The sequence below is a fragment of the Hemicordylus capensis genome, chromosome 3 (genome assembly GCF_027244095.1).
Source record: "Hemicordylus capensis ecotype Gifberg chromosome 3, rHemCap1.1.pri, whole genome shotgun sequence".
Classification (NCBI taxonomy): Eukaryota; Metazoa; Chordata; class Lepidosauria; order Squamata; family Cordylidae; genus Hemicordylus; species Hemicordylus capensis.
This window is the reverse complement of record NC_069659.1, coordinates 209,852,953-210,141,310: the sequence shown is the minus strand read 5'-3', so window position 1 is coordinate 210,141,310 and position 288,358 is coordinate 209,852,953. Positions and strand designations below refer to the sequence as shown.

General features: G+C 44.1%; 1 protein-coding gene and 2 long non-coding RNA genes across 5 annotated transcripts; 1 reads left to right on the top strand and 2 right to left on the bottom strand.

The window, feature by feature from the left end:
- The first annotated feature begins 50,878 nt into the window (after positions 1-50,878).
- ZCCHC24 (zinc finger CCHC-type containing 24) lies at positions 50,879-287,845 on the top strand. Of its 3 annotated transcripts, none has more exons than XM_053309604.1 (4): positions 50,879-51,613; positions 114,038-114,238; positions 257,720-257,884; positions 278,468-287,845. In XM_053309604.1, the coding sequence occupies exons 1-4, from the start codon at positions 51,374-51,376 to the stop codon at positions 278,579-278,581; spliced, it is 720 nt and encodes a 239-aa protein (XP_053165579.1). In that variant the 5' UTR covers positions 50,879-51,373; the 3' UTR covers positions 278,582-287,845. The 3 variants fall into 3 exon arrangements, with proteins under 3 accessions (XP_053165579.1, XP_053165581.1, XP_053165582.1); XM_053309607.1 differs by lacking the exon at positions 50,879-51,613 and adding an exon at positions 70,721-70,909; XM_053309606.1 differs by lacking the exons at positions 257,720-257,884; positions 278,468-287,845 and adding an exon at positions 115,272-115,769.
- On the bottom strand, positions 94,639-109,555 carry LOC128350833 (uncharacterized). The gene is made up of 2 exons (XR_008319465.1): positions 109,037-109,555; positions 94,639-95,625 (listed from the first exon to the last, which is right to left on the bottom strand). It is a non-coding gene; the product is annotated as an uncharacterized LOC128350833 (long non-coding RNA).
- Positions 119,380-121,584, bottom strand: LOC128350834 (uncharacterized). The gene is made up of 2 exons (XR_008319466.1): positions 121,521-121,584; positions 119,380-120,622 (listed from the first exon to the last, which is right to left on the bottom strand). It is a non-coding gene; the product is annotated as an uncharacterized LOC128350834 (long non-coding RNA).
- Positions 287,846-288,358: the final 513 nt, after the last annotated feature.

The window sequence follows — 288,358 nt, the reverse complement described above, 5'->3', positions numbered from 1 at the left end:
CATTTATAAATGCACTTATGTTCAAGTTGTTTTGCAACCCAGGAGGTCTGAGTGAGAACTGTGAAGCATGTGTGGTGCTTTTATTTTATTTTTCTTGTGTGTGAACTGCTCCCCAGTAACTTGCAGGGACTTCAGGGTAAATCTGGCCAACATGTGAATGCAGCACCTCCATTCTAGAGGAGATGTGTCTTAAAGGGCTTTAAAAGCCTCCTGTGAAAAACCTCCTCCTGCAATCAAACTTGACTGAATTTGTTCAGAATTCTGGGAAAACAAACATAGGCTCACCCTGCATGGTTGAAAGTCTCCTTTGCTAATCTGCAGCGAGGGGCCCATTTTAATAATTCATCTTTCTAGTGTGTTCTAGGCATTAAAAGTAATACAAATGTATAGTACTCAATGTATATCACTATATATTGTGACGTGTGTGTGTGTATTCAGTGAAATGTATTTTCAGGCAGCATACTTATTTTGGAATATCAGACTTAAATCCTTGGGGGCCTGGGGTGTGCGGAGGCCCTGGACTTGGGGGGGGGGCATTTTAAAATCTTGTCTCTGGGCCCACTCCAACCTTACTACGCCCCTGCTCTGGAGAGTGTGATGAAAGAATGTATCACGAGAACTGCTGAATGCTCAGTCACCTTTGGCATAGGTAGGCTATAATTATATTAAAATAATTTGAGTAACGGTTCAAATAAGTAATGTTCAAGTAATTATTCATAATTTTCTTAGTGTTACACATAACCAAATCAGTCTTATCAATATACCATGTCACAAATAATACAACCATGTTATTAATAGTATGATTTGCAATACATAATTTACAATACAAACAATGCATAAATAACCCCTTGTACTCTATATTACAAAATGAGAACTAAAAATGCAAAATCTCCATTTGTGTTTTCTGATTATATCTGATGGAAAGATTTCCAGCTTGCTTTCTTAAAAAACAAACTTACTTGTGCCCTTCCCTCTTTAAAAGCAAATTATATGGGTTGGTGTTGTTATGCAAAAAGAGTTGTATAATCTGTTTGAATCCCATATGTTCTCTCTATATATTTTTTTAATTAAACTCTCCATCACTTTGTAACTAACTGTTATTACCATTAGATTTCTTTCCTTTTCTGTGTAAGAATGATTGTGATAAATTCATGTCAGCAGTACTGAATGTGGTAGCTTATACCATTTCTATTTGCCTATCAATAAATGGATGTAAAAATTCACCTGAAAAATCAGCAGCATTCATCACAACACTTCTGGGGCCCCTGAATAACAGAAAGTTGGAAGAAAGTGCTCACCAATTTATGAAAATGAGTTTTAAAAGATGAGTAGCTGTGGCACCTGAAAGGTTTATGATGATTTATTATGCTGTGGTTTTTGTCAACAGAGCCCATTTTATTAGATGCATCACCTCCTATCAGAGACACATCTCTACATGCTTTCAGCTACATCCACATCATCCATTGTCTTCAGCAGGGGCTCCTCTCAGCCTTGGGCCCCCAGTTGTGGTTGGACTACCACTCATCTTTGGCCATTGCGGCTGGGGATGATGGTAGTTGTAGTCCAACAACATCAGGGGACCAAGGCTGGGAAACCCTGGTCTACAGTCAAGCCCTACAACACAATCATATCTGTTTCAGTTCCTCAGAAAGGGATCCACATTTGAAGGACGTACATCAGATATTCTTAGAATTACACAATACCCATCCAATCGAGTTAATAAACAGATTTGACAAGGCCAGACTTTTTCCCAGGAAGCCTATTAAACGATAAGCCAAGAAGAAAAAGTGACAGAAAACAGCTGTATCCTACAGTGCCCAGCTAAAACTGTTCCAAAGTTATCATAAATTATCTCTGTAGCCCCTCCTGGGATTTTCTCTCACAGGCCGTGGAAGGTAGGCCTGTCTTCATTTAGAGACGTCCCCACTAAAGCAGCTTCTCAGCCACAATAATGGGGCATCTAACAGAAACATAATTCAAGGGACTAGGCCCTACAGCACATCTGTGTATCAGTTGCTCTGTCCTCATACCCATACAGACAACACTGACAGGACCAAATAATATCAGCCATGCCATTAGGGGCTCATTCATTTGCATAGCCAGCAGCATGATATATACTATCAGCTGCCAACAATACTCTTCTGTTATCTACATACACAACACATCTAGCAGTGTGTATGCAAACAAAGAAGTGGATACAAATCTGATATCCAAAACTGCAGCATTCAGAAACCAGTGGGAAGACATTTCAGCTTCCCAGGAGATGGTGCTGCTGACCTGAAAGTCAAGGGGGCCAAGTCAGATTCCCCGATTTGGACAGGATGCTCTGCATGTTATTTTACACCAGAAAAAGCAACCATGCACTAACAAGATGCTTTAAGAGTATGAGTCTTCTGTACAAGACTGAGAGTGGAAACATACGATCAGAGACTTGGTTGTGCACTGTCTACCTTGCCAGTCTCATCTGATTGTAGGCATTGAGTTCCCCTGCACCATATGATGCCAGAAGCAGTGTTTTGGGGTCACACAGAAAGGCACCCATCTATATGATCTAGCAAATAGGCTAACAGCTTGCAGTACATTTTTCACTCTGCGCAGCTCAAGCCACTTGGCATGAGCCGATCATTTGTACAGGCAGAGTTTGGCAACATGCCTCTAGGTTAAAAGTTCAAAAGACTGCAAAAGGGTGTTGTAGACTCCTCCTTTATGGAGGCCAGCCTACTAGCAGACCCATCAAAAGGAAAATGTCATGGGTGAGATACTTCCCATCCAGAGTTATCAGTTGCAGTGCTCAGCAAGATGAGCAAATATGGCCGTTTTCCTCCTCATTGGCCTGATCAAGTGACTGCCAAAGATAAGGGAGGAGATGCTCATGGTCAATAAGAAATCTGCATGAGAGCCACCGTGGTGTAGTGGTTAGAGTGCTGGACTAGGACCAGGGAGACCCGAGTTCAGATCCCCATTCAGCCATGATACTAGCTGGGTGACTCTGGGCCAGTCACTTCTCTCTCAGCCTAACCTACTTCACAGGGTTGTTGTGAAAGAGAAACTTAAGTATGTAGTACACCACTCTGGGCTCCTTGGAGGAAGAGCGGAATATAAATGTAATAATAATAATAATAATAATCTTTGTAGCTGGAACATCCTAGTTTCAGGTGGGTAGTGCAGCGTGGAAATGGCTTGACTACCAAGCCAGAGGCTGCTGGTTCGAATCCCCGCTGGTATGTTTCCCAGACTATGGGAAACACCTATATTGGACACAGAAGCAATATAGGAAGACGCTGAAAGGATCTCATACTGTGCAGGAGGGGGCAATGGTAAACCCCTCCTGTATCCTACCAAAGACAACCACAGGGCTCTGTGGTCACCAGGAGTCGAAACCGACTAGATGGCACACTTTACCTTTAAGCAATCACTGAGCTACTTGCATCACACACATAAACACTTGCACAGTTTGAACTTGCCTTTGTCCAAGAGGATACACCTGCACTGATCTATCCCACTTTAACAATACTTTTGTTTTGTAAGACTCTCCCTACCCTACAAGGTGGGAAAGTTGCTTGATTGACTCACAAACAGCTCCAGGGCACATTTCAAAGTATATTTGCCCTACATGAACCACAGGGCTTCAGACTCTGTTTGGAATCTACTCCAAAATGGACTCCCATATAGGTGAGCTGCAGCTTCTGCCCTTCGCCCCTCTTCCCCACTTCACCCTGCTCTCTACTCATGAGGAAACATCAGATCACCCTTCACACAACAAACGCACCTGGGAAGAATAGGTAATACTAACACCTCCAGCCATCCCTTGGAGCTTCCTCACCTCTTTCCCTGACTCCCTCCCCGCTCTCCAGGTACTTTTTATTATTAAAAACCTATAATAAGTATCTCCTTTAGAGACATTCGCCAAATTGTTGAATTTCCTAACCAAACTCTTTTTCTTCTGATAACTCCCCATCTTCACCCTGCCAAAGGCTTTGAAACTATAAGTAAGTCTCCTCATTCTTTCTAATACACCAGCCTTGCTTAAATTGATACTGTATCAGAACTGCACCCTGATTTGAGTTAGTTTCCCCACGTAAGCAAAAGGCATAGCTAAAGCATCTAGTCAGCGCTTCGGGGCAGTTTGGGCAACACACACAGAAAATAAGATTTCTGTACCTGCAAAGCTAACACATCAAGGAGAAGGCTTGGCTAGATTCCGTCTTCCTGGTAGTTTAATTTTCTTAATGTGAAGTTATAGTTTTAATATGCAAGAGTATTCAAATATGCAACACACAAACACACACTCTGGTTGCCTGCAGCTGAAAGTGGTATAGCCCAGCAAGACACATATTATGTGAGGTTGCTGGTGGTATATTTTTTCACCCTGCACTGCCTTTCTAGTGGAGCCCCACTGATCGAAGGGCTCAGGATGAGGGCAGAAATACTTCTGAAGCCGAAAATGCAGCCAGCAATGGTGCGGGGGTGGGGGGTGTATTGCAAAGAACAGGCATGCTAGAAAGTATGTGTGGATCATTGTCAGGTGGACTCCTCACAGACACCATCTTCATATAAGGAGTAAATGCACTCCAAATCCCACCCAACTCCTCTTTATTGCTTTCCAACTGGCTTTGAACCAGAAGTGGGAAGCGATAACCCTACAGTTCACACACGTCGGTTAATTTCATTTGTAAAAAACTCCCTGATTCTAAACCTGACTGTTCTAGACATATAACTTTATTTAAATGCCACCCTTCTTTCAAATGTATCCCTGTTAGCTAATGTTTGGCTCTGAGCTGGAATAATATAACAGTTCTTTTTCCAAGAGTGAGCCATTCTGAGAAGGGGGACAGGGTGAAGAGAGACGGAAATTAAAACAAAATGGAAGATGTAAAGGGTGCTGAATTCATCTGCTCCAAATGAAGTCCCCCCTCCCGCTTTATTAAAAATTTCTTCAACTAAAACAATTTCCACCTCTCTTGCTACTTTACAATACATGGAGAAAGCAACACTTTAAAAAGAGCATCTTTGTGCATTTCTTATACAATGCACTACTTTAAGAAATAAGCCAAACTGCAAAACAATCTTGCTCTAAGGGATACAATCTTTCAGTGCTTTCTTCAACATTTGATGGATCTCAGCCCCTGGTGGCGCAGTGGTAAAACTGCCGCCCTGTAACCAGAAGGTTTCAAGTTCGATCCTGACCAGGGGCTCAAGGTTGACTCAGCCTTCCATCCTTCTGAGGTCAGTAAAATGAGTACCCAGAATGTTGGGGCCAATATGCTAAATCATTGTAAACCACTTAGAGAGCTCCGGCTATAAAGCGATATATAAATGTAAGTGCTATTGCTAGTGCTAGTGCTAATGTGTGAACACAATGATTTGAAAGTATTGTGTTTAAGCTGACCTCAGATAAAATGAAAGTTGTATCTCTTTAAAGGCCTCACTCTCCATTGGTCAATAGATGTCCTTCTAGAAGCCCCTCCATCATCGCAAGGGCCTTTGGAAAGAAGCCCATTGGCTGATGGGAAGGGAGGGAGGAGTCTATGGCAGTGTGGGTCTCTTGGCCAAGATGCTGCTGTTGTCTTCTCCCAGCACCTTTCATATTGCATCTGGGCTTTAGAAGTTAGCCTTGGGCTCTGTAAGCTCTGGGGCTTTAGGAGTCAGCCATGGGTAGGGGCAGATTAATGCATAGGCAATGCAGGCACTTGCCTATGGTGGCAAATTTTGAGGGGCAACAAAACATGTGGGGGGCGGGGAAAAGTGAAATCTGTTTTTAACACCTTTTAAAACTGTTGCTGTGCGGCAGCAGTGCAGAGGGGACGGTGGCAAAAGCTCCTGATGGGCCTGCCTGCCTCCCAAATCATGATGGGTCAGAGGCCCAACATGGGCTGAAAACAGCCCGATCTGTCATTTGGGAGGCAGGTGGGCCTGTAGGAGGAGCTCTCCCTGCCATCTCCACTGCCATCCCACCCCGCGCATGCAAAGACAGCCCAACCTGTCATGATTTGGGAGGCAGGTGGGCCCACTAGGAGCTCTTGCCGCTGTCCCTGATGCACCGCCGCCATGCAGCGGCAGTTTTAAAAGGTATTAACAACAGATTTAACGTTCTCCCCCAGACCACCAAGCCCTTTACTTGTAAAGAGGTACCCTTGCCAGGGCAGCAAAAGTTTGGTTGCCTATGGGTGGCAAAAAGCGTAACCTGCTCCTGGCCATGGGCTCTGTTAGCTCTGGGCCCCGGGCCAGTGCCCAACCCCCAGAGCCAAGCTTAGTTGTGTTTTTGCTGATTTCTTAATAAATCTGTCTCAGCACCCTTTGTACTGTGCTACTGCTTCATATACATGGAATAAGCAATATGAGGCAAAGTGACATGGCCAGGGTCACACAGAAAATTAGCGGAGGAGTTGATATAGAAGACAAACGTTCTTTGGAGTTATTTCTGCTACCCAGACTGCTCAGCCGTGCCATGTGAATGACGGATGTCATCATTCTTTGTCCTGAAAAGGCGCACACAGTTCAGAAGTGTGGTGGCTGTCAATAGATCGTTGTTTGCTGCCTTCCTCCATAATCCATTGTGCTTTGAGATGGTGTGACACAAGATTTATCGGATCTCTCCAGGAAACAAGACAGCCCTTCTTCATCCCAAGAGAAACATGCTTTTCATGGTTTCCTTTCTATCAAGATAGTTCAGTGGCTGAAATATTTCAAATTGCGGGGTGTGCATGTACCAAGTGTTCTCTAGGAGAAAGAAAGACTGGCAGACACAGGAGTGGAGGCCAAAATAGAGAGAGCTGGTCAAGACTGCCTGCCTTGGGAAGCAAATGCAACATGGTACAGGACTTCTGTGTGAGCGCCTGCAAAACAGTTGTATACTTTACAATGCCGTCTCCTCAGTAATGTACTAAGGGTCAAACTAAGAGCCATGTGATGTGGGAGATCTGTGAACAAGATTGTGTTATATAATTTATTCAAATGTTAATAGCAACTGCTGGGGAGGGGGAGGGGTGATTTGGAGTCACAACTGTGGTGCTGCGGGAGGCCCTTTCTGTTCGTTTTAAATTGAAATCGCTTGCTGCTGTTTGCCCTGCAGGGGGGTGGGATTTCAACCAGAAAAATAGTGCAGGGGCGGAAGGGTTAATCCTCCCACACCACTGTGATCACAGTCCAAATAACACCTTATCACTTTTAACATTTTGAGAAATGGCTGGAGATCCTTTTCACAAATGTCCTGCCCTGTGTCACATGTAGTTTGGCCCTTATTACAATCTGGTTCCTAAATGCTTTTAGCATTCTCATGATATCAGGAGGAAAATATATATTTTGTCAGGGGGAATGGACATCATTGCTTTCTTTTGCCCTGACAGATGCACTGTGCTGCAGATCTTCCTATGTCATGAGATAATCTTGAACACAAGTGTAGACCATGGCATTTAACATGTAATTTAGTAAACAAGTTTAAGGGCTGTTCTGGGTATTCTCCAGGGCGAGGACTTCTCCTAACGAAAGGAGGCAACAGAATCTTTTCCTCCATAAGCAACAGCGTGACAATTTATCAGTCTCACTGACCAACTCAAGGATGTCACTAATGGTCTTCTTTGCATTGTTTCTTATTTATTGTGTGTATATCCCACACGTCCTCCAAGGCACTCTGAGTGATATCACATCTTATAAAGACCACGGGGCTGTTACTGAAAACACCGATCAGGTGTTGACCCCGCTCTGCCAAAGCCGTATCCTACATCCTCCCACCAACCTATCCCCCGCCAATGTATCCAACACCCAGGCACAAGTTCTAAGTGTTCTTCCCTGTCCCCTCCCATGTTAGCCTGCCATTGATGTGAAGCAGGGGCAAGAAAACACATATTATAGTAATTCCATTCAGACATTTAGGCTGAATGCATGGAAAAGGGAAATTGGGGTCATGCTGGCTAGCCATGTTCCCTGTGTTGATATGGTCCCTGGCCTCATACCCCAAATGTCCCTATGTTCAGCACTTGCCTCTGCAGACAAGGGTTGAATACAGGGGCATTCAGGGGCATGTCCAGGAAGCATGTCTGTGCAGGAGTGTGGCTAAACTAACTGATGCACATCTACTCCCCCTCCTCCTCCTGAATGTGGAGCCCACTTGTACAGGGCTATAATGCTAGCCAGCGGTGGGGGGGCATGTATAAGTTGAATTACACATGATGGAGAAGGAGGAGAAATTTGACATGTGGTGGCCATTTTCAGCAGCAGCCCAGCCCTATATTCTTGGAAATGTGTTCCACCTTCACAGCAGTTCTGTGAGGTAGGCCAGACTGAGAGAAGTTCGTGCGCCTAGGCAGAGATCAAACAGTAAGCTTTGAGAAACAAATGTTCTCCAAAAGCAGTTAGGGAGGGAATGCGAATTCTTGTACATCTGCAGGCAGAGGAGTGTATGTCCCCCATGGGGAGACTGCAGATTCCCAATGCAAGGCTAGAACACACATCTCCATGGGGCATATACACATCTTTCTTCCTGACATAACCCAGAAATGTGAGGAGGAGCCATTTCAGAAGCAAATGCCATCTGTCTTCAGCAGAACCAGGAGAGGGAAGTGCATGTGCTGGTGATCAAACTGATGAGAGTGGTATGGGCCCTTTGGTGAGCAGTGAATAAGCAAACAAAGCCGTTTGCTTCTCTCTTTTGAAAGATGAGAGCATCATGCAGAGGTAATCACACCTTCTACAGTGTGATAAATGGCATGGGTTTTTGAACATCAAACAAGGTCAAGAATTGAAAGCTAGCAAGCTAAAAGGAAGATCTTGTTGCCCACCGACAAATGCTCATTTCTGGAAGTGCCTTTGGGGTCCCTTTGAGGATATCCATTAGGTCTGCAGCCTAATTCCTATGCATGGGTACCCAGAAGGAAGTTCCACATAGTACAACAGGATCTGTTCCCAGGCAGGGCTTTTTAAAAAGGAAAATTCAGAACGGCACAATGGTATATGAGTTTAATCTGAGCACATACCATGCACCATTACAACACACGTGTGCATTTTCCTTGTCTATGCACACATATTTTGTTGCCTAGAGTCACATTACATGGCATTTAGAAGACTACATAGAGTGGGAGAAAATCCTCAGAACGGTGATTTTGGCAGTACTATTGCAGGAGAGTGTTATATTCATTGGTGAACACTCTGTAGAGTAGCAGTGCAGTCAGCACAAATATATCCAGCAAAATGTATCACCACATTTGCTTGAGGTGCAATCCACAACCACTGCTAATAAATAGGATTTTTGCTTTCAGTTTCACCATGACATAATTTGCAACTCAGATCAAAATGAGGATCAGAATTCCATAGAAATCAAATGTATTAATCACCTGCTTTCCCAGGGCTCCAATCAGTGTTCCCTTTAACAGGGGTTTCCAGATGGGACTACAACTCTCAGAATCCCCAGCAGCAAAGGCTTTTGCTTGGGGATTATGGGAGTTGTAGTCAACAACATGTTCCCTGTAACAGGGGTTAAAGGGAACACTAGCTCCAATAATCTCTAAGACGAATATGGTTTTGCTTTCCTTGCCCCAAATGGTGGCAAATTCATTTCAGCAGATAGAGCTTTAGGCTCTGATAGTTATTGGTGTGAAACTGTGTTATAAATTGAGAAAGTATGATTGGGAAGCAGCAGTCTGCCTACAGGCAGTGTGCTGTTCTCCAAGGCAAACAAGACTCTTTGCTGAAAATGACACCCAGTTGATCTTATGAGATCTTTAATTAGCTTTTGACACCATGGACCAAGTGATGTTAGTTATGTACTTGTGGTATCTGTTAGATATTCAAACAACCACTTTACACTGGGTCAATTTTCCCTGACACTAAGGTCCTAGTGGACAGTGATAGGTGAGTGCTCTTCATGCAGGGTATAATGCAGGGTATAATGCAGATTTATTTGCTCTCGACCAGAGGCGTAACTAGGGAAAACGGCGCCCAGGGCAAGCACTGAAATTGCGCCCCCCCGGCCCCCCTGAACATCTGACACGCATGTTTCAGAAAACTTAAACTTCAAAGGAGTGAAGCTTCTCCAGAAAAAGAATGGATACTTTATTATATTAGGATAGCATCTCACAGTTCAGAACAGACCCTAACCACTCTCCGTACATATTAACATGAATAGTTCCATCTGCAAATTCATTATTCTCCTGCCTTTCCCCCCAGTGGGTTGTTGTTGTTGGTCGGCCTCGGCGGCGGGCCCTGAACACTCCAGCCGCCGCCCTCTCCCCGCCCCGTCCCCCCTGCTGCCCTTCGCTGGTGGGGTGGGTGAGCTGCGGGTGGGGTGGGTCGTGGGTGAGCAGGGGCCAGGGCAGGGTCCTCCTTCCACCGGCAGCGGCGGCTACGACTGGAACGACGCCGAGGCCTGCCGTCCGGCCCAGCGTCGCTTCTCAACTGTGCCATGTGCCTGCGCAGTTCAATCTACTAACTGCGCAGGCGTGCAGCGCAGTTGAGAAGCGACGCCGGGCCGGATGGTAGGCCTTGGCATCGCTCCATTCGTAGCCGCCGCCTGCCGCTACATTGAATCTGTGCCCAGGTTCCTCCAGAAGGCTACATTTTATTTCTGTAAATGGTTTCCAACAAAACAATACCTGGTTGTCAGCTGAATTTTAATACTTGAATTGCTCTGACTAAAAAAAAAAAAAATCAACCAAGAATGTATTAAGAGTGATTTAGTATATAAATTAATCCAGCAACCTCTCACCAATACAAGTACCTCAGTTAAAGGTATTAATGATGAGGATCATCTGTATAATCATTTGATCATATTCTTAGAACAATGCTATCCAAAATTCTAAATATTTACACATATAAAAAGATATACACATATAAAAGATAGTCAGTATGGTGCAATTTTATTCTAGATTTATTCAGAATAATTACTGCCCATTTGCTTCCTATTAAAAACCTACTGTTGGTTAGAATCCTCACTCACCATATGAGAGCATGTATTTAAATATTTAAAATAAATTTTAACTACCCCGCTTATCAGTAGATAAAGAGCATTTGAAGTATGTAAAGGGATAAGTACTGAAAATTTTGTTTGTGTGCCCCTAAGGATTTAGGGCATGACAGTAATTCTGTTTTCCCAGGACACTTACTAATGAATGTACCTTTAAGCCACTCTGGTTATCCTTGATGAAATATGCATTCTAGTCTAGCTGTGAATCTGCACCCACATACAGTAACATGACTCTCTAGGCTGCAGACTTCCTACCCACATAGATGCTTTAATGAAGTGCTATTGCAAATCGTGTGTTTGAACATTTCTGCATCAGATGTTTTTTCAGGGTGGGATGTGTTCATCCAATGCATCCAATCCTCATCAGACACACGTTTCCTGAGCTGAACCCATGCTAGTTTCTCAGCTGCTTGCATGGCAGATGAGGACAAATCCCAGGGCTGATACAGGCTAAGTTGTCAAAATGATCCAGCATGTTGATGTGGTGCTTTCATGCATCACACCAGTTTAGCATTAAAGTGGGTTTGCCCTTAGTTCTGGCTATGCACACTACTGACAGAAGACCTCCAACATTTACTTGTACAAAATGAGAGGATACTTTGCCCAGGTTTACCTTGAAGTCATCCCTCTAATCCCAGTTGCATAGGTACAGGTGGTGGTGATTAGTTGTAGAAAGTATTCTGCATATGCTAAGAAATCCTTTTCAGTTAAGGTGTATAAAATGTTAACTAATATACAAGTCCAGAGGTGCAGCTTCTGACAGCTTCTGGAACAGATTTCAATCGATTTACCAGCTCACATTAAGAACAGCCCTGCTGATCAGGCCCAAGGTCTATCTAGCCCAGCATCCTGTTTCACACAGTGGCCCACCAGTTGCCTCTAAGAAGCCCACAGGCAAGAAGTGAAAGCATACCATCTCTCTTGCTGTTTCTCCCCTTATACAGTTAAGTCAGTTTTCCTGTATTGGGTTTGGGATACTGTATGCTCACTAACCATGATCCTGAGAGAGGGTGAGAGGACTTGGAAGAACTGGTAACAAGTTGGGATACAGAACATTTTTGGAGCAAAACATGTCAATACCAGAACATTAGAGTGTTAACTCTCTGCCCTGTACTAGGCTCTAGAACACTTAAAAGTTACCTAATGGGTTTGAAATTCAACAGGCAAAACTTTTCCCATCACTGTATCATCATACGAGAAAAACTTCACCTGTTTAATTTCCAGTTTGTTCAGTTCTCTCAGGAGGAAGTGTCAACCCTACCTGTTAATATGTCCCTATCGCCACACTTTGAGTACTGACACTAAAAAGCAGTTCTGTGGGTGTTTCCATCCCACTCCCCTGCCCTATACGGCCCGTCCCCAGCATACGAGGTGTGCCCCCTGTCGGGGCTTGTGCGTGCTGAGACGGGAAGGCATGGCCAAGGGGGACCATGCTGCTACCTTACCTGAGAAGTCTGCCAGAGCAGCGATCTCTTTGGTCCAGACCAGGAACAGGCAGAAGAGGAGGCTGAGCAGCAGCCTGAGCTCTACCTGGCGCCAGCTCGGATGCTGCGCAGCCTCCAGTTCACTCATGGCATGGAGGAGGAGGAGGAGGAAGCGGGGGTCTCCGCAGCCCAACCTGGTCACATGATGGCTCCAGCTGGCAGCAGCCCCTACCCACCGAGAGTCCCCGTCCTTCCTGGGACTGGAGTGAGCGAGTGGCTGGGAGGCAAGCGAGAGAAAGGCGGTGGCGGTGGCGGGCGGTGAGGGGAGGGACCTGGACTGGAAAGGGCAACTCCAAGGGCTTGCAGAGGCTCCACCATGCAGTTTCTTCCCCAGAGAGGAAGTTACAGCAATTACCGGCCCCCGGCTGGAAAAGTGAAGTGCGTGTGAGAGAGTGTGGGTGGGCGGCAGGCAATGGGAAGGGCAGCCTTTCCCAAAGCCGGCGGCGCTGCAGCCACTGGCACTGGCGTGCGTCGAGAAGCCGCGGGAGAGCCAACGGGAGGCAGCCCCACGGCACTAGGAGCAGGGTCGCTGGTGGCTGCTACCACCTCGCAGCACCGGTCCCGGCGATTAGGCAACATCACCTACTATTCCGCTCCTCCCGATTCTTGTCTCGCCTCTCAGACACCTTTTGGTTGGAGGACTATCTGTATATCCCAGTCCCACCCTGCCTTGTGGTCGCCGCAAAGACGAAGTCCACATGCAGGTGGCGAGCCAGGCCAGACACGCATGCACGACTGAGGGGGGCGCTGCCGCAGGGCGGGGAGTGAGCGTCCGTCAGCGGAGTGATATGAATGATGAAGAAAGGTCTGTTGACGACACCAATTCGCCGAAGCAGCAAGCAGGCAGGCACTGCAACTTTAGGCGCCCGCGCCGCAGCGACCAGGAGCAATGGGGGGGGGGCGCCGGGACCTGGGGAGGGGGAGGGGTCCCACACTGCTTGCCTTTTTTGGAAAGGCAGGGGCAAAGTGGGGGCACTTTTTGGCGCCCCCCCACGTGATCCAACAAGGTGGCGCCCAGGGCACATGCCCCCCTGCCCCCTATCATTACGCCCCTGCTCTCGACATCTCTTTGATCTATATCTGAGCTGATGTGTGAGACCATGTAGAATGGATTATGGCATTCAGTTCTCTTTCTCTCCACCCCACCTTTTCATTGGATCCTCCTACCAAGGGGATCCCCCTAACAAGGGAACACTGACTTTCCAGTGTTCCCGCTAACAAGGATTCCTATAACAACTCCCATAATCCCCAAACAAAAGCCATTGCAGCTGGAGATTCTGGGAATTGTAGTCAACAACATCTTGTTGTAGTCAACAACATCTGGAGGTACTGATGCTTGGAAATCCCTACCCTAAAACCTGGGAGGAGTGAGGACGCCTCTTGCTACGGGTGCCTTGTCTCCTCTTGCTCATGCAACTTCACAGCCTTGGTTAGTCTTGAATTCTTCACTCCTCTGGATCTTCAGACTGCAGCAGTGGCTAGATTTTCAGCAGCTGCTTCTAGAAGTTCTCTCAGGATGTTTTCAAACTATCGTGACTTTCAGCAAGAGGTGATGCTTTCACTCCTCATGAATAGTTCCCTGTGACTCAGAAGCTTGCATAGTTGTTCCAGACCATATTTGCAGCAAGCCTAAGTCTAGGGACCTGGGTTGGCACTTCCCTGCTGCAAACCGAGCCCTCCTGCTGCTATTTTGCCCTGTTCAGCAGCAACTCAGGGATCCGAAACCCAGCTCTGCTGCTGAGCAACTAGCTCAGCCTCTTCAAACAAAATAACTTGGCCCAATGAAAGAGACTGCTTTCGCTAAGAAATCTCATAACCAAATCTAACATAAACATAGCAGTTCTGAGAAACCAGTGAGAGCCATATCAGTCTCCAGGGACACGGCTGCTAACCTCAACAACCACCATCATTCAAAAACAAAAGCCAACCCACTAACCAATCAAAATACTGAAATTACTGTGCAACTACTGAACTAGAATTTATCAGCAAATCTGATTTTATTCCATTCTGATATAGTCACACCTCAAGAAACAATATAAACATCTATTGATGATCACGAAGAGAGAGGCTACATGATCACGAAGAGAGGGCCACAGGGACAACTTATCCAGGCAGCCAAAGCTAAGGACTCGTCCATTTTCTGGTGCATCACGGCCAACTCTTCCTACAATGGCTTGGCCCGGATAGACTCTCACATCCCTCCAGAAAGCTGGGTACTGCACTTCCAGAACCTATATGAAGACATCACAGCAAACTAAGGGGACTAAAGTCCACCTCTAAAGGATATAAAAGACCTGCCTAGCTGGCCAGCGGTCATTGAATTGGAGATTGAGTCCCTTGATTCACAATCTAAAGTGGGAAAGGCCCCAGACAAAGACCTCATCTCTATTGATCTTATAAAAAGTAACCTGGAGCGGTGGGCCCCAGTCCTGGCTTCGCTATTTATCCACATTGGCTCCCAGGGCCACATTCCCAAGGACTGGAGACCGGCGATCATCATCCCCATATTCAAAAAGGGACAAAAGAATGACCCTGCTAAGTATAGGCCCATTAGCCTGCTTAACACCATCAGCAAGCTGTATGCCAGACACACACATGGGGAATTCAAGGACTGGTTAGAGCAAGGAGAGATGCTGGCAGAAGAACAAGTGGGCTTTGGGGAAGGCAGATCTACAATTGATTGGTGTCTGGTGCTCCAACATCTCATTGAAAAGTATTCCCTTAACAACTCTACCACCCTTTAGGCTGACTACATAGACCTCAAGTCCGCATTTGACTCTATCTCCTGAGTTAAGCTATGGGAAAATCTTGAATCCACCACAATTGATCAACATCTGCTTCATCTGATCCGTGCCCTACTCACAGACACAACACTCAGGATGAGATGTAGCCTCCCAGGACACCTTACGAACCATGTATCAACCCAGAAGGGAGTCAAACAGGGCTGTATCCTGGCCCCGCTTCTGTTCAACTTTTAGATCAATGCCATGGTGAGCTGCCTTAACAACCCTGACTTCCACCCACCCAAGTTGGTGGGAAAAACCATCTCCATCCTACGTTATGCAGATGCTGCTGCGATCCTTTCGAGGACCCCTATAGGCCTCAGAAGGGCGTTGGCGACATTGTCACAATACTGCAAGAGTGAACAACTTGAAATAAACTACCAAAAAACTAAGGTCATGGCCTTCATCAGAAGACCTAAGAACCGTCATTGGAATATTGACAGACACAGAATTGAGCAGGTTGCCTGCTTCACATACCTGGGGGTGGTCCTCCATGCCTCTGGCTCAAGAAAAGCTCACTGTGACCATGTTGCCTTAGTGGCACAGATGAGCTCTGCTGACATCTTGAGGTTCCTTTGGACTAGAGGCGGCCATTACGTACCTGCAGTGCTCAAACTATATGAGGCCAAGCCATTGGCACAATTACTATATGGCGTGTGCCTGGCTGTGTCTCCAATGCCACTCTACATTTGGAAACTGGTATGAAAAAAGTTGAGGCCAACGTTTGGATGACTGTTCTCACCCACTGGCTTAAACTAGTCCTTTGCCCACAGAGCCTGATCCTGCTAACCCTGCAGGACAATTTCCAATCCTCTTGGAAATGGGCAGTCTACAACAAAGTGGTGCTACTGGGCTTCTCCCCATTCCTCCTGCTTGCTATGGGCTGTGATAAGGTGAAAACGGCCATCCAACAGAGGATTGTAGACATGGAACGCCAGGTGAATCTAAGTAGGGCACCTGGCTTCCTGGCCTCGGATAGTCTCAGATTCACTGTCTCCCCCTCTATAGTTGGAAATACCAAGCTACAGAAGAGTGTTCACCCTTACCCATTGTCATGTCCTTCCTTCCGCTGTTCTGGAAGGCAAATACATGAAGGCTCCATCCATGGGAAGGCTTTGCCCTTGTGAATCTGGGGAGGTGGAAACCATTGAACATGTACTTCTCTCTTGCCCCTTTTACAAAGACACCCAAGACAAGCTCATACTCCCTCTACCTCTCAGATACCCTGGTCGCCCTAGTCAAGACTACACCAAGATGCGGCTATCGGATGAAAATTGGACCTTCACGTACAAGGCTGCCAGGTTCTGCGTGGCAGCATGTAAGATCCGCCTGACCCTGATTGCCAGCCCATAACCCGTGTAGCAGATTCTTAACTACTGACTATTTTACTTGATCGCCCTACTTTAGTTAGTTGTTTTATTTCACATTTTAGCTATTTTTCCTTATTATGTTTTAAATATTTTATGCTTGTTAGATGCTTCTACTTTTGTAGATAGCTGTATGTAACTATGAATACCCTTGCTTTGTCTCTATTTTATTAGTCTACCCACAATTTTAAGAGCGGATTTTATAGATAATAATTTTATAATCTAAGTATAGTATATTATTTTTTAGTAATTTAGTTGTAATTATTCTATGATAATGTGGTTTATAATACTTTTAATGTAATATGATTTATTGCCACATGATCTTTTATTATTCTGCATCCGTATCATATCCTGTGCTGGTCTTTGACTATAATAAAGATGATTGATTAAATTCTGATATAATGGGAATTAAGGAGTGTCCCCCTACACAAGGTAATTGTCTCTTTTTATTTATTTTATTTTATTTTATTTTATTTAACATATTTGTATACCACCCAAAACTTTCATTTCTGGGCAGTTTACAAGAAAATGCAAATTACAACAAGATAAAAAGGTTAAAACATTACAATAATTTAAAATTAACAAAATGTTTAAAAATATTAAAACTCTCTAATTAAAAGCCTGGGTGAACAAATAAAAAAGTGTCAGTGATGGGGGGGCGCTCTTATTTCAGCAGGGAGCACATTCCAAAGCCTCGGGGCAGCAACATGAAAGGCCTGTCCAAGAGTAGCCACCTGGTGAGCTGGTGGCAACTGCAAACGAACCTCTCCTGATGATCTCAATGGGCGGTAGGGTTCATGGCGAAGAAGATGTTCTCTGAAACACCCAGGGCTTAAGCTGTTTAGGGCTTTATAGGTTATAACCAGCACCTTGCCCAAAAACTTATTGGCAGCCAGTGTAGCTCTTTCAATACTGGAGTAATATGATCTCTCCGAGATGACCTAGAGAACAATCTGGCTGCCGCATTCTGGACCAACTCTAGTTTCCAGACTATGTACAAAGGCAGCTCCACATAGAGCGCATTGCAGTAATCCAGTCTGGAGGTGACCAGCAGATGTACCACCATTTTGAAGTTGTTTATTCGAGAAACGGAAGCAGCTGCTGTATCACCCGAAACTGATAGAAAGCACCTCTGGGCACCGCCTTCTACCTGGGACACCAGGGAGAGGCTTGGATCCAGAAGTAACCCTAGACTGCGTACCTATTCCTTCTGGGGAAGTGAGACCCCATCCAGAACTGGCAGTTTAAACTCATCTCCCGTTCTGACCCCACACAGTAAGTACCTCCGTCTTATCTGGATTCAGTCTCAGTTTGTTATCTGTCATCGAGCCCATCACCGCTTCCAGGCAGGCATGTAGGGAGGCCATGCCTTCTTCTGATGATGCTGACATGGAGAAATAGATTTGGGTGCCATCAGCATTCTAGTAACACTCTACACCAAATCTCCAGATGATCTCTCCCAGCAATTTCATGTAGATCTGTTAAACAACATCTTTAGGTATGAAATGAGCAGAACAAGAAAAATTATTGCCATGGTTATTGCTATCATTATACCATTTATGTACATTGTGTTTTTACACAGAATGAGAGAACAGGTCTTTGCCCCCAAAGGACTCACAATCTAAAATGGATACAAGGGAGACAGCAGAGGAAGGAAAGGGAAGCAAAGGCAGGGAAAAACTGGAGAAGAAGTTGTGATTATTTAAATCACACTTACTTAGGTTCAGTTACAACAGAGTATAGAGACTAGGGATTTAAGCCACACACAAGCTTCATAGAAAATGTGGGTTTTGAGGAGGAGTTTAAAGAAAATACGAGATAAGCATTATCACCACTGACTGCCATTGTGAATAGGTCACCCTTTTCTTGTATACTTTGGACTCTGCATAGAAATGTGACAGACCACAATCCTTTGCATTTCATAGCCTTTTGGCCCCACAGTTTACAAACGTATTTGTATCCGTGCATCTGACAAAGTGAACTCTAATTCACAAACATTTATGCCACAATAAAATGGTCTTCACAGTGCTACGAGGACTTTTTATTGTTTTTGCTACAACTTGATTGACTTTACCTACCTTGTCTCTCTTATTTTAAGCTCTCAAAAGTGATAGTTGAGCTTTCAAAACATCCGTTTGGGGAAATAGTTTTAAAGTGGCTAGAGGTGTGTGGTTGTTCTGTCACTACCCTCTATGAACTTAGAGCCCTGCTTCTGAAAAGTGTTTGTTCTGGTTTTATTATATAGTAGCTCAGAAATTAGTCTTCAACTTCTTGAGATCTTCCAGTGATTTTGGAGAGTGGCAAGCATTTGAAATAGGCACAGGTTATCAAAACAATATCTCAGCAGGGAAACCATCTTCATTAGCCAATGGGGCTGTTCACACGACTGCACACATGGTCGGTCAGGCAGAGGGGGAGGCAGGGTTCAACCTACCTTCCCCCAGATGACCACTCACAGCCTGAGCAGTGCACAAGCCGCACACCCACATGGCTGGCACTGCTGAGAGCAGTGCGGATGAATCTCCATGCTGCTCCCAGCAGAGCTGGTGAACAGAGGCTGGGACTCATTGTCCTGGCCTCCATGAATCCCACAATGCACCACGCAACATTGTGATGCATTGGGGGATTCGCCCAAGAGACAGACTAGGCACCTGTCTCTGTGTGTGGCCAGGCTATTAGTAGCCCAGCTCACACACAAGCCTGTAGCCTGGGTTAAGGGAGCACTCGTTCCCTTAGTAGCCCAGCTCTCTCTAAGAAGTGTGGCTACACAGCACTGCCCCACCAGGATCAGGCCCGATCATGGCGGTTCTCACATGCAGCCAAATCCAAGCTGGGCGTCCCTAGCCTGGGTTAGGCTGCGCATGAGAACAGCCTCAATATCTACTGCAGGATCTATTCAAGTGCTGTGGTTTTTGCCCGGGCTACGGGCAGCTACCGCTGGAACGTACTTGGCCCAGTCAAGACCAGGAAATCTTGGTAGACAAGCAGGAGCATACTCTGGGGAACAAAACAGGAGTCTGAGCCAAAGCCAGAGGTCAGAGACTGGGTGGACACATCAAGAGTGTCAGGAGTCAGGGACAAGCCAAGGGTCAAGCTAAGCAAACAGATAGGAGCCAAGAGCAAATCATAAGCCAGAGGTCAGAGATGAGACAAGCCAAGCAAACAGTCAGGAGTCATAACCATCAGCACACACCAGGACCAAGTGACCATGATACTGAGGCAAAGCTTCTGACAGGAAGCTCTTATAGTCTTTCTACTGGGAGGAGAGCCAATTATTGATCGTGCTGGGTGGGACTAGCCTAGGGATTCAAGCTCAAAAGGTGCTGCAGTACAGCAACTTTCCACAAGGGGCAGCAGCACATGAAGTGAACCCAGGCAACTCCTTACACTCATGATCTGAGAACAGGCGAGTTCTCCTGCGTGTCCCACTGAGCAGTTGAATTATAATACTTCTCTTTGTCGACTGTATATTGACTTTATAATTTGAGTGATTATGACTTGGCTCTTCTACATTACATTCGATATTCCCCCATGGAGACCAGCTCTGGCCTGTGAGGACTGTTGGGGCAGCCCCCACCACCACCTTCCCAGGAGTACGGAAAGACCAGTGTGCCTTGAGAGGAAGGCAAGAAAGGAGACGCCCTGAAAAGACCCACAGCCTGAGATAACATTTTATTAATCTGTTATTTGCTTCTTTTAATATTGTAAACCGCTTTGGCTGCCTTTGTCAAGGCGGAAAGGCCATATAAAAATGTAGTAAATAAATAATAAATAAATATTCATTTTGTAATATAATGTTTTATATAGCAGATTCTGTAATATACATGCTTACCCAATTGCCCCCCCCCACTTCAATACTGGGAGTGATTTTGTCCTTTGCAGTTTCTCCTTTTGTTGAACTACAACTCCCATCATCCCCAGCCACAATGGTGAAAGATAGTCCAAGTGGTTGGGAACACCTGCTCAGGAATAATCCCACCGAAATCAATTTGCAACTAGACAAAGAGGACCAATTATCAATGTGTGTACATGTGCATCTATGTGAGTGATACTGACATGACATTTGAAAATGAGTAGAATTCTAGAGCAATATATACAGCAAAAAAACTGATGATGAGTTGTTGTCTAGATATTTCATGAAGGCAATAATCCTTACTTGACATCCATCCTCTGTTAACATGGCAGAAAAAATGTTGGCTCGTGTGCAGTGGTTTTCACTGAAAATATGGTTCAGAGCTTAAGCTAGTGGTAAATTAGTGTAGACCTGGAACATCAAGAGTTGGACAGACACTTAAAAATCACTAGCACATAACTGGCCAAGCAAATCCTACATGATTTTAAGGCTCCCTGGCCTTAAAAAGTTTGGTTTTCATTACTTTGAACTTAATGACGTCCATTCCAAATAGGTGATTTTGACTGAAATACCACAATTCACTAGAAGGGGAGAAAATACGTTTTAATTCTTTGAACCTCTAAGCAGTAGCAGTCAGTGCAAGCTCTGCAGGGTGTGTGCGGTGAGAGGTCTTTAAGTGGAAATTAATAGGTGCTTACCTCTGCTACCGCCACACTTGAATGATGCTCCAAGTTGCAGCATGCCACTCAGTACTCACTACAGTGGGAGATCGCCTCCACCACTCCCCTGGCCTCCACAGAGACCATTTTATTCTGGCTGCACCGCTTATCCTTTTCAGTAGATTCAGATTGTCCTTTTCACAGAGTACAGCAGATACTCAGGTTTTGTTGTTTCTGAGGAGTTCTGAGTATAGATTCTTAAGTAGCAAATGAGAGTGGATTCATGGTTTGTCATTGAAAATCTCATTTGCTGCCAGATAATCTATACTCAGAACACCTCAGAAACAACAAAACCCTGTACCCCATGGGTTAGCAACCCATGGGGGTGGTTGGCACCCCCAGTGCACTGCACCACCACTCACCCTGGGCCACCCCAGTGCCCCCCAAAGTGCAGTTATGGGGCTGCTGACAACTCCATCCTTCCCTATGGAGAAAAACCTTAAAGGTGTGTAAACTTCAAAAATCACTTAAAAATCAGCCCTTTGCTCAATTCCTTTGAAATAATTCTGGTAGCTTCCTTGCCCCGCTTGGGCACTACCACCCTCCACATTCCTCTCTAGGCCACTCCTCCTCCCGCCTTGCTGACATGAAGCGATACATTTGCTGAAACCTCCATTCTTCCCTATGGGAATTTAAAAATACTTTTAAAATACACCAATAATCGAGGAGTGTCTGAATGCCTTTGAGTATGGTGTGTGGTAGGCACCTCTTGGTGCCACCCCACCTTTGTGCCCCTAGGTGCTCCACAATAGGGGATAATGAGCTGGTTTGAGTCGCATTGTACCCTATGAGAAAAATAATTAAAAATATTTCAAAAATTCATAAAAAATCATAGGAGCGTCCGATTGCTTCAGGGTTTGGGTGGTACTTGGCACTCATGGGTGCTCCACAATAGGGAATAATGGGCTGGTTTGAGTCTCATTTTATCTTATGAGAATTCCCCCCCCAAAAAGATTTTCTGTTAAAAATCATACAAATGTCCAATTGCTTTGGGGGTTGCGTGGTAGGCACCCACGGGTGCCAACTACCACCCCACCCACTTTGGGAGGTTTTAACCAGTTTGAACTGGTTCAAATTCAAACCGAACCAGGGGGGGTTCGAGCAAAACAAAAACTGAACCTCCTTCTCCTGGTTTGAACACAGTTCAAATTCGAACTGAACCGGGCTAACCGGTTTTCTGCACATCCCTACAAATGACTAGCCTTCATAGCTCAATTACAGCTGGGGTGGGGCCAGATGACAGCAGGAGAGCAGCTGTTGTTACCCAAGCAGCTGGGGCTCATTTTCCACCTCTCCAGTTGTTAAGTATAGGCCCAGTGTTTCTCAACCACCGGTCCACAAACCGGTGCCGGTCTCCAAGGTGTTGGGTACCGATCTGTGAGGCATCACTAATAAAAATCCCCCCCATGCAAAAAACACCCCCCCCCATTTCCGGCTAGCAGGAGCTCTCCAGAGCTTATTTCCAGGCAGCCCTCGCTGCTGGGTAACATTCATTTCACTTCCTCAAAATGAACATTATCCAGCAGTGAGGGCTGCCTGGAAATGAGCTCCAGAGAGCTGCCCAAAATTGTTTTTTTGAGAGGGTGCCTGGGGGTGGGGTGTGTGACCCCCTTACTAACTGCTAGTCCAGGAAACTGCGCACAAATAATGTACCGGTCCATGACTCCAAAAACATTGAGAAACACTATGGACTGCTACTACTGCACTGTTGTTGTTGTTGTTGTTTAAAAAAGGCGGTATGCAGAGCTAGGGAGCCATAATTGGTGCCCTGCTTATGCTGGGGAATGACTGTAATAAAGGTTCTGAGTCTGAGTCTGTCCTGACTCAGTTGTGCTGAGGTCATGGGCTGCCGCTGGCTTCAGGTAAGGCTGTGGAGGTGATAAATTAGTGTTTGGAGTTGGCAATGTATTAGTTGAGGGTCAGTCAACAGAAGTTCAGTTTAGATAAGGCAGAGGTACAGTTGAACTTAATTTTATTTGAAAGGTGAGGTTAATCTTTCCAGGAAGGGGTTTTTGCGCTTCCGCTAAAAGATAAGGGTCATAACTTGGGGGTGCTGTTAATCTGGCCCTATCTTTGGAAGCCAACATGGACTAAAGCACTTTTTATCCATGACAGTTGATGAACAAGTTGCAACCCCTTCCAGATTGAGATAACCTGGTCATAGTTATCCATGCACTGGTAACCTCCTCTTATTCTTGTAGTGTTGTTTCTGGAGCTGCCCTTGAATACTACTCTAAAACTTCCATTAGTACAGATTACAGTGTGGCTAGATTACTAACTGGGACCATCTGAGTGGAGTGTATCTCATTAGTTATGAAAGAATATAGGGTTGCTGGTCCATTTCTGGACACAATTCAAGGTGTTCATTTTTATTTTTGAAGCCCTAAGTATCTCAGGACCCAGACTGATTGATTGATTAAGTGCCGTCAAGTCGGTGTTGACTCTTAGCGACCACATAGATAGATTCTCTCCAGGATGATCTGTCTTCAAATTGGCCTTTAAAGTCTCTCAGTGGTGCATTCATTGCTGTCGTAATCTAGTCCATCCATCTTGCTGCTGGTTGTCCTCTTCTTCTCTTTCCTTCCACTCCCTCCAGCATTATGAACTTCTCAAGGGAGCTGGGTCTTCTTCACATAGTGTGTGTGAAGTATGATAGTCTGAGCCTGGTCATTTGTGTCTCAGGTGAAAATTTATTTATTTATTCATTCATTCTATTTCTATACTGCCCTTCCAAATTTGGAAGGGCAGTATAGAAATCGATTCTGGGTTGATTTGTTCTATGATCCCTTTGTTTGTTTTCCTGGCTGTCCATGGTATCCTCAAAAGTCTTCTCCAGCACCAAAGTTCAAAAGCGTCAATGCTTTTTCTATCTTGCTTCTTCAAAGTCCAGCTTTTGCTTCCATAGAGTGTCACGGCAAAAACCATTGTCCGAATGATTTTGATCTTTATAGATGTAAACACATCATGGCATCTAAATATCCTTTCCAAGGCCTTCATTGCAACCCTACCAAGTGCTAGTCTGCGGTGTATTTCTTGACTGCTGGATCCTTTACTGTTGGCAGTCGATCCTAAAAGGCAGAAGCTATCCACCACTTCAATGTCTTCATTGTTAGTTCTGAGGCTGGTTGCTGTACTTGTTGTCATTAGTTTAGTCTTCTTTACATTTAGTTGTAGTCCCTTTTCCCCCCACTGTGCTCCTTGACTTTCATTACTAGAGCTTGCAGATCGTCCGCATTCTCAGCTATCGGAGTGGTGTCATCAGCATTGAATGTGTGTACATAGCTTTGGGGACCAGGGATAGACTGGGACTTCTGTTGGTGTACTGATCGCCCCGCTGGCAGAGTCCCTAACTAAGCTGATGGACTTGGTCTCAGGCTTGGCGTGGGAGTCTCCCAGGCTTGTGGCGCTGAGGGACTTCAATGTTCACTTGGGACCAATTTATCCGGGGCGGCTCAGGAGTTCATAGTGGCCATGACAACTATTGGCCTACCCCAGGTGGTCTTGGGACCGACACATATTGCTGGTCAAAGCTTGATTTGGTCTTTCACTCTGAACAGGGTGGTGTTCTGCGGATGGGGACTCCTGAGATTTCCCCATTGTCATGGACAGACCACCATGTGGCTAAGGTTGGACTCACGACCACGTCCCAACTCCGCAGCGGTGGAGGGCCCATTAGGATGGCCCGCCCGAGAAGGTAAATGGATCCAATAGGATTCCAAGAAGCCTTGGAGGGATTTAGTGTTGGCTCTGCTGGTGATTCTGTCGACAATCTGGTGGAGAATGGGAATAATCAACTCACCGGGGCAGTGGACATGATTGCTCCTAAGTGTCCTCTCTGACCTGCTTCAGAACTTGCCCCTTGGTATATGGAAGAACTATGGGAGCTGAAGCAGCAAGGTAGATGACTAGAGCACAAGTGGAGGAAGACTCAACTCAAATCTGACAGATTATTACATAGAGAACATTTGAAGATCTATGCAGCAAAGAAGTGATTCTTTTCCTCCTGTATCACGTCTGCAAGTTCACATCCAGCGGAGTTGGATGTATCCTTCTGGTGCTGGAGATGGACTTCCAGTGCATCGACCTTTTGCACCAACTGTCCTAATTACCACTAGGGGCACTGGGAGTAGAGACAGTGAGTAAGGGTCTTCCTATCTGCCCCTACTCTATGACCCATGGACTGACTCTACAGCACTTCCTGTGCTGAGTGACAATCCTCCCTTTTCCTCTTAGAGAGCAGATGGAAACATCTCTCTCTTTCCTTACCTATCCATTATGTAGTCCTTTATATTAGATATAGGTCTTTCCTACCTAAGTGTTTTTAATCAATAAACATTTAGTATTCAGTTATACAAGGATCTCCATGTGTTTTCTCTAAATAGCTGCAATAATTACCAATAAAGCCCTAAACAGCTTAGGCCCTGGGTATTTAAGAGAACTTCTTCGCCATGAGTTCCACTGCCTTCTAAGATCATCTGGAGAGGTTTGCCTGAGGCTGCCGCCAACTCATCTGGCAGCTACTAGGGGACGGGCCTTCTCTGTTGCAGTGCATGGACTTTGAAATGTGCTCTAGGGATGTGCATAAAACCGGTTCTCCCGGTTCGGTTCGGATCCGAACCAGGTCCGAACCGGACCAGGGTGGTTCGGTTTTGGTTTTGCCGAACCACCCCCCCGGTTCGGTTCGGATCCGAACCGGTTCGGATCCGAACCGAACCGGTTCGGATCTCAAGAAATAGCTGGTTTGAAAGGGGACCTTGTGTTCTACCTGCCACCCAAATTTCAAGTCGATTGGACCTTCCTCTGATTTTTGGCGATTTTTTAAAGTTTTAGTGACTTTGGGGCAGTTCGGGGGCATAGCATGGGATCTGGGCAAAAGGAGTGGGGTGGGGTGGTAGTGCCTAATGGGTGCAGGCTACCACCCCAATTTCAGGGGGATTGGGCAAAGGGCTGATTTTTGGTAAATTTCTGAAAATTTCATGTATTTGGGGCATATTGGGGCATATTGGGGCAGAAAGTGGGGGCTGGGGCAGAATAGTGGGGTGTGGTGGTAGTGCCTAATGGGTGGAGGCTACCACCCCAATTTCAGGGGGTTTGGACAAAGGGGTGATTTTTTGAGAATTTTTGAAGTTTTAGTGACTTTGGGGCAGTTTGGGGGCAGAAAGTGGATCTGCCCCAAAATAGTGGGGTGTGATGGTAGTGCCTAATGGGTGGAGGCTACCACCCCAATTTCAGGGGGATTGGGCAGAGGGCTGATTTTTTGAGAATTTTTGAAGTTTGGGTGTCTTTGGGGCAGATTGGGGGCAGAAAGTGGATCTGCCCCAAAGGAGTGGGGTGGGCTGGTAGATAGTGCCTAATGGGTGGAGGCTACCACCCATCCCCAATTTAAGAGTGATTGGGCAGAGGGGTGAATTATGGTGAATAGAAAAGGTGTGAATTCTCATTCTATCATAGCAAATGAGATATTTTTCAATTAACTCTCATGACCCCACTTTCACTTTTTCACACTTTCCTTTACTATGAATAATATGAGGAAGTAATCAATTTAGCACACTTCACCTTATGAAGACAAACCTCATACAAATAAATTCACCATAATTCACCCCTCTGCCCAATCACTCTTAAATTGGGGATGGGTGGTAGCCTCCACCCATTAGGCACTATCTACCAGCCCACCCCACTCCTTTGGGGCAGATCCACTTTCTGCCCCCAATCTGCCCCAAAGACACCCAAACTTCAAAAATTCTCAAAAAATCAGCCCTCTTCCCAATCCCCCTGAAATTGGAGTGGTAGCCTCCACCCATTAGGCACTACCACCCCACCCCACTCTTTTGGGGCAGATCCACTTTCTGCCCCCAAACTGCCCCAAAGTCACTAAAACTTCAAAAATTCTCAAAAAATCACCCCTTTGTCCAAACCCCCTGAAATTGGGGTGGTAGCCTCCACCCATTAGGCACTACCATCACACCCCACTATTCTGCCCCAGGCCCCACTTTCTGCCCCAATATGCCCCAAAGATATGAAATTTTCAGAAATTTACCAAAAATCAGCCCTTTGCCCAATCCCCCTGAAATTGGGGTGGTAGCCTGCACCCATTAGGCACTACCACCCCACCCCACTCCTTTTGCCCAGATCCCATGCTATGCCCCCGAACTGCCCCAAAGTCACTAAAACTTTAAAAATTCACCAAAAATCAGCCCTTTGCCCAATCCCCCTGAAATTGGGGTGGTAGACTCTACCCATTGGGCACTACCACCCCACCCCAAAATTTTGCCCCTGGGCCCCTTTTTACCCCCCGAATCGATTCGGATTCGGATTCGGATTAAATCCGAATCCGAACCAAATCAAGGGTGATTCGGGTGACCCAGATTCGGGCACAAAACAGAACAGGGGTGATTCGGTTCAGGTCCGAGCCAAATCACCCGAAATCCCAAATTGGACACCCCTACTAAGCACACACACAGAGAAGAAGCAGGAGGCGGAGTGTGGATTCTATGATAGCATATTAGAGTGGATTGATGGTGTCTCATTGAAAATCTCATTTGCTATCATAGAATCCACACTCAATACCTCAGAAACAAGAGAACCCTGTACCCATGGGGGTGCCCCTACCAGAGATCCCTGTACCCCATGGGTTAGAAACCCATGGGGGTGGTTGGCACCCTATGTGCACTACACCACCACTTGCTCTGGGCCACCCCAGCACCCCCATGTGCACTTATAGGGCTGCTGAAAGCTCCATTATAACTTATTATGAGGAAAAACCTTAAAGACGCGTAAACTTCAAAAATCACTTAAAAATCACCTCTTTGCCCAATTCCTTTCAAATAATTCTGATAGCTTCCTTGCCCACCCTAGGAACTACCACCCACCACACTGCACTCTACGACACCCCTTTCCCCCCGACGTGAAGCTATACATTTGCTGCAATCCTAATTATTCTCTATGAGGAATTCAAAAACACTTAACAATTCACCAATAATCAGAGGAGTGTCCAATTGCCTTGAGATTTTTTGGGTGGTAGGCACCCATGCCTGTCTACCACCCACCCTGCTTTTGTGCTCCTAGGTCCTCCACAACAGGGGATATGGACTGGTTCGGGTCCCATTATACTCAATGAGAAAAATAATTAAAAATATTTCAAATATTCATAAAAAATCATAGGGGTGTCTGATTGCTTCAGGGTTTGCATGGTTGTTGGCACCCATGAGTGCTCCACAATAAGAAATAATGGCCTGGTTCGGGTTCCATTATATCCTATGAGAGAAAAATAAAAATATTTTTCAAAAATTCATAAAAAATCGTATGAGTGTCCGATTGCTTTGGGGTTTGGGTGACAGGTACCCCTGGGTGCCAGCTACCATCTGACCAATTTTCAGCTTTCCGAACCGATCCGAACCGGTCCAAACCAGTTTGAAACGAACCACCCCCAGTTCGGTTCGGATTCGAACCGAACCAGGGGTGGTTCGGTTCGATCTGAACCTCCGAACCGAAACCGGTTCGGACCCAAACCGGTTCGGATCCGAACCGGTTCGCACATCCCTAATGTGCTCCTTGTTGAGATAAGAGCCTCCCCATCTCTGGCAACTTTTAAAAAGGCACTGAAGACACATTTATTCACCCAGGCTTTTAATTAGATTCAGTTTTAAATAATTTTAATACTGGGTTTTAAATGTTTTTAATCTTTTAAATGATTTTGATTATTGGTTGATTTGAAGTTTTGAATGGTTTTGATTGTGAACTGCCCGGAGATGCAGGTTTTGGGAGGTATAGAAATTTTAAACAAACAAACAAACAAATCACCATAGTGCAGATTATTGATGTTTCTTCCTCCAACTTTAAAACCACATTCATCTTCTTCCAATCCAGCTTCTCTCTGTATATGTTCAGTATAATATAAATTCAGTATAATATACAATATAAATTGAATAACAAAGGAGAAAGTATACAGCCTTGTCTTACTCTCTTGTCGATCTGCAACTATTCTGTTTCACCATGTTCTGTCTGAACTGTGGCTTCCTGTCCTGTGTATAGGTTTGGGATGGGATGTTCTGGGACATGCATTTTCCTAAGGATATTCCACAACTTGACATGGTCAATGCAACTGAAGACTTTTCTGTAGTCAATAAAGAACATATTGACTTCTTTCTGGTCTTCGTTGGCTTTCTCATTTATCCAGCATGCATCAGCAATCATGTCTCTTGTTCCTCGGCCTTTTCTAAAACCAGCTTGAACATCCGGCATTTCCCTTTCCACGTAGGGCTCTAATCTGCGCGGGGTGATCCAGAGTATTATTTTGCTAGCATGTGAAATTAAGGATATTGTACGATGGTTTGCGCAATCTGTTAAGTGTCTTTTCTTTGGTGTGGGTATGTAGACTGACCTCTTCCAATCTGTTGGCCACTGTGTCGTTCTCCAAATTTGCTGGCATAGTTTGATTAGAGCCTTGAATGATTCTTCTTCTGTTGCCTGCCATATTTCTGTAGCTATTCCTGTTGGAAGTGAAGGACTATACACTGTCTTTTGTCTCAATGACATGGGAGGATAGACTAGTGAGTCAGAGGGCTAGAGAGTCAAGACATTGGTCATCCCTTCTCTACTGCTCTGACACTATCCCTTTGATATGTAGATTGCTAATCTCAGGGACTTCCTTCCTTCCTTCCAGCCACTTCCTTCCTCTTCTCTTCCTGTTCCTTCTACCTTGCAACATGCAAGCTCCTCTCCCCTGCACCATGTGTGCAGAGATGCAGAATCTATCTGCATCCAGCTAGATAGATAAGTTAGAGATCCTAACTCCTCACTTTCCTATCCAGAATGGAGTTCTCTAATAAATATCATTTATATTGACTTGAAACTATGAACTGGCTCCAAGTTACTTTACTCTTTGCATACACGCATGCTTAACTAAATTCCGCTGTGTTGTGCCTCTGTGCACTCTGCTATAATGAAAAAGGGTTTCTCCTACCAGAGAGAATTCTCAACAATTCCATCAGTTCTCGTAGCCTTCTGACTTGGTAATGACCGAAGTGCTGATCAAACTTCATTTTCCCGTACTAGAGGTTCTTGCAAGTAGGGAATATCTTCTAGAGTATCTTGGATGTTGACATCTCTGCTGTACAGATTTTCAGTATACTCCTTCTATCTCTGTTTGATCTTCTCTGAATCAGTCACTATCTGTCCTTTGGCATCCCTTAACATACCAATTTGAGGTTGGAACCTCCCTCTGAGTTCAGAGATCTTTTTGGAAACTTGCCTTGTTTTCCCATGTCTATTAAGGTCTTTACAGATGTCATTGTAGTACTGCTCCTTGTCTTTTCTAAGAGCTTTCTGAAATTCCCTATTAAGTTCCTTTCTGAGGTCCTTATCTTTCTTGACTTTGGCTTCTCTCCTCTTCTTGTCAATTTCCATCATCTGTTCTGACATCCATTTTGCTTTCTTCTGTTTCTTGGTCTTTGGCTGTCTCTTTTCACATTTGTCCTTAACAACTTCTTTGATTTCATTCCACAGTTCCTCTGGTTCCCTATCAATGAAGTTCAGAACTTGAAAGCGGTTCCTGATGTTCTCCTTGGAAATGGTGGGTACATTCTCAAGATCATATTGTGGAAGCTGGAAGCTTTGTTTTTCCGCTTTAGCTTGACTTGGAACTTGCACATGAGCAATCGGCCACTGGCCACATCTTTGCTTTTATAACTGAGATCTCCAACCTCCTTGCACCAATAATGTAATCAGTTTGTTTCTATGTACTTCATCTGGTGATGTCCATGTGTATAGGCGCCTCTTTGGTTGTTTGAAGAATGTGAACATGAACGCAATATTTATTCGGTCCTTGACCAGCAGTATTACAAATACAGACATAAAAACATAAGCTAAACATTAGCACGTGTTTTACAAAGAATATAACAGTATTTTGCCAGAGTTCTAATTTTATCTTCATCACATAGAGAAAATAAAAATCTCAATAAAACATCATCTGCTCTCCCATTAAAATTTATCAGAAGAGGAGAAAGTAGCTTTCCTCTGGCTTCATCATAGAAGCGACAATGTAAAAAGGCATGTGCTATTGTTTCAACACAGCCCTTATCACAAGGACATACACGATTCGCCAAGGGAATTCCTGCATATCTACCAAACAGAACTACAGACGGAAGGACATCCAACCTGGCCAGCGTCATGGCTCGTCTATATTCAGGAATCGTAACTACCTGGAGATAGAGGGCCAAATTAAATCCACTCAATTGGTCACCCAGGAACGATCTTTTAGATATCTGGGTTTGAAGAATGTGTTAGCAATGAAGAGATCATTGGCTTGGTAGAAACTAATAAGTTGTACAGATACATTACCCAGATACATGACCTGAAAGAGCACCTTCTCCTAAATTTACCTGCCTGAGTTTTCCAATAATTCTCAGAGGCTGCCTGAGTTTTCCAATAATTCTCCTTCCTCCTTCTGAAGTGAGTCAGGTAGAGCCCAGGGAAAGGGATGTCCTATGTTGTGAAATGCTCCCAGACCCAGGGAGGCACTGCTGGCACCAAGAGACTGCATAGTTTAGTAAATATAGCTATGGGATTACTATTTCCAGACGGCTACAATGAATGCATATGGAAAACAGCACAAAACCCTGCTTAATATAAAAAGAATTACCACTTTGAAAGGTGACTCTTTGCCTGGTTAGCAAGTGGGGGAAACAGAATGTTGGACTAGATGGGCCCTTGGTCTGATTCTGCAACATTTATGCTATACTGATTTTAAAATGTCCTAAGAAACAGGAATAAATGAAGATCACACTTGGGCATGGGGCTGACAGCCAAGCAAGGCAAAATGGTCATGCTGCTCCAGGAAAGTTGCTGTAACTGGCAGGTCAACTAAAGGAAGGTCAAGGGCTATGTTAAGGCCTGCAAAATCCACAAGCCCCAACCAGCGGTGTGTGTGTGTGTGGGGGGGGGCTCTGTAAAGTGCTATTTATATCCCTTGCTGCAGTCTCTCGTTGCAGTTGTAAAGTGATATACAGACATATTTATGGCAAGCATGTAGGGCAGCCCTGGAACTTGATACTCTGTAGTTTCTGTATAGTTTGATGTCAGAGGTCTAAGCAATTTTGTGGGACTGCCTGGAATGCAACTTGTGGCAGGATTTGTGTAAGGTTTCCTGGATGACCGAGCATATCCCTCTTCATAGCTTCATGCTAAGCAATTTCGCAGGAGTTATGCAATCCCAATATAATGGATTAATTAGAATGCATTAATAGCAAAACTTTCTTGTTGTTCTTGGATATGTGGAAACGGCAGCATACACACCAGATTGCTTCCACACAACTATTTATTGCTTGCAACTTGGTGGAAAAGCTCAGTACATACAATTTAGACTTGTGGGGTGGGAGGAAGGCACAACTTATCTACATATTGTGTCCAGCTTTCTTGTTCATCTGGTCCTCTGACTATGTTCAGGCTTCAGAGATCATACAGCCCCAAACCATTCAGACTAACCCTAATCCTGACCCGGACTTTGCCCACTACCCCCCCGCCTAGTTCACCCGATTATACACCTAGTCATGTTTTTTAATTGCTCTGTAATGCAGTTGTGTGTGGGGAGCTGATCTACTGGAGTATCATGGAGTCACACAGGTGGCCAGATGATCTAAGAAGCATCATTTTATTTATTTATTTATTTATTTATCTATCACATTTTTATACCACCCAATGTCGCTGGGCGGTTTACAAAAAAAACAAGAAGTTAAAACATTAGTTAAAACAGATAAATGACAAAAAAACACACATTAAAACACTGCTTAAAATAAATGACAACAAAGTTAAAACATTACAATTTAAAAGCTTAAAACAGTAGTCTAAAAAGAAGTGAAAACCCTTAAAACAATATTTAATTAAAAGCCTGGGTGAACAAATGTGTCTTTAAAGATTTTTTTAAAATTGTCAGAGATGGGGAAGCTCTTGTTTCAGTAGGAAGGTTACTAGCGGATGTACCACTGTCCTGAGGTCATTCATCTAAAGAAACGGAAGCCGCTGGCGTATCAGCCAAAGCTGACAAAAGGCACCTCTGGCCACCGCCTCAACTTGGGACACCAGGGAGAGGCCCAGATCTAGAAGTACCCCCAGATTGTGCACCTATTCTTTCTGGGGAAGTGTGACCCCATCCAGAACAGGCAGATCAATCCAGCTCATCACCGCCTCCAGGCAGGCATTTAGGGAGGTTATGCCTTCTCCTGATGAGGTTGACATGGAGAAATAGATTTGGGTGTCATCAGCATACTGATAGCACCTTGCACCAAATCTCTTGATGATCTCTCTCAGTGGTTTTATGTAGATATTAAACAACATTGAAGACAATACGGAGCCCTGAGGGACACCATATTAAAGTTCAGATTTTGAAGAACAACAGTCCCCGAGGGACACCATCTGGAACCTGCCTGAAAGGTAGGAGTGGAACCACTGCAGAGCAGTGCCCCCCACTCCCAACCCCCTCAGATGCTCCAAAGGTTACTATGGTCGATAGTATCGAAAACCTCTGAGAGGTCCAAAAGGACCAACAGAGTCACACTTCCTCTGTCAATTCCCAATTGGAGATCATCCATCAGGCCGAACAAGGCAGTCTCCACCCCATAGCCCACCCGAAAGCCAGTCTGAAATGGATCTAGATAATCGGTTTCCTCCAAGACTGTTTGGAGCTGAGAAGCCATGACCCTCTCAATTACCTTGCCCAACCACGGAAGGTTGGAGACAGGCCTGTAGTTGCCCAACTCTGAGGGATCCAAGGCAGACTTCTTTAGAAGTGGTCTAATAATTGCCTCCTTAGAGGGCATCCTGCCCTCCCTCAGATAAGCATTTATGATCTCTACCAGGCTTCCTATAACAATCCCCCTGCTATTGTTATAAGCCATTATGGGCAAGGGTCAAGAGAACAGGTAGTAGGCCGCACCACTCCAAGCAGTTTGTCCACATCCTCAGTAGTCACAAACTGGAACTGATCCAACCTAACCACACAAGAGGAGTTGCTGGACACCTCCACATCAGATACTGAAGTAATTGTGGAGACCAAGTCTAAATTGGCCCGAATACGAGAGATTTCTCCCACAAAATATTCATTGAACACATCACAGCGGGTAATCGATGGTTCCAGATTCTGATTCAAAGGAGGAGGGACATGTACTAGCCCTCTCACAACCTTGAACAACTCTGCCGGATGTGAACTTGCAGATGCAATACGGGCAGAAAAGAATTGCTTTTTTGCCGCATATATTGTCTGAGCATAGGTCTTCAAATGAGCTCTATGTTGTAATCTATCGGATTCGAGTCGAGTCTTTCTCCACTTGTGCTCTAGTCACCTACCTTGCCACTTCAGCCCCTGTAGTTCTTCCGTTTACCAAGAGGCCAATTTTGCAGAAGGTCAGAGAGGATGCTTAGGAGCAATCGTGTCTACTGCCCTGGTGAGTTTGCTTTTCCAGTTCTCCACCAGAGCATCAACAGGATCTCTGGCAGAGCCAACACTAAATCCCTCAAAGGTTTCTTGGAATCCTATTGGATCCAATAACCTTCTTGGGTGGACCATCCTAATAGGCCCTTCAGCCCTACGAAAGTGGGAAGAGATTGTGAGTCCAACCATAACCAGATGGTGGCCTGTCCATTACAATGGGGAAATTTCAGGAGTCCCCATCCACGGAACACCACCCTGATCAGAATGAAAGACCAAATCAAAGGTGTGACTAGCAATATGAGTCGGTTCCGAGACTACTTGGGATAGGCCCATAGTCGTCATGGCTGCTATGAACTCCTGAGCCACCCAAAACAAATTAGTCCCAATATGAACATTGAAGTCTGGGAGACTCCAACACCAAGCCTGGGAGACTCCAACACCCAGCCTGAGACCAAGTCCATCAGCTCAGTTAGGGGCTCCATTGAGCAGCGGGGCAATCGGTACACCAACAGAAGTCCCAGTCTATCCCTGGTCCCCAAACCTAGGTACACACATTTGATATGGTCCGACACCTCAAGAGGGATCCTGGTAAGGAAGATGTTTTTTATAGACAACAGCCACTCCACCTCCCTGCCTGTGGCCCCTTACCTGCTCCACAACAGAGTAACCAGAAGGAAGAAGCTGGGACCAAACTGGGCCACCGGCCTCCCCCAACCAGGTCTCCGTAATACAAACCAGGTTGGCTCCTGAATCCAGAATCAAATCATGAATGGTTTCTGATTTGTTTTGGACCAATCTGGCATTACAAAGGAGCAAGGTGAGGTTCTGAGGGTGGTTGGCACTGCTCCCCGAGGTCAAAGAGCTGACAGGGCAGCCGGAAGGGGGTACAGTTATTAGATTTCTGATCCCCCTTCCCCTGTAACGGCCCGCGGACCTGCCAACGTTACTTCTTCTGTTCCCCAACATGTGGGTTGAACTGAACAAAGTATAGAAAAAACGGACACTTTTCTGCAAAAGGTTATTTAGGCTTGGCAGGCATTCCAACTCAGGCTACGGGTCTTAAGCCTTCAGTCAGGAAAAGAAGGATGTGCCTGTGTGGTAACTTGGCTCCCATTCTGAAGCACTTTACTACCCAATTGCAAGCAAGGAAGTGAGACTTTTAGAGAAGGAACTTTTCTAGTGAAGCCTGACATATGCATATCTGTAACCTGAATGTGTTCAACTGCACTGCTGGTTGTGTATTTCTCCTTGGATTTCAAAAAGAAAGATGAAAAACTTCCCATCCCTGGAAATGGGTTGAATAAAAGACCAAAAAGCAAGCAAACAAGAGCAACCCCTCCCCCCACTCTCTCATTTTGATTTGCTTATAATTGCATGACAATGAAAATAGCAGTCATATACAAATGTGGAACAAAATCTGTGATGCTACACTATGCAAGATCAGAGTGGTAATATTCTGCAATATGGAGAACATAAGCAGTGCCAGAGGGGAGGCAAGCATTGCCCAGGCAAAGAGCATCAAAATATACACATACACCACTCTTGAGCCTATTGCTTAATTATTACTGGGAAATTTAAAAAAGGTTACAATCCTAAGCATACCTTAAAGTTAGCTCTATCAAATCTAGTAGGACTTGCTTCAGATAAAATATATTTAGGATGGGGATGTTAACATGAAATATACAATTACTTCTCTTTCAGAAATCTAATGTGTGGGTCAAAGCTCAGCCGCTCAAAAAAAAAATAAAATAAAATAAAAATGAAAGAGTTTCTATGCCCCCTCCTAGTTTTTATTTCTGGTGCTACAGCTAGGGGCCAGGAGCCCTACAAATTGTGTTGCTTACAGAAAGTGAGCAAGAAATGTGTGCAGTTCTAGTTTACCCGGTGTTGTGAACTACACCTGGTTTCGCACTCTGTACATGCGAAAGAGGCAAAGTTACATCATACACAAACTGAATTGGTTCTTGGAGATGGTGACCATGTAGGATCTGGGCGCGCAAACAGAGATAGAGAGAGACACACTCAGAAGGTTCCATGGGCTTTATTATAGAAAGTTGCTCATCAGGATAAAATAATGCACATTAAAAACATGTTTCCGATTCAAAGTGTAGTGTAATGTGCCTAACTAACGTATGTGTGTGCAATCAGTAATTACAGCTATCTAATAATCTAACAAATCCTAACAAAACATTTAGAGGGAAGCGGAGAAAGAAGGAAGAAGGAAGGGAAGGCTTAGGAAGGGATGGCAATTATTAGTAGGTAAGAAGGAAGAGGGATCCAAGGCTTGTGGAGCAGCATATTACCAGGGTCAGAGGCTTGAGAACGGTGGGGCTTTCAGCTGAGAGAGGCTGTAGCTGGAAACAGGAACTTAAGAGTGATGATCAAGTAGGCAGTTTGCTCAGAGCAAGGCTGAGAATGAGGGCACCATGGCTGGGGAAGTCTTGACTTCTCACTGCACAGCAGAAGTCAGACAGTTCCTGTCCATGGACAGAGTTCCTGCTTCTTGCCCCGCAGCTTAGCAGCAAACTCTGGGATGGCTCTTGAGCAAGTATGCTTGTTAGGCAAGATTGCTTGGGAGTATCATGGCTGGGGAGTCTTGACTTCTTACTGCGTAGCAGAAATCACAGACAATCCCTTCTCCCTGGAAAGAGTTCCTGCCTCTAGCCCCGTGGCTTGGGCAGCAAACCCTTGGATTGCTCATGCGCAAGTCTTGCTTGTAGGCAAAAGATTGCTTGTAGGCAAACGACTGCTCATCTGCCATGTCCAGAGACTCCTTCTTATAGTGGTTCCATCCTTTGATGTCCATTTGAGTCTTCTGGATCACAAAAGGCGTCCATTCCTGCTATCCTCTGGATATCGTCTTTTAATTATCAAAATTAGCTCAAGATATTTGGTCAGTCCAGGGTAAACAGGGTCTAAGTTCATCTCCTGTTAGCAGAGTATCATTCTATTGTCATTCCCCAAAACAAATCTACATCTTCTCCTGCCTTGTCTCAAGAATGTTAAAAGTCAGGAGTTAGTGAAAGAATTAGCTCTATTTGTGTGAGACAGCAATTACGTTATTTCTTGTGTACCTCTATCTAGTGTGTAATTATAGCAATAGAATATTTAAAGTAACATCAAAAAGAGGTACATGTGTGAGGAGAGTTAATCAATACATTTGACTAAAGCAGAAGCAGCCTGTCAGTGAGGTAATGGGATTACTGGAGAGCCAGTTAATTTCAGCAGTGTGAGACTGGTAATTAAGCCTGACCCATTGTGTCTCTTGTGAGTTCCACAAACACTGATAAACAATGCTAGATCACCCCTGCCTTTACAAATCATTCACCAGGCAGTCATAAGATCTGGGTGTCATGTACTGGTTAGGTCATCTGAATTCAGGCATTAATTCATTCCTTAATATAAAATGAAATCAGACACAGGCCTGAATTCCATATACTTCTGGGTTGGTACCTCTGGGTCTAATGTTGGGGTGCCCCCAACACTGGCCTCACTTTATGCTTTACAGAGTCTCCTACATTAGCTGAAGCAGTGGCCACAAAAGAAGAAGAGAAAACTTTGAATGAACATGTGGACCTTTTGTAAGACATGGTAAAAATATATATATTCCAACATGGCAAGCAGAAGTCCAAACAACAAATGGGCCACAGACGGTCATAGCATCCATCATAGAGCCTTCTTCATCACCATCAGAAACAGTTGACACTGTTTGGGTAAATATGAAACCCACTAGTGAGCCAGTAGAACTATCGGAAACAGTTTGCCATGGTCGGGAAACACAACAACAACAAGCCCTACGAGATTAGTACAACAGTGCTTTGGAAAGTCCAACATGACGAAGAGGCATTTGTTGTTTTGCAACTATAGAAAATGCGAATCCAGAAACTTACCAAAGCATTGCAAATGTAATCCATGGGTTTGATCCCTCTTCATCTGAGGCAGAGCCTGAGACAGAGTCCAATGATGCAGAGGAGGAAGCAGTCTGTGATGTCCCCCCACTCCAGGTCCCAGGAGATCCTATATCTCTCAAACCCCCTCTTTAGCTTGAGGATGTCCTTCAGGACTCGGAGGACCCTATATCTCCTTCACCCCCGTTTGACCTGAGGATGCCCCACTGCCCTCGTCTTCCTCTTTTAGTTCAGAGAAGGTGGAAGCCACACTAGTTCCAGCACCAGTGCTTTGGCAACCAACGATTACAGAAAAAGGCACAGGCACCTTAAGCCTGCAGCAGTACAGAGGGGTGTGGCCAGGCAGAACCTTGCTGTAGCAAAATTGTTCCCAAGTTCTCAGCCTGCTCCTTGTGCTTTACCTTGATCCTCTGTAGACCTGAACACCTGGCTTTCTCTCTCCAGCTTGTTGTTGGACCTGTGCTATCTTACTCCCAGGTAGACCTGACCTCCCTGCTATCTTACTCTTAAGTAGACCTGACCTCCTGTCTTCTGACCTCAGCTTGGTGACCTTGATTTACACTTCACTCCCTTGATGAGTCCTTGCTGACAGATCAGCACTGCACCACCCTTTCAGGATATGAAAGCAAGTGCAGCATCCGCTGTGCTTTCTGATAGTACTACTCTAGAAAAACCACATTGTTAGTAGGCCATTTTTCTAGTTCATCTGGTCCTCTGTGTGCAGGCCGCTGAGGAGATCATACAGGCTCAGCCATTCCAACAAATGTTTGTTGCAAAACAAACTCTTTCACAAGGCCCTTCTCAACCTGATGCTTTCTGGGCTTGGTTCTTAAAGAAGAAATACACATCAATTATTGTATTACGTTGATTTTTGTAAAAGATAAACATGTGAGTGCAGTGCAATACTCGTAAATATAATCTGATTACAGTACAGTAAGTCAAATGCATAAGTCATACTTGTACATGTTTGAGCTTTACTTTGCCAATCATTAATAAAAGCTGTCTTGTTTGAATCTGTTGTATTTTTGCCTACCTTCTTTCATTCTATAATACAAGTGTACCTCATTATTTGCAGGGGTTCCTGTTCACCTACAACCATGAGAAATGAAACCATGAATAAAAAGCCATTACATCTATGGGAATTGGGGCATTAGGCTCCCGGAAGGTGGTAAATCGTGGGGGAAATGGCAAAAATTTTTTTTAAGGGTGAAATAAAGTGCCCCACTGTGCTATGTTGGCCTCCAGCTATGCAGCAATACTCCCCAGAAGTCTAGATTAATCCATTCTTCCATGATTTTTTTGCATTTGTTTCACTAAATGAGCCACAAATGGCTCCCTTTTACAAAATGGCAGCCAGAAATGGCCTAGGAGGTAATTTCGGTCAGTTTCCAAATCACAGATATGTGAAATTAACCCCTTATTGGCAATTTTTTCCAGTGTATGCTGAGGTCAGGTGTGAATTACCTGACTGCAGATACATGAAATTGCGGATAAAGAATCCACGTATAGCGAGGTCTGCCTGTATCTTGTCAGTTTTGACATGATATTCATATAATCCATATTCATATAACCCATTATCCCATCTCCAATGTTTTGAGTAACTTATTCTGAAGGTTGCTTTTATATACGAGATTAATTCACAATAATTAGCTGGTGTGCCCTTTGTATAAACTAATGTAAAGAGAAATTGATCTAATTCATAATTATAATAATTGTAAGCCATCTTGAGCAGTCACTGAGTGGAAATGTAGTATAAAAATATGAAAATAAAGTACAACTGTACTCCAGATATCCTTTTAGAATTTGTAACAGGACAAGTCAGTTACATGTGGAAACAGCTACCTCCTTTTCTTTGACACTGCCATATGGTATCGCATGTACTTGTTAACTTACGTAAGTGTTTTTGGAGTAAATACTCAAGTCTTGTCCAAGATTCAAAACTGTTCTCTAAGATAGCCAGCTGAAGCCTCCAGATGACCTCCAGCAGTTTCATGTAGATGTTAAACAACATGGGAGATTATGGAGCATTGTAGTACCCCATATTTATTTATTTGTTATTTGATTGATATACCACCCTTCTAAAAATGGCTCAGGGCATATAGCAAAGACCAAAGGGTGGAGCAGCAATCTCCCAGCACCACTTTCTGGAATCTACTCAGCACATCAACAATACCGCAGCACTACTTATTATGGGGATTATAGTACATCCCTGTTGAGATTCTAGTCATTTCTCACCTTTATGGAAATGTATGGTCCATGGGATAGAGACTTCCTCTTTTAGATCCTTACCAGCAAGCAGAATGGTTTTCACTTTATAGCTTACATAATTACGGTGCCTGCAAAGTCTTGCAAACTTTTCATGCTGGCACTCCGCAGCCTTTTTCTCTTCCAAGCCCTGCCGTGTTTTCTTTCAACCCTCTTGAGTTTACAATCTCCAGTTTGAAAATCCTGTAACCAGATAGGCAGGCGGTTAACAACCTGCTCACATATGGGAAACATATCCATCCATCTTCCAAGTTTATAGCTGATGGCTTAATAGTATTTTCTGCCGTGTATTCTCAGGCCTGCATTTTGTTTCCAAATATGCATAGCCTTGCTTCTCAAAACAGTCTTTTCTTTCACTCTTTCTCCATGTATGCTATTAAATGCATTTTACATACAAGGCAAAGGTTTCAAAAATGTTCAGTAAGCCAAGCAAAAGAAAAGCCTTACTTTTTTTCAAAAGTGTCTTTAAATAACACATTATTTTTGAAACAGGAACAAGACTGCAAAATCTTTTCAGACTTGTAATCATACAGGAAGAAAAAATGTGATAAGTTTTATTCTCAAAGATTTGCATACACTGCAACAAGAGATTGAGTTAAATCTTCTGGAAATGATGAATTTCCACATACTACTCATGAAGGAATGTTCTGGCTGCCTCATTTCAAAAAGGCTATCTTACAAACTGTAAAAGGTATAGAAAAAAAGAAACTAAAGTGATCAAGGGCTTATTGGAGCACCTACCCTCCAAGGGAAGGATGAACCATTTGAGGCTGTTTGGGTTTAAGAAGGATGATTAAGAAGGACATGACAGAGGTTTACTCTTATGTGGGGAGAGGAAAATGTTTCTCCCTCTCTCATAATACTGTAATTTTTTTGGGGGGGGGAGGGTTACTTGATGAATCTGGCTAGCAGAAGTTTTAGGAGGACTGGCAAAAGGAAGCTGCACAAAAAATATACTTATTAACTCAGGGGTTCTCAAACCTGGGTCCTCAGATGTTGTAGGACTACAACTCCCATCATTCCACAGCTGGAGATAATGTGAGCTGCAGCCCAACATCTGGGGACCCAAGTTTGAGAGTCCCTGAATTAACTTAATAGAATTCACTGCCACAGGACTTGGTGACGATCACACTAGCTGAGATGGCTTTTAAAAGGGAGAAGACACATTCAAAGAGGAGAGTTCAGGCAGCTCATAGCCCCAGTAGCTACATGGAACTCCATTAATAAAAGAACTAGGCCTTTGAACACCAAATGCTAGGGATAAACATTGGGGCCTGCCACCACACTGCCTGGCTTGAATCCAAAGACATTTGGTGGGCCACTATTGGAAGCAGAGTGCTGAACTAGATGGATATTGATCTGATCCAGCAATGCAACTGCTGGGGGAATTATGCAGAACACTCCATCCTATAGAAGTGTTACAGGATATGATGATACACCTAACCTTTAGGTCTTGTTTGCGTATTACACCACAGTGTGCAAAACCTTGCCTAAGCAAATCAAGTGGTAACTGTATTTGGTGCATATCTCCTTGGGTGGCAAGAAATGTTTTACAGCAGCCTTATTTTGAATTGACCAAGCGCTGAAGGGCCAGAAGCTTTGGCTGTGCCTCCATGACATGAACCAAGATGCAAGCCAAGCCTGCTTAACTCCATCCCAGTGTAAATATCAACAGAGGCTCTACCAGAGATTGCTATGTTATCAGCTCTCAGCTGCTTACTCCCATGGTGCATCAAGGGAGGTCTGTGACAGAGCCCCTGTTGCTGCTCATATTGGGGAAGGTGTTGGGGCCCTTTGCTCATGTCTCTGCTTAAAAAAAGAGACTAAGTATTTAATGGTGACTGGGAGGAACAGGATCAGGGGCTATGCTGTGGACGATATGGAAAGTCTTTCTGAGCCATGTTTGCCCTCCTGGGCCTCCGGCTGCCTAACCCTAGTTTATACCAAGCAGACTCTAATTCCAAAGATATGGGTGCTGGTGGGTTTTTCACCCCCGCCCCCAGCCTCTGGATCTGAAAAAATCCCATTCCAGTCCACCAACCAGAGTCTTTAAAGGGGAAATCAAATCTTTAAAAGTATGCATGCTATTCTTGCCTTTTTGGTGAAGTCTTAATTATGCAAGTCCTTGGCACATACTCTTACAAATCTGTGTTGCTGACAAAGATTTTACAAGCCTTATGGTACAAATCTTTGAGCTCTGGCAAGAAACAGAACCAAAGGGTATATGCATCTGTTTGTGTGTGTGTTCCAAATCCTGGGTGAACACATTAAATTTGCAAGGATGTTAAAACAAAACAAAAACCCCTAAAGCACTTCAAGAGATGTTTTCCCCCTGTATCTCAGCCTTTGGAAAAAATTTTCCTCTGAAATGAAAATGAGAAACTTGCCTGCATAATTAGTAAACTTTTAACATGTAAATGAAGGAGACACATAGATAGCTCTATATAGATAAATAGGATATATACAGGTTCCTCCTCCTCCCTTTGGTTCATAGGTTTCCACTAGGCCATTTCACACATTAAGTTTGTTCACGCAACTTGTGGGTGGGGCAGGTGGGAGGCAGGATTGCATCTACCTTCTCCCCCAGACAATCCTGTTTCTTGCTTTGGCCACATGGCTCAGATGCCCACAAGTGGCACTGTTGGGAGTTATATGGCCATCTGGAGGCTGGGAAATGCAGCCTGGCCTCCAGAAATCTCTCAATGCACCTTGTGAGGAGCACAGTGCACTGAGAGAGTTCCCCACAAGCCGGATACACAACTGGGTACCAGGTAAAAGGGCATGCTTGTGCCCTTTTACCTCAGTAATAGCTTGGGCGGGGGGACTTGGGCTACCCAGCGGGGCAGCACCAGGATGGATTCCAATCCCGATGCTCCACACGAGCAGCCAGATCTGGGTAGGGCTGTGCAAATCCAGGTAGGGCTGCTTGTATGAACCACCTCACTATACATCAAAAAAACCCACCAGGTTTGCCACTGAGAATAGATGATGAAGCCCAAGTGTGCCTATATGATACATGTCTTCAAAGATTTGTTCACTGCACTTTTTTTAGATATACATTGAAAAAAATTAGGTGTATCTGTAAAAAAAAAAATTGAAAATTGCTGATAGCTGTGGTAGTCTGTTACACTAAAATAAAAAGCCAAAGTAAGGTAATATCCTTATTTAGGCCAACTAAAAGATTACAAAGGCCCATTCTTCACATGTTTTGTTTAGCACTTGCACGAGTGCACAGTGTACACTGTTACAGATCTGTACACAGGTACAGTCATTCACGTGTTATGTTGAATGGAGGTACAGAAGTACACTTCCTATCTGTAGCATGAATTTGAAGGGCCTATACTCAGGTCCACTTTTAAAATGAACACATGTATAGTCATTCACATAAACGCAAGTCTGATTATACCGATATCTGTACACTCATACAGCATAATGAATTGGGCTGAAGTCTACTTTGGGCTGAATTACTACTTTGTAATGTGTGAAATGAAGTAAAGTCAATGAAACTAGCTCAGGCACTTGATGAAAGAGTTCTGATTCAGATGATGTCATCTTTTAAAATATAATACAATTATAATATAATATAATAAATATGGCTAAAAAGTAGTTGCTCTGCATGCTATTGCAAACATGGAGAGGACATCTGAGGGTCATATTAAGAATTCAGTGATCAAGAGCATGGCAAACACTATAAAGATTGATTCTTGGGGAAATGGCTTCCTTCCCTTTCCTATATAAACAAGAACAAAGTATTTATAGAAGACCAGAACATTTGAGTTGAGTAAATCTGGTAATTTATTATATAAATAACAAAAATTGTACTTTTCTTTTAATTGATCTGTCTTTGTTAAAGATGTGTGTGCAATTGAAAACTGGACGTCATTGATAAGTTTTATAACACTTAGAAATATTAATTTTGGGGGGTATTTTTTTTTAAAAATTCCTTACATTTTTGTACCCCATACAAAAAAAGTACCTGGGTGGTTCACGATATAAAAATCATTAAAACATTAACACAATTAAAACAATTTAAAAGTACAAATAAAAACTCTAAAACCCGAAGCTTTAAAACGATAAACGAAAAGCCTGTTCTTAAAAATATCCAGAGAAGAGGAAAGTCTTATTTCATTAGGAAGCGCATTCCAGAGTCCTGGGGCAACTCTAGAAAAGGCCTGGTTTTGAGTCACCGCCAATCGAGCGGGTGGCAACTGCAACCGGACCTCCTGAGATGATCTCAATAGGCAGCAGAGTTGATGAAAAAGAAAGTGTTCTCTCAGATACCTCAGACCGAAGCTGTATAGGGCTTTATAGCTAATAACAAGCACTTTGTATTTTGCCTGGAAACTTATTGGCAGCCAGGGTAGGTCTTTTAAAATGGGTGTAATATGATCTCTTCGGGCAACCCCGGAGACCAAACTGGATGCTGCATTCTGTACTAACTGTGGTTTCCAAACTACGTACAAAGGCAGCCCAATGCAGAGTGTATTGCTGTAGTCAAGACTGCATGTTACCAACATATTCATCACTGTTTTAAGGTTGTTTATCTCCAGAAATGGACGTAGCTGGCAAATCAGCCGAAGCTGATAGAAAACACTCCTGGCCACTGCCTCAACCTGAGAAATGAGGGAGAAGTTTGGGTCCAGAAGTACCTCCAGACTACATACCTGCTCGTTCCAGGGAATGCGATCCCATCAAGAACAGGCAGATCTAAACCACTTCCTAAGTTTCGACCTCCCACAATGAGTACTTCCATTTTGTTTGGATTCAGCCTTAGTTTGCTCTCCCTCATCCAGCCCATTGCTGCATTTCCTGATGAAGCTGACATGGAGAAATATATTTGGGTATCAGCATTTATAGATTTGGGTGTTGTTACAACACTAGTCTCTCCACGGCCATTCTCTTGTTTTACTTCTCAACTCCCCAGGCAGGGCCTTAGAGCTTTTGAGGGGAGGGGGATTGGTTCACCCGAGTCCTCCTCCTCCAGGCTCCTCAGAGTCACTGTGGCAGTCTCTCTCTGGAGGCCTCCACCACCTCACCATCTAACTGCCCCTCATCACTGACTGGGCCTGCTTTAAATCCCTCCTGACAACTGATGCATCCCACGCCCCCACTAATTGGACCTCCACCATGCCATATCAGGCTGCTCTCACCCTTATCCCCCTCAGCTGTGCCTCTGTCTGCTGCTTCCTCCTCCCTCCTTCACCCCTAGCCCGGCTCCTTGGTCTTGCAGCATCTTGGCTGGCCGCTCGTCAGGCTGCTCTGCCTGGCCACCTGTCCTGCCTGGGGCCTCTATGGCCTTGGCTGCCAAGGGAATGTTGGAGCTGGTAAGGCCGGCAGGGCCCCCCGCCGGACAGGTATAATCGGCATTTGGATATCAACCACCCAGAGACTTGCATTTGGGGCGGTATACAAATATGATAGATAGATCGATATTAATAACACCCCGCAGCAAGTCCATGATGATCTCTCCCAGTGGTCTCATGTAGATGTTAAAAAGCATTGGAATCTTGTGGGACTCCATACCGGAGCTCTTGTTTTGAAGAGCAACAATCTCCAAGCGACACCATCTGGAACCTACCTGAGAGGCAGGAAAGGAACCACTGCAAAGTCATGCTTCCCATTCCCAACTCCTTCAGGCTCCCAAGAAGGATACGATGGGCAATGGTATTGAAAGTCATCAAGAGATCCAAAACTTTGTATATTATGTGATGCTTATATGAAAAACAAAAACAAATAGTTCTTAAAAAAAGAATTCTCCACATGGTTAAGATAAGATGAGAAGGTTGTGCAGTAACTTAACAGTTGCATCACTAAAGATGATTGTGATCCTTTTGACCTGTCCAAGCCTACCTTAAGAATTCTTTAGTCTAACATGATTCTGAACAACTTGTCTAAGACTTTGAAATGGTGCAACATGAATTTCTAATCAAGGTTGTATTTAAAGAACAGACGTTTTCAACACAAAAATTATTTGATGCAACTGTTCACAGGAAAGTACAATGTACGTTCAGCAAACCACCATCAACTGAGAGATGTTGGAGACAATTCTGCAACAATGACGACCACAATGGTAAACAAAGCCAAGACAGATGTCTCTTATTTGTTTACAATGCCAAAGACAAAATAAACCTGCTACAAGTATCTATTTTTTAAAAATAAATTTATTTAATAAAACAATACATAAACATGAATAGTAAAACTGATACATAATGACATCCATTAACCATCCTTCCAGATATGTAAATAATTAAATGGAGGAGAATGACTAAAATTATCCTGATTTGTGAACAGAATAAAATCTGACCGTATCCTGAAAAAATCATTAGAATTAGCTTGACCAGCTCAAAGACGAATAATATGGGTCAATTTTTCAGATATGGCAATATGTCACATAGACTGATACCAAGACATCAGAGACATGGTTTTATGCTTCCAGTATTGTACAATGGATAATCTAGCCGCAGTTAACATGAAAACTATAAGCTCCTTAGACAATAATGCTAAATTAGCTCCCGAAAATACATTTAATAGAGCCAACTCTGGTCTCAAATCTGTTGTGTAATTTTACCCATTTCTAAAAATACCTCTGTCCAAAAGCAGAAAGTATTGGGACAAGACCACCATAGATGGAAGTATGTTCCCCAATTTCCACAGCCGTTCCAGCATAGCAGGGACAAACTCTTATTAATGTGCGATAATCTTGAAGGGGTCAAATACCACCTGTGAAAGAGCTTAACAAAGTCCTCTCTAATTTGGGAAGAGGTAGAAAACACCGGCGTCCATTTCAGTATTCCATTCCATTGTGAGTCGCTAATAGTTTGTTGTAGGTCATTTTCCCAGGCCAACTTAAGGCCAATTAATGGATCAGACATTTGCATTATTAGAACATTGTATAATCTAGAAATAAATCCCTTAGAAACTTCTGAAGCCTTTAATATTAATTCCTCAAACATAGTCAAATTCCTATTAGCCTGCTTAACTATATCAGGATGTAAAATAAAGGACTGAAACTGAAGAAAATTTAACCAAGAGTAATGCTTATTCATAAACTTGTCCCGAATTGGTTCTAAATCAATTGGCTTATCCAAATAATGAAAATCCTTTAATCTATTTGCAACACCTCCAAGGACACCAAGCAATTGAGAGGGTGAGTCTAAAGCTGGAAATTTAGGATGACTACAAATGGATAACAAGGGGGAATATGGGGGAGGCAAAAATTTTATGTGCTACAAGTATCTATCTATCTATCTAACTATCATTCTCTGAGACGTACCTGTTGCTAATCCAATGTGTGGCAGCTCATGTAAGAGTTCGTAAACAGTGGGGCAGAGAGAGGAAAGTGGCGGTGCACAGGCATGAGAGCGGATGGGGGAAAGAAAACGGGGGCAACAGGGGAGCTGAGAACACAGGGGAGAGTTGAGAGGGAGCGGGGAAGGAGGGGGGAGAACTAGAGGCACAGATGTTCTGTGTCCGGGCCAGCTAGTTAGAATTATTGGCTGGCTTTGCACAAGGCAAAATGGTCAGTTTCAAACTGCCCGCACTGCTCCAGACGTCTAAAGCAATGCCTGCAGTATTGCACTACAGGGCTTGCCCACTACTTTTTACCATTACAACACTGCACTTCTGTGATGGTACATCCATTATTTCCAACAGAAGTCATGCTGCAGAAGTGCAATCTAATACTAGTGGACAAGCCTTGTTCTAGGGATGTGCACGAACTGCGGTTCAAGCAGTTTGGAATCGGGGACCAGGAGCTTTAAGAAAGAGCACAGCTTCCTACTGGAATCTCCGTGTGGCACCAGGACACACATGGCACATGGGATGCACACTGCCCCAGCAGGAAGCTGCATGGGACAGTGGAGAGCAGGTAAGGAGGACCTGCTCTTCTCTTTGTTAAAGCGCCCGGTCTCCACTTATGAACTGTGCTTGAACCATGATTCGCGCATATCCCTATGCTGTTCCACAATACTGTAGATGCCCACAGTGGAACAGTGATTCATAACAGATCACATTGCTTTGTGCAACATGTCAGCCATTTAATTATTAAAGACAATAAAATTATTCCCTCTGAAGTTTATTGTGACTTCTTAAAACATGTCCCTGAGAGTTGCACAGCCCTCAGAGACATATTTTTGGGCGTTACAGTGGGCTTCAGAGGGAAGAGAGCATTGATTAAGGTTAACAGCACAGTGCTTTGCTGGCATGGATGTTAGCCAGTTTTCCTAAATACAGGGAAATAAGACAAAACCAAAAAGTCTTCCAAATGGACAATATGGCATAGTTCACTAGCAGATATGTCTATAAACATCAGTGGCACACACTCAGAACTCATACAGTGAAGCGGGGAAAAATCAAGAAATCTGAGAACGTGCCCACTCAAGTCAATGGTGTCCACCCATTATCAGCATGCTGATGACACTAAAATCTATTTCTCCATGTCAACATCATCAGGAGCATAACGTCTCTAAACACCTGCCTGGAGACAGCAATGGGCTGGATAAGGGATAACAAACTGAGGCTGAATCCAGATAAGACAGAGGTACTTATTGTGCGGGGTCGGAACTTGGGAGATGAGTTTGATCTGCCAGTTCTGGATGGGGTCAAGCTCCCCCGGAAGGAAAAGGTATGCAGTGTGGGGATGCTTCTGGATCCGAACCTCTCCCTAGTGTCCCAGGTTGAGGTGGTGGCCAGAGGTGCTTTTTATCAGCTTTGGCTGATATGCCAGCTGCATCCGTTTCTTGAGATGGATGATCTCAAAACAGTAGTACATCTGCTGGTAAACTCTAGGCTGGATTACTGCAATGTGCGCTATGTGGGGCTGCCTTTGTACATAGTCCAGAAGCTGCAGTTGGTTCAGAACACAGCAGCCAGGTTGTTCTCTGGGTCATCTAGGAGAAACCATACGACTCCCGTGTTGAAGGAATTGCACTGGCTGCCAATACATTTCTGGGCAAAATGCAAAGTGCTGGTCATTACCTATAAAGCCCTAAACAGCTTAGCCTCTGGGTATTTAAGAGAACGTCTTCTTCGCCATGAGCCCCACCACCTGCTAAGATCATCTGGAGAGTTTCGCCTGCGGCTGCTGCCAACTCATCTGGCGGCTACTCTGGAATGGGGCTTCTCCGTTGCAGCCCCTGGACTTTGGAATGCACTCCCTGTTTAGGCTCCCTGGAAAGAGCCTCCCCATCTCTGGCAATTTTAAAAAAGGCACTGAAGACACACTTATTCACCCAGGCTTTTAATTAGATTTGTTATAGTTTTAAATAATATACTGGGTTTTAAATGTTTTTAATCTTTTAAATGATGATTTTAATTGTTAATTGATGATTTGATGTTTTAAATTATTTTAATTGTGAACCGCCCAGTTACGCAAGTTTTGGGCAGTATAGAAATATTTAGATAAATACATAAATTTTATCCTTTGGGCAGGCCCACGGCCATCTGATTTAAACACAGATTTTCTTGACCACATTTTGCATCACATGCTTCTTTGCCATCCAATTATTATGAAATGGTGTAAGCCATTTTTAGAGCATGCTGGTGGTCATCTTGTGCTTGGCCCTCTGGTGGCAAATACGTACACGTTTCAGAGGGTTACCCGAGCACATTCCTTTGGCACACTTTCAGTGCGTAGAAACCACGGCGAAACCTCAGGGAGCTGTACAGTTTTACCCTCCTGTCACGCATCTTCATCCTCGCATTTAGGCCCTAAAAGGAAGGCAAAACAGCCAAGAAATGACAGTCTGCGCCCCCGAAAAGGGAGACAGATTGGCCTTTCAGAAAAAAGTCCCCACAGTTCTGTTCTGGGCTTCTTCCGGGAGGCATCTGGCTTGCCGCTGTCGGGAACAGAACAAGGCTGGATGGATCTTCGGTCTGATCCACCAAAATTCCACGCATACACAAGCAACAAACCTATTCAATCTGTAACTGCCGCGGCGGCGCGCTTGTGCGGGTGTATGCGCGGGAGGGGGGGGACCAGAGGGGAAAAAGAGGCGTGGCTTCCTTTGATTGGCCCACAACTCCACTAACATTCAAATTTTTTCGCTGCACGGCATTTAAGGAACCAATAATCTCCCTTCTCCTCTTCCCCCCCCACCCAGTGATACATATTCAGCGAGCTAGCCCGATGAACTCAGGCCGTGGCTGCTGAATAATCAAACAAGCCCCGCCTTCCAGTGAAGAGAATAAGGGAGTGAGAATAAAGAGAGATAGCGGATCAGCCACCAAAGGAGGAGGGAGGGGGGAGAGAGGAGGGAGGGGGGGAAGCCAAAGAAAGTTTCTGACAAACTTTGCTGCAGTTAGCAGCAACAGCAGATCAGCAGCTATGCTGGGGGTGGACGGTGCGCCGGAGCTGGGAGGGCTCAGATCGCCTTAGGAAAGGGAAGAAGAGAAAAGTTTTAAGGGCTGGCAAGATTTAGGAAGCAAGGAAACCAAGAGGAGCCCCCCTCCCTCCCGCAGGAGCCCACAAAAAAATCTGTGGGGTAGGAAAACATCCCCTAAAGAGACGGGGGTACAGTTAAACAACTGATCAGGAGGCACTTTCCGAGGAGGAGGAGGGAGGGGGGAAACATCTCCGAGCGGGCAACCTTTGGTGGTGGGGGGGTGGGAGCAAGGATGAGCCTGTTGTCAGCCATCGACACAAGCGCTGCCTCCGTCTACCAGCCTGCCCAGCTTCTCAACTGGGTCTATCTGTCCTTGCAAGACACGCACCAGGCCAACGCCTTCGATGCCTTCCGACCGGAGCCTTCCTCGTCCCAACACCCGGAGCTGAACTATCCCAGCAAGAACACGGAGCTAGGCTCATCACTCAATTCCAGTTATCTCAACAGCTTCTTCCAGCTCCAGAGGAACGAGGTAAGTGCCTCGTGTTGCAATCATCATCATCATCATCTTGGTCATCATCCAGCACCACCTCGGGACGGCGTGTCGACTGTGCCCAGTCTGGAAGACGCCCCCGCCCCCGCCCGCAGTCCAGTCTACGACCACTAGTTGAAGTGAAATGCCTGGATTTTTATTTTTTTAAAACCTCCTTGTCCACACTTGGAAATAGATCGGCTGATATGCAAATACCCCAGCTTAAACTGGCTTGAGGTTTTGGCCTGTACATTGCAGTTGGAAGGAATATACTTTGCTCGCTCCCTCGCTCATGCCAGGGGATAGGAACAGCCTAGCGATCATCGCCTGCAGGGGGGAAAGCGGGAGGGGGAGACTTTGCAGAAAGTTCACTGTGAAAACTTTTGTCCCGTCCAACTAACCGCCATGATGCTTTTCAAGCCCCCCCCGCCCGCCCCCCGGTAATAGTTTTACTTCTCAAGGTGCTTTTGATTTATTTCCTATTTAATAGTTTGCTTGCTTATTTTAAAAGAGCAGAGCTTCGTAATTGAATTAGCAGTTTATGCATAAGGGAGAAGTGGGGATCTGGAGAGTATCATGTAAAAGAGATCTGTGTGAAAGTGACTTCATCCTACCGAATATTTAACCCAAGTTTCTTTGCCTCCGTTTAAGAATCCTGTCCCAGAGAACCTTTGAGAGAGAATTCGTAAAAGGGGAAACAAAAAAACAAAACAAAACAAACTAGCATGTTGCTTTTCGATGTCACTGTGGATGAGACTTGCATTCTGAACAATGTGTTCATATTGGAATGTGCCCCAAGTTGTAACAAAGTTGATTTCAGGGTCCTGTGTAGGTGGGGTTTTGGGTGTGTGTGTGTGTGTGCTTGCTTTGGTAGGTATGGGGGATTGGAGTACCATGAGAGGGTTTGCCTGTGGATATTACTCTTCCTCCCTGCCCATGCTTTTGGGAGTGTGCTGGGTGATCAATTTCTGTTGACATTATGGTCAATGATTACATGGACTGATTTGGTTAACTTAACACTGATTGAGTTGCTTAGCTGTATCCCAAAATTCATTGAGATAAATATTGGCACATAATTTATCTTGGGAGTGGCAAAGACAGGATGAGAGAAAACTTTGCAGTTTGAAATCAGCAGTGGAGTTTAGCTCAATCACTTTCAAAAATAAGCAGAATTAAATGAGTGCTCCAAGATCATCACTGGTATTACGACGTGACTACGTCATCTAAAAGGCAACTGGGATTTTTCCTGATGTCTGAAGAGACTTTAATGCCTAACTTTCTCTCTCTCTTCTTCATGTTTCCTTTCCTTGAGTGCACACTCACACACCCACAAATACACAGCCTGTATGTACATTGTACATGCCTTGAGATAGAGGGGCTGTCTTTTTGTATATACTTTTATGTGAATCACCATGTACTCTGATGGCACTGTGTTAATCATAGCAATAAATAACAACATTCTTAACTAGTTTTTTGGACTAAAATTGTATATGCATTTTAAAATACTTTAATGAACACTTGGGAGCTCTCTCCCAATTCAATGAATGTGTACCTCCCTCATTTACAAGCTATGCTTTTCACCACACACGCCTTCAGCTGTTGTGGGAGAAAATGCTCCCTCACTTGCCTATCCTGGATGCTGGGTCTAGACCCAAATACATTTCTATAACATGGTGTGTGTGTGTGTGTAACTTTTGCCTTTCTTCATCACCTGCCCACTTGCCCCTCGGCCTCAGCAAGACAAGCGTTGTTAACTCCAGAGTGTCCTGTCAGTTTCTTCTTAATTAATTTAAAAATATTATTCTGCACTCCAGCTCTGGTGTGCTTACATGGCTTTTTCATCAAATGAACAAACAGAAATCTTAAAAATGCTTGTGTATTGCGGGACATGGATGGAAGCAGGGAAAGGACACAGTAACTGAGTAGACTTCCAGCTGCATGATCACACAAGCATGGATGAAAATGGAGTATCCATTTGCCTTTATTATATGTACATTTCCTGTAAGGCGCCAGTGTATGTGTGTGTGTGTGCGTGGTGGCAGTGGGGGTGTTGTTTTTGGTGGTGGTGGAGATATCCTTAGGAAAGCAAAGCCTGCACCAGGAAAAGCATAGAGGCTGCTGCTACTGTGATCTCTTTCCCTTTGCTGAATTTGCAGTTTTTTCTTCCACTTCCTCAGATCCTCATCTTCCTTTTCACTTTCATCAAATGGCAGAAAATAGGTTTGGTTCAGAATCAGGGATCTGTCCTTCCACTGTGATTTTCCTTCTATCTCCTTTCTTGTAAACGATGACCAAAGTGACACTTCTATATAGAGGTTAAAATTAAAAAGAGAAAGCGGGGGGGGGGGGGGAGACAAACACCCTGCTTCCAAATGTGAACATTTTGGAGAATTTGGAAAAAATGGTGGGCAGAGGACTAAAGTGTTTAAGATGAAGCGCTTATGTTAACATGTTATCCTCAAATTGCAAGAGTTTTGAAATTTGATTGTAGATTCACTGTCCTATATGGCCATCAGACAATTTGAAAACCTGATACAAATACATTTAAAGCTGCATTTCAGGTTTTCTGGACATGCATGCTAACATCGAAAGAGGGGCCCTAAAGTTATTGAAGTGGTATGTATGAAATGGGTCTTATTTAGTAAAGAATTTGAGAATAGGGAGGACTCTTTCTTCAATAAATAGCTGCCAGGATTTATCCCAAGTGAACATCTTTGTGATCAGGTTATATGATCTGTGTTGTAATTTTTAAAGAATCATTAGGAGGAGTTTGAAAATGTCAGAATTTGAGATAGAGACTGTGGAGGGGAAAGATGGTTGTTTTGTATTTTGCAATGTGAATGTGAACTTTTCCCCCTGAAGAAGTGACTGGAGTCTGGAGTTATTCATACACATCCTTATAGCAAGATTCACAAATAGGTTAAGACAAAGTACATAGATTTTGTTTTCTTATGAATATGCACAACTGTGATGGTATGCGAAGTGGCTTGCACCTCTGAAGTAGTTTAAGTGCTTGGCAACTCCATCCAACTATGACTCCTGTCATCATGTAACACTGGTGCTGGGAAGCAGGGACACTCTAAAGGGAGGGTGGAGGAAGACAGGCTTCCCCACCTCTGCCTCTTGTTTCATGCTATGCTGCCTAATTCTAATTCTAGGGAGACTAGAAGTGTGAGCCCTGTAAGATATTCCCCTCAGGGGATGGAGCTACTCTGGGAAGAGCATCTAGGTTCCAAGTTCCCTCCTGGGCATCTCCAAGATAGGACAAGATTTTATAGGACAAGATTTTTTTATTGAACCAACAAACTACCAAAGTATACAGTGCGTTGCCAAAGCACAATTATATACAAAGTGGTTGTTTGTACATGATATATCTACAAAGATTTACACACAAGGATTTGGAAACCCACAAGGTTATGAAGTATATGCAGGTAGTACTATAACTCGGGGGTGGGGGGTTTCAAGGCACATCAGGTAATCGGAGGGGGGTGGGTTGAGAGAGATTCCTGCCTGCAACCTTGGAGAAGCCGCTGCCTGCACAGACTGTGCAGACAATACTGAGCGAGATTGACCTATGGTCTGACTCAGTATATGGCAGCTTCCTATCTTCCTATGTTCCTAATTTTTTGACCAACTCATGGTTTTACCTATTGAGTGATTGTTGCTATAAACAATTAAGTGGGCCTATGCATTAGGGATGCATGGCAGTGTTCTCCCTAATTTTTTTCATCTGTGTGTGTAATGAATTTTGTTCTGGGTGGCAGTATCAATGCAGTGTGTGCGCATGTATATTCAGAATGGAGCCTTCCTGATTAAACCTAAAATTGACTGAGTGGACATAAAAAAATGTATGAGTGCATTCACACGCGCGTTTCTCAGAGGGAACACTGATATGAATCCCTTTGCTTCAAGAAAAAGGAAAAAGAAGGTGTTTATATATATAATATAACATTTTATATCCTGCTCTTCCTCCAAGGAGCCCAGAGCGGTCTCCCCAGCCCTAGTCTAGCACTCTAACCACTATACCACACTATATGAAAAAGAAAATAATCATGACAGATGTTCTTAAAATAATTTTCCTTTTTTTTGCAATGTAATTTTAACTGTATCCAAAAGCTGACCTTCTAACCTTGCTGTGAATCTGCCCTTTGCCCCACCCAAATTTGCTTTACTTCACACACTAAAATGGTGCTCCTGTCAATGTAGCCCGCATACCTTTAGTGAAGCTGTGATGATGAGGCACTCAGTGACACCTCTATTATGCTACCCCTGCCTGTCAAATATGGCCCTGCCCAAGGGTTGTGTGCATATCACTATGTGGCATCGTCTGATGGTGACTTTAACTGACGTATCAGTGTCATCAATAGTACAGACATATAAATTGCCTACTTGCCTGAAGTGAGTAAGAATAACCCCCAGGTGACTAGGCATGGAAGTTTTATAATGGGTGCCTCTTTTTAAATTTTAGATTGCCATTGATTAACATAGGCATCTGTGAACAGGGAGGCTAGTAAGTTTTCTTAGTGGGCTAGCAACTTTTATGAATATACTTACAAAACAGTTCATTGGCATATGTCAATACATTTGAGATTTTTATACTAGGCGGTATATAAATTCAATCAATCAATAAAGTGATCATGATTTATGTTGCACTGTGGATTTGCACACATCCTAAACCCACTTGCCAGGGCAAATCTTTTGATCAATCTGTTTATTTTACAAATCCAGAAACTTGATCTTAAGTGTTTAGATGACTGGAATGCTCATCAAGTGTAATTCTAGTACTTGTTTAACAAATGGCTATTCAAAACAGCAGAACCTGGTACTTTCAGAAAAAGAATATAGAACTGAACACCTGTTGATCTCAGTTTGGACATTTCTTTGTGTTCCTATTTTAAGTCACATATTTTGCAGCTGCTTATTAAGTTGGAGATTCTGCCCATCCAACCTTCCTGTGGTAAAGTTGGCATGAGGGTTCTCTGTGTTATTTTGGAATAAATCCCATACAAAGAACAGTAGTGTTCTTTCCCCCGCTTTGCAGTATGAATTAACTCTAATCAAATATCTGCATTCATCTGTGAAAGTATCTGAGGAACAGGCTGCTCAGGGAAGCATTTTACAATTGCAAAGGTTTCTTTCCGGCTCTCTTTTTTCTCTGCACCACTTTTCGCTTCCTCAGGGAAAATGGTCTGTCTAGTATTCCCCAGGATACTAGGCTGTGGCTCTTTTATATTCAGTAAGGGGGCGGGAACTGTTACTTTTCAACCCAGCATAGCATCACTCCCACTGGCTCTTGCAGGTGTCTCCTATGTGTTTCTGTTTAGATTGTGTGCCTGTAGTGATCGGCCTCCCCTCCCTCTAAAGAGTTAACATGGAGTGAACCCTTGTCTCGTTTGACAGGCTGGTGAACTCCAGGGCAGCCAATCAGTACACCAGGTGGGTGGAACCTAGAGAGCGGGTGCTGGGAATTCTGGGAACAAGAAGGGTAGTCTGTGCTGAAGAAGTGTGAGGAAAGGCTTAGTGAGGAGCATGGAGTTCTTGCTCCCTCATGGTCAAAGCCAGCATGGGAGTTTCTCACATGGAATAACTGCAGATCCATGAGATGCAGGAAGCTTGATTGTTATCAAGTGTTGGGTGAGTTTTCAAGGAAAAGGGAATTCAGCATAGGAAACAGTTTGTTAGATTTTGCATTATATATATATTTCTGTGTGTGTGCTTTGCATATTCTTGATACTGTTCTATTATTGTTTATCTCCAGCATAATTAAAATAAGAAACACTGGCCTACACTCAATCCACCTAGGATGTTGCAAAAGACTCTGTAAACTTTTAAGCTTGCCTAAATGCAACCTGAAACTGCAGCCTAAGACAATCTATTTTTGTAACCTACTAAGTATGTTTTAGTGTATTTAAAACCCAAAAGCCTCAGATGGAAGCAGACTGTAGTAATTGAATAAAATTGTTTTTGTTCTTTTCTTTTTAGAGTTAGTTTTTAACTCAAGAAAAAAGGAGGATGGAAAGGGGTTTTCTCTGGTGCAAAAGCGTCCTCAAGCGCTCAGCAGCTATCAGTTTTCTCATCACGTGTAGGCCTACACATGGAAGGTTGTTGTATTTATCCAATAGCAAAATAGAGAGAGTTTTCCCTGGGTTTCCACCTCAAGACCAGGGAGGTTCAAACTCTGTCGATAAGAGGGGTGGCACTGGCAGCATTTTAATTCTACCGGAAACATAGATTAGTTTTATGAGAAGCCCAGCCAGGCAGCTCACCAGGGATGACTCAGCACCCCCCCCCCCCGCTTACATGAGCTACTCTAAGACAAAGGTTTTAATCTGCTACAGAGCCCTTTTGAGCTAGGGAGCCCTTTTTCCCATTTATCTTGCTATGTTAACCACTTTGAAAAAACATTTCTTGTTGAAACAGAATATATATACAATATTCTAATTAAAAAGATTCTAGATAATAGTTTTGATCTCTGTTTACACCAGGGGTGTACAACTCAAATGCCCCAGTGGGCCACAAACAACCATGACTTGCTGTATTGGGGTGGTGGGGTGGGGTGGGAGGTCAATTTTCAGTGTGTTGATTGTTTCAGTAAAATTAAAGCAATTACTGGTTACTTGTGGGTCTTTCCCTCCGTGCAGGGGCCAACAATTTTAACCAAGAATAGCGGCAGAAAAATAAGCCCTGTCCCTGCTCAGCCAGCAGGGCACCTGACTATTCCAGCCCTATACAAATGCCAAGCTCTGTGGGCCAGCAAAAATGTCTTTGTGGGCCGGATCCGGCCCCCAGGCCTTATGTTGTGCAGGGTTGGTTTTCACTTATTCTCCTTGCTTTGTGCCCCTGATAATACCAACACAACATATTAATTTTATTTGGAAGTACATCTTGTTGATTTCAGTGATGCTTACTTTTAAGGAGTCAAGCTCAGGATTGCATCTTAAATGGGTGGGACCAGGGTATCTGATGGAATGCCTTCTCCCATATGAACCAGCCAATTCAGATAGAGTATTGCTGAAACTCTCGCACCAGGTAGCTACATCTTCAGAGATTGAGTGGCTACCAGCAACAGAGCCTTTGCTGTGGTGACACTTGTTTGGAACAATAGCCCTAGAAAGGTCTGCCAGACACTTAAGTTGCTCTTTCTTAGGCACCAGGTGAACACTGTTTTATTTGCTTGAGCTTTTTACTTGATCAGTGTAGTTGACCTAGCTGATGTTGGCTTCCTGTTAAAAATTTTCTTCTGTTTCTTGATGCTGCTTTGTTTATATTTTGATTTCTTTTACTGATTTTTAATTAGTGCTGTGATGATTTTATAGCTATTGTGAGCCACCTTGGAGATATATGAGAAAATATGTGGGGTAAATATTTCACATACCTAAAACTGCCTCTCTTGGTGTGACTCATAGTGCAAGCTGAAATGCTCAGCTCGTTTGCATGATCTATTTAAGTGATTGGAGAAGGCTTAATAATGGTATTTAGCATTTCTGTAACACTTTCCAGCATTCAGAGCACTTAAACACTGGCTGATAGCCTGAGGAAAATTACTCAGAGTAGTCCCACTGATATTAAAAGAACAAGTTAGGCATTGTCTAACTTGTCCTTTTAATTTCAGTGGGACAATTCTGAGGAATTTGTCTCAGTATATCAACCACTATCTTGCTATAATCCTTATAACAGCCTTGTGAGGTAGATCAGTGATGCTATTCTCATATTGAAGATAGGCTGAGTGAGAGAGAGAGTGGATTGCCAGAATTCATTGGGTAAGTTCATGGCAGAGATGGATCTTGAGGTAGAGTCTGCTTGATTTGTAATCTACTCTCTTAGCCACTATTCTACACTAACTCTGTTGTTGTTATAGTTAAGATTCATGTTATAATCATTTATATTATAAATGCTTATATACGGTTTCCAAAATTGATGAAATTTGAGTTCTTCATGGATGGGGAACAAGAGCACCTGCTGGCAAGTTGGAGGCACCGGTAGACTCAGAGTGACCCATAGACATGTCAGTGTTAGAAAAAAATCTGAAGGAAAAAAGTCTTAAGTGGGCCAAAAGATCCCCCCTACTGCCCCATGTTAGTGAATGAGACAGTCAATGCTCAGAATGCAGTTATTGAGCAAGCAGGTGGGCAGAGCTAATGGAACCCTGTGGCACAAGGCCAAAAGAGAGGGAAATTTCTCAGCTTGAAGAATAGTTCCTCAAGACAAGCCCCAAAGCCCTGTTGTAGCCATGTACGGTTGTCCAGATGGGGCGGGGGCTCTGACCCATCAGTCACCCTTGGGCTCCACCCTTGGGATCACAGAATTGCCCACCATCTGGATAGGGTGCTTTCTTGTTCACACAAACTCCGCTCTAAATGTGAGCAATGACAGAGTGTGAGGGTGACTGAGACGGAGGGGAACTTCTGCCCCATTAGCACTGCTGTATATGGTCACAGGGACATTTTAGGATAATGTCTGAAGAGGGGTTCACTCACAACCCTTTCAGCTTCTGAGGGGGAAAGCTGTCTAATAGTCTCCACAGGACATACTGAAACGTTGTGGCTCCCTCACCAGCCAAGTAACCCTATTCTGCTTCTGAAAGGAAAAGAGTTTGACACAGTTTATCTCTTGGTGTTATGAGCTATTGCCCTCCCAGGTGCCGGGCAAGTTCTGAAGGAATTCCTCACAACTCCCAAGCTTTATGGGAACACTCTGGAAGTTCCAATAAGCACAATAAGACTGAAGAGCCCTTCTTCTCAGCATTAACTCTTGAAGCTTTAAGGCTGGATGAAAAGGAGATGGGAATGAGCACCAGTGCTCTGCATCACAAAAAACCCAGAAAACATACAAACAAAAAAATAAAATTTGCATATGAAATGAGACCCAAGATAGAGCAGGGACTGCTGTCTTTGTTGCTAACGTTTATCTTTTCACCATGCACAGGCTCAGCTAACACACTGATACCAGGGATATACTTCAATGTTTTGTTGTGGGTTCATACGTCTGTTATAAAATATATAGATCGTCTTTCTTAAAAATGTAACCAAGGTGGATGGGTTGTATCTGGTGGACACAATATGCGAAAACCTAGTCATAATTTAATTTTTTAAAATTTATTTGATTTTTATACCGCCCTTCCGAAATGGCTCAGGGCGGTTTACAATTAAAAACAGAAATCATTAAAAACAATTAAAACAGAAATACAAATATAAACACCAATTTAAAAACATCTTAAAAAACAATTAAACTATCAGAACAATTAAAACCCTGAAAACTAGGTTAACATTAAAACAATTAAAATTAATTAAAAACCCTGAAAGACCAGGCCAAACAGATGGGTTTTAAGGGCTCTCTTGAAGTCAGTAAGGAATTAAGATTACGAATTTCTGCTGGGAGTGCATTCCACAGCCTGGGAACAGCTACAGAGAAGGCCCGCCTCTGAGTCGCCATAAAAAAAACTGGTGGTAAGCCCCTGGTGGCGCAGTGGTAAAACTGCTGCCCTGTAACCAGAAGGTTGCAAGTTCGATCCTGACCAGGGGCTCAAGGTTGACTCAGCCTTCCATCCTTCCGAGGTCGGTAAAATGAGTACCCAGAATGTTGGGGGGCAATATGCTAAATCATTGTAAACCGCTTAGAGAGCTCTGGCTATAGAGCGGTATATAAATGTAAGTGCTATTGCTATTGCTAACTGGAGACGGACCTCCAGTTACCACCGGTTCATTTAAATTTAAATAATTTAAATCGGAACTAAGTTCCATGCCACTGTTTATATTAGTCTCAACCAGTGGGGTTTAGTTGCATTGTTGCTGGATTGTGCCCAATATGTTCTAAAATATTCATCAAGGCTATTCACATGCATGTGCAAAACTGGGCTAAGGGAGCCCAGCCCAATTTTGCATGCACGTGTGAACTGCCGGGATCGGGCCAATCCCGGCAGCACCATGGCGGCAAACCCGTCTAAGTAGCCACCCTTTAAAACGGGGTTAAGGGAGCGAGTGCTCCTTTAACCCCATTTAAAAAATTGTCTGGCATGATGTACCTGCACAGGGCGTCATGGTATATCCAGGGGCTGGGATGTCCCGTCCTGTCCCCTGACCCTCCCCACTGCCTGGGTGTGCAGGGCATCGTCTGGACGTGTGGGGAGTGCAACCAGCACAGGAAGAGTGGTTGTCTGTGGGGAAGGTAAGTATAACCCGCCTTCCCCGCAGCCTGTTCTGGAGCTCTTCTCATTGCTCGTGAGAAGAGGCTTACTCTCTACTTGGCTGGTCAGGATGCTTGTTCCACTTCCAACACTGATCCTGATACAGCAGAGCTTCATACCAGAGTGGGTTGATTTAAATCAAGGCAATTTAAATCGTTGATTAAACTCACCAAGAAGAAACCTTGGTCATTGATCCTTCTTTACATCTTGGTGCAAATTGGATCACTAATACATGTTAATTTACTCAATAGAGCATTTACCTCATCTAGGAGGTATACTTTGTGTAGTTTTAGAAAGAGAGAACTTGATTTTTACTAATTTAGGCCATTGGACATAATGAAGCTGTTCTCCCTTGCAGCCTGACCCAGGCTAGGGAAGCCCAGCCAGGGCTGGGTTAGGTTGCACGTGAGAACTGCCGGGATCAGGCCCGATCCTGGTGGGGCAGCGATGCCTAGCCCAGCTTTTTACCCCAGCTTTTAGCTGGGGTTAAGGGTGCGAGCGTACCATTAATCCCAGCTCTGGGACCATCCATCCAGCGGACACAGAATGCCTCTCTCTCGGAAGATCCTGTCAATGTACTGCACTCATGGCATGGTGGGTTGTGGGATATCTGGAGGCTGGGATGCATTGTTCTGGCCTCTGGAGCTGTGTGGCGCAGTGCAGATTGTCTGGGATTGTCCATGCTCCCAGCAACATTTCTTCTATCGTCTGGGGGAAAGTGAGTTGGACCAGTCTTCCCCCCGCCCACCCGCTTGGTCGTGTGAATGGCTCCAATACCTGGTTTTCTATGTAATGGCTACCTTTACTTACTACTCACGTCAAGCTGCAGATGTAGGAGCAGTACATTAGGAATGGTAAGAAGTAAATTACACATATAAACAAAATAGCACTTATATTTTATTAAACTAAATAGCCTTTAATGTTACATACAATGTTTCACATTTACAATTGCAGCAGTCTTCTAAGTTGTCAAGCTGTCCTTAAAACTCTTCATTCTTGCAGCTAGGCCCTGAATCTCTTGGTTGCACTGCTCGCACTTGATACATTTTCCTCTTTCATACAGGGAAGAATTTTTTTCCAAAATATTCCCAGATAGGGTCTTTCTTATGCCCAGAAGCCATTTCAATTTTTCTGTGACAAAGTGTGGGGGAATATGGAAAATCTTGTACTTTGTAGTGGGAGGAGAGCTGGTCTTGTGGTAGCAAGCATGAATTGTCCCCTTTGCTAAGCAGGGTTCAACCTGGTTTGCATTTGAATGGGAGATCACATGTGTGACCACTGTAAGATATTTCCCTTAAGGGATGGCTCCGCTCTGGGAAGAGCATGTGCATGTTAGCATGCAGAAGGTTACAAGTTTCCTCCCTGGCATCTCCAGGATAGAGACACTCCTGCCTGCAGCCTTGGAGAAGGCATTGCCTGTCTGTAGACAGTACTGAGCTAGAGGGACCAATGGTCTGACTCTGTATAAGGCAGCTTCCTATGTTCCTATAATGTCAGCATAATGTCTTCCCTTTTCCCTTCCACTGTTTCTTTTGCTCCACCTCTTTTCCTACATTGAGACTTAGTCTTAACTAGCTCCTCTCTGCTTTGGCCCAGCCCCACTACAAACAACAATCCTACAATCCAGCCTGTGTCTTTGCGTAAGTGACTTAGTTTGTTTAGAAACAGAAACTCAAAGCCTAGAAATTTCAAGAAGCAAGAGCCGGTAGTTACTGGGCAGTGCTGGGCAGACTAGAGTCATTTCCATGAGATAAAATTAAAATAAATATCTATTTGTTTGGTAGGTAATTCAATGTTTGTATGAGAACCATTAATTCACTTTAAGAAACTCTAAGTGTAGGTTCAGCATGTTTGTGATGAGATATAATTTTAACCATGTTTTTAAAATGAGAAATTCAGTATTTGTTTATAAATATTATTATTATTCAGTTTCTATACCACCTTTCCAAAAATGGCTCAGGGTGGTTTACACAGAGAAATAACAAATAAATAAGATGTTTACACTTTTTTTTAAGAAATAAAAAATTAAAAAATCAGATTTAATTTTTTTTAATGATTAAAATTATTTTAAAAAGCTATTTGTTTTTCAAATCGATTGTTATCCACCCTGTTTTCTACATTAGGGTATATTTCAAGAATAGGTGGGTAGCTCAGCAAAAGCAAATGCAGGAAGACTGTGGTGGGAGAGGCAGAGAGAGTTTGGATCAACGAGTCATTGCATGCCTCTCATCATGTCACACATCTTGCTCAAAAGGTATAAATGGGACACGCAGTGACAACATGAAGGCAGGAGTGTTCAGATCCATAGATTTGAGATGTGGATTGGCTTGGTTATCATGCCACATGGATTTGCCAAGCCGTGGGCTGGTTTTATCAGCTGAACCTCCAGGCAATTGGAAGTCTACATCTTATTGTACTCCAAAGAGTCCTCACATCCTAAATCACCCCCCCCCCCCAAATTATAAACAATTTTGTGTCATTTGTAGCACTGCCGAAATAATTATAATGTTGAATAGCATAGTTCTGTCTGCTGCTGAATTAATACTTAAAGATTTGAAGAACAGCTTTTAAAAAGTAGATGTACCAGTCTATCAAACAGATGTTTCTCTTGCTCGGTCAGTCAGTCAATTAGCTTTATTATGGTCAAAGACCAGCATAGGTAAATACATACAACTACCAGTGAATATAAAAATGTCTAAGAAGTATAAAATATTTAAAATAAGCTGTAAGATATGCTAAAGGGTAAAAGCGGGATAGTTAAAAAATAAGGGGACAACTGATAGGACTAATAAATCTGATAAAATAACTAACTGATATAAGCAATTTAGTGCAATCTATATACAGTGGTCCCTCTACTTACGAAATTAATCCGTTCCGAATGCACATTTGTAAGTCGAAAAATTCGTAAGTCGAAAAGCGGTTTCCCATAGGAATGCATTGGGAATGGATTAATGCGTTCCGGAGCCTAGAAAAAAGACCCAGACCCCCAGTAAGGCTTGCAAACTGCACAGGAACATTTCTTTGCAAGAATAAACAGGCAGTAAACAAGCAGGCAAGTCGAGGAAACCCCATCTAAAAATTTGTAAGTCGAGGAAACCCCATCTAAAAATTTGTAAGTCGAGGAAACCGCATCTAAAAATTTGTAAGTCGAAAAAACCGCATCTAAAACCGGATCTAAAACTGCCGTTTGTAACTCGAAAAATACTTATGTCGAGTAGTTTGTAAGTCGAGGGACCACTGTATAAAATTGGTCTATAAGGAGATACCACTCTAACAGGATGACTAGTAAAAAGGAGATAAAACAGTTAAATATATAAGTACATATCTAACTATAAGTTAAAACTAACTAATATAGTAAAAGTATTTTACAAAAAACATGTTAGAATAAATTGGTCATTCGTAAAACCGTGGGTTATGGGCTGGCAGTCAGTCCGACGACTCTTGCATGCTGCCGCACAGAACCTAGCAACATTGTATGTGAAGGTTCGCTTTTCATCTGAGAGCAGCATCTTACTGTAGACTTGCCTGGAATGGCTGGGGTAGTAGTGAAGTAGAGCAAGTATGGGCTCTCCCGGCTATCTTTATAAAATGGGCAAGACGAGGGTACGTGTTCAGTGGTTTCCACCTCCCCAGAAGCACAGGGGCAAAGCCTTTTCGTAAATGGGATCATCCTGTATTTACCTTCCAAAACAGCGGATGGAAGGGCATGGCAGCGGGTGAGGGTGAACGCCTTTCTGTGACTTGGTATTTCCAGCTGGGTCAAATATGTAGGGAGGGATACCGCAAACTTAAAGCTGTCCGAGGCCTGATATCTAGGAACCATACTTAGATCCGCCTGGCATTCCGTATCCAGCTTCCTCTGTTTGATGGCCGTTTTTGCCTTGTTACTGCTCATAGGAAGGAGGTGAGATGGGGAAAAGCCCAACAGTGTCACCTTGTTATCGACTGCCCACTTCCATGAGGATTGGAAATTGTCCTGCAGTATTAAAAAGGCCAGGCTCTGTGGGCAAAGAGCTAATTTGAGTCAGTGATTGAGAGCGGACATCCAAACTTTGGCCTCAACTTCTAGCATGCCAGTTTCCAGACGCAGAGTGGCATTGGAGATACAGCTAGGCACTTGTAAGGCCACTCTTAGAAATTTACATTGGACACCATCCAATATACTAAAGTTAGAGGTGGGTCCTGGGTGAGTATTACAGAGTAATTGTGCCAGTGGCTTGGCTTCAGATAGTCTGAGTGCTGTTCTCTTGGTCAAATAATTGCCTGATAGTTAAAATCAGTAGGTGAAATTTGCTTCTTTCAACCCTTAGGGTTGCCGGGTTACAATAGTGCAGTGACAGCAGGAGTCAGAAAGGGCATAATTTGTCACTCAGGCTCCAAACTTAGACCAGCCAACAGTATGTCCCCTTGGCCCCCTCCCTTGCCTGCCCACTTCCATTTTTCTTCTAGTGAACAATATCTCTAGGCCATATTTGATGTTTTGCCCCATTTTTACTTTCTCCTTGGTGCTTTCTTTCGTCAACCTTGAGCCGGGTCTCACGATCCGTGAGACCTGGTTTCTTCGGGTGAGCGGGGAGGGAGCCCTGGGTGGCCGTATCGGCCGCCCACATGATTGCCAGCTCCAAAACAGAGCCGGTGGGGGCTGGGGAGCTCGGGGGCCGCAGGGCCCCCGCAAGCCCCAGTATGCCCTGCGCAGTATGCCCGGTATGCATGCGCGCAGGGCATACTGGGGAGACCCCCGAGCCGGGAGGCGGCTTTTCGCCTCCTGGCCAGGAGTCTACTCATGAGTAGGCATGGCGTGAAGGTGCGCCACGGCTACTCATGATTGTAAAAAGCAGGTTTGTGGAGCGCTCACTCCGCAAACCTGCTTTTTACCAGGGGTTCCAGAGTGGGTTAACCGCTCTAGAACCACCGGGTTCGCAGCCGAGCCCGGTGGTTCTGACGATTAACAAAAATTGGGCTAGGCTCTCCTAGCCCGACTTTTGTTAATCGTGAGGATAGCCCCCTTGTGTATCCAACAACCTTGGGCTCCATCACTGATCAGGTTCCTGCTTTACAAGCCACTGCCCCTCTTGTCCCACTTCTCAGGTTCCTGCTTTACAAGCCACTGCCCCTTTTGTCCCACTTCCTTTGCCCCCCCCCCACTCCTCTCTTCCTCCTCTCACAGCTTACAGCCGTTCTTCATCTTAAGAGTTTTCAGAACCGCCTTTGGATTAATCCCCTTTGCCTCAATTTCATCTCTCCTCTGTCTCTTTCCTTAGTCCTTGTGCTCCACTTTCCTTTTCTTCAGGTTACTCTTTCTCAATACATTGCTTACTTTGAGCCCAGCCTTTTTGCCTTGACCTTCCTATCACTTTGCTTTCTTATGCCCCAGGAACTCTTACCAGTCTTCAGTCTGACCTTATGTGAGGTTTTAGTTCTGGCTAAACTTACAATTTCCCCTTTCCTCACAAAAACTAGCTGGACTACAAACTGTTGAATTCTGTTCTGTGTCACCATAGCAACTTAGCCATTCAGGGTCAGAGATGTCACCAGCACAGGTGCAATGCAATACAGTATACAGTCATCCCTTGCCAATCATGGTTTTACCAACCACGGTCTTGAGTATATATGAATGAGAAATTGTGACAGGTCTTGCCAACCACAGCCTGAGTATCTGTGGTTGGCAAAGGGGTTTTTTTGTGATGGGGGGTCAGCTATTTTGTGGGGTTCAGAGGTTCGATCTGCTCATTCTTCTTGGTGACTCTTGGTGATATTACATGATTTTTAAAATTGATTTTTAAGTAAGTTTTTGGTATTTTTTCCTCTCTACTTTTATGTCTTTTTGTAGTCATGGTGCTGGGGGACTCCCATCTGGTGCTGGGGGGATACCCACAATGCACCACACACTTGTGCCGTACATTATGGGATTTCTGGGGGCTGGGGCAACACCTCTTGGCCCCCAAACCTCCAAACTTGTCAGAGGAGGGAGCTGCATGTCTGGGCGTGCAATCTCCATGCACAGACCCAGAGCAAGGATCATCTGTGGGGAGGTAAGCTTTTCAAGCCTTCCTCCCTGCATGCCCTCAAGCCCTTCCTCACTGCTTGTGAGAAAGGGCTCAATGGTTTGTGCTAAGTACAGTCTGAGGTGATGTCTGAATTGACAAGTCATCCTTATGGCCACTGCTCCCCCTCCAATGGCACTACATCTATGCCTCGTGTAAGTGTTCAGGGCATTCTGGGGGGACCCTTAAGCCTGGGAGGCTGCTTGCAGCCTCCTGTTTGGGGGTCTACTCATGTGTTGGTGCGCATCATGGCGGCACACGAGCAATAAAATGGGGTTAACGGAGTGCTCGCTCCGTTAACTTCATTTAAGGGGAGAGTGAATTAGGTTCCCTTAGCCTGCTTTCTACTGATCGTGGGAATAGCTTCAGTGTCTGTCAATTCAGACATCACATCAAAGCACAGCTGAGCTTCTTTAATTGTTTGTCATGATGTCTAAATTGATCAATTGACTGCTTTCACATGTAATTCCAATCCATGATTTAATGCTATGTGAATGAACCTAGAGAAGCCTTGGAGGCTCTTATCATGATCTGTGAGAAGAGCCTCTAGGGGGTTTGCGGGGAGAATGGGCTTAGCCCGCTCTCGCTGCACACGAGCAGCAGTCTGCTCTGGGCGGCCACAGTGGTCGCCCACACAACTAGCGGCTCCATCACAGAGCTGGCGGGGGCTGGGGAGTTTGCTGGAGAGACCCCCTAGCCAGGAGGCTGCTTTTCAGCCTCCAGGTCAGGGGTCTCCTCGTGAGTAGCCACAGCGGGGAGCCACTCACGATCAGAAAGCCCGGGTTAGCGGAGCGCTTGCTTGGCTAACCCAGGCTTAGGGGAGGGCTACTTAAGCGGGTGACCCGCTTTGACTGAACTGGGCTCGGCTGCGAGCCCGGTAAGTCTGACAATCGGTGGGGAGCGGGCTAAGCACCCTCAGCCCGCTTTCCACTGATCGTCAGAATAGGTTCTTGGACTTTCAGGGTCCCTTCTCCACCCCCTACTCCCTTTGTGTGCAGCAATTCTCTGCCACCTGATCCTGATATGAGGCAAGTTATAAGCCTGATTAAGACATTATAAAATCATACCTCTGTATCTGCAGCACAAAAGGGGAGGAAGCCCCGCCCCTGTTGCATCATTCACATTCATGCCCCACTTCTTATGCTTACAGCAGGGGTTGTCATGATGGTAGGCGCTTCCATGATTGCAAGGTTAGATTGATCCAGGCTCGCAATCAAGGAAGCATCTGCCATCATGCCATCACAATTATTTTAAAGTCTGGAGCAGTATAGTGCCAAAGTTTGCAATCTTTTGCCTCTTTACTTGAGAATGTGTCCCATTGAACATAATGGGATTTACTTCTGAGTAAATATAAATGGGATTAGATTGTAGGAAATAGGAAGCCCCTGGTTCAAATCATGGTTTTTGCCATGAACTCAGTACAGTTGTCTCTCACCAACCTCAAGGGTTCTGTTCCTGGAACACCTCGCAGTTGGCGAGTTGGTGGTTGGGAAGCAATTGGAAATCATTGAAAATGGGGTTAGGGGAATCGTGGTCTCAAAAAGACCAAAAAACCCCCAGTAAAGTATAGAAAAAAATGCCCTCTGACCCCCGGAATTGACCTTCTGATCCCAAAATCCCCCCCCCCAATTTCCAAAGAAATCTTGCCAAACTGCAGATATTCAGGTTGCGGTTGGCGAGACCTGCCACAATTTCCCAGTTGCAGATGCTCAAATCCACGATTGGGAAATCCACGGTTGGCGAGGGACGACTGTATGTGACTTTAGGCAGGCCACTCTCTCTCAGCCTCAGATGCTCAGCTGCATTGTGTGTATTATAACAGTGGCCTGTATTATAGGGCTCTTGTCAGGATCACTGAGATCATGTATGTGGATGATGTGTATAAATACTACACATTTCACCGGTTAGCTTGTTTTCTGCCTACTTTTTAGCTGGGAGGGTTCAGAGCATGCTTGAACCTCCCAGGGATCACTTTATGGAAAAAGAACTGAACACATTTGCTTGAGGGAGGGGGCAGTAGTTTGTTGGAGGTAATGTTATTTTATTCGCATAACCACTTCATGATGCATTTAACATGACATCAGCTGGGTGGGCCAGGTTTGTAGCAAATGTGAAAGTTGGAAACAGGAGAGTTCTGCAACACTGTCGAAATAACTTTGGCTTGTGAAGCATATTGCAAAGATACTGCTGCTGATTGAGCTAGACAATGGATTTCTTTACCCATCTCATCAAACCTAAAAACAACAACTTTGTCCAAAGCTGACTTTCAAGAAGCATCAGCCGTTCCCTCGGCTGTGATCCCTTCCCCTACTCCAAACAGGTGCCTCTGGCCTAAGGTGTTCTTTAGCCATTGACCCCATCCATTTTTAGCACGATGCCTGCCCACATGTGGAATGCAATGATGACAGCAGACAGAATAAGGAAGACTTGCTGGGAAAGCATCCCATCCATGCTGCACAGTGATGTCACAGTGTTGATTATATGGGTGGGCCACAATGTGCTGAGCTAGCGGCTAAGAAACTCCCTAGGCCAAGGCAGCATTTTTTGGCTAGGGAGAGGCAGCTGGCTGAGCTCTCGCATGGGGACTGTTTTTCCTTGCCAAAGTTGGCATTATATTTCGATAGCACCCTCTCATTCAGTGACTTGAAAAGCCTTTAGGATACCACTGTAGAGCAGTCGTTTTCAAATCATGTTCTGAGGATCCCTGGGGCTCCTTATTGGGGCTCTTTTGGAAGAGATTTATTCAAGGGACCAAGGTTTCCCAGTCAAAACAACTTGCCCACCATTCTAGAACTTCTTTGACAATGCAAAGCCACAGCATGGTGTTGGATGTGTTCTAGAATGCACTCTCAGTGCGCCTGGAGTAATACCAAGGGCTCAAAGGCCTAGTCAGTTTCCCATGTACACTGACCAACTGCATTTCTTTAGGACAGACCCCAGAATGCCGTGCAACACACAGGAACCATGTGGCAGACATGCCAAGGTTTCTCAACAGACCTGTTGTTATGGAAAGGGTTCCTTGAGCATCAGAAGTTTTGGTACGCTTTACTGGAGGGTTTCATAAAAATGGTAAGACTGAATGAAATGTGCATGTAGGGGATTGAAAAGGGAGCTAAAATGTATGGGGCATGACCCAGTTGAATACTTTATCCCATTGACTTTGGAAATGATTTAAACACACGCTTAATGCACTCCCATTGAAAGCAGTGGGATGTGAAAGTGCTTTACTTTGGATGGGTTATGCCCATTGTCATCCTATTATTCTAAATAAAATTTATACACATACCCTGTTCTAAATACAATTTTCTCTCACACACGCATACACACGCATTATTTACCTCCAGAGGAGAAATATTTTGTGATACTTCTCTTCAATTGTTTGTTCCTCTTTCTTGAAATTCTAACCTATGTGGACCATTTTACACTTCTGTGTGTATTATTTGGTCACTCTGCAGTTGACTGCTCTTAGCCAAGTGTATGTACTTGTCTGAAAAGTGCTCTGTATGCATAGACACTGGATGGTATGAAAGTTACGTCTGTTGATTAATCTGTAATGGCCCATTTCCACTTGCAGTCCATCACAGAGTTTCAAGTTTCTGACAGGGTGGGAAGATTTCAGAGGGGTGAAACAAGTTTCTCAGCAAGGTTTAAAGGACTTCACTTGGGTATTTTCAAGGCTAAGCGGCAAACCAATAATATAGAAAGAAAAAGTGTCATAAATATATGAAGCTGCCTTATTCCAAGTCAGGCCGGGAATCCATCTAATTTGGTATTGTCTACTATGACTGGCCGCAGCTCTCTAGGACTTCAGACGAGGGTCTTTCACAGTCCTGCCTGGAGACGTTGAGGATTAGACCTATGCCATTCTTCATGCAGAGCATGTGCACTACCAGTGAACTATGGCACCATGTTTACATGACAGTACTAGTAATGATATATGTGGGTAAAGTAAATTAGTGAACTACTAGAAATTGCAAAATTGTATAGGTTACTTGTTTTAATGCCCCCAAATAAGGTCATATATCAGCTGTGGTGGCGCAGCGAGGAAGCAACTTGCCTAGGGAGCAAGAGACTGTTAGTTCGAATCCCCACTGGTGTGCTTTCCAGACTGTGCCTAGTAAATATATATTTGTAGTCACCTATATTGGGTAGCAGTAATATAGGAAGGTGGCGGAGGTGGATGCTCACTTCAGTGGCAAAGGCATCATTTCATACTGTGTGGGAGAAAGGCAATGGTAAACCACTCCTGTATTCTACCAAGAAAACCACATGGCTCAGTGGTCACCAGGAGTCAGTACTGACTTATTGGCACAATCTTTCTTTTCCTAATAAGGTCATATACATGACCATGAGAGGGGAGGGCGGGGGGAAGGCAGGGATGAACCTATCTTCTCCCCAAACGATCTGTTTCCTTGCTGGCACACAGCCACATGATCTGCACTGCTCCAAGCAGTGCGGATCATTGGAGGCCAGGGAATAGGGGTGTACACAAAACTGGCTGGCCCAGTTCTGCTCGAGTTCAAACCTGACCCAAACAAGAATGGGCCAGTTCGGTTTTGCCCCCCCCATTGAACTCCCCTGGGGTTCAGTGGGGGGGGGGTTCGAGCGTCAATTTATTATTATTATTAGTACTTCCTCCTTCCTGGGGGCTTCTCTGGGGCTGCGGGAAGGGGGTACACAGAGGTTCCCCTCCCCCTGCCGGGCTTCTTCATGAGGCATAATCACATGTGGTCTGTGTGAACTCATGACTCAGCACTATGTGTTCTGCACAGAGCCCAAGCCCACTGGTCTGTCCAGTACTGTGTGCTCTGAGTGGGAGAGGGGAATTTTCCAGCCCTCCTGCCTGAGATCCTTTGACCAGCATAGAGCCTTGCACCTTCTGTACGCAAAGCATGTGCTTTACTGCGGAATGATCTCCCCTTCCCAGTCTGAAACAAGGAATGGTGTGGGCATATGTGATCCTCCTCCCGCTCGTCTGGATATCTTAGGTCAGGGGTTCCCAACCTTGGTTCTCCAGATGTGGTTGAACCACAGTTCTCATGGCCTTGGGCCCTTGTTGCTGGGGATGTTGGGAGCTGTAGTATAAGAACAGCTGGGAGCCCCAAGGTTGGGAATTTGTCTTATTGTGAGGAATCATTGGTAGTGAGGATAGTGTTATGCATGTTCCAAGCTCCATGTGGTTTTCAGTCCAAAACACTGCCTCTAGTTCGCCTGTACCTTTTTTTCTTTTAAAGCATGTTTCTTGCTTTCCTTGCTATTTATTTGAGACTCCCCATTTTGTCCTGTCTTGGCTAAGCTTGAATCTGAGCAGCAGTGATGACTGACACATAGCTAGGTATAATATTTGGAAAGTGATCGAACAAAGAGCAAAAAATAGCAACAGGTTGAGGGAGTGAAAAGAAAAAAGGAAGCATGCTTGCAATATGTTGCTATGTGGCTTGAAGAAATTGCAAAGGAGGGATTGTTCAGGGGGCAAGAAGCAGACAGCCTCCGAAGGCTGGACTTGCAAAACTGCATGGCAGTGCCTGTGGATGTGACTTGCATGCTGACCAAAGAAACTGGACAGGAAAACTAAAAAGCACCAGTATCCACAAAATGCTCCTGTGTTTTTTGTCCCTTGGACGTTTCCTACTACAATAGCTTCTAAATGAACCTTGATGAATACAGCTGTTCGATGCATAGCTGTCTATTGTACATTTTTTAAAAAAGAAATCTGTTTAAATAGAAATGAAGAAATGTTTTGTTCCATCAAGAATTGGGTTTTTAAAAACAAAAGTAGCTCTGTTCAAAGTTAACAATAATAAAGGTCCTAAGCATAAAGATGACAATTGTGTATGGAGTATGGAATGGATCCTAAGACATCAAGAAATATTAAAATCTTGCTTGCATATTTAATATCCCAAGCCATTGGTCTATAGCTAGTTTGACATTTTGCAGATGATTTGATGTTTGTGAATTAAACCAGTTAACTGCAACTTGGGGCTGATGATCAGTGAAGCTAATGATTGGAAGAGAGACTTAAAGGTAAAGTGTGCCGCCGAGTCGATTTCGACTCCTGGCGCCCACGGAGCGCTGTGGTTTTCTTTTGGTAGAATTCCGTGTTCCCTCTAAGGTGTGTGCCCATGTACATGCTCACAAGTTGTTGTTTTTTATGTCTGCTTAGTTAATTTTAGATCCCACTCAGGTTGAATCAAGAAGGCTCGATTCTGAATGCACATGTGCACACACTGCCTTGATACTACCGCCCAGAACAAAACTCATTCCACACACAGATGAAAATAATTAGAGAGAACACTGGAGGGATTTACCATTGCCTCATCCCGTGCAGTATGAGATGATGCCTTTCAGCATCTTCCTATATCACTGCTGCCTGATATAGGTGTTCCCCATAGTCTGGGAAACATACCAGCGGGGATTCGAACTGGCAACCTTCTGCTTATTAGTCAAGCATTTCCATGCTGCGCCAATTAATGTGGCTCTAAGAGAGACTTACTAGGCTCTTATTTATAAGCAATGAACCCTTTCTCCAAGCTCTATCTTCAAACCCTTTCAAGATCCTCTTCAAGATCTTTTCTGTGAGAAAGGGCTTGAAGGGGTAGGGAAGGGAGCCTCAAAAAGCTTACCTGCCCCTCAGATGTTCCTTGCTCTTGGTTGGGGTGTGGAGATCATGTGCCCAGATGTGCAGCTGCCTCCTTGGGCAGCGTGGAGAGTCATGGGCCGGGACGCATCACCCCAAACCCCGGAACTCCCTTAATGTACCATGTGAGGGACGGGGATTCCCTCAACACTGGCTGGGAAGCCCGCAGTCTCCCAGCCCCAGTAGTTGTGTGTACGGAACCGGCACCTGCCAGTTCGGAAATGGGGGGGGGATATCTTTAAGGATGGGGGGAGGGTGCAGCCATGGCTTAGGGATATGCACAAACTGGTTTGGAGGCCCTTTTGTGGGCCTCCGAACTGGTTCAAATGTCCGGCAGGTCAGCCGGTTCGAAGGTGGAGTGGATATCTTTAAGGATGATGGGGATGGGTGCTCTTACCCCTCCCACTGTGTTTCCCCTGCCAGTGCTGTCTTTTAAAACAGGGTGGCAGCATACCTCCTTGCTGCCCTGGTGCCTCTTTGGACTGGAAGTGGCCGGATGTGCCTCTGCACGTGCGCATGTTGCATGCTGCATGCACTCACAGCGGGCACTCTGGGCACTCTGGGCACTCTGGAGGCACCGGGGCAGCAAGGAGGTATGCTGCCACCCCACTGGACTGTTTTAAAAGAAAGCACTGGCGGGGGAAACACGGCGGGAGGGGTAAGAGCACCCTTCCCCATCATCAAAGATATCCACCCCACCTTCGAACCAGCTGACCTGCCGCACATTTGAACTGGTTCAGAGGCCCACAAAAGGGCCTCCAAACCAGTTTGTGTACGTCCCTAAGCCCTGGGCGCTTGGCAGACGATTTTTAAAAAGAAAATTGGGCTAACAGAGTCCTAGCTGGCCTTGCTCAGTTTAAACAATGGTATCGAACCCCCATTAAAACCTAGTTGCTGACCAGGGCTCTGCAGCAAATCAGAAATCAGATTTCTGCATTGCAGAAAGCCAAATTCAGTCCATTCACAGTGAACAGAGTAGATGGTGCAAATGATACCCTCCCCTCTGCCTTAAAAAACCCAACACCAAATAGATAAGATTACTGTCTGTTATTACAGTAGATAAAATTCAGATTCACCAAGAGGCATAACAATAATTTGGTAGATATTAGATACCCGTGGCAGCTTGACTCATTTTAGTGCCTGATGAAGGAAGTACAAGTGGCGCCTTACCATGTTGATAGAAATATAAAACTAAATAATTGACCATTTGCTGCCTCTTGAATGGTGCTCTGAAATCTGCTGCCTGGAGATGTGTCCCTCACTCTAACAATAAGCATACTCTTGGAATTTTTGTTTTAAAATGTGAGTCGGTACTTTAAAGAAGTATACTGCGTACTCTGTGAAGTTATCCCCTGTAAGTCCCATGAATGAGAGCTGCACATGAGCATGGACAGAGTGTATTGTTATATGGTTAGCAATCATAACTGTGATCCAGTGAGTCTCTAGTATGCATTTGAGACTGAGGCTGTTCTCATGAGCAGCCTAGCCTGGGGTGCCAGTTTCCGGGCAGATCTTGGTGTTGGTGCCCAGGCTAACACCACTCCTAAGCTTAGCTCTTAGCAAAGGCTCCCTTAACCTAGCTGCTGGAATCATGCATCTCCTCGAGCTGCATGGAGCCTGAAGAGACACAGAGACAGCACCTGTCTGACGGGGGATCCTATCAATGCACCCCACTAGTGGTGTGGTGCATTGTGGGATATCTGGCGGCTGAGATGTGTCGTTCTGATCTCTGGAGCTCGGTGCTTCGTGGTTCAGAACAGATAGTCTGGGAGTGCGGCCCGCACTCCCAGCAGCACTTCTTTGATTGTCTGGGGGGAAAGGTGCATTCCTTCCTGCCGGCCTGTCCGCTTCTGCCCACCCCCACAGTCGTGTGAATGGCCCCTGTAATTTCTTCCTTCATATTCTTACTCTTTCAGACTTGCCACTGAGAATCCACAGGGAAGTTTAAACATTGTTGGCAGGGTTGAAAGGCTGCTAGGCCAAAGTTGTTTTTAACACTAACCCATCAGGGATTCCCTGGACTGTGGCCGATGAGAGCAGAAAGTAATCCATTTGCGTGTCCTTTCATTTGCCTCATTGTTTCTCAATCTGCCCTTGCTAGTGGCCACTTGCCCATGGTGACTAGCTTACCACGTCTACTGCTCAAATGACAGTATGTAACTTTACAAAGATCCACCACTGGAGCCAATATGTTTTCTGTGTATCTGTAGTACTTCTTTAGCCATTGCATTTTAAAGGTCAGTTTTGCAATGATAAGGACTAAAAACCTGTTTATATAAATGAAAGCTAGGAAAACACGATTGAAACAGTAATCAGACTACATGCTATGCTAAGCCCACCTTTTAAAGTTATTGGCTGTAAATATCTGCAAATACCCACTTGTGGGTATGGGATAAATAATTTTCGGTGGGAAGCAGTGCAGGGAGAGAGTTTTAACCTCCATGTGCACCACGGTACCGAGCTGCTTTCATACTATCAAATACTTGCTCCCCAGAATCATGGTATGTTTCTCCATAGCCCCTCCAATGCTTTTGATGAATGGCAGAAGATGTTTTGTGCTTTGAGTAGTGTGAGATGCCATATGGACAGTGTCATACGTGTCCGTTCCGTTCTTGAATTCTGGGGGCAATATGACATAGGCACTGTTTCCCGTTGGGGGCACGTACATGTTTTGTTTCTTGTACATTTCCAGCCAAACAGGTTTGCAGGTTTTTTGGGACTGCAAAACCTACAAACAGGGATGGTAGTGGAGTAACAAGGCCTCACTGTACCACTTTCATGGGCAGCCATTCATTCTTATGGAAGAAAATTAAGTGCTCACTCAGAAGCATTATCAGAGTCAGGGCAAACCTGCTCACTGCTCTAGACGCTGGTCAGCTGGCCCTGGTTTCTGTTGACAGGAACTCTAAGAGAGCACAACATACCTCTGTGCATAGCACAGAGGGGCATTGTGATCCTTCGTGCAAGATATGGGGCCTCCCTCTCCTCTCCCATCATAATGAAGGGCATTTCACTAGTCCTAAAACAAATTAAGGCCTCAGCACCAAATTGACATTAATATTCCTGTTTCTGACGACGTGCAAAACAAAGTTTGGCAACATTAAGCCGTGTATGACTAGTTCTGGCACAAGCCCACTTGTCTGTTCTTCATCACATCCCTTGTAAGAGATGACATGAAGAGCAACCAAGGGGGTTTGTCTGTCAAGCTGCAGGAGTTTGGGGCTTTGTGTGCAAGGAAGGAATTCTGAATCATTCAGATGCTTTGATAATAAAAATTGGGTTGTATGCCAAGGTAGAATAGCCAAAATTCTCAACTCTGTACACATATTTCTTGGCCTTATTATAATGGTAAAACTGAGCATACACAGTTAATTTTAAAAGTTTTTTTCAGTGACAAAAATAAATTTAATATAGCATCAGCATTGACAGTAAAATCAAAGTCAAGTGACTCATGCCTGCTTTAACGCTATAACAGCACTTAGTTTGCATTAACTGTGTTAGTTTACTTAGGCCTTGTGCAAGTCAGGAGACATTCCCACAGTGGGGTAAAAAAGTTGGATCATCACGTTACAGCAAGAACGAAATACATCTTTTCTGATATAAATATATTTAAATATGTCTATATCTTCTCTACATTAGCTTCTGTGTGTGATTAGGAACTCCTTCTGTGGAGAACAGCAGCAAGGCTTTCTGTTGCAGTTCAATATCCAGAACATTTCTAGTAGCACACAGAAATGAAATATATTTTATTAAATGAGGCCAGCAAGACTGAAAAACCAAACCAGGTGAGAGGATCTATCTGAAACTAGTCAAGCAACAGAACGAGGTAAGGAAGAAGGTGGTAAAATACTGAGATGGTAGATGAATAATAGGTTATTCATAGTGGGTTATTATCACTTCTTGAATGTACGAAAAAACCTCCCTGCAAATGGAAAGCTTGCGCATTAGAGAGAAAAGTTCTAGGACAACTTTTTGCCTGCTGTAATGTAGTGGGGCACTGGAAAATGTGATCCTCCACCTGCAGGCAAGTGGTGCAGTTGTTTTTATTACCTCATTTTGTTGCAGATTTAAACCAGGCCAGTTGACTATGTTCTAGAAGATAGGCAAAATGCCCATTGCATCTTCTCACAGAGTCCCTATTGGTGGACCATTCGGTGTCAGAAGTGGTGGGTAGGATTTGTCCTCACTGCAAGACTGTCCTCCTCCAGTGCAGTGCACTGTTTTTCCACATAGGCATGGACGACCACTACTATGGAATAAGGAAATAGGATACACTCCGGGGACACCACTGGAGCACATGCTAAATCTGCCTCATGGGGAAAGGGATAGGTTGTACATTCCTTCTCAACTGTGTCCCAGATTACATGCCGTTTGCTTTGTCCCATAGTATGCAATGGCATTCAATGAATATGGAGCTGTCCTCCACTCCATCTTTATCTGCATAGACCTGCCCCGAGGGCCATTTCTTGGTATGATGGAGCCCAGGTACTAGATTTTAGAGGGGAAATTTGTTCTTCCCCATTCTCATAGCCTGCAGTTTACACTGACATTCCCAGATTTTCCAACCAGGAAACCAATTCTGGAAATCTGAAAAACTGTCTTTAATCCATGTTCTTTATTTTTATTTCCCAGTTTGTTTACAAGTCCACATTCCCCCTATACAAACAGAGAGAGAGAGAAAGAGAGAGAGAGAGTTTGGTGCTGGGTTTACTCTTATCTTGTCCATCATAGTCTAGAGAAGGCAAGTGAGTATTCAAAGTGAGTGAGGAGCAGAAGCATCAGATTACCATCTGGCACAATTCCCACCATGTTCTCCTAGCCGAATTGAGTGATTAATGCTCTATTTCCTGGTGTTATTGTGGGAAAGTAAGGGCCAAGCTACAGGTTATGCAAGAGATCAGTGGCAGCTCAGAACTTCTGTACATTTCAAGCAGGTTGCCAAGTGCGGATCCTCCACTTTGCAATGCACCCTCCTCCCCCTCTTTCCCTTTTTAAAAAGGAGGGCTGGCGTGCATTTTGCCACCTCAGTTGCACCCCAATCTGTTGCCTGCTTCATCTCACCTCCTGGAAGGGTGTGGCTTAGCGGTAGAGAGCTGGTCTTGCAGTAGCGAGCATGAATTGTCCCCTTTGTTAAGCAGGACTTGCCTTGGTTTGCATTTGGATGGTTTGCTAAGCAGGTCCTGCCTTGGTTTGCATTCTAATTCCTCCCCTCCCCAATCTGTGTGCAGAATGAGTTTTGTTCTGGGCAGCAGTATCAAGGCAGTGTGTACACACATGCATTTAGAATGGGGCCTCCCTGATTCAGTCTGAGCAGTTTCTAAAATTAACTGAGTGGACATTTTTTTTTTAAAAAGTGTGAGCGCATGGGAACACTGATGACTACACTTGAGTACTGTCTGCTGTAAGATATTCACCTTAGGATATGGGGCTGTAGCTCAGTGGTACAGCATCTGGTTGCAGTCAGAAGGTCCCAGATTCAAGCCGTGGCAGCATCTCCAGGTAGAGCTGGGAAAAACTCCTGCCTGAAACCTTGGAGAGTCACTACCAGTCAGTTTAGACCATACTGAGCTAGATGGACCAATGGTCTGACTCAGTAAAAGACAGCTTCCTATGTTCCTATGAAGGACTGTCCCTGCAGGAGATCCACAACTGATCTTCCACCTTTTTTTCTTTAATGAAATGGAGCTACTGGGGATTGCCAATTTATTTGGAGAAGCTGTTGGGATATGTGTGTCTAACCTTTCCCCCCTGTGCCATTTCCCCATATTTTTCAGGTACCTGTAATTTCCCCTCTCCATGCACCCCAGTAGAGCAAACACCAGCTTGGGGTGTGTGTGTGTGTGAGAGAGAGAGAGAGTGAGAGAGAGAGATATATATTTTTAATTGGGAAAATGTGCATGGGAGAAGAGTTAACCATCCTGACTGCCTTCTACTCTGAACAAATTGTGCTGCCTCCTAAGAGCTACGTTTCAGTAAAAGAAAAATAGGAGATCATCCATGGAGCTCTAACATAATTAGTAGTTTGGCCCCAGCTCCCTAGTTAAAGAGGGGACTTACTTCTCTGTAATGCTCCATGTGGCATTTGAATAATCATGAGAGGAATATTGCCCATATTTTCAGGGGCAGGTTTGTTGGTTCGGTTGGGTTCTACTCTGTTCCTTGAAGCAGCAGACCAGAAGTCTTACCTAGGCGGCAGATCTGCTCCTGACAAAGGGCTATAGCAGACCTGCTGGCTGGGGAAGGCTAGACTGGCATCTTCCCACAGGTAAAGGATTTATTAATGAGTAAGAAGCACAGCCTACTCGTGAATAGTTGTACTACTGGGGAGGACTTCTGCTGGCCATTTGAGCCAGCAAGTTGGAGCATTTTCCAGCCAGTGGTTCTGCACCAAGGAAGGGCTCTATCAATAGGCAGGAGCTTTTCTTCAGAACAGATCCACTGGCTGGGAAGGACTCCAGCCTGCTCTTTCGAGTAGCTGGCTGGAGCTTCCCCAGTCTGCAGATTTATTGCATAGAATAATAAAGCACCCCAGCCTGTCGCTTCACTTGGCAGGCTTGGTTGCACACTCACTTTGCTTGCTGATGTGAATTGCACACCTACTAAGATCATCAGAAGAATGTTCTGGGAAGGGGGAAGGACATTTAGCAATAGCTAACTATGATTATTGTTTAATTGATTTATGTCCCACCTTTTGGACAGAACGACCTTCATGATGGCTTACAACTTACAAAGAAGCATAACATATAACATCTAAAATGGGAACAAAACCATACCCTAAACCCAACAATAAAATAAAGGAAACCACAGCATAATAGTCAGTAAAATGAACAACACCATGAAATACTCACCCTACTCAGTTTTTTTTAAAAGGTGCATTTAATTATATTTCAAAAAATCATTCTAAGGGCATGCTGCTAGATGTCATGGATGTGGCTTATTTTTTTGCCATGTGACATATTACCCATCTCATTAGATCAGAGTGTACAGTGGTGTTAAATATAATATTTCTATAGAGTATATAGGCCACATCCAGCCTCAGAGGCAAGATGCCTCTAAATACCGGTAGAAGGGAAGTAACAGCAGGAGAGAGGGCATGTCCTCAATTCTTGCTTATGGGCTTCCTACAGGCACCTGGTGGGCCACTGTGTGAAACAGGATGCTGGACTCGATGGGCCTTGGGCCTGATCCAGCAGGGCTGTTCTTATGTTATGTCCCTCCAGTTAAAATAAATTAACTTTTCAAATATTAAAATTCCCCAATGCATGAAGTGCCCCAAAGCCCTTCTTTACTATATGTAAAAACAAGTGACAGGCATGCTTGCTACTTCCACTACCCTTTAAATGCTGCTGCTGGCATGAATTGCGACGATGGGGAGACTCCGTGGTTAGGAAGGAATCCAGCCTTGTACTCCTGCTGCTAGCCCCATTATTTCTAGTGGGAGTAGCAGCAGGAGTGCAAAGATGAACTTCCTAGGAGGCACAGAGTCTCCCTTCCTTTGCAAGCCATGCTGGCGGAGTTTAAAGTACTGCAGTTAAGCAGCAAGCACACCTGTTGTTTACCACTGTGTGGTCTGTGAGCCAGCAACTTTCTCTTCTTGTACCAATATTGAAAAGTACAGTGACGCTATTGAACTGGAGTTCTTGTGCAGATTGGTTGCTAGTATGGGGCAGAAATCAATCTCGACTGCAGCTTAGAATTCTGGTTCCAGTAAGCAAAGAGCTATGCAAGCGATCTGATTGCTCATTTAATTACCAAGAAGCATCCATCACCATGCATTCAGACAAGTGCTCTCTAACAGAATTAACTCCAGGACTGGCTCACTTAGTCCTCCTTGATGGTGCTGAATGATCAGTTATTGTTGGAGTGTTTTCTCTTTCACTTTTATTATCCCCACTCATGAAATGGACGCTCTTGTGCTTAGACGAGAAACACATCCTGTTCCATCAAACCAAGTTTATTTGTGTCCAGGTAATTGCATCAGAGCTCAAAGAGGTTGCCTATGGAGTATTTCATGGCCTCTTCAAAAAACACCAAAATCATTCACTTTTGGAAAATGGCCAGAAATTAAACAGAATAAAGTTGATTGCAAAAACTAATCCAAATCTCAGAGGATTATCATGGAAGAAATATGTTGCAGTTATAGCATTTTTGATAGCTCAGGAAGAAATGATGCCATTTACGCATATTTTCCTTCTGATTGTTCGGAAATGTTTGCTTTTCAAATTGTACGTACTTTTTTGTTATTCAGCAGCTTCTCTGTGCTTAATAACCTAGGTGCACTTATGTTATGTTACGTTTTATGTTATGTTACATTATATTATCCTGTGCAGAGCATCTGCACGCTAGTACTTGATTGCTCTTCTCACCCCCTGCCACACACCCCTCACCTGAGCCACGTTCCTCACCCCTCTTGTTCACTCCTCCATCGCTTGGCTTCATCCCCCTCACCCCTCTTGGTTGCAGCTGCAGCATTGCTGGCTCCTATTAGCCAAGCTGCAGCCCCTTATCCCCAGAGACCTCCCCACCCTCACCCGAGCCCCACTTCTGTTCCTACCCACAGGAGAAGCAGCAGCAGTGTTTGACCGGGTTCTTCCTTGCTGCTGCTACTGCCATAGCCACTCATTCCCTTCAGGCTGCTGACAGGCCCAGGCCCATCTCTTGCCTGTCTGCCTCCCTCTGCCAAAGACCTGGGTAGCCCCAACAGCAGCAGTGGGTGTCTGGGCCCTTCTTTACTGCCAATAGGTGCCACTATGGCCACTTGTTCTCTTCAGGCCGCTGACGGGCTCGGGCCCATCCTTTGCCCTTCCTTTTCTCTCTCTTCCTCTCCCTTCTTTTTCTCTCTTTCTCCCTCCTCCACTCACTCTTCCCCTCTCCTTCCCTCCCTCCCTTCCTGAGTTAACATATCTTGTTCATCTTGTTTCCTTCTCCTGAAGGGCCTCTTTACTCCCTCACGACCCCTCTCTTTGCAGACCCCTGCCCACTATCACACACACACACACACACACACACACACACACACACCTCTTCTCTACAATCAAGAATATCTTCCAGCCAGTAACATTTGTATTTCAACTGACCTTAACCATCACAGGCTTCTCCTCCCTATCTGCATATGCAATCACCTTGGTGTTTCTGCTCGCGAACTCTCGCGAGATCTGCCACGCATGGGATTAGCCATGGCTATGCCTTAGAGAATTAAATATATAGAAGATTATATTACATTACTAGCTGATCCGGCGCAGAGCATCTGCACCCTTAGTTTGCCGCTGCTGCCTTTTTGCCTGTCTGCCCCCACCTCTCTTCTTCCCTGTCCATCATGTTCTCCCCCACCCGCGTGCAGCTGCATTTTTCTCCTTGTTCCCTGCCCCCATCTCCTTCTTTTGCACTGCCCACCTCGCATTCTTGATGTCCGCCTGCTGCCCAGCCAGCTGCCAGTCACAGCCACCTGCCCACCATTCTTTGTCACCTGCCTCCGGCTGTCCAGTTGTGGCCGCTGGCCCTCTAGTCGCGGCTGCTGGCCCTCTGGTCGCCTCTCGGTTGCAGCCTCTGTTTTCTTCGGCTGGTTGGCAACCACCACTGCTGCCATATTCTTTCTCTGGCCCCATGGCTATCCGGCAGCTCCCTGAACTCTTGCAAGAGCTGCCATGCACGGGAATAGCCACGGGTACGTCTTAGAGAAATAAATATAAAGAAGATTACTTTACATTATATTAATTTATATACTGCCTGATATATATCTCTAGGTGGTGTACATAATTCAAGTTACAATATAAAATAAATAATTATAACACTTTCATAGAATAAAAGCAATTAAAAACAATTCACAGAGTAAAACAATTAAACAGTTTAAAATTATTTTTAATTCAAAGCCTGAGAAAACAGGTGTGTCTTAAGGGTCTTTTAATAAGCAATCGGAGATGGAGAAACTCTTGTTTTGACAGGGAGTGTATTCCAAAGCCCTGGGGCAGTCACCAGAGGAACTGGTGGCAACTATAACCACACCACCCCAGATGATCTTAATAGGCGGCAGTGTTCATGACAAAGAAGGCGGTCTCTTAAGTACCCTGGACCTAAGCCATTCAGGGCTTTATAGGTAATGTATTACAAATATTAATAATAGTGGCTGACACACCATGCAAGGGTACATCAGCCCAGTAATGTGTACATGGAAGTTGTGCAACTGCACAAATGATGTTGCACAAGAGTAAACCCACTATTTCTAGAGTGCTCACTCTTCTGTAACATCATTTGTGCAATTGCTTAGCTTGCATGCACACAGTGTTACTGGGCTAACATACTCTTGTGCAATATGTAAAGGTAAAGTATGCTGTTGAGTCGGTGTCGACTCCTGGCGACCACAGAACCCCGTGGATGTCTTCGGTAGAATACAGGAAAGGTTTACCATTGCCATCTCCCGTGCAGATGATGCCTTTCAGCATCTTCCTATATCGCTGCTAACCACGATATAGGAAGATGCTGAAAGCTCCTAACCGATATAGGTGTTTCCATAGTCTGGGAAACATACCAGTAGGAATTCGAACTGGTGACCTCTGGTGACCTCATGTCATTTCTCCACTGCGCCATTAAGTGGCATTTGTGCAATATGTACTCCAACAATAATAGTATATATTATTGCTATTGTCATCAATTCCCAACCTTCCGTCACATTCTAGTGTGACCAAGAAATACAACCCAGAACCACGTTATGCTGATGAAGGAGTGGGGCTCTGCAGAGGCTGAGGCACCATTGTGCTTCCCAATGGCCGTGATAATGAGTTCAACAGAGGCTGAGGGGAAATTTAATTCCCACCCCAGCTGTGTTCCTGCATGTACCCCTTTACTTTCTCACAAATAAAGGAATGTATGCCTTTCACTTCTGTGGGGGGAAGTAAAGTACATCATTGGACACTGCTGTGGTGAGAACAAAACTTGCCCTCCCTCTTTGACTATGAATTGGCTGGCCCTCACTGAAAATGAACCTGAAGTGGGCAGTACCACAGGATCTCACAAGAGAGAAGTCCTCACCTCTGTATGCATTCTCCCTATAAATATATGGCTACCCAAATAATTGATTTTGTGTTTTTCTGGACTTTTTGCCAATAGTAATAATAACACTTAGCATTCATCTAACTATTTTTAGTGTGCACAATTCTCCACATAGCATAACTTGGAACCTTCTGCATGCAAGCATGCACATGCTCTTCCCAGAGCAGCCCCCCAGCCCCTAAGGGGACTATCTTACAGTGCTCACATATGTAGAGGTGCTTCACACAAGCAGAGTGAAGCACAGAGAGGAGGCTTGTGGGGAGAGTGGCTTTGATCTGCTTTCCCCACAGACTATCACTTACCTGTTGCTGGGTGGGCAATATGCTGCGGGCCTCTCCTGCGGGCCACTCGCACCTCGCCTCGCCCAGCAGCTCTGGGGGTCAGGCATAGGGAAGTGCTGCTGTGCGGCAACCCCCCCTAGAGCCCCAGTAATGCATCGTGCGAGTGCACAGTGCATTCCTGGGACACCCCCCCCCCCAAGTAGGTTTGTTGTGGCTGCAAGCAGCCACGGCTGACACGTGATCCGGAAAATGAGGTTAATGGAGTGCTTGCTCTGTTAACCTCGTTTAAGGAGGTGGCTACATAGGTGGGCTTGCCGCCTTGGAACCACTGAGCTCACCCTCAAGCCCATTGGTTCCCACGAGCAAGCAAAACCAGGTTAGGCTCCCTTAGCCCAGTTTTGCTTGCTTGTGAGACTGGCCTCATAGTCTCCTATTCAAATTCGAATCAGGGCAGACTCTGCTTAGCAAAAGCTACAATTCATGCTTGCAAGTAGGGTTGTGCGTTTTGTTTTTTCCCCTGGTTTTTTGGGGGGGGCCCGAATCTGAAACACCCCCGTTCTTTGTTCGAAATCAGCCAATCCGAAACATCCCAATTTTGTTCTTTGTTCGAAATTGCAAAATCTGAATCCGAAATGTTTTGGATTTTGAAAAATGGCCCCGGGGAAAAACTAGTAGGTGGGGGTGGTAGTGCCCAATGGGTGGAAACTAGCACCCAAATTTCAGAGGAACTGGGCAAAGGGCTGATTTTTGGTGAATTTTTGAAGTATAGGATTTTTCCCATAGGGAAGATTAGAGGTTTCAGCAAAAGTATACCTTCATGTTGGGGGGGGGTGTGTGGCCCAGAGCAGAGTAGGGTGGCTGGTAGTGCCCGGTGGGGGCAAGGAAGCTGCCAGAATTATTTCAAAGGAATTGGGCAGAGGGCTGATTTTTAAAGATGTAATGGAGTTTGCGCATCTGTAAAGTTCTTCCCCATGGACCTCCATAATTCCTGCCCCATAACTGCACTTGGGGGGGCACCAGAGTGGCCCAGAGCAAGTGGTGGTGTAGAGCACATAGGGTGCCAACCACCCCCATGGGTTGCTAACCCATGGGGTACTTGGTTGTTTCTGAGATGTTTGAGTGTAGATTCAGATTCTCTGGTAGCATATGAGAGTGGATTCATGGTTTGTCATTGAAAATCTCATATGCTACCAGAGAATCTATACTCAGAATACCTCAGAAACAACAGAACCCAGCACCCCATGGGAGTGGTTGGCACCCTATGTGCAGTACACCACCACTCGCTCCCGGCTACCCCAGTGCCCCCCAGGTGTAGTTATGGGTTTTCTGAAATCTCCTTTATTCCCTGGGGGGGGGGTGACCTTAAAGAAGCGTAAACTTCAACAATTCCTAAGAAATCAGCCCTTTGCCCTATTCCTTTGGAATAGGGCAAGTGGCAGGCACCCCTTGGGGCACTGCCACCCAACCCATTGTTTTGCCCCCCAGGCCCCCTTTCTGCCCTGAATCTGCCCCAAAGACATGTCAACTTCAGAAATTCTTTAAAAATCAGCCCTTTCCCCAATTCCTTTGGAATCTGAGTGGCAGCAGGCACCCATTGGGGCACTACCACCTGAACCACTCTTCTGCCCCCAAAGCCCCCTTTCTGCCCCCAATCCACCCCAAATAACATCAACATCACACATCAACAACAGCAGAGCTTTGGAAAAAATCAGGCAGATTTCCAAAGGTCAGGCACATCCACATCCCCCCCACCCAAAATCCAGTTGATCTACACACAACAATGAAATTCACACTGCCCCACTGGGCAATGAGGGTAAATTTTACCCTTAAATTTCCTTAAAAGGAATAAGGAGGCAATTGCCAGCAGATCAGCCCATGCTTTTGCTGCCCAGTCTGTGGGATGGAAGGGCTGGAAATTCAAACAGATGTCAAAACTCAAAATGGAGACTGAAGGAGAAAGACTTTTTGCGATTGCAAAATGGAGTTCCAAAACAGCCGAAACAACAAAACATTTTGTATCCAAAACAGGGACGTTTTGTTTTGGCTACAAAATTTTCTGTTTTGAGCATTGGGTGTTTTGTTTTGGCTACAAAACAGCTGAAACGGCCTGTTTTGTGCACAAAACATTTTGTATCCGAAACATAACGCACATCCCTACTTGCAAGACCAGCTCCTACGGGTCATTAAATGCAATTGAAGTAAAGTTTTTCTCTTCTGTACCTCCTTGCATTCCAGAACATTTGAACATGCTGATAATGAAATTGTATCGTGAAGGGATTCTTCCATCTTTGGTATGCAGACTCCTGGGGAGTAAAAATGTAGTTTGTACTTTGTTATTCTTTCAGTACCCATGAAGAAGGCTTACACTGAAATGTGTTCAGCTTGTTGGATTTTCCTCAGTAAACCTTATTTCTGAGCACCCTTTTCAGACATTACAGCTACCACACAAAGGTTGCAGAGACATATTTTAACCTGAGTGTTTTCCAGACTACAGGATTTGCAATGGTTAATGTGTTGCAAACTGTGAAGGAATAGTGTAGGTTTCAAAACGAGAGTAAAAGGTTGTTTAATGCTTCGTTGTAACCTTATGGCCATTCATATTTTCCATCCCCTAAAATGTATTTTCCGGGCAGGATTGTCCATATTCTTGAAATGCATTTATCTGTCCCTGCTCCATTTAGCCAGTGGAGTTGTGGAGTGTGTGTGACGTGATTTAAAATAAAATAAAATAAAATGGGGGAGCGAAAGGAAACCCTGTGGTGAGCGTGGAAGGGGGAAGAGAGTAGCTGGCATGCCTGGGTGGGTGCTCTCTTCTATGGCGGCGGAGGGCAGCAGCCCCTCAGCTCCCCTGCCGGAAGCCGAGGCAGGTGTGCGGGCAACTTCGCCAAGCAGAGCAGGCTGCTTGCTGGTGGCTGCCGCCACCTCTCCCACCCCCAGAGCCGAGGCGGGCAGCCTTGCCAAGTGGAGCAGGCTGCTCACTGGCTGCTGCTCCCACCCCAGAGTGGAAGTGGGTGTGCAGGCGCAGAGCAGGCTGCTTGCTGCTCGCTGGTCATCGCCGCCACTCCCCCCACCAGACAAGGCGGGCGTGCGGGCAGCCTCGCTGAGAAGAGCAGGTAGCTCACTGCTTGCTGGCCGCCGCCACTCACCTCCAGAGTCACAGCGGGCAGCCTTGCTGTGCATAGGAACATAGGAAACTGCCATACACTGAGTGAGACCATTGGTCTATCCAGCTCAGTATTGTCTTCACAGACTGGCAGTGGCTTCTCCAAGGTTGCAGGCAGGAATCTCTCTCAGCCCTATCTTGGAGAAGCCAGGGAGGGAACTTGAAAACTTCTGCTCTTCCCAGAGTGGCTTCATCCCCTGAGGGGAATATCTTGCAGTGCTTACACACCAAATCTCCCATTCATATGCAACCAGGGCAGACCCTGCTTAGCTATGGGGACAAGTCATGCTTGCTACCACAAGACCAGCTCTCCTCTCCAAAGGAGAGGAGGAGGCTCTTCACCTCTCACTGGCCACCAATGCCGGCTGCTGTTCCTCTGGGAGCTGAGGTGGGCAAGTGGAGGAAACTGCTGGTCTGCTCCCCCCCCCCGCCCTGAGCTGAGGCTGGGGAGCGGGCAGCCTCACTGAGCAGAGCAGGCTGTTTGCTGGCCGCCGCTGCCAGAGTCAAGGTGGGCACACAGGCAGCCTTGCCAGTGAGCAGGCTGCCCACCAGCCGCCACTACCATTCATCCCCTCGAGCCGATGTGGGCAGCCTCGCTGCACAGAGCAGGCCCTTTGCCTCTCGCTAGCCACTGTCGCTCCCCCCTTGCACACATGGTGGCGGCCGTGCTCGCGGCCGTGCTGCTGGGAGCTGTGGTGGGTGAGCGCAGCAGACTGCTCACCGCTCACTGCCTGTCACTCCCCCTGAGCTGAGGTGGGGGGTGCAGGCTGCATTGCCGAGTGGAGCAGGCTGTTTACTGGTCACCGCCGCTCCCTCCCCGAGTTGAGGAGTGTGAACAGGCAGCACTGCTCACTGGCCACCGCCGCTGCCGCCACCGCCACCACATCTCCCCGAGCCGAGGCAGGCATGTGGGCAGCCTCATTGTACGAAGTAGGGCCTTTGCCTCTCTCTGACCACTGCCAGTCCTCCTGCTGGCTGCCATGCTGCTAGGAGCCGAGGCAGGCGAGCGGAGCAGGTTCTGCACTGCTCGCTACCTTGGCCACCGCTCACTGTCCCCCCTCCATGGTACAGCTGGCGGGAGGCTGGAGCCAAGCGAGCAGTGAGGCAGGTTGCTCACCGCTTGCGCCGTGGCGGCACCACCACCGTGGGGTCCCTCCAAACACAGGGCCAGGGGCGATCACACCAGTTGCACTGCCCTAAGGAAGGGCCTGCCCCAGGCAGATCCTCACTATGGCTGGGGAGCCTTGCAACTTTCTCCTCTCCGCCATTGCCCTCGCTGCTTCCCTCTTGCCGGGCCTTCTCCTGAGGAAGGAAGATGGTGGTGGCACGCCTCCAGAGAAATAAATAATTAAATAGGAGGGAAGAGCTGGAGGGGAGGCGAGCGCTCTTCCAGTGAGGGCTGTGGGATTGCACAAAGTAAATGAATCATGGTTCAGTTCAGTGGGCTTCCTTTTTAAGTAAGTGACTGTTCTCTCTCCTTGCCCTTTGCCTTGTAGTATTTATTATTATTTTATTTAACATATAGAGCCCCTGGTGGCGCAGTGATAAAACTGCTGCCCTGTAACCAGAAGGTTGCAAGTTCGATCCTGACCAAGGGGCTCAAGGTTGACTCAGCCTTCCATCCTTCCGAGGTCGGTAAAATGAGTACCCAGAATGTTGGGGGCAATATGCTAAATCATTGTAAACCGCTTAGAGAGCTTCGGCTATAGAGTGGTATATAAATGTAAGTGCTATTGCTATTGCTATTGCTATATATGTATAGTGACCAAAATGCAAGTCTCTGGGCAGTTTACATCAAATAAAAAGATTAAAACATTGCAACAGTTTAAAATAATCAAGCAATTAAAACAGTTTCTGATTAAAAGCCTGGGTGAACAAATGTGTCTTGACTGCGTTTTTAAAAGTTGTAAGAGATGGGGAGGCTCTTAAGCAAGTGGGATTGCACAGAAGTAAATAACTTAGTTCAATGGGCTTCCTCTTCAGTAAAAAGTGCACACGAACGGGTTGGATTCAGAAATCTGCTCAGCTGCACTAATATGAGTCTCTGCCCAAAGTAGCAAATTAAAAGGGGAATGCATAAAAGAACCCCGGTGGAAAAATAGTAATAATAAAACCCCTCTGATCTCCTCCCTCCCCTGCCCCTTCTGGAGAAGCTCCAGTTATATTGGAAGCAGGAGGAGGGAGGTGTGGGGTTCGGGATCTGTAGGAGGAAAGGAGGGGAAAGCCAAGATTTCTCCCTGTCTCTTTTTCGCCCCGAGGTGAGGGGATGGAGGAAGCAAGCACAGACAGAGGCAAAAAACTGTCCACACTGCAAACTGCTACAGCGAATAAAATGCGGTGCAAGGCTTCCTACAACTGAAAAATACAGTTACTTTCCTGCAGCGCATTTATAACCTTGTAGGGCAAAAAAGCATCATTAAAATTCAAATTAAGGCATGGGAAATGTGAATGCACCCTGCTGACATGGAGTGACACCAATGTGGAAACACAGGCAATCTGGAGGGGCAATTAGCGGATGTAGTGCAGTATGTTACAGTGTGTAATCTGGAAAACACCCTGGTGGGTTTTCCTTGTAGTAGTGGTATTATATGTAAGTGCTTCTGTCTATAACTTGCCATTATTGCCACTGCCACATGGAGATAGACCATACTAGTTCTGTACATTTTGGCAGTCAATGTCATTTAGAATTGCCAATTTTTAATTCGAAAAATTCTGTTCCCCTTGGTGGGGCCTGAGGGCAGAGCTAGGTCAGGTAGAGGTAGGAGAAAACTCGACAGATCAAAAAAAGGGTCCAGAACAGAATCTGTTGGTCCAGTAGTGGAGCCAAGGATAGAATTGGTGGTTTGGGGTAGAGGTTATCGGAATCAGAAGTTCACTGGCTGTTCAACCTCAATACTGGCTATCTACATATCATGGTTTGACTGTTTAGTTGGCAGTTTTTGTGTCTGAAGACATTCCAGCTGAAAGGGCCAGTCATAAGAACAGCTCTGCTGGATCAGGCCCAATACCCATCTAGTCCAGCATCCTGTTTCACACAGTGGCCCCCCAGACGCTGCTGGAAGCCTACAGGCAGGAGTTGAGGGCATGCCCTCTCTCCTGCTGTTACTCCCCTGCAACTGGTACTCAGAGGCATCTTGCGTTTGAGGCTGGAGGTGGTCTATAGCCCTCTGACTAGTAGCCGTTTAGACCTCTCCTCCATGAAGTTATCCAAAGCACTCCTAAAGCCATCCAGGTTGTTGGCTATCACCACATCTTGTGGCAGAGAATTCCACAACTAGATTGTGCATTGTGTGAAAAAGTACTTCTGTTTGTTGATCCTAGATTTCCTGGCAATCAATTTCATGGGATGACCCCTGGTTCTAGTGTTATGGGAGAGGGAGAAGAATTTCTCTCTATCTACTTTGTCCACACCATGTATTTATAGACCTCTATCATGTCTCCCCACAGTCGTCTTTTTTCTAAACTAAAAAGCCCCAGCTGTTGTAGCCTTGCCTAATAAGAAAGGTGCTCTAGGCCCCTGATCATCTTGATTGCCCTCTTCTGCACCTTTCTCAGTTCTACAATGTCCTTTTTTAGATGTGGTGACCAGAATTGTACGCAGTACTCCAGGTGTGGCCGCACCATCGTTTTGTATAAGGGCATTATCATATTAGCAGCTTTATTTTCAATCCCCTTCCTAATGATCCCTAGCATGGAATTGGCCTTTTTCACAGCTGCCACACATTGAGTCGACACTTTCAATGAGCTGTCCACCACAACCCCAAGATCCCTCTCCTGGTCAGTCATCGACAGCTCAGATCCCATCAGCTTATACTTGAAGTAGGGCTTTTTTGTCCCAATGTGCATCACTTTACACTTGCCAACATTGAACCGCATCTGCCACTTTGTTGCCCACTCCCCCAGTTTGGAGAGATCCTTTTGGAGCTCCTCACAATCTGTTTTGGATTTCACTACCCAAAAGAGTTTGGTATAATCTTCAGATTTGTCCACCTCGCTGCTTACCCCTACTTCTAGATCGTTTATGAATAAATTAAAAAGCACCGGTCCCAGTACAGATCCCTGGGGGACCCCACTTCTTACTTCCCTCCATTGTGAAAACTCTCCATTTATCCCTACCATCTGTTTCCTGTCTTTCAACCAGTTAGCAATCCACACATGTACTTGTACCCTTATCCCATGACTTCAGGAGGCTTTGATGAGGAACTTTGTCGAAAGCTTTTTGGAAGTCCAGGTATACTATGTCAACTGGATCACCTTGATCCACACATTGGTTGACACTCTCAAAGAACTCCAAAAGGTTTGTGAGGCAAGATTTACCTTTGCGGAAGCCATGCTGGTTCACTCCCAGCAGGGCCTGTTCTATGTGCTTTACTATTTTATCCTTGAGGATGTTTTCCTTCAATTCGCCTGGAACGGACGTTAAGCTAACCGGCCTGTAATTTCCCAGATCGCCCCTGGATCCCTTTTTGAAAATCATTGTTACATTTGCTACTTTCCAGTCCTCTGGTACAGAGCCCGATTTCAGGGATAGGTTATATATTTTAGCAAGGAGGTCGGCAATTTCACATTTGAGTTCTTTGAGGACTCTTGGATGGATGCCATCCGGCCCTGGTGATATGTTAGTTTTCAGTTTTTCCAGACAGTTTAAAACATTGTCTCTTGTCACTTCTATCTGACTCAGTTCTTTAGCCTCCATCTCTGAAAAGCCTGGTTCAGGAACAGGTATATGCTCAGCATCCTCTGCTGTGAAGACAGATGCAAAGAACTCATTTAGCTTCTCTGCAACTTCTATATCCTCCTCAATAATACCTTGCACTCCCTCATTGTCTAATGATCCAACCACCTCCCTGGCAGGTTTCCTGCTTCTGATGTATTTAAGGAAGTTTTTGTTATTCCCCTTGATGCTTTTAGCTAAATGTTCCTCAAACTCTCTTTTTGCCTCCCTTATTGTCTCCTTGCATTTCCTTTTCCAGAGTTTGTGTTCCTTTCTGTTCTCTTCATTGGGACAGGCCTTCCAATTTCGGAAAGAAGTCTTCTTCCCTTTTATCGCTTCCTTGTTATCCATGCTGGCATCCTCCTGGACTTAGTGGTACCTTTCCTCCTTTTGTGTATACAATCTAACTGGGCTTCTAGTATTGTGGTTTTGAGTAAACTCCATGCACTCTGGAGCGAAGTGACTCTCATGATTTTTCCTTTCAGCTTTCTTTTCACCATGCTCCTCAGTCCACGCAGTGAGCTGATCAAAGCTCTAGTCACATGTTATGTTCGACTCTTGTACAAACTGTACATCATACACAGGTTCATACCTGTATGCAGGTACAATTATTCACGTGTTATGTTGAACACAGGCACTTCTAGGTATGCATTGGAGAAATCTGTACCCAGGTTCTCTTTTAAAATGCAGGTACAGTCATCTGCACACAAAAATGTATGTGTGTACAGATGCCTGAACACAAGTACAACATAGTGGCTGAATAAGGCTTGGCTATATTGCAGCCACTATATGTTGCCATGAGCTTTCAGAAGCTTCTTTGGTTAGTTCCAGAAGATATAAGGACATGTTTTTCCTAAAGGTCAATGACTTTCCATTTAATTGTGCAACAAGCCTGTTCCTCTGACGGATATTATGGTGGAAAATAAACCCAGCTTCCAAGAATGTGTAAGCCTCACATTAAAATCAGACCTCATTTATTTATTTGTTCATTTTGAAATAAGTTGTGGTGATGATTCAAGTAATTATTGTAACAGGGTCTGGCTAATTCACACAGTACCTAGGGATGTGCACAAACTGAGATTCGTGCATAGGTTTGGAGCCGAACTGGTTCAGACAAGGTCCGAACTGGTTTGGCGTCACTGGTGGGTGGGGAGCAGCAAGTAGGATCTTTAAAAAGGAGGAGAGTAGGTCCTTACCTGCCCTCCACTGCCGCATGTAGCTTCCTGTTGCGATGGTGCTCCCCTGAAGAACCCATGTGCAGCAGGCACCATTTACGTGATCAGAAACACCATGCTGACCTGCTCAGTAAGGACCTGCTCTTCTCCTTTTTAAAGATCCCATTTGCCAGTCCTATCCTACCCCCTGGAGACACCGAACTGGTTCTGACCTCGTTTTGGATCACATCCCTAACAGTGCCATTGCTAAGTACAAGAGTTAACAAGTGCATTCACAGAAAGCACTATTTGAAAAATCTACATTTTGGTTCACAGTCTTGGAAATGAAAATAATTTTCTGCACAAGGCTATATTTTCTTCAGAAACACCTTACCAATGAAGCTACAGTGCATGCTGGGCAGATAGTGAATTCCTTCTACTTCTGATAGTTATCTCGAGACTGCTCTCTTTTAAATTCTGGCAGTTGTATCAGTTGCTCTGCCAAGTATGCTGGACTGGATTGAAACAATATATAAACAAAATGGTTTCAGATCTACAGCTTAAAATGGAATTGCAATGACGGTTTCGTAGCCAAACGTTTAATCACCAAGGAGCTCCGTAGGAGGCAAAACAGCATTCTTAAGTGTGTCACTCTTTAAAAAGTACTTCTCCATGTCTGCTTTTTTCCTTTCATTTATAGCATTTAAAGTCTAGGAGATGAAAGCTAGCTGCTTCTGCTTCTTCATCTTCATCTTTGTCTTCTTTGTTTTCTTCCTGATTGAAATGTTTCCTGTAGGAAGCAGAGACTTTAAGCAGAATCTGATGACAAGCATTAATGTTCGGAAGTTACAATGTACTTGCTCATTTCCCACTTCTCAACACATCTTTCTCTAACTTCATATCAATTCTATGCCAGCAAACACCCAGGATATTCTGTACCTATTTTTATGCTTCAAAACAGAGAAATGATTGGCCAAAACCGTTTTGAACTTGTGCACCTCCCCTTTGAGAAAGGTCAGAGAGGTTAGCAGCCTGTAACTGCAGGGAGATTTCAGCTGCCGGCAGTTCGGTGGCAAGTAATGGGAAGTGTGTGCGTGTGTGTGCGTGTGCACGCACACACAGATAAAGTGTTATTTGCAGAGTGAATGGCCACCCTTGTCCCTAATATAGTGTGTGTGTGTGTGTGTGTGTGTATGACCTTCCTTCAGTATAAGTTACTGGTTGTTTAGCATTCAGCAGATGAAAAGGCTCCCTGCAGAGCTTTGGACAAGAACAAGAAAGCTCCTCTAAGACTGTGTCTCATTAACTGGTCTGGTCTCTGTCACTCCAAACTTCCTTGCGGTTTTGTTCTTTTTTAAAGTGAAGTCTCTATGCACCTTATAAGCAGAGGTGCTCTTACCCTGGGCATCTGTGCCGAAGTCCAGGGCCTCCACATATCCCTTGGGGCCTCCAAATCTTTTTTAGGCTGTCCCAGGTGGTGTGGTGGCATTAAAAATGTGTTAAAAATACTGTGTGAACTCCATACGCATACTAGTTCTGCTACTTGCTGTCATGCCCAAGCACAGTGGAGAGGACAGAAACAGCCAAAATGGAGGCAACTCTGCAGGCCACAAAGTTGCCAAATGTCTTTTCCTCAATAAATAAATAAATAAATAGATAGATAGATAAATAAAAAATCCCCAAATTATTCAAAACCATTGCAATATCATATAACGTAATTAATGTCCCCAGTTTACAGTCCCTCAGCACCACAGCACTCTACAATAAAGGTATTGGACTCAACGGCACACTTTACTTTACTGTGCTTTGGATTATTTACACTACAGACTTAAGTGGATGTAATAGTCACTTCTCTACCCTGGGAACTGTAGTTCTGTGAGGGGCACCCCTCTCCACTAGCACCAGTCTTGCACTAGTCTGGATGTCAGTCACTGTTAATAAAATAACATTGTTTTGATACCCATTTTGTGCTCTTGTCCCTGGTCACTGCACTGTAACTATACTACTGCCCCCAGCTCATAAACTCCTTTATAACACCTCCTCCTTTAAACTCCTCAACAGCTGGTGGAAGATTTTGACTCACTGCCTGAAAAAATCCAGCCTTGTGGGCATTCTGGCAGAGAGAATTTCCTTACTCTCACCCATTTCTGTGGTGATGACATCTTTGCCCAAAAGATGATACATCTGCCATTTTAGCAATAGTAGCACATCACCTGCTGTGATACGTCTTCTAAAACAACTTGCAACACTAGTAAAACATAGTTGTTTAGGGTATAAAGCTAATATTCTATCCAGTTGCTCCACCCTATCTTAAATACTTGTTTGCTGATGCATCATTTGGCTATTAAATGACCTCTTACCTAATTCATTTAGTTCATCTCTGCCTATATTTCCAGTGCTGATTGAAACTGGAATCCCTACCTCCTCCCTTCCCAAAGGATAGTGTTTTGGCCATGGTCGTTAACATACCCTATTTTCATTATTCTGGTTTGCAGTCTGATGTCATAATTTCCATCAAAACCCCTTAGTTTCAGAGGGGCTTACACATTTGGCCATAAAACTCTGCTGAAAATTGGCACAAAAAGATAAAACTATTTGACTGCTTTTATAAACATGCAGGAGTACAATGTAATATGCTTTAGAGAGTTTCACACCCTATATCACCCCTCCACTCTCTAAAACAGCTTTTAAAAGAAAAGAAATGCAGTTTTTCTGGCTTACAAACAGCTGTGATTGGATATGTCTTTGGAATAAAAATAACAATAATAAATTATTTTGCTTGCCAGAATAAGTACTTGGATGGAATCTGTCACAACAGCAAGAAAATCCAAGTGGTTTATTGTGATTTCAGCTCATGTTCATTGTTGTTCCATTAAAAGTTTATGTTAAAGAATGATTCTTGCTAGGTATGGCTGTGGGCATCTTTTAATTTAACAGTTAGCAAATTATTTTAATTATTAATTTGTTAATCTTGAGCTTTTTTTTTTTTTGAGGAAGGGGTAGATAATTTTAATAAATAAATAGAGGTTTGATAGAGGTTTGATCAGAGGAGCATGAGGGGAGACACATAGAGGTATTAGAAGGACTCTCATCTCCTGCTAGGCCATCTCTAGGAGTGAGTGCTGTTGCTATGCCAAGTATGTTTCAACATGTCCTTCCATTCACAAGGATAGAGTCCTGCTGTACATTTTATTTACTCTGTAATAAGCTGTCCTGCACTGGCTTCTGAAGCAGGCTGTCCTTAAGGAAGCAATAAGTTGTACTTATTGTAGAATAGCTGCAACTCACATCCTGTGAGCAACATTTACTGTCTGGATAGGTAGCCATGACACTTTCCAGATTAGACCCTGCAACAGGGTCAGGATGTATCTCTGAAGTATGCTTCCACCCTTCCTATGTTGTGACACCGCAGACCCTACGCTGACAGCAGGGTGCTGTTCATATTTCCAGTGCCTTGTTCCGAATTTAATCGCTGCGATATAGTGCTATGACGTCGTATATCTGGCGTAAAGAAGTTGCTGTTTTTTCGGGTTGTTAGTTTCCACGAGACTGCTCTCTCTGCTCTTTATGTTTTGAATGCTATTTGCCTGAACGGAAGCATTTTGCTGCTGTTGAGTGGCTAACTGGAAAGTGCCCATGTGGGGTGCAAGAGAAGTTGTAAGCATTTTATGTCAAAGTGCATGGGTTTACATGTGTGTGTGTGCACTAGAGCCAAGGTGCATTTCCTGTCCATTAGGATATTTAACTTCTATCTGAGGTAGCTGAAACAGGAATAATATTATGGCTCAATTCATACATAACACCAAACCATGCCTAGGTGATCAGAAGTGCCTCTGCTGGATGGTGGCCTCCCTCCTTTCCATTCCTTCTCTCTTCCCTCCTTTCTTCCTGATTTTTACAAACCATACATTGACTTGATGTCCAGATTTCCACAGTGAGGATATTCACACGTGCGTGAAAAACTGGGCTAAGGAAGCCCAGCCTGGTTTTGCATGCATGTGTGAACCACTGGGATCGGGCCTGATCTCGGCGGCATCATGGCAGCAAACCTACTTGTGGAGCCACCCCTCAAAATGGGGTTAGGAGACTGAGCGTTCTCCTAACCCCATTTTGGCATTTGTGTGTCAGCTGCGACTGCTTGCAGCCGCAGCTGGCAGACTTGGGGGGGGGGGAGGGATCCCAATAATGCACCATGCACTTGCACCATGCATTATTGGAGGTCTGGGGGTGGCGTGGGGTGGTGCGCCCCAGCACCCAGACCCCTGGAGTGACTGGCAGGAGCCGGTGCCTGTCTGGGCAGGCGATCTGACGGGGAATGTAAGTTTAACCCGCCTTCCCCACAGATTGCTCTCTAGCCCTTCTCACAGATCGTGAGAAGAGGCTCAATATGGTTAGCCCCTTGCTTCTGACCATTATTCAAAACCAGTTTGAAGAGCAGTTGCAAATAATGGTTAGTTATGGTTTATGATAACCATAACTTGCCAATTCATACATCAAAGCAACTATGATGAAAACCAGGCAAAGGAGGAGGGACCTTGTGAGTGTATGGGGGCACTCTCAGTTGCCTAAACATCTCAACCAAACTGACTTGTGTGTACACTAAAGGGGCATTTCCAACATCTCCCGAAGGGATGATGGCTGACATTCAGCACAGCCTACCAATACCACAGTAGAAATGTGACAGAGACCTTCTCCGCCAGCATTCCAGCCACAAATGCATTCCAGCATTTGTTGTACTGTTTTATGCCTGTTTTAATATGTTTTTATACTCTTAGTATGTTGTTTTTATTGTGTTTTTATTGTATGTTTTTAACTTTTGTAAACCGCCTTGGGGCTATATTTTAACGAAAGGCGGTATAAAAATGCATACATACATACATACATACATACATACATACATACATTAAAAAATGCAATCTGGGTGCGCAGCAGGGATGCACAGTTACATGACCCTCAGGGATATATTTCCCCTGCTGTGTGCCTGAGGCTGTGCAGCTAGAGAAGCTCTTCATTGTATACATGCAAGGAGAGGAGAGCTGGTCTTGTGGTAGCAAGCATGACTTGTCCTCATAGCTAAGCAGGGTCTGCCCTGGTTGCATCTGAATGGGAGACTTGATGTGTGAGCACTGCAAGATATTCCCCTCAGGGGATGAAGCCGCTCTGGGAAGAGCAGAAGGTTTCAAGTTCCCTCCCTGGCTTCTCCAAGATAGGGCTGAGAGAGATTCCTGCCTGCAACCTTGGAGAAGCCGCTGCCAGTCTGTGAAAACAATACTGAGCTAGATAGACCAATGGTCTGACTCAGTATATGGCAGTTTCCTATGTTCCTATGTTCCTACCACAGTGCTGGATGTCAGAAATGAGCTGACAGCCAGTGTTTCACCATGGGGAAGGTGCCAGAAAATAGAGGCTTCATCTGATACATCAGGACAGTTAGAACACTGGAAACTGGGAATGCCTTCATGTGCACATACTACTTCTTCATTCCCCACGCCTGTCCTTCGTTCCTTGCATATATAAATGTCTCTTCCCTCTTTGGTACATTACATCTGATCTGATGTTAACACTAATCATAGTTTGTTTCCAGCTTAATCATGATTTTAAAAAAAGAGTTTGCAACTCTGGACAGAGCTAGCTATGGGTAGCGTTAACATATGAACAGACCTGGAGGTCATTCTCATGACCAGCTCTGCCCAGGCAGCCCTGTCTGGGTAGAGTTGATTGGATCAGGATCAGCCTAAACCCAGCGGCCCTCAGCCAGGTAGCCCAGATTTTAAACCTGGGTTAAAAGTGATGGAGGAGGGTGCAAATTCCCTCCTCCCTCCCCACCTGCTTGTACAGATGCTGAGTGTCAGCAGCCTGAGCATTCATAGAGCTGGGTGGAAAGAGTGACCAGCAGGAGGAAGTTCCTTAATGCACCGTGCTGCTCATGCGATGCATTATGAGCTTCCTAGAAGTTGGATGTCCTTCCTCTCCCTCACTACACTGCTCGCTGCCACAGTGCATGTGCGGGTGTGCCAGTGGCGGAGCCCTGGTCAGGCTCCAGATTGTGTGGGGGGAAGACAGACAAGCTCCTGTCTTCCCTCCACCCCTCCCTGGCCTTAAACCATCAGTCGTGAGAATATCCTCTTAATGTTGCACTATCGTTAGCTCAAAAAAGGGAAGGGAGGGAGAATTCATGTGTGGAATACTAGGAGAGATGGGAAAGAAGCGTGCAGGCCACTGCCAGTCACCTAAACATCTGGTAATAGGTTTGTAATGTTAAGAAGTCATTACAAAACTAAACTCAGCCCCAGTGAGCTTCATAGTTGTGAAAGGATTTGTACCTTGGTCTCAGTGGACCATATCCAGAACTTATTCGTTGCAATACAATCAGCATTTCCTGGGTTTGTAGTAGGGCTTAATTCTGCTGTGCCTGTGACTGTTGAAATGTAGTACTGAAATTCTCTTTTGTGTACATATAGGAACATGTGTGAGTAAGCGTGCATGAGTGAAAGCAGCTCCTAGAGGTGGAGAAAGATTTCTGGAAGACTCCAATAGTTTGATATTCATAGCACTTCCTCTTGGCAATTTGTTGCTAGGATTATTTCCTCTTTGTAATATAATTCCAAGAATGTTCATTCCATTGGAATCCCCATGAATCACTGAAAGCAACTGCAGATGACCAAGGTACAGTCCTGATAGCACTTCCTTATGAGTAAGCCCCCTCCCCAGTTCCACTGGCACTTCCTCATGAGCAAAAAGGGCTTTGAGCAAAGACTATGTTATGTTTGCAGCTCTGTTGTGGGCTGGTTGAAAGTGTAGTCAGACTGGCTAGTGTGTGTTTGTTCAGGAAGGCTACTACCTAGGTCAGAGGAAGAAGCTCAGTTGATGGTTATTTTCCAGTGCACTGATCAGGATCCAAAATTCAGGACAGAGGCTTGTTGGAAAGGGGGAAGGAAGCAGGCAAAGTCAGGCAAGCAGCAGGAAAGGGCAGGAATTAGGTTCATTTGGAGGACAGCAGGAAAATGTCCAAGGGATGCAGACAGTGATATGGAGGAAGTAGGATTGCAGGGAATAATAATAGTCAGAAGAACAGGCAAGCATGGTAAAGGGGCCATTGGCAAAGGGTCAGTTTAAAAATCAGAGTCAAGTGATAAAAGTTTTGTATGTCTTCAGGCTGCAGGAGGATGTGGAGGGGTCTGAATGTTCCTGCATTAAACTGACTCGCTGCACAAAGCAAAATTGCATGTCAGGGAGACTAGTCCTGAACCATTCTCTCAGATTTGTTCTTAATTTTCTATGGGCATGGATAGGCTAACATGAAGGAGGATTTAAACATGCAGTCTTCTATCTGTGGTCTGAAATGGTAGAGTCCAGGAATATTTTATCACTTGATTCTGTTGCTTGGATAAACTGGTCCAAACAAAGCAGTGGTTCAACTAAAGGAAACATAGTTCTTAGGGAGGTGTCACATGTACAGCAGCACTTGAGGTTGGGACGGACCAATGGTTCCCCAGAAGCACGTGCTCCCAATATGAGTGCTACTTCTGCTCCAACTTCTGATGTCCCAAGATCAAACCCAACAATTTTGGCATATCCTGCCCCACTTCCATCAGGAAACCTGACATCTGTAACTTACTTGAAATCTAAGTTACAGATGTTAGGTTTCGGTATGACAATAGGGCAGGATATGCCAAGACTGGTGGGTTCACATAACACAACCAGCCTTGGCATATCAGAAGCTGGAGGAAGTAGTAGCTCCTGCCAGAAGCGTGCGGGAAACCGGCAGCTCACCCTAACCTCAGGTGCCACTGTATGGATGAATACTGGGCCCTAGAATTTGAAACTAGGTATTTGAAAAGACAAGAGACTAATCTATAGTTCTTTGGGACTCAGCTGGCCATGATATAGAACATTTGGCCATCTGGACATCAGTTAACCAAGAATTTACACAGAACTTGAACAATTTCCCTTGTTCAGTCACAGAAACTCTGGCTCTGAGTTCTGTTTTACGACTCTAACCAACTGTCTCTAGTCAAATCCTTCTCTCAACATTCCATGTGTGATTGCTGTGGCAACACACACACACACACACACACACACACACACACACAGAGCATTCGGCGTGTACATTTCTTCACAAGAACTTTGTTGAAAAGTAGTATGAAAATATTAGTAGCCAGAGTAGTACCTTCTCCTTCCAAACTGCTGTGCCAGCATTGGCAGGAGATACTGTTGGTAAGCTGAGAGGGAAGCTAATAGGAAATGTTTGGGGAACTTGCAGTCTTTCACCTGGGAGAGAATCCTCTAAATGTCCTCTTTCCTTAAGAAGTCTATAGGAGAATATCACTGCTTTTCCCTCCTTTACGGAGCCATCCTTAAACCTGATCCTCCCAACAGGTGCTGGAGTCTAAGGTGAGAAAGCAGTTTTAGATCCCATCTCAGTGTCCACAAGCACACCCTTTTGCCGCTTTCTCCCATGTAAGTTAACAGCTGCCATTTGCTGATATGGGAAAAACAGTTTGCTGCTGCTGCATTTGGTGGCTACCCCCACCTCAACGGTGGATAGCCAGTCTTCATCAGCAAAGACACAGGGTACTGTGTGTGTGTGTGTGTGTGTGTGCGTGCGCGCAATGTGTAGCCATTGCAGCTCCCAAAGTTCCTGTAATATGCAGGCTTTCCCTCCACACACATTTTACCTGCAAAAAGTACAGGCATGTCACTAGTTCTATATATAATAAATGCCGCAAGGAAAGATCAGGCAACATAAAAGAGATTGTGGTAGTGAAGGGAGTCCAGTGAGTCTAGCTGGGAGGTATAGATGAATGAACAGCAGTAACCTATCGGGAGTCATGGTTAAGATCTCATTCACAGGTATGGAATGGAGGGGGCAATCAAAATACCCCACCATGGACCAACTGGACAGCGCCAGATACTTGAGCAAAGGGTGCCTGTCCACATGAGCACACACTTTATTACAATGTTTTACAAAGTATGTCAAGCTACCTAAAGCCAGCACTGGTATGAGGCAGTTTCAGTTCAGATGTCAATATTTAGCCATCCCTTGTGTTATATAGCTATTTCCACATGACTAGTCCCTATTATCTCAGCTGTGCACAAAGGCTCATCAGGTTCTCTAGGATTAATGTGACTCAGATTCATTTCACAAATGCATTTCATCTCTGCTTCTTACTTCTATTTTTAAGTGTGTTTTTCTTTCTGACCTTTACAATAAGTGTCACATTGACAGGCCTGGAAAAAGCAAACTTCTCAATAGAGCCTTAAGGCAGGATTTCTCAAATTTTGTCACTGTGGGCCTTTTATAACTGTTTTTTATATTGTGTTCATCTGTAAAACATTGAAGCACTAAAAATGTGCAAGGACAAAAAACCAAAACAAAACACGTTTCTACACTTTCTAAAGGTAAAACAAAGACAAAACAAAATGAGATACCTGAGCTAATGCTGTCCCAGAAAACCACCAAAAAATCCAAAGAGAATTCTGTACATTAATTATGTGCTGTGTGAAAAAGTATTTCCTTTTGTTAGTCCTACATTTCCTGGCCTTCAGTTTCATGCAATGAGCCCTGGTTCTAATGTTGAGAGAGTGAGGGAGAAAATTTTCTCCTTGTCCACTCTCTCTAAAGGTAAAGTGTGCCGCCGAGTCAGAGTTGATTCCTGGCGACCACAGAGCCTTGTGTTTGTCTTTGGTAGAATACAGGAGGGGTTTAACATTGCCACCTCTCGTGCAGTATGAGCTGATGCCTTTCAGCATCTTCTGATATCACTGCTGCCCGAAAGAGGTGTTTCCCATAGTGTGGGAAACAGACCAGTGGGGATTCGAACCGGCAACCTCTGCCTTGCTAATCAAGTCATTTCCTTCCTGCGCCATTAGGTGGCTCCCACTCTCCCTACTCCATGCATAATTGTATATACCTCTATCATGTCTCTCTGAAGTAACCTCTTTTCCAAATGCTGTAGCCTTGCTTCGTAAGGAAGGTGCTCCAGGCCCCTGATCATTTTGGTTGCCCTCTTCTTCACCTTTTCCAGTACTATAATACCCTTCTTAAGATATGGTGACCAGAATTGTATGCAGTACTCCAGATGTGGCCACACCATAGATTTGTATAAGGGCATTATAATATTAGCTTTTGTATTTTAATCCCCTTCCTAATGATTCCTAGCATGGAATTGGCCTTTTTCACAGCTTCACACTGAGTCGTCACTTCCAATGAGCTGTCTACCATGACCCCTAGATCTCTCTTCTGGTCAGTCATCGACAGCTCAGACCCCATTAGTGTATATGTGAAGTTGATTTTTTTTCCTCTTCAATATGCATCACTTCACACTTGCTTACACTGAACCACATTTGCCATTTTGTCACCCACTCCCCCAGTTTGGAGAGAGCCTTTTGGAGCTCCTTGCAATCTCTTTTGGATTTCATTACCCTAAATAGTTTAGTTGCATCTGCAGATTTGGTCATTTCACTGCTTACTCCAACTTGCAGATCATTTATGAATGAGTTAAAGAGCACTGGTCCCAGTACAGGTCCGTGCGGGACCCCACTTCTAATTTCCCTCCATTATGAAAATTGTCAATTTATTCCTGTCCTTCAATCAGTTATCAATTCACAGTTAAACCTGTCCCCTTATCTCATGTCTGTTAAGTTTACTCAAGAGCCTTTTGTGGGGACTGTAAAAAGCTTTTTGGAAGTCCAAGTATACTATGTTAACCGGGTCAGCTTTATCCCCATGCCTGTTGACACTCTCAAAGAACTCCAAAAGATTGATGAGCCAAGACTTGCCCTTGCGGAAGCCATGATGGTTCGCCTTCAGCAAGGCGTATACAATTTTGTCCTTAAATATGCTTTCCATCAATTTACCTGGCACAGAAGTTAAGCTAACTGGCCTGTAGTTTCCCTGATCCCCCCGGATCCCTTTTTGAAAACCGGGGTTATATTAGTAGTAGGGGAAAGATGTACCTGTTTTCCCAGGCTTTTAACTGAAAATTTAAAAACATTAATATGTTTTTATCTTTTCTGAGATTGTTTTTTTTAACTTGTTTTGTGAATTTTAAGTATTTTATATTGTTTTACATTCTCTGTGTTTTAACTTTGTACTCTGCCTAGAGATGAATATATCAGGCAGTATAGAAATCTGATAGATAGATAGATAGATAAATTAGCTACTTTCCAGTCCTCTGGTCCAGAGCCTGGTTATAGGGACAACTTACATATTTTTGCTAGGAGATCAGCAATTTCACATTTGAGTTCCTTAAGAACCCTTGGGTGGATGGCATCTGGCCCTGGCGATTTTTAAGTTTTAGCTTTTCAAGACAGTTTAGAACATCCTCTCTCATCACTACAAATTGGCCCAGTTCTTCATCCTCCAAGCCTGAGAAACTCAGTTCCAGTGTGGGTATATGGTCAATATCCCCTGCCGTTAAGACAGATGCAAAGAAATCATTCAGCTTCTCTGCAATCTCTTTGTCTTCCTTAAAAATCCCTTCTACACCTTCATCATCTAAGGGTCCAACCACCTCCCTGGCAGGTTTTTGCCTCTGATATATTTAAAGAAGTTTTTATTTCCCTTGACACTTTTAGCTATATGCTCCTCAAACTCTCTTTTTGCATCTCTTATTGTCTTCTTGCATTTCTTTTGCCAGAGTTTGTTTCTTTCTGTTCTCTTCATTTGGGCAGCACTTTCATTTTCTGAAGGGAGTCTTCTCCCCTTTTATAGCTTCCCTGAGCCCACTTGTTTGTTGTCCTTCCGAACTTGGTGGTACCTTTCCTCTTCCTTGTTATAGATTCCAACTGAGCTTCTATTATTGTGGTTTTAAATAACTTCCATGCATTCTGGAGTTATTTGATCCTCTTGACTTTCCCTTTCATCTACTTTTTACTAGTCCCTTCATTTTTGAGAAGTTTCCTCTTCTGAAGTCCAATGTATCTGTGTTGGACTTCCTTGCAGGGGCGTAACTATAATAGGGCAAGGGGAGACAGTAGTCTGGTGGCCCACTGCCTTGCCCCCCTCCGGCAAGTCACATGACTGACTCCCCCAGCCGCCCGCCCGCCCAGGCTTTCTTCAGTAGTAGTCATCGTGCGAAATTGATGTGAATGTTAAGACCTGGAGCTATCAGAACAGCATGTCTTTCTCTAGTACCATTAAATGACTTGCATCGTCCACAATTTACAAAACCTTTAAAAAAAAAAATTAAAAAAAAATTTAGGATGATGTTCTATTGTGGCACATAGGATACACACACACACACACACACACACACACACAGAGAGAGAGAGAGAGAGAGAGAGAGAGAGAAATTTGTTACCACTATTCAGCCTCATTTACTTAACTTCATGAGCTGAGCTACAGTGAGGGGGGGGGCATTTTAAAATCTTGTCTCTGGGCCCACTCCAACCTTGTTTGCTACACCCTTGCTTCCGTGCAGTGCTACACTCGCTTATAAGTGAAATTGGATCACACTATGGTCACTATTCTCCAGTGGTTCTGCAACTCTGACATCTCGCACCAGGTCCTGGGCACCACAGGATTAAATCCAAAGTCACCTTCTCTCTGGTTGGTTACGTGACCAATTGTTCTAAGGCACAGTCATTTAACATGTCTAGAAATTTGGTCCCTCTGTCAATACTCGCATGTGAATTTGCCCAGTCTATGTGGGGGTAATTTAAGTCATCCATTCTCATTCTCTCTCTCTCTCTCTCTCTCTCTCTCTCTCTCTCTCATGCCTCTCATGCCTCTCTTATTTGGTTCTCCAAATCCAGGTCACTCTCAGTGCTTTGATCCAGAGGGTGATAGTACGTCCCTAGAAACACATTTCATTTCAGTCCTCGTATTCTCACCGACAATGATTCTGTCGAGGACTCCAGTCCTCCTAGGTTTTCTAGCTTGTTGGATTCTATCCCTTCTTTAACATACAGTGCTACTCCTACCCCAATCCTCCCCTCCCTGCCCTTCCTGTCACTTGACCTTTTTGACCAGCTGTCATGTGCTTCCATCTTGCTCTAATCCTGGTTCTACTCTGTCCCCTTCTGCTTTATCTAAAATGTTTGCACCCTCATACCTTAGGGGATTTTGCTTGCCAAATCAGATACCACCCAGTTCCTGTCAGCAACACAGCCCCCGCCCCCCCAGGTGTCATTTTCAAAACTGCTCTGCAACCTTCTTGATTTTAAGTGCCAGCAGTCTGGTTCCATCTTGGTTCAAGTGGAGCCCATCCCTTTTGTACAGGCTTTGCTTGCCCCAAAATGTATATTAGTGCTTAACAACTCTAAACCCCTCCTCCTGACACCACCGTTTCATTCACACATTGAGACCCCTCAACTACACCTGTATTACTGGCCCTGCACTTGGAAAGGTATCACTTCAGAGAATGTTAACCTAGGGGTTCTGGATTTCAGTTGCTATCTAGCAGCGTAAATTGGGCTTCCAGTACCTCCCGACTGCATTTCCCAACATTGTTGGTTCCAACATGCACCATGACAGCTGACTCCTCCCCAGCAATGCCTATTGGTCTATCTAGATGCTGTATGATGTCTGCAACCTTCACACCAGGCAGGCAAGTCACTGAGTGGTCTTCACATGGGTCACAGAGTATAGACCCATCTCTCTATGCCCCTAATGATTGAATCACCCACCCACTTCTAGGAGGCCCCCACTCCCTAGCTGAGTATCCTCTGTGCAAGAGGATATGGGCATATCACCCAAGGAAGGGCTCCCTTCTAAGGGAGCATTCCCCTCTTCCTCAGGCTTATATCCTCCTTTCTTGAGACGTTCATTCTCTATCACAGCAGAAGAGCTATCAGCCTGGGAGTGGGATGCCTCTGTCACATTCCTGAGGGTCTCATCCACTTACTTCTCTGTCTCCCTGAGCTCATCCAAGTCCGGCACCTTGGCTTCAAGGGAGCAAGCTTGTTCCCTTGGAGCCAGGACTCTTTGCACTGAGCGCTCATTCATGACTCTCAGGCAGATAGTCATACATGCGACACTCCATGCAGTACACTGGAAAGCACCCTCTCCCCTGCTGGCATTCTACCTTCATAAATAATTTTATTGGCTATTTAGAATATTTATTTATTTATTTAGTGCATTTTTATACCACCCCAACTCAAGGTCTCAGGGCAGTTCACAACAAACAAAAACAAAAAATCAATTAAATACTAAAAACAGTTTAAAACAATCAATCAATAATACAGAGTTTATTTACCTGAAAGCTAGGTCTTAGTTGCAGTTGTCAGCTAATTAAAGGTTTTAAGCTTTGTCTTCCAAGAAAATTACAAACGTGGGGTAATAGACACCTTCTTCTCATGTTGGGTGTCTCCTTTATGATAAAGGGGGACCATTTGTATGCCTCCCCAGACACTTCCCTGCTAAACGCCATGCAAAATGCCTTTGATATCTATTAGAAAACTCCTGTTCTCAAAGCTCCGGGAAGCAAAGCTCCCCTGGTCTGAGCCTTAATTTCTCAAGAGCTTCTTCCAAACTGAGCCACCTCAGGAATGTGACCCCTCTCACAAGCTGTGTGACTCACCTGCAGCTAATCCCCACCCACTGTCTCATTAGGCACAACTGAAACTGAAACTGCCCTGTCAAAAACAAACACATAGCCAGCCAGAAATAAAGTCCTAGAAAAGACTAGCCCTAACAAACTTAGCTTGTCCTTTCCCCCCTTGTTTTCTTGTTGACTTATTTGCTTGTTTGCTTGCTTCTTTCTTTAGGAAAGAAAACAACAATTTGCTGCCTCCCCTTGTCTGAGCTTCGTCTTCTCAAGAGCTGTTTCAAAACTGACATTAACCAAAGCACTGGCGGGCATGATGCCATGTGTTCTGGAGAACAGATTGGCTGACTGTAGCTCTAACTAAGCTGCACATAAAAACTGAACCGGGAAAAGACTATTAAGTTACCCATACTTGGTGACATCGCATTTGGATTACTCAAACACACTCTATGTGGGACTGCCCTTAAAAAGTATTTGGAAACTTCAAAGGGTGGCCACCAGCTTAGTGTGGGTGGATCATATCACCCCAATACTGAAAGAACAGTGCTGGCTACTGATTTGTTTCTGGATTAAATTCAGGGTCCTGGTTTTGACCTAAAAACTTGGATCCTTCATATCTGGAGGAGAGGAGAGCTGGTCTTGTGGTAGCAAACATGACTTGTACCCTTAGCTAAGCAGGGTCTGCCCTGGAGACTAGAAGTGTGAGCGCTGTAAGACATTTTCCTCAGGGGATGGAGCTGCTCTGGGAAGAGCAGAAGGTTTTAAGTTCCCTCCCTGGCTTCTCCAAGATAGAGCTGAGAGAGATTCCTGCCTGCAACCTTGGAGAAGCCGCTGCCAGTATGTGAAGACAATACTGAGCTAGATAGACCAATGGTCTGACTCAGTATATGGCAGCTTCTTATGTTCCTATGACTATCTGTTCCCAAGTGAATCTACTTGCCTTACAAGATTTTCTGGGGAAGATCTGCTTCATGTGCCAACACCAGCTGAGACCTGGTTGTCATATATACAGAATATGGCCTTCTTAGTTATTGCCCCCCGGTTGTTGAATTCCCTCCCTGTGGAGATGCACTCTCTTACTTCCTTTGTGACCTTTTGTAAATAGGTTAAAGTAGTGATCTTCAATGTGAGGGTTGCTGGCAGCCCGCACAGATCCTGCTGGTGACCCCTGACTTGCCTGTCCCCTCCCCATGCCACGTCTCCCTTGCTGATGGAGTGCGCACGCTCTCCCACGCCTTCTGCCCCATCTGAGTGGCGGCAGGAGAGACAAGAAGATACCTGGCGAGCATCTTCAGTGTTCACCCTGGCCACTGGGGTATGTTGCTGCTTGGGGGCTCGCTGGGCCAAGCACTCACCAATGGCAGAAGGTGTGGGGGCATGCCAGTAGCAGGATGGGTGTATGCCGGCAGTGGGTGGGCTGCTGGCAGTGGTGCACCAGCAGCCCCCACCACATAACTAGTGAAGATTGCTGGGGTAAGGCCACACTCTTCATTCAGGCCTTTGGGCCGCATAGTGGATTTCTTAGCTACTATTTATTGTTTTATTTTGCACTTCTTCTGTTTTTACTTTGTGTTTTAGTCTTTTGTTTTCAACTTGTTAATTAAGAATTATTTATTTATTTAATTTCTCCTTTATTCAACTAATTGATATGTTTTGTACTTGCTACGAGCCACCTTGGAATCAATTGACAAAAGGCAGCCAAAAACAAATACAAAAATAAACAAAACTAGCTGGGCCAGGCACAGAGCACTTGCACCTCTAATTTGCCTCAGCTGTTATCTCTTTCCTCCCCCCACCCACTGTCCGCCGGTGTTTATTTTCAGTCGGCTGCCCACCCTCCGCCTACCACCTCCTCCAGCCTGGCACCTTCCGCTGGCGGCTGCCTTTGCTCACTGGCTGGCCGTCAGTCCGTCCTCTTTCTCTGGCCTGCCATTGCAGTTCCTCCTACTGGCTGGCTGGCCTCCTCCTTGCTGTGCTTTCTCTTGGCAGGTGGCCGGCCGCCTCTGGCCTACTGCCGTGTTTCCTCTTGACAGCCCACTGGCCTGCCGCCTCCTCTGGCCTGCCGCCGTGCTTCCTTCTGGCGGCTGGTCAGCCTGCCGCCGCCTCCGGCCCGCCACTATGCTTCCTCCCGGTGGCCACTCCAGCCACCTGCCTGCCAGGCCTGCCTGCCGGTTGCAGCCACTCTGTCCTCCCGCCTGCCAGTCACGGCTGGCTGCCCACCCGCTGCCATACATGAGATTAATCACGGGTACGTCTTAGAGAAATAAATATATGAAAAATTAGTTGCTTAGGCCTCCTCTAGGTCTTGCTTGTGTCTGCTTAGAAAGGTAGGCCTCCAGATGTGAAAACTATATCTTTTAATGTGTGTGTTTGCCTTTTGATTTTCCCCTTGAGTGGAACTAGGAGGCACAGCCAGGGTGAAATGGAGCTTGAGCAGAACCTGGGAACTCAGGAGCTGAGTCAAGGTTGGAATCTGGATGGTAAAGGAAGGACCCTGGGCAGAATCGTGTGCGGCAGAAGTGTAGCCAGCATTGCAGGTTGTGGGTGGAGCCTGGCAGAATATGACATTTCCTCAGTGCAGCCTAGTAGAATCAGGAGTTTGCTGAGAACAAAATTTTCCAGAAATTATCAACTACAGGCAATCTCATCCTGGTCTGCAGAAAATGGCCTTCTCCATGCAAAGCATTCTCCCCCGACAGAAGCAATCCACTCATTTTCCAACATCCAAATAACCACTAAAAGGCATTAGAAAGAATAAAAACTTGCTACCACTATTAGAAAGATTAATTCCATCCAAGTGATTTTGAGTTTCCTGCTGGTTTCAAGTTACAAAATGGCAAAGCTCAGCTTTTGCTGGGTTTGACCTTTGAACTAGTGAGCGGCCATCCCAAGGAGGTGAAAGACGACAAGGCGGCATTCGTCAGGGAACAGTTAAATCACAGCAGGTTTCCCGCAGAAAAATTGAAGACAGATGTAGATCTGAGTTCTCCTTGTTACCACTTGACGATAAAACCCAGAACACTGTGTTTAAGGTCTCTTTAACCAGTCACAAATGAACAATTACTTTTTGATTTTTCTTGTTCTTTCTTTTTCCAGGTTTTAACATTGTCCCTTTGAATAGCTTTGGATGCCAGGAATGTTCTCTTATGTGGGGGGCCAGTGCTTTGACATTTTCCGTCAAAGTTCTAACCACACAATGATTGTGGGAAATACAACCTCGGAAAATAACCCCTTAGTGTCAATGAGTCTATGTTGAATAAACTATGCTGTTTATGTTTGTTTGCTTGCTTGCTTCTTGAGCTATGGGGTTTGACCTGCTCAGTCTGACAATCTTGTATCTTATAAGCAAAGAATCTCTGTCACAAGAGTTCTTAAAACTGTTCATAAAGAGCCTTCAATTTGTCAGGAAACAACCAGTTGGAGGCCTTCTCCTTCTTGTGGCAATGATACAGACTATTAGCACTGTTCTAGCAGGGGCTTTCTGCAGCAATATTCCCATCTCTACTCTGTGGAAGGAAGTAGGCTAGCCTTGCAATTCAACTAGTCTTTAAAAAAATAATCTAGAAGGGATGTGCTGCAGTGGGTGCATTTATGGTATCTGAAGAGGGAAGGGCAAAGTAGATGTAGTCCAGAAACTGTAGTTTGTACAGAATGCTGCAGCCAGGTTGGTCTCTAGGTCATCTCAGAGAGACCATATTACTCCTATACTAAAAGAGCTACACTGGCTACCAATCAGTTTCCAGACAAAATACAAGGTGCTGGTTATAACCTATAAAGCCCTAAACAGCTTGGGTCTTCAGTATTTAAGAGAATGTCCTTTTTGCCATGAGCCCCACTATCCATTGAGATCATATGGAGAGGTTCGTCTGCAGTTGCCACTGGCTCATCTGGTGGCTACTCAGAGACGGGCCTTTTCTGTTGCTGCGCCGAGACTCTGGAATGCGCTCCCTGATGAAAAAAGAGCCTTCACACCTCTGACAACTTTAAAAAAGTCTCTCAAGGCTTACATTTTCACCCAAGCTTTTAAACTGGACTGTGGTTTAAAATTGTTTTGTTTTTCTTTTTAATCTGTTTGTGGCATGGATTGATCCCTTTCTCACGATCCATGAGAAAGGGCTTGAAGGGGCAGGGGAGGAAGCCTCAAAAAGCTTCCCTCTGCTGCAGATGATCCTTGCTGTTGGTCTGGGCGTGGAGATCATGCACCCAGATGTGCAGCTGCCTCCTCAGGCAGTGTAGAGGGCTGTTGGCTAGCACACGTCACCCTGGCCCCTAGAACTCCCATAATGCAATGTGCGAGTGTGCGGTGCATTCTGGGGATTTCCCCCAATACAGGCCGGGAGCCCCGCAATCTCCCAGACGATTAAAAAAAATGGGGCTAAGAGAGTGCTAGCTCCCTTAACCCCGTTTAAGAGGGTGGCTGACTTGGTGGGTTTGCCGCCGAGGCACCGCCACGATCAGGCCCCGCCGTTTCTCACGCATGGGCAAAACTGGGCTTGGCTTAATTAGCTTGGTTTTGGCTGTGTGCGAGAACAGCCTCATTGATTAAGTATTAGCATTGTTCCTTCTGTGTAATGTTTGGTCTCACAGGCAAACATTTCGTATGCATGTATGTTGATTTCAGTTGAGAATCTTGCTTAAATCCCCCCCCCTAAAGTCAAGAGAAAGAATTTAAAAAGAAAGTCACCATATTTCATCTTTTCTCTTTGGCAGGCACTGAGCAGCAGTCTATACAAGAGTGCCTCTCCTTATGGCTCGCTTAACAATATAGTGGATGGCTTGAGCTCCCTCACCGAACATTTCTCTGACATCTCTCTCTCGTCAGAAGCTCGAAAACCCAGCAAGAGACCACCGCCCAACTACCTGTGTCATCTTTGCTTTAATAAGGGACACTACATCAAAGACTGCCCACAGGTAAGGACTATAAGTCACAGTAGGTTCACGGTGCCATTCATTAAGAAAGTGGTTGATTTCCTTCCTTGCAGAAGGAAGCTAGTGCCGGGTTTCAGAATAGTTCTGTTGACAGGTTTCCCAGCTTTAGTTATCCTATGGCTGAATGGTGATGGAAAATACAAGATGTTGGTATTTTATTTATTTACCCTCCCCCTGCGACCCGGCAGAAAAAGAAAGAAAGCTGCTTTGAAAATATTTAATGCAGCTTCTTCATGATGTTTCCATTTTGAAGATCATGTTAGATAAATTTCCAGCTCTTTCTGTGACACTGTTTTTTTGCTTTGATTGATTGATTTCATTTGATTTGATTTCTATACCGCCCTTCCAAAAATGGCTCAGGGTGGTTTATATGCATTTCCATGGTCTTTCCACAGTGGTTACTGAATGGAACACTTCATTTAAAACTATCAAGTAATGTACATTTCAACCAGAAAATACTGTGAGGAAGCAGAAAGGGCAGCATCAATTTGACTCTTGGGAATCAGTGTTGCAACATGACTTGGTCAGCAACTCCAGGCTAGGGATATGTGAAACCTGTTCCTTTATTTTAATGGAATCATCCACCACAGGGTCTTGGATACCCATGGAACAGCAGCAGAATATCTCAAATAGCCTTGCTTTTATGAGCTGCAGGTGTAAATTGGATGCACACTGGGATGGTCATCCAAATAAATATGCTTTCATTTGCTTTTCAGTGGAATGCACATTCAAATATATATTCCTAGTCTTAAACCTCCGCATAGCTTGAGCCACTGCTAAGTGGAAGCTAAATAGGATAGTATAAGAGAAAAGGTGCTTTGGGTTTGGGAACCACACCAGTGGAGCTATGGTGTCTGCATTGGAATTTGAACCTTCTGAATTACTACTGTACAGCTTGTCTAGTGGATTAAAGCTCTACATATGAAAATTATGTATTTGTGGGGTATGGCCTCAATGCTTAGACTATACTGATACTTGCTGCCAGTCTAATTTACTGCTGTTTGAATGCTTCCAGAGAGACTCTTGTGCCTGGCTGGTTGGAAGGGTGGACAGAGTCAGAAAAGCAGGTCTCAGTGTGGTTGGTGGCTGGAGAGACTGCCAAGGATCCTTAGGTATCCAGCTTGCGTTTCACAGAATAAAGGCAGAACATAAAGGAAGTAAAAAAAGATAAACACACCTGTTTTCGATTTCCTGTTAGAATTGTTGATGAGCACTTCATCTCATAACAAACTAATTCTACTTCCTGTATTGTTTTGAGTCACAAGCATGCTCCTGCAAGCCAGTTCCACATTTAAGGGTGAAGGTTTTTCTGCATCTGTTATATTATAATGACTGGGGTTTTTTTCTTCTTGCTTTTAAAATGATTTTTTAATTTTTGTTGCTAATTTTTCTAGTGTGGGTTTTGTGTATGTGTTTATGTTTTGTTTTGACTGGATATCTTTTAATTGAGACTCCTTGGGCTGCTGGATGAGTGGAAAGGCAAGTTATAAATTAAATAAAGACCTAAAGCCTCCGTGTGGGAATTCTTTCTATTTGGGGGGGAAGGTCATGGATGCTGCAGAGCCACTCCCAGGTCCTCACCAGGTCTTCCCTGGAAGGATGCATGCCTGAATGTTTCCAGCATATTTTGGTCTGGCAAAGACATGTGAAAGCAGACCTGTGACTTTGACACAGTGTAGAAAGTTACCCAAAGGAAAAAAGATGGCTATGGTGTTATAAAGAGAGTGGTGGCCATTATGAAGTAAGGCGTGTGTGTCCATATGTGCATGCAGCATAGTGTTATCTGTCAAGGGTCTCCAATACTTATTTAAATTTATACATGTGAATATTTTAATCTGCTCTAATCTGTGAATAATTTAATCAGCTATAATTATCCAATGGATGGATAATTCCATCCATGCATCAAATAATTCAAAGACATATATAAGATTGTTTTATGAATATTATAGCTACTAGCTATGATTACTTATAATGCTTAAAAATAATGATAACAATAGCCACTACTTTAGTACAGTATCTCACATTATAAGCCTATTTCTTCACTTTCTGCCTTTCCAAAATGCAACTTTGGTTTTCCTGGCACTGTATCTCATGAAGTGATGAACATACATGTGTGAACTGGGCCACAGCCATTGATAAAAATATTAACCCTAACTGTTTCAATTTCCATTAATGGAATGGTTAGACTTGGCTTAATCCCTTGCTAGGAAAGAAACAAATGCCTCCAAATTTACTACGAAGTGTACTGTATATTCTAATACTAAGAGAACCTTACAGAGCTCCTGGAGTACAGTGACTAATCAACCGAGATGTGACCTAGGACAGTGTTCTTCTTGTAAGGCTTGGGTGCCAGTGGTCTTACATTCATTGTAAGGCCTGGGTCAGAACAACCTTAAGTGCAGCTTCCTGACTTATTGCTTATTGGGCCTGTGCAAAGCTTTGGCCAAAGCTGAATACTCTGCACAGTCCCCCTGGGAACATGTAGAGACAATCATTCCCACCAGGGACTGTTCCTACTAGCACTTTGCCCAATGCAGTGGGGCTTCTTTAGGGAAACTCCGACCTCTTCAACCCTTGCACTATTTTGGAAGATGTGTATGGAGTGCTGGGAAGAGTAGTCCTTCCCATCACTTTCCCCACAGAGCTCTTGAGAGAGAGCACTCTCCATCTCTCTTAAAGGGTCCTTTCAGCACTGAAAGCACAGTACTGTGTGGAGGTCAGTACAATACAAAATGACTGTCATATTGAAGGGTGTTGTTGTTGTTGCTGCCAGATTGGCTTCTGCTTGAAAAATAGTGTAGTCACTGATCTAGAAAATCCCTGGTTCAGATGTCACTTTTGCCCTGAAGTTAAGCTGCTGTGTCTCAACTTTAGTCTTCCATTTGCAATCTGGAGGTAGTCATATCTGCAAGGATGTTGTCAGGATTGCTAAGATAATGGATGTGCACTCTAAATGCTCCATAGTAATGCTGAGCATTATTGTATAGTCTGTTTCTGAGACTATGGGCAAGGGTGGATTAATAGTGAAGGTACCAGCAGCATTTACCGAGAGGCCAACTCTTAGCAAAAGGGCAGTGTCTTCAAACTCTTTTGCCAAAACATTTGTCTGAGACTTCTGCCAAAGTCTGCTGTCAAACCCTCTGTCTCGTGGCCTCTTAACCCTACCCCAGACACTGTAATATATATATATATTAGAAAGAACGTGTGCAAGGCATTTCATTCAAATACTGAAAGCCTAACATGACCTTATGGTTTTAAGTGCTAAGAAAGAAAGTTTTGCTGTCCTTTCACCCTCAGTCCATGCCGAGCTCTTTGACACAGTCTGCTTTATAACATTAGCACATCTATTCTGATCATAATATTTGCCAGGAACTGCTACTATTTAAATGGACTTCCATCCATATAATGCATTCAAAGTTTGGGGAACCCATTTTACAGGGAGAAAAAAAGTCACTACTTTTAGTTTAAAGTAGGATTATTTAAGGCATATCTACTCCACAGATTCAAGCTGGTTTAATAGACCTTCTTTCCAGAGAAGCCCAAGAATTGCCATTCTGCAAGGAAATATTAAGTGTCTCTAATGGGGAATTTTTAGCAGCTCAACAAGCTACAATTGCCAGGATTCTTTTGGGGATGCCATTGCAGCTAGAATGGAATAAAACCACTGTTCATACTACTAGTATACTATTTATAGGGCAATAAATAAGTAATTCTTACTACTTTGCTGCATGTGCTCTCTCTTAAGGCAGGGATTGCATTATAATGATATTCCATTTGTCATTTGTGAAACTGCAATTATTTTGGGGATATGTAGATCACAGTCTTAAACCAGGGGTCTGTAAGGAGCTACAGAATTCTCAACAAGAATTCTCAGCATTCTCAAAATTCCTGCCAAACTATAATTCCCAACATTATTTGAGGGACTCCATGAATTGTAGTCAAAAGGTTTTGTAGTGTAGATAGGAGATGGAGAAAACAACTGTTCCTCTAGCTTGCATGTCAGTCCCATTGTGAGTGGCATTTGACATGATTAGTGATGAACAACGCCACCAACTCCTGGCTCTATCCACACCATTTTGTAACTTTTAAAGAGGTTTTTGGACACTAAGCTTTTCTCCTTTAAAGAACTTTAAATATTCTAAAATATGAAGCAGGACTATTTTTATTTTGAGTCTAGAGATAGCTGTCCATATGAAGATTAAAGTTCTAGTTTGGGCTCTTAAATGGGCTGAGAGAGAGAGAGAGAGATTGAGATTGAGATTGAGATTCTTCATGGTGCTAAAAGAAAATTTAGAACTCGGTAGTGCTCCAATCTGAGCTCCCATTCCTGATTCAGCATGTAGAAGGCTGCTAATGGAAACCAGATGTCAAACCCCACTTGCATGCCTCCCCAAAACAACAACCACCAAAAAACCAATAAGCACTCCCACCCATCTGGTGCATCACATTTCTTGGAGATTTAAAAAGGAAGAACAGGAGGACCAGGAGAGATACCTAGAACAGCTGAAATTTTAGAATCCAAAAAGTAAATAATGTTATAGAAGTTCTTAAGGGAGGTAAAAGAGGCAAAAGCTGATAGCAAGTCAAGGTTTCTCCAACCACATTCTTCTGCAGAGAAGAGAAGAAATCAGATGTGTGTGTGGTGGTTCCAGTCTAGAAAGATCTTCAAGGAAAGAATACTTGTGATGTGATGTGAGCAATATAAGTTGCAAAAATACTAAAAATGATAACAAAACGAATACCATAGATAGTAATTTGGAGACCTGTAGCAAAAATGGGGCTGAGCTAACACAACTCACTTTTTGGCAGTGGCAAAAATGTTCACAGAAAAAAGTGAGTTGTGTAAGCTCAGCCCCATTTTTGCTAAAGGATAGGAGCTCATTTCTGAGGAAGGAAAAACCTCCTTCCTATCTTTTGGTGCTCTTGGCAAACATGTTTTCTTTGTTTAAATGGCCTTCATATGCCCTCAGTGTCATAATTATGCAGCTAAACGTGGTTGGCTGTATAGCATCATAATACCATTCCATGCATTAGCTGATCCCTTCATTAAGTACAATAACCCATTTGACTAATCCAGGTAGAAGAAAGAAGCAGGAGCCAAATGACACCACAGAAACAGCAGCCAGGGGGGAAAATAATAAAATCCACAGTCTTAAGTATTATCAGGAGACATTCTCATCCCACTGAAAACATTAGTTTTTGACTCAGAAATCAAAAGCGGGAAATATTTGGTATAGCCCCAAACAAAAGCATGAACCAAATTAACTATCTTGCTAGTCTATTTGGAGCCCAGAATGCACTGAAAATGCGCATCTCAATTCTGTTGAATTTCTGGAATTACCCCATTGTTACTCTTTGAATTTTTGTCCTAACAGGTCTAGGAAAGTCACTTCTTTATGTGTGGTCATATTTTCTTCATCTTTGAGGTTTGATACTACTCCTGTGGCTTCTAGGAAAATCTGTGAAGAATAATTGGAAGGCTTTTGAATACTTTTTTGCCCCTGGTGTCTGTGTCTTCTTGCTTTACCTCTTTCTCTGTCAAGGTTTTCTTCTTGCATCCCCTTTCCAAGGCCATTTGACTTTTAGGATGGGTCAAGATCAGCAACCACTTCAAATGTGTTGGAGACAGAACAGAGTAAACTCATAGATATGAGTTGTTGTTTTTTTAAATGGGGGGTACAGGCATTATTGACTCTTTTTCATCTTAGAAGCTGTGGGTACAGCCTGAAAGCATGTCTACCACCTTGTGAGTCTGATCAGCGTGAGTCTGCATAACTTTCCTAGACCCCATCCTAAGACTAACATGCAGGCCTTTTGGGGCCACGTCACCAGACCCAGCTCCCCCCAACCCCGCTTTGGTTTTCTTCCCATCCAGCCTGATGAAAGGTTCTTAAGAACTCAAAAGCTAGCTGCTCAAGATATTGTGTCATTTTGGTTGTTCCTAATAAAGTTATTACTAGAATGTGGTTCTGCAAATAAGAGTCTAAATTGTTTGAGGAGTGAGGTGGGTGTATGGTGTGAGAGATGGTGTTGGTGAGAGAATGCAGCTGCCTGTTGACGTCTCCCATCTGGTGTAAGTGATACAAGAGCTAAAGCTAGCCAGCCAGTGAGGAGCTCTGTGTTTGCATTCTTCAAATGTTACCTCAACATGGGGCACCTCCAATTCCCATTTAAACCAGTAGAAAAAAATGTCATTCATTTTTCATGCAGTGGCCATTAGCCTCTAGATGACTTCTGCATGCCGGCATTATAAGTAACTTCAGTGAGAAAATAGAAGATCAGATTCTTGCAAAAATATGTCATCATTGCAGCTTTTACAGTCTTCTCCATTTGCCCCCCTTCAGTTTCAGTTCTTCTTTATTACATCTGTATAAAATAAAGAGATGAACCATTTTTCTAAAAAGGCAATTTCAAAACCAGTCCCACCCACCCCCGGGTCTGACTGACAGAATTCTCCACTTCAAAGAGACATTCTTTTTCATTTAAAACAAAAACCCAGAGAGTCTTGTAGCACCTTACAGACTAACAAATTTATTTGACATAAACGTTCACAGACTACAATCCACTTCATCAGATGTGGATTGAAGTCTGCAAATGTTTATCCTGAAAAACCTTTGATAATCTTTAAGGTGCAGCAAGACTGTTTTGCAACAGATTAACACTTCTACCTCTTCAAAAATTCTCCTTTACAACTACCTACCTAGCCTCCTGTTCCTCAATGGTCTATTTATTTATTTTTATTAAAATATATCTTTCACCATTCTGCGAATGTTAATAGTTTTAACAGCTATTAGTTTTAGTTGCTGGTACAGAACAAGCTCTCTTCCCAACTAAAGGTCTCTGCTCATCCCAGTTATAAGTGTTTCTTTCTGGAGCATTGGTTACCCTTTTAAAATTCCATTGATGCCCCCAAACCTTCAAATATAGGAAAACCTTGGTATTTGCTGAGGTTCCGTTCTCAACTAGTAGCGCAGATACCGAAACCGTCATTGGGGCAATGGAAATCTGCCCTTAGGTTCCTAAGGGTAGGGAAATGGTTTCCATGCAATGCCCCCCAAGAGTAAAAAATCAGCCGAAAATTGCAGATTTTTTGCTGTTTTTAATTTTTTTAAAAATTTAAATGAGCCATAAAATGGCTCCCGAACTTAAAATTGTGGCCAGAAATTACCTCCAATGTCATTTCCAGCCATCCCGATATGTGGATTTAACCCTTTTTTCACTGTGGTTTTTTTTCTCATGAATACTGAGGTTAGGTGCCAATTACCTGATCTCAGGTACACGAAACTGAGGGTGCTGGACCTGTGGTTAATGAGGTCCTCCTGTAGAAGACCTGAAAGTTTGAAAATGTGTGTGATTTTATAATTGTATTTAAAAATATTTGATTAAGTGAAGTAATAATTTCTGAAATATGGTTATGTTTGTTCCCAAACTTAATTCTATGGAGGTTTTGTTTTGCTTTTTCTTTCCTATTTTTCCTGCAAAAATTAAAAATAAAAAGTATTTTTAAAAAGATGGCTAAAAAACCAATTTAAAACCTGACAAATTCAAACAACTCAATTAAAATAAACATTAATTAAATAACAACAACAAAACCCTGAAAACAAAACCAATCAGGTTGGAGCCACCATTAGGCAAATGGGTTCAAAGAACCTGGGCCGCCACCAATCAGGGGCTGCAAGCGTGGCCCCAGACATGCCCCCTGCGTCTGATGTCAGACCCGGTGGGGGGGGCGTTATTTTGGTCCCAAACAGGGTAGCGCTGCTGGAGTGACTCCTTGCCTTAAAGGCAGGGAGAGCCGCTCCTGGTCTCGCTGCCTACACAGCGTGGGCCAATCACCCTTCCAAATGGGGCTGCATGACCCCATTTGGGAGGGGAGACCATGCCCCCGCATCAGCTGTGGGGGGCAGGGCCAGGGGGCTGTGGCGGCCGCACACAGGCCACCGACACCTCCCTATGCTTCTGAAACCAATAATCATGTACCTAAAGTCTACAGAAAAAGCACCATTTCAGACTGTGTTGTGGTGCTGTATGGTTGCTCCCCCACCAAAAAGTCCCTACAAATAGAAATTAGCATGCCAGAGAGAGGTTCTACCTTGCTTTCTCCTAGTTATGCCAGTTTTCTATATGTTGGGCGTTCTTATATGGGGGAGCATTCAGTCATGAGATCCCTCACTTGCTGTCTGAAGTGTTATAGTCCAGGCACAGTTTTACTGCAGGATCTGCTGATTGTATAACCCTAACCTGAGGGATGTTCTTTTATCAGCAGACTTGGATCTCATAACCCTCTGGTAAAGTGACACATTGTTTTTGTTAACAGTTTTTCTTTTGGAATCTCAATGCCATTTCTAATTTCCAGTCAGACTCTTCTGAAGATGTGGAATAACTGGTAGTTTTTCCGGTGTTTGCATATAGTGGCAGTGTATGAGTAAAAACAAGGATTCACTTGCTGACAGATTTGCAAAATCTGAAGCTCCACAATATATTCAGAATGAGAATATATAAGTTACACATTTCACCTTGCCTAAATAACTTCTTGAACTGAAAAAATATTTCTGACTTTGCCTTTAGCCTGCAGTGATTGGCGATGCCTCTAGAAAAACACTCTGAGGCCGTGCACACAACTTCCAGCTGCCGCTTGGGAGGGCTGTGGGGAAAGCAGGAGCTGGCTTGCCTTCCCAGCAGATGAGCAGCAGCCATTTTTGCCTGCACCACACTGCATGGCCACACAAGTGGCAGTGCAGTGAAGGCAAACACTGGGAGCATGAGGACTTCCCCCTCCCTCACCCCAGAGGGCCCCGTGCCATGAGTGCGGTGGCTGCTCACATTAGGGCAGCCACCGCACTTGGTGCAGACGCTCCTTCCCCCCAGCTCACTGCCTGAAATGGCAGCAGGCGGGGCGGAAGCCTTTTGACCCGGTGGCGAGTGTTCACACAAGATTAAATGAATCACAGGTTTGTTTAACCTCAGTAAACTCCTGAGTAAAAAAGTCGGGCTACCCTCTTCCGGAGCAGCCGAGAGCCTTCCGCTCCTTGCTCTCCAGACACATTTGGATCAGGATCCCAAAGGACTGGCTCAGGAAAGCTAAGAACAAAGAGGCAGGGAGCAAACAGACCAGGAGGGTTTAAGGGAGTATGAAGGCAGAGAAACCCAAAAGAAAGCACTAGTTAAAAGTAAAGCCATAGAACCATTGACCAGTCTGCCAGCGGCCTCTTCTTACTTCATGTTAGAGGGACTGCTAGAAAGATAGTCACAGAAAGAAGGGAAGGCATCTGGTGAACTTGCATGCCAAGGATGGCACTGAGGAGCAATTCCTGACCCGAGACTTGCAGACATTATATGAATACACAGCTGCCCCAGTCCAGCCAGGGGCTTCCGTAAACATATGCCTAACTGGATGAGGAATTGCTGGTAGTTTATGTACAATTCTCGATTCAAGAGCTCAGGCTGCATATGTGTAAAATAAGTTGCAGCAGAGTTAATTACCTGTTCAAGAGGGGAAGCTTATGGCTGCATTTCATGCTCCCTTTTCTCCCCTTGCCACTAAGCAGCTGATATGTACAATAGCCCTTTATTTTATAGGTCCACACTAGGGACGTGCGAAACGTTCCAGGTACAAAACAGTTTGTACTCAAAACGGGTCTTCAGTTGTTTTGTAGACAAAACAAAACACCGATTTTCCAAATCCAAAAGTTTTGTAGACAAAACAAAACGTCCCTGTTTCGGCTACAAAACGTTATGTTGTTTTGGACCTTCATTTTGTGGCGATCTCTGAGTCAGTCTCCATTTTGTGTTTGACATCTCTTTGAATTTCCCGCCCTTCCAGCCTTCCGATTGGTGACCTAAAGCATGGGCTGACCTGCTGACAATTCCCTCCTTGTTCCCCATTGGCTCTTTTGCCTCTTGCCACTGACTCCACATTGGCCAGGGGAAGGGTAGAAGAAGGGGCACGGATGGAGGGGAGTTCAAGGTGGGGTTTTCAATTCATTCAACAGTTAGTTACTCATTTGCCTTTCTGCCTCACTGAAGAGAGAGAGAGAGAACTAGTTTGCATTGCATGGCATGCCTCAAGTTGCCATAATGATGCCATGCCATTGCCTATGCCTGTCTGCCTGAGCCCAGCCAGCCAGCAATACAAATTAAACAAGATTAAAAATGATTAAAAAATGATTTAGTATCCAACATTAAAAACAATTAAAACTAAAAATCTAATTCATGCTGTAGGTCCTAAGCCAGGGAGGCAAATCTTGCCATATACATTTTTTAAAAATACAGAGCAATTCTTGTTAGACTGGTAGGTCTCTTTATCGTCCATTAGATGTAGCAGAGTACATATCTCTGGTCCTCTCATAAAATTAATGCATTCTATGCCACTGTATAGGAGGCTTTGGCTTCCAACCAACCACCCTCCCTCACCCGCTGAAAGCACAAAGATGATTCAGTTTGGAACAAAGGGCTGGATTCGGTGGCAAGCACACAGAAGGACCTTGCAACTGTTTGCTATCCAAAGGCAAAGCTACTTTGAGTTGAGGGGTCTTAAACCTGCGAGATTCCCAAACTCTTATGTAAATTCAATTTAAACACAAGGGCCCTGATCAAACTCTAGTCATGTGTGCAGCAGTTAATCTAATAACTGGCTGTCTTTTTATTGTCCAGTGGTTGATAATGTCGGGAGGGAGAGAGGGGAATGATGGAGATCTATAAAAGGGATAAGTTTATTTATTTATTATGTTATTATTTTATTTATTTATTTAAAATATTTATACCCCATCCCTACAGTGCACTACTGCTCGGTGCAGCTCACAACAATAAGATAGACACAGATACAATAAAAGTAATAAAAGTAATTTTTTTTTAAAAAAAGTCAGATTAAAAACCACAATTATTAGGTTCAAATTAAAACTGAAAAATTTTTAAAACGAAAGAACCTACCAGCTATAACAAAACAATAATGGAGCATTAAAAAGCTTCCTTAAAAAGGTGCATTTTGAGATGTTTTTTAAAAACACTGGGAGGGAGGGAGCATGGCGAAAGGAGGGCATTCCAAAGCCGAGGGGCCACAACTGAAAAGGCCCTGTCTCTAGTCCCCGCCAACCGGATCTCTGTTAGTGGCAGGGTCATGAGCAGGGCCTGAGATGATGAGTGGAGGGCCCTGGCAGATTCATATGGGCGAATGCAGTCTGACAGGTACTCCGGCCCCAAGACATGTAGGGCTTTAAAGGTCACTACGAGCACCTTGAATATAGCCCGGAAGCGGACCAGTAGCCAATGAAGCTGACGCAGGATGGGTGGAATACTCGTGAAGCTACTTGCACCCATGAGCATCCTTGTGGCAGCGTTCTGAACAAGCTGAAGCTTCCGAACAGTTTTCAAGGGCAGCCCCACATAAAGCACATTGCAGTAGTCCTATCTGGATGTTATCAATGCACGAGTGACTGAGGTCGGGTCCAACTTCTCCGAGTAGGGTCGCAGCTGGCGTACCAGCCGTAGTTGGTAAAAGTTATACATGTTTCTCCCTGTCTCATCTCATGAGAGCTTTGGATCACCAAATGAATCTGATTGGCAGTAGGTCAAGGCCGACAAAAATAAGAACTCCCATACACAATGCATAATTTACTTATGGGATTCAGTACTACAAGGGGTGGTTCTAGACATTAGCTGACATACCTAATCCTTTTTAAAAAGTAGCTTGGCTTTTTAAAAAGGATTAGACCAAGGGTGTTAAACTATGGCCCTCCAGCTCTTGTTGGCATACATTTCCCATCATCTCCAGTCATAGTGGCCAGTAGCCAGGGATGATAGGAAATCATCCTATCACGAGGGCCGCAGTTTGACACCCTTGGATTAGACACTTCATGGAGGTTAGATATAGCAATGGCTGCTAGAGACCTGTAGCCAAATATTTGGAGATAACATTTCAGATCAGTGGCTGACGTATTGTGCAAGATTATGTTAGTCTAGTAACATTGCATTTGCGCAAGAGGTAAACCTATTGGAAATAACAGGCTTTCTTTTGTGTCATGCAATTTGCACAAATTATATGTTGTCCATTGCAAATTGCGCCTATACAACATTACTAGGCTGATGTACTTTTGCACAGTATGCCAGTTTAGTATGTATGTATTTTATCTGATGCATTTATATACCACCTTATATAAAATCTAAGGGTGGTTTCCAATTTAAACAAAGAGCAACTAATACCTAAAAATAATATAAAACAGATTATAATTACCATAAATAAAACTTTAAAACATAATAAACTAAAAGCCTGATGAAACAGGTGTGTTTTCAAAAGTCATTTAAAAACAACCAGAGATGGGGAGATTCTGATTTCATTTAGGAGTGTGTTCCAGAGCCTCTGTGCAACCCTAGAGAAGGCCCGGTTTTGGGTCACCACCAAGTGAGCCGGTGACAACCTCAACCAGACCTCCCCGATGATCTTAATAGGCATGTCATCTTCAATACAATAGTGTATCATACAATAGTATGTCATCTTCACCTTCTCCCACCTCTACATTTCCTGTCCACGTTCTACTCTTGTTCAGTTCTTTCTGGTTTTTCCTCCTCCTTTGAGACCTCCTCTCCCTCTTCTCTAGGTTCTCCTTCCCATGCTTGCCTGCTTTTTTCTCAGATTCACACACACATAGTCCTCTGCTTCTCTGTCACCACCTTGCCTAAGCCTTTTCCCCCCTGCTCTGCCCCTCTCTAGGATCTGAGCAACTGAACCAATAGCAGCAAGTTATCCTTCTATTTAATGCATCTCTCTGTGACATTAGGATATGCAAGCCATTCAGTGTCACACTTCACCATCACCACCATAAAATCCCTTAATGCACTGCAGTTTAGATTAGTCACAATAGCTAAATAGAATTTCCAGGTTCAGATGCAGTAAATCGTTGAACACCAGAGCCCTGTTCAGATTAAGGATGTGTCTTGTCAGCTCGGCTCGAATCCAAACCGTATTTGAACCGGTCTGGTCCGGTTTTGTGCCCACTGAAACTGGACCAGGTTCGAATTTGAACCAAGCTGAGCTGATTTGGAACTGTTTGGAGCCCTACTGGTAAAGGGGAATCCAGTGAGGATTCCCCATTACCCAGGGGTAGGGGGGCTTACCTAAAGGTAGAGTGGGTGGGAGGGGGTAAGTAACTACTTCCAAGTGCTGCCACTGGCTGCAGTGGCAGCAGCCATGGGGGAGCAGCAAGGGTGGTGGCAGCTCCACCTCACCGTGGAGGCCATTTTACTGACCTCCATGCATTTGCATGGAGTGCTTGTGGCACTTGTAAGTAGTTGCTTCCCCTCCTCCCACCTGCTCTGCCATTATGGAAGCCCCCCCTGCTCCCCCTTTTCTGATAAAGGGGAATCCTAATTAGATTCCCCTTTACCAGTAGGGCTCCGAGATGGCTCGGTTTGAACTGGGCCCAGTTTGGTTCATATTCAGACCGGCAGAGGCCAATCCGGTTCAACCCTGAACCTATCAAGCCGAACCAGCCTGATATTGAGCCCAGGTTGAACCGAGCCGGCTTGCACACCCCTAGTTCAGGCTGTGGCGGGAAAGGGGTACTGTAACAGTGTCCAGTGTCCCAGAGCATGCCCAGAAGTCCTATTCTCAGTGCTGATGCACCAGGAAGCCTTCTCCTCGGCGTGCTCTTGACAGTTATGGCATTTGTGTGAAGATGAAATCATCATTAACATGATGGTGGATGTTTCCATGATCACAAGACTGAGGCGCCCCAACATTCCTACAAGTATTACCAGAAAAATATAAAGTCACATCTCCATCAAAACAACCATTGCAGTCCAGTTGGGGATCATATTGTATGCCTTCAGTCCAAATGTTCATCACAATATGTTTATGACTACAGGTGTGCATTTGTGGCTGATCTATGGACACACTTCCTAATCCAGCACAGAAATCACACATATCGATATTTGCACGATATCTGCATGATGTGGAATATCTTACAAATAGCAAGAGGATCCCCCGCTCCCTCGGTGGAAGGTAAATCCTCAAACACATTAGGCATTTATGGATTCTTTCCAATAAACCTCATGTTCTGAGCATCTTTTTGGCTTTGCCTTTTCATTTTTGGTCTCCAGTTTTTGGTGTTACCCTCTTTTTCTTCACCTTCAAATCACTTACACCATCTTTAAATGTTGCATCTGTTTCACACTCGGTTTCAGGGGATGTCTTCATACATCATGAGCAATTTCTGAATCATGTTTAATAAACATTCTATTCACTTGTAAAAGCATCATGATCACTGGAGAATGAGGATGTTTGGAAACACCCTTTGCTGACTACCTCTAGGTTTGGATTCACAAGCAAGCTCTTATTATAGTCTGATTTTAAAAGGAAGTATTCCCTATCCACTCTGCCTATTAGCCATTTCTGTCCTACACAAATTAGTGTGGCACGTCCATGGTTAATGGAACAGCAGGGCTTTCATCAATTAGCCAAATTAATAAACAGGACCAGATTCTGCTTTATTTTTGTTACAACCAAATATGAGCTTCCCGCAAAGAAATAAACAAAAGATGATTTCTCCATTCCAGAGGAGAATGTTTTGAACATTAATTGAATTGGTGTTTTAGGATTCTGAGAGCCCGAGATTCAAGTGTTGTTCTGAGCTGTTATATGAGAATGAATCTTGCCAATATTTAACATTCTGGGAAATCATTACTGAAGAGGCTTTCTTGAAAATGTGCCTATTTTTGAAAAATGCAGGGTTTTAAATATTAAAATTGGAGTTCAAAACTATTCCTTTTTTCTTTCTTTTTTTTAAAGACATGGAAGTCTTTTGAAGACTGTGACTATATCCTGCTTGTGAATTTTCCAGGGGCATTTTTGGAATGTAAAGAGAACACTGTCTGGACAAGATGGATTTTGGTCTGATCCAGCAGGGCAGTTTTTAGGGTTGTCTTTGAAAGCTGTTACAGTTTGATTTCCTGTAGCCTTTGCAGAGCACAATCCATGTAAGTAAAGAATACAAGGGTCAGCTTTGACCTTGTTGATATGGTAGTGTACTATATAATACTTACAACCATGTGCTTATTATATATAGCAATTTTAGACCTCCTGTCTTGCAGCTGATCTGAGGGGTAGATCCTTCCTGCTCATTTGCAGATGGGGAGCTGATAAGAATTTCTTCCACAATCACTTAATTCCTATTCTCAAGCCCATACCGCTTGACCCATGCTAAAGGTGAAGGAAATAAAACTAGCTCAGATGTTTGTTAATATTTGCATAGATTAAATGATTGTTTAATTCCTCCAACTCTATTTTTAGATATGCTATAAAATTAAACAGTAGATTAAAGTCTCTTTGGTTCTGTTTCACTTAGCCCTTCTGTCTGAGCAAACAGGCAGCCATTTCATTCATCCATTCATCCATCCATCCATCCATTCATTTTCTATGTAACTGCTTTGAGAACCTTTGTTGAAAAGTGGAATATAAATATCAAAGTAGTGGTAGTAGTAGTAGAATTTAACCTTAATTTAAAAGGTTTTATGTGAGCTGGGAGCATACAGCAATTCCACATGGATAGATTAATTGGGTTTTAAATTTATCAGCTGATGGAGCACAGGCAGTGTTTCTTTCTTTGGCATCAAATTGCCTTGAGATACAGCACTTAGTAAACTCCCAGATAATTACACCATTGCATGCTTAATGCTTAATCTGGCTCTACTATTGCATTGAATAGCATGATTCCTTATTTGGAAACTCTTTGCTACACTGAATATCAAAATTGGTTAACATGTTTGAGTGGGGGAGGGATGACTCCTTAAAAACAATAGTGGTCTGTACAGTATGCATTTTTAAATTACTTTTTCATGTTTATGGCAGTTAGGATTAAGGCCTGTCATATCTAAAGTAAACAAAAGCCACAGTGGCCATATCATATCAGCAGTTCAAGTCTAATTGCACCATTGTGCAGTCTAGGTCTGTTTATATTTCTAGTGGGACTAAGTGGTTATAATCTAAATTAAGAAAGTAGGTGACACCCTAGAAAGGAGTGGGCGAGGGAAGAGAGGTGGTGTTCTGAATGGAAATAGAAGCCCAAAAGGGAGGGGAGCAGGAGAGAGACCCACACCCACGCATTGACTCTACTTCTTAAAAAGGAAATCAAAAGCTAAAGTAAAAGAGAGGGGTTTCCTGCCAGATGTGGCAAGTTATATAAAGGGGATGTAGTTTTCAATATAGTTTGCTGATCCAGCAGTCCCACAACTTCCGTTTGCTCTAGTTAAATAGCTGAGATTGAGCCTCTTATCTGCCTGCAAGGAACTGCAGATAAACTATAAGCAGCCATTGCCAAGTTATGCCCAGAGAATTTGTGTGGAAAATTGGTGAAGTAACTTCTATATGTCCATGTTCTGCTTATGCAAGAATATGCAGGCTTTTGGTTTGCCCAAAATACTTCCCTAGGTTGGATGAAAAGGTATCCAACATAGGTTTTTAAAGGTTATTCTCAATTAAGTTTGCAGAACGTAGAATTCAGGCAGGAGTTGAGCATCTGATCATTTCCAGTGAGCATGGGACTGCAGAAGCCTGCTTTGCTCCTTAGGCTAGTATATGATCCTGCTGAACATCTAATCCTAATTCTCTATCACCTTCCTCTATTTCCTTCTGTAATTATCATGCTTTGCTTAAAAAACAATCCAGTAAAAACATATGCCTGTTGTTTAGATACAGACTAAACGATGCAAAAAAGCAATACACGTAAATATACTTAATTTGCAAACATTTCTGTGGAGATAGAATTTTCTGACCACTGCATTTTTCTGGTGGAAAACACACACATAATCCAAGAGTTGGTGGGTACCCAACTAACAAGCAGATAATACCACCAACTTGTCATGACCTGTAGTCGTGACCCTGGAGGAGTCCACAGATGAGAAAGGAGATGGGGGTGTTGGAACCCAAACCCCTTGCCATGACCTGAAGACTTTGCACTACCCTCTGACTCAGAATCAGAGGAATCCAATGAGGTGGAGCATCCTAGTCCTGGCCGTGCCAGATCCTAGACAGTAGGCAAGGCCCCTTTAAATCCATCAAGTCCTGCTCTCAGGGGTGGAGTTACCTCCATCCAAACTTGGACTATAGTGTATAAAGGCCTGCAGTCTGCTCTAGGCCTCTGTTGGAGTACAGCTCTTGTGGATCTCTTGCTATATCCTGTCTTTGGATTCCTAGTGACAACTGGTGTGATTGTGACCTGCCTGACTTGCTCCTTCCTTGTCCTCAGTACCTGCTGATCTCTGCACAGGGATGTGCATGGACCTGTTCGGAGGCCCTTCTAGAGGCCTCCAAACAGTTTTGAAAGACCGGCGGATCAACTGGTTTGAAGGCGGGGGGGGTACCTTTTAAGGTCTGGGGAGGGTGCTCTCTCCCTCTCCTCTGCCACATTTTCCATGCCGACACTGCAATTTAAAACTGATGGGGCAGCAGAGTACCTCCCTGCTGCCCCAAGTGCTTGGTGCATATGTGCATGTTGGGCGTGTGTATGCGTACTGGGTACTTCCAGTCTGAGGAGGCAATGGGGCATCAGGGAGGTACTCTGCCGCCCCGCCGGGCACTTTTAAACTGCAGCGCCAGTGGGGGAAACATGGTGGGGTGGTGGTGTAAGAGCGCCTTCCCTAGACCTTAAATGTATCTCCCCTCCACCTTTGAGCTGCCCCTCGCCGGTTCCGTATGCATCCCTAATCATTCTCTGGTGTGACTTTGGTGTGCCTTACCTTCTGTACCTGCTACATCCTGTGTAACCTTGGCCTGCCTGATCCTGCTTTATGCTGCTTGTGTATTTGTTGTCCTCTGTGGAGATATAGACTAATTGCCATATACCGACTGTGCCACCTATGGATTGGTGAGTGCTCTGATGGACCAGAGCACAATGGTTTATTTCAGTGGTGGCCAACCTTTTTGGTAAGTTTGACAAACTTGCCAAAAGGTGATGGGGTTTCAGAGTGTGCCAGTGTGGCGGGTGGGACTTGTGGGCATGCTGCAGATCTTTGGTCCTCCAGCTGTTCTTGGATTACAACTCCCATTGTTGCCAGCCAGAGTGGCCAATAGTTTGGTATGATGGGAATTGTAGTCCAACATCTGCAAAAGGGCTGAAGTTGTGCAGCCCTGCACCAGAGGATGTTGTATGTAAGTACAACATCAAGAATGAGAAACAACCAGTATTATAAAATGTATATACAATGTAATGAATAAGACACAGCTGTTAGAAAAACAGCTCCCTGTGAGTCTACAGAGAGAATATACTTTTATTTATTTTATTTTATTTTTTATTTAAATATTTGTTTGTTTGTTTAAACATATTTTTATGCTGCCCAAAACTTGCATCTCTGGGCAGTTTACAATTAAAAATAAAATTGTAATTACAATTATGCTTTTGTACACTTTGTGATGTCTCTTTAAGAAGCAGAACCTTTGCAGGTATTTAAGAGTAAGATGCAGCTGTTAGCTGTTTCTGTAGACTCACAGGGATCTGCACCATCCGCAAGAGTAATAAGAAGTAAGGGAACCATTATTTGATCTCTTTAAAAGTACTGTGAGTTTGTCTTTATATAAAAATAGAAATTACTTAGACTATGAGGCTCTACACACGATCCATGTGTAGTGCCTAACTGGGATCTACAGGGAGAGCGGGCTTAGCCTGCAGAGAGCAGGGAGCATGCCCTGGGCGGCCATATCAGCCACCCACACAACTACCGGCTCTGTCACAGAGTCAGTAGGAACGGTGGGGATCAGGGGCCACCAAGCCCCTAGGAGTCCTAGGATGCCCTGAGCGGGGCATGCTGGGGGGACCTTTGGTGCCAGGAGGCTTGTTGAAGCCTCCTGGTCAGGGGTCTCCTCGTGACTGACCGCAGTGCAGCTGTGCCACAGCGTCTCATGATTCGGGAAAAGAGGGTTGTGGGGGTTACTTAGTGGGGTTTGCTCTTGGGAGCCGCACAGTTCCTGTTGCAGCATATGACCGCAGGAAAGCAGGCTGGGCTCCCTTAGCCCGCTGTCCTGCAGTTGTGAGAATAGCCTCAATATCTCTCATGGCATAAAGAATAGCTGGATGTCTTAGGATTTGTTCTGTTTTCTAGTGAATGTTATATGAGAGCCATTGATTTTGGAATTGCTGCAAAGGTTTGCCTCATAGAAGGACAACACTTGTAAGTTATGTAGAAAGTCCCTAGGCTTTCACTTGTTTGTTCCTGGATGTAAGTTTGTCATGCTGTTTTCTCAGAGTTACGTTTTGTTCTCCAGTTATCGTTCATTGTATGTTTTGCCAGTATCTTTGTTCTTGTCTGAACATACACTTATTTTATGAAGCTATACCTCATATTAGATTGTCTATATATTTTATAATACTGGTACTCATTGTTTCTCATTCTCGTGTTGCCTTTTGGGGGTACTACCCTTCATTTGCATTCATTGCAAGTACATCCCCAGATACAATAAAGACTGAACAGAGCTTTAGTGATATATGTGAGGCTTTCCTTCCCACCAGAGGTTTGGCAGCTTTATACATGTATTGGAGGAGAGAGACATTTTTCTCTGTGTGGCTCTCCTCACCACATGAAGGGGCGTAGCTGCAAAGTGGGGCCATCATATCTTGTTTTGACCATCTCACACTGTCACATAAACGGGAATGTGTATACTCTGTCATGGGGTGGGCATGAGGTAGCTCAAGAGCTACTGGTAGCTCCCAGGCTTATCTGAAGTAGCTCTCCTGGCATTTGGATTTGTTTCTCCCACCCTTCCCACCAATATTTGAAATTTGAATGGCGGGCATGGCCATGCCATTTTAAATCCCTCTTTGGGCACTCAAGGTTGCTCTTCATCTCCCATTTAACTTCTTGCCAGTTTCTTCCCCCACAAAGCAGCCTCTCTTGCTCCCTACAGCAAAATTTTCCTGGATTACAGGGGGTTTGATGAGAAGTGTTTGTACATGTTGCCATTTTGTGACTGCCATCTCCTCCCCAAGCTACTACTTTGTACTGGTTGCTTCCAATGATCTGGCAACAAGCTTTACATTTTCCCAACTGTGCTTTATGCTGTGTGTATCAATTTGCACCAAGAACCCAGATTTCTCTCCAAGAAAAGCTGGCATTAGTTATCCATGTGGGTTGTGCAGATTAACTGACTTGTGTATTTCTTCTGTAAATTCTGCAATACTACTGCTTTACACAATTCATTCTATGGATGCTAAGCATTGGGAAGAGCCAGAAGCTATATGTACTGAAGCTTTGATCCTGACCTCTAGAAACCTTATTCATCAGCTCTCATCATGACATTGTCTGCACAAATTTATTTATTTAATTTATTTATTTAGCACATTTGTATACCACCCTAACCCAAGGTATCAACCCCCCTCCCAAAGCCCAGATCTCAACATTCTGTACCCAGTACCATATTCTGCCTCTTTATTTCACAGAATTGTGGCATACACATAGCCCTGAATGTATCATGCCAGCATAAAACAACTCTGCAGCATATTTCCCACTTGCACTGTAAACCAAAATGTTTATTATTGGCTGAATTGCTCTCTTCTTAAGGGCTGTTGATTGCCATTGGCCTTAGGAAGACCTTAAAGGGGTTTAGAATAGGCAGGAAGATCTAAGTAGTCCAAAAAGTAGGCCTAGCAAAATATAGTTGGAAAAGAGAATGATCTGGAGCAGGGGTTCCCAATCTATGGTACTCCAGATGTTGCTAAACTACAACTCTCATCATTCCCAGCTACAATTCCAGAGGACTGAGAGAACTGGAAGGAAAGGTTTGAGACGGCAAGGAAAATTGGGAAAAGGAAGGGGCAGTGGGATAAAACATGTACCGCGACCCAGGAGCTGGAGAGTTAAGCAATGTCAGTGTTTACATATTGATTTGAAACAACCAGCCCAAATGTTGGCCACAAGCCTCTAGTGTGACTGGGAGGGAATCTCTGTGTGTGTGTGTGTGGTCGGTATTCAGGGCATTACATAGAATAATTCATGAGACAATGGGAGGGAAATTGCTCCTTTCAATGAGCCTCAGACATGATAATATGCTATTATAGTGAATAATGCAGAGGTTCATGAACTGCTCCATATTTTAAGACAGCATAAAGTCCAAACTTTCTCATTTGGACCTTTCCTGACCCCTTGGACCTGCCAAACCGGGCTGGAAAGCAAAGGAGAGCAAGCCCTTTAACGAGATACTGCTGCTTCTGGCCATTTTTGTAGTGAAAAAGGCAGGCTTTCCCATGATATTTTGGATTTTTTTCCTTCTCTCTGGCTCTGTCTACAACCTGGAGGAACAGAATCATTTGGAAAAAGGCAACTTCTACCAACTTCTTTGATCTTCAGTTGTGGGCTGAACAGTTCATATTACTATTTTGCCCATTCCCAGCTCTTATTTACATGATTTGGTTTTAACAAATCATTTGTCCTCGTTTAGGTATGTGGAAACCTCATTGGAACCATAAGGAAAGTTCTAAATCTTAGCTGTGTGGGTGGAAAATGAATATCCCTGGCCAAGCATTCACAACTAAATCCAGACAATACAGGGCCAGAAGAGAGAGTGAAACAGTTCCTTAGTGAGGACTTGTTCATTTTAAGATTTACTCTTAGAAGCAGAACATTCAAAGAATAATCCTCTCAAGTGAGAGGGGGTCACATCTTCCCATCCCATCTATTGCTTTTCTACCAGATCTGCAAAACAACTGATAGTAATAAAATGATTAAGAACATCTGAGCTTTAAAAAACAAAAACAATACAACTCTCCCTCCCCCCATTAGGTTGTGAGCCTGTGGGCAGGGCTTTCTGTCTTTTAATTTTTGTATACTGCCTAGTTTTTCTGCTTTTCTAACATTGATTTATAATGTTTATAATATATTTCTGTACCACGACATGTGCATCTCTAGGCAGTGTCCGTAAGTTAAAATACATAAAAATAAACAGGAAAAAATGATCAAAACAATTATTATATAAACCCAATTAAAATTTGTTAAAAGCCTGAGAAAACACATGCATCTTAAGGGTCTTTTTAAAAACAGCCAGAGATAGAGAAATGTTGATTTTAACAGGGAGTGCATTTCAGAACCCTAGGGCAGCCACAGATACATCCCAGTCCCAAATAGCCACTAAACGAGCCAGTGGTAGCCGTAACCAGACCTCCCCAGGTGATCTTAATAGACCAGAGGTTTCATGACAGATGAGGTGCCCTCTTAAATACCCTGGACCCAAGCCATTGTCGTCATCATCATCATCATCAGTAATGATAAAACATTGTGACTGACATGATAGGCAGCCCACCATCTCCTCAATGCTTTGCCCTGGGACTACTGGGACTTGTAAGCATCCACAATGTTGTTCAGAAAGAGCAGGGGTGCAAGCAGTGCTACTACAGCTCCCCCCATCCACAGCAACGGTGAAAACTGGTAGTACTATTTGCACAACCCCTGCTTCTGAATGGTGTCTGGGCAGCTTTTGATTCCAGAGCAGCCCCATGGTGAGTGACGGAGATGTAACACTGCACGTCATGTCAGCCACTAAAAAGAAAAAGTAGAAGGGAAATGCTTTAACAAACAAAAAGGTTTTCACATGCTAGGACAGGGAGCCATCCTGGCAAATCTTGGAGGGTAGGTAATTTCACAGGCACAAGTTCTGCTCCACACCCCAGTAGATGTCACTTAAATATCCTCCCTAACGAGACTAAGAGGACAGGAAGATACATACAGGAGGAAGCACCATAAGATATACTGTATAAAGCCTAGGCCATTTAATGTTTTAATGGTGATTGCCTGAAATTTGAGTAGGGCCTGGAAATGACATAATTAGATACCAGGGATGGGGCCAGTCAGCCCCTACAGAGTTTCCCCAGTCAGCGGTTCGTTGGATCGCTGACTGGGAGCTCCTTTCCCTACATCTGCGCATCAGATACAGAGGGCATGGCATAATTTATACCCAGTGCTGGACCTCTCTGCCAAATGAACCTATTTGGCAGATGCAGGATTGAGCTTTTAGTTTATCTCACAACCTTTGTAGTGTGTGTGTTAAATTTTGAAATTCTGAAAATGTTAGCATTGTCAGAATAAAATATGATGCAGCATTTCTTAAAGAAAATTGATTTATATATAGCACCTGCTTGTGAACGTGTACTTTTCTAGGTTGTGGAAAATATATGTTCTAAAGTTTGTTTTGAAAATTCTTTGGTGCGACACCAGAGAGGGTGGAGCAAAGCTACTATTACCACACCCACTGGGTGACCGCAGCTCTAAAGTAAGGTAAAGTGTGCCGTCAAGTCAGTTTTGACTCCTGGCGCCCACAGAGCCCTATGGTTTTCTTTTGGTAGAATACAGGAGGGGTTTACCAGTATGAGATAGTGCCTTTCAGGATCTTCCTGTATCGCTGCTGCCCTATAAAGCTGTTTCCTGGGAAACATACCAGTGGGGATTCGAACTAGCAACCTTCTGCTTGTTAGTCAAGCATTTCCCGCTGTGCCACTTAAGCTGACTGACAGCAGCTCTACTGCTATTTTAAAATGTTCAAATTGTCTTGATTAATATATATCTAACTCCCCTTTCCAGGCATGCTTTGATAGGGCAACAGTGGCAAACCTTAGGTAAATACTAGAGGAATATATTGAATCCAATCCAGGGACATAGCTAGGGAATAGGGGGCCCGTGTTCATCCCTCTCTCTGGCGGCCCTCCAAAGTGAGGGAGATAATGAAGAAAATAGGGAGGGATAGACTGGAGGGCCCTAAGGAGCTGGGGGCCCCGTGTTCTTTGAACCCTTTTGCTCAATTATAGCTACGCCCCTGATCCAATCTCCTGGCCTGTATTTAGTAGGAGGCGATCTCAATGCAAGGATGGAGCAGGATGACACATCCTTATATACTTACTACCAAGGTGTTCCACCAGAAGATATGGGGGATTTCCCCCTTCTTCTCCAGCTGGCCAAGGATGGGAAACATAACTTTGTGGGCTTTTGCTTGGCCTAATTGGCCAACCAACTTGATCTGTGTATTTTAAATGGAGCAGTGAGTGGAGACCACCCTGCATAATTCATCTATTGGTCGTGGGATAGGATGTCGTCAGTAGATTACTGGCTTGCCTCCCACAATCTTGCCAGTTGTGCTGTATGGCTCAAGGTTGATCCTCGACTGGATAGTGATCACCTCCCTTTGACCTAAAGGATTAACTTGCCAGTTAGGGCACCTTATTCTAAAGAGAAATTCTGCCCTGTGCTGGAGGTGGTTGCTGGGGAAGTGTGGATGAGATGAGATGTGGGCTCAGTTTATGGCTGATCTGCTAAACAGATGTCATGATGGGAATTCGTGATGAGGTTACAAATGGAGAGATAGGAGCCTTGACACACTATCATTATAGGACTCTTATTCAAGTGATATAGGAACATCTTGATTGGGTAAGAAACAGTCATAATTCTTGGTCTACTGACAGATCCAGAAGTTGGTATGACCAAGAGTGTATATCTGCCAAGAAGGAGTTAGTGACCTATTTTAAATTATATCGTCAAGACCCTCAATGTGTGACTTCTCTGACCCTATTGGGACTGAAGAAGCAAAACAAAGCTTTACTTAAAGCTAAGAAAAGAGAGGCTCAAAGGGTGTCCTTGTAGTGGCTGATTATGTCTGTAAGAGAGGGGAACTCTCCTCTCTTCTGGCGCAATGCAGCTGGCTACACGGAAAACTACCCCTCCCATCTGACCAACCAGGTCCATGTGGAAATATAGGAATCACACCATAGAGCTCTCTATGCAGTCCAGGAGAGAGGACAAGTACCATTGAATTTTAATAATGATTTTACTCCCAGAATGGCCTCCTGTCTCGGTAGCTGAAGTTAAGAAACTTATTGTTTAGAAGTAGGCAAGGCCTCTGGCAGTGACTGTGTCTCTCCTGAAATGGTTAAATTCAATGGGGATTGGTGGGCTCCTGAGCTGGCAGCTCTCTTTACATGCATAGACCACACTGGGCACATACCTAAAGACTGGGGCATAGCTATAATAGTTCCCATATTTAGAAAAGCGGACAGATGTGATCCTGCTAATTATCACCCAATCAGCCTGCTGAGTATCGTGAGTAAGCTTTACTCGAGACACTTAGATTGGAAGCTCCAAGACTGAATGAAGAAAGAAGACATCTTGGGGGATGAACAGGCTGGTTTTAGAATGGGGTGCTCAATGATGGATCATGTCTTAGTACTACACCATCTTATTGAGAAGTATAGCAGTAAGACCAAGTGCTCTTTGTATGTGGCTTTGTAGATTTAAATCAGCGTTTGATTCAATTTTGAGGCCAAAGCTGTGGGGAAGATTCAGGGATACCAGCATTCATAAGCATTGATTGATTGATTGATTGTTAAATTTATATACCGCCTTTAATTAAAGCAATCCCAAGGCGGTTTACAGCAAAAAAAATTTAACACAAGATGGTAAAAAAGACACAATTAAAATATTAAGTGGGGGGGGAATATTAAACAAATCTGATTAAAAAACTTAAAACAAAAAGCATGAAAGCAATAAAGATTATAAAGAGCAGCAGCAGAGAATCAAATAAATGCCTGGGCAAAAAGCCAAGATTTTACATTTTTTCTGAAAGCTGTGATGGAAACTGAGGAGCGAATAGCCACCGGGAAAGCATTCCAGAGTCTGGGGGCAGCAACAGAGAAGGCCCAATTACTTCTCCTCATACCAAAACTTTGAGTACACCAGAATAAGGGAGAGATTTAACCCCTAAGGCTCACTATTACACCCAATAACTTCCAGCAAAGGAGTCAAACAAGGGTGCATTTTGGCACCCTCTCTGTTTAACCTGTATATAAACACCTTAGCCCCAAACCTCTTAGATCCAGGGTTACATCTGCCAAATATTGTGGGTGTAAAAATCCCAATTTTGCTGTATGTGGATGCTGCTGCTGTTATCTCTCAAGCCCATGTAGGTCTTAAGAGGGCTCTTAAGTGGCTGGCCAATTACTGTAAGGATAACCACCTGGTTATTAATTGGTGGACAGATTGAATCTCACCTGACCAGTCAAACTGGTAAACAGTAAGAGGAGACAAGCAGTCTGGGACCAGCTTTGTGTTTCGATTGAGGAACCAAGTCAAAGGCAGAGGATTTATAGCAGCAGGTGGAACCCCACTGGCCTGTTGTGTCTCCTGACCCCTGCTAAGCTGGTAGTACTACTGACCTGGACTGAAGCTGTTCCTGGAGACTTCCTCCCAGTTTTTTTCACAATAGCAAGCTATTAAAGTCTCCAGGATTGTTTTCAGTAGGCACCTGGAGATTGATACCAATTCCTGGAGACTCCAGACCAGTGTTCCCTCTAACAGGGATTCCCAGATGTTGTTGACTACAACTCCCAGAATCCTCAGCTACAGTGGCTTTTGCTTGGGACTTATGGGAGTTGTAGACAACAACATCTGGGAATCCCTGTTAGAGGGAACACTGCTCCAGACCAATCCTGGACAGTTGGCAAGTTTATAAGCAGGTAGCTGTAGTACCACCTTCCAGAGAGGAAATCGGCAGCTGCTTCCCTTTGGCAAGCCATTGTACTGCTGCAAAGAGTAGATTGCCTGGTTTGGCTTCTAGATAATTGTTTGTTCCAGGGTTTCTTAACTTTGGGCCTCCAGATGTGGTTCGACTACAACTCCCATCATCCCCAGAAATGGCCTTTGTGGCTGAGAATGATGGGAATTGTAGTCTAACAACATCTGGGGGCCCAAAGTTAAGAAACCCTGGTTTGTTCAACATCCCAGTGCGTTGTAGTAGCTAGGAGTATGAACTGGAAAGTCTGTAGTTCACATTCCCCCACTTAGCCATGAACTCCCTAGGAGTCAAGCTGTTCTCCCATCCTGGTCGCCATCTGCAATATGGGGGGAATAATACTGGCATATCTTACTGTATTGTTGTAATACTCAGGTCACTTGTAATCCTCTGTCCAATGCTAAGGAGATGAGACCAGAAACAGGCAATAGGTTTTCTTTCTTTTTAAAAGAGAGATGAAGGTGATATAACATAGCCATCATCCATGTGGAACACTGAAGTGGCTTTACATATTATGGCGACAAGTAAGTAGGCAGAAACTTGACTCCCCCTCCTGGGCAGACAGAGTGCGCTCCTGATGGGAGTTGTAAGTTCTGGTCATTTTGTGATGTCTGAAACTGCAAATGCCAGGTTGCCAATGCTGAGTTTGCTCCATCTGCTGACATTCTCCAGCCAGCTTCATATCTCAGTTACAAATAGGTGAACGTTGGTCGGTGGAGGGGACCCAACATTGGTGGCTTCCGATGTCACAAAATGGCCGCAACTTGCAGTTCGTGCTAGGCACACACGCTCCTCAGAACCTTCACTTCCTTCCTGCTTATTTGCCACTGTCGCATGTTAAGCCACCCTCAGTTTTTCCATACTGTCATCCCTGCTGAAGCAGGTGTCGTAGGCTTTTGTAATGCTTGAAAAAACTGCAGAACGTGTTTGACCAGAGATGGGAACAGGACCAAAAAAAGAAGGGGGGGAAAAGACTGTGTTCTTTATGGTTGTCAACCAGTCAATATTTTACTTTACTTTTAATATATATTATTTATTATTTAAATATGTTTACTGTAAAAAGCCTGTGTTCTACCGGAGGCTGAAGAATTAGTAAAATCTAGCATCTGCCAGACTCCGCCCATCATTTTCCAGATTCTTTCTGGCTCCATCTGTTAATTTCTAGGTTCTCTGGGCCTTGCCCTGGGATCCAATATTTTAAAATCAAGAGTTGTCAACCTTAAAATAAATCATGGATAATGATGCCTCTATCATACCACATTTAACTCTCCTAAAAATCACTTTGTTTTTTTAGATGCCAGGTAAAGACCTTTTTTGTTCACCCAGGCCTTTTAAATTCGGGTTTTTAAATTCAGGTTTTCAGATTTTATCTGATTTTTACTAATTTTAAAATGAGTTTTTAATGTTGCTTTGTATTGTATTTTGTATTTTATTTTCACCTTTTTATCTATTATGATTTAATGTATTATGTGTTTTTATTGTATGTATTAATCCTCTGTTTTCCCGCAGAACAATATGTTATGGGGTGGCTAACAAATAAGGTTTGTTTGTTTGTTTATAGGCATCCCATCATGTATTTCAGATGAATATCTTATCTAGTCTGCCAATGACTATTTGTAGTATTGTTGTAAAGATTTATTATGGCAGCGTAGTATTGTTGTAAAGAAGATTTATTATGGCAGCATGCCTGGATTTTTGTCCATTTCTCGCCTTTCCACCTTGTTTTTATCTGCAGTTACTTTCAAGAGTTTTTCAACCTGATTTGAATGAAAATGGTGCTGCTAGAGTGCTGCTTCCCCTCTACTTCAGTATTTTGTTTGTCTGGCAAAAGTATTTGCTCTTTCTTTTGGAATAGTCCAGAGAGCTGACCTCACCTAAGCAGATTCATGTAGGTCTAAGAATATTCCAGCTCTTATAGACCTAACCATATTGACTCAGGCCCATATATGTGATTGAGCCACAGGCTTCTATAATGCCACTTGGGCCGCACCCTGCAGGCAGGTGATAGCCAGACATCTCATGCTGCCGAAATTTTCACTTGGTCTGGAATTTATTTATTTTTCTTCCCTGCATGCAGCTGTTTCTCAGCTGGTAAAAATAGACTGCTGCTAAATCTGCCTTGGCGTCTCTCTCTTTACAAAATAGAGGTAAAATAGAGGCCTTGTGCTTGCAAATTAAAAGTGTGCATGCACAAGAGTTTTGTAAACACACTGACCAGGGAGAAGGAGCCTAAAAGAACTCAAACAACCTCTTGGAGAGCTAAGATTACTGGACATTTCCCAAACTTCTATGGCTGAGGCATATGTTTTTTGGAGTTAAAAGGGAATGTGCACTTCACTCTTAAAGCCAAAAAGGTTTGCATTTAGAGTAAGAATTAGCCATCCTCACAGGAGACCACCACTGAGTTTCTGCATGAGTCATGTCTTCTGAGCATATTTCCTGACTGATGGAGACAAGCCCAGAGTAGTTACTCCTCCAGAGATGCAACAGGCAAAACCTGTTTATCAGAAGTGAGGCTGGGATGAGTGTAAATGCCATGAGCAACAACCCTCCTTTCAAATTGCCTTCAACACACTGGGGGGGAAAGATGGTCTGTCTCCAGCCAAAGTTTATGAACTTCTGTAGTAGATCAGTTGATGGAACTTATGAATAATTATGGAATTTATGAGTTCCAGGAAATGTTGTCCTCCCAAGCAATCAACAGAGAGATTATTTGATATCTATCTAAATCAGGCTTGGAAATAGCCACTTGCCTGGTCACCTGTGGTGAGTAAAAATAATCTCCAGGTAATCAGGCATGAAAGCATACAAATGCTGGTTCTTGTTGAGGGCTTCTATGCAAGGCTAATCAATTTTAAAAAAACAACACCCATGCATCTCATCTTTTCTCTGATTTTTGTCCTCCTTTCAGATAGTTCAGATGTTTAAATACTTGCGTCTATGCTTTTGTAACATCACAGAATACAAAGGCATGTGGCAATGATACAGTTGACGTTTTCATTTCATAATTTAGGAAAGTGGGCAGAAAAGAACTGCTTCTTTGCCATCCATATTGCCAGAGCATAGATTTTCAAATGTGCTCTGAGTTGCAATCTATCGAATTTGCTTCAATTTTTTCTCCACTTGCGCTCTAGTTGTCTTCCTTGCCGCTTCAGCTCTTGTAATTTTTCCGAATACCACGGTGCTAACTTATGTACACCACCTAAGGATGCACATGCCAGGTGGTATGGAAATACAAACAAACAAATAACCAAATGGTATTATTTTATAAGCAATAAATGAGCAAATTTTAAAAGGTGCCTGATGCAGGTCAGCACTTGAATCTAACCAGACTTGCCTATTCAGAAACATTTACATTCACTAAGAGGTAGCCTAAGAGATAGCTCTGGGAGACTGAGATGTCCTTGTAGGCTATCAAATGTCTTTTTACTGAAGTGTGAATGAATGCAGGGATATTTCAAGGCCTTTCAAGATCACCTTTCTTCTTGGAAAGTGACAACAGAAGCAATGAGTATAAGCAGCAACAAGCTATCTTCTATGATATAGTAGGCTGTGACCATTAGTTCTCCAAAGTTTTATTTTCTAGTTCTCATAGATTTACTCCTACTGGCAGGGGTGTAAGGAGCTTACCTGCAGCCAGAGGACAAAGTCCTGCCAGCAGCTTCCCCACTCCTTTTTATTTTTAATCACATGCGTGAAGCGTGCCCCAAGCCACACCCCCTGTCTTGACATCAGATGCAAGGGATGTGGCGGATACTGGGGATGTGGCCAGTCAGCCCCTGCAGGGTTTCCCCTGTCAGTGGTTTGTGAATCGCTGACTGGGGGCTCCTTTCCCTGCCTCCACATGGGTTCAACCTATCTTCCCCTGGACGACTGCTCACAGCTTGGGCGGCACGCAAGCTGCACACCCACCCAACCAGTGAGGATGAATCTCCACGCTGCTCCCGGTCAGAATCTCTCAGCAGCACTGGTAAATGGGTCGGGACTCATCCCAGCCTCCTTGAATCCCACAATGCACTGCACAACACATGCGATGCATTGGGGGATTCCCCCAAGGGACAGGCACTCTAGGTGGGCTAGAAGTATCCCGGCTCACATATGAGCCCGTAGCCCGGGTTTAGAAAGCACTCACTCCCTTAACCTTGGCTAACAGCCAGGCTAAGAAGTGGAGCTAGATGGTGTTGTCCCGCCGAGATCATAACCCTAGCCTGGGTTAGGCTGCGCATGAGAACAGCCTCATTGAAATGCTAACTGGCTGGGCTTTCCCCCGCAAACCCAGCCAGCATTTCAGTGAGACTTTGAGGCTGTTCTCAGCCTAGCCCGATTCTGTATGACCCTGAGAACCACCGGGCATGCAGCCAAGCCCGGTCTCACCAAAGCGGGTAACCCGCTTAAATACCCCTCCCCTTAGTTGAGGTTAGCAGAGTGAGCGCTCCGTTAACCCGGGCTTTTCAATTGTGTGTTGCTGCAGCATGGGTCTGTGCTACGGCAACTCACGAGTAAACCACCGACTGGGGGGCTTAAAAGCAACCTCCCATCTCGGGGGTCTCTCCAGCATGCCCTGCGCACTTGCGCAGGGGATGCTGAAGCTTCCAGGGGGCCCTGATCACCCCCAGCCCCCGCCGGCTTCGTAACGGAGCCGGCAGTCATGTGGGCGGCCGATCCGGCCGCCCAGGGCTACCTCCCTGCTCGTGTGCGGGGAGAGCGGGCTAAGCGAGAAATCAAGTGATTTCTGAAATCAGTGAGACCCACCTCACTGGCTGGGGAGGAGAGGGGCGCGTCTCATGCTCCCAGCCGGCAAGTACTTTGATTTCTGACTGGGTGGGGAGAGGGCAAGGGGGTGCCCTGGCCAATGCTGAGGAGGTGCCTTGGTACCCCCCCCTCAGACCCTGGCATCTGAGGGACAGTTGTCCCCCATTTCTCCATTGTCCCCATGCCCCTGCCTACTGTATCTAGGATGACTGGATGGATACACACATAGGAGTGCTTTTATACCTTTAACAGTTGCATAGAAGAAATGTTGATTGGTGGAGCATGTCATGTTGGGGTGACAAGAGCTTGTCAGATGGGGCAATAGCTAAGTCTGCATGAAGCCTGTGCATTTACTCCTGCAAAGTCGTTTGCTAGCTCTAGGCTCAGATATCTGTGGAAACTCCACAGAATGTCTCACACCTCCTTGCTCTTGGGAATTGTGGATGAGAATCAAAAGAGCATTTGGATATACATCCTAGTGTGGATCCTGGCCTTTCTTTCCAATGGGAGTAGTGCTGTACAACTGGTCAGATGGGTCCCTAAGGCCAGCATTCTGCTGTGCAGAATGTTGGCCATTTTATTCACGGATAGCCAGTCCTGCTTAGTTAATTCTTATAAGTTTTAATCAAATTTTCTCTCTCTCACACACACAACCTATAAACAACACTGAAGCAACAGTTCCATGCCTTCAACCAGAGTACATTTTGAGAAGGCCTGCAGTTCAATCCACTCCATGGATTGGCTTCTTAAAGCCTGCACTGTTTTTGCAAATATAAGCTATAACAAGAGTTCTGGAAAATACATAGCTATGATTACACTGTGGAATGCAGAAGATTATATTTAATGTGGAATCCAACTCAAGCAGAATCCTGACATTCTACACTTCCCAGTCTGAATGATTGCAGGGGTGCGGGGGAAGCAATGTCTTGGCTATTTCTGTTAAGCACACAGAAATAAAACAAATGGTGATTCCATTGGTTAAAGGATGCAGTTTCTTTACTCAGTGTGAAGGCCTACAGACCCTGATCTAGAGGAGCCAACCCATGTGAAGGAATGTAGTTTCTGAGGGCAGCTTCTCACAATCTCCCGTAGGTAGATACAAAACAATTAAAAAGAAACTGGAGGTTCTCACGGTGTGTGTGCTGCTGTCAGGCATGTCCCCGGAAGCTGCCAACGTGCCTGGTTACCGATCTGCACCTGAGATTCCGCCAAGAATCTCCACCCAAATTCAAATCTAAATTCTATTGATTTGAAACTGGGTAGAGGTTCTTTTAGAATCTTGGAAGGTGGTCAGTAGCTGGGTGCATTAGCAGCATCAGCCGACATGCCCGATGGGAGCACGCGTGCTGCAGGAACCTCCTGTTCCTTTCTACTTACTTTGTACCTACTTACAGGTGATCATGAGAAGCTGCCTTATCTAAAATTGAATCATGGAGGCTCTTGCTGTGGAACATCTTTCCCCCATGTATCTCTTGGAAACTATTTTCATTGAAATATTTATGTGAGAGCCAGGGGTAGGGTTGGCTTTGGGGTTCAGCTAGAATATGAGACTCCTTATACAACCATTGTTTGGCTTGAGTCAAACTTTGTAGGAAGATCTAAGGCAGCCTTTTGCATGTTTAGTGTTCTCGTGAAGATACAGTGCAAGGGACATGTGGTATTTTTGGTTATACTTGTTATTTACAAAGATACAAGTGGAGCAGGGTAGGGAGCAGGCAGGCAGGCACCCAAGATAGGTACTGAAGTTAGGTAATATTGGTCTTAAGCCCCCATCAGTCTCCCCAAAAGCTAGAGCATACCCTTGCAGCTCTCTAAGACTGGCTGGCAAGTAGTAGACTTGAATGCCTCTTGCTCCGACTAGAAAGAAAACTGCCAAGTTTCATTTATGGAGAGAAGTATGGATTTAGTTCCTGTCCCCTGGCAGGAGGGCATGACTTCCATTCCAGGTTCTAGGAATGTCAAAAAAGTTTCAGTGTCTGTTAAGCAACACTTTTAGTTACCAAGCTCTAAAAAACTGCTGGAGACATGGTAATCTCACCACTCGGCTGACCATATTAACACCCAAGATAGTTTGGGATGTCAGGAAGCTATCCTTTATTTATTGCTCTATAAGGGTCCTGGCTTATTCCCATGTTGGAACCCCTTCTTTGATTGGCTCCTCTTTTTTAACTAGCATCAGCACAAACATTTTAAACTATCACTTACAAAAGACTTCCTCTAGGCAATGTCTTTGTTTCTTTATACAGTGCTTTGATTGTGTAAAATGTCTTGCGCAAGCATATCAGCCCACACTGGAATTCATTTCTTCTCTCTCGTAGCTTTCATTTGCTGTTTCTGCTGCTAAAGGCAAAAGTTGCCCCTTCACATTCAGTTGCTGGGAATCCCAAATTTCTGTGGCTGGGTCACTGATCCAATTACGATGCATTGTGGCTTTCAGATAGGCAGAAGGAATGATGATTAGCAAGAAGTGGAGGTTTACGTCTCCCCAGAAACGCATACTGGGTCATTTCAACAAGCCTGTGTCAGTAGTGAGTAAGGGCTGGTTTGATCTGTACAAGATCATATGTCATCACTTGATGTTGCAGTCAACCCCTAGTTGAGTCCATAGTTGGTTGGTATTTGCAAGTACTCAGACTGCTAACCCTGGTTTTTTGAAAGCTACAGTTCTTCTTGGCCCCCAGAGTACAACAGTTACATGTCTTTTGCTGTGTAGAAGGTGATCAAGTAGTGGCAGAGGCACCTTTAAAAAAAATTAAAAAAATTCTATATTGCCCCAAACTGGTGTCTCTGGGAAGTTTTCAGTTAAAATCATTTAGAACATTCAATCAATTAACAATGAAAATCATTTAAAAGATTAAAAACATTTTAAACCCAGTATTAAAATTATTTAAAACTATAAATCTAATTAAAAGCCTGGGTGAATAAATGTGTCTTCAGTGCCTTTAAAAAAAGCTGCCAGAGATGGGGAGGCTCTTTTTTCAACAGGGAGCGCATTGCAAAGTCTAGGGGCTGCAACTGAGAAGGCCCGTTCCTGAGTAGCCGCCAGATGAGTTGGGCGAGCCTCTCCAGATGATCTTAGCAGGCGGTGGGGCTCATGGCGAAGAAGATGTTCTCTTAAATACCCAGAGCCTAAGCTGTTTAGGGCTTTATAGGTAATGATCAGCACTTTGTATTTTGCCTGGAAATGTATCAGCAGCCAGTGCAATTTCTTCAACACAGGAGTCATATGGTTTCTCCTAGATGACCCAGAGACCAACCTGGCTGCCACATTCTGAACCAACTGCAGTTTCTGGACTATGTTCAAAGGCAGCCCCACATAGAGCACATTGCAGTAATCCAGCCTAGAGGTTACCAGCAGATGTACCACTGTTTCGAGGTTGTTCATCTCAAGAAACAGACGCAGCTGGCGTATCAGCCGAAGCTGATAAAAAGCACCTCTGGTCACTGCCTGAACCTGGGTCACCTAACCCTAACCTGCTCTATCTTCAGGATAGAGCCCATGACATGACAGTGAGGCTAATCATAAGCCCCTTCCTTGTCTATATGTATCGTTTTGAATGCCTTACCATTTGAAAATGCCTTCCTTCTATTTTCACCCATCCCCAAAGCTGTGCACACACTCTCTGAAGTGCTCAAACAAGCATCTCAAAGAGTTCAAACAGAAGGGGGCTATTCCTCCACCATGAAAAGATGGCTGTAGATATTTTGGTGCATGAGACAGAAAATCCAAATGATACTCCCATAGGGAAAAAATATAATTATCTATGCAAAACTCAGTTGTCAAGATACTGTCACATTTAATATGAGCAAGAGACAGAACCAAGACTGAAATATTATTAGTATTATTAATAATTATTATATACCACTTTTCAACAACAACCACCACCCCTCCTTGCAAAGTCCTCAAATAGGTTAAATAGCAAAATGGGCAGGCTGTAAATTGGCTGTAATCTGTGACACAGTTTTTATGGTGGGGGGATATCCAGTGAATCTTCTGTATACACATTGCATTCTCTCCCCACAATATATTGGAACAGCCTTTCCTCTACCCATGCTTTGTCTGTTAAAGCAATGAACATTTTGCTAGAAAAAAAATGTTGACAGTTTCCTATTCTTTATTGGTACCCAAAATCTGCTGCCTGAGGTAGGCTGCTCCATCTTGCCCAATTGTAAGGCTGGTTCTGCTCTCTCCCCTCCCAGGTTGCAAGACTTTCCCCTGGTAACACAGCTGTGCCCCATGCCCACCCCTTTATTACCTGGGCACAAGGATATCCCTAGATATGGGTAATGCTATAGAGAAACCAGCATCACCACAAGAAAGGGCCATTACCTGCAAAGGTTCTTAGTATGAGTTCTATCTCATCATACTTCTTATGACTCAGCACTTAAGTCAAATGGTGTTACCAGTCACAGGGACATTGTGTTGCTCTTTATATCAAATAGAAAAGTGTAAAATGTAGCATGAGCATTTCCTTTTGTACGAAAGTACCCTGATTTTATTACTAATTCCAATGCCTGTTTTCTTAGAAATTCAATCAAAAGCATACATAATCAAGCACAAATATTTTGATAATAAACAAAGAAACTCCTGTTAGTAATGGTTGGCATTTAACAGGATTGTTGTTGTTATTATTATTATTATTATTATTATTATTATTATTATTATTTATTACATTTATATCTGCTCCTCCTCCAAGGAGCCCCGAGCAGTGTTCTACATACTTGAGTTTCTCTTTCACAACAACCCTATGAAGTAGGTTAGGCTGAGAGAGAAGTGACTGTCCCAGAGTCCCTCAGCTAGTTTCATGGCTAAATGGGGGATTTGAACTTGGGTCTGCCCAGTCCTAGTCCAGTCCACTACACCACGCTGGCTAGATGGCTGGGATTTGTTGGATTTGTTTTCTTGGATTTGTTTTGGATGCATCAAAATAGCAGTGGCGATCTTTTTGAAAACTCTGTACAGCCTGACAGCTCTCTTATTTGGTGATTCAGAATGAGTGGTCCTTCTGCCGAAATAATTAAATTTAACATTTTCAATAAATGTATTCACTGTATTCCCACCCCCACTTCCTGGCATCATTTTAATTCAGTTTGGAAAAAGTTATCAAAACCAAGTGATATTTGGTCCAGAATTGGCTGTAAAATCTAATACAAGGTCAATGCAGTCCAGTCTAGTTTCAAATTGACTGCTGTTTATAAACTACTGAGCTAAGTTCCTGGTAACATAAGGAAACAAGAATTGTCTTGTTAGAGGAGACCAAAGACCCATGTTGTTAGTTGAGTACTCTGTCTCCAGAAGTGGACAGCCAGTTGTTCTTGGGAAGCTTATTAATTAGTAAGTTGGTTAAAGAGCACGAAAACCTAGAATAATACAGAACCTTCAAAGTTACTTTCCTTCTCTCCATTGCCCATTAAGTCCTACCTTCCTCTTCCTATTACAAACATTACCAATTCTGAGAGAATCCCATGACTGTTTTTGGTGGGGAACTTTGTCACTTTTGTGTGGAGAATCTTGCCAAACTTTCTTAAATAAAAATATACAGTGTCTGTTGGATCAGCAACCTTCAAGAATTATAAAAAGAATATTGGAGCAAGACTTTCCTTTTCAGAAGCCATGCTAATTTTTCTTCAGCAAGACTTGTTCTTTTGTATATTTAATAATTCTAACCCAATCTTAAAATAAAATAAAATTGTAAGATAGATCATAATTTCCTGAATATCCTCATGATCCCTTTAAAAAAATGGTGTTACGCTTCTATTATCAAAACATCTGGTAAGAGTTCAATTTTAATGATAAGGTATGTACTTTAGTTAAGCAATTTCACATTTGCATTCTTTAAGACCTCTTGGGCAAATGCAAATGCTATCTGGCCTCAGTAAGTAGGTTACATTTTAATTTTTTTGTTCTGGGCCTTGAATTGTTTTGCAAGACCTGAGACAAAAGAAAGATAACATATTTTATAACTGAACTTTGGAGTGGCAACTCTAAAAATAGGCTTATCCAGTTGAAAGGGGTTTATTTTAAAGAGGTTGAGAACCAAGCTTATAGTTCTAATGTCTAGTTATCACAAATAGGAGATTTGGTGGTAGACCTTTGTGCTGTATCACTTCAAACTGAAGGTGGGGGTCAGCATTTATTTATTGTATTTATTTATTCAATTCATATACCACCCTTCCTAAAGTGGCTCAGGGTGGTTTATATGATGGAATACTCCTCTATTGAAAAGCACATGGAAAACCAGAGAGCAGGGAGGAGAGTTATAGCCCAGCCTTCTGCCAAACATGCTAGCTCTCTGTGTTTGTTTTTGTATGAATTTTTCCATCCATTCTGGAAGCTTCCAACTGCAGTCTCAACTGGTATAATCTTTGTCTTTTTGGATAAATACCTTTGTCCTACCCAGGCCAGGCGCTAGGCTTTTTAAGTACTAGGCAACACAAACTTCAGGTGCCAATCCTCACATACGACTATATCCTCCCTAGGGACAGGTTTTGGATGACAGGTCTTTAATTAGATCTAAATAGCCCTAGGACATGTTAGGTGTACTTGGCAGTCATTCATTTCATTAATGTTGCCAATTGGTCATAATATTTTAAACCAGTTTGTTGAAGTTGAGGTCTTATCTATTTATGCTGCCTACTAAAACTGAAGTTTCATCGGATAACTTATTCCATTTAGTGGAATGGCGGATTTCAGACTGAATTCTTTTATTAGTGGATTTCAGGGTGGCAGCCTCTCTAATAATGGACAAACTTCCTCTGTGTTGATTCAGAACTGGGTTCAGCAAATCAAGCCATTCTCTCTCTCTTTTTTTTTTAAATCCATTTTTCCCAAGCCTAGTTTTGAAATTCATTCTCCATTGTTCTTTCCACAACACAATCAGGAGTGTGATGGGGTCCAAATGACCATGATCTCTCAACTTCTGCTATCACCTGAACCAGGGGTGGCCCAAGGTATTGAGGCATATGAGGTAAGGTGCCAAATGCTGCCTGGGGGCCATTCCCCTTTCAGAACTGACCTTTGAGACCTTTGAAAGTGGTGTGGGTGTGGGAAAAAGGAAAGGTTGGCTCCTCTTCTTTCCTCATGCTTCTTTAAAGCTCTGTGAGAAGAGGCATTCCTTGCAAAGTTTGTGAGGGTCAGATCAGTCCTGAAGAACTGCTGTGATGGCAGCAGCAGGGGACATTTCACCGCCCTGTTGACGCCCTCGTAATTTGGTGCCTGAGGCAACCGCCTCACCTTGCCTCATGGAAAAGCCACTCCTGCTATAAACTCTGCCTCCCCTCCCCTATTATTGAGCTTCTAATACATGCATTTGCAGATAAGCTCCATTTCCAATAAGAGGCAATTAACACATGGCCGTACATCCCCTGAATACTCCTCTTTTGACTACTCATTCCTTCATGACTGGCAGCTGAATCTCTATCCTAAATCTATTAAAAAGCATTTTGTTTTTGGAGATGTCATTCAATATGAATGCTCTATCTGTCTCTTATGGCTCATTCACACATTCAAGCCATCCACCTGATGCTGTAGTCATCACTGAATACACTATACACACACACACACACACACACACACACACACACACACTATATATATATGACCTAGCTGTTAGACACCACTATTCATAATACTGCAAACAGAAGTCAACAAACTCAGTCAGAGGCGTAACTGGGGGAAACGGCGCCCAGGGCAAGCTCTGCCCCTGAAATTGCGCCCCCGCCCCCCCCACATACCTGTGCCCTGGCCGGAGTGAGCGCAGCGGTGACGGGCGGCGGCAGATCGCACGCCGGTGGCGGGCGGCGGCGGATCGTGTGCCCCTGGGATGGCTTGTGGTGGCGTGGGAGTGAGCGCGGCGGTGGCGGGCGGCAGCAGGAGTGAGCGCGGCGGTGGCGGGCGGCGGTGGATCGCACGGCGGCGGCAGGCGGCGGTGGATTGTGTGCCCCTGGGATGGCTTGTGGCGGCGTGGTGGGCGGTGGCAGATCGCGCGGCGGTGGCGGGCGGCAGCGGGAGTGAGCGCGGCGGTAGATCGCCGAGTGCAGAGCGACACCGAGGCCTGCCGTCTGGCCCTGCGTCGCTTCCCAACTGCGAGGCGTGCCTGCGCAGTTCATTCTATGAACTGCGCAGGTGCGCCTGTGCAGTTGGGAAGCGACGCCAGGCCAGACAGCAGGCCTCGGCATTGCTCTGCACTCGGCAATCCGCCACCGCCGCGCTCACTCCCGCCGCCACCGCCGCACTCACTCCCACACCACCACAAGCCATGGGGCACACGATCCGCTGCTGCCCGCCACCGCCGTGCAATCCGGGGGGGGGATCAGAGGGGTCATGGCACTCCTTGGCGCCCCGCCATGTGGCCTACCAAAGTGGCGCCCAGGGCACGAGCCCTGCCTGCCCCCCCTATAGTTACGCGTCTGAACTCAGTTGTAGTACAGTACAGTCTCTGCTAAAATGGTCCACATCTGTTTACTAGTAAAATACCCATCATATGACAAGTGGTGTGTACAAAGGGGAGACTTGATTATTGTGAGTATCTCAGGGGTGTGCAATCCACGATGGGACCCTGTAAGTGATGACTGAGCCATCTACTTTCAAGGGGGGATGGCAAGTTTTGCTCTTACCACAATGATATCCCCAAGGGCAGTGCTTTACTAGCCCCAATATGAATGAATGGCAACCATTTAGTGAAATTAGACTGTGGGTGGTGCACACAGAGGTATCAGTGGGAGCTAAACATGTTGGCCCCCGGCCATTGAGAATCAAGCACACACCTTTCTGTGTAGTTCCATCTTAGATGTTTTGTTGCTCACAGAGTGTGATAGGATGTTGTCAGTGTGGTGGAACTGGTAACATATGATGGTGGAAAGTTCCTATAAACCGTTAATACTGCAGAAACCTATAAAATCCTATAACACTGCAGAAACCATCTGGGAGAGAACAACCAACCAGTCACTCAAGGAGAGGTGAGGCTCTTAGCAGGAAGTCCCTGAAGAGCCATGCCTGAGGTTGTACCTCCTTGAAACTGGTGGCGGGCATTCACCAGCCACTGTGGTTTGGGCAACATCTGGGTGGCCACAAGAGAAGGGGCTAGGTTGGGTTTCGGAAGAGAGTTGTAGAATGAATTGTGAGCTGAGAAATAATGCTGGGAAGTTCCTTCTATCAGGATGTTAAATATTACCCAGAAAAGAAGGGGATCACCAAAATACTCGCTTTGTTAATTTGTGTTTGTTTCCACTGCACTTTGGGCATAGATTATCGCATTTTTCATATTGTTTTGCAAACCCCTTCCCTCTCCTGCCAAGTAAACCGGTGGCTTTCCAAGTCTTCTTAGTACCTCTGGAAAACACAGAGACATGCTAAGCCCACAGAGCACTGTCTTGCTAGTCTCTTTCTCAGTTTAGAAGAAGAGTACAGATTTCATCTCTTGCCCTTTTTTGCTCTGAAGTCTGCATTCCATGCTCAGGGTCTCTCACCTGCTCCTGCAGCTCACATCTCCTGAAACCCGACCCCATCGTGCAGCTGCATAAATCATTTTTTAAAACCCAGCCCCCTGTGCTGGGATGTCAAGCAGCTGGCAGTGCAAATGCATGAGGAGGATACTCCCCATCCTTCCATTGCCCTTTCCCAAAAGAAAACAACGCCTACAAATGACTGTGTAGCTTTATGACATTCAATAATGCTCAGTTATCTGTCCTGGAAGCTTTGTGAAGGCTGCATGAATGAGTGAGTGTAGTCTTCATTTCCAGACTGTGCCAGTAACTACAGATACAAGCACCATGGCTACTCTGTGGGTAGAGCCAGATTAACCCTGGTGTTAAGGGTCTACTGTTGTATTTTGGTTAGCTAAAATGGGAGGTGGAGCTTTTGTTGCAAAATGTATCTCAGCACTTGCTTCCAATAACACAATTTAGGCTGGAGACAGACAGCAACTCTTAAGAGAATTCAAAGGGGCTTTACTTCCCACATACTTATTTTGTCCCACTGTTGTCTCTGGTCAAATAGATTTTTGAAGCATTATGAAAAACTGTAAACAGAGACAATAGTGGGATGAATTGTAAGCCACAAGCAATGATGCCTCTATCATGCAACTTCTAACTTTCAGTAAAAAAAACCAACAACAAACAAACAACAACAAAACCCAAAACTAGTCTGCCTCCAGCCTCAGAGTTTGGTGTGAGTGTTTGTGCATTTTGTGTTTTTGTTTTTTAAAAAAATAAATAAAAAGGCTGACATTTCCCAGATAAAGGAAACAGCACACATTCACACTGTGAAGACTGGATCCCTCCATATAAGGATATTTTGCTTTGATTGCATGCTCAGATTACATGGGGATATGTGGGAGCCAGACAGCCTTATTACTCAGTGACCCTGTTGTTTAGTTTCATCCAAAGTTGCTGGAGAACTTAAGCCCGGAAGAAGGGCCCCTTCTTTTTACATTCTCCCCCATAATTCAAGTGAGTGAGAGTCACAGAAAATGAGTGAATCAAAGCTCTGAGCTGGAGCTGCATGTTTATGAATTGCAGACTCTTCGCAACGCAAGACATGCTTGGAGGAATGTTTCCAAGTCTTACCCACCCACACAAGAGACCCTGGGTCCAAGCCAGCTCCAAGAAGCAGGATTTTATGTCAGTTCCCCACCACCACCCACATAATAGAAGGCTTTTCACCCTTATTAGTTCCAACTCTTTCATTATAATGTATTTAACAGCCAGAGACTTGCATCCCAGAGACACAAAAAAGCCTCTGTGAGGAGGCCATTTTAAATGCATCCTCATGGCAGCTATCTTCATGTAATAAGCTGTCCCGTGTCTCACCACAGGATCAGGATATTTTCTCCATGTTGCTGCAACATTTAAACAAATTGGCTGCTTACCACACTGAGAAAAAATGCCAGAGTGAGCCAGTTCAAGGGTCCCTATGTGACTGTTTTAAGAGGGACACAGCCTGTGAAACTAGAGCTCTTGTAGCTTCCCCAAAGGGGACAGACAGGAAGGTGACTCTTATCTCAGGCCATTGAGGAACTGCAGCTTGCCTGGCAGGCAAGCTGCAGGAGAGCTTTGCCTGGCTCTTTAATCATGTACAGCATACATGCTTACAAATGTGATGCAGCAAGCCTTGCCCTAATGCTGATGTGATATGCCACCCCACCCCTTTCATTACAAGGGCATTTGTCTGAAGAGACAAATGAATTATTCGGGGAAGGATTCTCCCTGACATTCAGAGTACCCCTGCTAACTGAGCAAAGAGACACCTTTTAAAGTGGTGATTCTCTTATAGCACTTACATTTATATACCGCTCTATAGCAGGGGGAGAGCAACTGGCCCTATCAAACCCCAGCATAGCATCCCTCCATTGGCTGTTGCTGGTATCTGCCTTGCGTTTCTTTTTGTGAGCCCTTTGGGGACAGGAGACCATCTTGTTTATGTATTATTTATTTTTCTATGTAAACCGCTTTGAGAACTTTGGTCGAAGAGCAGTATATAAATATCCGTAGTAGTAATATCATCGTTCCTCAACATGGGGAGGATTTCTTCATCTTCCATCAAGGGTAAGGAAAGAGTTAAAATATAGAACTCTCTCACCGTGCACATATAATGTAAAAGGTAAACCAGAACTAGCCCATTAGCTTGGCAGCCTTGTTCACAGACTGTGAAGTTGAACCCGTGTCTTGTGGTTGCCTAAGAGGGGCATGAAACGCATCCATTGCGCTCTCTAAACAATCCTTTCAATTTATTTTCAAACTCATCTCTTCTGTAGCTGTTCACTGCCTTGATGTTCACAGCCATTTTGCTTTCCCAGCACAACTCTACTTAAGCAACATGGGGATGCTTCCCTGTCTTCCAGCTCTATGCTGCAGAGAACAGCACTGCTGGAAGACAGGAAAACATCCCCATATTGTCTGTGCAACTCCAGCCTCTCCTGATCTTCCAACACTGTGCTGCAACACAGCACTGAAATAACAAATGGGTGCTGATAATTACAGCTTCAAACAGCTACAGAGGAAACAGACATAAATGTAAATGTTTGAAGAGGATTTTGTACCCCGGAAAAAGCTCAGCCCTTGATAACATGTGGATGAATCAATGGACCGGGTCTCATGATCAGTGAGATCCAGTTTAGGGCGCTGAGCAGGAAGAGCAGGCTAAGCCCGCTCTCCCTGCTCACGAGCAAGCGGGGAGCCCTTGGTGGCCTGGGCGGCCACACGATGGCTGGCTCTGTGACGGAGCCAGCGGGGGGTGGGGGGAGCGGGGGCTGCGTGGCCCCCGCAAGCCCCAGTATGCCCTATGCGAATGCGCAGGGCATACTGGGGAGAGCCCCGAGCCGGGAGGTGGCTTTTCGCCTCCCAGTTGGGGGTCTACTCATGAGTAGGCATGGCACGAAGCCGCACCGTGGCTACTCACGACCCTAAAAAGCAGGTTTGCTAGAGCACTCGCTCCGCAAACCTGCTTTTTAGCAGGGGTTCTCAAGCGGGTTACCCTCTCAAGAACCACCAGGCTCGGCTGCGAGCCCGGTGGTTCTTACAACCAACAAAAATTGGGCTAGGCTCTCCTAGCCCGAGTTTTGTTGGTCGTGAGAATTGCCCCAATGTGTGAGCCTTACTGAAGAAGATATAGTCATCTCTCGCCAACCACAAAGGTTCCATTCCGGCAAAATCCTCCGGTTGGTGAGGCATTGAAATGAAAGGAAAACACGGGATTAGGGGAACCACGATCGCAAAAACAGTCCCTAAAATGAAGGGGGAAATGCATTAAAATTTGGCAAAAATCCCTTAAGGGCCAAGAGTCACCAAGAGGAATGAGCAGGTTGAACCTCTGGACATTTTCTGAACCTCCCCAAATCACTCAAATGCACTTTAAATCGGCAAGGGTCAGCAAGGTTCACCAAGAGAAATGGAGAGATTGAACCTCTGAACCCCAAAATTCACTAAAAAACAAAACAAAACTCAAAACACTCGAACACCTCGCCACTCACATGGTATTGGGTCATGGTTGGCAAGACTGGTCACAAAATGTAATTCGCAGATACTTAAAACGGTGGCTGGCCAGGGATGACTGTACCCTAAAAATACTTGCATAGTCTCTCAGTGTTTCTCTCTTGAGTTGGAAGCATGGATGATTTTCCTCATGTTACATTTCCACATATCTTTAGATGTGTTCCTGACTGTAGCAGTGTATTTAAAATATACCATAGGGACTGTCTTTGATTTTCTTTTTTCAAAATTGATAGTATCTTTCTTTACACAAACAATATCTTCTTGAATGCTTGCCAATGCACATCTTTTTAGCCTACTGTAATTTATTAGATCACCCAACATTCTGTGTGTCTGTGTGCATGTCCCCCTATCAACTTCGCAATGCCTGTACCTATATGAACCAAATTAGGCACAGCTGTAGAGAAACACGAGGACACTTCAATGGCGTACTTTGTGATGATGTCATCCACCCCGATTCAAGATAGTGTACACGTAAATATTTGTTGAGCATGGGCTAACATGAATCACCTAACTGATTTGAACCAAATTTGTTGCAGTTGTAGTGAATGATACAAACGGACACCTCAGTGGCATAGTTTGTGATGATGCCATCCACCCCTATTCAAGATGGCAGAAGCATGAATGTTTGAGGTGCAAGTGAGCTAACTTGTGAACTGCCTAATTGATTTGGACCAAATTTAGTCCAGTTGCAGGGATAGTTGGAGGAAAGTAGGCAGATTAGTTCTTACCAGAACAAATTTTATTTCAATCTAATTGATTGGTTTTGCTGTCATCCAGGCCACCAAGATTGGTAAGTTTCCCACTGTGAAGTGAAATTTCCTGTTTTATGTACAGAGACCAACACTGAACACAGTTGGCTGGGAACGTCTTCTGTACAGGCTCAATAAAAATGTGCTGAGGTACAAATGTGCTGTCGCACAACTCCCCCTCATTTCAGTGGGGCTTGTACAGAAAAGGGTCCCAGTGGACAAGGTCCATAATGAGGAGAGACAGGAATGATTTATTGGGTATAAAAGGGGTGGAGGTTGTGTGGAGGGATGTGAGGAGAAACATTAAAGTCATCACACAGCAGAGTATGCTCTGGTGGTAAAGATGTTTAGCCCACGCCCAAGAAATTATCTAGAGACATTAGGTTGAGTTAAAAAAGAAATACATTAAGAATTAAGAAACTAAAACATCACATGCTGAGAGAGAGTCACTGAACAACATACCCAAACAGGCACTAGCCGTCAACAACTGAGCAGTTCTGACTGACTCTTAACGGACCAAGAGAGAACTAGTCATATAACGTCTCATGCCTCTAGTGGCGAGAAGAGGTTACTGCAGAATTAAAAGCAATGCTTTAGAATTCTCACTTCTAACTGGCTCCCAGGTGGACCCTAAAAATGCTGGCTTTCAGTTCAAAATATTCAGTCATCTTTCACAGAGCATCTGCATCAGCTATGGCTTGTGGCTGAGGAAATCTCTGCTGAGGGCTCACCAGAAGGTTTACATACAACAAACATCTCTGACACTGGCCACAACAGCCTTTGTAAAACAGATAAATGGCTCAGGCTCTTCAGTCACATTCCTCTGCTGCAAAGTAGAGCTCTTCTCCTTTTTTGTTACATGCATGCTGTTTTGCTATCTGTCTGGATTTAAATTGGCTCAGGCTGAGATTTTGTTGCTGGAATATATACTTTTTAATTCCCAAGCCTCCAACTAATTAAAATGGGCAATTTTAAATCTGCACGCTACTTTATGGCTTTTCCCAGCGTAGGTATTTACTCTGGAATTCCCATTCTTGTTATCTTTATGGCACGGTCAGCAGGCCGTTTTCTCCTGTTTCCCCTCAGTTGCTTCCATTTCTTTTTGGGAGCTCAGAAATTCCAAAGTTGAAAAAAAGAGAATGGAACAGCAGTGCCATCCTGTCTAGCATGCATAGACAAAGTGTTGTTAAGGCTTTTCAGGTCTCCTGTGCCTTTAAAACAGAGTACTTCCTCTTTTCAGGGTCAGCCACTTCCCTATTCTGGGGATTAGTGCTGAATATAGACTCTGATTTGCCCCTTGAATAGTTTCAGAATTGCAGTAATACCTGTTGTTTTCCCCTGTGGGGACAGTTTTAATTATTTACTTCTTCTCAAATATTTCTTTATTTGCTTTCATTAATGGTGGAATAGCACTATTCTGCCATAAAAGAAGAGAAGAAAAATGAGAGCTTCCCCCTTAGAGCAATTCAGAGGCTATTTAGGGGGCAAATCATAGGCTCTTCGGCTTAAATTTCCCACCTGCCTTGAATAGGAAAGGAATACAGACGCTTTCAGTAGAACCTGAAAGAGAAGGCTTTGCTTTCCATTAACATTAGGAATGGCCTTTGCTGAATGGAGCTTATTTTTGACTAACTGGCACCAGCACACATTAAAAAGGAAGGGGCACATTGAGAGTGTGCCTGTCAACATACTGTTGGGGCTGTTCATTCGAATGGCTCCTAAACATGTGCTTAAAATATTTGTAAACAAGTATTTCTAGTGTGTGTGTAGGGGTCCCCACATGTGTTCAAGGGATTCACCGGGAAGGCATCCATGACAGGTGCACTCTGAATGCATCCCTTCTTTTTTTACATGTGCTGTGGCTGGTATCGTTTGAACCAGCCCAAATCTGTATTGAAGAGCTGTGTGGAACTTCCATTTAAATTCCAGATCTAGCTGGAATTAATTAAGTGCAGAAAAGCAATTCCTTAGCACTGCTGAAGGGCGCTGTTGTGGAATGTTTGGCCTGTTTTGTTTAAACAGTAGATTCACATGTAATATCACAGGTTAATGGACTATTGTTAAAATTCCCTTCAGTTTCAAAAGTAGTTTGACATATGGCATGGGGAGGAGGTATGAGTTTCAGAAACCAAAGCCCAAAATTCCCTTGGGTGAGTGGAACTAGTTGCATGGTTTTTTGGAACTTGACCAAGATATTTAAGTGAATTAATACATGCAAATAAGCAATGGCCATTTTCCTCTTTTAGGAGTACTTTTGACATAAGAACATGAGTATAAAATTGGAAATAACCAACAATGCAGTGTAGTAATTAATGTGTTGGGCTTGGAGTGGAGAGATTGGGATTCAACATCTCTGCTCAACCATGACAATCACAGAGGCCTATGGGCTAGTTTCTCTTGGCCTAACTTACTTCATAGGGTAGTTGTGAATTATGGTGAGGGAACCATGATATCCACCCTTAACTGCTTTAAGGAGGAGTGAAATGTAAGCGAAATAAACTATTTTAAGGAAGTTGAAAGTGGAATGATGAGGCACTTATCCATTGTGTATACATTCATTTCTTTTATCTTACTGTTGTTTTGGTGAAATAGTTACCTGGGGCAACACATTTTGCAGCTGGGGTACCCTAGAAAAGAAGTGCCCTCTCAGGAGGAAAACATACCCTAGGAATGAAACGGATAAAAGGGTCAAAACCAGATGTGGCTCTAAATGTATCATTTGTGCTTCCATCCCCCCCCCCCACCAATTAAATAGTAGTTGCAAAAGGTGGGGTATGATCAGGGTCATGGTGACTGGGGAGAGATATTTACTCCTTTCCCTTGTGCCATGATTAAAATCACTCTCCTCCTAGAGAGAAATGTTCTGTTAGCTCTGGAGAGAAATTACAGGAAGCTTCTACAGCAATCAGAAGTTTCCCATCATTTCTTGACTATGGCCAGAACAGACCACAGTGAGATGATCATGGAATACATGACCAGAAGCAGGCAGAGTAGTCAATGACAGGCCAGGAGAGAGTACTGGGTGGGTAAGTCAGGCTGAAGCAGAAGGTCTCATGGCCCCACCACTAACAGAGATCCAGTTGGCAGGGACTAGAGACAGGGCCTTTTCGGTTGTGGCCCCTCGGCTTTGGAATGCTCTCCCCAAAGAGCTTCACCATGCGCCCTCCATGCTTTTTTGTTAACTATTAACACATCTTTTAAAAGAGGCTTTGTAATGTTTCATCTGCTGCTTTTATCTGGTAGGTTCTTTAGTTTTTATAGTTCCCAGTTTTTTTTAGCTTTTCAAATAACTTTTAATTTGAAACTTTAAAAAAATATAATTGTAATTGTACTTTTAACCTGGTCTTTTAACTTGTTCAAATTAATTTGTTCAACTTTATTAATCTTATTTTACATTGGATCTATTTTATTAATGTTGTGAGTTACCCCGAGCAGTAGTATACTGGAGGGACGGGGCATACATATTTTCAATAAATAAATATGGTATAGTTAGGGCCAGATTGAAGTTGGGCATCAAGGGAATAAATCCATCTGCGGGCCTAAGGCAATCAGTTGATTGCATGCAACTTGCATTTCACACTAGAACGTGCCCTTTCTCCAAGATATTTATTTGACCTGGCGCTGATGGGCCAGGGTGTGGGAGGCACAGGAAGTAAGGCACTGGAGACTGAGAGAAGACCTGGTTCAAGACCCCTCCCCAGTCCTACATTTCCCTCCCAGGACTTATAGCACCTTCAAGTTGTGATTTTAATGAGGACTACAATGTGAGGAGAAAGGGTTAAACACACCACCCATGTCCCTATAGCTCCACCTCCTGTGCAGCTGCTACTTTAAGGGCTTTTAGAAAGCAAAGCACAAATAATGCATTTATTGTCACATCTGTTTTGACTCTGAGGTTTGTTCAATCATTAAGTTCTGCCTCCATTAAAAAAAATATGAGCAAGCTCTGCTCATAATAAGTTTTTTTATTTATTTTGGGAAAGCCTCATTATATGAGCAGTTAATAAAATTATGAATGTGTGGCAACCCTATTCATGAATGGAAGTTGTATTAATTTCAGTCTTGTGACAACATTCTTTTATTGCCCCTCAGTTGCTGGCCGATAGAGGGATTTTAGTACTAGTGATCAGGGGGAAACTGCAGTTGAGATTTGCCAGCATCCCTGAAACCAAGACATGTTTTGCAAACTTCCAGGTGAATGCTGGAGTAGCAGTTGATCCGATAGCCCCAGTGTAATTATGTGAGAAAATCCCCTGCAAAATTGTGCTAGTGATATTTATTCTCCTTTGTCTTCCCTTTACCTCACTTGTCTCACCAGAGGAGGAAACCAAGAGCAGAGCCACCACTTCATGGAGCCACCATTGTGCAGGGGGGTTCAAAGAACCCAGGCTGTTGTGTTCAGAGGCTGCGCCTGGCACCCCAGCCAAACTCCCTACATCTGATGTCAGACACAGGGGGCGTGGCCACATTAGCAAAGGAACCCCGTTTGCAAGTAAGCTGCAGCCGGTGCCACATTTGCAGTCGTAAATTGCGGTACTACGCGGCCAGTAACGCCTCTTACTCCTTGCAAAAGCAGAGAGATGCATTTCCAGTCAGGCTGGGAGCACAGCACTGGCTGAAGCTTTTCAAAAATGGAGCTGTGTGGCTCCATTTTTGAAAGACTTCAGCCAACGCTGGGCTCCCAGCCTAGCTGGAAATGAGTCTCTCTGCTTTTGCAAGCAAGGAGACGCGCTACTGGCCATGCTGCAAACGCGGCGCTGGCCAAAGGTTACTTGCAAACAGTGTGGCCACATTCATGTGGCCACACACCCTGCATCTGACATCTGACGCAGGGGGTGTGGCTGGGGCAGCAGGGGACTGGACAGGGGGCGCCGGCATCCTTGCTCACTGGAAGAAACTCCAAATTTATTTTGAGTTTTGCTTAGGTTACATTGGTGGTGACCTAAGAGTTGCAGAACATTCCTTAAAAATTTCCCTAGTCCTGTTGAAACTCTTTTGGCTTTCTCTTGAAATTCCTCAGATTGTTTGTGCAAGTAGAAACCCTTAAATTTATTTCAAATGTTGGTTAATTGTCTACCAAAAATAATTTGTCCCTTCCATTCTAGTTCGACAGTGAAGGAGTTAAGCTATTTTGGGAGGGCAACCTAGTGTCAGATTATATCATATTGTAGCAGGTGGACAGAAACATTCCCTCCCTAATTTTGTTTTTCTCATGGGGCTCACGGTTTCCATGTAAACACATCCACACACAGGGCCCTTGAGAAGGTCTGGAAGGATATACGTTCTGCTAACACGTAACACTGGCATCTCAGCAGCCTTTAATAGCATCTCTTCAGATATCCTGCACTTTAGCTCTGTCAGCCTGAATGTCAGAAAATAACTGTGTGTGAGACAGTGTGTGTCTATGTGTGTGTGCGCACACATATGTATGTGGGGGAGGAAGGGAGGTGAGTCATACTGATATTATTTCTGGATCAGCCTGCTCTGCTAGTTAAGAAACACTATTTACAATCCCTCTGCAATAGTAAATGAGGCTAGAGATGAAGAATTATTGCATCATTTCCTCAGGTTTCACAGTTTTACATAGTGGAATCTATAATAATGAACTTAAGAGTTGAGAGAGATTATGCAGCCCAGTACTTTCTGAAAGGCCAGTACATACTTGTACGTAAACATCTGTTCCTTAATGGGTGAACCTTTGTTTCCTTGGTGCTTTTCTGGCATGCCGCTAAGCCATAATACATAAGATGCCTATTATGGACCTCATGATAGGATGGGAAATTAGGAAGGATGTCCTTCCTTCACACTTATCTTGAGGTGGACAGCTTATAAGGACTGAGCCACCATGGAGAGCCATCATGAGCAGAAAGATTGCTGCAAAATATGGGCATGATGCATATCTTCTGTGATACTGGTATAGCAGAATTGTTACCTCAGAACCTGATGCGAAAATGCCCTGTATTTTTGTGTGCCTGGAATTATGAGATTTGAAAAACATAACACATTTGACTGTTTTCTACACTGTTTTGGTTGTTGTTCTGCCTTTAGTGTGCATTGCCACCAATGGTACAATCCTGTGCACATTTAAGGATATTTTAGCCCCTGACTTCACAGACATTTAACTGAATAGTTGCTATGTTATACTTTGTATTTTAAACATAGTTCCAAAGCAATGGGTGGCAAAAATACGAAATATATGTGAAAGCTTTTAAAAGAGATTTTTAAGGTACCATGGGTCACTCAAGGTCACTCAAACATATTTGAGTGACACTGAGTTTGTTAGCTCCATAAGGTCCATATTACACACCTTGCCTAGACCAATGCATTACAGAACTGCAAAACATTTGGCTATTTTCAAAGCTCCAACAGTTCCTTTAATTACCATAGCAAATCTTTTACTGTATTTTAGTACAATTATTTTACTACTATTATTTATGTGGGATAACCCTACTTCCCCAAACTGTGAGCTAAACTACCCATTACCATGGGACACACTAAGATTATACTGGTACTCTTTACAAACATATAAAATGTGGTGCTAATGTTTGTACATATATTATTAATCATCCATGTACCTGCATCTGGGAAACCCGATTGGCTTAGTTTTCCCAAGCAAGTGTACACAGTTTAATGATGCATGCAAGGGGAAAAAAATCTTTTTTTTTTTTTTTTTTGCATGCAATCTGCATGCCAAAAATAAGCGGTATTTTGACTTCCCTCTTTCCTTGCACATGGTATCATAGACGAAAACTTACTGATTTGAATAACAAAATCTAGTTGAACTGATTGGGAGCGATTAGGTTGAATTGGATTTTAGTGTTTGGTTAGTAAGCTAGGTACTGGTGCTTTTATTAATTTTATGATAATGACCCATAATGTAATTATTCACTTAAATGTTGCCTTATTGTGGTTTCTTCATGCTCTTGTCTATTTCTATGGCTGCCAACAAGCTTTGTTAAGACGTTGCTAGCTGTACTATGCATTTTGATTGTTGAGGACTGAGGTCAGAAACTCCAAAGTCGCCAATGTTGGGCTGCCATTACAATTGCAGGAAGTTGTCTTTGAGGTATGCAATGCAAATTCGGAATCTGGCATACATTTTTCATTGAGCTGTTGAGGTTCTACCCTAGAAGCAGAATTACAAATTCCAAAAAGAGTGCAGAAACTAGGTACATACTCATACACATTTAAATACTGCAGGGAAAAAGAATTGACCATAGCTTAATATGATTAAATTGGACCTGTTTAAACCTTTGTTTCCTATCCTTTCCCCCTTTGCTAGGATGTTTGTTTGCTTGCTTGTTTAAGGCAGAACAATACATAGTGTATATCGGTTTAGGGCTGGGTTATCTGGGAGAGCGCCACCTTCTGCATGATCCCCACCACACATTAAGGTCATCAACAGAGGTTCATCTCCAGATGCCTCCAGCTCGTCTGGCGATGACTTGGGAACAGGCCTTCTCTGTAGTCATTCCTGAGCTATGGAATGCACTCCCTATAAACTTCATGGTTTAACATCTTTACCAGCCTTTAAAAGAACCCTTAAGACACATTTTTAATCAGGCTTGTAAGGTTCTACCTCCTCGTGTGTAGAGGGTTCCAGACAGCCTCAGAACTATGGCCACTGAGGGAACGCTATTCCACTATCTGGCAATCTGTTCTTTTCACAGACTGCTCCAACAAACTAGCTTAAAGTTTTGAGATTAGCCCTTTGGTTGCAGTGTTCCCTCTAAGACGTGCACATAAGTGTTTTGATGTCCGCTCAGTTAATTTTAGATCCCGCTCAGGTTGAATCAGGAAGGGCCCACTCTGAATGCAGGTGCGTGCACACTGCCTTGATGTTGCCTCCCAGAACAAAACTCATTCCGCAAATTAGAACACTGTTTTGTTGATGCATCCATATTTAATATTATTTTTTTCAAATTTAGTAGGTTGTCTTTTGGCTGTTTGGATATTTTGTTGTGAAGAGAAAAAGGAATACAATTGTAGCAAATGCAGCCAAGTGAGATTGAAATCTGAATTTTTTTGCTTTAACTGTACCAAGGATACTAAAGTACCATTCCTTCTTTCCTTCCTGTATATACCGCTCTTCCCCTGAGGAGCTCAGAGCGATGTACATTGTTATTTTTATCCTCACAACAGCCCTGTGATATAGGTTAGGCTGAGAGATACATGACTGGCCCAGAGTCACCCAGTAATGGTTAAATGGGGATTGACCCTATTATCCTTAACCCCATTATACCCTCCAAATATCTCCACACAGAAAGGATGGTCAACAACTAATATAAGTGGTAAAATGGAGGGGGACAGGCAAGAGTGCCATTTTCTCCAAATCACCTAAGTTATTTTAAAAATGGATTAGTAGTAGAATTAATAATCTTGTTAATAAGCTCAGCACAAAATGGTAAACTTTTAATCTCTTTTTAAAATTCACCATGAAGTTCCAAGGAGAATAATAACTTAGGTTCTATATTGGCTACAATCCCCACAATATTCCTCAGCTGTGAAGCTTCATAATACATTTTAAGGTTGGGTATACCCAACCCACCATCATCTGACTTGGTATACAACACATTACAAGAAAGCCTTGGCTTTTTATTTGCATATATAAAGGACAGAAATAGTTTTTGCCATCTTTGGATTGTAGAGGAAGATAAACTAGTTGGAAGAACCTGGAATATATACAACTTGAGTAATAAAAACATCTTAAAAGCAGCTATACGGCCCAACCAAGAGAGCTGATGTTTGTCCCAACTTTTAACTTTTTTAAAAATATACATAATGACCAGCACCTAATTTATTTAACACTGATAATTTATTGGGAATTTTAACTCCAAAATAAATTCTTATTTCTGGAGTCTTGAGCATACCAATCATAGAAATTATTTCCTATTTAGCTTTTAAATCCATATTGAAACATAGTAATTCAGATTTTTGGTAATTAATTGATAGGTCTGATACATTCCTAAAAGCTAACAACACTTCTTGGACTATCAGTATTGCTCACAAAGGTTCTGAAAGAATTAAAGCCACATCATCTGCAAAAAGGTGAATTAAATGCTCCTAACCATTAATCTTCATACCTTTAATATATTGATTGCTTCTAATTGTTTGAGCTAAAGGTTCCATCACTAATACAAATAATAATGATGAAAGTCAGCAACCCCATTTAGTGCCTCTACTTATTGTAAAATGTTCTGAATTCCAAGAATTTATTCAAATGGAAGCTAAAGATTTACTATACAGTTGTCAAATAAGATTAATAATTTTTCCCCATTTGATACTTTTCAACAAACTTAAACAAATAGGACCACTGAAGCTAATCAAAAACTTTAAAAAATCCAAGGTAAGAATAAACAATGGGTTTTTAGAACATTTCCCATGATAGATACAATTTAAAATTCTTTGAATGGGATGTTCTATTTGTCTACCTTTAATAGCAATAGCACTTACATTTATATACCGCTCTATAGCCGAAGCTCTCTAAGCGGTTTACAATGATTTAGCATATTGCCCCCAACATTCTGGGTACTCATTTTACCGACCTCGGAAGGATGGAAGGCTGAGTCAACCTTGAGCCCCTGGTCAGGATGGAACTTGTAACCTTCTGGTTACAGGGCGGCAGTTTTACCACTGCGCCACCAGGGGCTAAATCCAACTTGATATGGATTAATATAATCAACAATAAAATTTATTAGCCTTTAGCCAAACAAGCTGTAAAAAATGTTTGGTCTGGATTCAGAAGTGCAATTGGACACTAAGATTCAACTATCTCCCTGTCTTTATTTGGTTTTGGTATCTTCATCATTATTATTATCTTTATTAAGCACAGCAGCCTGTATTTGCTAGTTGTGCAGGGGCAGCTGGGAGAGAGTGCCACCAGCGCAGAGGAGCAGGTATGGACCTTCTCTTCTCCGTGTTAAAGGGGATGTGGAATTCCCCCCCATTTTAAAGGGATGTGGCGCTGCTATAACAAAAGAAATATGCCTTTTGTTATGCCAAATAATGTACATTATTTTTCATGTTTGCATTCATGTTTGCAGTCTGAGTTGGTGGCCTGGAGATAGGCATGTATTTTAAAATTATTATTATGCTCCATGAGCTCCAGTTGAAAAGTGGCTAATCAGTATTAAATAAATGTCAGTAGAGGTTCCAGCAGAGCTTCAGGCAGATTGTGAGCAGCTCAATCAGAACAGAGGAACCAGTTGCTCAAGCTGAGGGATGGGACAAGAGTCAGAAGTTGTAGAAAACAAGATGGGGGCTCTATTGGTTCCTCTGGTCACCTGATACTTACAAGCTACCATGGGCAGTTTATCACAGTTGCCAGGATATCAGTAAGTTCATGGTGAGCGTGTGCTCCATTGGCATGTTGTCCGAACCCAGCAGTCTCCAGTTGCTGGCCAGACTTACCGACTTCAGTCTGAGTTCTGCCTAAGATCTGTAACCTAGCTCTGAAGTTAGAGAAACTCAGCCTGAAGTTGGTAAGTCCAGTTGGCTGCCAACCAGAAGTTGTAGGTTTAGATGACACGCCTGCCGGAAATGTACACTCTCCAGGAGCCCCCAGTCCTCAGCTTACTGACTTAGTGGCTATCATGTAAACCTGTCCAGTATATATGTCCAATATACAAATCAAATCAATCAATAAAATAATAAATAAATAATAAATATATCCTGTGGCCCACCGCAGTGCTTCACCATCCAGGCCAGAAGTTCCAGTTGCTTGTAACCTGCCCTGATGGAGCAGGGATTAAAGAGCATGGTCCCTACTGCCATGGTCCTCTCTTTTAGACCCACTACCAGCTTTCACCCATCCTTCCTCCAAGAAGCTCAGGGTGGCATATATGGATATTATCCTGTTTTATTCTCCTCTGTGAGCTAGATTAGACCACTAAGCTTCATGACTGAGCAGGGATTTGAATTCAGGTCATCCCAGTCCAAGCCCAACATTTCATCCACCACAGCATACTTAGAGCCCTTTCTCACGATCAGTGTAAAAGGGCTTGAGTGAAAGCACTGAGGAAAGCTGCTAGCACTTAATTCCCAGCAAACGATGCCTCTTCTCTTCCTGGGTGGGCAGATCACCCGCCCACACAGTTGCCGGTAGCTTCCGGCAGTGTGAGGGTTTGGGGAACTGAGAGTGGCACACCACCACCCAAAACTCCCCTAATGCACTGCACAAATGCAGGGGGCATTGTGGGGATTCCCCCAATGCCAACCAGAGACCCGCAGTCCCCCAGCCCCAGCTACAAGCAGCCCCCGGTGCTGGCAGAGGACCAAAAAAAAAAGTTAAGAGAGCACTTGCCCTCTTAACCTCGTTTTGCAGGAGGGCTTCACAGGCGGGTTTGCTGTGGTGGCAGCAGCTGCTTGCCACCTGCTGCTTCTCACAAGTGGCAAAGAGCGGACTTGGCTGCCTAGCCCGCTCTTAGCTGCTCGTGAGAACAGCCTCTTACTTTCAGCTCCATAGTGGAAATTTGTGTTTCCCAAACGTAGTTCATCTTTACTGTGTAGCAACTCATCTGATGCTTAGACTGTTACCTGTCGCAGTTTCATTACATTCAGTAAACCCTGCTAGCTTGTTGGGGTTAACTGGATGAGTCAGCAGTGTGGAAAGAGAGGGGGTCACTCTGTAGAGTGACTTCTGTCTCTGAGCGGTTTACAACAACATAAAACAGATTAAAAATTAAAACCTTAAAACAATTTTAAATTATGTCAACGACATCCTTAATTCAGTATCCGGCTTTTCACCGGTAATACTTTTTTGTGGGGTATTCTTAGCCAGGTTTGCCTATTTCTTTGAAGTTTGCTACTTTTTAAGATAATTTGCTTAGAATTGGGTATTTAAGAGAATGTCTTCTTCACCATGAACTCCATCGCCCATTGAGATCATCTGGAGAGGTTTGTCTCTGGTTGCCACCAGCTCGTCTGGTGGCCACACAGGGATGGGCCTTCTCTGTTGCTGCCCCAAGATGGTGGAATGTGCTCCCTACTGAAATATGAGCCTCCCCATCTCTGACAACTTTTAAAAAGCACTTGAAGACTTATCTCTTCACCCAAGCTTTTTAATCTGACCCTAGTTTTAAATTGTTTTAAGGTTTTTATTTTTATGTGTGTTAACCTGTTTTATGTCACTGTAAACCATCCAGAGATGAAAGTTTGTGGCGGTGTACAAATTTGATAAATAAATAGGAATTCTTAGACTTACAGCCCAATACCATGCAAAATTAGTCATGCCTATGTCCATTGATTTCAGTAGGCTTAGACACATCTAACACTGCAGGGGATTGGCCTATAAGCCTCTTTTAAAATATATATATGTTGAAATATGCCTGGTACATAGCCAACCAATTCCTAAGCCAGCTGTTCTGTAATAATCTGCAGACACGCACATACATAGATAATTGGTTCCATGTCTCTTCATTAAGTAAAGATACCAATAGTAGTTTGCCAAATTTTAAAAGGGAGAGTTATTTGAGAAACAAGAGAATCCTTGGAATACAGTGATGTGGGAAATATGAATAATTGACCGAAAAGCTATTTAAATATCGTGGCCCTTTTGCAACTGGTGAAGAAGGTAGCATCTCATTTTCTAAGGATAGATTTGAGCCCCAGACTACTTCACTTGCACCAATAATTAGGATAGTGTTTGCCCTTCAATATAAGGTCTGCTCCCACCACCATTTTGTCTTGGTGATCACTGAGCACCCCAAAACAAAGTTGTCCAACATGTTTCAGTAAAACCATCAAGAGTGACAATTAAAGGTTCTTCTATGGCAAAAGTGTGCTTTCAAAGTGACACTATGTGTCACTAAGTAGTTTTGCCTTGCCAAGGTTCCCTGAAAACACCCATTTACATTGACTAAGTGAAGTCAACGTAAACTGGCATTTTAAAGGAGTTTTGGCAAGGTGAACTGGCTTTGTCAATTCTCCAGCACATTTTGAGATCATGACTCACCACCTTTTGCCTCAGCAGCCGTTTCAGAAGTTTCAGGATACTGTGAACCATGAGATCACCACGTTAGTAGTTTTCATGTTGAACTAGGGCTCACCCATCTTCCCAGAGGTGAGATTTTGTGTGTGTGTGTGGGGGGGGGGGGGGGGAATAATAGGAATTTTTTTTAACGTTTTCATTTGCATAAAATTTGCATTAATCCCCACAATACCACCAAATTACTATGCAAATTTTCCTGATGCCCTAAAGAGATTGTGATCTGGTTTGGCATGTTGTTTGCCCTATATATACAGGCCACATTCGCATGACCACTTTTTTGGCCCCAGAGGTTAGGAAGGCTTGGTGGGTAGCCCCAGCAGATGATCAGTTTTGCTGCTGGGATGCTGCAGTGCAGCCTCCAGATGATCCTGGTTAGCAGCTCTGGGAGAGTGGACCGCGGCATCCATTATCCTTCAGGGACCAGCATGGAATCCCACCAGCCCCCATGCTGTCCTCACCCTGGAAAGCCCTCAGCACATCACCACCTATGCTTCCATTGGCTCTAGTGCCAGAGTTGGCAGCCAAAGCAGCTCTGAGTGCACTCGGCTGCACTTGGCAATCTCTGGAGCTCTTCACCAACATTTGGCTCTACTGGGGAGGTGGGGCAGCCACCAAAGTGGGCTCTGGCTGCCTTAACTCCTTCCCTGCCACGGGAAGATCACCCAGGTCACAACCTAGCTGGCCCCTGGATCATTCCTTAGGAAGGGAGAAGGCAAGCACATGGAAAAGGACTCTCCAGGACTGTACTGACAAGCAGACTCTGCAGTCAGGCAGTCCTGCCTGAATCCGGGGGTTGGACTTGGCAAATGCATGGACCTTGGGGCATCCTGCACACTACTGTCTATGGTGCCTGCCACTGTATCAGGGGCATGCCCTGCACCCATGATGGGCAGGTATATATCCTGGGGTAGGGAGGGCAAAGTGGGACCATTCTTGACGCCCAGCTACTGTGGGTTCAGCAGTTGGCAGGAGGTGTGGGGACAGGTTTCCACTCAGGGACCCACTGCTCTCCAGCTGGTTTCACAGGGAGAAGTATGCCATAATAATAATAATAATAATAATATCAATTTCACATATCAATTTTCCTCTCCTTATCAACTTGTCATCTCATCCCTGCTCTGCCCTCCACATGAACTGTGCCATCTCTGCCCAAATGAACTGTCCTCCACCTGATTAGTGCCATCTCTGGTGCCCAAATGGGGAGTACAGTTTTTGGAGGGGGCTTTGGACCCTGACTTCTGCTGATCAAAAATAGAATTGCAAAAGGGAAGCTCCTTCAGACAAAGGGCACCCTTGGCAAAGGATCGTCCAGGGGCCACCTGTGCAGCCCTTCCCATCCCCATCTTACACACACACACACACACACACAAACACACACACCCTGTCTCCCCAAGTGGGTGAGCACCATTCCACAGCACTGGTTCCACAGGCAGAGGACCTGGCTACTGTCCCGTGAGCAGCTAGGTCTCCCTGCCAGCACCTGTCAGTGGAGTGTGGGGCTGCTGTCCCTGCATTGCTGGCCATGACATGCTGAGGCTCGTCACATGATTAGTGTAGAGAGCTGTAAGGGGGTTTGCGGGGAGAGCGGGCTTAGCCCACTCTCCCCACAGATGATCCAAAGGCAGCCCTGGGCAGCCAGATCGCACCCCCCCCCCACACACACACACAACTGCCAGCAACACACGAGCAAAAAGATGAGGGTAATGGAACGCTCGCTCCGTTAACCTCTTCTAAGGGGAGCAGTATTTATGGAGGCTAGCTGCAGGGAGCTGTGCGGCTCCCGTTGCAGCACACGATCACCCCAAAGCGGGCTAGGCTCCCTTAGCCTGCTTTTGGGTGATCGTGAGAATCGCCTCACTGTGTTGTAGCTTGAACAGGTGGGAGTGTGGATGTTGGGGCAGGTGTGGGTGAGGCATGCAGGTATGGATGAAGTGATGTGTTGACAGGGGTTCTGGCTGCATGGCCATGGAGTGTTGGAGGGAAGCTAGAGGGTTGGCAAGCATGGTCTACTCTAGGTGCAGACATCTGTGGGTGGCACACAGATGAAGGCATGGCATATGCAGAAGACCAGAATAGGTGAGAGCTGTGAGTTCTCATAATCAATGGATTCTGGTCAGGGCATCCAGCTAAATGACTAGCTGAGATCAGATCCTAAATTAAATATTCTGGTTAATGGCATAGAACTTAGCCAGGATTCCAACAGTGCACAGGTTTTCACAAGTTACACTAATGTCAGTCAACCTTATTTACCCAGGATTAACATGGTCATGTGAATGCAGCCTGTGTCAGTAAGATGCCCATTAAATTATCTTATCTTGCAGAATGTGACTGTTATTCCTAAACCCTGCACTGTTACTCCATTGTGTTTCCAAATAGTAGCTGTGCTGATTGGTGCTCACATCTATATGCTTGTATGCATGCTTGGTTAATTGCTTCTAGGCCTATTAAGCATGGCAGTCTTTATCTCTTTCTTTAGCTGATATTGGGGCCATTCACATGACTGGATGGGGGTGAGCAGGGGGGAAAGCTGCTCAAACTCACCTCCCCCCGCCCCCAGGCAAGCACAAACACTCGCAGATGATCCCCACTGTGCCACCCAGCGCAGAGCTCTGGAGGCCTGGATGATGCATCCCAGCCTCCAGATATCCCACAATGCACCACTCCACAAGTGTAGTGCATTGACAGGATCCCCCATCAGATGGCACTCTAGGCGCCTGTTTCTGTGTCTCCTCGAGCTGTGTGCAGGAGACACAAGCCTGAGGAGACACATGAGCCCAGCAGCTGGGTTAAGGGAGCTCTTGCTCCCTTAACCTTGGCTTAGAGCTGGGCTTGGGAGAGGGGTTAGGCTGGGCAGGAGTGCTGGGATCCCAGGTTGGTCTGCTCATGAGGACAGCCTAATTATGTTGTTGCTAGGATATAAATAGGCCTAGCATGTGAGTGCAGATTGATGTAATAGCTGCTGATGTCAAAAAAGCACTAATGCCTCCCATAAGTTGGGGGCATAAATTATATTTCCATTAGCAATTTTTAAGAGGAAAATCTCCCCTAGGTGAAAGGTTACAGGTTCCCCATGCTTCCTCTAGATTTTCAGATGGTGCCTCCCCTGTCGATGCCAGCAAAGTGGTTGAAAAGAAAGTGGTCAGATGGTCTGTCCAGAGGTGTGGAATGTTTTTAGGTAAGATAAGGTTTTTACCGCAGAAGAACCAGCAGTGGGTTGCTAGTATAGCATTCCAAGCCCCTGAATTCAGATTTGGGACTACTTTCTATTCAGTTTCATGTAAGGCTTATGGGAAGAGAGCTAGTCTTGTGCTAGCAAGCATGGCTTGTCTCCTTCACTAAGTAGGGTCTGCCCTGGTTGCATATGAAAGGGAGACTGGAAGTGTGAGCAGTGTAAGATATTCCCCTTAGGGGATGGAGCCGCTCTGGGAAGAGCATCTAGGTTCCAAGTTCCTTCCTTGGCATTTCCATAGGGCTGAGAGAGATTCCTGCCTACTACCTTGGAGAAGCCACCACCACTCTGTGTAGACAATACTGAGCGAGATGGACCTATGGTTTGATTCAGTGTATGGCAGCTTCCTATGTTCCTATGTTCCAGTTTAAAGAAATTCAGATCCCTCCAGTTCCAGCTGGAATCTGAATGAAGAATTAAGTTGTGTTTTCATTAGGAAACCACCTGGATAAATACACAGTGAAATTCCTGCAACTTCCCAAAACAATTCTGCTCTCTGGCACTTTCATTGGTGTGGCCCATCGTCTGGTACCCAAAGCCATACGGTATTACTTGGCTTGTTACCTCAAAAGGTTGGCCAGCATTCCTTGTTGTTAATGGATGGAATTTCTGAACCATTAAGGTTACTTACAGCCTACTTTATTGTCCCCGCAGGCTTAAAGCACTCACATCTGTTTGTTCAAATATAAATTCCCACACTAGTAAGAAGAGCCTAGTTGAACCGATAGGATTACCTCAAGCTCTTTGTGGGACAAATATTCCATTTTTGATATTGACTCTGATATAAATATTTAGGCAGAGAGACTTTGGAGAGTCCTATTTTGTTTGGGTTCTTTTCCTATTCCTCAATGTCACATTGTTTGGTAATAAATGTGATGCTCTCCTTAACTCAAGTTATTGCACAAGCAATACATTTCCAGGATGGATTTCCAGTAAATAACTCCACACAAGTTCCTGGAGATGGATGAAAATAGAAGCTTGCACGTACAGCAATGGCACTGTTGTTTCAGATAAACTAGTTGATGAAGATTCTCCCCAGTCCCCATTCAAAGCTACATTTTGAGACTCCTACCCAGGCAAAACATCTGGGGAACTCAGAAGAAAGCCAAAAGAAAAAGAAAAGAGTGTGTGTGTGTGTGTGTGTGTGTGTGTGTGTGTGTGTGTGTGAATTATTCTAGCAGAATTTCTCATGTGGGGCAGGTTGTTGCACATCCCCGATCTTTGCTTGTTACATTAATATCCCACCCCTTCCTCCAAAGAGCTCACATTACCCTTGACATCACGGTTTTTCCATTTCCTGATCATAAGAACAGCTTTGCCAGATCATTCCAAAGGCTAACATCCAGCATTTAGAAGCCTCTTGCCAGCAGGCAGCCAGATACCTCAGGAGCCTGACAAGCAGGACATTTTTGTCCCCTGTAGTTTGCCCCCAGCAGCTGGTAAAGTATGTTACCTGTGCAGGCAGCTCCATTTAGGTACCATGATGAAAAGGAATTGATATACTATCTGTGCATTTGTCTAATCATTTTTAAAAGTGGCAGGCAGCTTCTTGTGGCATAAGCTGCATCCTGCCTTTCCTAATTCTTCAAGCGTCAGCCCTGGACTTCAACATGCTGTCTAGGTTCTGCACTAACCTCAGTGAAAAAATGTGCATTGCGCAGCAACCATATTTAGTGGATTGCTCTCCCAAGGGCCTTGGAAAAGAATGTTTAAAATAGTTGGCATTCATTTTTGGGGGGATGGGGGTGGGTGGGACCCAAATTCACACTTATAGTTTTCACTGACAGCTCAGTCCCTGAAAGGCTCCACAGCAGTTCAGGCCTTGTGGCAGGATGTGTGTGCAGGATTGGGGCTTGTAGTCCATGTAAGAATCTCAGTGATGGACAAAGATCAGACTGGTCTAGGGTGGTCTAGGAAAAGAGTGAGTCTGTCACACAGCTGAGGGGGGTGAAGAAAGGCTGGCTTTGGGAAACATTTGCATGGAAGAAATCTCCCCAATAACCCTTCCCTGAAGGTACCTAAATGGGGAAAGTACTAGCAAGGCTGGCTTGATATTCAGAATTGACTGCCATTGTGACATCAGCAGCCAACAGAACAATAATTTTCCTTCACTCACAAATGCTTACCTGATGAGAACCCTCAACCTTTCATTTTGTAGGACTGAAGGAGAGAGTCAGGGAATCAAGGCAAGGGGATAGGGAAAGATATTCTTTATAACTGCATTTCCATACACACACACACACACACCCCTACAATTTGGCAAGCATGTCACTAATCACCACTTGGAGTGGTGGGCCCCAGTATTAGTCTCTCTTTTTACTTATATAGATTGCACTGCTAAAGTACCCAAAGATTGGGGAGTTGCCATCATAGTCCCTATATATAAAAAAGGGAAAAGGGATGAGCCTGGCAATTATCGCCCAATCAGTCTTCTGAATGCCATCAGTAAATGATATGCTAAACACCTAAGCGGGAAACTCCTGGACTGGCTTGAATCTAATAATATCCTGGTGGCCGAGCAGGCTGGTTTCCGAGAGGGGCGCTCTCCTATTGACCAGGCTCACATTGTGCAACATCTAGTAGAGAAGTACACTAGCAGCCCAAAGGCTTCCTTGTGTGCGGCTTTTATAGATCTTAGAGCAGCTTTTGACTTAATCTTGAGAGAAAACTGTGGTCAAAACTCAGGGACTCTGCCATAGATTAGCGATTATTGTTACTTATTTATAAATTACATGAAAATCCCCATCTGAGGGTATGCTGCAACACTAGAGGCCGTTTATCAGCAGAAATTCCAACTCAAAAGGGTGTTAGGCAGGGATGTAGAAGGGGCCACGACATAGAAGGGGCGTGCTGAGCACAATCGTGCATTTTTGGAGCACTCCGCCCACCCTTGGCAGGGAAAGGGCACTGAAAGTCCTTTAAATGCCCTGCAGTGCCAGCACTTCTTCTGCCAGCCCCCACACCACATAGCCCTGCACCACGAAAGCACCACACAAGCATGAATTCCCTGGTGGTTTGGGGGCGGGGGGGGAGGGGATGGAATTTCGCTTTCATTGTGTGAGGGGAGGGAAAAAATCCACATTCACTAGAATGGGATATACAGACGGGAGAGGGCAAAGATGCTGGGGTGGTGGTGTCTGTCCTACCATTAATTGGTTGGTTGGTTGGTTGGTTGATTGATTGATTAAGTGTCATCAAGTCAGTGTCAACTCTTAGTAATGACATAGATAGATTCTCTCCAGGATTATCTGTCTTCAACTTGGCCTTTAAGGTCTCTCAGTAGTGCATTCATTGCTGTCATAATCGAGTCCATCCACCTTGCTGCTGGTCGTCCTCTTCTTCTCTTTCCTTCAACATTTCCCAGCATTATGGACTTCTCAAGGGAGCTGGGTCTTCACATAATGTGTTCGAAGTATGATAGTTTGAACCTGGTCATTTGTGCCTCGAGTGAAAATTCTGGATTGATTTGTTCTAGGATCCATTTGTTTGTTTTCCTGGCTGTCCATGGTATCCTCAAAAGTTTTCTCCAGCACCAAAGTTCAAAAGCATCAATACTCTTTCTATCTTGCTTCTTCAGTGTCCAGCTTTCGCATCCATAGAGTGTCACAGGAAAAACCATTGTCCAAACAATTCTAATCTTCGTAGGTATAGACATGTCACAGCATTTAAATATCCTTTCCAAGGCCTTCATTGCAACCCTACCAAGTGCTGGTCTGCAGCGTATTTCTTGACTGCTGGATCCTTTACTGTTGACAGTTGATCCTAAAAGGCAGAAGCTGTCCACCACTTCAATGTCTTCATTATCTATTCTGAGACTGGTTGCTGTACCCGTTGTCATTAGTTTAGTCTTCTTTATATTTAGTCGTAGTACCATTTTTTTCACTGTGTTCCTTGACTTTCATTACTAGAGCTTGCAGATATCCGCATTCCCAGCTATCAGAGTGGTGTCCTACTGTAAACCAGGAAAATGTTGTGAGGGGTGACCCCAGCAAAGCAACCCATCCAGACCCCAGCAAATTCTTTCTGTCCAGAAGCTTGCTGCCAAGTGGCCTGCCAATCTCATGAGAGGGCCAGTCTACTGGGGATGTAGACTAGTTTCTCCAATAAAAGGACAAATCCCCCCCCCCGTGTACTGTGAGCTCACAAGAATAGCCAGCCCACTTAACTACCAGGGAATCCCAGGGGGCCCTGCTTTAGTGGGGCCTCCAAATCCCTTCGTTAAAAAACAAATATTCTTCACTACCTCCCTCTCCCCGAAGGACTCTGAAGCCTTGAATGCACCCCTAATTAGATCCTGACACCCTATGTGCCATAGCCTGGGCACGTGCACAGTGGTGTAGTATGCCAAAGGGACCTTGCATTTGCACAAATTTAAGAAACCTAGGTCTGCTCCATCTGTGTACTGTATACAGATAAGCGGGCATGGGGAATTGCGGGAAAAGGCACTTTCCTCTTCTATGTCAGCCCTGGAGCAGCGGGGTTGACTTCAGGGGCCTCAGTCAAGGGCACACCTGTGCACGGGTTTTGGTTCCTGTCATAGACACAAAAATGGAGCAATTCTGATCCTGCTGGCCCTGCTCATGAGTAAGCCTGGGTTGTAAACCCCCCACCCCCCTGGGGAAGTGGCTGGGCCCCACTTCCCCATCCTTCCTTCGTAAAACATAAAATAGATCCCCCTAAATCCCGACCCTTCTTCCCTGTGCAGACTTTTGCATGCACCCAGAGTACATCCAGATGTTCCATGTGTAATTGCCCGGACAGGAGGCATGGGCGAGGCAATGGGACAGACGTTTACACCCAATCACGATCCTAGGTCATGCGCCATCTGTGTGCCATATGCAGATCTGCTTGCATGGGGAATTGCAGAAGAGGGGAGCCTCTGTCCTCCCACCACCCCGGATCAGCAGGGTGGCCATTGCAGGGCGCAGGCAAGGGTGCATGTGTACACATGGCCAGGCATTCTGGCAGGGGGCACAGTTTCACAGGAGCTTGTCTGCACCCACAAGACTAGGAGAGCAGTCTCTGACTGGCAGAGAGCCCTCTCTGCAGCTCGCCTGCACACGGCAACCTGATTCGATTGAGTCCTCATGGCTTGACACTGTTGTGAGGGAGGTGTTGGGAAAAGGGGATCTATTGCCCTCTTGAATCAGTGATGATTTGTCTGGGCATTTCTCCCCCCCCCCCGCCCCCACACACAATGGTCCTTCTCATGAGTTGTCTGGGGATGACCCCATAGTCTTTCCCTCTCATGCCTGGCCAGTAAGCCGTGGTTTGCGTGGCTGGATCCTTGAAGAAGGATCTCAGTTGAACCAAGTCTGACCGTGGTGACTGGCCTTGATCATGAGTAAGTTTAGAGGGCATGAACCCCAAAATAGGAGAAGGGGCTGGTTGTTCCTTCCTCAACCTCTCTATGCAATAAGATAAAACTTGGCTGTTAGAGAATCTCTGCTGGGGGGCTGCCTTTCAAAACCTGCAAATAGTATCCCTACCCAAAACATTTGCATGGAAGTAGACAAGGGGCTGCAGCACAGACCCTTAAACCCATTCAAAATTCTGTACTGTATGCAGATCTCCGGGTGTGGGGATTCCCTGGAGAGAGCTGCGGTTTCCAACTGCCCTGAGACGGCAGCATCACCCCTGGGGGTGCAGGTAGGGGTGCACATCTCCACATTGGCAGGTGGGCTGGCAGGGTGCAGGGTTTGACGGGATGGACAGCAGTCGCCGAGAATGTTCAGGCATAACGAAGTTACAACCTCGGTCAGGTTTAACTGCAGTTAGCCATTGCATCTGAATGCAGCCAATGCCAAGATAATGCAACCGCATTATCAGATCAGAAGCTGAGCATTCCTAAGGAAGCGTGGCCATAGCTAAGAGGTAACAGGAGCACCTCTTCACATCTCAGTTATGTGGACCTAGAAATGTGAATGCCTGGGCAGGGGGAACAGAAAAATTGAAGGGGAAAACAGTCCTCCCCCTGGTGGATTTCCCCCCCAAGGACCTTTTTGTTTTTTTCTGAATAATTGGGAAAAAATTACTGTATTGTATTATCGTATTGTCTCTGATGTTGTTTAACATCTACATGAAACCGTTGGGAGAGATCATCAGGAGATTTGGTGCAGGGTGCTGTCAGTATGCTGATGACACCCAAATCTATTTCTCTATGTCAGCATCATTGGGAGAGGGCATAACCTCCCTAAATGCCTGCCTGGAGTTGGTAATGGGCTGGATGAGGGATAACAAACTGAGACTGAATCCAGATAAGACGGAGGTACTCATTGTGCGGGGTCGGAACTCGAGAGACGAGTTTGATCTACCTGTTCTGGATGGGGTCACACTTCCCCAGAAGGAACAGGTACGCAGTCTGGGGGTGCTTCTGGATCCAAGTCATTCCTTGGTGTCCCAGGTTGAGACAGTGGCCAGAGGTGCCTTCTATCAGCTTCGGCTGATATGCCAGCTGCATCTGTTTCTTGAGTTAGACAACCTCAAAACAGTGGTACATCCGCTGGTAACCTCCAGACTGGATTACTGCAATGCACTCTATGTGGGGCTGCCCTTGTACATAGTCCGGAAACTACAGTTGGTCCTGAATGTGGCAGCCAGGCTCATCTCTAGGTCATCTAGGAGAGACCATATTACGTCCATATTGAAGGAGTTACACTGGCTGCCAATATGTTTCCAGACAAAATATAAGGTGTTGGTCATAACCTATAAAGCCCTAAACATCTTGGGCCCTGGGTTTTTAAGAGAACGGCTTCTTCATAATGAACCCCGCCGCCCATTGAGATCATCAGGAGAGGTCTGTCTGCATTTGCCACCGGCTCGTCTGGTGGCTACTCAGGGACGGGCCTTCTCCGTTGCTGCCCCGAGGCTTTGGAATGTACTCCCTAGTGCAATAAGAGTCTCCCCATCTCTGACATCCTTTAAAAAGTCTTTAAAGACACATTTCTTCACCCAGGCTTTTAACTGATATTGTTTTAATTGTTTTGAATGTTGTTTTTAGAATATTGTTTTAAAATTTTTAAATTTTGTTTTACATTTCTTGCTTTTAAATTTTTGTTTTGTTTTGCTTTTGTTTTTAATTAACGTTTTACTTTTTAATCTTGTTTTAAACTTCCCAGAGACGTAAGTTTTGGGCGGTGTAAAAATATGATAGATAGATAAACAGATAGATAGATAGATAGATAGATAGATAGGGTGTGTGTGGGTGGGGAGGATTATGAAATGCTTTCTTTTGGAATAAAACACTTAAGAAAAGTTGTTCAAATATACAGGAGGACCTCAATATCCACAGGATTTCCATTCCTGGCTGCAACTGCAGACATGGAAACCACAAATATTGAGGCATTAAAGTCAATGGGAGGCTTTTGGTATATTACACCAGTAGTGATTTCAAAGATGGACAATAAATACCCTGGGGGTTGTTGGAAATGTACAGAACAGAAAGGTACTTTTGATCGTATGTAGTGGACACATAAGAAAGCTCATAAATTCTGGAAAACAATACATGTGGCAAATTTTGCATATAGATTTTCCTTTTCTCTTTGAAATTTTCATGTTAAATTTTACTAAACCATATATTCTTGCAAGATATATGGAACTTTCTTTATATATGTTAACGGTGGAAAGAATTTTCTATGCTTCCTGTTGGAAAACAAATCTGACTCCGTCTCTAGATGATTGGCATCTCAAACTTTGGGATTATGTATCAATGGCAAAAATTACTGCATATATCAAGAACAAATCTGAAGATTATTTCTCTCAGACATGGGAACCATTTATTCAATATAATATAGCACAGGGTTTGGTTCCTCATATGAGATTCGGTTTCTTTTTGTAGAGAAATTTAACGTTGATTGCTCTGTGTAGACAACAGGTGCATTAATTTTGTTATTGTGCTTACTGTGGTTTTTTTAGATTTTCAGCCATTTATCTTTCAGAGTGGAGAATTGGGAGAGGGAGATGGTAGTAGAAAGAGTTCAGGTGGATGTATACAGATTGTAATGAGAATCATTGTAATTGTGTTGTTTGATTAGTTCTTCCCCCCCCCCCTTTTCTTTTTCCTCTTTTTCTGTTTCCCCCGTTTCTTTTTTCTCTCTTTTTCTTTTCTATTTTGCCTATGTTTATTTGTTTATATTATAGATAAAATAATAACAAATATATATTTTTAAAAGTCAATGGAATCGCAGGGGTTAGGTTCCCGGTCGACCAGAAATGACTCAAAAATGGCTGAAAATTGGCCAAATTTCTGAGGAAAATGCGCAGGGGGAGCTCCTTACTATTCTTTAGGGGTGTGTATAAAACCAGCTGGCCCATTTCGGTTTGAGTCCAAACTAACCTGGACCAGGCCGGTTCAGTCTGGCACTCCCTCGAACCCCCTCCCCTGTTCAGTTCGGGGGAGTCCGTGCACTTTATCTTAAAAAAAAATTAAGGTAACCCTGTCCACGCATGTGCAATGGCCTCCAAAATGGCTGTCACGATGGGGTGTGAGACCTGGAATGGGCTGAAGACTAGCCAAACAGGGTGATTTGAGGCATAATGGAGGGGGAGGGGGAACCTCTGGAGACCCCATGGCCTTGGAGAAGCCCCCCAGAGGAGGTAAGTTAAAAAACATTTTTTAAAGATAAAGCTCACAAACCTCCCCAAACCAGCCAATGTCGAACCCAACCAGCAGGGAGGTAGCCAAGTTTGCTGATGACACCACATTATTTAGCATGATAAAAACAAAAAAGGATAGCAAAGAGCTCTAAAAAGATCCACCCTTCCTAAGTGAATGGGCTTTAAAATGGTAAGTGCAGTTCAATGTAAGTGTAAAGTAATGCACATTGGGATAAAAAAATCCAAACTTCACATATATGCAGATAGGCTCTGGGCTGGTAGTAACCAACCAGGAAAAGGATCTTGGGGTTGTGGTTGATAGCTCACTGAAAACGACCCAGTATGCAGCAGCTGCAAAGAAGGCTAATCAAAAGAAGGGATCATTAGGAAAGAGACTGGAAATAAAACTGGCACGATAGTAATGTCCTTATACACTTCTGTGGTGCAACCATACTTGGAATACTGTGTACAGTTCTGGTCACAGTATTCTAAGCATGGTTAAGAAGGCTATTGTAGAGCTAGAAAACGTGCAGAAAATGACCGTCAAATATTCAGGGGGTTGGAATGACTCCCCAATGAGATAAGACAACAGTGTTTGGGCCTTTTAAGCTTAGAAACAAGGTGGAGAAGGGGGGCATGATAGAGGTTACTCGTAAAATGGGCTTGCAGTTTGCAAGCATTCCTCCTGCACCACAAAATGGTCATGCATTCTCCCTTCACTCATTGCTAGCTGACATACAGAAGAGTTTAGAAATGTTTAGAAAAATGTATTTATATTTCCAGCACTTAAGCTTTCTCGTGGTTTTTGAGTTTTTAAATGATTTTCATGCAGATCTAACATGGATTGAAATGCAGTGAACTGGAAAAAAAATTAGTTTATTAATTGCTTCATAATTCATTGAAAGTCCAGACTTTCTGTCTCCAAAAGTACCCAAAAAACTGCCAAAGTTGTTTGGAAGATATCAGTCCCCACGCTTTTCCAATGGGAGAGATTTTCCAGCATTTTCCAATGGGATAGTTTTTTTGCATTTTCAATTTCCCCAGGATTTTCAGTTTTTCTGGTCGTCTGGGCGAGATCTGGAACCAACCTGTAAAACAGCATGTTTCGATCCTTTGTGTTTTGCTTTGTGTTTTGGTATGGGAGTGAGTGAGGCCCAAGCAGTTTGATATAAATATATAGATGCATGGTGTGGGTCAGGTGGATAGAGAGGAGTTTTTCTCCCTCTCTCATAATATTAGAACCTGGGGTCATATGTTGAAGTTAAATGCTGGCAGATTCATGACAGACAAAAGGAAGTACTTCTTTATGCAATGTGTAGTTAAACTATAGAATTGCTGTCATCGGATGTGGTGAGAGCCACCAATCTAGACGGTTTTAAAAGGGGATTAGACACATTAACAGAGGATAGGGCTATCAATGGCTGCTAGCCTTGGTAGCTGTATATTTCCATGTATTTATTCTATTTTTATACCACCTCTCATAAGACATCCAAAAGCAGTTTACAAAAGTTAAAATACAGTAAAACTACATAAAAATAACATTTAAAACCTTAAAATCAGTTAAACAGTAAAAACCATAAAACATTTAAAAAACCAAAAAACAAACAAACAAAACAACCCCCCACAAACCCATAAAAAAGACAAACAGGAGCAGGAAAGCTGAGAGACCCCAGCAGCCCGCAAGGGGGAAAAACCTGAACAAATAAAAAGGTATTTAGTTGTTTCTTACAAGCAGCCACAGATGTCAAAGAGCAGACATTCACTGGGAGAGCATTCCAGAGCCTGGGGGCAACAACAAAGAAGGCCTTGTCCTGCCTGCACAACAGTTTAGTCTCTCTCAATGTCAGCACACAGAGCAAAGCCCCTCTGACAACCTTGTTGGGTGGGCAGAAATTATTGAGAGCAGGCGGTCCTTCAGGTATCCAAGACCCAAACCATTAAGAGCTTCAGGGTAATAACTAGCACCTTGAATTGGATCTGGAAACAAATTCACAGCCAGTGCAGCTCTTTCAAAATAGATGTAATATTCTCCGAGCAAGCAGTTCCAGAGAGAACTCTGGCAGCTGCATTCTGCACTAACCGAAGTTTCCAAATATTCTTCAAGGGCAGTACAACGTAATGCGCATTTCAGTAATCCAGCCATGTGATGGGTAATCGTGGCCAAATCTGCCTTTTCAAGAAAGGGCCGCAGCTGGTGCACTAGACAAAGCCATGCAAAGGCACCCCAGGCTACTACCTCCACCTGAGCAACCAAAAGTAGAGCTGGGTCCAGGAACATCTCCAAGCTGCGAAGTTGGTCTTTCAAGCGGAGTACAGCCCCATCCAGAGCTGGTTGAATCACACTATCCCCATTGGTTTTTCTACTGACCAGAACAGCACCTCCATCATGTCTGGATTTAACCTAAGTTTGCTAGCCCACATCCAGCCCATCACTGCCTCCAGCCCCCGATTAAGTACATCCACTGCGTCCCTAAGATCTAATGTCAAGGAAAGGTAGACTGGAGTGTCTTCTGCATATTGATGACACTTCTGCCCAAATAAACTGATGACTTCTCCCAGCGGTTTCATGTAGATGTTAAACAGGCTCAGAGGTGGCATGCCCCTGAATATGGGCAGTTGTCCTCATTTCCCCCCTTGGGGACTTCCTAGATGCACCTGTTTGACCACTGCATGAGGCAGAATGCTGAACTAGATGGGTCTTTGGCCTATTCAAATTGGGCTTTTCCTATGTTATCAGTGTAGATAGCTGTGTAGGATATCGCGGGTACCTCAGTCCCTGGCAGGATGTGTGTGCAAGGTTAGGTTACATTTGTAGCCCATGTAAGAATTGTAGTGTTGGGCAAAGATCAGACTCAACAGACAAGTGATAGCAGGTGAACTGGCCAACAGAACAAGGAATGGTCATGCTATGAAGCAAACCAAGAGGATCAGAGCTGAGAATACAGTCAATAGGACAGTGAGGATTAAGGGGGAGGACTCAAGAAAAACACAAACTTGTTTTTGGAACCTCCACCCCTCCAGTGTGCTCACCTGCCCTGATCCAGCTGTCCTTCACAACTATAGGCCCCACTTTTAGATAGTGATGCACATACTCATCCAACACACATCTAGCCTGTTCAGTGCTATCCCATTAGGCATTGTGATACAAATGTGGATCAAGAAGCACATCTGCATGAGCTACCAGTGTGATGTAGTGGTTAGAGTGCTGGACTAGGACCAGGGAGACTTGAGTTCAAATCCCCATTCAGCCATGATACTAGCTGGGTGACTCTGGGCCAGTCACTTCTCTCTCAGCCTAACCTACTTCACAGGGTTGTTGTGAGGAGAAACTCAAGTATGTAGTACACCGCTCTGGGCTCCTTGGAGGACACTGCTCTGGGCTCCTTGGAGGAAGAGAGGGATATAAATGTAATAATAATAATAATAAAGGGCATGCCCTCTCTCCTGCTGTTACTCCTCTGCAACTGGTACTCAGAGGCATCCTGCCTCTGAGGCTGGAGGTGGCCTATAGCCCTCCAACTAGTAGCCGTTGATAGACCTCTCCTCCATGAAGTCATCCAAACCCTTTTTAAAGCCATCCAGGTTGTTGGTTGTCCCCACATCTTGTGGCAGAGAATTCCACAAGTTGATTATGCGTTGTGTGAAAAAGTACTTCCATTTGTTGATCCTAGATTTCCCGGCAATCAATTTCATGGGATGACCCCTGGTTCTAGTGTTATGGGAGAGGGAAAAGAATTTCTCTCTATCCACCTTCTCCACACCACGCATGATTTTATAGACCTCTATCATGACTCCCCGCAGTCATCTTTTTTCTAAACTAAAAAGCCCCAGGTGTTGTAGCCTTGCCTCATAAGAAAGGTACTCTAGGCCCCTGGTCATCTTGGTTGCCCTCTTCTGCACCTTCTCCAGTTCAACAATGTCCTTTTTTAGATGTGGTGACCAGAATTGTACGCAGTATTCCAGGTGTGGTCGCACCATAGTTTTGTATAAGGGCATTATCATATTAGCTGTTTTATTTTCAATCCCCTTCCTAATGATCCCTAGCATGGAATTGGCCTTTTTCACAGCTGCTGCACACTGAGTCAACATTTTCAACGAGCTGTCCACCATGACCCCAAGATCCCTCTCCTGGTCAGTCACCAACAGCTCAGATTCCATCAGCGTATACTTGAAGTTGGGGTTTTTCGTCCCAATGTGCATCACTTTACACTTGCTAACACTGAACCGCATTTGCCATTTTGTCGCCCACTCCCCCAGTTTGGAGAGATCATTTTGGAGCTCCTCACAATCCGTTTTGGATTTCACTACCCAGAAGAGTTTGGTATGATCTGCAAATTTGGCCACATCGCTGCTTACCCCTGCTTCTAGATCATTTATGAATAAATTAAAAAGCACTGGTCCCAGTACAAATCCCTGGGGGACCCCACTTCTTACTTCCCTCCATTGTGAAAACTCTCCATTTATCCCTACCCTCTGTTTCCTGTCTTTCAACCAGTTAGCAATCCACACATGTACTTGTCCCCTTATCCTATGAACTCTAAGTTTCCTCAGGAGTCTTTGATGAGGAACTTTGTCATCACCCGAAGGCAGCTGGAAGTTGGGCTTGCACATGTTCTCAGGACTCTTGACTTCCACAGCAAGCCTGACGTTTAAAGTGATATGTGAAGTTGCCCTAAGAATATATTTTTACAAAAACACACTCAGGCTTTTTTCAGAAATCAACATCAGCAGATCTTGGGATGCTTGGGCTTATGCTTCAAGCTGGCCAGAGGAGGTGACACACTGCTGGTTTTTATTGCTAGCCACACAACCTCAAACAAGTCACTCCCTTTCCTGAGGAGAAGAAAAATTCCTTACTCTTTGGCTAAAGCTTGAGACCTTCAGCTTAAAGTTACCAGAGAACTGAAAGAGGGCCAGAATTTAAGATTAAGTGCAGTATATTTTGCACAACATGGACTTCTCATTGGGAAACATACTAAATTCCTATATGGCATCTCAAGTGTTGTAGGAAGCATACAATTTATCCATGAACCTCCTGTCTCCATTCTAGCTCTCGGGAACTATCAGAGGTAATTCAGTAAAGTTCTGCACGAGGTCAGTGGCTTGCTGGAGCCTGAAGTATAGCAAGCAGAAAGCACTGCTCTATTGACCAGGCAAGAGCACAAGGGATTCCCAATATTTATATGAGAGCTGCACAACTTTGGATCTCCTGCAAATATTGGATTACAGTTCCAAATAATCTCTGACTATGGGCATTGTGGCTGGGGATGCTGGGATTTGTAGTCCAACAACAGCTGGAGGGCCAAAGTTGTACAGCTCTGATTTATACAATGTCTAGCCAATCCAGAGGCTTCATACTGTCTGCCAATCACAGGGCCTGATTTATTCCCTGCCTCCGTCAGCAGCTTTTTGTGAAATAAGAGAAACCTCCAGTACGTATTAAGCCTGTCTTAATGAAGAGCTTACTTTAATGTGTACTTTGGTCCTTATTTTAAACCCAAAGTTGGATGGTACAAAGAAGATTCACCCTCAACTATTCATGGCAACTCTGTTTAGACTTCTTTTTGTAGGCTTATCTGGATCTCTCCCAAAACTAAATCACTGAACCTGTGCAGCTTTCTCACTGCCACTAGCATCCATTTGTCCCCTAAAACCTAACCATGGAATAGGGAAAAAAAGATCATCCGCTGTGAAGTTCCCAGCACTGTTTATCTCAGCCTTTCTGTGGCATTCTTGCAAACTTGGCAGCTGTGTTGTCTTCTTAACTAAATGGGAACATAGATGTGCATTTATCTGGGGAGCTTCCACCTCCCTACATGCCTGCACAGGGAAGAAAGAGACAGGAAGCTTTGAGGGTTACTGGGGCTTTCTGGTGCAGCTGTCTTTTCTTTAATGCTTCCACACATACTTGTACAGCAAGATGAGAAACCATCTTGAGGGAAAGGAACAGTAGCCCCATTCAGCTCAGGCTCCTTTCTCTCTTGTTTGATCAAAAACAGAGCAAGTGTTTGGGAAAAGTTGAAAAGAAAAACTAAAATCATGCCATCACTTCCAGCCCACACAGATAGAATGGGGGGTGGGGAGTTGTCAGATAAGAATGTTTTCCTCTTTCCCGATGTAAAAACAACAAGAAGGCAGCTATAATTTATGCTACCCCAAGTTTCTGGGAATCTGCAGAGCCATAATCTTGCTTTAGGGCCTGGAACAAGAGCTGAAACACACAATCAGCAGCCTCACAATGATGCATCTGTTATTGGACTATACCACTTCAGATTGCAAAAGAGGGGCTTGATGTTCTAATGTTCCTCCATTAAAAACAAAAACAAAACCTCCATGCCTGTACAAATCTGTTATGTCAAGGAATGGGCTAAACTAGAATCCTTTTCCCTGATATGCTAGTGTTCTACATAGAAGGCAATGGCATTTATTTACTATGTCGGAGCATATGATACTCCTTCTGTAATCTGAAGTGGGTATGGCCTAGCAAAAGATATGCCACATGCTCACCTGATGGTGCTTGCTCATTTGCACCGCTTGGCTCCAAGACAGAGTTGCCCTGGCCAGAGGAATCTTACCAAGGACTTAAACTCACTGAATGGTCATTCCCTCTCTCCTCAGGGCATTGCAGTTCTGTGTGGAAAGTTGGGAATATCCTAATCCAGATTACAGCTCTTCTACTTATTTGGGTGAAACCATAAGAGTTAGGGTCCTCTAAAGTGGCTGTTTGCCCCTAATCATGGCATTGTAGCAAATGTCACTGGTGGGGAAGGGGAATGGTTGCTTTAGGGACAATTCTCAATGGGAAAAAGGTGTGTGGGCAAAGGGTCATAGCCCCCTACATTTGCAGAAAGGTCCCAATTCAGACTCCCCCTGTAGTTCTATTTTAAAGAGAGAAACACTTGAAACCCTCCCATGTCTAAGAACATTTTCTGCCCAGTGATGAAAGTGACTAGACTTAAGGCAATGCATGAAAAATCTCCCTGTGGGCTTTAAGCCCCCTCCCTCCCCAGCAGTTGTCCCTCTAGCTAAGCAGGGTCTGCCCTGGTTGCATTTGAATGGGAGACCACATGTAAGCACTGTAAGATATTTCCCGCAGGGGATGGAGCCGCTCTGGGAAGAGCAGAATGTTTCAAGTTCCCTCTCTGGCGTCTCCAAGATAGGGCTGAGAGAGATTCCTGCCTGCAACCTTGGAGAAGCCACTGCCAGTCTGTGTAGACAATACTGAGCTAGATAGACCAATGATCTGACTCGGTATAAGGCAGCTTCCTATGTTCCTATATCTTGAAACTTGATGAGGTGAGAGTGATAATGAGCTTCTCTAGGCTTTGTCTAGATCAAGGATTCTCAGCCTTGAGTCCCCAAATGTTGTTGACCAAAGGCCTTTGCAGTTGGGGATGATAGGAATTGACCCAAAGTTGAGAACCTCTGCTGAAGAAACTAGTCACTAAAATGCTCTCTTTGCAAGCTGAGCCATCTTGCTGTCCTGACCAGAGCACACATCCAGTCTATTTTTCAAGAGGAGAGGAGAAGGCAACATCAGCCACACTTATGTCCCCCAATCAGTGTTCTCTCTGGTTTGAAACTTCTCATCTGTGTGCGGAATGAGTTTTGTTCTGGGTGGCAGCAGTGAGTCTGTTCTCACATGCAGGCAAAACTAGGCTAGGGAAGCCCAGCCCAGTTTTGCCTGCTTGTGAGAACCACCGGGAGGCAGACGGCTTATGCCAGCAGCACAATGGCAAACCCACAAGGGAGCCCCAGCTGTTAGCCCAGGTGAGCACAAACACACCTTTTACCTGGACTAACTGATTGTGTGTCAGTGCCACGCGGCACTCACACACCAGCAGCCTCCTGGCTGGCATCGAAGTATTCCCCATAATGCACCATGCACTCGCAATCTGCCCACCCAGCAATAAGAGGATCGTCTGTGGGGGAGGTAAGCTTTTTGAGGCTGCCTCCCCATGCCCCTTCAAGCCCTTCTCACAGATCATGAGAAGGGGCTCAGTGTGCACACACATATATTCAGAGTGGGACCTTCCTGATTCAATCTGTGTGGGATCTAAAAATAACTGAGTAGACATTAAAAATAACTTCTGTGCATGTGCATGCCTTAGAGGGAACACTGCCCCCCACCCCTGGCAAGACAATCATTCCCTATTATGCATGGACTAGGTATGAGCCATGCAATTGCAGGTCTGCACAACTTGGAATCCACCAAGCCAAGTGCAGTTCCCCTGTGTTTCTGCTGCATGCATGCTGGCTGGGACTGCAGCAATAGAGGGGTTCTGTGAAACTTGACAGGCCACAATACATGGCTGCTGCAGTGTGGATGTTGGGCTACAAGTTGTACAGGCCTGTGGCAGAGGCTGCTTCCAACTGACCTTGAAAGGCCCCCAGACAACCATTAGCACTCCTGCAAAACAGCCAAATCCAGTCCACCTTGCTGTCTTACTTCAGTTCAGCTTGACACTTCTCTCTGAGGTCCACTCCCACTGGCTGTAAATACCAGACAGGAAACAGTTCCCAGACCTACTTGGAGGGAGACAACATCTCATTTTCTAAAGACAGCTGAGAAGATCAGGGTCAGGCCACGCTTAAGATTGTGGCTAACAAAACCCAGGATATAATGTTGCATGTTTTTTCTGTTTGTTTGGATTTAAAAAACAAAACAAAATTAACAGGCAGGATGCAGCAAATAGGAGCATCCTCTGTTCTTCCTTTTCCTTCTGTAGCTGTCTCTTGGGGAATTTCTCCTTGAATCATACTCTGAGCCAGGATTTGTGGTCAGAAGCTTCCCCCAGCTTAGTGTTAGGTGTTGGAACTGAGAAGAGACAGCTGTTTGCAGTCATAAACTTCTCCAGCAGACTGGAGTCACAGGCCAAGGCAAAAGGCAGGCCACCCTATTCCTGCCCATACCGGAGATTATAAACTACCTTCCTTCATAACATCTACAGAAAGCATCCTGTATGGCAGGCCTGCACATCTTGTGACCCACCAAGCTGAAAGCAGCCCACCAGCCATGAATGGCCACCTGGCAGGTTTCAAATGTAATGCAGGCCTGCCCAAACTGTGTGTGTGTGGGGGGGAGCAACCTGTAGGGAAATGGGTCCAGAAGCCTCATGGGGAGGGACAATAGTTAGCCTAGCCATAGATAGGGTAACCCTGGCCAGTTAGTAAATCCTAACCCTGACCAGTTAGGATTTCATAACATCTAAGAGGAGGAAAGAATTGTTTTCTCTTAAACTGGGTGTAAACAATTTTGATAATCAGACATAGAGGCTATTCTGACGATCACCAGAAAGCAGGCTAAGGGAGCCTAGCCTCCTACCGGGCTTGCAGGCGAGTCTGGTGGTTCCAAGGTGGCTAGCCTGCCTAAACCCCCCTCCCCTTAAATGAGGTTAATGGAGTGAGTGCTCTGTTAACTTCGTTTATTTGCTCATGTGCCACTGCAGAGGGGCCCTGTCCGCTGGTGCAGCAGCCCCATCTTGCCTGGGCACCTGGGCACTCTGGCTCTTGCTTCCTGGTGGGGATGGCAGATTTGGGTGGCCCAACTTCAATACGTCTCCCCTGGACTCGCAGATGTGCAGGATGCAGCAGGCTACTATAACGTTTGGGACAATCTCCTCCTCTACATCCAGTAAGGTGTATAGGGCATGCCAGCGGGCCTTCAGCCTTCTAGCAGCCTGCTCCTCCATGCTGCTGTGCCAGAAGTTGAAGTTCCTCTCGAAAGCTCCCCAAGGTGCACAGTAGGGAGTCACTAGCCACTTCTGGAGGCTGTATCCCTGGTCCCCAAATATCACTGGCTTTCCATCTCAGCCGCTAACAAGCACAGGTGGCACATTCACCCAGGTCCCGGCCCAAAACTTTGACGCAAGAGGAGAGGTCCAGAAGATTGTTGTGTCGTGGCTTTTCCCAGACACCTTGGTGTAGATGTCTATGGAACATCCAGTGGAGTCTACAACAGCTTGCAGGGCCATACTTTAGTAGTGCTTGTGGCTGTAGTACTCCTCATGGCAGTGGCGGGGCACTGAGATCTCCACATGTGTCCCACCTATATAGCCAAAGACTCCTGGGAACTCTTTCTGCTGGAATCCTGCCATCACTTCCTGCAGGTCACCCACCCAGATCTCGTCTTCAAGGAACAGTTCCACCAACAGGTTAACCACTTCCCTCTTCATTGTAAATTTTACAGCACTCTACGTACAGTAGCAAATTGATTTTACCTCTTTTAGAGAAACCTCAGGGAAGACCAATGGATTTTATGTAACCTATCTCCTTGCAGATAAGACTATATTTGTTACTTCTTGTGTTGCTAGATTTTGTGCCATTGCATACAAGATTCGTCAAGCAATGGCAAAGATCCTCCCACTGCCATCAGTTAGGTAAGGATGTCCCTGATTTGGGTAAACATCCTCTACCTAAAATGCAACCAACTGTGATATCTGACAGACTGCACCAACTGCATTGAACGTCAAATTTGTATTACAATGCTGAAATCTGGTCAAGTACCGTAATAAAGATATTGATTGGAACCACTTCCCTGAAAATGTTGCATGCTGTCGAGGCGCCAACCACAAACAGGTTGTGGAGTGTGAGGTAATTGGAGTTGGAGGCCAACCTGTAAAGAGTGATGGCGAGGCGCTTGTGGACGGGCACCACACAGCAAATGACTGTGTCCTGGTGACGGAGAATTGGCTCCATCTTGCTGGCAAGGAAATTGAAAGTATCTCTAGACGTCCTGAAGCTGCCGATGAACCGCTTTTCATCCCACTTCCAGGCATCTTCCATAGATTGCCAAGTTTTGTACCTTGGCAGTACCCACCTCATGTCTGCAGTCCAGTCCTCCTGCAGAAGGTGGACCGGGGGGAGAGTGCACTTTTCCCCCCTTCAAATTCAATTTTTATTGATTTTAACAATAATAATATTGTCATTCATTACAATATACACAAAAGTGGACTTCCCTCACACATCTCTTCGTGGATCATCAGCTATAGAGTTTACCCTTGCTATAATAATAATTCAAAACATAAATTTAAACCCTTACAAACACAGTTAATCTACCCAACCTGCAGTTTTAGGGGGGAGAGTGCACTAGCACTTACTTGAACACTTGCCAAGGCAGCTCTGAAGCATGCAACGAACCCATTGGACCTGGCCGATACATCATGGAACCTGGTAACTTCTTGATGAGCAGCTGCTGCCCCCACACTCTCCAAGCTTCTAATAGCCCACTGCAGCTCCCTCCTCTTCTGCAGAGATCTGTGTCTAGCTTCCTCTTCTGTGCTGTGAAGGCACACATTTGTTATGTCTGCCATGCAATTCTCTCAGAGGGCATTACAGGAATGTGTTTTGTGGCATGAGGAACATGGATTTGGGAGGGGGGAACATACTTGAGTACATCATCTAGCATACCCTCACAATAAAGGTGGTGGCATGGGGGATGAAAGAGACTTTAGTGACATGGGGCACGCTCGAAGAATTCTTTAACAAGGGTCTCATGTCATGTCTGTTTTCCATGGGGCAACACACTTTATGGTTCATAGTGGAACTTCTCCTCATATAATCACCCATGTCTGGCCCTCATGCCATGGAGTACCCTGTTCCTAAAGCATGCAGCTTACAGCGGGCATCCTCCAATGTGCTTCTATCCCTTTAGATGCTGTGTCTAGAGGGATGTGGTGTCGCTGTTGCCAGGAAGCAGCGGAAGCAGAAAGAAGAAGGTGGAGGTGGTGGTGGTGCAGACTCTGAGAGGTGGCCTGCAAGAAGCACAGCAGGCATAGAGCTGACCCATTTCTGGGCTGACCTGAGCCTCCCTCTCTGTTGTTTCGGGGGCAGCTGTGGCACAAAACCCAGGCTACAATGATTTCAGAATTCAGATGACACAATGGTGCCTCCAAACCTAAAGTACAAGCAGCAAAACTCACTACAATTCAGTCTACAGAAGCTCTTCTCACGATCGGTGAGAAGAGCTTCTTCCAGGTCTGTGGGGAGAGCAGACTTAGCCTGCTCTCCCCTCAGATGAGCAGCCGCTTGTAGCTGGGCAGCTGGATTGGCTGCTCACATGGCTGTTGGCTCCATAATGGAGCCCGGTGGGAGCTATGGGGATCGGGGGTCACGCGGCCCCCAGAAGTACCAGGATGCCCTGGGCAAGTGCACGAAGCATCCTGGAGAGATCCCTGAGTTGGGGAGGCTGCTTGCAGCCTCTTGGTCGGAGGTCTACTTGTGTGTGTCCGTGTGCTGCGGTGACACACAAGCAAAAAAATGAGGTTAATGGAGCGCTCACTCCATTAACTTCATTTAAGGGGAGGGGGAATTAGGTGGCCTAGCTGCCTTGGAGCACCGGGCTCGCCTGCAAGCCCGGTGGTTCCCACAATCCCTAGTAAGCTCCCTTAGCCCACTTGGTAAGCTCCCTTAGCCCACTTTCCAGTGATCATGGGAATAGCCTCACAGTTTGGGGAGTGAAACCTCAGGTTGATTTTGTGATGAAACCGTGGTTTCATGCATTTGGACAACCATGTAAGCAAACCTCTGTCTCACTCACCTTTGGTTCGGCGTTAGGTCCAAAGGTGGCCATTGCAAATCTGTAATGCAGATCACCATGACATTTTGGTTTTTTTCTCCTTCACCCCAATTCCTGCCCACATTTTCATTGTTAATATATTTATATTAATTAGCACCTTACTTCTCTGTTTCACCCATCGTGCTATGGAATTACAAAAGGATTTCAGTGCATTTACATTTATATTCTCAACCAGCAGAGTTTACAGTGTGGTCTGCACAAAAGTGATTTTTACTGCTGAAGTTATTGCTGGAGTAAAGTACAGCTGTTTGAGAATGTAAGTACAAATTTGCCCTGAATTTTCTCAGATGTTTGGATACGGAAGGTAATTCCAGCTGTAAGTCTCTGGTTCAGCTCAGACAATCCTCCAAACCATCAGTTGGAGGACTGTGATCCAGCTGTATGGTTGTATGCTTCCTCCTATCCCTCCTCTCCTTTCCCTCTGTACACCACTTAATACATATTTATTTAATTTCTATACTGCCCTTCATATACCGCCCTTCATATACCGCCCTTCATATACCACCGGTTTCTATACCACCCTTCATATACATGACTTCAATGTGTTGTTAAACTACAGTTTTCCATTAAGTCTGACCCAGTAAACTATGTCCTCCAAACCAGGATTACAAACCATAGTGTGATTAAACCAGGGAAGAAAGGAGAAGAGGGAGCACAGCTGGTTCCCAGTTCTTCAAACCATGGTTTGAAAAGTTGTCTGAATTAAGCATTAGCATAATGCTAATAGCCCAATCTGTATGTTTTGTGCTTGCATATGGATATTCAAAATATTGCCAAATGTGAAGTGAATGCACAGCTAAAAATCAGTTCATGCATTTTAAAAAAAGTTTTTAGAATTAATGAGGAGAAAAGGAAAAGGACTCCATTTCCAAATATTTCAAAATGGGTATGCAGCATATGCACAGGCTTCACATTTGACAAGAAGCTCCTGTTAATAGTCAGTTGGCCCCAAGAATATTTGGGTTCCATTGTGGGTGTGTGTGTGGGGGGGAGAATAATGAGGACATGTGCTGAACTGTAAGAATCTTTTCTCATGGCATACTTTATCTCTTGTGTTCAATGCCAGGAGGATGTGATTATGTCCAAAAGTGAAAATGGACTCATAAGAGCATAAACACACTCATTTTAGAAACCTAAGTAAATTGGAATGCAGATCTCCTCAAATTTCTGATAGCTGGAACCTGATCAACAGAAACAGGGAACCTCTGGTGTTAGATAAGTCTGTGAGTAAGGAAACTCCACCTTGTCCCTATCTTGCCCCTGCCCTGGCCCAGGAGGAAACAAAATTGACATCAAATTTTAGTGATGTGCATGGACCACGGAGGCACGGTCCAACACCGGGGGGGGGGGTGCTTTAAGGGCGGGTGGGGGGTTGTACTTACCTCTCCTGCTGCATTTCCCCCTCCGGTGCTCCAGTTTTCAGCAAAATCTTCAGGATGGCAGCGGTCCTCCCTGCCGCCCCTGCCCCCTTGTTGGCCAAATGCGGAAGTAGCACATACGCATGCGCCTGCCGCCACACGCCGTGCTCACACCACACACATCACAGTAACATGTGTGACACACGCGGTAGTGGGCACATGCGTGCGTGTTACTTCCTCATTTGGACAACAACAAGGGGGCAGGGAGGACTGCTGCCATCTTGAAGATTTTGCTGAAAACTGGAGCACCGGAGGGGGAAAAGCGACGGGAGGGGTAAGTACACCCCCCACCCTTAAAGCAACACCCCACCCCTAAAAAAGGACCACCGAATTTCAACTAAAGCAAAATTTTCAGATTAATTAGGAAGTTCCTGGCTGGCTGAACCATCCAAGGAGTTTTGAAGGAAGCCAAAAGGCTTTCAATAAGTACAGTATAGTGAAATTTCTCTGGGGAGTTCCATGTTCTCACAACCTGCAAGATCACAGTTAAAGGGTTAACTGCAACTGGTGAGGTTGGTGCACTCCTGTGAAATGTGACACGAGAACCTGCACTTTAGCATCAATTGTAGTCCCACCACCACAGTTTATTTGGATTAAACTATGATCGGCAACTACAATCTGATTGCAGTTGCTGATCTTAATTTAAGCCTAGTTAACCATGGCAGCAGGACTATGATCAGTGCTAAAGGACAGGTTCTCATGTCATGCTCCATGAGAATTCACCTGTCTCACCGATCATAGTTAACCCTTTAACTGTTTCTGTGGGTCATGAGAACACAGCCTTAATTTCTTTTTAGATTGTGAGCCCTTCAGGGACAGGGATCATTCCTCCTTCCTTCCTTCCTTCCTTTTATTATTTCTCTATGTAAACCACTTTGGAAACTTTTTTGTTGAACAGCGGTATATAAATATTTGTTCTTAATGTAAGTTGAGAAGTTTAAAAACTCAGGTTTGGCAGCATTCAGAAGAGCAACATACATTTCCTAAAGATGCTAGAGGACACTCCTTGGGTGTCCAAGGATCCTTTTAGGGGATCCAGATAAATGCCCAGTCCTGAATCAATTATAAAAATCTAGTCCACCATTCCTGCCTCTCCCATATTTTAACAAAATTACAGAAGCTTTTAGTTTTAAATTTCAACATTTGTATAACAAGCTAGTATGTAAAAAGGAAACAAGGAACACTTTCAATTATCCTAAGGTTTATTCAAGGGAAAAACCTGAATCCTCTTTCAAGTAGCAAAAGAAAGAAAGAAATATTGAACTTAACTATTTGCCAACTGCAAAGACGTTTTATAGCAAGGAAAACTAAAGTACAGTTCTGAATTCAAACCCTGTGTATTTTGGCAGCTTTTGAAAGCATAAAGGAACTGATATACTGCCAAGTTTTCCCTTAAAACTGTACTGTGACTCATTTTAGATGATTCATATTAAGGTGGCAAACACTAGCAGGTCCAAATCATGCCATTCATTTCAGACCAGACTAAGTTACTTGCAGGTGAACAACATATGAAATGCTTTGCACAAATCCACCCCATTCAGTGTTCAGACTACAGTGCATCTTTTTTCAAAGGTTTCCATAAAATCAGCCCATTCTGACATGGGGCCTATTCTCACAAGCTCCTCAGTATGTGTTGGCTAGGATAAAAACCCAAGCCACACCAATTTCCATGTGCTTGGGTAAGGCACCTAAGTACATGCTGCTGCCATGCTCTGACCTAAGCCTGGACTGGCTGTTAGCTGCCACATCTAGGTTGTATTGAACACACAGCAACTGCATGCACACAAGTATTCCTATTCCATCACTTTGCAGTATCTTCTATATTAGATTTTTAAACAACACAAGCAATTAGCATTTGTAGTGAACTCTGGAAAGTAAGTGTGTGTGTGTGTGTGTGTGTGTGTGTGTGTGTGTGTGTGTGTGTCTTTTCTTTGAGGCCTTTTGGCCTCATCTTGACATCTAAATGAAATTTCAGGGCTCTGAAATGGGGTTGAAAGATCCCTGCCACTACTGCCATCACATAGAACCTAGACATGCTATACATCCAAGACCTTCCTATATCCTGTAACCCTCACAGAGTGGAGGGACCGTAGCACAGTGACAAGGCATGTGCTTTGCATGCAGAAGGTCCCAGGTTGTGTCTCTGGTATTTCTAGTTAAAAGGATCTGATAGGAGGTGATGGGAAAGTTCACTGCCTGAGATCTTGGAGAGAAGGACTGACCCAAGCCTCACCATTACCTGAGGTAGCTTAGTGAGCTGCTGTCCCCATTGCTAACTTGTGGTGTGCAGGGCACACTGGATGCTGAAATGCCCCCATTCTCTACATGATGGGACCCTCCTGCCCAAACCAACCCCCCTGTACAAGCTTCCCAACCACCCACATTACTTTTCAACCCTCCAAAACTAAATCCCCATGTGACCTACTCAAGCTCAACTCAAACTAAGCACTTTCGACCTTCCCAGTCCCTCCAAATTAATCCCCCACACAACCTTCTGAAGCCTACCCCACGAGCTACACAAATTGACTGACCCCAGTCTTGCTTGGCAGCAGCTGTAGCTGCTCTTCCTCCTCCCCCTGAGCCCCTTTCTCCCCACTTTGAAAAGGCTGGGGCAGGACATAGAATGGAAGAAGTGGGTGGTAGATTCAGCACCTCCTCCCCCTCTGTTTCTACCCAGTGCCTTGTAGGGAGAGCTGGACTAGTTGTTGGAAGAGGCAGAATGGCAGAGGCAGAGGCTTGCCACCACCAGCTACCCACTAATGGGATGGTTGGCAAGGCAGGTGCCAGAGGTGGTGGACCAATGGAGGTGACTAATTCATCATCTGTACCAATCTGCTGCCAAAGATGGATGCCTCACTGGGCCTCATTAGTGGACCAACATCATAAGACAGCTGCTACCAGTCAGAGCAAACCGTCAGAGCCTGAAGGCTAGCTGGACCGATGGTTTGACTTCGTGTCAGGCAGCTTTGTAGGGATGAGATCACTCTGCAGTCTCTAATAATCTGAGCAAAGCCGTAGAGATCCAGAAGATCCCATCCATGTTGGATAGACAGCCATTTCCCCCCAAGAATAACCTTTGCATATGTGCAATCATTTAATTGTTTTCAGCAACCCTGCAGTATTTGACTTTCCGCATTGTAGAACCTTGTCCTTGGCTTCATCCTCAGTTTTCAACAATTCATTAATAGCAGAGGAAGGATCTGCCTTCTATCTTCCACTTCATCTTTCTGCACCTTGTTGGCATTTTACAATACATCCTTTTACATCATCTTTTTCTGTTGTATTTTCTGCACTTCGTCTGCTGCGTGTACATCAAAGCGCATGCAAGCTTATGTTGTGAGTTAATTTTGATGTTAAAAAAAACATTAGGAAGGGAGGCATTTCAGATGCTTTGAACCCAATGTAATGTTCTTTGGGGCCATAGGTCCATCCATAACTGTGTTTATGTATAAGAGAAGTTAAATGTTTAAACATACTTAGCCATGTGTTAATTAAAGCGACAGTTATGGTTGGGTTTCCGGCTTGATTTTCCTGTAAAGTAAATGAGTGCCTGATATTGGTTTAAGCAGAAGGGTCAAAGCAAACATTTTCTTTCCCTCTAAAATTTAATTTCTTATGGCTGAGATGTGTCATTTTGATGGCTCTGGGATATAAAATTCTGTATTTATCCAGAGAGCAGGGCCAGCTAAATTTTAAAATATGTACTGCCTGTGACTAGACCCCAATTAGTCAACAACAAAATATTACTATTACTACCATGCTTTATGGCATTTAGGGACTGAGGCAACCATACCCAGTGAGGCAGGTCTCACGATCCGTGAGACCTGCTTTTTGCAAAACTGTGGGGATCCCCGCAGTCAATCGGGCAGGGAGCCCTGGGTGGCTGGATCGGCCGCCCACACGATTGCCGGCTGCGTGACGGAGCCAGTGGGGGCTGGGGGGAGTGGGGGCCTCATGGCCCCCAGAAGCCCCAGTATGCCCTGAGCGAACACGCAGGGCATACTGGGGAGACCCCCGGAGCCGGGAGGCGACTTTTCGCCTCCCCTTCGGGGGTCTACTCGTGAGTAGCAGTGGCACGGAGCCGTGCCACGGTTACTCACGACCAGATAGCCCGGGTTTGCGGAGCACTCACTCTGCAAACCCGGGCTATGGGGAGGGCTGCAGGAGTGGGTTAACCGCTCGAGAACCACCAGGCTCGCAGCCAAGCCCAGTGGTTCTGACGATCAGCAAAAATCGGGCTAGCGGATTGCCAGAATAGCCCCAGTGTCTGACATTCTCCACTACTGTAGCAGCTTGTCAGAAGAAGAGGTAACTGCTGCCCCACTCTCTGCTGTGCTCAGGCACCATCAGTGCAGCTGGCCAGAGGGCAGACTTTCAACTTCAGCAGCTGTCAGGTGACACAAAGGACAAACAGGTTCTGCCACCTGAGCTGCTCTTTGCTTGCGTGATGGTCAAGCTGCTCTCAGACAATTCATACCGCTTTACTTCCAGGCTGCCAGAACTGACACATTTTCCGTTGCACGGAGACCTTTTGCAGTCAGTTTGCAGGGGGAGTCATATGCAAATAGGGCCAGCATGTGTTCAGCTTGTGGTCTAATATGGAGTAAGCAAACCAGCTTGCTGAACTCAGGTTAGTCCACGATCCCATTGCATAATGGAATTCTCCTCAGAGTGCAAATGTTCAGCTTAGCTCCTGCCCCTTAATACCCAAGCGCATATAACAACTGCATTTGTACTCATTATCCCCACACATGATCTCCCTTCTCCTTACAGCTATGTCGCTGGCTCAGCACATGTGTGGCGCTGTGGCAGAGCCGGGGGGGGGGGCTGGAGGAGGAAGTCCTCCAGCATCCCACAATGCACTGCACCAGGAATGCAGTGCATTAGGGGATCCCCTGCTGCCAGGCGCTCTTGCCGCCCAGCTTTGTGGACCCTCAGGCTGCAGGTTGCCCTAGTGTTCACACAACGAGGGAGTGGGATAGAAGGGCATGCTTGCACTCTTCTACCTCACTGCTAGCCTGGGTAAAAAAAACCTAGACTGCCCCAGTGAAGAGCACCAGGATTGGGACCGATCCGTACAATCCACACAAGCAGCCCTGATCAGGTAGGGCTGTGAAAGCCTGGGTAGGGCTGTTCATGTGAACTACCTTAACATATTTTAGTTTTGCTGTGAACACCTCTGTTTGGCATGCAATTTAAAGGCACACAAAAAGTGTTTTCAATCAGGCTGATAAAATACGTAATGTTGACATTTTTCTATGTTTCTCATATCTGTGCAGTGGCAGAACTCCGATCACTTAATGCTGCTTAGGCAGCGTGACAAAGGACATGCTTGAGCAAGTTCTACAAATCGAAGGGGAATGGGGGTGGGGGGTACTGGGTAACTGAAATGTGCAATCTTTTTGAAACAGAAATGGTGGGGGGGGGAGAAAGCTCTCAGTTTTCCTTTCGTCTTCCCCATTCTTTGGCAGCTGGCCAGGGATTTCACTGTAGTTGTCTCCAGCATCTGGAAACCATCAGTATAAACAATAGAGTGCTAGGAATTGGAACCCCTACCTCAGCTCTCGTGGGATTCCACTCCACAAAACATGAGAACACAAACCATTGGACACCATGTGGTCAATTACTTCAAACTAACAAATCTGTGTGCCTTCCTATTTTCTGTTTGGCTTGGCACCACACGACCCTTTCACAATGAAACACAGCTGTTTTTAAAAGCCAGTCGTTCGTTCTTATTTTTAACCTCTTGCACACTCTTAGCATTGCCTATTCATTGCCATTCTAAAAATGGCATCTGCCCCTAAGTTAAATCATCCCGGTTGTTAAAGCCCCAACAGGTTTTCCTAAGCAGGCTGTCTGGGTGGGGCAGGGGGCGTGGAAAAGGACCTGTAGGTGTCCTACATTCCCACTCTGCTCTTCCTGCCCTGGCTGCCTTGTTCTTCCTGGCCTTTGACCACCACTGCATTAACCCTTTGCACTTGGGATGGTCAATCACCCAGTTCTCTAACCTGGCAACTGAACAGCCCGCGTGCCTGGGGTTAATGCAGGAGCAGGCCAAGTCGAGGAAGACTGTGGCAGCTAGGGTGGGGTGAGCAGAGTGGAAATGGGCCACTCCCCCGATCCACCTCGATGGGCTCCCAGTGGGAATTCATAATTGCCCTTCTTTCCCTAGCTTTCAGGAGGGATGTGAAATTGATTAGATCAAATAGCAAGCAGCTTCTTGTCCAGTCAGTTTCATTGCTAAATGAAACTATCATTTTTCTTCTTAAAAGACCAAGGAAACAGATATAAGGATAAACCTTTGAGTTTTTATATACTGGGTGGGTGGAGGCGGGGGGAGACTTTAAGGATAGTTCTAAGTGCTCCAGGTATTGGTGTGTGGCATGCACATTAATAGGTGCTTGCAACAGTCATATGAAAATGTATCCATCCTATGTCTGTGTCAGCAACAATGGTCATACATCTGGGAGTTTATTTCATCTGCAACTTGAGGTACTATGAAAACCTATACAATCAATTTGATTGCAGTCTGTGACAGGAAGTATAAATGAATGCAGCGGTGATACCTCTACAGCAGTGATTCTCAAACTTGGGTCCTCAGGTGTTATTGGACTTCAACTCCCATAATCCCCAGCCTCAGTGGCCTTTGGTTGGGGATTATGGGAGTTGAAGTCCAATAACACCTGAGGACCCAAGTTTGAGAATCACTGCTCTACAGTATTGAAGCTCTTCACAAAATCTGTGTGAAGAGCCTCAGGCAGGTCTGCATGGGGAGTGGGTTAACTTACCCCTCCCCGCAGACAATTGCCCAGCCTTTCCTGGATGGATGGATGGATCGGTTGCCCAGATGATGACTGGCTCCGTCTTGGAGCCAGTGAGGAGGCGGGAGGTTTGGGGGCCTCCTGGCAGCTCCATAATGCACAACACAAGTGTGCGGTGCATTATGGGGAACCTCCTGACGCCAGTCCTCAACGCCAGTTGGGAGGCTACTCATGTGTTGGTGCCATGCAAAGCCACGTAGCAGCAACACACAATCAGCCTGGTTTTTCGGTGTGTTCGTACCCAAAACCCGGGTTAAGCAGCTGGCTACTTTACAGAGCCACGTGGCTCCCGGCGACTCACACGCGCAGCAAAAACCAGGCTGAGCTTCCCTAGCCCAGTTTTCACTACGCGTGTGAATCGTTTCATTGTCTCCAAGTCTGTGAAAAACTATCATCTATATGTAGCCTTAGCATGAAATTCAGTCCCTTCATGAGTAGAAAAACAGCAAGTTTCTAACCCTCAAGGCTGTGTAGAAAAACGTGCAGAAAGCTCAGACAATTTTTGAGAAGGCCTCAGCAACAGAGAAAGAATCCTCCTGATCCAGTGTGTCTAGAATATGTTTGGTTAGTAACTGGCTATCCTACTTTGATCTCCTGTGCCTCAAGCCCTGCTCCCCACACTCTATTTTTCAGTGAGATAAACCATTCATTGTAGTCCTTAAGCGCGCACACACACACACAAACACAAACACACATGCATGGACATTGTCCATACAAATTGAATGCATGTACCCAAATGTGCTCAATGTTGGGAACATGGTGGCGAGACTCAGCCACAGAACTATGAACTTAGCTAGTGCCCAAAGCAAATCCATATATTTTGGAGTTCTCAGACAAATGCTACAGACTTTGTGGGATATTATTCCAAGAACTTTGGACAACCAAACCAGGAACTAATGGTCATTGCTTACCAAACCAGGTAAGCAGTAATCAAATGGACATAATTCCAGGTTCTTCCTAATATAGCCAGCAGGCAGAAAAGCAGATCAGGCAGGTTAGGTCAGGGAGGGTTCCAGGAAGGGAGGAAGTATGGAAACCTAAACTAGCAACCCAGCCATTGGAGGCTTTGGGACTTCTGATGTAAGGCCTACATAGACGTCCTAGGACACTTGCTACATAATCTCAGCAGCCTGTCAGACTGTGATATATTCTACCAAAGACAACCACAGGGCTCTGTGGTCGCCAGGAGTTGACACCGACTCTACAGCACACTTTACTTTACTTTAATCCATTATAAGCATGTATTAAGCCTGCAAAGAATTTTTACTAGAGGCACATTTCCACCTATTCCAAACTTGAACTTCAGGGAGAAGTATCTATTGACTTTGAATCACTGCAGTAACCCCTGATTTCTAACCCACTTCCATTCAGCACTGCTTCCATACAGAAAACGATGTTTTGGTTTCCCCCACCAATTACTTCAGTGCAACCACGTTCTTCAGAATTATTTCTTTTCCTTGTGTTTCTTTAAAGACAAGTACTTAAAGGGTATGAAGAACTATTCTTCATCATCATCATCATCTTTATAATTTATTATTCCTTCCCATTTATTCCCCTATCTTTAGACAAAGTGCTAACAGAGTTTTCTCAGTTAAAGCTTTATCAAGGATCCCTTGTTGTTATTCTCATAGGCCAAGATGAGCAGTACATTTGAAAACGTGATGGTCCAAAGCATCTGCTCTCTTCAGACTCTTACATTATTGATATACCAACCATCAGGGCTGACAACTTGAAGTTAAGCAGGGCTAAGCCACCTAATGGCGCAGCGGGAAATGACTTGCCTAGCAAGCATGAGGTTGCCAGTTCGAATCCCCGCTGGTATGTTTCCCAGACTATGGGAAACAACACCTATATTGGGCAGCAGCGATATAAGGAGATGCTGAAAGGCATAATCTCATACTGCATTGGAGGAGGCAATGGCAAACCTCTCCTGTATTCTACCAAAGAAAAACCACAAGGCTCTGTGGTCTCCAGGAGTCGACACCGACTCGATGGCACACTTTACCTGTAGGCTCCATATGAGCAACCCAGACTGAGAAGCCTGCTAGCAGTTGCCAGCAACTTCATATGAACAGATAGGATCCTGAAAGTTCCTTATCTCACCTGACCTGCTGGGCTCAGAGCTGCAGTACCACTCTCTGACCATCTGCAGTGATGGCATTGCAAGGCATCTGAGATCATACCAGCTGTTCTCTCCATATGTAAGCTTATCTGGTGATACAGAAAGTTCTTGGGCCCTATCAGCAGGCCCCATTCTGAGACTTCCCTGTGGGTACACACCAGCTTCCCAATATACATGCTTGTGGCAAAGTTAGTACTTGCCCTGACTTAATAGTAATACCTTCCCATTTTGAGTGTTAAGGGGTTTCACATACATTATCGAAGTAATCTTGACAACAGGCATGCAAAATATGACCTGCCAAGTTGAACGCAGCCCAGCAGTCCTGTATTGTCCTACCAGCAACTTGATCCTCTCCCTCTCCCCCTACTCCATTTATTTTGCAGCCCTAGCAAAATTTAAAAGCTTGTCAGGGCCCTTGTGGGCCATATTTTTTCTTCTTCAAAACGTGGGCTTCTTTTTCTTGGTCACATGCAAGCTGTGCCTGCCTGCTTTACAGAAACGGAAGTCCTGTAAGGAGTTCAGTATTTAGAAGGTGGACTAAGACTGGGAGATAGTAGCTTACCAAAGCCATTCAGGTTTAAATGCATGCAATGTTAAATGCATCTGTGTGTAATTACAGGCTTCAGTTAACTTGTGAGTAGCAACGGCATGGGGCTGCCTTTCAAATTACCACTCCAGAAGAGAGGTAAGGGGGTATTTGACCCTTTGTGCCATTTTCCGCTGGAAAAACTACTCTCCAAATGGCTATTAAACGCACAAAATACTATTGAAGCAAACGACACTTTCAGGTTAAATAGCGTGTGGGGGTGTGTGTGTGTGTGTGTGTGTGTGTGTGTGAGAGAGAGAGAGAGAGAGAGAGAGAGAGAGAGAGAGAGAGAGAGAGAATGATGTTTGGCAGGAAAAGAGTGAAGAGGTAAAGGGTTAAATACCCCTACATCTGTGCTGCAGTCCCATTTTGAATTGAGGCCCCATATGGTTGCTACTCACAAGTAAACTTAAGCCTGTAACCAGATCTCTGACGTACCTAACATGTAGTTTGACCTGCTGTGGAGTCATATGAGGTGAGATTTGAGATAGATCTTCCCACCTCAAACTTTTCCCCAACTCATACTCTTATCCAGTGTTCAACACTAACTTTTTGATCACCCTGTTCAGCTCCTTGATGGGATTTTATCTGAGGTGTGTATTCCATACATTACATAGCAGCAAACACACGATTGCTGGAGCTGCAACCAGTGGCCAACCTGATGTGTAGCAGTACATTAGCTTAAGAAGGGCTGCAGGCCTGCAAGGAGCCTCTAGCATCCCTGCAGAGGTGGTCCATTGCACGGCGAGTAGGTGTGGAGGGGGGGCGATTTTTGCTTCTCTCCCCACTCCTCAAAAGCCATTTTCACTTGCATAAATAAGTTCCTCAAGGTTGCACAGTCATATTTATGCAAGGAGGAAGGGGAGAGAGGGAAATAACACACTGACTGTGCAACAGGTCATCACTGCAGGGACGCTAGAAGCTCCCTGCAGACCCACAGCCGTTATTAAGCTGATGTACTGGTGAACCCCTCCTGTATTCTACCAAAGGCAACCACAGGGCTCTGTGGTAGCCAGCAGTCGACATCAACTCAACGGCACACTCTACTCTACTCTACTCTACTCTACTGCTGTATAGCATGTTGACCATAGTTGTTTTTCAGTTGCTGTATTTGTGTGATACACATTTAGGTACGACAAAAAACAAACCCTATATGGATTCAAAAACCCATCAATTTGTCAAAAAAAACACAACCAAATATATGTGTATATATAAGTAAATGTCCTTTAATTACAATGAAGACATTTTAATACATTTTTAAAAATCTTAGATGTACACTTATGTTATAATGGCTTCCCCATGCCAAAGTCTGCAGAACCCAAGTGTCAGAGGAACTCATTCCAAAGAGACAAGGTAGCATCAAACTAAGAGCTGGGCTACATGTCACCCTGCATGGAAAGCCATCCAGCTCTACTTCTTTAGAAATCTCCCTCCAAATTGCATGCTAAGCTTCTCTCCATACAAAGAAAGATGGGGGATGGGGCTTAATGCATATTTCCTCCCTGCAGCATGTTCTTGCACTCCCAGGAATTGAGACCCCCAGCCAAATCATGCTGGCCTTTTCCCTTTCAGTGCTAAGTCTCTTGCTTTGAGTTGAACTAAACCTGAATCTGAACTTTAAAATCAATTCAAAGTGAATTTTTCCAGTGAACTGGAAACCAAATTGGAAATATCTTGGTTGTCTTGAAGCTGCACCAGAACAGAACCTCTAAATACAAAAAGTGATGACCAGTTCAAAATCAGTTCAACAATAACTAAGAAGAACGACTGGGGTCTCTGAGATTATTTTGAGGGGTGGTGAGGACTCCTCTCTCCTCCAGCAACTATATATTTGGAGACAGTGTATTTCCCAGTGAGCCCAATGAAAAAGAGGGAAGGAAGAGCAAGATTGATTGGTAGGCAGGATTTGGGACTGATAGTCCTTCTGGTGCTCAAATAGAATTTTGTCCACTGACAGACTATTGTCCAGCAACAAAGCCTCAGTGGAGTGGATTATTGAACTGAGGCTGAATGTTTATTGAGACTTTTCTCACAATCCATGAGAAGGGCTTGAATGGGTAAGAGGAGGAAACTTCAAAAAGCTTACTTCCCCCACAGACGGTCTTTCCTGGTTGCTGGGTGGACGGATCGCCTGCCCAGACGAATGCTGGTTTCTGCTTGCAGCAGGGAGGTATGGGGGCTGGGAGGTCCCAGGAACTCCCATAATGCACCACACAATTGTGCAGTGCCTTATGGGGAGTTTTTTTACACCGGCTGGGAGGCTGCTGGGGTAGGGGTGCTGTGTGGAACCGTGCGGCACTGGCACACAATCAGTTCGCCCAGGTGAATGGCGTGTTTGCACCCTTAACCTAGGCTAACAGCCAGGGAAAATAGCGCCTAGGGCAAGCACTGAAATTGCGCCTCCTGTCCAGACATCTGACACCCATCTTTCAGATAACTTTACCATAATATCAGCTCAAAAATACAAGTCAAGCTCGTTAATCTTTTAATATTTCAAAAAATATTTAGCAGTGGACGTAGCCAGACCAAAAAATGCTGGAAAACTACCAATTTCAGTATGCTGGGGTTCATGAAATACCCAAATACTATGTGGAGGTGTACTTGCAAAACTAAACAGAAGTGCCTGTCTAATTCTCTACTATGCATTGTAGCATCACTATTACATAAGTTTTAAAATAAATGGAGAATTTGGCTTTCCCCTGAAAATAATTAAAGGATATGCAGAGTAAATTGCATCACTGCTTGGAATATATTCTAATATTTCAGAAAGACAGTTAAAATGAGAGAAAGAGAGCAAGAAACTCCCAGTGGCCTTAATACAAAGGATTTCACACTGATTCAAAGACAAACTCTCCATTAATAGCCATATTATTAAGACATCAGAATTAACACACTCATCACAAGAAGCAAAGTAAGAGCAAATGAATACAATCCTAGCTCATAAGTTCAGCTCAGTATTCACAAGCCCTGATTCTCTGTACATAGTGCCAAACTGAATATCTGTAGAGTGACTTACATTAGATTAGATTTTAAAAAAATTTTTTACCTGTAGCCCCTTCGGGGGGATTCCTAAAGACTGGGTGTGTGTGCAAAGGTTCCCCCTTCCCCTCTCTGGATTCTTAATTCACCGCCACAGCCCGTCCTGGGCTGATTTTCGGGCCTGTTTGGGCCTGCAAGATTGGTGTGGTGGCCATTTTGGAGGCTGCCACACATGTTCAAGTGGCCTTGGCAAGGCCTAGGGCCTTGCAGGGACCATTTGAGCATGTGCAGTGGCCATTAAAAAAAAAAAAATTAAACGGCCACTGAAAACAAAATGGACACCGTGCATACTCAAATGGCCTCTGAGAGGCCTGGCATGGCCTAGGGCCTCACAGAGGCCATTTGAGCATGCATGGTGGTCATTTTGTTTTCAGTGGCCATTTAAGAAAAATTTTCATTTAAAAAAATGGCGCCCCCCTTCAAGTGGCACCCGGGGCACGTGCCCTGCCTGCCCTACCCTAGATACACCCCTGCATCCAGGGCTCCCTTGAGGGTTTGCCGCCGTGCCGCTGCCGGGAGGTGCATAGCTCCTGGCAGTTCTCACACGCAGGCAAAAATGGGCTGGGCTTCCCTAGCCCAGTTTTGGCTGTGTGTTAGAATAGACTTACTGTGTTTCTTTGGCTATATAGAACCTTCTTGTGGCCACTCTAACATTCATCCTGAACAGTGTATGTTCTTTCTTTCTTTCTTTCTTTCTTATTATTTATTCGATTTTGTTACATTAGCAATGATGCAGAGCACAGCAGCGGACTTGCACTATTGCTGTCAGAAATACAAGAAGGGGTTCAGGGGTTGAGCTGGGAAGGTAGGCCCTCTGATGCCACCTCTGGGAGTGTCGTGGATAAAGTGTCAGCTTGGATTGGGGACAATCCACGTTCAAATTCCCACTTAGTCACTAAGCTTACTGGGTAACTTTGGGTAAGTCTCCATCTCCCACCCCAAACCAATTCAGAGTGTGATGAGGATAAAATAGGATAGCTTACTTGTATGTTACCTTAAGCACATTCTGGAGGATGAAAGGGATACAGATATGATAAATATATACAATGAACACTTGCATTAAAGCAGGGTTTCTTAACCTTGGGCCCCCAGATGTTGTTGGACTATAACTCCCATAATCCCCAAGCAAAAGCCATTGCAGCTGAGGATTCTGGGAGTTGTAGTCCAACAACATCTGGGGGCCCAGGGTTAAGAAACCCTGCATTAAAGAACAGCAGTGGCAAAGGAAAATAGCATTATTTTATTTATTTATTTTATTATTAAAACTTTTATACCGCCCTTCCAAAAGGCTCAGGGCGGTTTACATTAAAACACCATTAAAATCAATTAATAATTAAACAAAAATTATAAAACATAAAACAATGATTAACAATTAAAAACATCATAAAACAACAATTAAATAATCAAAACAATTTAAAAACAAGTTTTAAAAAGCTGAGAAAGCCTGGTTGAAGAGATGTGTTTTCAGGTGTTTTCTGAAAATTGCGCGAGATGGGGAGGATCGTAACTCAGCAGGGAGCACATTCCACAATCTCGGGGCAGCAGCTGAGAAGGCCCGTCTCTGTGTAGCCACCAAACAAGTTGGTGGCAACTGGAGACGGACCTCATCAAGTGACCTCAGCGGCCGGTGGGGCTCATAGCGAAGAAGACACTCTCTTAAATACCCAGGACCTAAGTCGTTTAGGGCTTTATAAGTTATGACTAGCACTTTGTATTTTGCCCGGAAACCTATTGGCAGCCAGTGTAACTCCATCAACAAGGGAGTAATGTGGTCTCTCCGAGATGACCCAGAGACCAACCTGGCTGCCACATTCTGAACCAACTGAAGTTTCCGGACTATGTACAAAGGCAGCCCCACGTAGAGCGCATTACAGAAGTCCAGTCTGGAGGTTACCAACAAATGTACCACTGTTTTGAGGTCATTGATCTCGAGAAACAGGCGCAGCTGGCGTATCAGCCAGAGCTGATAGAAAGCACCCCTGGCTACCGCCTCAACCTGAGAAACCAGGGAGAGACGTTGATCCAGAAGTACTCCCAGACTGCGAACCTGTTCCTTTTGGGGAAGTGTGACCCCGTCTAGAACAGGCAGATCAACATCGTCTCTAGAGTTCCGACCCCGCACAATAAGTACCTCCGTCTTATCTGAATTCAGCTTCAGTTTATTCTCCCTCATCCAGCCCATTACTGCTTCCAGGCAGGCATTTAGGGAGGATATGCCAACTCCTGAAGAAGTTGACATGGAGAAGTAGATCTGGGTGTCATCAGCATATTGGTAACACCCAGCTCCAAATCCCCTGATGATCTCTCCCAGCAGTTTCATGTAGATGTTAAAAAGCATTGGAGAGAGTATGGAGCCTTGAGGAACACCATACTTAAGCTCAGATTTTGAAGAGCAACAATCTCCAATCGACACCATCTGGAATCTGTCCGAGAGGTAGGAGTGGAACCACTGTAAAACAGTGCCTCCCACCCCCAACCCCCTCAGATGTTCCAGAAGGATACTATGGTCGATAGTATTGAAAGCCTCTGAGAGATCCAAGAGGACCAACAGAGTCACACTTCCTCTGTCCATTGCCAATTGGAGATCATCCATCAGATCGACCAAGGTAGTCTCCACCCCATAGCCCGCCCGAAAACCAGTTTGAAATGGGTCTACAGTAGATAATCAGTTTCCTCCAAGACCGCCTGGAGCTGAGAGGTCACCACCCTCTCAATTACCTTGCCCAACCATGGGAGATTGGAAACTGACCTATAATTGCTCAACTCTGAGGGATCTAACGCAGGCTTCTTTAGAAGAGGTCTAATAATTGCCTCCTTAAGACAAGGAGGCATCCTGCCCTCCCTCAGAGAAGCATTTATGATTTCTACCAGGCCGCCTACAACAGCCTCCCTGCTAGATAGAACAAGCCATGTTGGACAAGGATCAAGAGGACAAGTGGTAGGCCTCACTGCTCCAAGCAACTTGTCCACATCATGAGTCACAGACTGAAATTGATCCAATCGAATCGTATAAGAGGAGTTTCGGACACCTCCAGTTCAGACATCAAATTAATTGTGGAGTCCCCATGTAGGTCGGCCCGAATCCGAGAGATTTTGTCTGCGAAAAATTCATTAAACACACCACAGTGGGTAACTGATGCCTCCAGATTCTGGTTCAAGGGAGAGGGAGCAGATACTAGTCCCCTCACAACCCTGAACAACTCCGCCAGACGTGAACTCGCAGAGGCAATACGGGCAGAAAAGATCCGCTTCTTTGCCGCACGTATCGCCTGAGCATAGATCTTTAAATGTGCTCCATGTTTTAATCTGTCGGATTCGAGTCGAGTTTTTCTCCACTTGCGCTCCAGTCGCCTTCCTTGCCGCTTCAGCCCCCGTAGAGCTTCTGTATACCAAGGGGCCAATTTTGAAGCAGGTCAGAGGGGACGCTTAGGAGCAATCATGTCTACTGTCCTGGTGAGCAAGTTGTTCCAGTTCTCAACCAGGGCATCAACAGGATCACCAGCAGAGCCAACATTAAATCCCTCCAAGGCTTCTTGGAATCCTACCAGATCCAGTAACCTCTTCAGGCGGACCATTCTAATAGGCTAATTTCATCTTGTGCTTTAATTCTAATTTCATCTTGTGCTTTAACATAGTATACAGTATATGTTCTACATTGCTTTATTGTTGAATGAAATCACATGCCAGATGTTCTTTTCCTAAAGGAAGAGCTGGTATAATGTAAAGTGAGCTATGAAGTCTTTGGTTCAAATCTCACCTCAGTCACAAAATTTGTTTTGTGGTCTGAGGGAGGAACTGCACCTTATGCTCTTAGCATACTTACCTTTGTCGTGCTATCATTATATTGTGTGTCCCCCGCTAACAGCCAGTGGTAATTAATTATGTGAAGCAGGGAGATGTACAATCTGTTAGCATCATGACACAGTTAAGGGTTCCTATGCATAGTGGGCAGAAGGAGAAGAATTCAGCATAGGGCTGTTGCTTTTGATAGCTTCCCATTGAGTGTGATGTCTGCTTCAGCCTTTATACAAGTCACTTTCACCCTGAGCCACACTTCTGCAATATGGGGATGATAATACTGATGTGTCTTATGTTTTTGTGAGGAAAATAGAGATAATGTGTGAAACATTTTGAACATTCCAAAATATGAGATAGTGACCAGAATCGTTCAGGGTAGTTCCGAGTAGTTGCTCAGAAACCATCCTGGCTGATAGTTTGCTGCTCCAGAATAGCCTAAAGAGTTAAAGCTCAGATTGCCTCAGCATCACCTGGGACACCATGCTGTCTTTAAATCTGACGGAGTTTCCAAGTCAAATGGCAGCTTCTTTGAAGTTCAGATGTTGATAAAACTCACACACGGTATACACCTCTCTGCATCCTGGTTCAATGAATGTTCTCTTTGTTCCCATCAGCTTGACAAACACCAGTGGTACAGAATAATGGATGACATTTCTGTGTGGAACTGTGGGTCAATGCAGGGATGTGTGTGTGTGTGGAGAGGGCGGAATTATTCTGGTTAGTGCTGGCTGAGAAACAGTGCAGAAAGGGAGGCAGCATGATGAGACTCTGACAAGGAGGCCCTTGAAGACCTTCAAGGGAGCCCAACACAAGACCTGGTGTGTGCGCGCTCACACTTGCAAACACTTGGGGTATTGTGTGCAGCCAAGTTTCTCACTTCAGGGCACACCTGTTATTTTGACAGTTCCCTTCTGAGTCTTTTTTAAAAAAATTTCAAACTATGGAAGAGTATAGAAAAGAGACAGCTGCGCTTACAAATGTGCTGCAAGCCTAAGAAGCCCAGAATGCTGGATCAGCAAGAGTGTCCGGAAATTTAACAGGGCTTATGTTTGTTTGCTTCATTTGTCACATGAAGAAACAGGGTTGATTTGAAATCAGTATACAAGACATGCACTAAACAGCCATTCAGCGGCACCTCAGGCTAAAACATGCACTTAAAAAACACGCGTCCAGTATTGTTAGCACAAAGCCAGGGGGAAAACATACAATGCTAGGGATGACCTGGAAAAACCATAGGGCTCCTCATATAGCAAAGAAGCCAAGCCCATGTTGATAGGAACACTGGCCTAAATGATGAGGAAAATTACTCAAAGTCATTACTCAAGGTAGACCCATTGAAGTAATTTTCCTGATCTTGTAGGCCACTGATTTTAAATATTTTATTTTTATTTATTTTATTGTTAAATTTCTATACTGCCTTTCTTTAAAATAATCTCGAGGCTGATATACTACACAGGAGTAGATCAGCCCAGTAATGTTGCATGTGTGCAAGTTGTGCAAATGCAGAAATTGTGCAAATGGTATTACACAAGAGTAAACAAGGCCAGAAGCTTTGCAGGGAGGAAGAACATAAGAACAGCCCTGCTGGATCAGGCCCAAGGCTCATCTAGTCCAGCATCCTGTTTCGCACAGTGGCCCACCAGATGCCACTGGAAGCCACAGACAGGAGTTGAGGGTGTGCACTCTCTCTTGCCATTACTCCCCTGCAACTGGTACTCAGAGGCATCCTGCCTTTGAGGCTGGAGGTGGCCCACAGCCCTCCGACTAGTAGCCATTGATAGACCTCTCCTCCATGAAGTCATCCAAACCCCTCTTAAAGCCATCCAGGTTGTTGGCTGTCACCACATCCTGTGGCAGAGAGTTCCACAAGTGGATCACACTTGTGTGAAAAAGTACTTCCCTTTGTTGGTCCTAGACCTCCTGGCAATCAATTTTATGGAGTGACCCCTGGTTCTAGTGTTGTGTGAGAGGGAAAAGAATTTCTCTCTCTCCACTTTCTCCACACCATGCATCATTTTATAGACCTCTATCATGTCTCCCTGCAGTTGTCTTTTTTCTAAACTAAAAAGCCTCAGGTGTTGTAGTCTTGCCTCATAAGAAAGGTGCTCTAGGCCCCTGATCATCTTGGTTGCCCTCTTCTGTACCTTCTCCAGTTCAACAATGTCCTTTTTAAGATGTGGTGACCAGAATTGTACGCAGTACTCCAAGTGTGGTCGCACCATAGTTTTGTATAAAGGCATTATAATGTTAGCTGTTTTATTTTCAATACCCTTCCTAATGATCCCTAGCATGGAATTGGCCTTTTTCACAGCTGCCGTACATTGAGTCGACACTTTCAACGAGCTGTCCACCATGACCCCAAGATCCCTCTCCTGATCCGTCACCGACAGCTCGGATCCCATCAGCATATACTTGAAGTTGGGGTTTTTCGTCGCATTGTGCATCACTTTACACTTGCTAACACGGAACCGCATTTGCCATTTTGTCGCCCACTCCCCCAGTTTGGAGAGATCGTTTTGGAGCTCCTCACAATCCATTTTGGATTTCACTACCCGGAAGAGTTTGGTATGATCTGCAAATTTGGCCACATCGCTGCTTACCCCTGCTTCTAGATCATTTATGAATAAATTAAAAACCACCAGTCCCAGTACAGATCCCTGGGGGACCCCACTTCTTACTTCCCTCCATTGTGAAAACTCTCCATTTATCCCTACACTCTGTTTCCTGTCTTTCAACCAGTTAGCAATCCACACATGTACTTGTCCCCTTATCCCATGACAGCTAAGTTTCCTCAGGAGTCTTTGATGAGGAACTTTGTCGAAAGCTTTTTGGAAGTCCAGGTAGACTATGTCAACTGGATCACTTTGATCCACACACTCATTGACACTCTCAAAGAAGTCCAAAAGGTTGGTCAGGCAAGATTTACCTTTGCGGAAGCCATGCTAGCTCACTCCCAGCAGGGCCTGTTCTTCTAGGTGCTTTACAATTTTATCTTTGAGGATGCTTTCCATCAATTTGCCTGGAATGGACGTTAGGCTAACAGGCCTGTAATTTCCCGGATCGCCCCTGGATCCCTTTTTGAAAATTGGTGTTACATTTGCTACTTTGCAGTCCTCTGGTACAGAGCCCGATTTCAGGGATAAGTTAAATATTTTAGCAAGGAGGTCCGCAATTTCACATTTGGGTTCTTTGAGGACTCTTGGATGGATGCCATCCGGCCCTGGTGATTTGTTAGCTTTCAGTTTTTCCAGACAGTTTAGAACATCATCCCTTGTCACTTCTATCTGACTCAGCTCTCTAGCCTCCATCCCTAAAAAGCCTGGTTCAGGAACAGGTATATGCTCAGTATCCTCTGCCATGAAGACAGATGCAAAGAACTCATTCAGCTTCTCTGCAACCTCCGTATCCTCCTTAATAATCCCTTTCACTCCCTCATTGTCTAATGGCCCAACCGCCTCCCTGGCAGGTTTCCAGCTTCTGATGTACTTAAAGAAGTTTTTGTTATTCCCATTGATACTTTTGGCTAAATGTTCCTCAAACTCTCTTTTTGCCTCCCTTATTGTCACCTTGCATTTCTTTTGGCAGAGTTTGTGTTCCTTTCTGTTCTCTTCATTTGGACAGGCCTTCCAATTTCAGAAGGAAGTCTTCTTCCCTTTTATGGCTTCCTTGATGGTACCTGTTAGCCATGCTGGCATCCTCCTGGACTTAGTGGTACCTTTCCTCCTTTTGGGTATACAATCTAACTGGGCTTCTAGTATTGTGGTTTTAAGTAAACTCTGGAGCGAAGTGACTCTCCTGATTTCCCCCCTTAGCTTTCTTTTCACCATACTCCTCATTTTGGAGAAGTTTCCTCTTCTGAAATACAAAATGTCTGTGTTAGACGTCCTTGGTGATTCTTTCCCCGCATGTATGCTTAATTTGATGGCACTGTGGTCACTGTTCCCTAAAGGGTCAATGACACTGACATCATGCACCAGGTCCTGGGTGTCACTCAGAATTAGATCCAAGGTTGCCATCTCTCTGGTTGGTTCCATGACCAACTTTTCTAGGGCACAGTCATTTAGCGTATCTGGAAATTTGACCTCTTTGTCCTGACTTGAATGTGAATTTACCCTGTCTATGTGTGGGTAATTGAAATCACCCATAATTACAGCCCTGCCTCTCCTTGACGCCTCCCTGATTTCCTCCTGCAACTCCCAGTCACTGTCGGCATCTTGATCCGGAGGGCAATAGCACGTCCCCAGTAGCACGTTCCCTTTCCAGCCTTGTATAGTCACCCACAGGGTTTCTGTGGAGGACTCCAGTCCACCTAGGTTTTCTAGCTAGTTAGATTCTATCCCTTCTTTAACATACAGTGCTACCCCTCCTCCAAGGCGCCCCTCCCTGTCCTTTCTATAGAGTTTATACCCAGGGATAACAGTGTCCCACTGGTTCTCACTGTTCCACCATGTTTCTTTTATGCCCACTATGTCTATTTCTGCGTTAGCAACCAAGCACTCCAGCTCACCCATCTTGGCTCGGAGGATTCTGGCATTGTCATATAAGCACTGATACACTGAATCTCTCCCCGGATATATGCTATTCTTTTGACTCTTTGACCTGCTGGCACAGGCTCCCGTCTGCTCTTTATGCCGTTCTGATCTGTCCCCTTCTGTTTTATCTGAATTCTTTGCAGCCTCACACTTTAAAGGATGGCTTTTGCCAAACGGGATACTGCCCAGCTCCCATCGGCTGTTCCCCAGGTGTCATTTTAAAAGCTGCTCTGCAACCTTTTTGATTTTAAGCGCCAGCAGTCTGGTTCCATCTTGGTTCAAGTGCAGCCTGTCCCTTTTGTACAGGCCTTGCTTGCCCCAAAATGTGTCCCAGTGCCTAACAAATCTAAACCCCTCCTCCCGGCACCAACGTCTCATCCACGCATTGAAACCCCTCAGCTCTGCCTGTCTCACTGTAGTTGCGCGTGGAACAGGTAGCATTTCTGAGGATGCTACCTTGGGGGTCCTGGACTTCAAAATGCTACCTATCAGCCTAAATTTGGCTTCCAGGACCTCCCGACTGCATTTCCCCCACATCGTTGGTGCCAACGTGCACCACGACAGCTGTCTCCTCCCCAGCACTGCCTAGGATCCTGTCTAGACGCTGTGTAATGTCTGCAACCTTCGCACCAGGCAGGCAAGTCACCGTGGGGTCAACACGCGGGTCACAAACCCATCTCTCTATCCCTCTAATGATCGAATCACCAACTACAAGGAGCCCCCCCCCCAGAGGAGTATCCCCTGTGCGAGAGGATATGGGCTCATCATCCACGGAAGGGGTCCCTTCTAAAGGAGCATTTCCCTCTTCCTCAGACCGATGTCCTCCTTGCCCAAGACCTTTATTCTCCCTGACAGCAGAGGAGCTACCAGCCCTGGAGTGGGATGCCTCTATCACATCCCTGAAGGTCTCGTCCACATGCCTCTTTGTCTCTCTGAGCTTCTCCAGATCCGCCACCTTGGTCTCAAGGGAACGGATTTGTACCCTGAGAGCCAGGAGCTCCTTGCACCGAGCACACACCCATGACTTCTGCCCATGCAGCAAATAGTCATACATGTGGCACTCTGTGCAATACACTGGGAAGTGCCCCTTCCCCTGCTGAGCTTCTATCTTCATACTGTTTTTGTTGGCTGTTTACAGTATTTAGGGAGCTTATTGTCCGTTTATTAGATAGTTTATTAGGATAGGTCTCAGATGTAATGGTCAACTATTTAACTGTCCAAACAGCTTTTCCCAAGAATATGAGGGATACGAGGGAGGGATATGTACTTACGTTCTCTTCTCCACCAGGCTCCTTGTGATCCTTGTGATCGCAGGGGCTTGAAGACACCTTAACATTTGCTCCCCAGAGATGGCTGCTGCCCAGTGGTGAGAGCCTGTGTTGCTGCCATCTGCTGTTGTCAGCCTGCCAGCCTGCGTGCCCCCTAACGTGGGGCTGTGGCTGCTGCCCTGTAGGTGAGTCTGTGTGGGATTGGTGCCAGGGGGAGTGAGTCATCAGTTCCTGAGGACCATGTGCCCAGACTAGCCATCTTTCTGGGCTTATAAAAGGGCTGCTGCCCTGTAGTGGCAGGCCCGCCACTTGTGGAGTCGCCACCAAATGAACAACACTATAGGGGGTCGCCCCTTTGGGGGGAGCTATTTGGGAGAACAACAAGGGTGAGGGCCAAGTATTTTTATTTTGGCTTCATTGTTTTTAGGCCCTGGGTGTTTCAGATGTGTCTTGGTTTGTCTGGGGATGGGGAGACAGTGGGGAGTCCACTGACTATGGGGTGTCTATTCCGGTGGTGGTGGGAAATAGAAGACGTAACAGCAGGTCAGCTAGCTGTTACAGAGGAAGGGAAATCAGATATCTATTAGCTGTTTCCCTGTCTGGATGTCCTGCCGCTCTTTGACCTTAGGGAGCAGGGCCAACCTCCCACAGAACCTCACCTTGCTCCTCTGTAATGCCAGGTCTGTCCAAAATAAGTCAGAAATCATCCATAACTTGATTCTAGATGAAGGAGCAGACCTGGTTTGTATTACAGAGACTTGGTTGGGGGAGGCTGGTGGCCTAGTCTGGTCCCAGCTTCTCCCTCCAGGGTACTCTGTTGAGGAGCAGGTGCGGGGATGTGGTCTGGGAGGTGGAGTGGCTGTGATCTATAAGAACAACCTCTCCCTGACCAGGATCCGTGTTGAAGTGTCTGACCATAATGAATGTGTGTAACTCAGTTTGGGGATAGACTGGGACTTCTGTTGGTGTACTGATTGCCCCGCTGCCCAGTGGAGTCCTTAACTGAGCTGACGGGCTTGGTCTCAGGTTTGGTGTTGGAGTCCACCAGGATTGTGGTGCTGGTGGACTTCAATGTTCACTTTGGGACCAATCTGTCCAGGGCAGCTCAGGAGTTCATAGCGGCCATGACAACTATGGGCCTATCCCAAGGGGTTGCTGGTCACATGCTTGATCTGGTCTTTCTCTCTGATGAGGGTGGTGTTCTGTGGGTGGGGACTCTTGTGATTTTCTCATTGTCATGGACAGACCACCATCTGGTTAAAGTTGGATTCACAGTCACACTCCACCTTCGTGACTCAGCATTTCTATTCCCTCTCCCGTGAGATCTTATGCTTGCATGTCTCCCACTGAGCCTTTCTCTTGAGATGTCTTCTTAATACAGGTGAAATTCCAGCTTCCTCCTGATCAGTCTCCTCAGCCCTCATCTCTGCCAGCTGTTCAGATCCCCCTGTCTGCTGCCGTTCCACCTCAGCTTCAGAGTCTGTTCTCATAGCCAAATCCTCCTGCTGTGCTTCTGAGCCTGCTCACCCAACCAAATCCTCCCGCTCCTCCTCTGACTCTTCTGACTCAGAGGTCTGGGCCATGACACCTGGGCAGTAGACATGATTACTCCTAAGCTTCCTCTCCTACACGCTTCAAAATTGGCCCCTTGGTATATGGAAGAACTACGGGGGCTGAAGCAGCGATGTAGATGACTGGAGCGCAAGTGGAAGAAGACTTGACTCGAATCCTACAACATAGAGCACATTTGAAGATCTGTGCTCTGGAAATACGGGCGGCAAAGAAGCAATTCTTTTCAGCCCGTATTACATCTGCAAGTTGACATCCTGTAGAGTTGATCAGGGTTGTGGGAGAGCTAGTAAGTGCCCCTCCTCCCTTGAAAAAGAACTTGGAACCATCAATTAACCACTGTGATGTTTTTAATGAGTTGTTTGTGGATAAAATTTCTTGTATTCGGGCTGACTTGGATTTAGACCCCACAATTACTGCAGTTTCTGAATCAGAGGTGTCCAGCAACTCCTCTTAAGTGGTCAGGCTGGATCAGTTCCAGTTCATGACTCCTAAGGATGTGGACAAACTGCTTGGAGTGGTACGGCCTACCACCTGTTCTCTTGACCTTTGCCCAACATGACTTATACTATCTGGCATGGAAGTTGTTGTAGAAGGCCTAGTAGAGATCATAAGTCCTTCTCCGAGGAAGGGCAGGATGCCTCCTTGCCTTAAGGAGGCAATTATTAGACCTCTTTTGAAGAAGCCTGTGTTGGATCTCTCAGAGTTAAGCAACTATACGCCTGTCTCCAACCTCCTGCATTTGGGCAAGGTAATTGAGAGTGTGGTGGCCTCCCAACTCCAGGCAGTCTTGGATGAAACTGATTATCTAGACCAGGGATTCTCAGCGTTGGGTCCCTAGATGTTATTGGACTTCAACTCCCATAATCCCCAACCAAAGGCCACTGGGGCTGGGGATTATGGGAGTTGAAGTCCACTAACATCTGGGGACCCAACGTTGAGAATCCCTGATCTAGACCCATTTCAGACTGGCTTTCAGGTGGGTTATGGGGTGGAGACTGTCTTGGTTGGCCTGATGGATGGTCTCCAATTGGGAACTGACAGAGGAAGTGTGACTTTTGGTTATTTTGGACCTCTCAGCGGCTTTCGATACTATTAACCATAGTATCCTTCTGGAGCACCTCAGCGGGTTGGGGGTGGGAGGCACTGCTTTGCAGTAGTTCCACTCCTACCTCTCAGGCAGATTCCAGATGGTGTCCCTCGGGGACTGTCATTCTTCAAAATCTGAACTTTGGTATGGTGTCACTCAGGGCTCTGTATTGTCACTGATCTTGTTTAACATCTACTGGAAACTGCTGGGAGAGATCATCAGGAGATTTGGTGCAGGGTGTTATCAGTATGCTGATGACACCCAAATCTTTTTCTCCATGTCAACATCATCAGGAGAAGGCATAACTTCCCTAAGTGCCTGCCTGGAGGCGGTGATGGGCTGGATGAGGGATAACAAACTGAGGCTGAATCCAGATAAGATGGAGGTACTCATTGTGCCTGTCAGAACGTGGGAGATGATTTTGATCTGCCTGTTCTGAATGGGGTCATACTTCCCCAGAAAGAACAGGTATGCAGTATGGGGGTGCTTTGGACACAAACCTCTCCCTGGTGCCCCAGGGTGAGGCAGTGGCTAGAAGCACAGGTGCATCTAGGTAGTTTTGGAGCCTGGACCTAAAGGCCTTTGGAGGCCCCCCTCCCCTGAAAAGCATAATCATGCTCCGCTGGGCAACCACACCACCCAGGAAATACTAAAGAAGATTTGGAGGGCCCCAGGGGCTGTGGAGGCCTTAGACCTCGGCCCCAGAGTCCATGGGTAAGAGCACCTCTGGCCAGAAGTGCCTTTTATCAGCTTCAACTGATATATGTCAGCTGCATCAATTTCTTGAGATAAATGACCTCAGAACAGTACATCTGCTGGCCACCTCCAGACTTGACTACTGCAGTGCGCTCTATGTGGGGCTGCCTCCGTACGTAGTCCAGAAACTGCAGTTCGTCCAGAAAGCGACAGCCAGGTTGGTCTCTGGGTCATCTTGGAGAGATCATATCATTCCTATCTTAAAAGATCTACACTGGCTGCCGATAAGTTTCCGGGCATAATACACGGTCTTGGTTATAACCTATAAAGCCCCAAACAGCTTAGGCCCTGGGTATTTAAGAGAACATCTTCTCTTAATCAGGAGAGATTTGTCTGCAGTTGCTACTGGCTCGTCTGTTGGCTACTCAGGGACCTTCTCCATTGCTGCCCCAAATAGGCTTTGGAATGCACTCGCTGCTGAAATAAGAGCCTTACCTATCTCTTACAACTTTTAAAAAGGCAGTCAAGACACATTTTTTCACCCAGACTTTTAATTAGATATATTTTAATAGTTTGATGCTTTTTAATAGTTTTAACGTTTTAAATTTAAAATTGTTGTAATGTTTTAACCTTTTTACTTGATTTTATTGTTTTGTTGTAAACTGCCCAGAGACTTACGTTTTGAGCAGTATACAAATATGTTAAATAAATAAATAAACCCATTATTTCCAGTGGGCTTGCTCTTGTGTAACATCATTTGCACAGCTAGTGCACATGCAACATTACTGGGCTAAGGTACCCTGATCTATTTTAGCCTGACACCTTGTTTGTTCACATGCAATTGTTTCAGGATTCAGAATAGTTAAAAGCATACCTTTCATGAGACCAACAGTTTTGGTAAGTACAGCCTCTTAAATTACCCATAATTGAGCATTAGTATAAACAGGAAAATGAGCAGATGGACTACATTTATTAATGTATGTTTATTGAGTTTTGGTATAGAAGTTAGAGCAGAAGGACAGTAAGATAACACTGCATGAAGATGATGTAACTATTACAATTCAGAATCTATACATATCTTTAACTGTTCTGATATACTCACTGAGTATATGGTCCAATTTTGGATTCCAAAATAAATGCATCTACACCTGAACTATTATTTCTGGTCAGTGACCATAATAAAGGAATCTGAATCTATTAGGGATAAATATTCCCATGGTAGGGGGAAAAAACAAACCCACAAGCCCTTTTCAGATCCTACACCTAATAAAAATATGGGGAATAGCAATTATATAACAAGGCTTGGGGGAAAAAATTGGATCTAGGAGTCAGCCCCAGAACTTAGGAGCCGGATGATGAACGTGACAGAATTATTGGACTTAGTGATGGACACTGTGGAGAGAGAGAGTGAATAGGCTTCTCTTTATCCCCTTTACAAATAACATTAATTATTTTATTAAATACCGCTACCTCTGATCATCCTAGTCTGAGTTCCATGGCTCCGTGGTGCCTGAGATTTTTCAAGCTCTGTCATATAATGTCATATATGAGCCCCTGGTGGCGCAGTGGTAAAACTGCCGCCTTGTAACCTGAAGGTTACAAGTTCGATCCTGACCAGGGGCTCAAGGTTGACTCAGCCTTCCATCCTTCCGAAGTCGGTAAAATGAGTACCCAGAATGTTGGGGGCAATATGCTAAATCATTGTAAACCGCTTAGAGAGCTCCGGCTATAGAGCGGTATATAAATGTAAGTGCTATTGCTATTGCTATTGCTATATTGATATATTGTTCAAAAAATTGAAGACGCTTTTGTGTGTTTGCCCAATATTTGCAAATAAGACAATGTTTACAAGAAGTAAGAAGAAAACAAGTAATGTTTACAAGAAGAAGAAAATTTGATCATTGATTCAATGATCAAATTTAAATCCTTAAATACAGAAAGTTATGGTTCATTAATGGATTTATAAACAACTGGTAATGGCAAAATTAAAAAGAAGATAGGAAAGAAATATTAGAAAACAATAAGCAGGAATGTAACTCTCTGTGAAACTGATGTATTTTTCTGTAAAAGGGCATTAACCAGAATGAGATGGGGAAGTTTGTGAATAGGAGCAGCAGCATCAAACTGGAAAAGATGCCCCAGGAGGGCTTCCCAGAGAATAGCTTAGAGAAGGGGAACTAGGTCATGTGTTGTGTCCGTCAACACATCCTCCATTTGGATGGAGGAGTGCATTTGCCAATGATACAAAACTGGGACTCGTGTTTCTTTTATGTTATACAGGAAATTTTGGACAGCCTTCTGTCCTGCATCTGATGGATAGGTTATCCTGTCTTAGGGAAAGGCCCTGGATTCAGTGGGCCCTTTCAGACATAGCATGAAACTGCGGGTTGACGAACCTGAGGTTAATTCTTGAAACCGGGAATTGTCCAACAGACAGTCTTCCAACCTGGGTCAGGCAACCTCCAGTTTCAGGCTAGAGGAACCCCTCCCTCTTCCTGGTCTGCCAAGGCCACATCCCAGTAAGCTCCATAGTGCTTGCGTTGTCAGACTGCGTGTAAGGCATTAGTATGTCAGCTGGCGGCAGCCACTGGCCATGATCTTCAAGGGTGTGTTGCCAACGTGAACATACCTTTTCGGCATAGACTGCCCACAGCAGGGAAAGGGCATTTAACCCCTTCAAAATGGCATTTATACCCTTCTCCTCATACCACTTCCACCACTGCCTTCGCAAGAGCCCTGCAGCCAAATAGTCTTGCACAAGCATGATTACTGGTAATGAGGAGATGGAGAGGGGAACTATTTTTCTGTTATTCCGGGAAGGAAGCATGATGACTGTATATGAGATTATGTATATGAGGACAGGCAAAGCATCCTGAGGTCTGGTCCACTGTGACAGGATGCTCATGTGATGGCAGACCCGGTCAAAGCAGTCCAGGAACCAACACACTCTTGCTGCCATATTGATTTGCCAGCTGGGGATTAGCACTCTCATGAGAGGACCAGTCCACTGGGGAGGACCAGAGGCTTCATGAACTTCAGGTCTCCATTGGACTGCACCCTCATGAGTTAGCCCATCCAACCATAGGGGGCCCCACTTATGTGGGACCCCTGGCATAGCTGTGTAAAAATAGAGACCTTGCCTTCCCCTCTGCACTCAACCCCTACAGACTCCCAAGGAGTCCAGGGATGGCTCCTAGTACACATTCAGAATTCCTGGGCTGGAACCGGCATTGTGGCATATGCAGATCAGCTGCCGTAGGGAATTGTGGGTGAGGGGAACCCCTATTTCCAGCAATCTCTGGTAAGCAGAGTGGCCATACAGGGCAAAATTCAATGTGCATATGTGCCAAGGGATGACCAGACTGCCAGAGTGTGCACTTTCACTCCTGCTTCTGAGAGTCTCTGCAACTGGAAAGGTGCTGGTGTGGTACCCTTCCACACAGCTTGCATGGATCTAGCAATGGGGCTGAATGGTGAAAGCCCTCCAGGCAGCCTGCATGCATGTATCTATGATCTACCACTCTTATGAGAGAGTGGTCCTTGGGAGAAGGGTCGTCGTCACACATTATTAGCGATCCAGATGGTTCTTCTCATGAGTAATGCCAGAGATTGCATGCTTGTACCCAAGGGGAAGGGGCTTCCCCCCTTCCCCTACTAATTTGTAAAATAGAGCGGAGCCACTCAAGAATTTCAGGGGCTGCATTTCAGCCCAGACCCCAGGTATCACTCCCTTGGCATGTGTGATCCTTGTTGGTAAACAACCAGGTTGCCTGGGTTATGGTGCCACCAGGAGTCCATATGCTTGTGCAAGTACTTATTTATAACTTGATTTGTGGAGACCTCTCCACAAAGTGCCTGTCTTGTCATCCCATCCCCTTTTTCTGTAGATTGGCAAAGGGGGGAACATGAGACACAGGGGAAAGCAGGCATAATGGAATATGGCTTTTCCTCTTGATATGCTTTGAAGCTTGGAACACAGGGATGCAGTGTCCTTGTTGCCGGGCAACAGCTGCAGTAGTACGGAGACAGAGGGGGCCGGGCAAGTGCTCAGGGAGGCAGCCAGCAGCGTGGCAGGCCTATCTATGGACCTCACTGTTTGTATTACAAACACTTGTTCCTGAGAGGGCAAAATTATTATGATTAGAATAAGGATTCTATTAACATAGCAGATGGTGGCAGACATACAGAAAATTCATTTCAAAGGGAGAAAGTGATTTTCTAATACTTAGGGTGCAAATTAACTCCTGGTGTGACTCCATTAAAACCTTCAGAGCAATGCCAGAGAAACATCTGGCCCTTACTAGTGGTCTCTGAGAAGATGATGTGAAAAGTGAAATAAGGAATGTAAAGAAAAAAGAGAGAAAAGCAAGAGGGGAGGCATACCCTTTCCAAAACACACACACCATTGTTCTCTTCTTCATCCACACCCTTGATATATTTTGCTTTGTTTTGTTTCAGCTGGCTTTATAGATTCTTTCAGCTGTGCTCTGCATTGCATTCTCTTGAACAAGACTGTTTCTAGTGCTTCTGTTGACATTAAAAGAGAAATGGCAACTTGTGTTGACAGTTTCCAGTGTCCTGTTCTCTATCAAGAATAACCTGCTTTTGCTTAGAGGGGCAAGAACCTTTGTGGTCATGTATTTGTTTTCTATATCAAGTGTTAAGTTAGAATAAATTGTCCCATTGTAATTCCACAGCAGAAGTTGGCAACTAGTTTGGCACTTTGGCCTACCTCTGTAGATGAGAGAGATGTTTCCTACATTTCATACAGGTAGGCCTCGTTATCCATGGGTGTTCCATTCCCACCAATGTCCATGGATAATGAAACCGTGGGTGAAGAGACCTTAAGTCAATGGCAATTGTGGGCTTAGGTTCCTGGAGGGCAAAAAAAAGGCAGAAATTGGAGAAATAATATTCCCTGCCATGCTCTGCAGGTCTCCATCTGTCCAGCAATGTTCCCCACAAACCCCCAATTGTGCCAAATTTCCATTAAAAATTGCAGGGGAGGGGTTTAAGGGAAGTGCGACAAAATGGTGGCCGGAAATGACTTCGGGGCTAATTTTAAGATAGGCTAATTTTAACCATCTAGGATAAGCTAATTTTAACCCTTTTTGTATCCACAAATAATGAGGCCGGGTGCACATGGCCGAACTGCAGATACATGAAACTTTGAGTGCCAGGACCACAGGTAACGAGGTCCTCCTGTATAGCATTTTTAGCAGTTTTACTCCATTAAGCAGCTCACCAGTTAGGGGTATGCACAAACCGTTCAATGTAGAACCGATTTGATGGTTCAGTCATGGACCAAACCAGGGCTGGTTCAGTCCGTGATTGAACAGGACCAAGCCTGGTTTGATGCAAACTGGTTCTAAACTGAACAATGAACAGGCCAGTGGTGGGGGAGTGACGAGAATGGTTGTGTAAGGCTCTTACCTAGCTCGCCACCACTACTGTCCACTCCCTGCCCCCATCCCAGCTGAATCACTGGCAAGATCGTTGTTTAAACACAGGCTGCCCACTTGGAGGCGGCATGGTTCCACCCCCCACGGAAGCTGGAACCACGCTGCTGTTGCGCAGGTGGCATGTGTTTAAACAGCAATCTGGCCAGTGATTCGGCTGGGGATGGGGGGGCAGGGAGCGGTGGTGAGTCGTGTAAGAGCCTTATACAACCTTTCTCGCCACTCCCCCCATCCCTTTTATTTGTAAAGGGGACTCCTCACCAGTATTGTAAATGGATCCCCTTTACAAGTATTGCCTGGGTTGTGATTTTTTTGTCTTCTGTTAAGTAGTTTGTTTCAAAGACCTATTTTAAAGATTCACGTTTCCCTGGCAGAGCAAAAATGCTGTCCCATTGGTTGAGGTAATTACTACATCAGTGGTGCTCAGCCTCCCCGCTCTCTCCTGCAGTGTGTCGATAGAACTGCTAACTGGGCAAAGAGGCACCTTTTAAATGTGGTGATTCTCTTTATTTAGCAGGGGGAGAGTAACTGGCCCTATCCACACCCAGCACATTACCCACAGTGACTGTTGCTGGTGTCTATCTTGTTTGTTTGTTTGTTTGTTTGTTTGTTTGTTTGTTTGTTTGTTTGTTTGTTTGTTTGTTTGAATGTAGCCCTTTGTGGATAGGGAGCCATCTTATTTATTTATTATTTCTCTGTGTAAACCGCCCTGAGCCATTTTTGGAAGGGCGGTATAGAAATCAAATTATTATTATTATTATTAGTAGTATTAATAATAACAACTGACTGAGTTCAAGGCTTGTGTGTGTCCCATCACCCCCCACCACAGCCACCCCATATTCTTTAGGAGGAAAAGGATCTGTGAGAGGAAATTCAGGAAGGAAATTCTTCCACTTGTAGATTTCTGCACGATAGCATGTTTCTTTACTGGGAATGAGGATTACATATGGGTGCATAGGAGGAAAGTGAAAATCTGAGTTAATATTAGAGCTGGTTTTATAACCCCAAAATGCACATACCCATACCACTATCACCCTCTTATATAGCATGCCAGTTTGAGGGGAAATACTTTTATTTTTTATTTTATTTTTCCTCCCCACTGTGTAGAAGAGGGAGGGGGAACATACTGGGGTCAGCGTCCCCACTCTTTTTGTCTTTAGCCCTTGAAATAGTTGAGAAGGGCTTCTGTCAGGGCTGATGAAAATTGCCCTACTTTGTGCCAGGGAAGGAGAAATATCTTGAAAATAAAAGGCAACAATTGCTCTGTAATGATCTAACTCATGTCTCAGACAAGTTGCGCTGTCACATAGGCCTTGGCTGGGGAAAACTCTACCAACCAAGTTTCTGCCTGCCATTCAACTGTTAAGACCCCGATCTTCAGGCACGGCCCCTGGGAGCTCCAGTATGCCCTGCGCGAGTGTGCAGGGCATACTGGGGAGACCCCCGGAGGCTGCTTTTCAGCCTCCTGCCGGGGGGTTACTCATGAGTAGCTGCGGAGCCATGCCACGGCTACTCATGATCCCCAAAACCGGGTTTGCAGAGCATTCGCTATGCAAACCCAGTTTAAGGGGCAGGCAACTTGAGTGGGTTACCCACTCAAGAACCACTGGGCTCTCAGCCGAGCCCGGCAGTTCACACGGTTGTAGGAAATCCGCTAGCCCGATTTTCTACAATTGTGTGAATAGCCTCTATGTTTCAGCTGTAAACATTACCATGCTCCCACCATGCCTGGATTTCTGTGTCTGAATGACAGTCAGAAACTGTAGTTGGAGTTTCCTCCAGCATTTGGAGATTGGAACTTTACCCATGGAAGTTCTGGCTGTCATTCAGCTGAAGTACAGGCAGCATATCTGCAGGTGTTGCTTCTATCCTCATATGCTAGATCAAGTTGTACCTGTTGAATGTCTGCCTGTCCTGGGCCCTCTGGTCTTTACAAGGAACTACTACTACCACAAATATGTATATATCGCTTTTCAATTAAAAGTGGTTTACATAGAAATAAATAAAGATGGCTCCTTGTCCCAAAAGGGCTGATAATCTAAAAGAACTCAGCATCTCCTCCCGCACCCCACCCCAGCAACTCCTCAGCCGCACAAGGCTTGAGGGAGGTAAAAACCAATCAGGAGCACAGAGGCCCAGCACTTTTGAGGTAAAATGATGCAAAATAAAGGAAGTACCACTTGTACCTTTTGGATTTTTCCACATCATGGTTGTTTTTGTTCAGATTATTAATGGAAACTTCACTCTCATGCTTGCAAACCAGGCCTCAAGGAAAGAGAGGCAATTGTGATGTTTGAGGGGCCTTGGCCAAATTGTAACTGCAAGCCTTTATTTCTGTTGTGGTGTGTGAGTGGATTTCGGAGTGGGGGGGGGAGAATACCAGGGGACTTGTACTCACTTTCTGGGGAGAAATGGACATTTATTTATTTTATTTTTAAAGGTGACATCCTCATTGTCAGGATCTGGTGGCAAACAGGTTTGGAGCAGTCGGGCAGTTGTGCTGGAAAGCAGGGCAGGCAGTACATAAATGACAAATTACCCAGACTGATAAACTAAGAGCTTTATAAGACCAGATGGAATCCTTTTGGCCCCTTGAATCACCTGGCCTTCTGAGATCTAGTAACTATGGCAAACTCCCATGGGAGCACAAAGACTAAGGCACCTGAGCCCTACCCCCAGAGGCCATAGTTCAAAACTCCTGGCACTTTACAATAAAGAGCTGGAAGGCCACAAATAGTTCGCATGAATGTGACCTAAATCGTGACTTGCTAAAGTCTGACAGTGTGTGATTTGCTAAAGTCTCCCAAACCACTGCTAGTGGTCCCCAAAATGTAAGAATATGAGCCAGCTCTTAAAGATATGGGCTCAGTCACTTCCAACAAGTAATTACAAAAAGAACTGTAAGCCACCTATGCAGTTTCTTCTACTTATGCAGTTAGTTGGTAACATTTGGTTGTAATATGTAAAGGGAAAATTGCACAGCCTGAATTCACTTCTAAAGCCCCTGCAGCTTTCTTACACACATACTTTTGGAAGTTAAATCAAGCACTTCCAGACAACTATGGAAGAGATTTCACACAGTGTTAGATGGTGTTTGTTTGGAGTTCCTTCCAGTTGCCTTTAAAATATTTGCCCTCACATTTATCTGTGCAATCATGAGGCCTAGGCATGAATTGTACTCCTAAAAAGAGCCTGTGGATCACATGATTGACCCTTAGTGGCCACATTCTGACTACACCAACTTAAGAACATAAGAACAGCCCTGCTGGTTCAGGCCCAAGGCCTATCAGGTCCAGCATCCTCTTGCACACAGTGGCCCACCAGATGCCTCTGGAAACCCACAAGCAAGAGGTGAGGGCATGTCTTCTCTCTTGCTGTTGCTCGCCTGCAACTGGTATTCAGAGGATTAAATGCACTTTAGGGGCTGGTTCAGATATCACACAGAGCCAAGTTTAAACCTTGGCTTTGCGGATATCTCAGAGACTCAAGAGCATGCACTTTCCCCTCTCCTTTGCATAGGAGGTGGAAAAAAGTCTGCTCCTGATTGGGATTGGTTGTGACATCCAAGCCAACAAATCCTGATTTATTTGATCCAAAGTTTCAGAATAAACCACAGCCTCAAGCATCTTCAAACCTTGGGTTTATGTTGTGGTTTATTTCAAGCACTTTATTAATAAGCCAGAATCGATCAGCTGAGACTTCACAATGGATCCTGGCCTGTTTCTAAGTACAATTGGAAGTAGACTTTTTTTGGAGGCTTGTGTACAAAGGGGAGTGGGGAATACATACTCCAGAAGCTCAGGGACATCATGCAATGCCAAGGCTTAATCTTGGTTCTGTGTGACATCTGAACCAGCCCTAGGAGGTTAGATTTTCTGTAGGCATTCCCACTCTGCTATCCAGCATGGCCAGCTCTGCCTCTGAAGCAGAATCCAATGGATATTGGAATGCTGGAACAATACACAAGGCAGAACTGAGGAAAGCCACTCATCTCTAATTTCCTGCAGTGTAATTCAATTAATAGTTTACATGTAAATGCAACCTTTTAAGTATAAAGTAGTATCTCACATTGCAATCTCTGCATAGGAAGTGTGTTTGGATAAACATTCAAGTTCTTGGATATTTTGAGTCACTCACAGAGAAAAGTATAAGGGGAAAGTACTATTTTTGTAGCTTGATGGTTATTCTTTTTTCTTTTTAAGTGTCCTTGACTTATAGGGGTTCTACAACTTCTGTACAGCAGGAAAATATGTCACTAAAACAGAACTACCCCCTCCCCAATAGTAGTAAACTAGGGTAAAGCAACAGGAGCACCTGGACAGTGGCACAAAATGGGCTACAATTGTGTAATATAGTGAAAGCCTGAAGAGTATTAAATTGTATAAAGTTCCCTTGTCTAGAGACATAATTCCAAGCACCAAGGAGGAAGATGGAAGTGGGAGGAAAGGATAGCCCGTTCCAACCTCAGGTAGCTCTTCTCTGGTTCAGATTGCAGTTCTAGCCAAAATTGAGAACAATGGGGGAAATGGGCCCAGCTCAGAATATGCATTTATGAACACACTAGATTTGTATTCTGAACCAAGCAATTATGAGTTAAAAAAATTTTGTATTAAAAATTATGAAATTAAACAAAACAACACAGACAAGATAGGATATGGTTCTATATAGTTTTGAAAGTATATACCTGAAGGTTTATTAATATCATACATTCATCAAACATTAAGTCTCTGACAGATATTTTATCCTGACAAATGTTGGACAGAATTTTTATTATGGATTTACTTGTCCACTGTTTTTCAATATCAGCAGCGGGAGACCTACAACATGAGGGGGAATATCACTTCTATATTGATATTCTATATCAAACAGTAGTCTTCAAGCAGTATACCAGTGATTTAACACAAGAATACAATTAAAAAGTTAAAAACAAGACATTAAAACAATAAAAACATATCAGTTACACATAACCAAATGCACCCATAAAGAGATGTGTTTTTAAGGCCCTCTTAAATGCCAGCAGAGAAGTCAAACCCCACAGCTCAGCAGGGAACATGTTCCAGAGTTGAAGAGCATTATCTGAGAAGGCTCAACTCTGAAGAATCACTAGAGGAGCCAATGGCAACTAGAAGCAGCCCTCTCTGTAAGATCTTAAAGGGCTGAAGAAGGCACTCTCTTAAGGACTCTGAATATATAATGGATTATCTTGAAGAAGATTAAATAGATAGAGTTTTTAATGCAATTAGAACCTTTTTTTAAAAAAAGCTTGGAAAATGTTGGATGACAGGATGCTGTCCTTCTGGCTCCCACAAGCCTGGTACAGAAAGTTCAGCATGTTAGCTAGCTACTAGGTGTCACAGTGAATTCCATGTCTCAGAATATGCTGTACTTTCTGAAACACAGCAGTTTTAACCCCTTATGTTGTGCAAAGTTGGGGGATCTATAGGTTTTTGAAAAATAGGACGGCCAACCTTTGAAGTGCCCATGATTGCCACCAGAAAACAAAGAGTGGCTTAAGACACATTCAGGAAGAAGAAAAGGCCAGTTCCAGTCAGACCTTGCTCTTCAGACTGAACTGCTGTATTTGTCTGGTTAAGCTCGTCTGTGCCAGTGCTGGTTGGACAGCACAACTGAAGATAAGCCCCTTCCAGAAACACTTCTCTTTCTAGAAATACTGTTTGATCCAGTCCAGAAACATAACAGTCCATGTATCTAGCCAGGTCTGCAAACTTTGGTTATGGGTTTTGTTCTGGGTGGGAGTATCAAGGCAGTTTGTGCACACATGCCTTCAGAATGGGGCCTTCCTGATTTAACCTGAGCGGGATCTAAAATTAACTGAGCGGACATCAAAAAACTTGTGAGCGCAGACATGTGCGCACGCCTTAGAGGAAACACTGCTCAGGATTGCAGTTGACCACAACCCGAACATGAGTCAGTCATGTGGTGCAGTTGCAAAAAAGATGAATGGCTGACATGAGAAAAATTACTCAGAGTAGTCCCACTGAAATTATAAGGACAAGTTAGGCAATACCAATTTGTCAGTTCAATTTCAATGGGACTATTTTGAGTAATTTTCCTCATCATGTGAGCCAATGTGTTTGTAATTCTCAAGTCAGAAGTAATGGTTCCACTTTATTCCACATGGGTCAGATTTCATCTGGAATGCTGTGTCTCGTTCTGGGTGCTGCACTTTAAGAAAAATGCAGACAAACAGGGATAGAGGGAGGCAACAAAGATGACCAGGGCTCTGGGAAACAAGTCCTGTGAGGCAAAGTTGAAGGAACTGGGTATGTTTTGCCTGGAGAAAAGAAAACTTACACAGAAGAGGGCAAAAACTGCCCTCTCCACTGCCCCAGACAGCAGAACTAGGTCTAATGGTCTTAAGTTACAGGAGGGTAAATTTCAGTGGACTCTTAGGAGAAATCTCTTAATGGCAAGAGCAGTTCAGTAATGGAACCAATTACCTAAGGGAGGGTAGTGGGCTCTCCTTCATTGGAGATCTTCAAGCAGAGGCTGGACAATCATCTGTTGGGGAATGCTCTAGCTCTGGATTTCCTGTATCCAACAGGGGATTGGATTGAATGGCCTACAACTCTCCCTCTGCCCCCCGCCCTCTCTTTCTATAGGCCATTTTCACACAACCAGGCAGATGGGGGAACGGGCAGGGGGAAGGCTGCATGAAGCTTCCCTTCTCCCCAGACGAGTCAGGGAATGTGTCTGGTAGCACAAACTGTGCTCCCAGATGATCCACTGCTGCGCCAGGCAGTTCAGAGCTCTGGAGACTTGGACAACATGTCCCAGCCTCTGGGTATCTCACAGTGCTCCACCCGTGGTGCATTGGGGGATTCTCCCAGGATACAGCATGTTTTAAAGATCCAGAATAGTTGTAATATTGGGAGAGCCCATAGTGATGTGGAAGAGCACCTATTTCACACGCAGAAGGTCAGGTTTAATTCTAGCTTTAAAATAAATCTCAGATAGTAAGACTAGAAAACCTCAAGGCACTTACAGTATATTCTGCCTGTATGCTGTATCCTCCATGACTAATAATAGCTTGGGGTGTGTGATTTGGATCAGAGCCAAGGGGAAAGTGTTATAAATCAGTCCCCACTCACAGTTGCTTTTAGAAATCATGGATCTCCCATTTAACATCAAGTTTGGCCCTCCTACAGCCAATATTAGAGATTCTAAGGGTGGTGAGGGATTCCCTTATATATATTGTGCAAAAAAAGTAGAAGGATCAGAGAAATAAATGAACACATGAACTGAGAGGTGTAATTTTCAGACCAAGACTATACAAACAATTATGCTAAGTCCACTGCTAGATTCCAGCCAAGTAGGAGTCTCTTCAGTGATAAATATATGTGAAACTTTTCAGTCTGAGGATTGTACTCTCTGTGCTTGAACAGCTTTGATCTTTAAATCTCAGAGTATGTTGATTCTTCCGTAGAGAAACGGAATTGTGTTTTCAGCTATAGATGTGTTTAATATACTGGTACAATTATGGACCTGCAGCAACTGTTCCAGTTAAGGATGTGCCCAAACTGGTTCAGCCCCTCCTTAGGGAAGTGCCAAACTGGCTCAGGTGCCCACATTCTAACAGATTTGGAGGGGCGGGGATTGGTTCCTTTAAAAAGCAAACAAACAGGTCCTTACCTACCGTTCAACTACTGTTGGATCTTGTGTTCATTTGCATTGCTGCCTACAGTGCAGCACTGCCAATACTATGCATCCGGCATGCAAAAATTGCATATCTCTTCTTGCAGATAAGTGTCCCAAACATGCAGTGAACAATATGCAGGAAGATGGAGATCTCTGAAGGAAATAGATTTCACAAGTCCATGCACACATACATACAGAACATCTCCTGTTGTGAAGGAGGAGAAGCATACTTACATGTTATAAGAGAGTTCTCTGAAAATGCAGAAGTAGACATTCTCCCTGATGTGTTGGTTTTGAATGTGCCGGAAACTCCTTCCCGAAATATGCCGAGTGTGTGTGCGTGAGAGAGAGAGAGAGAGAGTTCTGCCTCTCAGTCTGCTGGGAGCAGGCCAAATCATGGTTCATACTTGGGCTGTTCACAGCACACATTTTCTTAGATTTTTTTTTTAAATCTGCCATAATTTAAAGCAGGCTGACCAATTCAATTGGTATTTTCATGTATCATCTCAGGGAGAAAGAAAAAAAGGGGGCATGAGGGAGATAGCTCATCTGGTCTCCATTTCCTTTCTCTGTTTCTTAGCAGCTGCAACCTGAAATCCAGCTGGAAGTGGTAACTCTTCTGCTGTGCTGGTGAATCTACAATCAGAGCAGCACAGCACTCCCTGGCTTTCCCATATATCCACCAATGTGCTATAATTCTGCAGGGGTACTGAAAAAGCAGAGAATGTGACACTGAATTCAGTTTCCCAAGAATTTCAGGTTTCTTTCTTTCTTTCTTTTTTTCTTTTAAAGCAAGTGTCTATCTTGAAACTGTGGAGGCAAAGTCATGCAGTATCAGAAGCCAGAGAGGTGGCTTCAATAAGATTTCCAGTGGTTGTGGGTGGAACTTCAGTATTGAACTAGATGGGGCATTAAAAGTGCTATTGTCTAGTTTGGGGTTTGTTTTCACCTTAAAATAGCAGCTGCATGGGGTCCCCATCAGATTGGGACTGCAGCACAGAAGTTGGGGGTGTTTGACCATTTATTTTACTTCAGTTTTCCTGCTCAAAATCTCCCTAGGCTGTTAGGGGCCCCTCAAATATGTCATTGCAGCAAATGTCACTATGGCAGCCTCGGGAGAAATGTTTAAGAGGAAAATGTTACAGAAGCAAAAGTAAATACCCCTAACTCCATGCTGCAATCCCAATTTGACTGTTATCTTAAGGTGAAAACAAAGCCCAAACTAGATAATAACACTTTTAACATCCCAGCTACTTCAACCCACTGTCTTGTTTGCCAGTGAGATTGTTTCATTATAATTAGCAGAGTGGAGTTTCTACAGCTGGATGAAAAGCAGCTCCAGCTGATTCAACTTACATGGTATATAAATCGCCTTATTTCCCACAAATTCCATTAAGGTCAACATTTACCAACATGTAAAATTAAACCACAAATTACATTGCCTCTAAATCTATTGCCCCACAGCTGGTATTCAGCTTGCAGGAGGAGGTAACTTTGCTTTAAAAAATCTTAAGGCAGCCAACTTCTCAGCCTTTGTCACCTTCAAATCCACCTATATTTCTTATGTGGGTTTTGCTCGCTTCATGAGATCTGTTTTGAAAAGACAACTCCAAAAAGGACTCGCAAGTGATTCTAGCTCTGAATGAAAAATAAACTTTGGGCTCACAGTCAACAGAAAGATTAAAAGCCAGAGTGAATCAGTTTGAATAAGTATAATTATAATGTAGATCTATCTTGTTCCAGGAGAGAAGCTAGGTGAAAATCTGATTTTTAGGTTGGTGGTTTAATAAATGCCTCTACTCAGCCTCAGAAAGAAAGACACACACCAACAGCATGCAGTGCTGCTCCACATCTTGGGCCAGCCCTTCACTTCCTGAGGTGGGATACAAGTGAGAGATAAATGTGTCTATTATTTGATAGATATTTGACAGATATTTACACCCTGCTGGAAAATGACATCACATGTTCAGAACATTTATAAAGTTCCAAATTAAAAGTTATTTTTAAAGCTAAAAACTAAGAACTATAAAAACTAAAGAACCTCACAAGGATAGATTATCCAGTGTTTAGTTTACTTTCTAATGTTCATTTATACAATGTTTAGTTCACGTGCTATTTGCATCCTAGCATCATTCGCCAAAGTGGGATGGGTCTGGAAGAGGATCCACAGAGATTGGGGTGGGGGGTGCAAGGAGCACTTTTCAGTGCTTTTCCATTTCCTGGATACTATCAAATATACAGATATTTCCTAGAGTCTGTGACATTTGTTATTTGAGACAATGGAGAACGCATTTGACAACTCTGCTGGCATAGTATGTAGAATACCAATTTAGGTTTGGGATTAGAATCCTGAAGTTATTTTAATGATCAGCTCAGTTAAACAATTATGTAGCTCCATTCCAAAACATTATGGCTAAGACTTCTGCAAAATTTGTGGTGCACAGCTTAATTTGAATACTGCAGCATTTGCCAAGCAAGCCCCTTAAATTTATAAGATTTTGATCAGTTTAGCCCTCACAAGATGTCTCTTGCTTTAATTAACATCTGGAAACACATGTAAGCAGAGATTAATGCTGCCAGATTGTGCCACTGAATAATCATCAGAGCAATAAAAGCTTCTTTTTCCCCCAAACAATTTGTTTTGGGGTGATACTTTCAAAATGCAGTGAGCAGCATAAGAAAAACCCAGTTAAATCCCAATGGAATAAAACCTTTGCAGGCTATTATCTCTGATGGAACTCGTTCAGTTCTCCTGTATGATCCTCCTCATAACTTGAGCATATCTGAGAAATTTCTGCTCAGGGAGCTTTCTCTTTGGCAATTTAAATCACAGGCTGCCCCAGGCAAGGCTTGCTCTGCTGTCTGACATAGGTGACTGTACAGTACTCTCTCCGGGGAGGCCCATAGGGCCAGAACTGAATTCTGTTAGACAGCAGGTAAAAAACCTGTTGCAGCAAAACTGTTCCAGTTTCATGTATAGGTGAACTAACTTTCCTGTTACTTTTATATCTGCTTTTAATATACTGGTTCATTCTAACATAATAAAATGATTCATACCCCAAGACTGGAAGTAGATGTTATGGCCATGATGCGTCTGTTGCCAAAATCCCATCTTCCTCGCTTCCCCCATAGCATATAGTAAGGCAGATGACATGATGCGACATCAAGAGTTGTTGCTACAAGTGGTGGTCAGTTAAGTGGGAGGGAGGGAAAGTGAGAAAGAGGGCGGGCATATTTGCAACATGATGATGATGTGTCACCCATCTTGTCTTCCTAAGTGCTACTAGAAGGGGAGAGGACATGGACCACTGCTTTTTGGTGGTGGTGACACCTCTGTCATAATGTGCTTAAGGAGAACAACAAAAGATTTAGAGAGTTAAGGACTTTTCCACCATCACTTGATGACCAATTCAAACATATAATACTCTGGCAAACTGTCATCTTTCCAGATAAGATAGTCCAGAAAATATTGGCTCACAGAGGAGTTATCCAACTGTTCAAATGACTGGCTTATTATTTTTATTCTGGTGCTGAAGGGATAAAAAGTTTACTAATGAAACATTCCCATGGATGCAGAATTTTGTGTTGCGCACCACCCAGTCTCTTGCTGGCTCCATGTTTGTATGTTCCACTCTTCAGAAATCTAACACTCTGCTTTGTCCCAGGAGCATTCAGGAGGAGAAGAAAAGATACACCCTCAATAGACAATTTGCATTCCAGTCTGAAGGAGTGCTCATGCATGTTGTTGCTTTTCTAAAAAGTCCAGTCTCAAAACTAGCCATGCTTGAGACTCTGCAAATTGATACTTTTGGGAGAATTGTCACAGGGAAGCAAAGAGGCCTTTTATTATGTCCATCACTGCCAAGAAATTTGGCAAGTTCTCCCATGAGGCACATGATCCAATCGGGCCTTGGTTGGCCATTCACCAACAAGAAAAAGATTAAACACTCCAGAAATCTCATCGTGGTCAATTTGTGGTTTTGGCAGAAAAGAGGAAAGGTGGGGTGCGGGGACATGATGTATTGATATCCCTGGTGTTGCTTATGCTATATTTCCCAAAGAAGGAGGCTGTGGCTCATTAGAGGTTATGATGGCCAAGTTGATTCTGCCATGAATAACATGGGAAGACCTTTTTTCTTCTCCCTGCAATCCTTGGCTGTTCAAAGAGGGGCTCCCTGATGAAAGAAAGCAGAATTCATGCAGAGGCAGGGGATTTTCTCATAAGAAGCTTTCTCGAGAGAGAGGGGAAAAACAATAATTATGCTTGGAGAGGCAAAACCTAGGTCAGAACAAAGACAACTGGGAAATTTAGTTCTCACCCCCAAACTTTGACTGCATCAGCAGAAAACAAGAGGGGACATGTAGGCTGTAGTGTGCTGATTCTACACAAGGACTCTGTGATAAGTCAACCACAAGAAACAGAAAACTATGATGCGGCCATACGTGGAGTATTGTGTACAGTTCTGGTTTCCCCTTCTCAAAAAGGATGCCATGATATAGCAAAGTTCAATTTAAACTGATCAAGTGGCTGGAACATCTCTTGTACAAGGGAAGAATAAAGCTCTAAGAGGAGAGATGTATACATTTCTGAACACCATGGTGAGAGGGAAATTTACCCCCTTTCTCATCATACTCAGGGTTACCCAATGAATTTGATTGGCAGCAAGTCAGAACAGACAAAATGAAGTACTTCTTCATAAAATGTATAATGGAAGTACTAGTGATGGCAAGTGGCTTAGATCACTTTTTAAAAGATTAGATGAGTTCGTCGAAGATATAGAACTATAACGGCTATCAACACTGATAGTGAAATAGAACTTTAATGTTCAAGAGGCAGAATGCCATGGAATATCTGATATGGGTTTTGTTTGTGTATTTTCCTATTGTCTTGCCAATTTTGGCTGATTTAGGTCAAATTTAGTAAACAACAACAACAAACAAACCCTGAGCTTATGTCAGAGCTGGGGTATGGGCAGCTATCTCTGGATTCTGCAGAAGATGGGACCAGGAAAACCAAACAGACAAACCAGAATCCAGTACTGGGAAACAGGGCAAGAGTCAAAGCCAACACCAGAGGGCGAAGCTGAGCAAAGTGAGAGTTGAAGCCAAAGTCAGGCAGCAATTCAATCCAAAGCCAGGGAGGTTGAAGTTAAGCAGACAAATAGGGCTTGCAGAACACTGCATCCTGAAGGTCAGGAAGATGCTGAGGGCAAGGCCTTAATTGAGACAGGAAGCCTCAATTTCTTTCCTGCCAGGCAGGATCCAATAGCTAGTCCAGAGGCAAAGTGGGGAGTCCAGGGCCTGAGAGCTCTATGTTCTGGTAAGGATGTTGCAGTTCAGCGGCTTGCCACACGGGATAACTTGTAGAAAGAGTCTAAGGTTCTTGGTCTCAACCCAAGCTGCTCCTGGCAGTTTAGGAGATTTTGCCTCTGCTGTTAGGACAACATTTCATAGGCTGCTTCTCCTGAAAGAGAGTTGTTTGAGACTAAGGCAGCTTTTGGTCAAGGTTAGAATCCCTTCGAATGGAGAATGTGTGAGTACTTGCCAGAGATATCATCATATCAATAAAGAACAGTTATAATTTAGTATTCTGGCTTTTTAAAACTCTAAATAAGCAGGGCAGGCTGCAAACTGGAGCAGAGGAAGGGTGCATGGAGATAAGCTGCTTGATCCTTTTATTCTCAATTGATTTTTCAAATCAGAATCGCTCTCCCCATGCTGACCAACTTGGGAAAGGCAATCTTGAGCTAAAAGTGATCAGAGGCAAGAGAGTTAAACAACCTCTTCCCATCCCTCCTCCTTCTGGTCAGATGCAGTCACAGTCTGCCCCATGCATGAAGCCCACATGCGTGTGCACACACAGAAGAAACTCTTGGAACTTGACTTAATGGCACCCCACATGACAGCTGTCATGAGCTGCCCTGCTTTTGGTACCGCATGGGATTCCACTGTTTATATGGGGCCTATTAGCATGAATGTACAAATCACCTGATTACTGAGCAGGTGGTTATTTATTTATTATTTCTCTATGGAAACTGCTTTGGAAACTTTTGTTGAAAAGTGGTATAGAAATATTTATTGCTATTCTAGAGCATCTTTTTACAGTATGGCTTATCGCCTGTCCTCACAACAACCCAGCAAAGTTACATACTGAGGCTGTTCTTGCCCGACTTTTCTTGCCCACAGTTCTTGCTGTTAGCCAAGGTTAAGGGAGCAAGTACTCCCTTATCCCTGGGTACCTGCTCATGTGTGAGCAAAGGCTGCTTCCAGCCACACACAGAGATGGGTGGGTAGAGCACCCGTCTCTTGGAGGAATCCCCCAGTGCAGTACGCATGAATTGTGGGATTTACAGAGGCAGGGACGAGCCTCAGATCAATCCACCCTGCTCCACACTGCACAGAGCAGAGCTGATTGTGTGGGAGTGGGCTCCTTACTCCCACTGAGCTATCAATGATCATCTGGGGGGAAGGCAAGGTTACCTTTGCCCGCCCAACCAGTAGGTTGTGTTAATAATCCCAATCACTTCTCTCATTTTGCACAATGGAAAATTGAATCTGAGGAACAGATGTTATCTGCATGCAAACACACACACCCCAAATTTGTGGTGGAGGTGGGACTTAAGTCTAGGGTCCAATCCCCTGGATTTCTTTCACTGCATTTGAAAATGCTGCATCCAGTGGAAGAAAAGGGGACCACACGTGCCACCCTGTGCTCCTTGGAGGATGAAAGGGATTAAAATAATGAAGTATGACCTCTGTGGAGAAATTGTAGTGGAAATGACTTAAGGATCTTAGCCCCTTTATATAATGGAATCATAGCCAAAGCCAACCTCCGACCCTCAGATTTTGAAGACAGTGGTGTTGATGTAGCATAAATGGCTAAAATCTTGATCTGAGTGATTGATTAAGTGCCATCAAGTCGGTGTCAGCTCTTAGCAACCACATAGATAGATTCTCTCCACGATGATCTGTCTTCAGCTTGGCCTCTAAAGTCTCTCAGCTCAGTGGTGCATTCATTGTTGTCATAATCGATTCCATCCACCTTGCTGTTGTTCGTCCTCTTCTTCTCTTTCCTTCCACTTTTCCCAGCATTATGGACTTCTCAAGGGAGCTGGGTCTTCACATCATGAGTCCAAAGTATGATAGTTTGAGCCTGGTCATTTATGCCTCGAGTGAAAATTCTGGATTGATTTGTTCTAGGATCCATTTGTTTGTTTTCCTGGCTGTCCATGGTATCCTCAAAAGTTTTCTTCAGCACCAGAGTTCAAAAGCGTCAATACTTGTTCTGTCTTGCTTCTTCAGAGTCCAGCTTTCGCATCCATAGAGTATCACAGGAAAAACCATTATCTAAAAGATTCTAATCTTTGTAGGTATAGACACGTCATGGCATCTACTGTAAATATCCTTTCCAAGGCCTTCATTGCAACCCTACCAAGTGCTAGTCTGCGGGATATTTCTTGATTGCTAGATCATTTACTGTTGATGGCTGATCCTAAAAGGCAGAAGCTATCCACCACTTCAGTGTCTTCAGTGTCAATTCGAAGGCTGGTTGCTGTACCTGTTGTCATTAGTTTAGTCTTCTTTACATTTAGTCATCCATTTTTTCACTGTGCCACTTGACTTTCATTAGTAGAGCTTGCAGATCATCCACATTCTCCGCTATCAGAGTGGTGTCATCAGCATAGCACAGGTTATTGATGTTTCTTCCTCCAGCTTTAAAACCACGCTCATCTTCTTCCAATCCAGCTACTCACAGTATATGTTCGGCATATAAGTTGAGTAAATAAGGAGAAAGTATACAGCCTTGACTTACTCCTTTGCCGATCTGGAACCAGTCTGTTTCACCATGTTCTGTCTGTACTGTGGCTTCGTGTCCTGTGTATAGGTTTCTCGTGAGAATAATGAGATGTTCTGGAATGTCCATTTCCCTAAGGATATTCCACAACTTGACATGGTCGACGTAATCGAAGGCTTTTCTGTAGTCAATAAAGCACATATTGACTTTTTTCTGGTATTCTTTGGCTTTTTCAATTATCCAGCGTGCATCAGCAATGACGTCTCTTGTACCTCGGCCTTTCCTGAAACCAGCTTGAACATCTGGTGTTTCCCTTTCCATGTAGGGCTCTAATCTGGGTTGGATGATCCTGAGTGTTATTTTGCTAGCATGTGAAATTAAGGATATTGTGAGATGGTTTGTGCAATCTGTTTGGTCTCCTTTCTTTGGTATGGATATGTAGACTGACCTCTTCCAGTCTGTTGGCCACTGTGTCGCTCACCAAATTTGTTGGCATACTTTGGTTAGAGCCTTGACTGTTTCTTCTTCTGTTGCCTGCCATATTTCTGCAGCTTTCCCAACAATTCCTGTAGCCTTCCGACTCAGTAATGACTACAGACTACAAATCCAGAAGTCCCTGGACCCTGGTTCAAACTTTGACTCTGCCATGAGCTCATTAGGTGGCCTTAGGCAAGCCACACATTCTGCAACATGGGGATAATAATGCTGGGTGTCCTTTTGTTTGTAAGGTTTACAGCAAGGTAATGGCCATGAAGTACTTGCATACTGGGTTATTTTTGTTGTTGTTGTTTTCTTCCACACTTACATCCAATACTTATTGTTGGATAGAAGAGCTGTTTGATTAAGATTGCCAGAAAATGGAAGATGATGCAACAAATTTATTACTGGTGTGGGAACATCCCATCTTGTTGAAGCCACAGTACAGCTGCAGTTGTCACCATGTCACTCCCAGCTTGTCCAAGGGAGGAAGGAGCTGAGCCAGAAAAAAACAGTGGGTCATCCAGTGCTACAAACTGCACTCTTGACCCTAACTGCCCTTCCTTAGCTGCAGATAAGGTGAGGAGGACACCAAGTCCCACAATATTTCATGTGATTTGCCTGAAGCCAAAGCACAGCATTTCTAAGTAAACTAAAATGAGATGCAAGTTACAGTGAAAAACATAAGAACAGCCCTGCTGGGTCAGGCCCAAGGCCCGTCCAGCCCTGCATCCTTTTTTTATTAAGTAAACCAAAGGAGACAGAAACAAATCACCATAAAGACAATATAAAACCAATCATTTTTCATAATGAAAAGACCTCATTTTCTAATTAATTATATCAGTAAAGAAAAGATATCTAGAACAAGATAAAGCAAAAGAAATCCAGACTCTTAAAGTTGTGAAATCTGATCAGCTTCTTGTAAGTTACATATCAAGAACACTATAAGTCAAATTCAGAAAATGGGAACAAAGTTTGACCATAATGGATATTATAATTTATAAAGGGTTCCAAAACAGACATGAATGATTCAGTAGATATACCATGTACATAAGCCGAGACTTTATAAATTGAAGCATAGTCCCACACTTTCAAAAACCAGTCATTTAAGGAAGGGATTTCCAAAATACGCCAATTAGAAGCATACTAGCTGACCCCACACAGAGCACCTGTGTACACTTTGGAGCCAGTGGTTACCTCTCTCCCCCACTTTCTGCCCCATACTCCACTTCATGACCACAGCCAGCCCATGCCGGACCCAGCCGCCTCTCCTCCCCACCTCCACTTCTGCCCCCCCACTTTATTTCCCCCCTCCTGGGCCTCCACGGATGGGGCCGCCATCGCCCCTTGCCTCCATGGCTGACCAGGCCCGCTGCCGCCGCTTGCCTTCCCAGGCCAGGCCGAACACCACTTCTGGCCACTGGGCCGGGCCTACTGCAGCGACCAATCCTCCTGGGTGCGCCTCAGCCAAAAAGGGGCCTCCGCTGCCCAGCCAATCAGGCGCCTCCACTGCCCAGCCAATCAGCTGGGCACTAGGACGCACATTCCAAGGTGCACCCAGGAGAATTAAATATATAGATATAATCCTAGCTGCCGTAATCATATATAAACACAATTTGTTTAATTTGGCAGGAATATAAGGTTTTATCATACTTAAAAGAAAAATTTCTGGAAGAAATGGAATCTTAACTTCTAAGATTTGTTCAATTTTCATATGAATCTGTTTCAAAAACTATTGAGCTTTACCACAACTCCACCACATACGGTAGAATGAGCCTAAATGTGAGTTACATTTCCAACAATTCTTAGAAAAAGAATCATCTATTTTATTAATAGTCAAAGGAGTTATATAACATCTGAAGAACATCTTATACCAATTTTCCCTCAGATTGGTACACAAAGTAAATTTCACATTCTTTTCCCATTGGTATTCCCAATCAGAGAAATCAATCGATCGATTAAAGTTCTCCATCCATTTTATCATACATTCTTTTATCTTCTCAGTCTCCGTTTCATACTTCAGTAATAGTTTGTAAGTTCTGCCTAATAAATGATCAGTGTTTCGGGTGATTAATTCTTCAAAGTTAGTCAGATCTCTAAGTTTCCCACCCTGTAACTGTAATTCTTTCCAAACTATTGAGCTGATCCGAGCTTGTTGGAACCAGGATAATTGTTGAGTTTTTCCCCAGAGGAAACGGATTTGTCCTGAGCTAAATATTGGGTCAAACTTTGTAAGGAGTATAGACTTCCTCTCCAAAAATACTTAAAAGAAAATTCTTCTTCATGGAAGTCAACATTCAGTATTGAGGCCAAGGGTGATAATCTAGGGCTTATTCTTTTCTGATATTTATCCCAGACATAAAGAAAAGACTAAGTTGTTGTTTTATCTCAAAATCTTTCCTTGAACCAGAAATCCATAAGTAATTATGCAATCCTCTAGTAAGACCAAATTCCTCCATTTGAGTAAAACTTCCGTAAGGGGATAGAATCCAATTCGAGATCCAAGTCAAGCTACTAGCATGATAATAAAGTTTCAAGTTAGGAACTCCAAGACCACCCCTTTCTTTGGAATCTCGCATCACCTTAAATCGAATTCTGGGTTTTTTATAATTCCAGATGAATGAATTGAGCTGACTTTGCCATTTATTCAATATCTTGTTGTCTATCTTTATAGGGATCATTTGGGGGGGGAAAGTTCATCTTAGGTAATACATTCATTTTTACTGCAGAGATTCTTCCAAGCCAAGATAGAGTCAGCCTCTTCCATCTATCCAGATCAGCCATAATTGATTTCCAAATTGGAACATAGTTATTCTTAAACAAATCTTTATTGCTCCGCATGAGATTAACCCCCAAATATTTTATTGGCTTCTTCGTTACCTGTAATCTTAAAACTCTAGAGAAGTATTCTATCTCTTCTTCTGAAAGATTCCATGTCATGATCTGAGTTTTATCTCCGTTAATCTTATAGCCAGAAACTGAACCATACTGATGTATCTGTGTCATTAATGTATCCAATGAGTCTTTGACTTGTGTGACAGTAAGCAATACATCATCAGCATATAGTTTTATTTTATGTTCACAATCACCTATTTTGATACCTTGAATCCGCTGCTCTTGTCTAATTTTAGCTGCCAAAGGTTCAAGAGCAAGTATAAACAGCAACGGAGAGAGCAGATATCCTTGTCTAGTACTTTTATTGATGATACATTTTGAAGAGTTACAGTGAAAAACATAAGAACAACCCTTCTGGATCAGGCACAAAGCCCATCTAGTCCAGCATCCTGTTTCACATGGTGGCCCACCAGATGCCTCTGAGAAGCCCACAGGCAAGAGGTGAGGTCATGCCTTCTCTCTTGCTGTTGCTCTCCTGCAACTGGTATTTGGAGACATCTTGCCTCTTAAACTGGAGGTGGCCTATAGCCACCAGACTGGTAAAACAAGCTAGCTCTATTGTTTTAACTAGCTACTATGCAAACAAAAGTGACACCTTCATAGAGTCAGAAGTTTAGAAGTCCCACACTTCCTATTCAAAGGGATCCCAGAAGAGAGCAGGAGGTAGCCCCTGTGGCACAGCTCCAATCAGCTTTTCAGGGCAAAACTACGTTGGCTCCAGTCAGTGTTCACAAGGTTTCCATGGTCAGGTGACATGGGCGCATCTCTTTTAAAGCAGCTTTCACTTACTTTGCTAAAAGGATATTTCCGCTGAGGTTGCTCAAGAAAGTAAAGTGTCTAGATTTGCAGAGCTGATAACTTCAGTGGGCCCATGAGAGATAACTGTTTTGCCCAGGATGATCACTTTGGAAATGACTAGCACTTCCTTAATTCAGGACACTACTGGCACATTTCCTAGCTCTTTACAACAAGCTGTAGGTATTTCTATCAGCCTGTCTTCACAAAGGCAGTGTGGAGCTGATACTGGACATGGTGTCAACAACAAAACGTGGATCAAGAAAGGACTTCTTCATTGCAGGGCTGATTCAGATGATATTCCAAATTAGCCCTCATTGGCACATGGAGGAAGAGTGCAGGCATGTCTCCCTCCCCTGGCACACCATTGCCTAATTGCATGGGGGAGTAGTTTGTCCAATCACTCCTCTACACATACTTCAGATGAACTATCCCCTGTGCAGATGTATGCTGCTGTGCTGGCTGGCACCAGATTGTGCGGGGAGTACAGAAGGCACACTCCACACTTCTCACCAGTTCAGATATCATCCAAACTGTCCCAGTGACTTTCTGCACCCATATAGGTCTTCTCTTGGCACTGCTTCTGTGTGTAAAAACTAGCTTTGCTGGATCAGGCCAACATTTGTCTCAGCATTTTGTCTGGGGCCACTGGAGCTTTCTCCCTGCTCTCTTTGGCTCTAGCTTCCCAACAACCCCTATAAAAGGAAGCAGCTGCTGGTAAGATTATTTATTTATTTATTTAACATGGTTTTTATGCTGCCAAAACTTAGGTCTCTAGGCGATTAGATGACCAGCAGCTCATATCTGGAACTCCTTGGCTAGCCCTGTTATGTTATGTTATGTTATGTTATGTTATGTTATGTTATGTTATGTTATGTTATGTTATGTTATGTTTATGTTATGTATTACATTTTTATCCCACACTTCCTCCAAGGAGTATACAGGGTTCACCCCTCTACATTATCCTTACAACATCCAAATAAGACAGGTTAGGTGAGAGATGATGACAAGCCCAAGGACACCCAGTCAGCTTTTTGCGTGAGTAGAGATTTGAACTCAGGCCTCTTCAGTCGAAGTTCAGGGTAGTTTCCGCTGTAATGTGCAATACAGCCTCTTTTGTTTCCTGATTTCTGCTGCTCTTTGTTTGTGGTGCCCCTTCAGTTAGTCCATTCCTAAGCCTGCTAGTTGCCTTCAATCTTTCTCTAGTCTGGTCATAATTTTGCCCAAACCTCTTTCCTCTGATCCAGCTAGGCTGTTCCTGGCCTACCTTGAAAGGCTGTCTGACCCCTTACAGGGGGAAATGCTACAATCATTTTTTTTTAAAGTTACGAAGTTTTCTATGTACAAAACACTGAAATATGTTGACCATCATTATCTCCAATACCCGCCTTGTTTCATTGTCTGCTTTAGTAGAACCCAATATGTGGACTGTACTTTCCTGACGTTCTCACATCTCCAAACACAGCATGAGCTATCACCATTGGTCATGGGATTTTCACTCCCTGCCAAGTTCAGGTTTTCTTGCCAAACACCTGCTTTTGGTTTTAGCAACCAAAAGCTCTTTGGACCTCTACTCTAAAATGCTATATAAGTTACCAGAATGAAACAGAAGCTTTCCTAGAGTTATGAACCCACTCGGCTTTTGAAAAGTTTAGATTTCTTCTGTAAGCCTTATAAAATCCCTCCACCAGAACAGAATGGTTGTCATATGAACGGGTAACAAAGAGGCCTTTGGCCTGCTTAGGTCACAGTGGGTTACCAGCAGCCTTTGGGGAAAGTCATTTATTCCCTGCAGGCATTCAGGAGATAGAGCATTTGTGACCATTTTAGAAACACTTCAGTCCGCACACAAATCTTATGTGGGAATCGGGGTCAGTTATTATCAGGGAATGGGGTACTTGCCAATACATCTGCAGCTAGGAACTCCACTTTTACATGCACATCGTATCAAGATATCATTTTGTAATTTGGACTGCATTCAGACTAACTGAGCCAAGCCTTTTTACCAGCTTCAACTCCTGGCATTAGCTGACAAGTCAGCTGAAGCAACCGATTGCCAGGCAACCAAATGGCCTGAACTTTAATTTAACTATCTCATGACTGCTGGGATTGAAAGACCAGCAACAGCAATGGAACCTATTGTCCAGCAACACTGACAGAGAGAGGGATTGAAAAGCATTGTTACAAGACATCTTGAAATAGAAGGAAGCTTATCATGTGCAGAAAGTGAACTCGGCATTCACTAGGCAAAGCAAGGGTGCCAAAGAAAGGAGTTACGGAAGAAGCAGGAGGAAAGGGAAAGGGTGGAAGGAGGCACATCATATCACAATTGTGACCACTGTGAGCATTTCTAAAGGGTAGCTGCTTGTAGTGCTAGATTAGACCTATGACCTTCAGTGCCTTCATGCTGGCACATCTTATAATGTACTTTTCTGAAGTTCTTATTGGTATAGTTGTAGTAGTTGTTGTTGTTATAGTCCCCCCGACATATTCAGTGGGGATAGGGGTGTAGCTCAATGGCTTGGCTTTGCATGCAGAGGGTCCCAGGTTCAATCCCTGGCATTTCCAAGAAGAACTGGGGAAATATCCCTGCCTTAAATCCTGGACAGCTGCTGCCAGGTAGTTTGAACAATACTGAGCTGGATGGACCAATGGTCTGACTCAGTAGAAAGAAGCTTCTTGTTCATTTAGATTCTTAAAGATTCAGGTTAATACCAGTGGTTACAAAACATGGTTGAATTCACTAATGGATGCAATTAATACCATTATTCCCTATAACCAGCAATGCCACATTCTTCTCTGCTATGTAACTTGTAAAATCCAGAGTACCATGAAGGTAAGGGAGAAGAGCATCACCCACACTCTCTGTAATGGAGTATCAGTTTAAAAACAGCTGAAGTATTGATGCTGCCAAAATATTTATTTGAATGTGTATACATATTCTTTATCAGGAAAAGTGGCACCTCAAACAGTTAAGAAACGTTTGGGCTGTTAGGATTTTTTCAGAGAATAGGGAACAACCTCAAAAGACAACAACATAATGGGATCAAAACAATCAGTCCCACAAAGGGCCATGATTCACAGTTTCCAGGAGTTGGATAATAGAATGACAACATATTAAAGAGAAACCATCTGGGTTTCTGGCCTCTAGATCCTCATCAGAGCAGCATTTCCCTATGTACTTACTAAACTCTGTTGATTTAAAAGTAGGGTATAACTGTACGTGAGCAAGATCACAGCCATAAGGAAGGGCTATGGGTAACCCTTCCTCAGCAGTGATGCATCAGATTATTATTATTATTTATTTACACAGTCAGACAGGTGTTATTGACTGGTTTGTTTTATCCAGACATTGAGTCCGTCCCAAGGACCTAGGATGGCTGAATTTTATTGTCAATGTTGTTGCTGTTGTTATAGATATTGTCGCAGAATATAGGCTGTTCCCAGTAAAGCTGCTTTTTGTAATTGGCTGATGGTGATTTCTGTGGCCCCTATGGTGTTGAGGTGCTCTTCAAGGTCTTTTGGAACTGCACCCAGGGCGCCAATTACCACTGGGATTATTTTGGTCTTTTTCTGACACAGCCTTTCAATTTCAATTTGTAGATCTTTGTATTTTGTGATTCTTTTCTATTTCTTTTTCTTCTATTCTGCTATCCCCTGGTATTGCTATGTCGATTATTTTTAGGGTCATTATTTATTTATTTATTTATTATTATTATTATTATTATTATTATTATTATTATTATTATTTACAGTCAGACAGGTGTTATTGACTGGTTTGTTCTATCCAGACATTGAGTCCGTCCCAAGGACCTGGGATGCCAGAATTTTATTGTCAATGTTGTTGCTGTTGTTATAGATATCATCGCAGAATATAGGCTGTTCCCAGTAAAGCTGCTTTTTGTAATTGGCTGATGGTGATTTCTGTGGCCCCTATGGTGTTAAGGTGCTCTTCAAGGTCTTTTGGAACTGCACCCAGGGCGCCAATTACCACTGGGATTATTTTGGTCTTTTTCTGCCACAACCTTTCAATTTCAATTTGTAGATTGTAGATGATGATGATGATGATTAATTTGATTTCTATACCACCCTTCCAAAAATGGCTCAGGGCGGTTTACACAGAGAAATAATAAATAAATAAGATGGCTCCCTGTCCCCAAAGGGCTCACATTCTAAAAAAAACAAGACAGACACCAGCAACAGTCACTGGAGGTAGTATGCTGGGGGTGGATAGGGCCAGTTACTCTCCCCCTGCTAAATAAATAGAATCACCATGGTAAAAGCTTTACTGGGAACAGCCTGTATTCTGCGATGATATCTATAACAACAGCAACAACATTGACAATAAAATTCTGGCATCCCAGGTCCTTGGGACGGACTCAATGTCTGGATAAAACAAACCAGTCAATAACACCTGTCTGACTGTATATAACAACAACAACAACAACAACAACAACAATAACAATAACAATAATAATAGTGCCTCTTTGCCCAGTTAGCAGGGGATGGGGATCCCCAGTTAGCAGGGATATGCAAAGAATTTTCCAGTATTTAAAAAATGGCTTTGGTATGACTTAAAAATTAAACATTAAAGCTTCCCTCGTTAAAGGTTTTTTTTTAACTTGAAGTGACTTGAATTCGAACTTCTTCTTTAAAGCCTGTAGCCCTTTCACTTATGAAGAATCAAAGGCAAGTATTCAGGCAATGTTTTGCTCCACTGCTCAGTAAGAAGCAAATTTGCATCCACTATTCTGGTCAACGAATGTAAAGATACTGGAATGAATTGCAAGTCTTTGAACTCTGTGTTTAATTTTGTTAAAATTAAATTGTATTGCATTCACATTATGTTAAATATAAAATAACTTTAAAACATATTTAATTATGTGTCATTAGATTCTTTGTTAGTTTGCATTAACTTATTATGTGTCCTGCCCTGTCGTATCTTTAGCCATGAAAGCAGTGTATGGGTCTGTGGGGTACGCAACCAAAAGGGGTGGGGGAGAGGGAGGGGGATAGTCCTCATTCTAACCATTCAGCTATGGCTGTAATAAGAACTCATCCCCATGGCTTTTTGTAGCTAAATTGGTTTACATCTTGGATAGAAAGTGTAAGGGAGAGCATAAAACCCTCTGTCCATTCCTGTGTAGCAAGTCAAAAGGCACAGTTAGGCTATTCTGGACTGTCAAAATAAATCTTCTAGTATCTGCTCTGTCCGGCCAAAAGCTCTGTTAGCAACAGTGATAGGCAGGAGTGTACGCACGCAAAGTGTAGGGGCCCTGGGTAACTAGAATTGCCAATTGACTGCTCATACAATATTATCCAATAAAATCATATCCCAACCAACCACATTCTGGCAGTAAGCAACTTGAAGATATAGAAAGCCAGTAAACATCAGAACCAGCCCAACAAAGACATTTTGCTATTGACCTCACTCCAGATCTGCAAAGCTCCACCCATGTCTCCATTCATGACCCAACAGATTCTACCCTGTTTTCACCTCAGTCGACCATCTTCTGCTCTGGCCCAACCAAGGAGGCCAGTATTTTTGAAAGCAAAAGTTGGCAACTCTGTCTATAACCTGGCATTGCGCAAACCTTCCTATTTAAAATAGATGCAGGCTTCTGGGTCAGTTTATCAGGAATGACTATTAGGAATTTCTTCTAGGCAAGCTTCAGTGAGTAGAGCAAATAATGTTCTCGGTGCAGAGGCTAAGACCATCATGAAGTGCAAATGAATACAAACAATGTGACCAATGGTGTTTCAGTTAACACATCTAGTTATTACGCTAGACAATACTGCTACAAATGTCAACAGAGGGCATACATCTTTATTTTATTAATTGGGAATTTGCAGTGAAAACTTTTGGGTTCTGTCCCCAGCTGTATTCTGGATTCAGGAGTATTCTCTCTCTCTCTCTTGCTCTTGCTCTTTGATTTATATACCACCCATCTAAAAATGGCCCAGGGCGGTTTACATCAAAATAAAAACAAACAATTAAAATCAAAACTAAATCAATTAAACAATTAAAATCATTTAAACATTAAAATCATTAACATTAAAATCATGTAAAACCAACATTGAAATTTTTAAACCATAAATCTAATTAAAAGTCTGGCTAAATAAATGTGTCTTCAGTGCCTTTTTAAAAGTTGCCAGGGATGGGGAGGCTCTTATTTCAACAGGGAGCGCATTTCAAAGTCCAGGGGCAGCAATGGAGAAGGCCCGTTCCCAAGTAGCCGCCCAACTAGTTAGCTCTGGAACTCATAGTGGGTCTGTTAGAATGGGAGCAGGACCTCATAGGCTTGTTGAGGTTTAATAACCATTTGTTAAATGATCTGAAAACATAGAGAGAAAGAGTCTGGATGAATGCAAAGCACTACTGTTGTGATATATTGTGTACTGTATAATACAGTACTGTAAAAGCCAGAAAAAAAGAATGTTTTCGTTCATCATATAAACAGCACAACAATTAGATTCAGAATGTAATAGAGTTTATTGTACCTTCCAAGCACAATCCTGCCTTTTAAAAAATGGCTATTTGTATTCCAAGATGGTTACAGAGGAGTTCAGACATGGAATTCAAAATGCTCAGCAACTTCAGGACAAATGATACCCATATATTGTATATGCAGGTGCCCAATTGGGAGAGCAGAGTAGTTGTCTTAATATGGGTACAATGCAATACTATCTTTTGTTAAAGTCTAGAACCATCTGGGACCATGTTCCACCCATATTAACTCCCATACTTGCTGAGTTTGATTGGGGAGGCATGTTTCATCAATATGGGGAGTTCATTCAATGCCTGCTCATGGAAGGACCGTTTTAATAGTAGTGCCATGTCTGGAGTTCCCTCCTAAGGAAATCCATCAATTTCTGTCTCTCCAGTGCTTGAATTATAGATACAGCATTGGAGGCCTGGCACCCTTCACTTTTGTGGGCCTTCTTAGCTACTTTCTTTAGAAGGTAACATGGGGAGGAAACAGGAGGTAGGTATTCAAAAAATGTTCACCTGCCTTTTCCTCCATAATTCAAGCACTGCATCTCTCCCCGGGTTTTGGAGGCAGGCCAAGATGTTTTTATTTCACTTTGCCTTTGTCACTGTATAAATGAATACATTTTAAAGGTTGTATCTATTCTATTAGGAAAAGGTTTGCTGATACAGGAGTTAGGGTGGAAAGGAAGCCAGAGAGTGGGCATGTACATTACGCAGATCTATACCATAGATCAGTGGTGGCTATCCCCAGCATCACCAGTGATATGGAGCATGTTTTGCCCCTTACATAAAAGTCTTCTTAGATAGTTTCTCCTATAGGACTGAAGAGTAACTGTTCATTTGTATGGGAGAAAGCTGAGGTGTGTCCTCAGGGACATAATTGCAATAGAGATTAAACTTGTGTCTACAGAACCCAGTTTATTGGGAGAAAGGAAGGAGGTTTTTACCTCCCCCTATAGTGCTTCCTATTGCAGCCCATTTACTTTGTTCTGTAGAACTCAACAAGAGCCGCTGAGGACCATCTGAGCCACTGAAGACCTTCAACAAGACCCACTAGCCTGCCATCTGCATAGGCCCCAACTTGGGTTTTGTCTATTAGTCATTCATGATTAAGAGGCTGTTCTTATGATCGGCCAAAACAGGGATAAGGAAGCCAAGCCCAGCCTTGGCTGCTCGTAAGAACCACCTTCAGCCGTGCGGCTGCCAGCGGCGCTTCAGTGGCAAATCTGCCTGTGCAGCCACTCTCTTAAATGAGGTTAAGGGAGTGCTTGCTTCCTTAACCCCACTGCCCTGCTCATGTGCAGCACCAGCTACTTTTAGCCAGTGCTGCTGGGATGCACATGATGCACCATGCGCTCATGCAGTGCATAATGGGAGGTCCGAGGGTTTGGCGGATGCATCCCATCCCCCAACCTTCCGCACTGCCAGGAGCATCTGGTAATCATCTGGCAAGGAGAAACGAGGGATCATCTGCAGGGAGGTAAGTGTTAGCAGACTTCCTCCCCACGCTCCCTCAAGCCCTTTCTCACTAATAATGAGAAAGGGCTCAAAATGTTGAGAAATGGCTCTTATTTTTATAGATACGAATTCTTTTGATTTTATTGAGGGTTGTTGGGTTTTTTTAGTATTTTGTTGCTTAGTATATTGCTATAGTTTGATTGCAAAACAGCTGGTGCAGCGTAGTGGCTAAGGTACCGAGCAATGAAAGAATCAGGCCCTTGTTCAAATCTGGTTTCTGCTGTGAACTCACCAAGAAGCCTTAGGCAAGGCACTGAGGCTGTTCACATGAGCAGCCCTACCCAGGCTTAGGCAACCCTACTTGGGGTAGGGCTGCTTGTGTGAAGCAACGGGATTGTGGCCAGTCCCAGCACTAACTCACCGGGTGGCCTGGGAATTTTCCCTGGGCTTTTACCTAGGTAAAAGGATGGGAGCACACCCTTTTTCCAATGTCCCCAATTGTGTATCTGCTCGGGCTGAAGGCCAGAAAAGCTAGGTAGCTTTTCCTCCTACTTTGATTCCACACAGTTACTTTTCCCTCCTCCTACCTAGTTGTTTGAACCCACACAACCAACAATTGGGAGCACATCGCTCCCAAACCTGGATAGGATACAGTTTTTGGTTGTGTGAATGAATAGGGCAGTTGTGTGAATAAGGCAACTCTAATATTTGGAAGTTCTATATCAATGTGTTGTTGTTGATTATAAAGAATATGAATTAATAATATAACATGCCATTGTGAAACGTTCAGGAAAGGATCTAAAGAGCTACTTTAAATGCACCCAAAGGCTTGAGCAAGCCCTGTGGGATTTTTATTTTTAACTTTTCCCCCTTTGAAAAGCAGGCTCCTCTCCCCCATGCAGTATTAAGCTGCTTTGGGGATATCCTTCCATTTCAACAGCCGTTTGCCATGTGATGGGGGAGTGGGGACTGACTTTCAGAAAACATAAGCATCTCCACCTTTGATCACGTGGAACTTGTTGCCCAGTTCCCATCCTGCACTTAAATTAAGATTACCTTCCTTTTTCCCCCCTCTTCATGTTGTAGGCACGTCCGAAAGGAGAAGGCTTGACACCATACCAAGGGAAAAAACGTTGCTTTGGTGAATATAAATGCCCAAAGTGCAAGAGAAAATGGATGAGTGGAAACTCCTGGGCCAACATGGGACAAGAATGTATCAAATGCCACATTAACGTCTATCCTCACAAGCAGGTAACGCTGTTGCAGAGGCTTCTTTGAACAGCTAAATGTAGACAGAGGAAGAAGTGGAATGCTGAGCCAATATTTAGTCCGGAAGGCCCAGAGTGCGATGCTACAAGACTAAACACTATTGTACGACTGTTTACACGATTACTGCAAATTGTGTACTCCAGCAATTCGTGCTTTCAGAAATGATGCAATCATTTTAGAGGACACACAGAGAATGTCAAAAGCAGTTATAAATACTATATTGAAAGGGGGGGGGACCCCACCAAAAACCTTCCATCCGTTCTTAATGAGAGTTTCTAATGCAATTATAAATGACCTTTTCTATTATAAATAACCTTTACATTTAAATCTTTCTATATTTGTAAAACACATTTTAATGATCTGATATTGGGGACCAGTTAGGGCCAAACTAGATGTTTATTTAAATGCATCATAGAATCCTGGGCTTGGGTCTCCCCGTGTTCTTTCTTTTCTATAACGTAGGTGTGTGGGGCCCCATCTGGCTTGGGACCTCAGCATATCAGGAGGGAGTTGACCTCCTGCCACACTGGTTTCCTGATGAAAATTACCCCTCGTGTTGAAACTGCTATTGGCTGAAGCATTTCATTTCCCCCATTCACTTTAATTGAGGTCTAAGTGACCCCAGTGCCCTTCTAGTGAAAGCCTCAAAGTAATATACACACATGCATGGACAAAAGAGAGGGAGGCTGGAATACCAGACATCAGTCGACCTGTTGTTATAGCAGAATGCATCAAGTATCACATAGGTTGGTTGGGGGAGCTTTACATATTTAGTATACTACTTTTGGGTGACTGATGACTCCAGACGTGGAGGAGCATTCAAATCAGAGGCTTTTAAAAATTGTTTCTGTTAACTGACTCAGTTCTTTTAATCAATTTAAGTAACTCTGTGCTGTTGCTCAGCCATTCATTCCTCACCATCCCAACCCCAGTCTCAAGTTTAGATACCCCAGTTTCAAGTTTGGAGGGGTTTGGATAACTTGCTAACTTGGCAAAGAGGCACCTTTTAACGTGGTGATTCTCTTTATTTAGCAGGGGGAGAGTAACTGGCCCTCTCCACCCCCAGCACAGTACCTCCAGTGACAGTTGCTGGTATCTATCTTATGTTTCTTTTTAGATTGTGAGCCCTTTGAGGACAGGGTTCCATCTTATTTGTTTGTTATTTCTCTGTGTAAACTGCCCTGAGCCATTTTTGGAAGGGCGGTATAGAAATCGAATAAATACATAAATAATAAATAAGTGAGAGAGTGAAACTTGAGACTGTCAGTCTAACAAAGGGAAAGTAGAGTAGAGTAGAGAAAGCATACCTGAAGAATAGCAATAGCAATAGCACTTACATTTATATACCGCTCTATAGCCGGAGCTCTCTAAGCGGTTAACAATGATTTTAACATATTGCCCCCAACATTCTGGGTACTCATTTTACCGACCTCGGAAGGATGGAAGGCTGAGTCAACCTTGAGCCCCTGGTCAGGATCGAACTTGTAACCTTCTGGCTACAGGGCGGCAGTTTTACCACTGTGCCACCAGGGGCTCTTTGTTTTACAATGTTTTACAAGTATAGAAGGATTAAAATGTAAAGGCTATTTATAACAGACAACTGTGGAATTCTCTGCCTCAAGATGTGGTGACAGCCAACAACCTGGATGGCTTTAAGAGGGGTTTGGATAACTTCATGGAGGAGAGGTCTATCAACGGCTACTAGTCAGAAGGCTATAGACCCAGCCTCAAACGCAAGATACCTCTGAGTACCAGTTGCAGGGGAGTAACAGCAGGAGAGAGGGCATGCCCTCAGCTCCTGCCTGTAGGCTTCCAGCGGCATCTGGTGGGCCACTATGTGAAACAGGATGCTGAACTAGATGGGCCTTGGGCCTGATCCAGCAGGGCTGTTCTTATGTTCATAGCCAGAGAGGAGATTTCCTTGCTCACTATCTCTACCCCTAATGCCCCTAGTGGTCAGTAGGGTTGCTGGTGCTAAGAGTTGATGTGATCAGGAGCTGCTTCTCCAACAATTTCTGCTTCCAACTGTGCTCCTCCTGACTCAGGATGTTGGGTTCAAAATTCAATGTAGCTTGCTCTGCAGAAGGCTGCCCTATGCAGCTATTTAAGAACATGAAGTGAGAGGAAAATGTTAAGTATATGTAATTATATCTAACTAGTGGGCAGGATGAGAATTTCAAGCAGAAATTGACCTGAATATCGTTTACATTTTTTTCAGAAATGAAACTGCACTCTGGCCTAAAAAGGCAATCATATTTTGTCAAGACCACTAAAAGACTAATGTGTGTGTTTACATTGCTTATTTTTATTAAAATTATTACATCAACTTTAGGTTGCTCCAAAGCCTGACGCAGGATTACACACCCAAGAAAATAATATGAGGACTGGAATCTCTGTGAACAGATAATTCCTTTGCCAAGTTACATCTTTCTATGCAGGTTCTTCCGCTCTCCATCTTCCCAATTTTTCAACTCTTTGAACCCTAGAGTACCCAGTCCCTTGTTCAGACTTCACCACATCTGCATGCAGGATAACTCTCCAGGACATTGGTGAATATTTCCCCATTCAGCCAGAAAGAAGGGGTCAGCCCCAGACATTCTGAGCACCAAGGAAGATAGTCAAAACAGTGTCCCTTGCAATAAAGCAATATAATAAACAAGTTGGCAATTTGTCAGCCTTTAGTAGTGCCCCAAATTCTCTCATAGTAGTATCCAAAATCCTCTCATTCTTGTCTCATAGCAGGACCATCCCTGCCACATTTATTGACCCTGGGACTCACTGAAACGAAACCATCAGCATTACTACAGCTGGTGTGTAAGCACCTCACCTTGTAAAATGAAACAGTGGCAAGTATTTATTTATTTATTTTTATTATTATTATCTAAAGATTTATACCACCCATCATCCCAGAAGCATTTCAAAGCAGTTTACTGAAAATTAATCAAGACAAGAATAAGGAATGGTTGCTTTTCCAGGAGCACCAGTAAAACAGCCCTCCTAGCTCACAGGTACAGCCAGGTCTGCTGGTGTGTAAAGGCCATATTTGCAGCACTTCTATCCAGCAAAGGCAGGGTTGCTCCAGGGAAGACTATGAAATTACCAGCACCTCCTTCCTCCATATCACCCCAGGTCCTTCCACTGTCACCAGTGTTATCAGAGTTCCTACAGAATTCCTTCCTAACACAGCCAGTTCAAGCAAGAGACTATTCCTGGCTGTCTCGGGAAGCAAGCCAAATACAATCCATGTGACCAATGCTGAACAGCTTCTAGTGTCAAGCAATTGCAAATATAACCGGCGTAGTAAGGCAACACTACATTTTTTTTCTTTTTGCTTCAATCTCGCCCTACTCATGTTTTATTATATGCCGTCTGGACAGAGATACAAATCTCCCATTAGACACATTAGTTCAGTTCAGTGGGGACTAGATTTTGCAATCCCCATCTGCTGCATACATGTTGGACTGGAGTATAGTCAATTTCAGTGTGGGTGTTATATGATAGAAACAATATGACAGATTTGTAACACCGAGGAAACCATTCATGGACAGAAAACACTGGTATTCACCAATTTTTGGAGAGTTATGGTTGATGCATTTGTAGTTGTAAGTCCAAATAAGAATTACATACCTCAAATTACAAGGAATCGGAAGAATAATGGGTGGAAGAGCCTTGATAGTTAGATGGAGCCTTGAAAAAGCAAGTGATGCAAAACAAGTAAAAAGGTCACTTGGAAAAGCAAAGACCTCCCTTAGCCACAGAAACTATTTCAGCAAAGAGATGAAACTTTCAGATTAATCTAAAGTAGGTCAAAATGAAAACTGATCCATTACAAATGAGACCTGAGGCTATGTGATGACACCGTGCCAGACATCCAGAATCCATTCCAATGCACAGTCTCAGTCTACTCCCTGTTCTGGCCGTGACGGCAGAAGCAATGTGAAAGAAATTCCTTGTGTTATTCTCCAAGACTATTGGAGTTCAGGGAAAGGGCTTTGGGAGTTAGATTAAACCAGAACGTTTTGATTAATGGCTTGTTTACGGGATTAAGGAGATGATTAGTTTGGGGCAGTTGTCCTCACTTTGCTTCTCTTACATAAGAACAGCCCTGCTGGATCAGGCACAAAGCCCATCTAGTCCAGCATCCTGTTTCACACAGTGGCCCACCAAATGCCTCCGGGAAGCCCACAGGGAAGAGGTGAGGGCATGCCCTCTCTCTCTTGCTGTTGTTCCCCTGCAACTGATATTGAGAGGCATTGTGCCTCTGAGGCTGGAGGTGGCCCACAGCCATCAGACTAGTAGCCATTGATAGACCTGTCCACCATGAATCTATCTAAGCCCCTTTTAAAGCCATTCAAGCTAATGGCCATCACCACACCCCATGGCAGAGAATTCCATTGATTAATTATGCGCTGTGTGAAGAAGTACTTCCTTTTGTTGGAAGTACTTTAGTAAAGATAATACCTCCTACTATCTTTATACAACTAGGAAATGCTTTAGCCCACCTCCTTTTTCATTGTTGTAGGTCCCTTTCAGGAGTTTAGATTTCAGTATGTGTGGGAAAGCTAAGAGATTACAATAGGAGGGGCAAGATTCTCAGTACAGTCTAAAAGTCAATTGTTAGATATGTTTAAAATTAAATACAATGCATTTTAAGAGCATTTGTCATGGTTAGTCTTTACATCATATCAAAACTGCAGCAGTGATATCAACACTGATAAAAAAATGCACACCTCCCTTGTGAGGAGTGATTTAAGCCTTTTGCATACACATCTACTACATGGACTATTTAATTGTATCCAATAACAGTGTGTAGAACCAGAAAGGAGACCAGAAATATAAGTGCTCCTGAAGAACAGTCACGTTTGGTCTGAAACATGGGATGTGACCATTCTTATTCTCCTAAAATGGCTCCCATGATCAGACAAGCTTTCTCGAAATGGTAAAATCTACCCAGTTTTGTGTGACTGTTGCAGGGGAGTAACAGCAGGAGGGAGGGCATGCCCTCAACTCCTGCCTGTGGCTTCCATCGGCATCTGGTGGGCCACTGTGCGAAACAGGATTTTGGACTAGATGGGCCTTGGGCCTGATCCAGCAGGGCTGTTCTTATGTTCTTATGACTGCCTGTGGTGTTTAGGGCCAAATTTTGGCAACCTAGATTAAACAAGGAAATAGCTCTTCCCCATTCTTTCTATACTAGTTTTTCCATATGAAGAAAAATTCAGATATGTTCTCATTTGCAGTCTGAAATGGTACAACCCAACAAGAGCTGTACCACATGATCTGCCCTAATCATGTGTTTCAGCTCTCAATTTTTTTTTAATTAGTGTCAATAACTCTCTCTATAAATGACAGAGACAGGAAGCCTCATTTGATCTATTCATCACATCTACTCAAAAATCTCAAGAATATTTTGCCTGGGTAGCTTTTCCTCCTACTTTGCTTCCACACAATCACTTCTGCCCAGCTTTTCCCCTTACCTTGCTTCCACACAACTGAAAATTGGGAGCACATGCAGCTCCCAACTCCGGGTAGAACACAGTTTTTGATTGTGTGAATGACTTCAATATATTTCAGAAGGAGAAACATACAGTGAGTACAAACCTTGGCTATTTTTACCCCTGAATTCAAAATTAGATCCTACTCTTGCTCAAGCAATATCCCTTCCTCTGGAATCTGCAACCTGAAGCCAGGCTCGGACTGGCCGACAGGGCAACAGGCAGGGCTGGACTAAGGGCAACTGATGTCCTAAGCACAGCCCAACAATGGTGCCCCCCCTCGGCCCCTTCCATTGCTTAACTGACAAGACATTAAGACTCAAGCAAATTATTTACTTATACCTTAATATTTATTTAGATTTTTAAAAGTTTTCTTCTAGATTTTTAAGGTAAAACAAAACAGTTCCACTGGCTATAAATTCATATATATAGCCGCAAAAGAAGGAATGATTGAGAAAAATATTTCTTCTTCAAGGTCAGATCTCATAACAGATGACCATCTTTTACGTGAATATTTTGTACTGCTCTTTACAGTAATCTTTCGCGAATCAATGACTTTTTACTTCAGATACATAGTTTAGTAGTTTCTCAAAACTTTAGTCGCTCACCAAGCCAAAGAAAATGTTTGTTTAACAATGCAGAGTAAAGTTGAACATGGCAGATAAAAACAATTACAAAAAATCAACTAAAGTTGAGTGTGGCAGTGAAATGCAAGGCGGCAAAAGAAATGCAAGGTGACAATAAGGGAGGCGAAAAGAGAGTCTGAGGAACATTTAGCTAAAAGCATCAAGGGAAATAATAAAAACTTCTTTAAATACATCAGAAGCAGAAAACCTGCCAGGGAGGCTGTTGGACCATTAGACAATGAGCCGGGTCTCACGATCAGTGAGACCCAATTTTGGAGGGTGCGCGGGGAGAGCGGGCTAAGTCCGCTCTCCCCGCACACAAGCAGGGAGGGAGCCCTGGGTGGCCAGATTGGCTGCCCACACGATTGCTGGCTCCATGATGGAGCCAGCAGGGGCTGGGGAGCTCAGAGGCCATGCGGCCCCTGGAAGCTCCAGTATGCCCTGCTCAAGCGCTCAGGGCATACTGGGGAGACCCCTGGAGCCGGGAGGCAACTTTTCGACTCCCCTCTGGGGGGTCTAGTCATGAGTAACCATGGCGCGGAGCCGCGCCGCAGATACTCACAACTCTGGTTTTAGGGCAGGGGCACTTAGGTGGGTTACCCACCTAGGAACCACCGGGCTTGCAGCCGAGCCTGGTGGTTCACACAATGGGGTGAAATTGGGCCATCCTCTGCTTGCCCGATTTCGCCCCATCGTGTGAATAGCCTCAAAGAGGGAGTGAAAGGGATTATTAAGGATATGGAGGTTGCAGAGAAGATTGATGAGTTCTTTGTGTCCATCTTCACGGCAGAGGATATAGAGCATATACTTGTTCCTGAATGGAATTCAGGAACTATAATGCCCTTATACAAAACGATGGTGCGGCCACACCTGGAGTACTGTATACAATTCTGGTCACCACATCTAAAAAAGGACATTGTAGAACTGGAAAAGGTGCAGAAGAGGGCAACTAAGATGATCAGGGGCCTAGAGCACATTTCTTATGAGGCAAGGCTACAACACCTGGGGCTTTTTAGTTTAGAAAAAAGATAACTTCAGGGAGACATGATAGAGGACTATAAAATCATGCATGGTGTGGACAAAGTGGATAGAGAGAAATTCTTTTCCCTCTCACGTAACACTAGAACCAGGGGTCGTCCCATGAAATTGATTGCCAGGAAATCTAGGACCAACAAACGGAAGTACTTTTTCACACAACCCATAATCAACTTGTGGAATTCTCTGCCATGAGATGTGGTGACAGCCAACAACCTGGATGGCTTTAAGAGGGGTTTGGATAACTTCATGGAGGAGAGGTCTATCATTGGCTACTAGTTGGAGGGCTATAGGCCACCTCCAGCCTCAAAGGCAGGATGCCTCTGAGTTCCAGTTGCACGGGAGTAACAGCAAGAGAAAGGGCATGCCCTCAACTCCTTCCTGTGGCTCCCAGCGGCATCTGGTGGGCCTCTATGTGAAACAGGATGCTGGGCTAGATGTCCTTGGGCCTGATCCAGAAGGGCTATTCTTATGTTCTTATGTTCACTGAAAGAGTTAAAGGCATGATAGCTAGGGGGAAAACTCTGTCGTGCCCCCCTTCCCTTGATGCCCTAAGCACGTGCTTGTTTTGCCTTATGGTTAATCCAGGGCTTGCAACAGGGCATATTCCCGGTGTGCCCCACCCACGGGGTGCCCCTGCACCTTGACTCCCACCCTTAATTACCCATTCTGCTCATAACCCGGCGCCTTCCCCACATACATTCCACCACCCTCTCAGTGCCCCCAGTCCATCCCTGCCTGAAGCAATTACTTCACTTTGCTTCATTGGTATGGCCAGCCCCAAGCATGGCTTCATCATTGCCCCAAATTAGTTTTATTGAAATCCTGGAAACTTCAGCATTCCCTGTCTTCTCCGATATAACCTTCATAGTTACAGCATGTTGACAGTGTGATGGCAAAGATCATGAAGCATCAAAGCCAAAAACAGCAAATTACAAGCAGTGTACATTAATTAGGGTGTTTTCCACTCCCAACACTCATTAATTCCAAATAAATTGAGTCATGCCTTGAAAGATCTTGAGATATATATTTTTTTTTTAATTTTAGATATTTTTTAACTATTACAAAGTAAGTAATGTGTCAAATCAGTTGTGGTTTGGAATCTGATCCATGCATCAAGAAGAAGATTATGTTAATGTATAATGCAAATACACACATGATAATTAATAGCATCCCTCTAACTTATTATATATTCCAATAAGTTACTCCAAAGTAAGTGCTATTCATCCAACTTACTACCAAGGATTGTAGCCTTAATTCCACAAATCAGCGGAGCCCACCACGCACATGGCTCAAGGGAAATTTCCATGTTGACCTTTAACACATAGTTTCTTGCTGTGTTTCATTATACTTTATTTTCCTAATAGCACTGTGGTGCTCTTAACTGAAACAAGGTGTCCCATTTTCAGAAGGCTGCTGCCTTTTGTTCCAGTGAATTGTTTGTTGCTCTTTTCGCTTGACGTCACAGTGGGTCTGCAGTTGAACTGGCATGCACATATCCATTTCCTTGGCATTCTTGGCAGCAGCATCACCCAGATGCCAACCTCTGAATGGTCATTTTTTATCTTCTCCCCTCTAAGAGAAGCATCAGCGTCTGTGGCTGCTTCCTGGTTGGCTTCCTGTCAAGCTGCCTTTCCCCCCCCCCCTTTTTTTCTTTTTGCTTTCTCCCATGCTGTCTCTGTGATGACAGCTGCAGAACTGGGTGCAGACTCGGCCAGCTGGTAGCTGATTTGCTTTGCTGGATACCCTTTTCTTGGCAGGGGGAATGAGACGATTTTTATTCTCCCTTGCAGCAGACGTAACTTGCTGTGCAACTAAATTGTTCACAAAATCCAAGACAGGTCACCCAAAAGGCAGTTCTCACTTTAATAAGATCTTTGCCCTGCATTCCAAAAGGTCTGTAACACTACCTGCTATGCCACCAACGATGGAGCAGAGAAACAGTTGTTTCACACACATAGGGTTGAGCTAGATTCCTGCATTACTTTAGGCATTTTCACATAGGAGACTTAAAGTGTTACTTTTTTTTTTGTCTTAAACTGGTCCCAAATACAAATATGAAGTCTACATTTAGGCAGAAATGCATGTGCATGCAAAATGTCTGTCTTCCACTTTCTTTTCTGTATTAACAATAACTCATTCACAAACAACATGAAAAAGGCTCAGATACAATTTCTTAGGTATATAAAAGCTTTTTAAGCTTTCAGTCTACAGTTTTAACTGATAACAAAGTTTATCTTTTCTTTTGTTATTTTTAATTATAATATATAACAGAGACGTGTTAACCACTCAGAGACGTAAGTGTAGGGCAGTGTACTAATTTGACAAATAAATAAATAAAATAAATATGTGGAACTGAGGCTGGAGATAGAAAGTGATTTAAAATAAATGTGTGTTAATTTGAAAGTGATACGATACAGACATCATTGCCCATGGTAGACACATAGTTCTTTTAACCCACAATAAACTGATTTTGCAGGTTTCTGAAATACTACAAAACTCTGCAGAATCTATTTAGCAGAGGCAATAGTGAGATGCCTATACTCACCATAGTCTCTTCCCCCCGCCCCCATATGACCTTCAACGCTCTGAGAAAATTACTGTCTCCAGTATTCATCTTGTGAAGGGACCCCACTTGTGTTTAGGTCTTGAGTCATTATGCTTACAGCAACCAAAAGAGGGGGGGGGTATGGAACATTGCTCCCATAAACCCAGGTGATAAGTACTCTCTTGTACTTTGTTTTCTCTGCTACCGTTAGGCACTAGGGATGTGCACGGAACCTATTCCATGCACTCCTGGGAGGGCAGGGGGGGTTACTTTTGTGTGGCAATGCTGAATGGGGCTACAAAGAGGAATGCTGTAGTCTTGCACCCATGGTTTTTGGGAGTGGGCTGCCAGGGGAAAGCAGCGGGCCGGGGGCTGACAGGTGGGCAGCACCTTCCCTGTCATTTAAAGCACACACCCCTGCCCTCCGAACCAGTTCAAACACTGGTTGGCAGAACTGGTTCAGTGCTCCAGAAAAGGAGTACCAAATTAGTTCCGTGCACATCCCTATAAGGCACTTGTACCATCAGGAAATGGAAGATCCGTGAAGTGTCTTTGTGCAGTGGTGGACCTTCTGTTGGCAATGAACCTCACCAGATCGCTGACACTGCCAACCCCTCATACCAGCTCTGTCAAACCCTATGCTTACTGTTGGGAGTGCTGAGCCCTCTCCCCATCCTCACCACTCCACAATCTTCCCCCTTATATAATTTCCCACTCAGTCTGGCTCTAATACCAGAAGTGAGCCCAAATGTGGGGAGCCCTTGAGGAGAAGGGTTGCAGGGTGATGGGTGGCAGAAAAGGGAACATTTTAGTACTCCACAGCATTGCATCCCTTTCGCTCTTAAGACCAGACATATACCCTTCCTAGGGATGTGGATGAAACTCTGTGAGCCAGATGTTGTTTCAAAGCTGAACTGGTTCATGGGTCCACCAAACTGTTCAACTGGAGCCCTGTGGTTTTCTTTGGTAGAATACAGGAGGGGTTTACCATTGCCTTCTCCAGTATGAGATGATGCCTTTCCGCATCTTGCTATATCTCTGCTGCTTGATGTAGGTGTTTTCCATAGTCTGGGAAACATACCAGTGGGGATTTGAAACAGCAACCTCTTGCTTCCTAGGCAAGTTACTTCCCCGCTGTGCCATTAGGTGGCTACGAACCTCAGTACACATCCCTAACCCTTCCAAATTCCACAATTTATAGGATTAGGATATATCCAGGTTTCTGCACATGAATCTGCCACTGTCGTGTCTAGTTTGGTCCTCAACTCATGTGGAACAGCTAAGTTAATTAGGCCTGGCTGGTGACCCACATGATCTGAGTTTGCACTAGAACATGCCCCAGAACCAACCACTTTGGGAACTTTTGTTGAAAAGTGGTATATAAACTTTTGTCATATTCATATTGATGAGGGAGAATAAACTGAAGCTGAATCCAGATAAGAAGGAGGTACTTATTGTGCGGGGTCGGAACTGTAGAGACGATGTTGATCTGCCTGTTCTAGACGGGGTCACACTTCCCCAAAAGGAACAGGTTCGCAGTCTGGGAGTACTTCTGGATCAACGTCTCTCCTTGGTTTCTCAGGTTGAGGCGGTGGCCAGGGGTGCTTTCTATCAGCTCCGGCTGATACGCCAGCTGCGCCTGTTTCTCAAGATCAATGACCTCAAAACAGTGGTACATTTGTTGGTAACCTCCAGACTGGACTTCTGTAATGCGCTCTCTACGTGGGGCTGCCTTTGTACGTAGTCCGGAAACTTCAGTTGGTTCAGAATGCAGCAGCCAGGTTGGTCTCTGGGTCATCTCGGAGAGACCACATTACTCCTTTGTTGATGGAGTTACACTGGCTGCCAATAGGTTTCCGGGCAAAATACGAAGTGCTAGTTATAACTTATAAAGCCCTAAACGGCTTAGGCCCTGGGTATTTAAGAAAGCGTCTTCCTTCGATATGAGCCCCACTGGCCATTGAGGTCACTCGAGGAGGTCTGTCTCCAGTTGCCACCAACTCGTTTGGTGGCTACACAGAGACGGGCCTTCTCGGCTGCTGCCCCGAGATTGTGGAATGTGCTGCCTGCTGAGATACGATCCTCCCCATCTCTCGCAATTTTCAGAAAACTCCTGAAAACACACCTCTTCAACCAGGCTTTTTCAGCTTTTTAAAACTTGTTTTTAAATAGTTCTGAATATTTAATTGTTGTTTTATGATGTTTGTAATTGTTAATTATTGTTTTATGTTTTATAATTTTTGTTTTAATGATTAATTGATTTTAATGGTGTTTTAATGTAAACCGCCCTGAGCCTTTTGGAAGGGCAGTATACAAGTTTTAATAATAAATAAATAAATAAATATTTGTATCCATGCTCCTGGGGAATACTAAGCAGATGAACTGATGTAGAGTGGAGGTGGAACGATTGACAGCTAATGCTCTAGCTAATGACTATCACCATCACACAAACAATTCTAGTTTGCTTCCTAGAGGTCTTTTGAATAAGTACTGGATAGACATGTGTTTTCGTGGGTCTGTTTTTCTTGGGTTTGGACCTCCGGCTGTGTCTCACCAGAAACCTGCAGCTCAAGCACTGCCTTGCAGTCACTAGCTGGCCCATAGCAACCTGGTTGCCTTTGTAACATTTCTTCTGCACAAATATGTCATAGCGTGCTGGTAACAATAACATTTCTGAAATCTAAGTGGCTCACAGGCTAATAAACCGACAATCAACCAGTGCATGAGAAAAGCAAATGAGGAGAATATATTGTTTCTGACTGTGTTCCAAGGAACTCTTGGCTTCCCAACATCCTTTGCTCTACTTCGAGTAGAAAAAAACTGTCTTCCCTTTGTGCTAATTTGTTTTTAACTGGTTTCTATCAGTAAACACAAGAACTGCTGTATTTCTCAGTTCAGATGATAGCAGCTTCTCCCTAGGTGCCTTTGCGCATGTGCCATGGCCCCTCTACTACAGAGTGGGCAGAATCCCCTGTACTACCTTGCACAGCCCCTCATTGGCCATTTTGTCCAGAGCAGTAGGGCTACTGCTTTGAATCAGTGGGGAGGAGAAGGAAATCATATAAACCTTCAGTTAAATAGAATCAACAGGAGCTGTTCTACAGAACTCAGCAGAGAAGAAAGGAGGCCCTTGGAACAAATTATTACTGGCAGTGGCCGACATCCAGACTAACAAAGCGCAAGTGCAACAAACCCATAGCACATTCTGCAGGGTGTGTGTGTGCGATTTTTATTGATCTCTCCTTCCCTCTATAGCTGTTTGTGACTCCTGAGGGACATGCAAAACTGACAAAAACCACCTCTGCCCATAGTGCATGCTGCATGTGCACATCAGTCTGGATGTCAGCCTCCGTGGATACTTTTGCACTAACAAGGAGATGGAGAGAAATAAACCACCATTCTTTTTTGTGAAATTGCTTTCACCATCTTAGCTTTTCATTTCAATAAGTATTAGGGGTGTGCAATTCAGATTTTCGGTGATTCGGTTCGGGACCCGAACCGAATCACCCCTGTTCTGTTTTGTGCCCGAATATGGGCCACCCAAATCACCCTTGATTCGGTTCGGATTCGGATTTAATCCGAATCGATTTGGGGGGAAGGGGCCCAGGGGCAAAATATTGGGGTGGGGTGGTAGTGCCCATTGGGTGGAAGCTACCACCCCAATTTCAGGGGGATTGGGCAAAGGGCTGATTTTTGGGGAATTTTTGAAGTTTTTGTGTCTTTGGGGCAGTTTGGGAGCAGAAAGTGGATCTGCCCCAAAAGAGTGGGGTGGGGTGGTAGTGCCTATTGGGTGGAGGCTACCACCCCAATTTCAGGGGGATTGGGCAGAGGGCTGATTTTTTGGGAATTTTTGAAGTTTTGGTGTCTTTGGGGCAGATTGGGGGCAGAAAGTGGGTCTACCCTTTCACCCGTCCCCTCAGAAGTTTTTCTGAAGGGATGTTATTCCCTTATTTTCTGAGGTGTGAATTCTCATTCTATAATAGCAAATGAAATTTTTTTCAATTAAACAACTCTCATGACCCTACTTTCACTTTTTTACACTCTCATTTACTAAGAATGTGATGAATGGATCAATCTAGCACACTGCACCTTATGAAGAAAAACCTCAGAAATTCACCAAAATTCAGCCCTCTGCCCAATCACTCTGAAATTGGGGATGGGTGGTAGCCTCCACCCATTAGGCACTATCTACCAGCCCACTCCACTCTTTTGGGGCAGATCCACTTTCTGCCCCCAATCTGCCCCAAAGACACCAAAACTTCAAAAATTTCCAAAAAATCAGCCCTCTGCCCAATCCCCCTGAATTTGGGGTGGTAGCCTCCACCCATTAGGCACTACCACCCCACCCCACTCTTTTGGGGCAGATCCACTTTCTGCCCCCAAACTGCCCCAAAGTCACTAAAACTTCAAAAATTCCCAAAAAATCAGCCCTTTGTCCAATCCCCCTGAAATTGGGGTGGTAGCCTCCACCCATTGGGCACTACCACCCCACCCCACTCTTCTGCCCCGGGCCCCACTTTCTGCCCCAATCTGCCCCAAAGACACGAAAACTTCAGAAATTCCACAAAAATCAGCCCTTTGCCCAATCCCCCTGAAATTGGGTGGTAGCCTGCACCCATTAGGCACTACCCCCCCACCCCCCTCTTTTCCCCATATCCCATGCTATGCCCCCGAACTGCCCCAAAGTCTCTAAAACTTCAAAAATTCCCAAAAAAATCGGTCATGAGCTGAATCACCCGAATTTTTGGGCCCTGAAATTTGGGTGATTTGGCTCAGCCCCGAAAAATATCGGGGGGCATCGGGGGTGATTTGGTTCGGCCCCAAATCACCCGAAATTGCTCATTTCGGGCACAGATCAATCTGTGCCCGAAATTTTTTGCACATCCCTGATAAGTATGGCATTCAGTTATTCAGGTACATGAGTAGGCAGAGTAAATAATTGTTATTTATTTTTTAAAATATAGTAGATCTGTGCTTATTTCCATAAGGATGTTCTTTCCACTCTGGCTTGTGCTTTGTTTCCATTCCTCTTACATGACGTGTAATTTCGTACAACACTTTTGTTTCATGATAGACATTTGAAGTTGGACTACTTGAGAATAAACTACCCATTCCGCTTCTGGATTACGACTTTTTAAAAGGTTTTATATGTAGTTAGTAGTTAAGATTTTAAGGCTGCTGCAGGGAGGGTTTGTGAGGAAAGAGCAGGAAGGCTGCAATCCGAAACAGTTTTGCTTCATAGGAACAAGAATGTCTACATGCTGCCACCAAGGTCACAATAGGAAATCTGGTTGTTGTTGTTGTTGTTGTTTAAAAAAAATACCTTGAAAAGAGGCCATATTACTCTTGGGGGCATTGGCTAAATGATTGCATATAATACATGTGGTACTCCAAAAGCCTATTAATTGGTCCAGCAGTAGTTCATTTCAATATATGAACAGTGCAAGATAGATTTAGGGCATCATGGGGAGCCTTTTAGTGTGTCTCTACAACCATTGCACCATCACTGTACATTGTTTCACCTTCTTTCCCTTTTCCTTACTTTTTTTACTAGTCTTCATCAATATTTCTCTTTCCTCCTCTTTTTAAAAGTACCTTTTCCTTAGATATTGGCGAGTAACAGCTCTGTGCTGTAATTGGTGGTAGGGACATAGAGGGAGAAGGATTCAACAATTATGCCCCCCCCCAAAAAAAATTAAATGGCAAACCATTCTCAAATTAGGTTGTATTCAAAATAAACTGAAAACAGTGAAGAAACAATGCCAACAATAACTTTGGAAAGGATATGTTAAATAATATATTGTTATCTTTTAAAAGGCTTGAACTATCTAGCGGGTGGCGGAATGTAGTGGCAGATAAAAATTGTGGACAGGATGTCTGAAGTGGAGGATAAATAAACCTTTTGAGGGGGAGGGGATGAAATATTGAGAAAGAACTTAATCAAATGAGCAGAAACGTTGGATCCCAAAATTTAAAAATAGAGTTATGTGCTGAATTACAGGAGCAAATAGATGAGCTTGAAAATAAAGCGAAGTAGAATAATAATTTTGTATGTGGTGTTCTAGAGGGAATAGAGGAAAAGCAGCATGTTGGTTTCATTGAATGAATGGATTTTACCTTTAAACTATATGCTGAACAACCTAGAACTGAAATGCATGTTGACTTTAGTTGTATTACCAAGGGTCAAAAACATGTGATATCCTAAATAGATTATATCACAACAGATTACAAAAAACTAATTCAAAACATTGACAGAAATGGGAAACTAATTTTAATCTGTTACCTATTCAAATGTTGCTGCATTTCCTCTGAAAGCCATTAGATATAAAATTTATTGTTGATAATGTGTTGGCCCATTCTAGTAAAAACAATAAGGATACCGGTAGCACTATGTAGACTAACTGACATGATGTTTTAATGACATATTTAAGCATGAGATTTCAGGGGCAACAGCCCACTTCAAATACAAAGTAGGAATTGAATGAAGCATAGTAGAAAAGTATTCTAAAGTTCTTAAAGGAACAGTAATAATATACATATGTGGAATTTTTGTAGTGTGAAAGGAAACTGCGTCTTTGTTAAGTCCATGACTGATAGTGTCAAGTTTTGTTCTACAAACTCCTGCTCAGATATTTCCCTATTTTAAGACAACAACTAAATGGTCACAAATTTAATATCAAGAGCAGTAACACCAATCAATGAGCATTTCAGTCTATACTGAACTCATTTATTTATGGTCAACAACCAAATAAACACTACAGCAAAGAGCAATACAGTACAATACAATAACATAAATATTTCAATCTATAGATACACAGAATCACAAACTAAGAGTGACTGCTCTTAAAAAGATCAATCCTGGTGAATGATGGAATGGGAGATAATGTCTCAAAAGTCCCTTGAACCATTACAAGAAACTGGGGGGTCCAGGGGCAAAGCTATAATAGGGCAGACAGCTTCAAAGAGCCCGAGTTGCCTAGCTTCTAGGGGTCACCTGTCTCACCCCGAATCTCATTGCTGAGTGTATATTTCATTCATTTGCTTCCTTGCTCGGAGCAAGGGAGCAAATGGTCAAAAAAAGTACCCAGAAATGAACACGGCTGGGAAGTCAGCTCCAGAGGACCCATGTGGCCCTTCCGGGGCTCTGGTTGCACCCCCTTGCACATGACATCAAGCCCAAGAAAGCATGCCCAGAAGGGCCATGCGAGCCCAAGGAAGCAGAGCCCAGACGGCCATGTGAGCCCTCCAGAGCTCATTTCCCAGCTGTGTTCATTGCCAGGTACATGTATTTTCCTTACGCTCCTTTGAGCTTGAGGAAGAGAAGGAAAAATACACATACCCAGCATTCAAATGCCAGCTTGGAATGAGCTCCAGAGAGCTCACATGGGCCCTCCGGGGCTGTGGCCATACCCCTTGCATGTGTCAACACATTTAGCTCTCTGGAGTACACATCACATCACATCACATTGAGCTCTCTGGAGCTCATAATACAGGCCCCTTGCATGTGATGTCACACGCAAGGAGTGTCACTGAGCATGTGCACATCAAAACAGCTCAGCAGGGCTGCCAAGGACAGGGGCAAACACAAGCCCCACTTCCCTGGTTACACCACTGGTGGGGTGCACCTGTTCAATATGTAAGCAATATGTGGCACCTTAAATATGGCTTAAATATCCAGCCAAGACAGCATCACTGGCTCCATGTTAGTGGGCTCCTTTATAGGTCAAGATCCTGATGACAGCCAAACTCTACCTGTCTCTTGTGCTGGCCATAATACTGAAAATACACAGAAGTATGTACTATGGAGCTGTGTTTGTACTGTGTTGGGGTATTAAAAGTTCAACAAAATGCAACTTCAGATAAAAATGAACCACCCTGAGTTTAGAATACTTTGATCACTCATGTGTCTAGTTTCAAATGAGTGATCAAAGTATTCTAAACTCAGGGTGGTTCATTTTTATTTGCAGCTGTATTTTGTTGCACCCTTGATACTTGGCATCACCAGTACAAACACAGTCAATCAATCAAACAAAAGAACAGCCCTGCTGGATCAAGCCCAAGGCCCATCTAGTCCAGCATCCTGTTTCACACAGTGGCCCACTAGATGCCGTTGGAAGCTAGAGGCAGGAGGTGAGGGCATGCTCTCTCTCTTTCTGTTACTCCCGTGCAACTGGTACACAGAGGCATCCTGCCTTTGAGGCTGGAGGTGGCCTATCGCCCTCCAACTAGTAGCCGATAATAGACCTCTCCTCCATGAAGTTATCCAAACCCCTCTTAAAGCCTTCCAAGTTGTTGGCTGTCACCACATCTTGTGGCAGAGAATTCTACAAGATGATTTGTGTGAAAAAGTACTTCTGTTTGTTGGTCCTAGATTTCCTAGCAATCAATTTCATGGGACAACCCCTGATTCAAGTGTTATGTGACAGGGGAAGAATTTCTCTCTATCCACTTTCTCCACACCATGCATGATTTTATAGTCCTCTATCATGTCTCCCCACAGTCATCTTTTTTCTAAACTAAATAGCCCCAGGTGTTGTAGCCTTGCCTCATAAGAAAGGTGCTCTAGGGCCCTGATCATCTTGGTTGCCCTCTTCTACACCTCTTCCTGTCCTACAATGTCCTTTTTTAGATATGGTGACCAGAATTGTATACAGTACTCCAGGTGTGGCCACACCATAGTTGGTATAAGGGCATTATAATATTAGCCGTTTTATTTTCAGTTCCCTTCCTAATGATCCCTAGCATGGAATTGGCCTTTTTCACAGCTGCCACACATTGAGTCAACACTTTCAACAAGCTGTCCACCACCACCCCAAAATCCCTCTCCTGGTCAGTCACTGACAATCAATTCCTTTATTACAATCACAGACCAGCACAATTTACAAACAGAAGCCCAACAAAAAAACCTATATAACCTACAGATTTGTAATACAGTAAAGCACATAGCTAAGCATAAAGATCAATTAATGAACTGCTGGCAGATTTTACTGGCTATTAAACAGAAGTTAGCTACATTATAAGACCTCAGGTCATTCTGGGCATTTAAAAGATAATCAAGATAAAAAGAATTTGTACAACCTGGATGGCAACTAATAAAAGGTGTTATATGTTTACGGCGTATATCTCAGTAAAATTGACAATAAAGGAGCACGTGAGCCATTGTTTCAGTATCTCCCAATTGGCAGACAAGTACGTTCTTTGTAGGGGATATTTTGATATCTCCCTTCCAGGACTGCTGATTGCAAGGCATTGCATTGTGCCTGTGTCAGAGCTCTGAAGTATTTTATCATGGTTATCTGGTTTAGATATCTGGCAGGGTTGAAACTTAGAACTTGATTGCCCAAATTGACACCAACAGGAATAGAGCCCTGATCAATTTGACGCTCCATATCACAGATTCTTTGTCTGAGTTTGACCCTCACATTTTCACCCCCCAGGGCTATCAGTGCAAAAGGGGAGAAACTATAATGATGCAGCCTTTCCTCCAGCTCTCTTTTCCAGCTGGAGTGATAGATTAGCACAAGTGGAGCTAGACCTGCAGGGTGGAAAACCAGCTTCAGCTAGAATTCGAAGATATGAATCCATGCTCTGGCCTCTACTTTAAGCAGTCCTGCTTCCAGATGAAAGGACAGCACTGGGGAAACATTGGGGTACCTGAAAAATGTTCCTCTGGAACTTAGATTGCACGGCTTCTACCTTAGAGAAGTTAGAGTACATGCCAAGTTGAGCTCCATGTAGGAGCTGTGTTTGTACTTTGGCCAAAAAGAGTGTTATTGTGGAGAGAATCAATTTGGCACCCCTGGAGTGATGGAAAGATTGAATTGCTTGTGTACTCTTGTGTGCATTCTGCCTTACATATTCTCTGTGTGCACCCCTTCTACCTGAAGATTGGAATATTATGCCAGGGTATTTGAAATACTAAACTTGTTCTAATCTGTGCCCATGTAGTGACCAGTTCCAAATCTTTTGTCTCTTCACAAACACAAGGATCTTAGTTTTGTTCTAATTAATTTTAAAAGTTGTTCTTTGCAATAGGTCTCAAAAGAGCACAAAGCTCTTCTTAGACCTATCGGAGTTTGCGAGAGAATGACAGCATCGTCTGCATACAGAAGTATAGCAAGATGTCTATCTGCTAATTTTGGTGGCTGATGGTCTAGATCAAGGATTCTCAATGTTGGGTCACCAGATGTTATTGGACTTCAACTCCCATAATCCGCAGGCCCAGTGGCCTTTGGCTGGGGATTATGGGAGTTGAAGTCCAATAACATCTGGGGACCCAACGTTAAGAATCCCTGGTCTAGATTATCTAGATGGGAGACAAGATAGTTAATATAAAAGTTAAATATCAGCAGAGCTAGAATACATCCCTGTCTGACTCCTCTGAATGTTGGTATTTCCTTGGTGAGGTGTCCCTGAGTGCTGCAATGCACCCTTGCATGGGGGTTTTCATATAATTTGAATATCAAAAGAAGTAAACGGCTGTCTACTAATGATCTCAATAGCTTATACCAAAATTCCTCTCTGAGGATCAGGTCAAACTTAGATCTAAAGTCAACAAATCTTGCATATGGAGCAGAGTTGGATTTGGAAGTATATTTTTCTACTAGCAAACGCAGTCATGCATTTCACTTGTTTAGTATACATGCTTGATTAATTTAAAAGTGCTACTATGGTGATGATTAACCTATGAATTCTTTCATTAGGGGACAGCCCCCTGTAAAAGTGAATGGAGAACTGAGACTGGGGAAATTTCCAGGTCCAAACACAGCCTTGTTTTTTCTCAGGGCATAAAGGAAAAGGAGCTGTAAACAGGTAACATTTACAAGAACACATAATAATCGTGCTTTCTCTCCCTTTGCAGAGACCCCTGGAAAAGCCTGATGGCCTGGATGTTTCTGATCAGAGCAAAGAACACCCTCAGCATCTGTGCGAGAAATGCAAAGTGTTGGGCTACTACTGCCGCCGTGTGCAATAAACCTGCAAGAATTGCCTCTGCAACCACCTTTGGAGATCCCCTGGCAGCACACAGGTCAAAAGAAAAGAAGAGGGGAAGAAAACATCAGATGAGAACCCCAAAGGTCACCAGTATTGCCTGTCATAAACTAATAACATGCCTTACCTTTCATAGAATGTAACCCTTTTCCTGTGTATGTGTATACATGCAAGTTGTATTTATAGGACTATGGTGTGTTTTATTATATATGAAACAGAAGTGACTGATGCAGGACACAAATCACCAAGCGCTGCTGCTGTATCATCTCCATTCTCATCCAGGAGGCTTGCATGAGACTCCATACAAGCCACATGGAAATAAGTAGGGGGCATGCAGTAGTAGTTCTGGTGGGACTGTGCCTGTCGTGTCTATGATGGAGTCACAAACGTGGTTTCTTCCGATTGTTTACACAATTCCAGTATCCTGCCCAGGTGAAACGAATCACATCATTTTCTGTCCAGAGAGGTATATAAGGTTGTGGAACTATAGACAGATGGTATCAATGGCTTCTGCAGGCATTAGATAAAATGGATAGAATGTTGAATGTGGGTTCTAGCCAGTGCCACAAACACTGAAATTTTATAACACAATAAAAGTGAAGGAGGGCTTAGCTAGACCCAGAGTTAAGGAAGGGGGAGCGGGGTGGGAATTCCATTTTCTTGACTTCAGGGTTGGTCTAAAAGTTCTGTGTGGTTGCTTGCTTTCCAGGCACTCAGGGTCACTGGTGAGGTTTTTGGTGGGCTTTCGAATGTGAGGGTTAAAATGAACAAGTGAATAATTGTTTGAGAGAGTAGTTTGCATGAAAATGAAATGGTGGAACAGGAAGGGTCAATCAGGAATTCATTTTTCTTAAGCAGCAATCCTAAGAACATTTAGTTGGAAGTAAAGTCCACTGAATTTCCTACTTCCAAGTAAGTGCATTTAGGATAAATGCATTTGTGTGGGCTGTGTTTGCCCAGTACTGTCCCCTTGTGACAAAGACTTGCCTTTCTCTTTTCTCTATGTACTTGCTATGCAAGAGGTGGCCAAAATTCCTTCCTTTATTGAGCCGTGTAACCATTTTTTACAGAGCCAACAGGACAAATGCTACTTTTGTACCTATCATAGCAGGCAATTCCAGCCCAGCTCTTGTTTGTCCACTATCATAATTTTCATCGCATACTCTCCTGTGCAGTTTGGCCCTTCCTACCAGAGATCCCATACTTTTTTCCTGCAAGGAGATGGAGCTTCTCTAGCTGGGAAGCTAGGTGTCTAGCTGCTCCACGATTTCCATTAATACACACACATTTGCTGGAAGAAGTGAGAGAAAATGTGCGTGTTCCCCACATATATAGTAACAGTTTCGTGCTCCCTGAACAACAGATACCGTGGGCTGCCCTATTACCCTTCAGTGACTTGGACAAAAGGTTCACAAAAGTATTAATCTCATTATGCATTTGCTGCAACCAAGCCAATCACCAAGAGACCTAGGTGGTGCAGCCTGATAGTGCAGAGGTTATCCAGGTCAGCACCAGCAGCCATCATGACTGTGCAGCCTGGGCATACAGCATCTCCATGATCATAAGTGGCCCGAACAGTACAGTTCCACAATGCTAGCAGCTTTCTGGTGGCCTCCACATGTGGCCCCAAACGCCAGCACTGTCCTAGAAGCTTAAGAGTATCAAAAATTGACCCATAGGAGTTTTAAGGACAAATATGAAATTTGCTTATTCTCTTCACAGCTTACACATTTCTGTTTGGCCACCCCTTGGCCACATGTTAGACTAAAGCTTGCTCACCAGACACGCTACACCATAACTCTGTAGGGTAGATAGAGCAGGCAGGCACCCAGCTGGCACCTCAGTATTATAGACCATATTACATCACATTGCAGGGCTGCTCTCCATAGCTGCAAGCTAGGACAACATTTTAGGACCAGCAGGGGAAGAGGTAAATTGACTGTGAATAATGGGGGAATTATTCTCCAAGCCTTAACTGAAAAAGTATACTTGCCCTCCGTATTGATTCTAGCTCTAATGACACTTTCAGAAAACAGCTGTCCTGTCTTCAGCTGTATTAATTTCCTATTAAATGTCAAAGGCTAGACCTAGGTAAGCTATTAGGATATCACATAAATGCAAAAAGCAAATTACTCTGGAAAACCTTCCCTTTTTTCTGTCTTCCAAAACCATCACTGTATAGTTAAGGGGGTGGGGTAGTTGCACCAATTTTATTAAGTAAGATAATTCTGAAATATTGTTGCAAAGCAAACATAATATTGGAACGGCTCTGAATAGTAGAGCAGAAAGAGCATCTTATCTGATGTATTTATTTAATAAAGCAGAGACTGGAGCTTTACATGTGCCACCTGTTTCTATAGAAAACTGCAGGTGAATTGGAATTTCATATCATCATTTGAGATTACCTTCAATGTGGATTTTTAAGTTCAGACATTCCTGGCAAAATTGAATTATTTTTGTATAAAGTCATCTCATGTCAGATTACCTAATGGATTATGCCATAATATACACAGCAAGCTGAACACTTGCCGTGAATATTTCCATCCAGTGGTGATGATGAAGAGCTTCACAGATTAAATCCAGGATAGAATCAGTGCCAGTTTAGGTTTTCTACATCTAGAACCGGACAGGGAAAGGGCTGTAGGGCAGGGAATTATTTGGCTTGTAGCTTCCTCACCTAGAACTGCAGCAGGCGAGGAGTTCAGTCTCCTCCCATTGGCACTGTAAACGTATGAAGCTGCCTTATACAAAGTCAGGCTGGCACTAGATCTCCTGGGTCTCGGGCAAAGGTCTTGTTGAAAATTTGCTGCCTGAAACTGCTTAGTTGGAGATGTTGAAAATTGAACCTGGGACCTTGTACATGCAAAGCATGTGCTGTACCCCAATCTGTGGCCCTTCCTGTGTGACTTGGGCTGGAGACAGACAATCGTTTTAAAGAAAATTGAAAATATTATGACAGAGGCATATTTTACTGTTGTCTAAATACATTTATTTTGCCCCACCGTTCTCTCTAGTCAAAAAGATGTTGCAGGTTTTTGAAGTCTAGCGTCCCAGTGTGTTTCCATGCCACAATGGCTAGGGGCAGAATATCAGCACTTAAGCACAGCAGCAAGTCAGTCTAAACCTCATAGCAGAGCTCTTAAAGGAATGAGAGTTATTTCTTTGTCCATAAGTAGTAGTCTTATTGCGATAACAAGCTTTGTTGTAGGGATGTGCATGAATCGTGCATTGTTCAGTGATTCGAAGCACAGCCCAAGGACCTTTAAAAGGGAGGAGAGCAGGTCCATACCTCTTCCTCCACCACTCACCACTGCTTCCTGCTGACCATGCACCACCACATGAGGGCAGCTGGGGTGGGGTACGCTGCAGCAGCAGGAAGCTGCAGCAAGTGGTGGAGGAGCAGGTATGGACCTGCTCTCCTCCCTTTTAAAGGTGCCTGGGCTGTGATTTGAATCAGTGAACGAATCATGTTTTGTGCACATCCCTACTTTGCTGTGAGCATGAAAAAATGTTGCCAACAGCAAAAAATCCTTTTATTTTCCTACTATTCACTGAGAAGAAGATCCTTATATAGATTGCAGGCAGTCTCAGTCTCTATGGCAGTTCCCAAAGAATCTGTGAGTAGCAGAATCTGTGATGCTACCACAGAGTAGCATCATCAAGCAGTAGAGTGTGTGACTGGAGCTTAGGACCTCTGGGTCATGTCCCAGATCCTGCTAATAACTGCAGTATTTTGGGCAAGCCACGGTCTCTGTAGGCTTCAATAAAATGGATGTAAAATTTGTCACTCATGTGGGTATTGTGAAGTATCAGTGGGTGGTGGTGAGCCAGCTCATCAGGTTCCTTTGCCTGCTGCTCTTCAAGTGAAGAGAGTGTTCACTGGTGTCCTACCAGTGTTCCCTCTAAGGCATGTGCGTGCACTCACACATTTTTGGATGTCCACTCAGTTAATTTTAGATCCCACTCAGGCTTAATCAGGAAGGCCCCACTCTGAATGTGCATGCACACACACTGCCTTGATAATGCCACCCAGAACAAAACTCATTCCTCACACAGATGAAAAATGTTAGAGCACCAATTCCTCCCCTTCGTCTTCAGGCACCAGGAGGCAGAGGAGGAAGCACAGTTGCCGAGTGGGCAGTCTCTCTAGTGCTGAATGCTGACATGGCAGGTGACTCTCAACGCAGCAACACCACCTCCCAGTGCCTGAAAGTAAGGTCGAGAATTCCCCTCCCGGTTTGAGTGTTGCACAGCAGCAGGCAGTTGTTTCACTTCGCCAACTGCTTCAGCATCTGCCACTGTGAAATCTTTTTAATGTCTCCTTAATGCTGGGAATAGGTTGGCTTTTAATTTCAAATAGTTTGGACAGAATTTACAAGTGACGCAGTGACTGCTTGAAGCCAATGTAACTACACAAGAGCAGGCAATCAGGCTGTATCTGCATCACATCTTGTTTACATGAGCAGTTATCCTGAGTTAACAACCCCCAAGTTCTTTCTCTGCTTTGTTTACATGATCAAGGGGTTGTTCCAGAGGCAAAAGGAAGCAGAAAATAAGGAACCGGGTCCCTGGATAATTAGGGGTTTTTGTTTTACCTTCCATTTCATTGCCAGAGAAGTGACTATATAAACAATGACATAGTCATTATCTTGGGCATGCAGAAATACGTGGTGGCATTTGAAAACTTGAACTTTAATTTTAATTGTGTTCCATTCATGAGGGAAGCGAATAATGAAAGCAACATGGTTACAAGAGAGCCATATGTTATGAACTGTCTACATTATCTCTACTTGAGCACTTATAAAATATTAACAGTAATCTCTCCAACACTACAAATCTAATGAAGAAAGTGAAGAAATATTAGCTAGCAAAGGTTGTAATTGAGGGGAGTGATTCACGTTTTCCCATAAAACAATTTTTGTTCAGGTGGCCCTCATTATCCATGGTTCCAGCAACGGTTTGACATATCCATGGTGAAGTTCTAGGAACCTGGTTTCCATATTTGCAGGTGCAAAAATAGGCAATTTTAACCTATCCATGGTTTCAGGACTACTGGAAATGACGTCCAGAGTCTTAGGCAGCATGGAACCATTTTGTGGCTCTTTCTTTAAATAAATAAATAAATTCCCTATGATATCTTGCTAAAATTGAGGGTTTGGGGGGTGGCATTGCTGGAGAGCAAGACAGAGTACTTTGTTTCTCTTATTTATACTCTCCCCCACCACTTTCAGCCTTTTGTGTGTGTAGGAACCTAAACCCTAGATTCCCATTGGGGTAAGTTTTCATTATTCGCGGTTTCCATTTTCATGCCTATAGGCTAGTATGGAACGCCTGTGAATAATGAGGGCCACCTGTACATGTAGCAATTAATCTGTCATATATATATGAGAGATGCAAATGTAGTGCTGATACATCCCATCCACTTACAATGAATGCAAAAAAAAAATGCTTTGCAAAAGAGACAGCAAGAAAATCTGGAAGTTATTTTGCAACATATGTTGAAAATAAGGGCTAGTTTGCACACTTCATTCTACTCGAGGCCGTCATTTCTGAAGCCACATATACAGAAATACATAGGCCAGTATCCAAATAACCCTTTGAGCATGCCTAATATGCTTCTATGCACCAACAAAGAGAGTGCCTTACATACAGCGCAGTAAGCCACACACCCAAGAGGAATTTGGGCTCTCTCACTGTGAGCAGCAATGGGCATCAGGTGCAGCAGTGATGATGCACAGCGTCATTCACACGGAGCCTCTTCTGCCTTTGATTAGAAGCACGGATGGAGTGGTGAGTCCCATACAGTTAGGAAGCGAGCATTCCTCTTGGGTGCATGGCTCGCTGCACTGTAAGTTACTTTCTCTACTTTTACTTGTAACTGCCAGCAACTCGTACTGTGCTGGATGCCACACGAGAGAGTCCCCTGATCTTTTCAAGGCACAAAGAAGTACTGAGGCAAAGTGCTCCCTGAAAAGTCCCAGTGTATGTGTGAAAACCCATACACAGCTCTTTGAATCTCACTCATCAGATATGAATTAGTAACCCTTGGGCCTCATTGGCAGCTCTTGTAGCCATGTGCCTATTACAAAATAAATTCTCACTCATCATACAGTGTACATGTTTGGGTTTATTAGTTTCTACAAAGATCCATGCAGAAAAAATGCCATGTGTTATGTGACAAATTTCCAACTACTGCTCTCAGATAATCTCCATTGGCATTAAATATCTGAGCCAAATTCTACTTACCTGGAAGTTCCACTGAAATTAAAATGTGATTTTTAGAGAATACCCTTAGGATTGTTGTGGTAGATTGTTTCAAATGGGTTCTACTAGAGAAGCTATTAATTGGTATAAAGCGTGCTTTCAAGTCGATTTCGACTCCTGTCGCCCACAGAGCCCTGTGGTTTTCTTTTGGTAGAATACAGGAGGGGTTTATCCTCCCGTGCAGTATGAGATGATGCCTTTCAGCATCTTCCTATATCGCTGCTGCCCAGTATAGTACCAGCAGGGATTCAAACTGGCAACTTTCTGCTTGTTAGTCAAGCATTTCCCCGCTGCGCCATTAGGTGGTTTAATAATTGGTATAGTCCAGCCAAAGTGAAGCACTTTTAAATTCCACTTATTTCAACGGCGGAATTAAGCATATGAGGTGATGGGGCAGAACTCACTTCATATGGTTTTCATGTGTAAGATTCTAGCATAGATAAACCCTGTCCCCACTTTTCGAAGTGTTCTTGGGTGATGCTGCTGCTGCGAAAGACCTTCATCTGAGATCTTGGAGAAATGCTGTCAGTCAGAGTAGATAGGGCTGGTCTTTATGGACTAACAATCTGACTCTGTATACAGTAAAGCAGCTCTCTAAATCTGCTGAAATGAACAGGACTTAAAGGTGTTAAAATTTGACCAGGGCATGCCCAGTATGTTATTTAAGTCAAGCTGAATATCTCTATACCAGCTTCTGAATATTGCAAGTGCTAAGTTATCCTCCTGTAAACCATGTTAAAATTTAAGCAAGCAGACATAGGGTTCTAATTCAAACTTAATGGAATTATCTGCACTGTGTCATTCTTGAAGACAGTATTCTGTGCTCAGCCGGGATTTCAGTGCCTACCTGTTTTATGTCTTTGAAAACCACTGCTTCTGGAAATATTGAATGGCTGCAGAGCACTCAGTAAGCTGACTGAAATTGTAGCTATATAAATGAAGGTTTGTGTTTTCTTAGGATGAATATCAAAGGGACAATCGTGTGCAGTTAATAGACATAGTCAATTGATATAAATGTTTACCCTGTTATGAAATATTTTACCGTTTTACTTGCAGATGTGTACTTATCTTGAGTTATACTTGACATAGAGTTCCTTTCTGTTTGTTTGTTTTTTAATACTGTGTGTGTATTTTGGAAAATCTTTTTAGATGTTTAAAATTTTTGAATGGTTACAAATATTTCTTTGTAATACTGAATTGTTATCTGGAAACTCTTTGCAATAACCTGTTTTGTATATATTTGAGGGCCTTTTAAAATACTATTGTTTGTTCTGTTTGGATTTTTTAAAGTGTTTTTACAACTCTGAAGCTTTCAAAAAGGGCCTTGGTTTTCTACTAGAATACTAACAGAGCTAAGAGTTTTCTTAAGTATTATACAAAAGTAAGGGTGTATCCTCAAGAAAATATTTATGAAAGGAATTTGCTTTTTCTTTTTTTTTTTTTACAATGCTTTTGTCTGTATAAAGTATGCAACAGAACTACATTAAGAAGGAAATATTGTCTACATAGAATATTATATGAAAGTTGGTACATAATTCTGACAAGAAAAAAAAACCCTGCAATTCTTTAAGCCATATTATTATTGTTGTTGTTGTTGTTTTCCTTTGGATGAAAATATCAGTATTAAGTAACCAGTATATTATTCAGGTGTTTAGAACTTATATTAATATGCTTATTCAATTTATTTATATGTGTATTTTGGAAAGTATTGCCTTTTTAGAGAAGCTATGACTGATTTGTTAAGAATCAGATGTTACACTATCACTTTATGACCTTGTGAAAGACACACTAACAGCCCAATCCTAAGACATGTGCTTATGAGGGCGAGGCTCTAACTACTGCTATGTCAGCACAGTGTTATAGTGACATAGCAGGGTCTCCAGTGCAAAGGTTTGAATTGAGGTGAAAATGCTCTGAGGACCTCTTCACACATTACATTTCTTAGGTGTACACCTAAGGTGGTTTTTTTGTTTTTTTAAGCTATGCCCTAAAACTGTAAAAGGTGAATGTGACAAACAGGTACAAACACACATGAATAATCTAGGTTTCCTGTCAGGAATCTGGATTGGCTGCAGATCCCCGTTGAGTGTACACTCAGCTGGAACTGTTGCTGTGTATTTGTGAAATGACCCAAAGAGTCACTATTTGATTTTCAGAAATTCTGCAACATGGATATATGATTTTATTTTATTTTTTACACTGTCTTTTCAAGGGTAGGAAGGGCATCATTGTTTTTTAAAGTGATGCTCACAGCAGTTTGCAAATACATCACACTGTGAGATTCGCAATGCAAATACCAGCATTGACACAATACTGTCAATCAGTGGCCATAACAAAGAAAGAGGGCTAGACTGATGTAGGCTTTTTTGTTGTTTTGTTTATTGTTATTTAGAATTCATAGCATGATACAATATGCATGTACACATATTATATGCATTTTATGCTTTCACATAGTTCCATTATATTACAAATGTTGGTTTTTTAAACAAATGCTAAAATGGGAGATCTGTCCAACGCTGTACGGGACTTGTATATCCCTTTAAGAAGGTTATTTAGAGCAGCAGTCACTACATTGTATAAAACTAACCCTGTTATCATATTAATTTCTGCAGATTTAGATTAGTTTCATTACTTACAAATGTTAAAAACTAGCTGTACCCACTGACTTCTTCTCAGTTTCAGTTGTATAATGTTTCTCTTCTGTAACTGGTAATTAACTTGTACAGCTTAAAGAAAATAACATTTCTATGGACATAGGCCTCAGAGGTGCCAGTCTTATCACAACCAACAAGGTGACTGGTCATTCAACTAGTAAACTGGGTTGTTTAAAAGACTGGCAAACTTCTGTTGTGAATTGTCCATAAAATGGCATTCCGATACGTGCCTTATTTGCCGAATAGTATATGGCTTGCCTTTAGTATTATAGCAGTTTAATGCTGTATTAAAATACTGCAGAAAAATAAAATAAAATTGTGTGCTCTGGTTTGTTTCCTTCTGGTGCCTCTTACATCTTGTGTGTATTGGAACTATAGGCATCTGTACCTGCATCCAGAGCTGGAGTGTGAGTTCTGCAGTTGGATCCCTGAGGACCATGGCTGGAGCTGAAACTGGAGCTGCAGAAGGGCTTGAGCTGGTGCCTGAAGTGCAGCAGGCAGAAGGCACTATTTTGACCAGGCAAGAGAAGCATGCCAGGCTCCTAGGACTTACAGTATGCCAGGCCTGGCCAATCCAGAGGCTTTGCATTGCCTGCTAACAGCAGAGGGCCAATGTTGGCCCTCTCTGAACCTCCCTTTCTGAACCTCAAGAGAGCTCTGCAGTGTTGGCACACATAATCCATCATAGCTAAGTAGGCTAGGTCCAGCCTCAGAATCAGAAGTTCCCAGTTTAAGCCCCAAAGTCTTTGGCAACAACATTGCAACACTTGAAGAGTCAAGCTTTTCATATTTGAGGGTACCAGGAGAGCCAGTGTGGTGTAGTGATTAGAGTGCTGGACTAG

Excerpts from the sequence above, each read along its gene's own strand:
- ZCCHC24 (XM_053309604.1), top strand. The coding sequence starts at position 51,374 with ATGAGCCTGTTGTCAGCCATCGACACAAGCGCTGCCTCCGTCTACCAG. Across the intron at positions 114,239-257,719 it reads ACATCAAAGACTGCCCACAG|GCACGTCCGAAAGGAGAAGG; the intron begins GTAAGGACTATA and ends TTCATGTTGTAG. Across the intron at positions 257,885-278,467 it reads ACGTCTATCCTCACAAGCAG|AGACCCCTGGAAAAGCCTGA; the intron begins GTAACGCTGTTG and ends CTCCCTTTGCAG.